Raw genomic sequence first — 243,793 nt, forward strand, 5'->3', positions numbered from 1 at the left:
CTTACTTTCGGTCGGCCGCCCAAATACCCTTGGCGCTCTAAGCTGCAAATCGTTTAATGAGCATGTGACTAAAGCTGTGACTACACTTCTGTCTGTGACTGTGACTGTGACTGCGACTGCGACCGTTACTTGGCCTATCGTTCGAGCTGACACAGCAAACTCGAATGCCTCTTATGTGTTTGGTTCGCTTTTTGTCGCGTCATCCGATTGATATAATAGCCGTATATCAAATCATGGGTGGGAACTGGAACTGGAGCTGGAGCTGGTATAAGTTTCGCATAAAACTTGCTCAATTGCCATTTGGCTGTGTGGCGCCCTCTGGCGAACCGTTTCAAATTAATTGAGTTGTTTTGTCGGCTGCTTAAATATTTAACTTTGGCCACGGCCTTTTGTTGCCCGCCTGACTAGCTGACTGGCTGTTTGGATTGGGTTGGGTTGAGTTGGGCTGGCCTGGTTCGTGGTTGATCCTTTTGCTGCTTAGTTGGTCACTTGGGAGCACATACACTCGCACACACACACACCTCCGGCTCTTGGCCATATTCACCTGTGCAAAACTTTTGGCATTTTGCTATTTATGGCTCATGTGGCGCTGTTGCATAAATCACTGACAATGTAAACATGCGTCGTCTACCTCCGGCCCACTCCTGGCTGTGCGCTGGCCAGGCCAAATGGCCAAAAGTGTTGACCACAATTAATGTTATGAGATAAGTTTATAAAAGCGCACGGCTCGCTGGACTCAAAAGCTTGTCAAGAGCCCGACAGTCCCCTCCCGTCACGCCCCCGACAGTCCACAATGCGCTGTGTCCTGTTAATAAAATGCAAGACAGCAGCAGTTGAATTGGCGCTGTGGCAGGAGCTGGGCAGGAGCAGGACTTGGCGCTGTGGCTGTTGCTGGGGCTGGGGCTGAGGCTGAGGCTAGCTGTGGCAGCCACCCTTAACGCAGCTCGCAACATGCAACGGAAATTAGGTATCGTTTACATGGACGGCGTTACCTTTTGTTGCCTCCTTTGCAGCACTTTTATCGCCACATTCGCATTCCCACTCACATTTCCCATCCCCACACACATTCACGTCCATTATGCACCTTTTCAGTGTCTGACCTTTCGCTCTGCGCTGCTCACAAAGGCGCATAATAACTGCTAGATTTGTCAAAATGCCTCAGCGACTGTCATTTTAAACCGGATGTTGCCAAACATTTGCCCGAGCATTTTTTTTCGTCTTTCTTTATCCACCTCTCGCTTTTCACTTTTTATGTTGTCGTGAAATATTGTCCATGTCAATGCTGGCCTGAGCATGGGCTAATGGACCTGACGAACGATCGGAGTGAGTTGCGGTGTGGGAAGACCAAAGTTAAATGCGCTCTGAGATTTGAATAGTTCAGTTCAGACTTGGACAGATTTAAAAGCCATTTGTGTTTGACTTCAGTTTAAAGCAGATCATAGGGATACGTTTAAGTTGAAGTTGAAGTTGATGATGCTCATTTAAGTAAAAATAATACTCCAAAACACATTTAGCAATTATGGAAGATCGAGCAGAGAATATTTTGGAGAAATAGGTAGACGTCTCTTAAAGGAGAGAGTGAGAGGGAGAGATAGAGAGATAGAGAGGTAGAGAGAGAGAGAGAAAGAGAGAGAGAGAGAGAGAGAAAAAGAGAGAAAAACACACACAGATACACATACATGAAATGAATTTATGCATGAAATTAAGGGAGAGAGAAAGAGAGACGAGGACAGGTAGATAAAGGGAAAGCGGGAAATCGAATCATAAAACCTTGGCAGTTCTATTTTAGTTTTTTTGTGGGGTTTTCTCTTTCTTTGTTTTCTCCCTCAAATAGTTATATTACCGTATATGCCAAATGCCATGTCTGTAAATGAGTATCTAAGTAGAAAAGGTCTAGCTCTTAGTCTAAAGTCTTAAATTATTGTAAGATACCATTCACAAAAAAATCTGTAGTTATAATAAAGAGTGAGTGAGTGAGGCAGTCTATAAAAATACAAACTTCTGTAATTTCCCAATTAGCTTCCATAAAGTAGACATCGTGATTAGATTTATGCCATCACTTATGATTGAAAATGTCGAGTCCTTTATAGAACTTTAAGCAAGTCGACAAAAAATCTCTTCATTGCTGCCAAGTGACTCCGACTATATTAGCATATCTATTGATTAAACTCTTGATTCGTGGCTACATCAATTGCACCTCATTAGCCTCTAGATGCTAGAAATCACTTAGCACTTTCCTGTACCCGAATGACGAGGCCACAATTTAGCCTGGCTTGGCTAGAAATGATTTCAGCTAGCAGCCATTTCGTTCGTCTTCAATATCTCTGACAAGCTGCTAGCTCTTTGTGGCACCATAATTTGCTGCCAGATTGTTGTGCTTCGTGGGCGCTTTAAAGCCAAGTGCCGCGAGCCACACTTCGCTCCAGCCGGCCCCAGCTCCAGCGGTTTACTTGCCGCACGCACAAGACCCAAAATTCATATGGCATACCAAAAATGTGCCGACAAAATTGTGGCAGCATCGGCGGCGGCAGCTTCCAGTGCCTCGGCAAAGACAGTCGAACAAACAAAACTCGGCCAGAAATGTAGATGCGAAATGTTTATTTGGAATCGAGTGTGAGTGTGACTGTGAGTGTGAGTGGGGGTGGGGGTGGGGTAATGGGTGTGGGGTAAAGCAAACTACATGCAGGCGGAGCCATATAGGATGCTAAATGAAGCTGTCTGCCCACACAGCCAGTCAGGCAGCCAGCCAGCCAGGCAGCCTCACGCTCAGCTTCTGTGGCAGGACTCTGGCTGGCTGTGTGACTAATGTCATTTTGGCATGCCAAACGCGCGCAAGCACGCAAACGTATCAAATGCTATAACGGTATAACTATGGCGAGCATATGGGATATGCGGGGAGTCGAAACATCAGCCGCAGCAACATGCTAAAAATTTAGAGCTAAAAATGATACGTTTGCCGTGTGGCAAAGCCGCTCATTAGAGTAAACTATGAATGAGCTGTTAGTGGGCGCGAGGGTGGGGGCGGGTGCGGGGCGGGGCAACATGCCATATGAAAAGCTACCCCCCATGGGGCCAAAACTTTGCCGAGTGTATTTACCTTTTGGCAATGAGATAAAGTAAATGCGATAGGTGAATATGCTCGTATGCCAAGCAGCCGGAGATAATGTCCTGGTTAGAGGCAGGCACATGTAGGAAATTAATGTTTAAGCTTCACGCAAAAACTTTTGCTCCGCACAGATGTGGATGGGAGGGAGAGGAGTGAGTGAGAGGGACAGGATGAGAGAGAGCGAGAGTCAAGTGAAAGACAGGCAAACATTTGATTTAATTATGAGTGGCAGTTATTGCTAAGAGCAGCTATCAGTTAACACACACACACACACACACACACACACACACACACACACACACACACACACACACATACACATACACTCCCAAGGTGTTAGTCTGTTGATAATGCAAACAAACCGCCAGCAAATAAGAAAGGCATAAGTTGAGCAAGACAATTGAACTGAACGAATATGAAATGCTCTGTAGTAAGAGAACCAATTTGACACGAGCTTTAACTGGAAGTTAAATTTGATATGTTAAGTTAAGTCCAGCTGAATTAATCCAGCGACTTTGACTCCAAGTTCAAAAACAATATGTCATATAGAATCGAGTTTCACTAACTAGACTTATATTGACAAGCACTTTGACCTACTGTTAAATTACGATATACTTAGGAAATAGACTGAAACTACCCACCCAGCATAGACTCATATGTTATATGAAATGGAGTTAATCTACCTAGGCTTCTTTGTCAAGATTTTTAGCCTGCTGTTAATTCATATGCCATACGAAATTGAGCTAATCTATCTAGGCTTATTTGACAATAACTTTAACCTGCTGTTAGCAATTATTTACGAAGTATAATTAAAACTACTCAAAAAGCTTTATTTCAAAGTGCATAACGATTTCTATACGAAATGGAGATTCAGCAAATAGACATTTTTGACAAGAGGTTTAACCTGCAGTTAAATTAAATTAATATCAAGAAATGCAGCTGAAGCTAAAAAGAGCTCAAAATTCTATCCCATATGAAGGGAATATATATTTGACAAGATGTTTAACCTGCAGTTAAATAGAATTCATATCGTATAGAATTAAAGCTGAAGCTAGTCACAAGGCTTTCTTCTAAATTTTATTCCATATGAAGAGATTTTTCTAACATGAACCTTAACTTGATGTTAAATTGGGTACGTTAAGGTATGAAGCTGAAGCTCTGCAACCGGCTTTGCCACACATATCTCTCGCTCTAACAGCTAGTGTCATAGTTAGCAACAAAATCCATATAGCCTTCAGCCGAAGTTATTCAAAGAAGTCAAGATGAGTGCGTGGATATATCTGTGACTGCTTGTCAAACAGAAGACAGTGACAGTTGCCTAAGTGGGAACTTAATTTCTTAATTGTCAACTCAAAACTTTTATCGTGCACCTGCCAGTAAAATAGCAAACATCCCCGCCCACAGCGGGCGAACTATTTGGAGCGAGTCAAGTTCTTTGGCTGGCTTTTAGTACTTGGGCTGCGGTTTGGTTGCCTTTGACTGAGTTTTGGCCAGGCCGGCGATAGTTTATCAAGTTTTGGCCATGTGCGCGCCCCTTTTTATACTCATTCACGAAAGTGAATCAGTGTATTGGTTTTGTGCAATGTCCGTCTTGCTGTCCGTCCGTCTGTCCGTCTGTCCGTATGAACGCAATCTATTTCGGCGCTATTGAAGCTAGAGACTTGAAATTTGGAACATATACTCGTGTATATCTCCGATTTATAAAGTATTAAAATTTTCCGATCCGCCCACTAGGGGCGTGGCAAATCGAAAAATGCATTTTCCGATATGCCAGAAATCATATTAATTGAAGAGCTAGAAACCTGAAATTTGGGATATAGATCCGCATCGACCACCCAAGATCACGAGCTATGGCGGATATATCTACGCCCATTGGGGGCGTGGCAAATCGGATAAAACTGTATCTCCAAGAGTTTTACAGCTAGAAATGTTGCACGTCAGCTATTGTTAAGATTCTATATATACAAAATTATAAGTCTACGCCCATTAGGGGCTTGGCAAATTGGACCTGAAGATATAGTGATTTTTAAAATTCTTCTATATTTTGAGCACTATTGATTCCAGAGACATCAAATTTTTTAAATATACTCGGGCTGATCACCCAAGACCAAAAACCTTTGTCGGATATATGTCCGCCCACAGGGGGCGTGGCAAATTGCAAATGTTTATATCTCCGAAAGTATAATAGCTAGAAGCTTCAAATTTAGATAGTTAAGTTACCAGTAACCTCCTCTATCGATGACCTAAAAATAATTTTTACGCCTCTTTAGGGGCGTGGCATATCGAAAAATACCCTGTAATTTTCACATTTTTTGAGGGTAAGCATTCAAGCTTTGCAGTTAGGGTACCGTTATCTCGTTCTAAGAACTAACCAAAAATGAGGCACAGTAGGCCTGGCAAATCGGGAAAAACTGCATTTTCTACAGTATTAGAGCGAAACTTAGCAACTAAATTGCTGATGGTGTGTGAATGAGTATTTCGCAGTCGGTAACGCCCGACTGCAACGTTCTTAGTTGTTTAGACTGAAACTAAGACCAAATGACAAACTGGCTAAGTGACACGCGGCGAACAAAGTTTTCCATTTCCATCGTATTTGGCATTTGTGTATCTGTTTCCATTTCTACTACAGAAACAGTTTTCGGCTTTAGTTTCTTGTGCTGCTGCTGCGGGCCACTGAATAATTGAGGCCAACTCGTCAGAGTTGTGAGCGGAAATGTTCAAGTTGGCAGCACTTAGGCAGCCGCCCTTATCAGCTGGCGTTTTCTTTGTGAGCGAACTGCCGCTCCGGCCCGTTGCCCGTTTAATGCCTGTATAATTTAACGCCAGTTTAAATTTTAATTGTTTTAATGAAAATGTCGCCTGCGCCTTGTCATTTTCATAAAGTTTTCCACTGTCGCGTCGTAGATTTTACACATTTTAATTGCAAAGCCTCTCTCGCCCGGCTGACAGCCCTCGACTCGCCCATTTCCTCACAATTTGTTACAAATAATTATCATAACCTGATTAACATGAGCTCAGCAAGTGTTTCAGCGAGTGTGCCGGGGTGGGAGTGGCAGTGGCAGTGAGAGTGGGAGGCGAACTGGAGACGGAAATAGTCATTGGCAGTGGTAAAGCTCTTTCCAACCCCTTCCTATCTTCCTGCTCCTCCTCCATTTTCCTGTCCCACATTGCGTCATTCCCTTGCCCCGGCCACTCGTCGCATGTCTTAATTTGTAAAACTTTTAAAATGCCGCCGCCGTCGCCATCGCTTATTTTTTATGCATGTTAAGAGCGACAATCTCAGCGAACACACACACACACACAAACACACATAGACACACAGCGATAGAGAGCGAGAAACACACTCTTAATTATGCCAAGTGCCAGCCCGAGTTTAAGCTTAAGTTGTTGTTGCTGTTGTTGTTGCTGCTGCTGTTGCCATTTGTTGTAATTTGGCGGTAGACGTGGCTGCATAATTAGAATTGTAAAAACGTATTTAACATTTTTGTTAATGCCAAAACCAGGACACTCAACTGGAGAGACAGAGAGACGCACAGAGTGCGAGACGGGGGAGGGGGAAGGAACTGAGGCAGCTGCATGTGTGGAATCATCAAGCGATAAGGAGGACTACGCATGCATATGCAATGAAACTTGTATGAAATTTGAATGCGGGGAAAAGCTTTTGCACACATAATATACATATATAATAAATATATTTTTATACCTGTAAATATATAATATAATAATAATAATTTTAAAATTTGTTATATATACATATCTAACTGTTAAACTAAATGCATAAAGCATTATATTTCATTTGTATTAATTATCAAGAACGATTTTGTTTCAAGAGGATAAAACTGTTTTAGGATTAATCGCGATTTTCGATTTATAATAAGAAAACTTTTGTTTATTTTTGAGAGATTAAAATCCATAAAAAATTAATACTAATTTAAGCACTAACGAGAGAATTCGGCTTTTTGTTATAAATTCAAGCAAAAACTTTAATTTGGAGCAACTAATCGAAATAGCTCTGGCGCATAGATCTCTGGTAAAGTCTATGCTTTAGTTGCTGAATCATCTATAAAAATATATTTTAAACTAAAACTGCATTTATTTAGATTCGAATCTAGATATAAAATGTTCTACAGCAGTTGAATTAATGTCAAACCCAATATTAAATGAGATCTATATATCCTTTCGATATTAGCTCACTTTTGGACCTCCACAGCTTTGCATGTGGTAAATCTTTTCACAGCTGTCACCGGCAATTTGCAACAAAATGCGGCAGCTTTAAAGCATCTCTCGTGTGCATGCTGGCAAACAGTTGGGGCAGATGCGGGGAGTCATGCCCCCACAGCGATGTCGACTATCGAAGTCATTTAACCAAAAAGCGATTAATCTATAAACACATAAACAACATGCGCTGCGGCCCGACTGCAGCAAAATAAAGAAACAAAACGTGGAAAAAAAAAAAATGAAAAAAGAAAAACCCAGCCAAATGCCCGACACTGAAAAATGTGTAAAATCAGTGAGAAAAATCGAAAATCGAAAGCGGCTCGCCGAGGACAACGTGACGTCCTGGACTGGGCTGGGCAATTGCTGCTGCTGCTGCTGCTGCTCCTGCTGCTTCTGCTCCTGCTCCTGCTCCTGCTGCTGCTGCCTGTGTCCTTCGGCCAGCTTCATTGGCAGCCGCAGTGGCCGATGCGGCTCAGTGCTGGCGTTTTATGCAAATGTTTGGCCTCATGCAGTGTCCGAGCCGATTTCCGGCCATGTGTGACAGTGGCCAATGCACAGTGGCCAGGACTCAGATCCAGCCAGCGGCCAGGCAATAAAAATAACGGCCGCCGCATCAAGCATCGCAAGCAAATAGCCAACAACAAGTGTGCTCCAAGCATTGAGACCGCACTATAGATGCCCTCTATCTGAGAGATATTTCAATGGATACGAATACGAATTATAGATATTTTGAATTTTTAATATTAAATTATTCTTTGACGCTGTTTTCTAGATGGGAAATTTAAAATAAAATTTCTGAAAATTGATTAAATTTTGCTTATTAGTGATAAATAAGCTGAAAATAAAAATAAAATAAATTAAAAAAAAATTAAAATAATATAAGCAGAATTTCCCAAAATTGATTTTTCCAGTGACAAATCTGAAATAAGATTCCCAAACTATTTTTGATAAGTAAATGTTGATTAATGTGAATTATACATGAAAATAAATATCTGAATTATTTTTATTTTCTCTCATGGATATTCCCTAATATATTCCCTAATAAATTCTGAACTTTCACAGAAATGTAGTTTTTATTTATTAAACTTAATTAAAAAATTTGAAAATATTTGCTGCAAACTTTATTACACTGCAAGGCATAAGAACTAATATCAAATCCAATACATAGTAATAATAATATAATAGTAATCCATATATATCAAGGATATATTCTCTACTAGAGAGACTTACCTATTCACAAATTTCGATTGACTTTTGCCATCGAACTGTAAATGAAACTCTTTGGCGCTGTGTGCTCCGTTATTTTGCGTTTCGCTGTTGCTGTTGCTGTGGCCAGTGACCATTAAACGGTATTTGGCCATTTGCAATTTATGAGTGCCCAACAATGGCTACACATCCGGCCATGTATCGCATGGTTGGTCGGCTAGGTCGTGTCGGCATCGATGCGAGTGTCTGTCGATGGGGCTGGGGGGACGGCTGGTGCGGGTGGTGCGGGTGGTGCAGCATCATCGTCATCGTCATCGTCGACGTCGACGATGTCATGTGAATGGACCATGGTCCATTTCATAGGCGCGCGATTATTGTTAAATGACTTCGGATAACAACAACAACAACAACAACAACAACAACAACAACAACAATGCGGCTATTTATGATTCTCATTGCTGTTGTTGACCAAATGAAGCGTAATGGTCATATTTTTGCTTGACATGCCCCATGCCCCATACCTCATGCTGCCTTCTCGTTAGGCGCACAGTGCCAGTCAAACGTACACGTTCGCATAATGTAAATATTCGTCTGGCCGGACGGCAGCAACAGCACGAACAGCTGTTGCAGGCACCACGCATAATAATTTTTTTTTACAAATTTACTTTATTTTATATATTTTATTATTATTATTATTATTTTTTATTTTTTCTTTGTATAAATTAATTTTACAAATATAATATATATATATATATAAATGACACGACCAAATGCGCCCAAAGGATTTAAGAGTAAAAAGAGAAGTTAGATGAGCGTAATAAAGAGGGACACAGAGCGAGAGAGAGAGAGAGAGAAAGAGAGAGACAGGGGGAGAGAGAAAGGGAAATGAAAGTGAAAAAAAAAGAACGGACAGACAGAGGGCAAGCCAAGGGCCGGAAATATTTGGCCAGCTTGGGGTAGGCAAACGGAAATCACAAAATAAGCAAATTGTCTGGCAAAATAAAAATTACTTCCGCAACGCACGGACGCTCCCAATGTCCGCGACAGAGACAGACGGCGCTTACTTGTTGCACACAGAGTCAACAAATCAGAGGCTCGGCCACTCGATGCCGGGAGCCGCAGCTCAAATGCTCTTTTTTGTTTTCAATTACCAATGCCCTTCTATGCGCTTTTCATAAATATGAGACTTCAAGGAGATGACAGCTATGAAGCGAATCAAAGAAGACTCCGTTAATTTATCTATTAGTCAAGTATAGCCGTTCTATGCAATTCTCAATGCAAATTTATTTTTATTCATATTTCCCAAATTAACATAGAGTCTATAATACCTTAGAGCCATCAGGATAGCTGAGAGCTGGTATTCGAATGTTGTTTGTTTCAACTTTGTTTTTTTTTACATTTGTCAAACAAGATTTTAACCTAAAATTGTTTGGTTTTGCCTTCAAATACAGTGAGCATTAGGGTTTTTGCCTTTCTCCCGGTTTCGTCGTTGGAACGAGTCATAAATTATGCAGAGCAACTGTTGAAATTCAGCCAAGTCCCATTCACTCTACGCAGCATGACAGAAGCGTGGCACCAGCTCTTCGAGCTGGTCAAAAACTTGAACCTCTTCCTGAACCAAAAGGGGAGTAAGTGATAACTGTATAGATGGAAAAGACAATAATTATACATGTTTGCATTCAAATTAGACAATTCGATAGAGTCCAATGCATTTGGGGAGCAGGAGATGAGCATTGACCAAGCCTCCTGCAGCATGGTCTATAGAACAGCCGGCCGGGCTAGCCATCGTAAAAGGAATCTGGTAAGTCCAAAGAGAAACCGCTCCTCACCCCCCTTCTCGCTTCCACTCTAATTCGCTTCTCGAGCAGGCTGTCCACTTTGATACGACCCAGCTGCAGCTACCGGAAGTCATTAGGCCCCGTTACGTATCGAGCACACGCTTGGCACTGCCATCCAAAGGCAAAAGGATATCCACGCTCACACCCACCAAATTAACCCGAAAGAAGAAACACAATATGAGCCCGCGCCAATAGATGCTGATAAGTCTCATAAATAAACCAACAATAATCGGAAGGTTTTCAAAGTTTTAACCTATTCTATTGGAGTTGAGTTTTAGAGGAAAAGAGTTGCATATTTTCTAGTTGAGTTAGGAGGAATCTGAGATTATTTGAGTGCAGCCAAAGCTGTCTTTATGTACAGGGTATCAGTCAGTTGGCCCTCTGCATATTGCACCTTATAGAGGACACATTAATTATGTCAATCATATACACTTATTTTTTTTTTGTTCAGTCTTCAGCCTCCTCCGCCTTCCCACTGTCAACTGATAATGAAACCTTAGCACTGTTGCTTTGATCTGCAAACAAATTTAGGCACAGGTGTAGCAAGGACACACACACAGATACAATGAGAGAGCAAGAGAGAAAAAGAGAGAAAAAGAGAGATAGAGATAGACCTGCACACACACGCTCATTGAATTTGGTCGTCAACAAATGACAAAACGCAAATAGAGCTCCAACCCCCGACACACTTCCAATACCACCAATTATGCCAGGGAGGTGGAGGCAGGCCGGAGGAGAGGTGTTGGGCAACTGGAGCTATTAGCGCCCAGTGGAAGCCAACATTCTAATGAGTTGCCTGGCAGCCGTTGGCCGTTGTTGAAATGCGAGTGTTGAAATGTTTTCGTTCTCTGTTATTTTGACGCCTCTGCTCGAGCCCAGGCAGAGGGGGGGTTGGGCCTGATGCTGGTAAGGGTGTGAGGGGAGGGAGGCGAATAGCGCTTATGTGGTATGCGATGGCTTCGATAAGTGTGCATGTGCGTGTGTGTGTGTTGGTGTGCATGTGTTGTCTTGTTTTTCTGGTTTATTGGGCTAATTCAATAACCAACAAGAGCGTCAGGCAGGCTGTAAAAAAAAAGAAACACACACACACACATAACAAGGACAACGCGGCTGCCGCTGAGGTTTACGTTTTTGAAGTCTAGACTGGGGCGGGGACTTGGGTTGAATGTCTGCCGGTTTGTATCTAAATAGCAGAAGCACATACACACACACACGTACACACACACACAGACACACACGGGTTTAATGGGGACTGGGCGCTTGCCTTAATGCATGGCAGTTATCTGCCCACAGGATTTCCGTTTTAGATCATCGCACAAAAAACACACACACAAACAACGTTTGCCCATGGAGTGAGTGCAGCATCCTGGCAATGTCCTGGCAATGTCCTGGCTGCTTGACTGCTGCGAGTGTTGAGACCATTGGCAGTTCGCACTCAATCAGATAACTTTACGCAAAACCCAAGCCAAAGGAATTCACCAGCCGCAAGCCACAAATATGATAGGTGTGTGTGTGTGTGTGCGAGTGTGAGAGAGAGAAGGAGAGAGAGAGAGGGAGGCAGAGTAAGCGAGATGCGAATGCTTAATATAATTGGACGGCGTGGACAATGTGTGTTTAGATCAAACAAATGAAATAATGCTAAAATATATTTTATATAAATTATATAGAGAATCTATTTAAATGAATGAAAATAAAAAAAATTTTAAATTTCAGTTTAATATATATTTATATTTTATTGCACTAAAATTTCATTTATAATATAAAATATATATATATGTATGTTATAAAATTTATAATAATCATGCTCTGAAACGTTTTAGAGCTTTCGCAACACATTAACTATATCACACACACATACATACATCTATAAACAACGTGTGTGTGTGTTTGGAAATTTGGCAGGCAGTAAATCAATTCGATAGGCTGAGCACACAGGGACAGGGACAACCCTCGCTGCTGGCACATACGAGGACGAGTTTATAACTTTATCGGGCATAACGAGTACATTATCCTGGCGCAGGCTGGCACACGTTCCTATCCTGTGCTTGTGCTGTCTTGTGTTTTTCTCTCTTTTTCTTGCGGCATTTAAAAATAACTTTAATGGAAAATTTATCGATCAGGATGCGTCAGGAGGGGGCAAAGCAGGACTAAAGCTGCCGTTGCTGTTGTTGTTGTTGTTAATGTTGTTGTTCTTGTTGTTGCTGTTGCTGTTGATCCCCGCATCGAGATAAACAACGCATAAGCAAGCACAAAGGCAAGCCAACAATAGCAACAACAACAACAACAACAAGAGCAACGCATGCATAGGCAGTAAATCGCCTGAATAGAAATCAACAAGGATATTATGTGCCAGGCATGTCCTTGTGGCAGCCGTTTAACCATTTTGCAGGTTGCCCGCTCACGTTGCCAACATATTAAGACATTTTAGTGCCGTTTTCACTTCATTAGTTTTGATTTCGATTCGGATCGGGACTACGGATTGTGGATTCTGGAATTGCCTTTGAATTTCAAAATGCGCAACACACGGCCAATGAACATAATAAACACGACAATGGAGGGAAACAAATGCAAATGGATTTTGTGCTACATGAAGTATTAATAAATACATGATGTTAGGTATAACTTTAAATATAATCAAGGAAATCTATAGGCTAAAAGTCTACGGCTGGAGAGCATTCTTTGAGGCAGAAAGAGAGAGACAGAGAGATAAGTACAAGAAAGTACTTAATGAGTGCAGCTGAAGAACGAGCGAGATGGGGGGAAATTGAGAGGGAGAAAGAGAAAGGGAGAGCGATAGAGAGAGAGAGAGAGAAAGAGAACGAGAAAGAGAGAGAGTGAAAGAGAGGGGGGATCTCTGATGAAATCATTCATTCATGACTTTCTAATGCATTCGATTTGACGAACTACAACTATAAATTATTCCAAAAATATATCTCTCTATAAATTTTCTCATAAAATTTCTCTAGCTATTTCTTATGCATCGATCTTAAAGAAATATGAAGAATGATATTGCTATTAAAACTTTAATTTATATACCCAAAGTGTATAAGCCGTACCGTAAGAATATTTCTGTCTATAGTGGCGCAGCAGCTCACTGCACGCTACAGAGTATCTGCTAGTCGGGCAGTCTCGCCTAGAGCACACTCTCTCTCTCTCACTAGTTTATTATTTATTTGATTTAAATGGTTATTTCACCTTTTGTCGGTTTACTTACCAAAACCCGACTAAAGATGAAATAACCAAGAATCCTATGCCCTACTGGAAATGTTGATTAATTTATTATTTTTTCTAAATAGAAAAAGAAGTCGCTCTGTGAGCAACTTCAACTCCGATAACTGTTTCGTTCTCGATGCCTTGACACTCTGTGAAAGCTATAACAACTTGGGAATTACAAGTCTGGCTTATGTAGTGACTGTTTCACGTTTGTGTAGCCTACTTTGATGTAGATATCCAAAATGCAGATGACATTGACAACTCTATCGACAGCTTTATGAATAAGCTGAAACAAGCAGCTATACAAACAACATCAAGAAACCAACAGCATATAGACAGCAACAACTGCCCTCTGTAATAAGTACCCTCTGTAATTCGTCGCAAACGCAAAGTCAGAAGAGAGAACAGGAGACGCCCGAATTCAACAGATCCAGAAAAGGCTTGCAACTCGTCTTCAAACAGTGCTTGCCCGAAGAAAGCAAATAGAAATAGATAATGTGCTGGAAAATTTGGACACTGATGCTCCCACAAACTCCTCTCTTTGGCGCCTCACTAAGAGGTATAAGTCACTGGCCACGCCAAACTCAGCTTCAAAGAGCCAGATTAAGATCCAGATTAAGCTGCCAAAAATGTATCGGTATGCTAACCTGTAAAAAAAAATTTTATAGTTTCAAAAAAAAAAAAAAAAAAAAAATGTCTATAGGATTTCATAACAATTCCCAAGGCTGGCACGCTAAAGTTTTATGCGTAGTTCTAGCTGTCAGCCTAGAGAAGAGTGTTGAGCGGATGAGAGAGAGAGAGAGAGGGGAGGGGAGCGCTAAAGAGGCAGAGACGTGGGCTACAACTTTCACACTTCCGCACCAGCGCGCCTTTAGTTGCCCACCTGCCCCCTGCCCCCTGCCCCCTTCCCCCTGCCCTCCGCCACTCAGCTGCTTAATTATGCGACCGCCATGATGGGAGGGCCGCTGCAACAACTTGCGAAACTTTTGCCAAAGAAAAACTCTAAGCTCAACTCAGGCCGCTCCACGCTCCACTCTGCCATCTCCATGCTGCTTGGGGCCGGCACTTAATCATGGCGCGGGAATTATGAAATGTGCTGCGTAACGTCGTCAACATCATGGCCATGCAGTTTCTTTTTCCCAGCTCATTCGCGCTGTTTGCCCTCCTGGTCTCTTCTGGCCTCTCCTTCTCCCTCTCTCTGCCTCTCACCGCCGCGTCATTAGGCTAATGTACTGTTACTCCAACGGTTACTTTGCTAGCGGCTGACGCCGCCAGTGATAAGTTTAACTGTTGGCAAAACTGTTGTCTACATTGCGCCTCAGCGCACTGAACTGAATGGGCCCGGGGAGGCGGCGAAGTGCATCGGTGGAGCCAGCTGCTGGCCATTGCGATGGAGTTCGCTATGCTAATAAAGATTCGCTATAAAATTATGATGATGTGGCAAAAGATAGTTAGAGATGGGCAACGGGAGGAAGGAAGGAGAGAGAAAGAAAGGGACTGTGAGAGAGCGAGAGAGAGAGTTATAAAATCTGATTTACAGAAAGATGAGACAATGCAGGAAGTCAAGCAAGAGTTGAAAATAGGGTTATCAAATATTTGAAAAATATCGTATAGATGATATTTTGAGTTTTGAAAGATATCAATATGATATTTTATATGCAACTTTGAAAATATCAATATATCAATTTTTTCCGATATATATAATTCCGATATAAATATAATTTTTAAACAAAATTATCGATTTATGGATATATCGATACGTTTTCGACAGCCCTAGCTGAAATCTCTTTAAGATGCTCCCGAATAATATCGATGGAAATATACAAATATTAAAAGTTTAAGTAAAACTAAATAAATAAATAGACTAAAAATATAAAATAAATCAAAAATATTTAAATAGAAAGGTAGAATGTAATCAAATTTAAGAGAAATGAATTCTAAGAAACTCCAGGATATCGTGAAAAGTTTTCATTTCATTTGTGTTCTCTCACATATTTTCCAATAATGATTACTATTCATGTTTACTTTCTCTATTATTTATAGCTCACATTGGCTCTTTCTCTCTCTCCATCTCTCTCAAGTGATTTTCAATTCTGAGAACACGAAAACAGACGCCCACAACTCAGAGCCGTTGGCGAGCAACAAATGGAGCGCAGCTGAGGGCGCTGCTGGAGGATCTGGACAAAGCACTTAACCTAATAACAAATCGCATTGGCCGCGGCCGCGGCCGCGGCGAGTGCAAAACGTTAAGTAAACGCCATTTGGGCGCAAAGTTTTGAAGAACTCGCATAAAAATGACAAAGTCCTAGGCGGCAGCACAAAGGACGAGCCGGAGCGCCTGGCGCAACATTGTCTATTTTGATGAAGACGTCGCCAGAAGTAAACGCGCAACCAGCCACAAAAAAAAAAATAAGAAAAAGAAAATATTTTTTTGACAACAGACAAGACAAAGACTTCGTCCTTCGTCCTGGCAAAAAATGTTCGCTGGAAAAAAAGGGCGAGCGGAAGAAGCAGACCAAACAAAGATGCAAATCCGCTTAAGTATCCGGCAATGATTGCCGTCAACTGGCCGTGCGGGGGTGCGTCAAGCGGAAATATATATACGGTAGGGAAGGGGGGCAAAAAAAGAAGAAGAAGAAGAAAAAGTACGCGCGAACCACTTAAAGTGATCATGAAGGATTCACAGTTTGTAAAATGGAATTTTATGGCTTAGTTAAGGATGGGCCAAGAAATCTTTTTACTCGGTCGCGGCCAAAAAGGCAAAGACAGCGACAACAACAACAACAACAACAACAACAACAACAAATGCAACAGCAACAGCAACAGCAACAACAACAACAAAGTGTACAAATCACACCCCATTACAAGCGAACAGAGTGGGCCTCATCCTAGTCCTAGCCAGCGGCACAGGACACGCACAGGCTGCAGCAATAGGGGGAGCTGAGTGTGGGTGGGGGGAGGGTGGTAGCAAAACGCGTAGAAATTCCATTGCACGGACTGGGAGCTGGAAGCTGGGAGCTGCGGGGGCGTCACAGTTTTTCACAGATTTGAAGTCGGCTTATCGCGCGACTTCATTTGAATATTCGCTGTCCTTAAGGATGCTTGTTTGTATGTTGTTTTTTTTTTTTTTTCTGTTCTGTTCCTTCTTCGTGTTGTTCTTGTTCTTGCTGGCAGGAGAGCTTAAGTCCTGGCATTTCTTTATTCGCTGTTTGGGGCGCTTTGTTTATGCGTTTGTTAATGTTGTAACGGAGATTTTCACGAGTGGAGCTCTCGGCATAATAACAATAATGAAAAGCTATTATGAGCCATGAGGATAAGCGTAACAAGGGCCGTGAAAAATGGCACGCCCAGGCGACTAAACGCCCCTCCCGGCCAGCCAGCCAGCCAGCCAGCCAGCTAACGGAACGTGCCTCGTGTCATTTGCCCATATTAGGCGAATTAGAGCAGCGCGTAGAGAGAAGCGCGCGATAAGCAGGCAAAACAGCAAAATAGCGACACAAAATTCCAAAACGCGCCCTTCACAAAGGTGGGCAACGGCTGGGGCGGGGTCAGCCCGGACGAGTTCATAATTTGCCTTTATAGCGCTAATGGCAAATTTGACGACGCATTTCGCATTCTGCGCGCTTTCTTTCGCATTCGACTTCATCCTATTGAAAACAGATGAAGAAAATGCAAATGGAAATGGCGAGTGGAAAATATACGAATTGAAAACATGAAAATCATTTTGTAAGGCTTCTTAAACAAATTGGGATTTATAGGAGTAAATATGTACTTAGACTTGTATTGTACTTATTTTGTGAATAATGCGAGAGACACACTATAAATACATACAACTCTTCCTATATCTCTCTCTGTATTTACATTACTTATTATAAATATATATATTATATAATAATAGAAATCAAATATGCGACTGAAAGAGAGAGCTAATGAATGAGCCAAAGATCAAGAGAGAAAGAGCGACGGAGAGCGGGAAGATATTGAGAGAGAAAGAGAGAGAGAGAGAGAGAGATAGAGAGATAGAGAGATGGAGAGATAGAGAGATAGAAAGGGGTTTTTAGACAAGGAAAGCATTTGCTTTGTAGAAATTTTGGACAGAGAGAGAATCAGATCATAAAAAGTATAAGAAAAAGATTGATGGAGAGGGCGAGAGAGGGAAGAGAGAGTGACTGAAAGGAAAAGTAAAGAGATTCATAGTGATTGAGAGGCCAGATATTAAGGAAGGGACAGAGAGAGGGGAGGGAGAGAAAGAGAGAGATATAGAGAGATTGAGATAGTTGGTTAGAATTTTTAATAAATGACAAGTGGATCAAATTTGGCCATGAGAGACAGATAGATAGAGAAATACAGATATCTATCTGAGCGCGAAAAAGTGAGAGATTTCTCTATTTCAGAGATCTTATAAATTCGATTCACAGCACTTGCTGTAGAGCCATATTAAGCTGAAGCACCTATAGCAATGAAATTGTTTTATTTTCCTGAATTATAGTCGAGGCTAAGCTGAGTTTTCCTCTGGCAGCTGGCTTCCTCTTTGCCCATATCCATTTGTATTTATTGCATTTTAAGTATGTCTCCCGGCGAGCTTGAGTAGCAGGAGCAGTGGATGGGGCGATGGGGGCGAGGGGGGGCCAGGTGAGTGTGGGCTGCTCGCTGGATTTTTGCCATTGTTTTATCTGCCTGCTAATTCTTGCTCAGAAAGTGAGCGCATAAATAAAATTAACTTCATGGCGTTGCCTTTGCCGTTTCCATTTCCGTTTCCGTTCGCGTCGACTTGGGCCACTTGAAGGCCTCCAAGTCCTAGGCGAGGCAGAGTGGGGGCAGGGAGCTCCGCTTCACCAGCTGAAGCTGAAGTGCACATAAAAAGCCACTCGAATGCCATAAGAATCATTAAAAAGAAAACAGAAAGCGGGACAACAGACGATGAAGGGAGAAAAAAACGTTTGTTTTCTGTTGATTCAGCGCAGCGGGGAGTCTAAAGTGGATTTTGTGGTAATGGGAAACAATAACAAGGCTAACAAGGAACAACAGAAACAAGTGCCAAGGCAAGAAAAAATGAATATCAACAAAAGCCGAAATGAATTAGACAACTTAATTATAAATGAACTCGGCTAAGTACAAAAGGATTTTGTTTTACTTTCCTTGATTCGTTCATTGTTTGGGCAAATCAAAGTCTTCTCAACAGCGGTTCGACTTCTCGACTCGCCCAAATTTAGCGAATTTACAAAATTTTACTCTGTTTACTCACTCATTAGACGAGACGAGGTCTCGAGACACCGAAGGCCGAAGGCACCAGCCAGACGACTCGCAAAAGAACAACAATAAAATTAACAAGTCAAATAGTCGTCGAGTAGACTCGGAGTTACAAATCCAATTACCAATTAACAACAAAAAAAGAGGAAAAACCATAAACAAGTTGTGAGAAAATTGCTCACTCTTGTCTTTAATTGAATTTCTTCGATTGTTTTTGGCGAGACGCGCACAAATTGTATTTAACGTGTAGTCGAAAAAGGTTTTCCATATTTGTTTCAGCCCTATAATTAAATTGCCTTTATATATAAGTAAATATTGTATAGTAGTTTTCTCTATCGAGTTTTCTCTATCGAGTTCTTAAATAAAATTATATTTAAAATTTATCTACTGGTTTGCAATATAACAATAGTCCATTACTGGTCTAATAAAATATGATTATAATCGTTGAAGCCCTTAAAATGCAGTGCTACTTAAAAAAGAAACAAAAAAGAAAAAAAAAAACAGTTTAAGAATAATATCACTCAATAACAAACATTTTCGAAAGTCAAAGTCTAAAGCGAGGCTTTTTCTAAAATAGCACGTTAGCTGAATATTCCAAACCTAAAATTGTAGATCTTTCAAATATTTATTATTCTTTCAATAAATACATTTTCATTAAGTGTTTCTAGTTCATCAGGTTTTTTTTTGATATGGCAACATGAAAACTATTTACTTTTGGATCCTCTATATAGAGATGATAACTTGGTGACCATGCCCTAAAATAAATAAACAATTTTGGAGTTTATTCATTTCTTTATTATTATTATTACTATTATTTTTTTAACTATTGTATAGATACTAAGTTACACTTAAAATTATTGTAAATTTGCTTAAAAAAACAAAAATATCATCGCGATGTCATCTTAATATTCAATATCACAAATTCCAGCGAATGTCAAGCCAGTTGTTGACAGCATGTTAGGCATTGACTATGGATGACATAGGAGAAAATAGGGTAAAGGCAGCAGCTTAAATAACTTTTTGTCATATTAATGACATTTTAAATTGTATGCTATGATGTAAATTGATGTTAATGTCAATTTGGGACCATTAAAAGCCTTCAGCTTTCTTAAAAGTTGTTGAGTATACATTCAAAAGTAACTAAACTCTACATTTACTTCTACCGAATTTTACACTTTCAGCTTGATTGTTGCTGAAGCTATTCAATTAGAAATTATTAAAGTTTAGTTTTGCTTAAAATACTTAATATTAATGCTTAAGCTTTAATCGTGTTTTAAGGTAAGAACTAATATACATAAACATATTCTACTGCAAGTTAATGAAGCTATCTAAAATCTACTGTGTTCACATATTGAAGTTCCTGTTGACTATGAAAGTGTAAATTGGTTGTATTAGATTGCTAATAAAGCTGATAATATCAAGAGGAAATTTCTGGATTTTATTTTCCAAACTACTTCTTCTCTTAAGCAACTTATCTAAATAGAAATTTATTCTTCTACGTTTCTTCTCAAATCAGTAAATTAAAATTAAATAAACTTCTAGTTTAAACATTAACTGAATCTTAAATATTCAACTATTTTATGGTTTTCAGCACAAGTTAATTAATTTGCAAATGTCAAATATTTAATTTCGAGTCATTTTTTACACAATTTGCTTGCAGTTGGCAAATAAATAAGGGAAATTATTGACTATTTGTTTGAGAGCTGCGCAAAAAGTGCACTAAATGTAAATAAAACTCCCTCGGCCAAAGACCCCAAAGTATTTACATAGTGTCATGTGCAAGTGCACTTGTGTGAGTGCATATAGTTACCATATACTTACATGTATATGTATAAAGTGTGAGCTATGTAAAAAATACTTGTCTATATACATATATAGCGTGGATATTTAAGCTTTGCTTGTGTTATTTAATCGCACTAGCCAAATGGGTGGAGCCAACGCAGCGTATACAAAATGGCGACGCCCCTACAAAGGCAACAACAACAAATGCCAAATGAGACTCGGCTCTCACTGCCGACGCCAGCTGCGTGTTGTTGTAGTTGGTGTAGTTGTTACTGTTGTTGTTGGTTTTTGTCATAAAAATCCCTAAAGCAGAAACGGCGACAAAGCACACACCATGGAGGAGGAGCTTTTGCCGAGCGTGAGCGAGCAAGACAGAGCGACAAGAAGCGAGCGTTAGAGCGAGCGAAGGATAGACAGAGCGACACAGAGAGAGAGAGGGACAGAATGAGCGAGAGCAAACGCGCGCGAGCGCAAGCGAATGCCAAATAGGAAAAGAGAGTGAGCGCTTTCGAACAGTAAACGAGAGAGTGAGCGAAACTATGGCCACAGCAAAAACAACAAAAGAAATGCAATTTAGTTGAAGCTTTTCGTTTTGTTTTGCTTGAACAGTTTTGCTGCCTGGCATGTGACATTTCATGAGCGACTCAATTGAAAAGTCAGTTGCAAAGCTTTCGGTATTTCGGCCCTCTGTTTGCATAAATGTTTTTTAACAATGGGAAACAAAGCAAATAAACACATCGCTTACATGGCCGCAGCAGCAGTAGCAGTAGCAGCAGAACAGACGAGGAGAGCCGGGCGTGTAGGCGGGCGGCCCAGAGTGTTTGCCATTTGGCGACATGTGTGACGAGCGAGCCTCAGCAGACTCTGCTTGCCCTCAAAATTCCAACCACAACAACAGCTACCTCAAACAAACTCATCATCATCATCATCATTCTCATTCTGCTCGTCATTATCGTCATCATCATCGTCATCTTTGCACAGCCGTTGCACAGCCATTGTCGGTAGGCAGCAAGGAGCTGCTCTGGCTGCTGTATGCTGTATGCTGTATGCTGTATGCCGTCTGCTGGCAGCAGAAAGGCATTTGTCTTTGGTCCCTTAGCCGTTTTGCCATGTCCTGGCAGCTGTCGAGAGTCAACTCACAACTCTTGGCAGAGAGCAGCTCGCAGATTCGCAATCTCGCAAGGCGCAACACGTTGCCCCAAAGACGCTGCCTGAGGTGCCTGCGTCCTTTGACCGTTTCGTACTAAATTACATTTTGTTTATCAACCAACACATAAACACATACTCACCCACACACACTCACGCACACACACACACACACACACGCACGCATATGAAGATTTACATAAGGATGTGCTTATGATGTGCCAGGCTTATGGGCACAATGGACTCTCGAGCGTCCACAGCTTAGGCATTTTGGCATGCCTCTGCAGCCGACTACCGTTTATCTCTAGACATCTACATAATATTAAGACAAAGCTCGTTGAGCCGTAAGACGATTTAATCGAGCTGAAATAATAGACTCAAGCAAACACACACAAACACAACCACACATACACACGGAGAGAGTGTGCACACTCACAGTTGAACTTGTCTATTATGAACTTCTAGTTTTAACGAGCTCAAAATGTGCCCAGTTATATGTCGATTCGCAACTGAAGCACAAGAACAAGCAGCTAGAACGAACTCGTATTTAGACATATATACTATATATAACATATTATTTACTAATTTCGAGTCAGTCAGTTTAGCTTATGGCACAGGATCAAGCTGATGCCAGCTAACAAAGGAAACTTTAAGCGATTCAAACAGTCAAATAGGGCGTATAACAAATATTGTTTTACATAGTTAAACCATTTATATAGCTCTAACAGTTTAACGATGTAAATTTTGAGTATCATTAAGGGTTTTTTTTACCTTTCATACTCTTTAACGAAGTAATATGTTGTAAATGTTGGTTTTATACAACGTCCGTCTCTCCGTATGAACGCAATCCATTTGGAGCCCTGGATTTGAGAATTCGAATATAAACTTATAAATACTTATAAAAACTTATGATAAGGGTTTACGATTTTCCTGATCTGCTCACTAGCAACCTCACAATCGAACAATGTAATTTTTAGTCTCTCAGAGACGCTACTATCAGATCTCTATCGATTACCTAAAAATACATTTTATGCCTTAATGGATGCGTATTGAAAAATATCAAATAATGTCCATGATTTTAGAGAGGTAGCCCGCAATTCTATATTTACTTTTCCGCAGACTGCTTCTACTGAATGTCCAAAATCATATGCCTATGGCCATTAGGGATTTGCAAGCCAAGAAAAACTACATCTAGTAGAGTTTTAAAGTGGGAGCTAAAAATGGGAGAGCTGGGCTATGCTGTCTGAGTCCCTAACCAGCAAAAGTTTCACAGAGATTCAGCACTACTGCGACTTTCTTATTTGTTTATGGCATTTAATTATTTATTTAAACTATTTTATATATTTCATATAAATTATATAATAATTAGCTTAGATAAGCCATTAATCTACTCTATAATGGTCATAAATTAGCCAGATAAAATAAAAACAAAACAGCAACTTTTTGCCTGGCTTTGACAATTCAAATAGAAAGGTTTTGTCTTGCCTAACCTTTAGCTAATAGACGCACAGGCACACACACACACACGCACACACAGACACACATACATACAGACATGCAGAGGCCATAAGTATATCCAATTCTAAATATATATTTGCCATACAGATTTCCCCATCCCGGCTGCCCCTTCTGTTGTCTCGCTTGGCAGCGCTTTAATGCAATCAAAACATTTATAAAGCTTTAGACGCGGCCCGAAAGACAAAAATCGGTGGTTGTTGTTTTAATTAGATTTCCAAGGCTGAGCCTGTGCCTGGGCCTGGGCACAGGACGACTGTCTAAATTGCCACAGCTGTAAGGGGTTAACGTTAACGTTAACGTTAACTCGTTCAAATCGCGAGCTAAACCCCCACACCCTACGCCCCGCGACCCAAAACACCCGCCCATCCCAGCCAGCGGGTCACCCCAAGCGGCGTCGCACGCGCCAAGCCAAAAGCAAAATGTTTACCAGCAGCCGAGCGAATGTGGAATACCCTAACTAAAGTGCGACTCATTTAATTAGAGGAAGCCAGCATGAGTTGTAGCTAGAGATGAGACTTTGATGATGACAAGACTTTCTTCTCACAAAAATAAAATTTCTTTTATTATTATATATTATATTATTATATTTCAACAAGTTTTTGAATAAATCGTATATATAATTAATATACTAAAATCCAAATTTCATGACAGCTAAGAACAATTCTCTATCTGCCATCTTAACTCGCTTTCTTTGTTAGAGTATAATATAATATAATAATCTACCTTTGGCAATCTAAGCGCTGAAGTGTGCTGCTTTGTTGGCGTCGCCGTCGCCGTCGCCGTCGCTGCCAGCGTCGCCGCTCAAATTAATGAAGAAATAAAGACGCACGAGATTTACGCGCTTTAGGTGAGCTCTGCGTATTGTAGGTGTACTCAGGCAGTGGGTGAGGACACGGGGGGTGGTTGGGTGGGTTTTTTTGGTTGCTGTTGGAGTGGGTGCCTGGCGGAAATATGCACAATTCTTGAGATTCGTAAAATGCCACACAATGACTCCCAGGGGCACGATAAAAATCGAATTAATAAGAGTTCAACATAAATGAGCCCGGAAAATGTCAAGCGAATGCCAATCTTAAGCATCTCTTTCACACAGAAACACAATCATACATATGTATATGCATGCACATATATATGTATATAGACATTTTGCATAGTATGAATATAACTTAAATCAAATTTATTATATAAATTAAATTTATAATTTTCATTAAAAGTGTGCTTTAAATAATTTAAAATTATATAAATTTCTAATTATACATTATTATGACAGAAATGAGCGAGAAAGAGAGGGAGAGAGAGCGAGAGAGGCAGAGTGGGAGAGTGAGAGAAGGGAGAGCAATGTGTTATTCTCAAGAGGCTACAGCATATTGCTGATCAGCCCAATTGAACTAGGCCGGTTCGTATATTTGAACTCGCCGATCTTGAAGTCTATAAGAGCTAGAGACTTGACAGTTGACATACAGATTTCTCGATTGCACGCGCAAAACACATTTGTTTTAGGTAATCGATAGATTTACTGTCATGTGACTCATGGTAAATTGACTAAGTAAATCAGGGGCAGAAAAATTCATCCCGATTTCCCAATTAACATATAAGTTATTCAAGCATGTTTGGTTTAATTGGGAGTAAAAAAAAATATATATCCCAACAATTGTTAGAGCAACAAAGCCAACAAATGATGTGTTTCAGTTTGAAAGATCTCATAGCATATTATTATTTAATTGACATTAAATTATAAAGGATGCTACATCAAGAAGAAGCATTGACAAGCTGCGCAGTGATAGAGAAATTTGATACTTTGCAGCTTAGCGTCCATTCGAATTAGTATTCAGGGTTCGACTGTGGCAGGGCCCACCCTAATGAGATGATTAAGCAACCATGATGTGTTGCAGGCATCAGCATCGTAATCATTATCATTATCCTGCATGGCATAAGGATAATTAATGCTTGTGTCACATTCGCATGCGGCATGTGCCACAGGTGTTTAGACTAATAACAGGACTGCGTCACAAGGCATTTAAGCCAATGAACACAAATCACACAGAAAACATACAGACACACACACACACACGCACATGGTGGACACACCCACACTGTAATGCGTAGATGTGTTAGTAAATTATGACAAATGTCCTTGACAGCATCGGCGGGCAGTTAAACCCTTTCGACTGCTGGTGCTGCTGCTGTTGGATGCTGGCCACATGTAGAGACTAGGGGAGGGGCACGAGCTGGGCCGCATTATGTGGCAGCTGTAACTAACAACAACATGCAACAAAACAAATTAGCCATTTAACAACTACAGTCAAACAGCGTGACGCTCGTAGGAAGAGTGAGAGAGAGGAGCAAAGAGAGGGACAAACTGAGTGAAGCAAAGTCAAGTCATCGACAAGTGGTGCCAGAAGCTTCCTTAGTTCTTCCTCTTTCGACAGTCCGGCATAAAGGGTATTTCGACTATACTAATAGCTAATTTAATTGCATTTGAGATTTTATTTTATAATTTTTTTGACTCGAAGATATTTTATAGAAACGAATAGAATAAATCGAATGTTCAATCTGTTCTCTTTCTGTTCTATCTTCTTCCTCTATTCTACACTCAAGGAGGAAGATTGAACAGCAAGAGAACAGATTGAAGTCTCGATTCATTTAGAAATCCTGAGTAGCTGTAATTGTAAAGCTTTGAAACTAACTCTATAAAACTGTAAGAATGATTGATTATTTTATAATATTGCACGCCCACAAAGAGGCGTACAAATTATTTTCAAGCTATTTTCATTGATCAATTACCGATTTTTAAAAATTTTGTATCTTGCTCGAAGACTTTAGGAGTGATAGCGATGCCCTATAGAGGAGAGGGAGGTATAGGTGTAGATAGTACATATATATATAGTATATATCCGTCATATCTCCTGAATCTTGGTTTGCCAACATAATTAGGTATTCCGAATCACATGTTTCTAGCTCTTTAAACAACAGTACTTTAGTTATGCCGGAAATAATATTTCCCGATTTATGAAGAACATGAACATATCGGCAATATCTTGACAATTACATAGATGAGGGTATATAGTATATAGTATGCTATATTCCATATTTCAAGTCCTTAGACATAAGTGCGAAATTACAAAAAGGACAAGACAAACCAAGTCGAGTATAGCACAAAACCAATATACCCTTGTCACTCTATGAGCGAGCATAAAAATAATTTGCAGTAAGTCGTCCGACAAGAGGCAAGCGAGCTGTGCAACATAACAAATTTCTGTTTGTTGTAACTGTTGGTTGTTGTTATTGTTGTTGTATGTTTGAGTATGTTTGTGTATGTAATTATTCAATTCAATTAATCCCGTTTACGCCTTTTGGCCAGAGCCCATGCCACACAAACCGAACGTAGACCGAATCGTTGTCCAGCAGCCATATCCGTTTCCGTTTTCCGCACACACACACACACACACGCACACTAGCACGAAGACACACTTGATGAGGCGCTCATGTGTGTCCTGTTTGCTGTGACGCTATCTCTGCAGGTCCTGGCCAGTTTTGGGTCAGCCGTAATGTCAGAAATGCTTTCAACAAGCAGCAGCAGCAGCAGCATCAGCCGTTGCCACTCCCAGTCCCACTCCCACGCCCACTCGCACTGCCACTGCCACTGCCAGAGGCTCCACTCGGAGAAGGACAACGATTCGAAATATGCCCCCGCTGTGGCAAAGGGCTAAATGGGAAGGTCGGCCGGGGCCCAGCTGCAGCCGGTGCTCGGGCCATAGGCCTTTGTCTCAACTTTGAAATTCTTTGCATAGTTTTGACGCCGACTTTTTCGGTTTCAACTTAGTTTTTGTTTTGTGGCCAAATCCTTTTTCGGTCTTTCGGCCAGCCAGTGCACAAATTTCATTTATTTTTTAATAAAGTTATATTTGTTGTTAGCATTAATCCTGTTTGCCTCTCTCCCCTCTGTGTGTGTGTGTGTGTGCTTGTTGTTTGTTCATGTTCAACAATGGCCGCATCCGTTTCCGCTGGCCAATGGGCAAAAAAATATTTGAAATAGCTGCAAAACAAACGGAAACAGCAAATAGAAATGTAATTTTTTTTCTTCTTTTTTTTCGGCTAAAAGTTTTTGTTTAGCCAGTTACGGAGATATCTTTGTTGGCCATTTGTAACCATGTGTGTGCGTGTGTGTGTGTGCACTCTTATCATTTCCGTCATAAATTTCATTTCGTTTATATTTTTCTATTAAAAAAAACTAGCCCCAAACAAAGCCAAATGGTAAATAATTCCGGTGCGGCAAATGCTGAAGAAAAGCGTTTCATTTCTTCGCTTCTCGTCTCATTTTTTTTTCTATTTTTTTTTTTATTTCTGTTGCTTTAGATGCGTGTGTGCCATAAATCAAAAATGAAGCGGAAAAAGGAAAAACAAGCAGAGGAAATTTGTGAAAGTTATGCGACTAGAAAATGCTCTTAGCGAGGGAAGGGTGGCAAGGATGTTGGGCAAGATCAAGGCAAGAGTTGGTTATGTACTTAGTAATGAAGATATTTTTTAATCTAAATATAATACACTTTTATATATATTTTGTATAATAAACATTACCTAAAAAATTTTAAATGTAATTAAATGCAATTAAACTTAAGCAAATGCAGTTTTATGCACAACCAATAATAATATTAATTCTATATAAATATGTTATATAAATGGGGCATATTAGCTTACATATGTGAATAGAAATTGATAATTTTTGTAAATTGCAAGAAAAGAAAGCATAAAAGCTATCTAAATAATAACCAGCATTTGCCACAATGGCACATCACAAGCTAATATACCCGTTATACGCAGGGTATTTGGCAGCATAAAACTAAATCGCAATAATATGAAAATAAGAAAAGTCTCTCGGCGGAGCAGCAAACCAAACCAAACCAATCCCTATGCAATCTGCCACGTGCTACGTGATCTCGCACACATACACACACACACACACACTCGCTTACACACACACACGCATGTATGGATGCAAATGTGACAACATTAGAATTTTCAACAGCCGAAAAACTTGGCCCCAAGTTAAGACAAACCGCAATTTTTTATCTTTTGCTGCGTTACTTGAATTTCTTTTCCTTCGTTCTTCGTATTATTATTATTTTTTTTTTTTTTTTTTTAGGGTGAGATGGGGTATGGGGGATGGTTGGTTGGCTGATTCGAAGAACTGTTTTGGTGGCCTGCTCTCAACTTTGACTGCAACGTGCGTCGTTTGTCATTATTTAAATTCCCTTTGACAGGGGCACGTGGAATCGACTACGTATATGAAGTTGTCTCCAGACACACATGTGAGCAGGATAAGCATATCAAGTGTGTCTATCTGCAGGACGGTCAGGCACGCCGGGTTCCTGCTCCCAGCAGGAGAGCTAAGTTCTCGGAGACAGCTCCATAGCTGTGCAGCCAGACGTCGCTTGCCAGTCAAATTAAATTAAATGACAAACTCAACGGCTCAGTTTTCCGGCGGAAAATTAATGGTTTCACATGTGACAAACGCCACTAATAGATATCATATGCTGAATATGGCAAATGCACAGCTTAAAAATTATCCTTCGTGATGGTGAGGGAAATATGGAACTGGATGCGATATAAAGTCTAGCGAATATCAAACTTACTTAAGGAGTGTGAAGATTTAAAAGGGGTTTTATTATAATCAGAGTATACTGTATATGTGTGAATATACTACATAGTATATGACTATACTATATAGTATAGTATATGAATGTCAATTTAGTCACATATAATTCAAACGATATTTGATTGTAATCTCAGTTTGTGTTGAACGTGAGCAAGCGACAATGATTGGGATGCTCTTTCATGCTATGTATATATCTACATATGTCTATCTATATGTCTGTATCTATATGTATACATATAAGCTTCGTATATATGCTGAGCTGTCCATGTGAACGATCATCTGATCTAATCTAACGATGCTTAACTTATGAGCGTCGCGTCGGCTTCATCTGATCAAGCCGAAGCGCTATGAGAGCAATAGAAGCATGTAAAAAATGTAGAGGAAATGAATTGCTATCTCTTATAAGTACATTTCTTACAAAACTCTCTATAATGGGCAAATTGTAGCTCTTAAACAAAACTATCAAGCGCAGAGCCCAATAGACTCTTTAAACTAGATATTTATTCCCAGAACGCATTCAATAGGCACATCAGGGTATACAGATTTTGTTCAATTTCACTTTTAGTTTATATACTTCATTTTCATATCAGGGTATATATATAATTTGTGAAATTTTACTTTTGATTTATAGACTTTTTTAATTTTATTTATTTTTTTTTAATCTCTTTGATTGTTAAGCTTTATTTTTGCTTATTTAATTATTATGTTATGTTTAAGTAGTGGCGTACAAAAGACCGACTTGTAGATTCCTCGTCTTTAATTGTAGGATGGAAGCTGTGCAGCTCGTATTAAATGTATTATATGTCCATAAAAGTGCCAAAGTACAAGTAACAAGTCAGTGTCAGGTACAGAGAACCAGTAGCAGAACTGGTATTGGGATTATGTTATTAACATAATGCTGTTAATAGCATAACATAGTATGGTGCAGGAGGAGCAGTTCTTGTTAATGGGATTAGGTATTAACATATTATTTATATTCTTTGCTATAATTGAAGCATTAAATAACTTTTTAAAATTCTGATAATGGTTTTTGTTACATTACATGATGATTTCAAGAAACGATACTGAGGTTGAATTATTAAACATTTTCATTTCAATTTATATCTCTAAGAAGGTTTTCTTTTCTGAAATTCTACAATCAATCATTTGCTAATTGCTAATTATTATAACTAACTTTACTAATAATATTTAAGAATCTAGACAAAATTTCATATACAATTTGACCTTCTCAAGTTAGCAACTTGCTAGCAGAGCTTTAATATAATCTTAGGAAATTGTCTCTTGAGGCTGGCAACTTATTGCTGAACACTTAATTTAAAAAATAATGTAGAAATATGCTGAAATGAAATATTAAACGTATTTGAAAAGAATCTCTTGACTATCAAGTTGATGCTTTTACAAAGTCATTTTCATATTCATATTTGAAATATGAATTCAAATGGCGGAATAAAAAATGAAATGACGATGAAATAAGTTAACATTAAGGCTCGGCTGCTGCTGCCTTATCGACAGCTGGAGTCCGTGTTATGGCCATGTCTCTAGCGACCTGTGGTGGCAAGAAAAGTTGCAACATAAAAAAGATAAGAGCTGTTAACCACCAGCCGCGGTTCGCTCAGTCATGAATATGCAACAATAAAATGCGACTGCAGGAAAGAAATTAAATATGACACTTATCTGGCCCAACAAACAAACTTCAAACACATTACACAATCCGCAAGGACTCCAGTGGGCCTCGGCAGTGGGGTGGGTTCGCTTGATGACTAGTCCTGTTGCCAGCCTAGTTGACTGGCTGACTGGCTGCCTGGCTGCCTGCCTGCTTGACTGTCGGCTGTGGGTCAGGCCCTTCTGCTAGCCAGGGCAGACACAATGCCTAGGTATCTGGAGCGCAATCAGCGGCTCCTGAACATTGCCTGAATTGCTGTCATTAAAATGTTGACAAAGGCGCTAAAGGTGTAAAAGCCACAGACGACGACGAGGCCACACGCACCACCCAAACCCACATTTATAAGCGAGCTCGTAACGAGTTCTCTTCAAATGTGAGCACTGACTTTATATACATACATATATATGATATGTAAATATATACTTCAGGCAGCCAGAAATTTCTATGAAGAGGTAAAAGCTAGAAGAATCTGCTTTAGTCGAAGAGAATTCTTTTTTCTTGATCTTTTCAGCATAGCCAGAAATCAAAACTAAAAGAAGAAGAAATTCGAAACTATATTTGATATGATAGAAAAATTTATAAATATTATAAAAATCTATGTTAAATATCTGACAGCTTATTTAACATTTATTTTCATTGAAAAAAAAAAAAATAAATAAATAAATAAAAATAAATAAAATTAAAAAAAAATTAACAAAAAATACTTGTAAACCCAACTCAAGTGCTCTTATCACACGGTTGAAATTCACAGTCAGCCTGGAATGGTCTTATTGAGAAATATACAGAGAGAGAGAGAGAGAGAGAGAGAGTGGGAGGCAGAGAGGGAGCCAGTGAGTTGATTGGGAAACAAGGATCAGGAGGACGAATTCGAGTGCGGGTGTTACTCTTGAAAACGCCAATCAAGTGGCTCGGTCGACATGCGTAATTTGCACGCCAAGTGGCTCGGCGCGTCCCGCTGCCCTGCCTGACCCTTGCCCTCGCCACCTTGCCAAGGCTCGGCCGCAGTGTGTGGTAATTAAATTTCGCAGTCGGGCAGCAGCCCGGCAAAGTGTGAAAATCATAAAAAGCAACGTGTATACGCCGTGAGGTCCCAAAAATGTTAAACAATTCACACGACGGGCTAATTAAGCGCTCCGGCTTGCACTTGAGACCCGCAAAGGGTGCTTCAGCAACAGCAGCCGGCGTGTGCGTGTATGTGTGCCATTGTGCATGTGTGTGTGTGTGTGTGCAAGTGTGTGATTTTCATATTTTGATAAATTTTATGATGTGCAGCGGTCCGACAAAGCGAGAGCGACCAAGTCAAAAACATTTGAGACAGCATCGCATTAAGCCAACCGGAAATTAACTTTATAATGAGCGGGTGTGGCATGTGTGTGCCTAAAAGTGTGTGTGAAAGTGTGTCTGAACAAATTATAAGCAAATTTAAGTCTTCATTTAGGCAAACAACCTTTGTGGAGCCATTCCAAAGTACTAAAAGTAGAACTTGAAATGGATATTGCCAAATAAAGACAGCCAAATGCGAGCTGTTAATGTGTGAGTGTGTTTGTGTGGGTAGATAACAAAACAGATCAGTATGCTATAATAGACCTAAAAGAGGTAAGCCAAAAACCTGAAAATATTTTGTATTACGTGATATTATGCAGCTAACTGCAGAGAAGAGTCTAACAGCAGAGTCTAATAGCAATGTCTAACAGCTGAGGCTAATAGCCGACTCTTATATCAGAGTCTAACACCAGACTTTAACAGCAGAGTATAAGAACATAGTCTAACATCAGAGGCCAATAGCAGAGTCTTATAGTGCAGTCTAACAGTAGCGGCCAAATAGCAGTCTTATATCAGAATGTAATACCAGATTCTAACAGCAGACTCTAATAACAGAGTCTAACAGCAGAGTCTAATAACATAGTCTATTAGCAGAGTCTTATATCAGAGTGTAACACACCATTCTGACAGCAGAGTCTAACAGCAGACTCTTATACATTAGCCTAACAGCAGAGGCTGATAGCAGACTCTTATAGTCTAAAATCAGAGTCTTATATCAAAGTCAACAGCAGCATGTAACAGCAGAGTCTCCGACTGCTACTGTGATATTTGCGTGAGGCTCAGAGCTACTGTACTGTGTAGAGAGGTATTCGGAAGGTATTATTCGGGTGATATTACTCTGCGAACAAGCAATCTCAGCCGAATAACACCTCCAGACTACCTCGACTCTCAGTTATGTCTTGTATGCTCAAATTGTCCATCCACGAGTGAGAGAGCAGAGATAGCTGCTGCTGAACGTAAACGGAGTAGTTTGTGAGTGCAAGTGAGACGGCTATTTGTAAAGAAATGATCTAAATTCAAACCATTCATCCAGAATCTAGACACTGTCAGAAGATTTTACCTATATATGTATATATTTCATCTATATGTTGTACATTAGGAATTATATATTAGTTTCATTTCTCACAAAATATCTTTATACGCATATACATATATTATAAATATCTAAACTAACAGTTAAACCCCCAACTAGTGCTTCTGCTTGCCTCGAGGTTATTGTGCTTGGCTATCATCTAATCATTCGGTCATTTAACACCCACACACAACTTCTTCTCCCTCTCTCTCTCTCTCTCACTCGTTGCCCCCCTTTTTTCCGCTCATTAGCCGTGCCGCCTTAAAGGATTGACCGGAACATGTGCACATACGCTATGCATGCGCAGGCATGTCTTTATGTACACATGTATATTTAAAATTAATGACATCATAAATTAGCCTTAATTATTGTAATGAGCCCGCAGGCATTAATGAGACAGCGGCCCCCACGCCGCCCCAGTGCCGCCCCAGTGCCGCCCCAGTGCCGCCCCAGTGCCGCCCCTCGGCCGATTGGCAGACGCCTTCTGCGTAGCAGCGGCTTAGACAATTCAACTTAAAATGTATTAATTTATGGCCATGTGTAAGGGCCAATTAGTTCGAGTCGAGGCCAACGTCGCGCTTTCTAGTGGGCGCGAAAATCGCGCAATTAAACGCACCTGATGACAGCCGCTGGCCGAGGGCAGGAGAACGCAGCAGGACTCTAGCCAGCCGACACACATACACACACGCGTATACACCAATAATTGCAGACACACATTAATCATACACACACACACACACACACACACATACACATTCGCACAGCAGCAGCTTTATAGATTTGTTTATGGCATTTGGCTGTCTATTAAGGGTTGAATTGTAGTCCCTGTCTCAAAGGATCTAAGCATAGATGAATGACTCTCAATGCGTAGCAAATGCCCCGAACAAAAAATGAAATCATATTAAATTATAATAATAATAACGATCCATGTTTCAATATGCAAAATGTTGCAAATCATTGGATGGAATAAGGAAAGAAGTGAACGGGTGTGAGTTATAGAAGGCTAGAAATGGGGTTTAGCTATGTATTCATGGGGAGACGAATTAGTAAAGGAGCTCATAGAGCTGCTTAGCTGTTCAAAAATATACTAAAGTAAGTTGAGCTGATCTAGTCTATAGACTAGGCTGAACGGAAGATCAAGTGGATGGTCAGACGGGCAGAGGAGGAACGGATGAGCAGAGGGAGGCTCAAATAAAATGGATAAACGAACGAGCAAACGAGCGACAGTGAGAGTTTAATCCACAAGTTTGTAGAGCCGTATATATCATATAATATATCATACATATCTATATACAGCCAACCAGATGTCTTCTGCCAGAGGACGAAGGACAACTTAACAACAGTTTTAAACCTTGCTTAACAATTAATTAATTTTCAATCTTTTAAGGGCATACTTAAACACCTAGAAGGTACGATTTGTATATGGAAGGCATAATCGCACAAATATTTCCAAGTATATGTTAAGCTAACTATGCAAGTTAGTAAAATCTCATTGCAGTTTGAAAAGAGAACTATAAATTCCATTAATCATATTTTTTGTTTTCATATAAAGTATATTAAATCGGTTCTATTCAATTAGCCCCTTAAGGTATGCAACAATTTCTGCCTTGATTGTATATGCTATCTATTACCCACTCTCTCACTCCTCTCTCTCTCCCTCTCTCACGCCCCCTCTCTCTCTCTCTCCCTCTCTCTCGCCCTCTCTCTCGCCCCTCTCTCTCTCCCTCCCTCTCTCTCTCTGCCTTGTCCATGTTTATCAGGCCATAAAAGTTACCCAAAAATTGTAGCTCCATAAATTTATATGCAAATCAGTTTAATCGGCAAATTAATCGGCTGGCAAACATCGAAAAAAGTTGACAGCAAATAAATTTCGAGGGGGCAAGGGAAACGGCAATAAATTAAATTTACATCAAAGTCGGGCAAACGCCAAATATATATTAGCCAAGACAAAAGGACAGGCGAACAAATCTTAAAAATAAAAACAAAAAGTAAAATAAAAAAATTTAAAAAAAAAAAAAAAAAAAAAGGAAATATCAAGTAAATAAATAGCAGCGACAAGAAATTGTTTTCATTTGGATTTTAGCGGACTGCGGACTGCGGGCTGCGGGCCTTTCACGGCGTTGGATATTAAGTAAACAAACAAACAAACAACAATGAAACCAAACAAACAAACAGACAGCCAGGCAAACACAAGGAACATACGCAAAGGCAAAGGCAAAGCCAAAGACAGAGACGGTGGCAGGACTGAGAGCGGCGGCAGTTGTGGTCCACCCTAGACCAGCCTAGTGGCAGCAGCGTGAAAATGAAATTTTAATTTTTTTTTTTTTTTTTTTTTTTTTTTTGCTGTCTTTTTTTCTTTTTTGCTGCTGCTGGCCAAGATGCGGGCTCCGTGCAGATAGAAAACTCTGGGAGTTGTAGGGGGAGCAGAGGCTGGGATTAGACCGAGTGGCGATTATGCACGGTAAATCATTTCGACATTTTTCCGTTCATAAGCACGTAATTTGACTTGATTTTTAGCCAGCGACCGGCGACCGTCGGCCGTCGACCGTTTGCTTTATTGACTCTCGCCTCAAGTTTGCGGCCAAGATGCCGCCACGCTGATGCTGCGGGCTAAGCCAAGGCTGCTGGCAACGGCGGGGTGGCTGGGGTCAGGGCACGCCCACGACTCCGCACATAATTGCGGTTAATTAAAGCGTGATTTTTTCCGGCATTTTGTATTTTTTTTCAAGGCGGCAGTTTTTTCTTTTTCTTTCGTGGGCAAAGTCTGTTGCGCTACTTGGGCATAAAGCGTATCGATTTGAAAAACAGATTCGTTTTACCTTTGAAATTGTTTTCTGATTCTGTTTTGTTTAGGTATTATGGACTATTAGCTTGAAGATGGAGTTTGTGTTGAGAAAATACTTCCTATTGTACTTTAGTTAGATGGAAATTAGACTGGCTTGCGCCATATTTATACATAAATAATTGTATGTAATACAGTAGAATTTGGCTATAACGACTCTGCTTGTAGCGTCTGTACGGCTATGCTGATTCCCTGATAAACTTAGATGAGCAATTTTTATAACCGTATAAATTTGCGTTTTCCGGGTATAACGAGGGTCGCTTGATCAACATTTTAGACGGATTCTACTGTATACTGTATGATACCTATAAGTCTCAGCAAAATAAGATATACAATCAAGTCCCGATAATTCGAAATGCCAAGGGAATTTTCCTTTTCAAGAGAATTTCCAAAATTATCTGAAACGAAGTTTTTTCAAGGGGATAGAATTTGTTCGATTTATCGCGATTTTCGATTTAACGGAGCACAAATGATCGATAATAGTCGACTGCACTAATTCCAAAATCTATGCAGTCTAATCCCTTAAAACTCAATAATATTTGGATCGTTTTCTAGACCCCTTAAAAGTCAATTATACATATACGAATTGTTGCCTAGATTAATATTAATAATAAATAAATATTGTTTATTTAGAAAACAAAATCAATTGTCTAGAATACTACTGCTAAAAAAAATATATTCCTCTATTTAGCTTCAGCATAATTTAGCTAAGCAAAATCTTTGCCCAAGCAACATTTTAAAATAAATTTCAATCCATTCTGATTACAGGTAACAGCAACTCCGGCTGGCCTAATCCGAATTCCCCATTTGCTGGGCCCGCATTGTAACTGTTGTGCTTTGGGTCTGTCTGCATTGAGGGGGAGTTGCTCGTGGGATCGTGGCGCTGCTCTTTTGCCATTTCGTTCGCATTTTTTCCACATGCACAGCTCAAAATTGATTATTAATGATGAATGAAAACATTGAAAGATACTTGAATTATGAAAATGCGTTAAAAAAGGCGGAAAACAGAGCGCAAAGAAATTAATTATGGAAATGACTTGGCCCATTCGTCTGCCGGAGCTAAGCAGCTTGTGGTTTGATTTATTTAAATTTTCTTTTCTTTTACTGACTTTCTTTTTATTTTCCCTCTTTTTTTTTTTTTTTTTTTTTTTTTGCTTTCATGGATGCTTTCAAGTGCTCTCTGGACACTTGGCTATTATAATTGAGCCCGCCCGTCCGCCCGCCCGGCTGCCACTTGGCAAATAACAATTTATTTTCATTAATTTGTGCTTTAACCCCTTGAACGGTGGCTTCATTAAAAATGCGCTCTGCATGGGCCACATAAAAATTAGGCGGCGCGGCAAGTTGATTGCCATTAACATTTTAACCCCTTTGCCAGGTTGCGACGGAACAGGACAGGACAGGACAGGATAGAGCAGGAACAGAGCGGATCGGAACGAGACGAACGAGTACTCTCGCGTTTCCTTGTAATTATTGCAATCTGTTCGATTTTGGGACACACAGTCCCCCTCCCCTCAGCTGCCACTCGCCACTTGCCACTTGCCACTTGCTACTAGCCACATAAGCCAAGCTGCAGCAGCGACCATTTTGCAATTTAAAAATGCAAATTAATTGCCACATGGCCCAGCACGGAACGCGAATGTTGGCTAAAAGTGTTATGGCATTATGTCTTGGCCATTAAAGTAAATTGTAATTGGCATTTCTAACCATGTCTATGCCAGGGCTACAAGCGGCTTAGCTCTGCTTAGCCCCCCAACACCCAAAGAGTGAGCACTGAGAGCACTGAGAACTGAATCATATCAACCTATTAGAGCTTCACCTTGTTCTGGAAACTATAATTCTCGTTCCTTTGTTTTCAAATCGAACTAGTTCCAGTTCAGCTCAATTCTGTTGGACTTAGCTATTTCAATCCTATTAATCCATATCAAATTGAAGTGTTCCAGTTCAGCTCAATTCTGTTAGACTCACATTCTAGCTATTTCAATTCTTTTATTTTATATCAAATTGAACTAGTTCCAGTTCGGAATTTCTGTTAGATTCACATTATAGCTATTTCAATTCTTTAATAACTGTCCTTGCATTTTTTATACAATTAAAAAATTGTTCATTTGGTTTGGTTTAATATTGAACTAGTTCCGCTTCAAAATAGATTAATAAAAATATACATACATATTATTTACTTAAAATAATTGAGCTTAAATAAAACTTTTACGCCGGAACTAGTTCCAAATTCAACAAGCGCAAATGGATCGAGCTCCGACTTCGACTTTCTAGTTTTATTTAAAGACAATCATGAGTAAATAGATTAACTTTTGCCTTTTACAAGTAGGTATTGTAATATAAATAGTAAAATGAACTAGTTCAATTTTATTTTGTATTGATTTTCAGCTAGTTCCAGCTGTGACTTTACTTTTAGCTTAAACTCTTTTGAAGTCAGCTCATAAAAACATATTTATTTTAGAAAATTAGCCCTGGAATTCTTCTAGAAGTGAATGTTGCATGGGGTAACCATCTATTGAGCTAGTTTATCATCCAAATTTAAATCGATTGAGAACAAACGAACACTTAAATGAATTTCCTCTCGAATGCTGAGCCTCATCCTCTGTACTTTCAGCAAATGTTTTGCAGCCCTGGCGAAAATAAAAAATAAATTCTACGAAATTTAACAAATGTCTAGGGTGGGTGCGGCTGGCTGGTTAGGCAGTGACGGGGTTGGGGCATGTTGTCGTTCCGTGTTTCTCTTTTCATCTTTTGCTTTTGCTTTTTTTTTTTTTTTTTTTGCCAATATTAAAAGTCATAATTCAATTTTATTGCAAAATGTTTCAGGTGCCTTAATCATTTCTAATATCCTGGCCGACTTCCCAGGACGCCTATTTGACGTGGACTGGAACGCATCAGAGGCCAGACTCAGCGCTGGAGTCGGACTCATAAATACTAATTTCACAGGCAATAAAGGCGCAACATTTGCCAGAAACTCTTCGCGGCTGTGGCTCACGTACTTTCGCCATTCCGATCGCTGCCAGACATTTAGCAGATAACCAAACTGCGAGATATATCTCCGGCGACTGGCAATTTTTAATGGATTACAATGCGATGTGACTGCCAGAGCAGTTACTTCAATCGCCCTTGTGGATGGGGTGGGGATTTGAGGGTTAATTGTGCATAGATATATATATATATATATATATATTTCTGCTCTCCGACTAGTTGAAGGCAAGTAACTAATTAACCGTATGAAGTCCAGTCAAGGACCCTTTAAGCCATCCCCATCCAGCACTCCAGCACCCACATCAGTTGCAGCCAGCTGAAACGCGAGAGAGCCTCAAGTGCCGGTCTCATAGACCACAAAGTAGCCACCGGTCAGCAAACAGCAGGCATAAACAGATAAGACAATGGAAAGAACAATACATGCGACAATGAATGAACGAACTGCGTATGCCCTATATGTAGTGTTATCCGAAAGGTTCGGTTCACAGATATCAAATATATTCATATATATAAGTAATGACTGTTGTTCTTGAACATTGTAAGTAATTGGCAGTGAGAGAATTTATATGTTGTACCAATTCCACTCGTTTCTAACCCTACAAATATTGAATATTCTAAGTAGCTAGCACGAAGCCGGCTTTTTGTTCCAATTCCACGTGTTCCTAATATACAAATACTTCCCATATTTAACAGTACATAATAGTTAGCTGTAAATAACTCAGCAATAGTCATTCTGGCTCCATTTTCACTTGTTCCTAGTTCCAAAAATGTAGCTGTCAAAACCAAAAAGTTGTCTATATATGATTATAGTGAATTTCCATATATAATACCTATATAAAAATTCTAGTTACGCTTTACCTGATAAGCAAATCATCTATATATGTATGAATTGTTGTAATACATAATTATTCATCGTCAGAAACGAAATGGAACTGTAACAAAATATTACGTACGCATAAAAATTCATACCTTTACTATATTTTAGGCGAAACTTTTATATTATCACCATCTCGTTCCATATCTAACAACAATAGTTTTGTTTATTTTGAACATGTCCCAAATTGTATCATTTCCATTTGTTTCAGTATGAATTAACATTCCTGTGTTTCATTATCACTTCGTTTCATATGACAGTGTATGCCCATTTGATGATTCTCCCCTGTGATTATCTTTGTATTTGCAAGCCTAATTATATATGCCAAGTAGCCAAGTGAAGCACGAAGCTAATATGCCCCGCTTGCAGTATTTAAAACATTTCAGTTAGGGTTAAAGCGTAGGCATTTTGGGGTGAGTGTGTTTATCACCGCCTGTAACTGACTGACCCTGCCTATGTGTGTGTATCAGTGTGTGGGTGTGCGTGTGGGTGTGGATGTGGGTGGCTATGCATAACGGCTCATTGCCGGGCTGCCAGCGTGGCAACCGACTCCGTCTAATCACTGTCAAATGCAGGCGTCGCTTACGCATTCAAAGCGAGACAAAGGCTAACCTCGAAGCGAACCGAGAAGTGGTGAAAGGAGGGTGGAGAGGGAGTGTGCGAGTGCGAATGTGTGCGAGTGTGTGTGTGAGTGTGTGTGTGCAGGAGTCGGGACAAGGACTCAAGACAATGCTCTAGACAATGCAATCTACCCAATGCTGGGCTGGGCGTAGGCCGAGGGCCGCGGGCCAGGGGCAAGGGGTTTGCTGGCATGCTTGTTAATTCGATTAATTACAACAATCAGCGGCATGTTTCATCTGCAGCAGCAGCTGCTGGGCCAGAGAGGCGGGGGCGTGGCCCGCTGGCCAGTTTGGAAAGAGACTTAGCAAATTGCCCAATGCTAATGACGTCTCTGAATGTGGGAGCCTGTATGGGTGTGTGTGTGTGTGTGTGTGGGTGGGTGGTAGCAAGCAATCGAAGCATAATGACAATGATAGATTTGCCAATATCTGTCATGTTTATGAGCAAAACAAAAGGGCCAAGGCAGCAACAGCAAAGAAAATGCGAAGAAAATACTAGCGAACGGGTGTTACTGACTGCATAATGCCTGCTCAAAGTTACTCAAAGAGATGGCATATAGGCTTATAGATCTACTTCAACATTGATTCGTATACAACGACCTGCAGCAGCTCTCATCTTCGCAGGAGCAAACGGACCTAAGGACATTTGGACAAAACGCTCATTAGTCGAATATGCTCTTACTGCTTGATGAGCGAGTATAAAAGGAAAACAAAGCCAATGAGCAAGAAAGTGAAAGTGAGAGCGAGAGCGAGAAGAAGCTTAATACAATATAGAACATAATTGGATATAACATTTATACGCCATTATCGACAGATTGCAAAACGATTAAGCAACCCTCGTGCAAGAAAAATGAACTGGAAGTAAGCGAAAAGGCGAAGGCGAAGGCGAAGACGAAGGCAAAAGTAAATCTAATCGGCCAAAGACGCTGTGGAAAACGGGCAAATGGGGGAAAGCGGGAAAATGGGCAGCGAAATGAGGATAGAGGACAGAGGACTGGGGACTGAGGACTGAGGACAGAGGAACAACAGCCAAAATATATACGTAGAGCTGGGCAATGCGGGCTTCATTCATACACTGCCGGCTGTCCTGGCGGACCGAACTGAAACAGAAACAATCAACTTAATTTGCCGCCCGCTGAAAGCCCTGTGGCAGATAAATTAAGTCATTAGTTGGAGCTGCCACTTTGCTGGGCGACGCGGGCGGGGCGAAAGTTGACGCCCCCAGCCGCCACAGACTCGCACCACCCGCACCACCCGATCGCCCCACCCCCATCCCTCGGCAAAGTGGAAAATAAATTGGCGAACGTTTGTTTTGAGATTAACCGCGATTAGGAACTGTGAGACATGCGTGGGAGTGGTGGCTGCGAGTCGGGAATGGAGTGAATCGTAGCAAATGTTGCCATTATTTGATAAGCTCAAACATAGACACAAGCTGCACCGCCACACAGCCCCACCAGCCAGCTCTTATGTGTTTGTGTAAACAAATGGCAAATGCGAGAATAATCGTAGGAGATTAAAAAGTTTCATGCGCCCGCACTGTACGACGGGAGCGGGGGGAGCTGTATTTCAGGTTAGGCATAGATTGGCTGACGCGAGACAAATGAGTGGTGCACGTGAAGCGTTCGTCTCTCTCACTCCCTCCCTTACTCTCCCTCTCCCTCTCTCTCTCTCTCAACCAAGTCAAGTTTTCGTCCGACTAATTTATGGCGCCTGCATACAAATTGGCTCTGGCATTGTCTTTGGCTTCTTGGAGAGGGTTGCCTGCGAAAGCCCTTGGCTAACTAGCACCACTAAGCCTCAACTAAGCCCCAAACTAACGGTGAGCATAACACAACGACGTAACGAAGTATTCGAAATGCGAAGCAAAGATAGTCGAGACTTATTCTGCTAGACTTTATTTAACTACTTGAATAAAGTCAAGTTCTTGTTTCACTCAAAGAAGAGAGAAACGAATAAGTGTAAAAAGTTAGCGTACTATAAATCATTATTATAGTAAATCATTAATTATTTCGGATCTGAAGTGATCCCACAATCTGATCATATATCTTCTAGATCGTTGGCTTTTACGAAGTAACAGATCTGACACGTCTCTAGTAGCAGTAATTATATAATTTTAAATCAATCTCAACAATTTGCAGATCAAAGCTGTTAGCCTTTGGATGATATACATAGTGTTTCCTGATTTGACACTTCTCAGTGGACTAAATAATATCAAATCGAAAGCATTCAGCCCGACATAGATTATAACAAATTTTAAGTACGTAAAATTAATTTTAAATAATATATATAATACATATGTGCATAATCATATATGTAAATCTCTAATTATTCTGACCGATAATCAATATTAATTTGTATATATTAATATATATACATATGTATTTTATTATTTATTGAATTTTTTATCAACAAATTTATTTTTATCATTATAACTTATTTACATTTTATTGTTATGTATATACATACTATGTGTATAGTAATATATATTTTGATTTTTATTTATTTTTTATTGTATCGTTATTATTTTTATTTTTAGCTCAAATTTTATTTATAATTGTGTTTGTTTTTTTTTTTTTTTTTTTTTTTTTTTTTTGCTAACCACAAACCTTTCCTTATTTGTTCTGTTGTTTTTATGCCTACTTTGAATTTATATTTTTATTTTGGATACTTTTAGGTTTTTCAATGAAGATTTATTTCATTTAGTTATCAAATAACCGATTTTTTACTTGTGTTGTGATTTTTGGCTTTTATTTTAAATATACAAATATAAATTTTTAATTATAATATGAAATTCAATTCTGAATAATAAATCTGAATTTCCAATATTAAAGCCTTTAGTTGCAGCACCTGCTGCCTGAAAGTTTGCCTGAACATAATGTAGGGTTAAAATATACATAATAGCATATACATACATACATAAATAATATCTACTATTAGACAAGCAAGTTAACCGTTGAAGTTTCTGAAATAATTGCAGTTAAAAGAAGTTGCACACAGCTTGTTGGGGCTGTGCACCTTAACGACATATATATAAACAAATTATGAAATAGCTGTCGTAAATGTTTATCTAAATTGCAGCTATTACAGTCCATATGTGCGGTTTGGTATCATAAATTAGTGATGGCTCGAATGGAAATTGACAGAATGACTGGCAAACTGTAACGTTTAGAGGCTTCCTTGCGTGCAAGGCTAACAACTTTTAATTAAATCAAGAAAATTACCCTGAACAAAATGGGTGGGGTGGGCGTCGAAGTGCAAGTGCAACTGCAACTGCCACGGAAAAATGAACGGAACGTGGTTATATGAGGCATGGCTAGCTCAAGCCTGGGGTCGTGAATGCAACCCTGATTGCAAAGTTTGTCTGCATCAGATAGCCCAAAGAGGCAGTCAAAAGCGCAACTTGAACAACAACAGCAACAATTGCCACAACAACAGCAACAACAATGTTTAGTTGAAGTTGCTGTTAAATTTGTTGGCGCTAAGGGCGACGCCTACAACGCGATGCCAACAGACACACGGACTTAACAGAGCAGAGCGCTGTTAACGTTAACATAACACTTGACGCTTTTTTCTGCTGTGCTTCCATTTGCCTGTGTGTGTGTATGTGTAAGTGTTTGCTATGCTGTGTGGTGGTGGTGGCCCTTGGAGCTATGCTTACAAGCAATAACAAAAAGTGGGCGTTTACATTTGCCACGCGCTGCTCTCTCTCACCGCTCTCCGCGCTCTCCTTTAAGACGTTGTCGACAATGATACGACGACGACGACAACGGATATATATGTATATATATTTAACATTTGGCCACACCTACGCCTTTGGGACCCCCAATCCCAAAACAAACACTACGCCAACGAGCTCCCACTGCTCTTTCCTCTCTCTCTCTCTCACACACACTCTCTCTCTGTCGCACATTCTTAGCTAACTTTGTGTGTCTTTAGCTATGTGCATCGCTTGACATGTGGGTCAGATTTGTGGTGCTGCTGGTGGTGGGGTTTGTATCTGTTTGCGGGTGGGGCCACTGCGCTCGATTGGCCTTTGCTCGCTGTGTGGGCTGAGCATATTTATTGCAGTTGCAAATGCATGCATACATACACATACACGCTGCTTGTGTATGTATATGAGTATGTCAATGCACTATTAACTGTGACAACTGTAAACCCGAACGGTAAATTGACTCTGCAAAGGAAAGCTGACCAAAAAATACGTTGAAATTTTAAATACGACTCTCTTATTACGAATCTGACACGCTGCTCTACACACACACACACACACAGGCACACACACTCGCTCACTCATACAAAGACATTCGTTAAGTCCGCGCTCTGTTATTGTTGTTGCTGCCGATCGGGCATGCAGCTGAACTAATTACTCTAACAATTCGAGCAGCAGTAATGTGAGCGAGTTAAGGTATGAGTGTAGAGTTGGAGAGTTGGAGAGGCCGATGTTGAGTGTGAGAGAGCTTCGTTGAATTTTGACGACATTCCCGCTTTGAAGTGGCTCGCATTACAAAGGCAACAGCGCCAAAGCCCGAAAGCTTAGACAAATTTCTATCTCATGCATATTTTGATATATCTTATTGCCATTGTTGTTACCCTGTTGCCCTGATGCCTTGCTGGAGCTGGAGCAGTAGCTGCCGTGCTGAGCTATGCTAAGTATTTGCGTAATTAAAACATGAAAAGAGTTGTGCGCAAACTCATTTAATTAAGCACGCGGCGGCAGCTCGGAATTTGTCAAGTGTCTTTTACGTTGCCACCATTCCCCCCCTGCCCACCCCTGGCTGGGCAGGGCAGAGTGCTGTTGCTCCCGTGCATTGGCTGACTTAAGGGTTGTCCAATTCAATATGACAGCATCGCAATAATCGTAATAATCATGAATTTAATTGCTTGAACAATGCTTTTGTTTGTTTTAAATTAAAACGATGGACACTTGATATTGTTATTCTTGTTATCGCTCTGGTTGCTCCTGTTGTTGTTGTTGTTGTTGTGGTGGTGGTGGTGGTGCTAGTGGTTGCAGCTGGAGCGGGTGGAGCGGATGAAAGGGTGAGCATTGTTCTCGACTGACTTTTCTAGCTGTAATTAAGCAAGTCTGAAACCTGATTTGACATATAATATAAGCATATTACCGTATATTAGTTGAGCCAGATCAGAGATAGAATAGAAAAGAGAAACAAATACATAGATGATGGAGGGAGTGGCGAGAGGAATAAAAGAATGAATAAATAAAGTAAATACAAAGAGAGTAAAAAGTGGAGAGACGGTGGAGAGTGACCGTAAAGTACTCCAAAACGATATGAATGAACGATAAGAAAGAAGATGGGAAACAGAAAAGAGGAAGGAGAATGGTAGAAATAAGCAAAAAATAGAAACAAACAACAAGATAACGGGAGAGAAAAAGAAAAACCGATCGACAGACAAACAGATGATGAGAAAAATCTTAAATTCGTTATACTTTCCATAGAATTTAGTTGATAGATCAATTATAAAATTTAACTTTGATCAGTAAAATTGTAGCTTTTTTAGCCGTTTTTAAGCTTTTGGGAATTACCATAATATATATTGATATTGATATAAGCTAAATTTCAACTTTAAGGCATTGGTAAATTATATAAAAATTCAGGCATAAGCAACGACAGCAATGCATTCTATATTATTATTATAATTCCAGAGACGTTTTTCTTAACATTTGTACCAGACTTGAATATGAGCCAGAGTTAAGTTAGCTTTAAGCTATTGAAAATAATTGCCAATGACTCAATTTGCTTTGAAGAAGTTTATGCGATAGTTCTGAAAAGAATGTATCTAAATATTGCTCAAACTTAATTAAGTATTTCAGCAGGACTCCCATTGCCGATGGATATATTTTGATGGAAAGCATTTTTCAACAATATTTTGTGATTGACAGAGAGTAAATGAGGGCAGTGGCCGGAACTGTAGAGCGTATCAAATTGAAACATTATTTTTATAGATTCGGCTGGAGCGACGACGCGACGGGGCCATAAACAAAGGGGACGCAGGACATTTGCTGATAAGCGAAGGACACAAAAGACGTTTTCATAAGCATTATACTGATTATGACACCAGTCGACGGCACAAAGACAAAGACAGAGGCAGAGGGAGAGAGAGAGAGAGAGAGAGAGAGAGGGGCAAGGGCGAAGACAGTGACGCCCCCACACCGCACCGCCCACGAGTCAAAGACAGCGAACTGCGGCCAGGCCGCACACAATAAAACAAAAGTGCTGATAAGCAGCCTAAAACTATGCAACGTCAAACTTATGCCCCAACTGCTGAGGCACACTACCCTTGGGGCACACATGTGCCACACACACACCCATACACACACGCACACAAATCGAAATCTATAAATGACTTTTATTGTTATGGCCTGCAGCGGCGACGCGACGTCCTTTGCCTTTCTTATATCGACGAAGGCAAACCAATAAGACGCCTAAACTTTGTCACACACACACACACACACACACTATATCTATGTATATTGAAAAGATCGCTTATCGAAAAGTTTTTGCGGTCGTTCTAGTTGCGCGCATCCGCAGCCGCAGACAAAAGCTTCAACGGCAGCAACAAGGACGCGTGTTCCCTTTTAAAGTTTCATTAATCAAGCGGCAGAATTGGTGTTGGGGTTGGGGTTGGGGTTGGGGTTGCAGTGCACTATGGGGAATTTTGCCGTTTTTCGGGTATTTAGTCATTTTTGCGAAGTATGAAAATTTATAATTTTTTTATGTTAACATCTTAATAAAACTCCAAACTTTAAGGTACTGTACCCAAAATGTTGAATAACAGTCCACTGTTAAGCCTAACAGCTGTTAAAGTCAGCTGTTATCTTCGAAAAGCATTTGCCTTCAGCTTACAATTTGTGTTAGCCGATTTTCAAATCATCGTTATTCAATGACCAGACATTATTTTTGAGAAATTTAAAAGGATATGAATTTTTAGGGCTTCTACTATGCGTTGGCTTAAAAACCAATTGATGTTTGAACTTATTTTAATCATTTATTGTATAATTAGCAAATGTTGTCAAATTTCATTTCTTGTAAATAAAATTAAACTTTGCAAAGACATATAAAACAGCCACCAGGGCGCACCAGTGTAATTCCAATTGCATGTTATAGAGTAATCAATTGGGATCTTAGTGCCTTTGTCTCAATGTGCACTTTTGCGCACAACCGGCGCAAATCAATTTTTAGCAGGTGACTATGAGCTGACCTGTGTGATATTTGGCTCAATGAAAAAGGCAACTCTAACCAAGAAATAGTAATTGTGATTTTGAAACTAAATAAGACTAATATTGATTCAACTTATAAATGATATTAAAAAAGCAAAAGCCGCTTTTTTTGCCAAAATATAAATTACAAATGGAAGAAATGCAGCAGGAACAAAAACTAGCTGACAACTATGAATGACTGCCTATGACAGCAAATGTTTATAAAAATAATTGTTCATTTGAGGCAGATTATGGAAAGTACTGTTCATCCTGTAGGCTTTTTTGGTAAGGGAAGCGTCTGATTTGCCCAACCAGGTCTATAAATCAGACTAATTTCATCATGCATGAGAGCATGAGAGCAGAATCCATAATTTCGCTGATGGTTTTTAACAATGGATACATCTGATCAGATTATTTCTTCGGCAAATCTTTAGAAAAGAGTTTGAAAGCATAAAGGTCGCTGTCTAATGAAGTTGTACGTATTGTATTATGTAAAGTTGAAGGCACAATTAAATCAGTTGAAGAACCCGAATTTTTTTAGCGGATCAATATTTCTGGCTGATTTGGAACTCGAAACTGAAGAAAACTAATTTCGATTTTATGAAAGTTCGATTGTTTTCAATTAAAATTATTATTTTAAAGTATGAACAAGCAAAATTCTTAAAAAAAAAAAAAAATTTTTAATACAAAATTTTAATAAATTTTTTTGGGTGGGCGGTGACACGCCCATTTTTCTAAAATATATTTCTGATGGTATACATATTAATAATACAAAAACCGGATCAAAAAATCTGGCTTAGTTTTTAAGTTATTAATTAATACCCGATAATTTGGATTTTTCCCCATAGTGCAGTGGTGTTTGTGTGGCTGGGGCTGGCAGCGCGTTGCTGTGGTACGCCGAACGCCATAACGTTTTATTATTTCAATTGCAGCCAGCTTCAAAATATGAAACATCATTTATCAGGCTGCCATACCCTCCTCCTCACTCCCCCCTCCTCGACAGAAGCAGCAGCATCCCTCTCCACTGACAGCCTATCAATAGTAACTCATGCCAACTAGCTACGCTTACTGTCTGTCTCCTGCTCTCCCACTCACTCACTCTCTCTCTCTCTCGCTCTCTCTCTCTCACACTCTCTAAATCTCTTTCATTTGCTGCAGATTTGAAATTGGCAACAACAATGTCGTGATTAATGGCTGTCAAAGCAAAAGAGTCAACAAATGTCAAGCACAAGCCTCCACGCCAAATGCCAATTGACAATAACAATAACAACAACAACAATAGCAACAGCAGCCACAACAACAACAACAACAATAGCTTTACAATCAAAGCACAGCCAAATAGCTAAATTGAGCTAAGCTGCGATGCATGGAAACATTTTAAGGGCCATTGAAATATCTGTTCCACCTAAAATATTGAAAGATTTACATTTACAAATCAAAACTAAGGATATGAAATTTTGACTAGAGATAATAATTAGCAGTATTTGAATAGCTGAAAGGCAGCTTCGTGAATCAACCCAAAAACCTTAAACAATATTTCTATTTTTGCAAAATTGTGATTTACAATATTTATTATAATCGGTATAAATATCATATCAACATAATATCTGCGCATTGAATATGAAAATTAAAAATATAAGAGCTGTATATAGAGCTCTTTATGGTATGAGATGCAATCCATAGGCCTTTAACTGCAAAACTGGGATTATGACAATCTCCCAAACTAAGAATTAGATAAATTTTTACAAAAATTAACATTCCTACTATTTTACTACTGTTTTTTTTACTGTGTTGTTAACGTATTAAATTTAAACTATTAAGTCATATGTATTATAAAAAATAATAAATTATTTTATATAGAAATCAGAACACCCAAGTATCTGTCAAGTGTTTCTCTAAGACCGCAAATAATTGTCCCTCACTCTCACTTAGAGAGAACAGTCTGAGAGCGACGATTATGTAACTGAGATCGATCGCGCTTAGAAGCAAATGTTTGGTTTTTTCGGTTTGTCATTTTGGATTACTCCAAGACTTTTTAGTGCAGCAAATCGTCTCGAAAGGACGCGTCTCAGGAAGTCGAAACCGGAAAAATCACGAATACTCTTGCTCAGATCCAGTTCTAGTCAGTGTGCTATTCTTAGAAGCTATGATTTTTACAACACCAAATGTGACAGAGTCCTCGCTGTCTGAGGATCAGTATATCAGCAGCATAAGGTATAGTATCTAAAAAATATACTAGTCATAGAATTATATATTAAACTCACTGCAGAATTTCAATTAGTTCACAATACAAAGAAGTATGAAACTGGAAATATCAAATACTATGTATATGGAAAAGTCTATTTTATCTCCATGAGCAGACACTGAACTAGAAAACTGGAAAATGAAGATTACCATCAACAATGTCTTAAATGAAAACTAAAATCGAGTTAAGACATTGTGCTATAGCTTAACTGACATAGAAATACATATAGGAAGTCTATTATAGAGGTATTCCTCCTCGCCATTCCTTGTCATTCCCTTCAAAAACCACAAGCTTAAGCTTCGGCAATAAAAGTCATATGTATATATATATTTTTTTAATTTTGTTAATTACATTTATTTTTATTTGGTTTTTTTTTTTTTTTAATATTCATATTTTTTTTTTTGTGTTTTCCCATTTTTGATTTATCTTTGTTTATTTGCGTTCTTCTTTTTCGCTAGCTTCCAAACGCACAAAGGTTCTATATCATGCGTTATATCATTTAATGTTTAGCTTAAAGTTAAAGTTTAAATATTTTTGATTCTTGACGTTGCGCAATTGTTGACACAAAAAAAAAAAACTTCTCACTTATGCATTTTACATTTATTAAACATATATGTGTTGATGTGTGTGTGGGTTTTTATGTGTGTATGTGTGTGCGTGTGTGTGTAGGTAGTACAGTTTATAAGTATACATATGCATATGCATATATATGTATATTGAATAGCTTGTTTAAATTTTTTTTTTTTTATATTTAGTTCTGTTTTAATTTCCTTATACACACTTTGGTTTTTCTTTTCACTGCTTTTGCATTTTGCTTAAGACTTACAATTTTCCACTCAGTATAATTCATAAATATATATACTATTTTTATTTATTCATATATATATATAGTGTTTTATACGTTTTTCATACACGTGATTATTTTTTCTAGTTTATATTGTTTATTTTTTTTTGTCGTTTCTTTCTTTTTATTTTATTTTTTTTTGTAAAGTTAACGCTTAGTTTTTAATTATAGATTAAATGGAATCGCATGAGTAGCTGACATTTAAATATGCGTATTGAATAATAATCATAGTAATAATAATAATAATAATAATAATAATAATGATATTAATAATAGTAATAAAAAAAATTTTGTATAGCATATTAATAAATACATTTATATTGTAACTAGATTATATTTTTTATTTTTTAGTTTTGCTTTTGCTTCGTTTTGCTGTTCTATTTTATACATTTATATATTCAGCTCTTCCTCTTCATTTTTTGTTATGTTTAGTGTATGCTTATCTCAAGGCTTCTCTATCTCTCTGCTCTTCCATCACTCTAAGCACATCTTTACAATTGGTAAAAAAAAAATCATTTTAGCCTCGCACTAACTAAACTTAAATAATAATCAACAATGTTGCTTTAACAGACTTTAAAATGAACGCGCAAAATTATCCTTATTACACTCATTCACGAAAGTGAAATTGTATATTTTTTTTTTTTTTTTCTTCTTTTCATTCTTGTTTTTGTTTATGTTATACACATATAGAAAATAGAAATTCTTTTAATATTTACACATTACACAAAATGCCAAATTTATATATATGTATAGATATATATATATATATTATTTTTACAACCAGCGGCACATTTAAATTGAATTAAAAAAAAAAAAAAAATCATATAAATATATAAATAAGAAATATTAGAATTGGTCGGTGGGGATGCTTAACTTATTTAAATTTTAATGAAAACTATAAACAATTTTCAATATTGCCCGCCCACTTCTCCATGACAAATAAATAATTTGTATATCAAATTCAATTTCGTTCTTAACTAATCAAATCTTATGCCTTGGATCATCTACTTTGATATCAATATCAAAATATTATTATTAGCTTAAAGAGATCAAAGCAAATCATATTTGTATACAGTTAGTAAGGGTATTCCCCAAACAACATGTTTTTTGTCATAGAGAAGTTTTTTTCGTCATAATTTCTTTTGTCAATTTACAAATAAAAAAGCAACAAAAGTTACAAAATAATGGTTTTGCCGCTAATAATTAATTATTTTTTAAATAGTTTTAGTTAATTTTTTTTTTCTTTTTTTTTGGCACTGCTTTGAATTATTTTGGCACCGCACGCTTCAAATATATGCATATACACATACATACTCACATACATATGCGTAGCTTTGGAAAGCGGCGATCGAGCTTACAAATTAAAAAAAAAAAAAAAAATTATTGTTCTGTTTTTTTTTTTTGTAAAATATAACAGTTTTTCTCGTTTTCTTCATATATTGTGTTCTTAGACATGTAATTTTGTATTTAAGTTATGTTTTTGTTGTTTTTATGTTTTGCTTCTTTTTTTTTTTTTTTTTTGCACAAATTGCACGCAAAGTATTTACAGAGCTTAAAGGAACCGATAAATCAAAAAATTTTGAAATAAAATAATAAAATAAAAGAATAGTTTAATAACTAAAGCTACAAAACTTTAACTCAGTCAAAGCAAAACGAACATTTTATGGTTTATACGTAGTTATAACATATTGATAATTATCGATATATCAATCGATAAGTCGAGCCAATGCGCTCGACCGGCGCCGTTCAGTTGCGATTGTAGAACTTTCTTTGGTAGCGTCTGCAGCTGCTGCCCATGCTGCCGACGCCTCCGCCCGCAATGCCGCCGCTGCCGCTGCCGCCGCCCATGCCCACGCCCACGCCCACGCCCACGCCCATGCCCATGCCCATGCCCATGAGCTGCTGCTGCTGCTGCTGCTGTTGTTGTTGCTGCTGTTGCTGTTGCTGATGCAGCCCAAAGCCGGCGGCTCCATAAAACTGTTGACCGGAGCCGCCGATGCCGCTGCTGCCGCTGCCGCTGCCGCTCATGCCCAGGGCTTTATTTTAGCTGGACGCCCCCAGCTGGTTCTTCATGTGCGCGGCGGCAGCTGCAGCGGCAGCGGCCGCAAACGGCGAGCCGACGCCGACACCGCCGCCAGTTGGCGTTTGGGGTCCATTGTTGTTGTTGTGATCACCTGGCGTGCGCGGTCCATTGACCATGCCGCCACCAACGCCGCCGCCATTGACATTGGCGCCGCCCGTCACACCGCCCGGTCCGCCGCCCAGCAGCCCGCCCGCATTGCCAGCACCGCCCGCTGCTCCAGTCGGCGAGCCCTGACCCAGGGACGAGACATGACGCTTCAGCATCGGATGATTGGCCATCGAGGCGAACACCAGACGCTCCTCATAGTCGTATTCGCAGAGTATTTTATTCTCGCATAGGTAGAAGCGATCCCCAACACAGAATCTGCAAGGAAGGTGGGAAAGAGAGAGGGTTAGATTATGATTTGAGTGAGAAGTAGGGTTTTCGAAAATATAGTAAAATACCAATATATCGATATTTTTGTATAAAAAATATATTTATATCGGAACATTTTTTTTGTCTCAATATCGATTTTTTTCTATATATTTGAGTAAAAAGTGAACCAAGCGAAAAGTGCAAAAAATTGAATATGATGAAAACGAATTATTCGGACTTTAAAAATGGAACATTTCCTTAAAGTTATAAAAATCAGATATGGCGTCGCATATGAAAAAATAAAAAGCCCTGTGATAACTTTGAGTACCGAATATTGGAGTTAAGCGGCCTTTATCATATAAAGAAAAAATACTTATTCTTATTATTCTTGTTTTTTGGGATGGAATATAAATTTATTGATGGAAAAAATATTAAAAAATAAAAATCGAAAAATATTGATATATCGATATGTTTAAGGTTCGTATCAAATATCATATTGATATTTTTCAAAACTTAAAATACCATGGATAATCATATTTCCAAAATATTCGATAACCCTAGTGAGAAGCCAATTGATATACATTAAATGAGCTCGAATATGGAATTCTAATTGGAATTTAAAAACTGAATCTTGTATAAAGAGACTTTATAGATGCCACAGTGATGGGTTTATATAACTGATAAATATATGTATATATACTTTTACAACTATATACAATACATATATAAATTATATAAACAAGGCATTCTTTATGCCAGAGTTGAACCAGATGGAGGAACAGGAACCTGCTAAGTGGAAACGATTTTTCCACTTGCGTAAGCCTGCAAGCGACGTCCTGAGAGAGACAGACAAACAGCACAAAGATGTCAATTGACAGGCAACTGTTAAGCTGCCGACTGCGAGGGCTGTCAGAGTGAATGGCCAGGAACTGGGTTGGCTGAAACAAAAGCACAGACGAAGACATGCAGCAGGAGCCGCCACAGTGGCAGCAGCAGCAGGACCAACAACAGTATCAAATGAATGGGACGAGACAACGGTTTGATGACATCGTTCACAAGGAAGTCAGAGATAAGCATTTGAAAATGTCAGAGGCACAGCAGCAGGAAACGGGCCACAGATCTGCAATTGCTACAAGATACAGCGCAACAGGGGTAACAGGTGAAACGTTACGTAGTAGCAGAACAAGTTCCGCTTCACTGCAGTCCACTGTGGGCGTACGGCCAACTGCAAATGAAGTCCAATGCCCTGCCCCAAAGCATGTGTCTGCGCGTGTGTGTGTGTGTGTGTGCATGAAGCCCTTTGTCAAAATATTTATGTTAGCACCTGTACAGGCTGACAACGGGACAAGCAGTGCCGGGTGATGGGTGCTGGGTGCTGAAGGGGCGTCTACGCAACAGTTGCCCAACATTCGGAAAACTCCAACAGAATATATATATAAAAAAAAAGAAGCAACACACGAAATACACAGCTCACATTTCAAAGCAAACAAGCCACGGCACAGAGACTCCAATTAAATGAAGCAATCTAAATGCTCTTACGTAAGAATATGCTGATATGTATAGTATATACTATGTTATATTCATATCTATTATTGTTCTATCTGTCATGGTTGCGGATTTCAGTTTAAATGTCTTTCTGTTATACCACTGTTATACGACTGTTATACTGATGCTTAAGTACAAGCGAAATTTTAGTCAGTGCAATACATATTTATACTAAACTGTGCCTCTGTTATAATACTGTTATATTGATCGCTTGCATAATTCAATTTCTATTTATTTCACCCTTTGCTAGCTTTGTATAATCTAACTGTCTACCTACCCAATAATCTATTTATTCATTCGTTGTTCTTTCTATACACCTGATCGTTAAACTATCTATCGATCAAATCGATGTATACTTATATTTAACTATTCGTCTGTACGATATATCTATATTGGTCATTCAATTTCTCTAGCAATATATATTTATCAATCACTTGATCATCTATATATGTATGTGCTTTTTCCATTCATGTTTTTATTATATCAGCCGATCTATTTATGTATCTATAATATGTATGTATGAATATGTACTATCTGATCTTAACTATTTTTCCTGTTTACTCTATATTAGCTATATTAAGACTTTCAGAACCAGCTTGTTGGCTTTGTGCACATGCCGCTTGCTAGCTAGTGCAACATTTTTATGTTTGACAAGTACGTATGCCCTATCTGGCCAGAGGAGTAGCGGGCTAGGCAGCAGTGAAGAGGTAAGGGGCATGGATAGGGGTAGGAATAGCGGTAGGGGTAGGGACATCGGCTTACAGCAGACTTACAGCGGATATGAAATTCGGCTTTTGATTTACGTCAATGTTTTTTGCTATTTTTTGGTTCTTCTGATTTTTTGTTGGTTTCATTTTCTTGTTGGCTGCTGGCGTTGCAGCAAATCGATTGACGGACTGGCACTGGCACTGGCACTGGCTATGTACAAACAAACACACATATGTGGGCTGTGTGGGTGTGGCATGGCGTCGTCTACATGAAAAACGCTTTGTTTATCTACCAAAACAACAAAAAATGCTCGAGTCAACAAAGTATGAAAAAGAAGAGCAACGACAACTTTTGGCTATGGCATTGAACGCACCTGTGACATGCACACCACACATCAGACATGTGTGTGCGTGTGTGCGTGTGTGTGTGTGTGTGTGTGTGTGTGTGTGTGGAGGACTCGCACATCCGGGCAAGTGAAGACCAACAACAAATTGTCAACAGGAAATACAAAAATTGTTAAAATGGCGCACGCTGTTATTTCTTCAGCTTCCTCTCACACTCACTCGCTCGCTCGCTCACTCACTCTATCTCTCTTCTACTACTCTGGCTTGTGCTCGCACGAAAAGATTCACTGCCAAACTTCGCGCTCTGTTTACCGCTACTGTTACTTTCCTTCTCCCTCGCACTGCTGGGCTGCCTGCCAGTCAACTAACGACGTCGTCGATGCTGGCGACAGGAAATTATGCAAACTTTTCAGTAACAACATAAAAATAAAAACAACAAACACATTCGATGCACTTTCGTTAAAAAAAAAACACACACACACACACACACATGTACTCAATACACACTAAGAGCGAGAGAGTGACAGCAAGCAGCGTAGAGCAGGAAGAATGGAAAAAAGAGCAAAAATGCAAAGCGACTTTTTGTTGATGTCGCTGCCACTGCCGCTGCCGCTGTTCATGATGTGGCAAGTGAAGTCCCGCATTTTAAATGTGAAATGTGCGACCAACAATAAAAATGCTGCACGATTGCGTGGCAGGAGTCAGGGCCATTGCAAGCTGCCCGCTGGCCATGCCACAACGCCTCAATGACTTTTTTGGCAATTGAATTAATTTTCGTAAAAAATTGATTAGCCTCAAATGGAAATGGAAAACGAAGGAAAAAAAATACATATTTATGTACACGCACACGCACAAAATTGATCGGTGATTTTAAAGAGCGCAGGCTACAATTTTGGGAATTTTTATTAGAATTTCCCTTAAGGAAATTCCTCAGGGCAGCTTTAGCTGAGCGCCTTACAGACTCTCTACCTCTCTCTCCATCTCTCACTCTAACAAAGTGCAGACGAGCGTTAACAGACTGCTGCTTGTGCCCTTCACAGACAACTGTTATCAGTTTAACAGATAAAGCAAATGAACAGACATTGAGTGTTTATCTTAACAGAAAACTGTTAGAGTTAGCAAAATAAATGTGACCAAATTCAAATTTATAAAAGAATACAAATATGAATATGAAACTAGTTCTTCCCATTCTATTTAATTTCCAACATCACTTCGAAGGGCAACCTGTACAGGCCGCACTTAGGCCACATGCCGCCTGTTACATTTTTAAAGCCAATTTTCGACAATGCGAAACAAAAGCGTCAGCGATTGCATTTGCAACAGCCGGGCAACATTGTATGGGCAATGGGAGGGAGTGGGCCAGGATTTTTACAATAAGCCAATATGTTTTAACATTTATTTCAATATTTTTGTGTTCGGCAATGCCGTGTGGCGGCATTTTAAATATTTAATGCGTTGCCGTTGCTTCTACAATATGCTCCAATGGAGATGAAGGCAACCAGGGCAGGGGCAGGAGCAAGGGCAGTGGCCGGGATCGGGGCAGGGCACGGCATATGGGCAGTCGCATTAATAATGCAAAGCGAATCGAAAAGAAGAAAACAAAATAAAAAAGGAACTGAAATACTTGTTGACCGGTCACGAGCTTCACGCACACACTTTAAAACTCTCTAGAGTGACATTTGCCGAATTGGCCAAATGCAATAAATTCGCAAAGGCAGCTGGCTAGCTGGTTGAGCTGCACGCGAGCCCGATGACTAGTTGATGGCACCCCGAAGGGTACGAGAATCAAATATGCCCATGAAATTTATGCGGTTTTCATAGAAACTCTATGACACTCAAAGGGGTTGCTCTCTCTATCTCTCTCTCTATCTCTCTCTCTCTCTTTCTCTCTCACACTCGCTGCCCGAATTACCCCATACTCGGCATCCAGGAGAACCCAAAATAAGGGCCAAACAAGCTTGTAAATGATGTCAATTTGTTGCCGCTGATGCTTTAGCTGCATAATAATAAAATTCCAAGTGCCATTTTGGCCATGTATATTGGCCAAAGATTAAAAAGGGATTTCTTTTCGGCAATGTTTACAGAAGCTGTTGATAGGCAAATGGCCCATAAAAATGCATAAGTAGGTAATATGGCAAATGAGCATAAGGAATAGGAGAGTGTGTGTGAAAAAGAGAGAGAGAGAGAGAGAGAGAGAAGTAGAAGTAGAAGTAGAAGTAGAAGTAGAAGTAGAAGTAGAAGCAGAAGTAGAAGAAGTAGAAGCAGAAGCAGAAGCAGAAGTAGAAGTAGAAGTAGAAGCAGAAGTAGAAGCAGAAGCAGAAGTAGAAGTAGAAGCAGAAGTAGAAGCAGAAGCAGAAGAAGCAGAAGCAGAAGCAGAAGCAGAAGCAGAAGCAGAAGCAGAAGTAGAAGCAGAAGCAGAAGCAGAAGCAGAAGCAGAAGCAGAAGCAGAAGCAGAAGTAAAAGCAGAAAGAAGCAGAAGCAGAAGCAGAAGCAGAAGCAGAAGCAGAAGCAGAAGCAGAAGCAGAAGCAGAAGCAGAAGCAGAAGTAGAAGAAGCAGAAGCAGAAAGAAGCAGAAGAGAAGCAGAAGCAGAAGCAGAAGCAGAAGCAGAAGCAGAAGCAGAAGCAGAAGCAGAAGCAGAAGCAGAAGCAGAAGTAGAAGCAGAAGCAGAAGAAGCAGAAGCAGAAGCAGAAGTAGAAGCAGAAGCAGAAGCAGAAGCAGAAGCAGAAGCAGAAGCAGAAGCAGAAGCAGAAGCAGAAGCAGAAGCAGAAGCAGAAGCAGAAGCAGAAGCAGTAGAAGCAGAAGCAGAAGCAGAAGCAGAAGCAGAAGCAGAAATAGAAAGCAGAAGCAGAAGCAGAAGCAGAAGCAGAAGCAGAAGCAGAAAGATAAAAGCAGAAGCAGAAGTAAAAGCAAAAGCAAGTAAAAGCAAAAGCAAAAGCAGAAGCAGAAGCAGAAGCAGAAGCAGAAGTAGAAGCAGAAGCAGAAGCAGAAGCAGAAGCAGAAGCAGAAGTAGAAGCAGAAGCAGAAGCAGAAGCAGAAGCAGAAGCAGAAGCAGAAGCAGAAGCAGAAGCAGAAGCAGAAGCAGAAGCAGAAGCAGAAGCAGAAGCAGAAGCAGAAGCAGAAGCAGAAGAAGAAGCAGAAGTAAAAAGCAAAAGCAGAAGTAAAAGCAGAAGCAGAAGCAGAAGCAGAAGCAGAAGCAGAAGCAGAAGCAGAAGCAGAAGCAGAAGTAGAAGTAGAAGTAGAAGTAGAAGTAGAAGTAGAAGTAGAAGTAGAAGTAGAAGTAGAAGTAGAAGTAGAAGTAGAAGTAGAAGTAGAAGTAGAAGTAGAAGTAGGGGCAGAAATAGATGTAGAAGTAGATATAAGAGCTATACGCATAACTAGACGTAAACGTAGGGCTTTCGTAAAAGTACAGGCAAATATAAATTCGTGCCGAGGTGCAAGTATAAATTTAAGTTTAATCCCAATATAGTTTTCAGTATAAGTACAAGATTATAAATCATTTTCTCCACTGGAATGTCAACTCTCCTATCAAATGTCCTGCCTGTCTCACACAACTATCGGGTGCTGGCGATATATAACGTTGTTACTCGGATCACTCACCTATGATTGCATTGCTGGCACGCAAAGCACTCCAGATGATAGACATTGGTGCGTGCACGCATCACCATCTCGAAGGCTGGAATGACTTTGCTGCAGGCGGCGCAGTATCCCGTATTCCCGAACAATCTGCAAAACGAGAGTTAACAGCGATTAAAGATCTACTTCTCTTTCTCTCCATCTCTGTCTCTCTGTCAGTGTTACGCACCTCAAGTAGTCGCGCTTGCAGAGCATCAGATTGCCCTTGGTGTAGAGCGTGGAGCCGACCTCGCCGAGGCGGCAATCGCAGCAGCCGCACTTGAGGCAATCCTCGTGCCACAGCATGTCCAGGGCGCGCAGCAGGTAACGGTCCTGGATGTGCTTGCCACAGCCGGCGCACAATTGGCTGCCATTGTTGTTGTTGTTGTTGTTGTTAGCGGCGGCCGCAATGCTCTGCACGTTGCTATTGCTGTTGTTGTTATTATTGTTGTTATTGCCATTGTTCACAGAGTTGCCATTGCTCAGGCCATTGTTGTTGTTGCCGCTGCCATTGTTGTTGCTGTTCTGGCCGTTGTTGTTCATGTTTGCGGTTTGCTGTTGCTGCTGTGCCGACTGCTGCTGCTGCTGATTGGATGATAGCCCGACTAGTCCGGGTTCTGTTTTGGTTATATCCATAGTCATCATCTGCAAGAGCAAAAGAGAGAGAGAGAGAGAGAGAGAGTTAGCCAATTTCTTACTGAAAAACGAAGGAGTGGAGGGAGGGGACGAGCCCGTGTGTGTACATTCGGTCTGCTAATCTCCTGCCAATAGCCCTCATACGACGACCGCGATCTCTTCCACTGTTGACGGCGAGTGCCGCTGCTGCTGTTCGTCTGTGGCATTGTCAAATGCTCGTAGCCGTAGTACTGCGGCACGGCGGGCACTATGAACCGCTCGGGCGCATTGAAGTCAATAAATTTTAGGTCGTTGTTAAATTCGTAGTCAAAATCAACTGTATACATGACCACAACAGCAACGTATTCAATTGTAACTATATATTTAAATCAGCTTTTTCACTTATGTGATTGAATTGTCATCAACAAAGAAATGTCTCGTCGATGCCAGTTTTATTCAATACTGTCAAGTAATTTTAACGGCATTTGTCAGCTGTCAGGCGTACCCATAGTCAGTGCTCAGTAATGCCATTAATAGACGGCGGCGTCTAGAACATGTTCTCCCACAACTTTTCATAGCATACTTTTACGCGGCGCCTGTTAATGCGCTGTTAATTTAGCAGAAGCGCTGAATTAACGGCTTGCCAAAATTGTATGTCATTCTTCTATGTGCGAACTTTTTCGCAACTACATGTAAATTGTAAAGCTTTCTTCGGAAATATAAAAAGCAAAAAATGAACAAAAAATATTTAAAAAAAAAGAAAAGAATTGTGCGATCACAATTTTAAGCGGGCTCGTCCGGGAGTTGAACCCGGGACCTCTCGCACCCGAAGCGAGAATCATACCACTAGACCAACGAGCCATTGTCAACGTGGCCGACCCAAACCCAAACTGAATGGAGACTATCGCAAGCTGCGACCTCGATCAGATCAAACTGTTGCGTCATATCCAACAAAAATTCCGCTATGCGTGTGCTATTTTTAACACAACACAAGCTTCGATCGCCGTTTGTTGGGCTGTGTTTGAGCGCTGCTGTCTCCCGATTGGTTATGCGTGGGCGTCGGTCCTTTATAATCCAGCTTATTGACGGCGACTTCGCCAGATGGCCTCTTTAGCTCAGAGGCAGAGCACTGGTCTCGTAAACCAGGGGTCGTGAGTTCAATTCTCACAGGAGGCAGGCTTAAATCGCTGCGATTCTTTTTTTTACATTGCTGTAAAATCTGAGTTCAATAAGCGTCATTTTGAACGAAAGTTTTACTTTCGATATTTTGCATATTTAAGCGAAACATTTTGCGGCTGACAATTTCAACCAGCAGCCGCAACATTTACAACTGTCACTTTTGCTTTATTGCTGCGTGTGTGCAACGCTGCAAATTGCTGACTGCAGCAGCGCGATAACGATAACAAAACATGGCCAAGGCGTCTGTCAATGGCCAGCAGCGGCAGCAGCAGCAGCAACAACAACAAATCAATGCGAGCAGAAAATGCCAACAACGATTTAAAATAACGAGATTTATGACAAATTGGCATTGGCAAAACGGAAACAGAAGAGCGCAAAATGCAACGAAACGAAATGGAATGAAATGGAATGGTCATGCATGCGTGTGTGTGTGTGTGTGTGTGTGTGTGTAACCAGGCCAAAATCAAAGCGCTAAATACTTAGTTTGTTGCCAATTTCTGTTTGCCAGCCAGAAGCCCTAAAAATATGCAGAGATGCCGCTGCCTGTGTTTGTGTGTGTGTGTGTGTGTGTGTGTGTGTGTGGGGAAGGGGACGGACTGTGGCTAGGCATGCATATATGGGGCTGCCATGTGTTGTGGCACCATTGTCTGTCGCCCTGCCTCAATTGTCGTTGGCCATGGCCAAATGCATTAAGCCAACATGGTTGCCACTGCCGCTGTCCATGTAGCACCAACTGTGACCCGGCCTTGGGGGCACAGACCGTGGCACGTTACTCCGTGCCACGCGTGTGCAGCTGCTGGCAATGACTTTAATTAGACGTCGCACTGCGGCCAGTGTCAAAAACTCATCAGCCATGGGCCGCGGGCGACGGGCCACAGGGGGCGGGGCGACGGGGTACGGGGAGGGGCGACGACCAATGGACGTTCGCTCATAAAAATTCAATCAAATCAATTTATGTAAATTTAACGCCAGCCCCCTAAAAAGCCGTACCAAATACCAATCAGCCAAGTCAGCCTTTAACTTGGCCAAAACCAATGCAGTCTGCCACTCCCCCTTACAGTGCCGGCCTCCGCCTCCTGCTCGCGGACTGCATTGTTATTTAGTTTAGTTCAAAATGAATTGAATGCTAAATGTTGGCGCAACGTTTTCATATTCGAATTTCATTGCCACCAAAATGCAATTGTATGCCGCATGCGGCATGCCGGGGGGCGTGTCGCACGAGTGGGCGTGGCCACATGGCACAGCTTTATCGGAGACAGCGCATTCATTGAGCATTCATAGTTTTTGTACAATGCGTAGGCGATCAATAAATTTATGCATTACATTCATCTTCCTTCCTCTCTGCCTGCCGCTTTCTCTACCTCTCTACCTCTCTCCCTCTCTCCCTCCCTTCCCTCTCCCTTTCACCTGCAACTCTTTTCAATTTGCATACGAAATTTGATTTTGGGCAACGATTTAACTGGCGATTTGCCTGCTTTGTTTCACATTCCATTCCATTGCATTTGCTATTCCATTCCATTTAACTTTAATTTCGTTTCATTCCATTTCGTACGCACATTTTCGTTTGTTACTGAACTGTTTATTTTCATTGTATTTCATAAATTGAATTGTTTACGTTTCATTGCATTAGATTTCACTTTATTTTGGCTGTTTTTTGTTTCATTACGATTTTATATTCAATATTTGATATATTTTATTTGTTGTCATTCCACTTTATTCAGAGTTAAGTCTGATCTTATGGTATTTTGGTTAATTGGCTTTGGCTTACAGTAAACGTTATTTATTTTTTCTGTTTCATTCCATTTAGTTCTCAATCATTTTTCAAAATTGCAACAATGTAATGCCAATGTAACCTTTTATACGTTAACGTTTCATTCCAATATGTTCCTCTATAGTATACAATTATATTTCACTTAATATTCGTTAGTTTTAATTTTCCATCATTTCATTTAATTCGTTTTACATGTTTCAATTTCATTTCCTTTCATCTTTGATCCATTTACTTTATTTTATCTTAGCTGCTATCATAAGTTTTTCTGCTTTCATTCCATTCGTTTACTAACTCACTTCCTTAGCTGACAATTGCAATGTTTCATTTCCATCAGTTCGTTGCCTAATTCCATTTTGTTCTCAATCATCAATTATTCAATGCCCTTTAAAAATACTCTATAATAACGGGGCATTTGCTAGCACCTGTACTTCTCCCCATGGTTAAACGTAATTTGTTATCTACTTTCGAGTTGAGAAAATTGGTATCCACCCAGTCCAAATCGTTGCTTAGCCTCACCGTAAGGCAGACGGAAACGCAACCGATACCTGACGCAGGTGATACGGGCGCACGGAAGAGCAGGTAACACGGACGGCCGGCCGGGCGAGCTAATTGCGCGACCAGGGCGCTCATTAAACCCAATCAATATTCAAATTTCTACGTCCGTAATACCCATAGAGTCGTAGTTTTTGGGGTAACTCTGGCCGGCGGCATTTTCACAGTTTAGTTTGCTAAGCGGATGCCGGCCAGCCCCTAGCCGCGGGGTCCCTCCAACCTCCACCCTCCACCCTCTAGCCTTTACCCTTTACCCTTTACCCCTCACCTTACACCCTTTGCCATTTGCCATTGCGTTTCGTTTTTGGTTCCGGCTCTATAATTATGCATATGCATGTGGTGCCGCTAGAGGATGGGGGCTGGTGTCGCGGCCGGTGTTGGGGTCGGGGGCGTGGTGAGGTTTTTGTGTCGCAACTTAAACCCTTTTTAACCCCAATTGTTGAGCCAAGTGGAAGATGGAGGCGGGGATTTAAATTACAGGTTTGCACGCAAGTTAACGGAAGTTACGTCGGTTATAAGAAACTGTCGCTCTTTCATTTCATATTCCACACACACACACACACACACACACTCACGCTGGAAATTAAGTTGATTTTGCGGTCAGTTATGTTTATGGTTTATTTATTTGGCCAACGACGACCAGGCGAGGCCAAAAGCTGCTGCAATTTTGTGACATGTTTTATGCATGCGCCCCAAAAAGTAGGCAACGTCACATCACACGCCGCCCGGGGAACGGCAGCTGCATTGGCGTGGGCAGCCGAGGGGGGATGGCAAATGGGGGCAAATGTTGTCGCATGTCGTCATGTGGAGCGGATTTAATGACACTAATTAGTGGCCGATGCTCATGTGACAGAAACGCGTTACGGCAAACGAGGCGAGCCCGAGCCCAACGCTCAATGCTCCCTACACGCCACCATGCCTCCCCCGCTGTCCCCGCCCGCTGAACACTTCAAAAATCACAGAAATGTTACTGCCATATGCCTGCAACAGCTGCAACAACTGCTTTGATGCAGTCCGTGTGCACTGTGTGGAGCTCAGCCCTTAATGCCAGCCACCCACTGGCAGTCCTCCACCCCCCTGCCACTCCCACCACGCTTAATTGGTAATTAATTTATTTTGCATAATATTTCGCGCCGTTCGCTTTGCCCGTTGCACATTATGTTGCTGACAGCCTGCGGCAACCCCTAGCTTTTGGGCGTCGGGCGTCGGGCGTGGGGCATGGGGGCGTGGCTGGCTGGCTGGCTGGCTGGCTGTGGAGATTTCATATTAAGGACGAACGTAATTATGTTTATTTGGTTTTGGGCTTTTGGTTCGTTGTCGCGCTTCGTGCAACTGACGGACAACCAAAGGTGTCAAAAAGTGCGAATTAAGTGCGAATAAACGTGCTGAGCGTGCAGAGGACACGCCTACACACACACACACACACACACCTGTCTGTCTGCGCGTAAATTTACATTGGCGCACAAAAATCACATAAATTTAATTTGTGCACGCAACGGGCGAGCCGGGAAAATTGATGGTGAAATTATGGAAAAATAATCAAGTGACTGATAAAAAAAATTTATAATAAAATAGGCAATAAACAAACGTTTCAAATCGATAAGCAAACTGCATAAAATAATCAATTATATTACAACTATAAATTAATTGTTATACTTAGTTCATAAATATAAACAATAACTTGCATAAACACCTCATTTATATCGAAGAAAAGTACGACAATAAATTGAAGAGTGGGAGAAAATTCCCTAAGACATTCCATGGTATATCCTCAAAATGCATAACAGAGTCAATTAAGAGAGAATTTCCTTTTTATTGCCTACTTTCAAGAGCGAAACGATATGGTAAGCAGTAAAATTGGGAAGATCACTAAGTTCATAACAAATAAACACATATTTTTTATTGAAATATAAATTAGCTAAATAATTGTTAAAGGTCAAATGGCTTTAATGGTCAACTAGAAACAGCGAGAGAAGTCCACTTTCAATGTCCTTTGGCCATGCAAGGCTTCCGCGCACAAATTAAAAAGAAAAACGAAAAAAAAATAAAAACAGGTACACCAAATTTATGCAAAACAAAGAGAAGCAAATACAACAACAATAGAGTACCAAAAAACAAAAACAAATTAAAGGCAACAAAAGCTTGGGGAAAAAAGTTCAAGTACGCGATATAAAAAACTAAAACAATGCCACAAAAATATATACAACGAGGCACGAAGAAGCAGAGCAACAAGAAGTCGACAAGAAAGCAACAACAACAGCAGCAGCAGCAACAACAGCACACAAAACAATCAAAATTCATTTTTAATTTTTATACCATAAAAATGTAAACGAAGACGTGGCATAGGCAAAACAAAGCAGGGGAAGGGGCACAATTGGAGAATGGCGAGTGGAGAGTGGGAGAGTGGGCAACTGCGAGAGTGAGAGAGACAGAGCTGAACAGAAAAATGGTCACCAAAGCCAGGCACGAAATGGAGGCGCAACAATAAGAGCGACGAATGGAATGGGATTGAAGCAGCTCGATCCTTTGCAAGCAACTTTGCGCCTGTTTCATGCTTAACGGTTTTCCTTTACATAAACGTATATATATGTGTATACCTATATATATAAACCTATATATATAAATTTTTTCCTTTTGTGTTTACTGCAGTCCAGATAAAGTTTTGAAACAGCAAGCGAGCTTTTAAGTGGCCCGGTCAACAATTAAATGGCAACGTTTGCCATTTTTTATATTGTCGTCATCGTTGCTGCTGTTGTTGTTGTTGATTTAATTATAGTACGCCCATTGTTCATGTGCCGCCCCTTTACCTTCTCCTGTCAGCAACATGTGTCGTGGCAGTCCAATAAGATTTCCAAATTTTCATGTTTTCAATGTACTTAAACTGCCATAAATACCAATCAAAATCAAATGCACACGCATGAGAGAGCGAGAGACGCTCACATACATATGTATATCTGACTTTCTTTGACTGCCTGTGCGTGTTTTTTTGGCACTAGACCTTTTATGCTGTCACAGGCAGCAGCTTTAACTAAACTCTCCTCCCTTTCAAATTCGCTCTCTCGCTCGGGCGACAAAACAAAAGAGAACGTTATTGCAGTCAATTTATTGCATTAATTTCTAAGCAAATAAAAAGCTGATATGCTCAACTTATCGAGAAAAAAAATGTTTATACAAAAGCCGTAACTTTAAAATTGAAGAGCTAAGCGATTTCTGAGTTATTACAGATTCTATATCTTGTGTATTGAACGTTTCTGTTAGCGACCATTTGGTTGCCTGCTCAATTTGGCGAAGTCTACAAAAACGCTAGCAACAGCATGTGTGAGAGTGTAAAACTGTTTGCTTATGCTTGTTAATGTGTGCGTGTGTTTGTGTGTGTCTGCAAGTGTCGAGTTTGTGTTTACACCGTTCTAGTACTATCGAAAGCTTAACGTTGTTGTTTCTCTCCATCTCAATAACTAACAGCAGCAAAAAAATATTGATGGAGGCAGAGAGGCGAAAAGCAAACGCTTCCCTGCCACATGCAGTCAGAATTGATGCCGCGCGACCCTCTCAGTCGTGCTCCGGCCGCATTGCTTGTTTGATTTATGCGCATTGTTGTTGCCGTTCATACGGTGTTTATTATTGTTGTGGCAACATATGGGGCAGGGCTTGTACATAAGCATTTGTAGTAGTTGCTGTTATTGCTGTTGTTCCTCTTGTTATTGTTAATCTATTTGTACAGATTTTCCTCTTTTTTTTTTTTTTTTATTGCAGCCAGCGATTCTAAGTGAGATTTATGCTACACCCGACAAATCACCCCCAGCTCTCCCCCCTCTGTCCGCATTCTCCTCTCTCCCAATATCATTTTGGGCCGCGTCAACGACACATTGCGCCAACGTTTTGATTTGTGCGACAATTCCACATTTCGCTTGCTCTCTTACAGAAGTCTCCCCCTTCAATCTCTCCACTTGTCAACTGATGTACAACACGGCAGTGGAATTTTTATTAAGTTGTTTTATGTGTATTGTGTTGTTGGCTATTTGCTGTTATTTCTTTCTGCTTAAACAATTACGACAAATTGCGCTTTTATGGACTGAGCGAAACGAAGACGTTGCCGAGATGCCATCGACTGCATCGACGTTGAAGCTGACGCTGACGATGACGCTCACGTCGCAATTGTCGTCATGTGCGAAGCCCACTGCGCTAATACGCTCGCTCACTTCCAATTGGAACTGTGGGCGCAGCCAACTTTACACAGTGATGCTTAATTGCCAGACAATGCCAAATGCAGTTGCCGTTAAGCGGCGCTAATTAGGTGAAAGCATCCGCTCCGCTCTCTTATGTGCAATCAAACAAAAGAGAGCGAGAGAGAGAGAGAGAGGAGTGACAGGGTACAGTTTAATAGACAAACAGATAAATACATATGTATGTATGTGTTTAGTTATGTATTTAACGAAAGGAATTTTAAGGGGGAAATCCAAAGAGGCGTAGGTAAATTATAAAATTTCCTTCGATTTGAAGCCCGCTTGCGATTGCCTGTGGCATTTCGCTTGAATTTCCACGTGCCGATCAAAGGGGGCATTCACCAAATAGCCCGCGAGGCGTGTTGATGATTGCGTCCACTGCGATTGCCGCTTGGCGCGCTTATTTTGCGCTAATTAATGTGTTTTCCACAAAATTAGCAATTTGCGCGCAAATAGAAATTGCAAACGATCGCATCGCATCGATCGATCGGCCGCTCGATCGTTTGCCGGCTTTTGCTGCAAACCAGTTGCACTCGCACTAACCAAACAAAACAGCAGCAGCAGCAGCAAAAAAAAAAAAAAAAAAAAAAAAAAATTAAAAAGGAAAAAAACTAAAGTCCGGGCGTGCGGCCGGACGCACAATTAATTAAGTTGACGTTGCGAGCCAAGAGAAAAAAATACAAAATAAAGAAAAAAGGAAAAGAAAAAGAAAAAGAAAGAAAAAATCGACTGCAAATGCTGGCATGTCCATTGGCAATGCAATCGTCTAAGAATCAATGTAATTAGTGGCTCGAAGAGCTAGATCCAGCTAACAAACAGCTAGCCAACTAGCAGCTAGCCATCTCCCAGCTCCCAGCTCTCAGCTCTCAGCTGCAGGTGCGCCTTGAAAAGCATTTCCTTTTGGTATATCACTTATGATTAGGTGGCATGCCGGCCAAGGAGGAGGCAGCATCATTTAATTACAGACGCAACGCATTTGGCCAACTGCACAGTCCGCATCCGTTACCAACTTGGCCAACTTAATTGAACGTAATTGCCAGCCACTTGAGAGCCAACAGCCAGCAGCCAACAGCGCCCCAGCATTGCAAATGGAGCCATGCCAGTGCCAGAGCCAGAGCTGCCAGAGTGTTAAAGCCTAATTGAAACTGTCAACCGATCGGCGATGGCAACACCGTAACGAATAAGCCAGGCCAAAACATGTAACAATATATATGTATATATATATACAAAAATATATATATATATAAAAAGAGTGAAAATCCTTTAACTGCCTGTTAAAGGCTTAACTGTACACAGCAAAAAATCTATATAAACTGCATAAGAATTATGAATATATACAAAAATATAAGAATTATATTTTAACATAGTATAAAAATTCATTACACTCTACACTACCAAAAATATATTAATTCTATATGAAAAATTCAATATGAAAATCAAATTAAATATTTGTGGACTTAAAATTAAAAATTAATTTTTTTTCTTTTCTTTTCATTATGAATCTATTCAATTCAAATGCTTTTAACTATTTTTATAATAAATAAAATATTTTCTGTTTAATTATAATATTAGTTATTCTAATACTTTATTAATTATTAGATATATAAAATGATATGATTATATATATATTCTAATTTTAACTTATAATTATTTAAATTTTGAATGCTTATTTAAAAAAAAGAAAAATTTTGTTTTTATGTGAGATATACGATTTTTATTGTATAATTTTAAAAATCTCGTCAATATTTCCAAATATTAAGCTTATTTTGTTTTCGTTCAGTGTAACACTTTGGCCCCAAACGCTTAAATTAGTTTAGTTCTGTTATGCGGCTAATAAAGCTATGCTTTTAATTAATTAAAACAAACACAGTACAGTAATGGTCATGAACAGGGGCGAGTGAGCGAGTGCTACTCAAGCAGATAATGTTGAATGAGAAGCAAAGAGGAAAACAGATTGCACTTGCCAATTGCCTATTGTTATTATTGTTGTTGCTGTTGTTGTTATTAGTCTTGTTGTTACTTCTAAATTGTGTCAATTAATGTTTGACCAACACTTACATAGCTGCCGTTTCTCATTTACAACATTTATGATAATAATGATTTTAATTTGCTTGCCAGTTGAAGATAAAGCAATAACGCAACAACGGCAACAAATACAATGCGAGGTGCTCTCCACTTGGCCAAATAGCCATACATACATATACCATATACATATATGCATGTGTGTGTTTATATGTATTGATACAGTGACCACACAGAAGCTCTTCGCAAGCGCTCAACATTACAGTTAATTACATTTGCCGTGGCGTATTTCCAATTCGGGCCCTTGTAGACAGTGCACATTAAATAACGGTTAACTGGCTGGCATCATTCTCACAATTAACAACAACAACACCAGCAACACGAACAAAGGACAATGTGCTTTTGCTCTCACTCGTTTCTCTTTCTTTCTCACACACACACATACACTCTCTTTCAGCATGCTGCCATTAATAACAGAGCAACCGCGTCCGCCATGCACACACAGCTGTGTCGCTTGCATTCCACTGGAATGTACACAGGCAGACATACGCACGCACACACACACTTACAGTACACCTATTTGCATGGCTATTTACATAAGCGATTTTATGCTGCGCCGCCTCGGTAAGCATCTGCTGAGGCGACTTCTGCATGCGCTGCCAGCATGCGGGCAACAATGTTCAAGAAAAGCGAGCGCAATGCCTAAAAAAAGTCGTGAAATTAACTCAGCAGCAAGCGATAGCTATGCACATACATATATATACGTACATGTATAAATATGTATGTGTAATTTAACATATGTATAAGCTGACATACTTGTGCGTACAACTGCCTTAACCGCTAATTGGTAACTGTAATTACCGACCGCATTGATCACTAGCTGCCCCAATCCATAATTACACGCATTACACACACACACACAGACGCACACTTTTGCAATGTATATAAATATAATCGCTTCCACTTAACCGTCACTTGCCCTCTCTGCACTCTCTGGACTGTCCACTCGACTCTCTTCAGCTGACAAAAGCTGCGCTTAAACTTTGGCTCCTGCTCTCTCGCTCGGTGGCTAAAGGGCGGCTTCAGTCGCTGTTGCTGCCGCTGCCGCAGTCGACGTCGTGCCGTCACTGTGCTGCTGCTGCCCATTCATTTCTTCTACATAGCTGAGCACGAACCGTTTTATCAGCACGTTTACACCATATTTACTTCATTTTAATAAAATTTCATGCGATTTTAAACGTCGACGCGTCGCGTCTGCAAATGAAAGCGCAGCAGCAGCAGGCCATATGTGTGCGTGTGTGTGTGTGTGTGTGCGTGTGTGTCTGTCTGTATATGAAAAATGCACAATTGCTCATTCAAATGGAAATTATTTACACATTGGACACTGATTTACTTGATGGCAACAACAACAACACGCGCAGCTGGCAATGGCAGCCACTTGTCCGTGTGCACACATACACACAAATGCAAATGCAGGCGTGTTTGTATGTGTATGCGTGTGTGTGGTTTACGCCGGTTTATTAATATCCTTTCTACTTGGTTATGTTTTATGCGAAATTACTCAAGTGCAACCGACTGTTATTTACGCCGGAGTTTGTTTTTGGCCGCGCCCCTTTCCGCGTTGCCCATTCACCGGTCGCACTCCTCTTCCATTTTTTGTTGCTGCTGTCCTCTCTGTGTGGCATTTTTTATTCGAATTATCATATGCAAATTGCTTTGTGTGCCATCGTTTAATTAATTTAATTTCGCATTTATTTTCAATGACGTTTTATTGAATTTTTTTAAATGTTTATTTGAGCATAAAAAAAAAGCCTGCACAGCCAGCAAAAAAAGATAATACATAATAACGCTATTTTTTGTATGAGCAGCGCAATGTTAACAATGCGAACAGCAGTCGTCAGTTAACATGGCCACTTAACAGCCAGGCTAATTAACAGCAAGCGTAAGCTGTCAATTGTTTTTTGATGCCCTGCAGCTAAGACTTAACAATAATAATTTAACATAAGATCAAATAAGAGTCTACTACAGGGTATCTTTTAGTTCATCCTAAATCTAAAACAAACTCAAAAATAAGAATCTAAACAAAACGAACTGCAATCCGTATGTCTGAACAATTTCACATTTAATTGCATTGAATACAAATTAAACTTATAGATTGTTGCTGATAATTAATGAATGAACGTCGGCTCTGCCATTGTTGTTGCCAACGTGCCGTGATGCAAGACAAAACTATTTGCACACACATTTATAATGATCGCACGCTAAATAATTAACAAAACGACAAGCAGCGCCAAAAAAAATATATATAAATATAAAAACAAAACAACAAAAATGACAATTAGTTGAATATCATTTCAGAATTCAAACTGCCAACAGCAGCAGAAGAGCAGCCAAATGTTAAGCAAAAGCCGACAGCGCGCACACACTGCAAACACAGGCTGCATAGACTTACATAAGTCTGTTAGATATTTCGAGAAATGTTAAGCAGACGTTGCATGCTAAGCGTTACCAGAGCAATAAGTCTCCACTTGACTGATTTACTAATCGCTTAACAGTAACAGTAGTTGGACCTTTTGCTTTTTGTTGTTTTCTTTTGCGTTTACAGTGTATGCAAAATGTCGGCGCGGCTCGCTGCAGCAACGATGCGACGCCTATCATAACATTTTTAACTGTCGGCATTGTCATTCTCTAAACGAAATAAATAAATAATTGGCAATAAAAATACAATTTGCACGATCATATAAGATTGTGTCGTGTAATTGGCTAACTAAGCGAGCGCATATTGACGCACTGACTGCCTGACGAATTGAGCGCGCAGTTGTTGCTGTTAACATGCATTTGGCATTTATTAATCTGAGCTTTGCGGCTATTAAGGCTTTGACTACCTAGTTAGCTGTCTCTTTCTCACTCGAGTGCAGTTGAGATCTTATGCCGTTAATTAAATTTGATTTTTTCTGTCTTTATTTCCCTCGTCAGCTTCCGCTATGTCTCTCTGTCTGCCTATTATTGTGCATGCATTTCTTTTGCACTCTTTTCTGGCTCTTTTTCCTTTTTGGTTTTTTTTTATTTTTCGTATGTGTGTTTTTCGTTTTACTTTTTCCTTTTCGGTTTGAGTTTCGCTGCTCGCGCCTTTCGTTTAATTTGCTGCCTTTATGCTTTTGTTCTGATATGCGGCTGAGCGACGTTCACTTAATTGGCTGCCAATTTATTTTATTTGCGCGAAATTGCAGTGCAAACAGCAGCAACAACAACAACAATAGCAACATAAAAACTAGGCAACATGTTGCGCTCCCACACGCAGTTCCAATTGCAGTATGCTCTCTGTTGCTGCTGCTGCTGCTGCCGCTGCCACTGCTACTACGGCTGCTGCTGCGCTGCCTGGCTGCCTGGCTGCCTGTTTGCTTGCCAATTAATACGCCGTTCTAATTTTTATGACATTATTAAGCAGCATCTCATGGCCATGATACTCGCAGCGAGCTGCTTGGTTGGCGACATCTTCCCTGCCATTTATGTGCAGTTTACAAACTTAATTGTCGACATTGACTATGGCACAGCATGTTGCATATGCGAGGTGAGCCACATCAGTTTATCATGGACCAATCGCATATGCCCTAAAACTCTAATTAAAGTCCAATGAGAATACCCTGATTTGTGGTGGTGTTAACAAATGTACCAAAATTCCAATTAGAATTAGAATAGAGCCAATACTTAAGGGAAATTGACTGCTGTTAACTTACAAGGAAAATGTTTTGCTGTTAATGTTGCTGTTACCAAAGGGGAAATTCGTACGCTCTTTGATAGTTAAGCGAAAATTGTCTCTTTTTAAAATATATCAAAATTCTCTAATACGGCTAATCCAGATCTTGCAGAGATATATTCTTATTAAAATGTACATGTTAAATATATTGCACCCTATTTAAATGTCTTCTATTTCAATATTTGCTGACTGTCGAAAATCAGTTTAACTTCGCCAAGTAAGTTTTAGTTCCCACCCTCGCCGCATACGCCAGCAACATCATCTACACTGGCAACATGTTGCTCCCATTTATGTGTGAAGTTGTGCGCTCTCCACGCCCAGTTCCTCCTCTTTGTCGTTCTTCACGTTCTTCGTTCTTCACGTTCTTCGCTCTGCGCTCTTCACTCTTCGCTCTTTGTGTCTGCATTCTTTAGCAGCTTCATTAACAATGTTTGCTGCTGTTGTTGTTGTTGCTGCTGCTGCTGCCCTTTTTGCCACATGTCTTTTGTTGTGTTTTTGCTACTGTGCCACACACTCGGAAGAAGAGGAGTTTGTCGACGACGAAGGCCGCTCTTGCTGCAGGCCTTTCAGTTTTTGCCGTTGCTCGTCGTTGATGTTGTTGTTGCTGGTGCTGCTACTGTTGGCCACTTGCCACTTGTTGCGCTGGCAGCAACTCTGCTGCTGCTGCTGTTGCTGCTGTTTTTATTAATAATTGGCTTCAATGAGTTCCATAATTGTTTTGCTTTTGGACTTTTAATGATCTCTGCTTCGTTGTTGCTGTTGTTGTCCTCAATGTCGTCGTCATCATTGTTGTTGTTGTTGTTATTGTTGTTTTTCAGTTGCTTGTTTGTTGTTGCATTGGCTGGCCTGTCCAAGTGCTAGTCATCAGTTTTGCAGCCTTGTCATTTTGCTGTGTGGCAAGCCTTTGGGTGACACACAAATACATACACACGTACACATATACACAGTCATAAACAAACACACACATTATGTAAATAAATTCCAACGAAATGATTTTACATTCTTATTAACAGATTTTCGCCATGTTCTATGCGGCGTAAGAATGTTAACTTTAACATTTGTGCTCTCGCTTTGGCTTTGACTCTGACTCTCCGCTTCATTTACGCTCTTTGCCGCCAAGAGAGCCAACGACAACGCCAACGGCAACGACAACGACAGCAACAACAATTGCCTTTTGTTGCTCTTGTGTTATTATTATTTTGTACAAGCAATTAAATGCCTGCTGCGCTAGGCTACTCAGCCTGTTGCTGTTGTCTCGCTCTGACTGCTTGTATGTAGGTGTATGTGTGTGTGTTTGTGTGTGTGTGTGTGTGCACATATCCCGCTTGAGCGTCGCCTGGCGCGTTTTGTGGCGTGTTAATTAACTCAATTACGATTACTCGTCGACGTCGACGGTGAACGTGGACGTCGCTCGCTGCACTTTTTGATAATTATAATATTTATAGCAGCCAGGCAGCTAGGCCCAGCCAGTCATGGAACAAGGAAAGGAAATTTTCTTTGCCTGCGTGTGCATGTGTGTATGTGTGTACTGTTAAGGCGACAGCACACTGGAAAAACTCTAATTAAAGCAACGACAACGGCAACAATAAGTGTGGCCATTTAATTTTATGACATTATCATGTGCAGTTATGTATATACATCAAGTCGTATATATGTGTGTGTGTGTGTGTGTGTGCGTGTTTAATGGCATTGCGTGTCTTGGCAAAAGGGTTGCCAAGCTAGCAAGCTGCTGCTGCATTTAATTGCAGGCAAAGTTGCAACTATTTTGCGGCATGGCGCTTGATCTTGGGGCGTTTGGCAGCTTAGCGTCCAGCGAAATTATATGACTTAGCTAAAAACAAAAAACAGAAAAAACACATCTGAACAGCACTGGAAGTGTGTGCAAAAGTATGTGAAATGCACCACCAAAATAAATATCAACAAAACAAAAACAAAATGAAAAGAACGCAAGGGTGGCGCTTTGATTTAATTACGCCAAGAGATTTGCATGTGAGAGCACAGAGAGTGAAGAGTGTGAGTGGATAACCGAGAGAGAGTGAGAGAGTGTGTGTAAGCGTGTGGAGTGAGCGAAATGGTCGCAATCTGTGCGAATGTGGAATTAACAAATATAATTTGTCAGGCTGGCGCAGGCAGGCAGGCAACTCTCCCACTCTACAACTCCACACTCTACACATCACTCTACACTCTTGCGCTCTCAAATGTCATTTACAATGTGCTCGACTCATCAACGTCAACATCAACAGCATCATCATCAGCAGCAGCAGCAGCAACATAACTGATGTTGCTGCCTCAGCCTCTGTCGCTGTCGACGCCGACGCTGACGCGTCGCAGGCAACGCTTTAAGTTGTCATGTTTTTGACAGTTTGTTTGCTAAATTGTTTTGTAACATGATTCAGACATAATGTTTTTATGTGTATGTGTGTGTGCTTTTATTGTTGTTGTTGTTTTTACAACAATAGAGAGAAACAGTTGACAACAACTAAAACATGCAACGCTTTGAAGCGTGCAACATGTTGTCCATTAGCAAGAAAACAAGCAACAGCAGCAGCAACTATAGTAGAGCGGGAGGAGAATTTGGAAGGGAAGGGTAAACGGGTGTTGCCTATGGTATGCCTAGATGTTCTAATGTGTTATGCATATGGCCAGACACTAACAGAGTTGCCAGCGAGGCGGCATTGAACAGCAAATATGCTAATGAATGTGTCAACTCTGTTACATTCTATATATTCAAAAATACAGTGTGTCTTGGCTACGTTGAACAAAAAACTTCATTTATCAACAAAAAATAACGAAATATGTCACATGTATTTATTTAAATACATGTGAACATCATAATGATCATATTTCCTAATCACACAATTCTACCCATTGAACAGTAATTAGTTTTATACAAACATACAGCAGTTGGAATAGTTTTGCTTATTGGAATAACAAGTGCCAACATGTTTATCAGAAATCATCCAATTGGGATATGGGAAACTTATTATTGGTGTGATTCAAATTCCATTTGGGATATACGAATCAGCCGCTTGGAATATTTTAAGTGCCATTTGGGCTATTCGAAAAGGAACTCTGCGTACCTTATCGACGTTATATATGTATGTAAATTATATATGTATTTATATATTAAACCGTACATATGTACAATACATTTGCGTATTGGTATTTTTCTAGCCAACTGGCAATCTGCAGCTGACTTTGTTGCTTGTTAATCGTAAGCAATAATGTTCTGTAATTGCGTTGCTTCCGTTTGGGATGTGGGCTATGGCAAGATTAACCGATTCGCGGCTCTGGCTAATGCAGTTGTTGTCGCTGTTCAAACAGCTGTTCGACTTCCCAGGCCGAGCAGAGCCGGCCTCTCTCTTTTGCTGCCAAGTGACAAATTGAAAAACCAATTCAAACTAATCCATTCGCGAAGAGGGCAAGAGAGAGGAAGAGAGGAGATTTACTTCAATTCAATCGGCTGCAAGCCTCAGCGTCGAGCCAAACTCATTTCCTCCACAAATTTGCGGCGACTTCCGCTCAGTTGGCAGCAGCAGCGACAGCGACAGCGAAGACAACGGCAGCAGAGGCAGAGGCAGCGGCAGCGGCAGCAACAGCAATTGCTAATTTGCAATGCAAGCGGCGACCGCTACTCTCCAACTCTCCCCACTTCGCTCTCTCAGTCGGCGCGCTCTTTAGCTTTGGCCCTCCACTGGCCCAAATGCTTGGCGCATAATTTTTTGTTTTTTTTTGTTTTTTGTTTTTGTTTGATTTTTGCTCGTTTTTCTCAGCGTCTTCGTCATCTTCTTCGTCGTATCGTCGTCGTCGTCTTCGTCTTCTTGACATTTTCGTTTGTTGCTCTGCCAAATGCGAAAAAGTGGCAATTAATTTTGTCAGTGTTGCATTTAATGGGCCCACCTCTCGCTAAAGCGGAGAGTGCAGAGTGGCGAGTGGTGAGTGGTGAGTGGAGAGTCGAGAGAGAGAAAGGGGGCGCTGCAGGGCCTCCGCTCTAACATACGTCCTTATAGATATTTTTGCAAATTGCCGATATTTAATTATTTTTAATTGAACTTTGCGTAATTAACACAATTCACACGCCCCAGAAAAAATAAATAAATAAAAAACCTTGGCCCTGTGATATCACCAAAACTGTAAAAATATCTAATAAAAAATATAAAAAAGATCATAAAAAGTCTCAACTAGTTTTATTATCTACACGTTCTTAACGTCATAGTGAACGCCCCAAAAACAAAAAACAAAAAAAACAATAATAATAATAATCATTGAAGAGCAATAACAACTAAGTAGAGAACGACGCCCCCAAAAAGAACTATATGCTCTATATGACTCTAGGCACTAATGGCATTATAAGATATGCGACGACAAATTCAATTAAACAATTTTAGCTAAGCTAAGCTAAGCCATATAAAGCTATTCAAATGTATGTGAAATAAGTAGAAGAAACTATTTACGATATATCGTAGAAGAAATACAAACGAACATATTAGAGATTTAACTATGCTTCCAATTGGAGAAACTCTACAAAAAAAAAAAAACAAGTAAGAAGGCTCCAGTCGAGACTGCTCGACTAGGAGATACCCTGAACCCTCCAAGCTGATATTCTAATCATTCTGGACTTATTTTATGCACACATACATACACATGCATCCACACGCATGCATAAGCCTGCGCTCTGCTAACTGCGCAGTAAGCAGCGACTGCGCTTGGGCTGCGCTGCAGTGCACTGCAGTGTGGGCAATATTATGAGAATTTATTTGTTGAATAATTTCTTTTGTAGACATACGATCTTAATGAAACTTTTAGAGTGTAATCATATGGTGAATATGTGTGTACATTCCAAAGCACAAGTCTCTAGTACTTGAAATGCGTTTTTTACAAATTGGGGGAAAAGGGGGCGTGGTATCCAAAATTTGTAAATTACAAAATCTTTGTATCGATTAACTTTATATACAACGAAAATTTGAAGACTCCAGGTCTAAAAGTGTTTAAATTAGGTTAAAAAAACAAAATCAATTTTTCGATTATTCTCGATAAAAAAGTTATCGGACGATTTATCGAAAAAATAAAGCAAACTCGTACTGCGTATGGTACACACGAGTATGCATGCCAAATTTCAGCTCTCTAGCTTTTGTAACTTCTGAGATCGACGCACTCATACGGACGGACGGACAGACGGACATGGCTATATCGACTCAGCTTGTCGCGCTGATCAAGAATATATATACTTTGTGGGGTCTGCCACGCCTCCTTCTGCCCGTTACATACTTTTTCACAAAACCATTATACCCTGATTTCCCATTTTCAATGGGTTCAGGGTATAAAAAGTACTAACTTGTGAATTTCAACTTCAATTGCAATATCAGCTCCAAAGCTCTAAGTAACTGTAACCGAAACTGTTGTAGTGACAGCATTTGAGCGCTAAGCTCTGGACACCTTGACGATACTTGATGTATCGTATCGCTCGTAATGCCAGCAAGAGCCGAACCTAAGTAGCGGCACGATTTGTAAGCCTTGCGTAGACCCGCGCTGACAGCCCGCCCATAATTTGCGGCTTAATTAGCCTTAAAGTATGCGCAAAGTATATTTGTTGGCTGATTAAAATGCCTGCTAGTTGGTATATTTCGTTGGCTTTTGTCGCTGTTCGCTTTTATGACACAATAAACCTTTAAAAACAAAACAAAATAAGACCCGAAATAGACGAGATATGGTGACGACGACGTTGGCGTTGGCGTTGGCAAAACCAGACGCATGGAAATGTGACAAGTGTCTCAGTTAGCGTTAAGCCATTAAGTGCGTTCTATGTGATTCTCAGCTGTTGATAGCGCCGCTCTATGCGCGTCTCAAGTTGATAAACGACGCACAGGCATATGTCATATGAATCTAATATAATTTTTTTTTTTTTTTTTTTTTTTTATAACTGTATTACGTACGTGTCTGTATGTGTTGAGTGTTAACGAATTTTCACCTATGCAGCGTTGCAAGCTTTCGAAACTTACCTGCAAAGAGATGGAAATTGGTAATAAATAGTTAGTTAAGTGTGTTAATAGTGTAAGAGAGTATTTATATAAGCACTATTACTATTACTACTACTACTATTTTGATGAACTCAACTTAGTAGTAGTGCAGCAATACTATTTTACTGATCACAACTGTGTCATATATATGCATATATATATGTGCATACATATGTTTGATCCTTGATAGATTCATCAAAATGTTAGCGTCGCTATAAAATTATCATTTTATTTGATTGACGTACAGTTGAAATGCAACAAGCTTTCATTCACACTGATTAAAGCTAATTTCATTTACGAGCACACACACACACACACACACACACACACACACACACACATACACACACGCGCGTAATCAATCAATCATAAAAGTCGTGCACAAAAAAGCTCAGCAATTATGTTGATGAAAAATCAGCTGTTAAGCAGTTGTGTAATTCGTTCTCTTTCTCGCCCACTGTACTCGGTGCGAGCTAAAAATAGGACAGTTTATTAATTTTAAGACAACAACCGAGCAGCGCTCATAAAAATCGTACACAAATATAATTTAAAATAAACGCAATTGACCGAAATATACGAGATTTGAGTGCGAAACGAAACTTGTCGCTGCGACGTCGCTGCCAGCGCCAGCAGCGCTGACTGCAGGCCGGCTAATTGGCATGCTGCTGACACATGTATATATGTACATACACTCACATTTTCTCTCTCTCTTGCACAATTCGACTCGTATATCGCTCGCTTGGTCTAGCCTAATCGTTTGGCGTTTGCGCGCGTTGCCATTTAAATTCTCTGCTTATTTCCAATTGCTTCTCCCTCCCTCAGTGCTAATCGCCGCTCACACACTGTGCGACGGCATTACAGCTATGCTGCCAGCTTTGCGCCTACGGAGACTTACAGAGCTGTCAATGCTGTTATGAGAGGGGAAATTTCAAATGCCAATCGGCAGCTGCTGTTAATAAGATAATAATCCAATTGGATTTGCATATGTGTAGAGCATTCAAACGGCGACTTGAGCATTTGACAATGGGTTTGCTTAATGTTTAACGTTTGGATGAATTATATGTAATTAATAAACGACTGTGTGTGTACGTTTATTTGTTGTTATTTTTATTTATTTCATTTGAATTTTTTTTATCACTATGTTTTCTTTGCTGTTGGCCTGGGTGCTTAGCATATTGATTACTTATGCAAGTCAGATCGAGCCACATTTACATTTAACAAGGCAATAGCAAAATTTTATTAACAATAAATCAATTGCGAAGCGAGCACAACAAACCGAAGGCATTTCAATTAAAAAATATATATGTATATGTATTTATATAGAGAAGAAAAAACAATCGTGATTGCTTGCGGAGAATAGGAACAAAAACAAAAGCAAACAAAATATATAAATAAATATATCAACACTAATTAGTTTGTTATTCTATTTAAATTAGACACACACACAGGGGTAGTGGGCTGCACGGGGATGAGGAGGTGGCGACACGGAGCGGAGTGGAGCGGAGCGTGGACGACCTCTGGTGACGCTGTTAAATTTATGAGAGAGCGAATTGTCTCAGCGCAACTAATCGAATCGAATCGGGCCAACAATAAAGTAGCAGGCAAATAATAATATTTCCAATTACATATGAAATAGGCAATAAAAAACAAAAACAAAAACAAAAGAAAAAACCTAAACAAGACAACAACAATAATAATAACAATATCAACAACAAGCAGGCAACAGCAATTCAATAATTTAATTGTGCGCTTTGCGCTTTAATTGCATTTGCTGGCAGCGGCAGCGGCAAATATTAATTAACAATTAATGCACTTGGCGCAGTTGCAGCGGGCAAGGCAAAAAGTATACAGTGGAAGAAAGCACAAATGGCAAAAGAAATAAAATGAAAGCAAACGAGCGAGCAACTAAGAAAAAGGCGTTAATTAAAAAATATATTAAAGTCGGCGACGGCAGCAGCAGCGGCAACGATTGCCGCACATTTAATTAAAATATATATATAAGCGTATACAGTCATAGATGCATTGAAGTGCATATAATTGCAAGGAAGTGCCAGCATAAGTGATTAACTTGAGCAAACAATAAAATAACTGCAAGGCAACTGAACGTATGCGTAATCTGTTAACTGCTCAAAGCAAATTATTATGCGCTAGTATTGTCCAATTGGAATTGCTTTACTTTCCATACATCGCTTACATTGAGTGTATGCTGTTAGTTGTTGCATACTGATGACATTAACATAACGCTGTTATAGCAAGCACACTAACTGCTGCTAATAACATAGTTAGTGTCGAATATTTAAGAGAGTGACATTAGCAGTCGACTGTTAATTTGCATAGCAGCTATAACAGCTAATTTTCAATAGCCTTAACAAATGTAATTGGTACTCTACATACACACTCACACACACACCTTAATGAGTTGCATTGTTGCTGTTTGTGCGTCAAATGATTTGCGTAGCTGCGCCGTAATTAGCATTGCTTGTCACTTAAAAAGGTAAAAACGGGAGTCTGGCCTGACCCGCAGATCAGCGGGACGCCCAGCCAGCCACACATGAATATACATATGCATGTATGTGTGCATGTGCAACGTGCCCCATTCAGTTGCAATGCTAATTAGAGGCAGCAAGCGCAAAGTCAAGTAAGTGAAAATAAGACTAAAGAACTCAACGCCCACGTTTAGCCCGTGGGCTGATGCTGCCGCTGTTGCTGTTGCTGCTTGGTTGTCGTTTGGGCTTACGGTTTTGGCATTTCTCAGTTTTGATAATGCCCATGGCGTCTATGTCCATGTGTGTGTCGGTGTGTGTGTCGGTGTGTGTGTATTTGCCTGGCCATAAATCTTGAACAGTCGCCTCCTCGCTGGCTGCCAGGCTGGGCGTCTCGCTCTCAGTGTTCACTCATTAACTTGCACATTGCTGCGGCTGCTGCCGCTGCTGCTGCTGCATCTGCACTGATCTTCTACTTCTCTCTTCATTTAGTTTGTTTGTCTCTTTATTTTCTTTTTCTTATTATTATTATTATTATTTTTTTTTTTTTTTTCATAACATAATTAACGAAAATTAAAACAAGCGCAGCGTCCACATTGGCCATCCATTGTGTTTGCCTAGTTGGCCGCCCAGTTGGGGATTTGTTGGCCATTGTCGCAGTTGCAGTTGCAGTTGCAGTTGCACTAACAACAACAATCTGCTGATTCGCCTGCCTGCCTGCCTAGCTGCCTGCTTAGCTGCTGTGTGTGTCACTGTTGGAATTTTAATGATGACTACTTTTAGACATACACGCCTCTCCATAGCACCCCTCCAACCCCAACCTTCTACCGCCACCCCTTCTCCTTCTGCTCCATCACTCTCTCTCTCTCTCTCTCTCTCTCTCTCTCTTTGGCTCTTGCTCTTCATGTGTGCAGGCTTCTAAAATGAAAAGTTTTTGCGCTTAGCCATTAAGCAACACTCTGCTACACAACTTGATTCATATAACTCTACATAAGAATCAATCAAACTCTCCAAAGTTTTCTGTTGTGAGCGGGCTGGGAGAGTTTTATTGAAGCAGAAGTGAGCTGCATCACTAAGGAAGGTATTTCTATATATATATATATGTATATATTTCTTTTATTTTATATATAAATTAATAAATACAAAATATATAAAAATAAAAAATAATAATACAAAAATAAAAAATACATAAAAAATAAATGCGATTCATCTCAAAAGTGATTGAGTAATAGCTATACAAAATAAATAATTAAATAAGTTAAATATAAATATATGTAAGCATATTTTTAATTCGATTTTGATTCCCAATTGAATTCCCTTTCACTTGAATAGCATTTTCCGCGCCACACACTTGTTGCACAGTGTAATGATGAATATGTGTTAATACGTTGCCCCAGCTCTTGCTTATGCCAGCAGTCAAGCAGCGCTAAGACCCCAAGCGCTAACAGGCAACAGACAACAGCCAGCAGCCAGCAGCCAACAGCCAAGAGGCAAGAGCCTACGGCGTCGTTGACTTGGCCTTTACAACTCAGTTTGCGGTGCGCAAATATTGACTTAATTGTAGTAATGATGCATGTAACGCTATCTTGTGGATAGTGTGATTGTTGTTGTTGTTGTTGTTGTTGTAAGTGTGACTAGAATAAATGCTAATGAATGCATTAAATGGCCCATTTGCGTTGCCTTTGCATTGTTTATTTATTTATTTTATTTTTTTTTTTTTAGTCTCAATTTCAATTTCGAGTTTTAGTTTTTCAATAAACATTTTTAGGCGCTCGCATTCAGTTGATAATTAAAACAAGTAAGAACGTTGCAGCCGGGTATCACCGACTGCTGAATACTCATTCGCGGCTGGCACATCCAATTTGCGATATACCACGCCCACCCCATTTGGTCAATAGAGAATGTCAAGAATAATTTAATAGTTAAATCAAGTCAACTTAATTTCAAGTCTTTAGCTTCAAACCAATATGCTCATTTCACTTTCGTGAATGGGTAGCATATAAAAAAAAAAGGAGAGAAGAAACGCAAAGAAGCAGAGAGACGGTGCTGCCGCCGCTGCGCCTGGCTAATTGGCAACTGGGTGCCCCAGTCAGCTTGGCAGTTGGCTGCCAATTCATGGCCTGCATCGATAATTGGCTAAAACGCGAACAGCTCCAAAGGCAGCAGTGCGGGCCAGCTGATGAGACGCGCATGCCACATGCCACAGGCCACATGCCACATGCCACAGAGCTCTTTCAGCCAAGTACTTAAATCAAAGCCAAGTTAATTTGGAATTAGTTCATTTTTTTTTTTTTTTATAATAAATAAATATGAAAGAAGATTAATTTACTAGTATTTTTATTTATTTATTTATTCTTATATTAAATTGGAATACAACATTAATCAAATATAAGAGAATATTTGCATTTCAAGCCGCTGTCTATACGTCTATAAAAAAAACCTTCCAAAACTATTTTTAAACTATTTTTTATCAACTTTCAACATTAATTGCAAACAGTTCCTGAAATAGATTTCTATATGCGTATATATTTATGATTATATGTACAGATATATATAAATGTTTATATGATCATAATTAGAAAGCTCTAAAAAAAAACCTCGATCGACTTTTATAGCCAATCGAAATGTGCCTTATCACGCCTCGGTCTTACAGCGAGACATGGAACTATTTGTGTATCGGGCAGTTTGAGCTGATTAGTAATCAATATGTTTTTTGCCTTGTCAAATACACTAGCCAAAAGTCTAATGACCCTATAAACAAGCTAGCAATAGGCAAGCTAAACTCTTGTTGTAGGCCTTGATAAATTGTGTCGTATAGTATATTATTTTCTCTTTTCTTATGTAGCTTTCCACGAACACTCGTGAAATATGAGTAAAATTCCGCTTTTGTAAATATTTTTCAAGCTTTCCTTTGTTCTTGAAAACTGTTGTCTATGTTGATATCAATTGAATAATATTCTAGACTAAATATGCAGAAACTTGAGACATATATATATATATATATATATATATATATATATATACATACATGGCTATATAAATATGCAACACAAATGTTTGTTTATATTTCCTTTCACGATTTATCTAGAGTATTTGATATTCTTCATGCTATGCTTAGATCGTATGACTATTTCTTTTTTATCGTCTGGCAATGACTTAAGTGTAAATCTATGTAATCCAAATAGTAACAGCGACAACAACAACAACAATTGAACAACAAACATCGCAATCAACGCTGACTCAGTTCACATTCACCTCTCTACAATTTGTATTATAGTACTCGATATACATATATATTTAGATAGGGTAATATATTGTATATATAGGAAGCTTCATAGCTTCTCTGTTCTATAAAAATCGTATCAATTTGCATTTCGTTTTGTTCAGTTGTTTGCCAATCAAAGCGAAATCATAGCACATGGCAATTGATCTGATCGTAACATTCCTAGTACTATTATAGGACAATCTCAGTCTCAATCAAAATCAGCATTTACGCAAAACATGAACGTCGACTGGGAATCTGTCATAAAGTATGTGATTTCATCTTTACTTTGTGCTCATCATCAATTGATGCTTATTGGGGTCAAGTGTTAAGGCGTCTATTCAACGTAAAACAGCTGTTCGGGCTTATAATATGTAAATAATTAAATGGAAATATATATTAATATATCAATATTGTATATTATAATATTTTAAAAAAAATATATATGTGTACATTCTGTCTTAAAAAAAAATCGAACAGGTTTTTTAATTTGAGATATATTTTAGTAATTTCTTTCTTAATTAAATTAAGAATTATTGATACATTTTACTTCTAACAAGAGTCAAAGCTACTTTAGCAATAATATTAATTAATTTATGTAGACTGAATTCGCACTTATATTTAATAAATGCTATTATTCAATTTATATATATTCCACTAAAGACACGAATTCGTGATTATTGAACTTGCTAAGTTCTAATTAGTAGCGAAAAAATTAAGCTTAATTAGAACGCGAGCAACTCATTAATTATGCAACAAATTTTATGACATATTTGCAATTTGAATTTGTTTCGCTTTGTTCTGCCTGCCAAAAACAAGCATTTCGTTTGTGACAATTTTGTGGGCTGGATGCCACAATTTTAGTGGCAACTACTACTAATAACAACAACAACAACAAAAATTAATGACTTGCAACATTGTCGCGCCTTTTAAATAGGCTTAATTAAAATACATCAAAATTGTTGCAAAAGCAGCTGCCAGGATTTCTGTTGTTATTGTTGCTGTTGTTGTTGTTGTTGCTGAGCTGGCAGCGCACAGAAATGGTCTAATTAAAACGATCGCCAGCGTTTTGGCCCAACAAATGAGCTACCAAATGATAAATTAAACTAAATACACCCTGTAGAACACTCACCGATCGGTTAGTTGAGTTTGTCATTCAACTGAGTCAAAACTCTGCGAATACATTTCTTTCTCTTGTTGTAAAAATTCCTTCAATTTACCCATTTAATTGCTCTAAGAGCATTAGCAAATAACTGCATGAATATGATGAGTGTCGGCAGCTGAGTCACTGAGTGTTCTATTAGTTTGCCTACTCATCATCTAAAGACGATCTATAGTCTTGTGGAAATACAATTTCATGAGTCTATAGCTTGAATTCAGATCAAGAAATCGCTTTATATCGATAATATAATATAATAATTGCAATTATATAAGGATATATGTATCTACACATCTTATCAAGTATTCACATTTATCCGACACGTTTGATCCTAAATCATTTGTAGACTATATATAAACTTTCACTCACACCGCCCTTTTTGTGAGGCGTGGCAGCTCCAAATACTTGAATTCAGATTAAGAAATCGCTTTATATCGATATTATATTGCAATTATATAAGGATATATTTACACATCTTATCAAGTATTCACATTTATCCGACACGTTTGATCCTAAATCATTTGTAGACTATATATAAATTTTCACTCACACCGCCCTTTTTGTGAGGCGTGGCAGCTCCAAATACTCAGCATTGAACATTCTTTGCTAATTGCTTTGAAAGTTGTTTAGCTTTTTAGCTACGTTTTAGCTACAGGGCATCGCTTAGTCATGACGATCTGTTAAGATTAAACTGTTGTTGTTGTTGTTGTTGTTGTTGTTGCTGCTGCTGTTGTTGCTTACTTAAAGGCAATCAAATTTGAGAGCAACCGTCGGCGCGTTAAACAATTTGTGCCAATTGTTGTTGCCATTTTCTGCTGTTGTTATCGTTGCTAATTCTTTTAGCTATTGTTATTATGAATCGTATTGTTATTGTTGTTGCAGTTGCATAAAATGAAATTGAATTACGCGCTTGGCTAATTGCATTTTCACTAAATTTCTGTTAGCCATGCATAACATTATTTATATATATGTATGTATGTATGTATAGCATTTATATATGTACATATTACTTAGCCAATGCACACACCCAAATCTTAGCCAAGTCAAGCAACCACCCACAGTCAACAGCTGAACTTTTATGGCTGTTTGATTGCTGCTGTTGCTGCTGCTGTTGTTGCTGCTGTTGTTGTTGTTGCTGCTGTTATGCTAATGCGCGTAATATAATAAAAAACAATTAAAATTGCAAACTTTTAACGAGCCCTTATGCCTATGCAGTTCGAGCAAATGAAATGCAACTGATTTACATTTCACTGCGTATCACATCCGATTACACTGGCCAACAAATGTTCTATTATTTACACTAACTGACAAATATATACAGTCATATCTAGCTATTCTAGTTATGATAGAGCCCTAGCTTAAGGGGTAGCCGAGCTCCTCGACTCAGGCTGATCGAGTCAAGCTGCTTGCCGCGTCGTGCATACCCGTTGCGTGTTATTAGTGTAGAGCAGCTATAACAAGTAGGCTGGCACAGGTAGGCAGCCAGGTAGGTAGGTAGGTAGTTAGACGACGTCGACGCCGACGTCGCTGTCGCCGTCGCCGTTGCTGTCGACGTTGAAGTCGTCGTCAACGCCACCGCATTGTTTTCTCAATTATGGAAAGTCAATTAATTCTAATGAGTGTGTGTGTGTGTGTGTATTTGAGTTGCATGTAATTTCCATTTTTTGCGCGCTTTGGCAACTTAATTTAATGCGTTGCAACAACAACAATAGCAGCAACAACAACGGCAACCGCAACAACCAACAAACAACAATTGCATCCGCATTGCGTGGCTTCGTTTGTGTTTACTTTATTTTTATTGTTGTTTTGCCTTAGCCTCCTCTTTTTGCAGCTGTTGTTGTTGCTGTTGTTGTTTTGCATAATTGCCTTTTGGCTTTGTAATTATTGTTGCATACGCTTTTAATTCGTTAATTAATTACGTTGCACGTTCGTTGCTTGCTGCAGATGTTGTTGTTGCAGCTGCTGTTGCTGTTGCAGTTGGTTATATTATTTCTTAATTGCGCATACGCAGCGTTTTGCCGTGCTGTCAGCTAACAGCGCTTTAACAGAATATTTAGGTTGTTCAATAATTTGTACTATATATCGATGGCTAATATATGCATATATATGTAAAGCACCACTAAGATCATTATACAGATATTTTGATATTCATTTAATTATATACACATGCAATATAAATATGTAATGCTTTATTCTATATCATATTAAAGCGCTTTACAGCTTCTGTTTTATTATTTGCATATGCCAATTAGATTGATATACATATGTAAATGGCTAAAAGATAATGACAGCTATGTTAACTTAACATAGCCTACCACGTATTGGATAAACTCTGTTTAGTTAGCATTACTAACATAGCATATACAATACGACATTCTAACAGCTCTGTTAAGCTGTGCAAGCTGTTAAGCTTAAATTGTGGGAGGTCTGTTAAATTAATAGGCCTTATTAGACATTGTCCCATTTATGTTAAGTTAACATAGCATATAATACTTATATACATATATACATTATATATACATATGTACAAACGGGTATATACATATATACTGTTTTTTAAGCTATTACAACAACTGCTAACATGGCAATCTTGAGATTGTTCAAGCTCTGTTAAGCTAACAGAGCATTCTATGGATTTTAAATGATACAAAATTGCTTATGACTGTGGAATCGAGGCAAAGCTAAACTCAAGACAAGATGTTGAAGTAAATTGAATTTGTTTATATTAATTTTAAAAAATTTGCTTTAGGAGAATGAGAATCAGCGAATTCTGATTGGTATTTCGCGCGAAGGGCGCAAAAAACGGTAACAAGAAGAAGAGACAAAATAAGAATCATGTTAGTGGAAATAGATATAGGTTTGGGCGCAGGGAGATATTTGCCAAATAACATCAGATGCGTCCAATTTGTGCGCTAATGATGATAAATCCAGGCAATGGGACACGCGGCGTGTTGAATTTATGAACATGAACATATAGCCGATGCTGATGCCGATGCCGATGCCGATGCCAATGGCGATGGCGATGGCGATGCCACAGCGCGGACGCAATGCGGAATTTTAACAAGTTGCAATAACAACAAAGCAGTGCTAATTCCCCAAAGACAGCAGCAACAGCAACAACAATAAGCATCACATTAACAATTTAAATACAAGAAACCAAATATAAATGAGAAAGAAGCGACACAACAACAACAAATACAAATATAACTAAAATACAAATAAAATAAAAATAAAACGAAATCAAGAGAGCGAGAGACAGAGAGACAGAGAGAGAGAGAGAGAAACACAGCTCACCGCGCGGACATGCAACAAAATTTGCACTTTTGCCAGGCAGCATACCAAGAAACCGCTTTGGATCGAGCGAAAGAATACGAAATAAATACAAATAAAATAAATACAACAACAAAAAATCAGAAATAAATATATATATATATATAGAATAAAATGAGGAACAAGTACAAAATTTACTGTCGGGTGCTACCGACTGCAGAATACTCATTCACAGCCCAAACGCTGCCAGATCCATTTTCCGATTTGCCGCGCGCTCAATCGAACCGAGTCTTACGCGATTTCTCACGCCCTCAGTGTACGTAGAGCTGTCCGCCATAGCTTTCTGAGCTCCAGTTGTCAACGGTAGTATATATTCGAAATTTTCATTCTGTAGCTTTTATACTACCATGATTTCTAAGGCACCAGAAAATGCATTTTCCGGAAAAGCTTCGACTGTTTATGATACGATGGTATAGGGAGTATATGTTGCAAATTTCAAGTCACTAGCTTCAATAACGCCAAAATGCAGCAAACATTGTGGAGAACTAATATACTCGTTTCACTTTCGTAGATGGGAATACAAATAAAGAGCAACACGAAAGCAACGTCCAGTATCGCCGTCGTCGCCAGAGACCTGTGCGCCGATCTTTGTCCTGACTGAAGCAGCCAAGCTTCTCGAGTTGGCCTGGTGCTGCCTCAGAATCCCCGAGAGCTCATTAAAAAATACCAAAATCTTTGTACTGAAAATGTGACAAAATTTTTAAATCACCTTCACTCAGCGCTGTCGCATCGCATCGCAACGTAGAGCGCTTAACAGCATGCACCGTGGTGCCAACTCAATAAAATAGAAATGAAATTTTTTCTTATAGAAATTAAAATTTTGCTTGCAACAACAAATGTAAATTTGTAGTATTTTTTAAGTTATTTAAAAAAATAAAATAAAAAATTCTTAAAAAAGATCGATTAATTTTCAATAAATCTCTTCTTCATATATTATTATGTATTATTATTATTCATTATAACTATTTATTATGTATTTTCTTTTTTTTAGTTAAAATATAATTATACTAAGATAACTTTACGAATTCCTATGTGTTTACTAGTTATTATAACTTTTAGAGAAAGTTTATTCAAAAGTCAAGCGATCATAAATAAATAAATCAAAGCTTCTCAAATTTGCGGCCAGGCCACTGTCTTTCGACACACTGTGCGCACTGAGCGTCGGAATGCGGCAGCCTTTCTGTGTCCAACTCCAAGTCAAAGTCGCAGTCGCAGTCGCAGTCTGAGGTCCAAGTCCGACTTAGAGTCCGAGTCCGAGTCCTGAGACCTCAAATAAAAGTGCAAGTGATGCTCATGTACAGAATCAAGTCGAGAGTCGCAAGCTGGAGGCTGGAGGCTGGAGGCTGGGGTCTGGGGACTGGGGACTGGCTGCGCCAGAAACTCAGTCACTAGACCGAAGACTCGGAGACACTTGGCCGAGACTTGAGGCATGAGTGTGAGGCCCTAAAACTGGGCAACGAGAACTTTGTGTGTTTTTCGGTGGTGAGGGCAGGAGGGTGAGGGGAAGGCGGAGGGTTGCCGAGGATTGTCGCGTTCTCAAATTGCGAGTTGAAAGTTTGCGCTTTTGCGCATTTTTTAATGAGGCTCTAATTGACATCTGCATTTATTTGCGACTGGGACAGCAGAGCTTAGGCTCAGCTCACATCGATCATGGGGTAGAGAGAAAGAGAGGGGCACACAAGGAGACAAGGAGAGGGAGAGAGAGTCAAAAAAATATTTTAATTGGCATTTTAACTAAAAGTGTTTAGGCTTTAGTTAAAATTGTTGGCCAACTGAAAACTGAAAACTGAAAACCGAGAACTGAGAAAACTGAAATCCAAATAAACTGGTTTCTCCTACTGAATGTATGTGTGTGTGTATGTGTGTTTGTATGAGTGCAAGTGTATGTGCATACGAGAGCGGATTCAACAAAAGATCCGCGCGGTACGTTCAACCCAATTAACGCGTTGCCAGTTGCCGACTGCCAAGCCCCTCTTCGCGTAAGCCCCATGTGCCGCACCAAATCCCCTCCCCCTCTGCCCCTCTGCCCCCCTGCCACCTGCCTCGTTCCAACTTCCCACCCCTCGCTTGGATCGAATGACATACAATTTAGTATGGGAGGCTGGCCGTATTATGCAAAAATGCATATTGCAAATTGATAAGCGACTGATCTCAGATACACTAAGAGACAGAGTGAGAGGGACCGAGAAAGAGAGAGGAAGCAAGCGAGAGGGAGACTGATTTGACTGTCGGCACATAAAGCGAATGTCGCACGCACTGTTTGCTTCATTTACTCAAATTGAAAGCGACAATGTTTAGGGGCAGCGCTCGGCTAATGATGATGTTTGCCAATCTGATCAAGCTGATGCTGCTGCTGCTGCTGCTGCTGCTGCTGATGCTGCTGATGATGATGATGATGATGTTGATGATGTTGCTGATGATCGCTGCAAAGATCTGCGCACCATGGGGACCAAGCGAAGCGTAAACCCAACCCAACACAGCACAGACCGCACATACAAAAAAGGGCAACAGGCATCATCAGCAGGCAAAGGGCCAGAGCCAACCGTTCGTACGCACCATGCGGAGTCGTCGAGTCGTCGAGTGGTTCGAGTCGTTGAGTTGGTTGAGTCGGTTGAGTCGTCGAGTCTTCCTCGCCGTTGCCGCCGGGGTAAGCCAATTAAATGTGAGATCGTGTAATTGGCAAATTAATTTCAAACCAATTATAAAGAAAACGACTAAAAAAAAAAAACAAAAAAAAAAAACAACAACAACAACAACGAGCACAGGACCCGCCAGCAGCAACGCTGAACGAATGACGAGCTTTGCGTTTTCGGCCTTCGGCTTTCAACGCCGTCGTCGTCGCCGTCGTCATTGACTTCGGCTCGTTCTTCGGCTGTCGCTTCATTTGCAGTTCGTTTAGGTGCGTGCGCTGCTCAGATAAGAATCTGTGCAAATGATTCAGAGTGCGAGCGAGACGGCGCTATGCAATGCCATTCAGTGCAATTGACAAAGCGAGCGCAGCAACTGAGCTTTTCAACTGGACATTTGGAGAGTTAATTGAGGGCGAGAGAATGAGTGAGAGAGTTATAAATGCCAAGGCAAGCTTAAGAGAACTTGAGCAATAGAAACTTTGAGCTGCCAATGGGATTCCAATTGGAACATGAGGTAAATTTTATTGGAATTATTTGCAAGTCAAGCAATTAAATAAATAATTCAGTATTAGGCTGGGCGAATAAGGATTTATTATGAATTTCGATTCAATTTTCAGCCAGAAAACAAAATAAACCTATAATTTATCAAATATTAACAATTTGTAAAAAATCGTATAGTCTTTGTTAAGAGAACTATAAACCAGCTATAAAACCTATATACCCCTCTTTAGCATTGCAAATAGAGTAAAACATTATACAAATGAAGCGCACGCAAGCAAAGTTCAAACCGTGAAATATCCTTTTGCTGATGCATTTTGCAGGTTGTGTTTCAATAAACCCTCACGCTCAGCACGTTCCGCCCCCTGAACAAGGCAATCCCGAGTGTGTGTGTGTGTGTGTGTCTGTGTGTGTGTTTTAATGAAATTATAATAAAAACACATTATGTGCGAAAGAGAGGCCGTTGTGCACTTCATTTTTCATTTTGGCGCGACGCACTTCCTTTGACAAACAACAACAACAACAGCAACAACAATGGCAATGGCAACTGGAACGCAAACCGGGTCCGTATAGCCCTCAACTGTATGCGGCCTGCGCCCCGCCCCCTTTTTGCATGTGTCCCGTTGAACGGCGGAGACGTCAGGATAAATTTGTGGCATAAGGCAACGGCTGCAGTTGAAACCACAATTCTGACAATGATAATGACGACGGCGATGACGATGATGATGATGATGAGCGCTGACGTTGCTTCTTAATTATTAATAAAACCAATTGCAAGCCAAGCTCAGCATTGAGAGTCGTCGTCTCTGGCTCTGGCTCGCGCTCTGGTCAAACCAACATGTTAACTTTTTAATTAACGAGTTTTCTTTTTCGATTTCAATTTGCTAGCCAACACACACGCGCCGCATTGCTGCCCACAGAACTGGCCTATAGACAGGCCGACAGGCCGACAGTCCAGTGGCCCGACAGCCCCTGCCTGATCCACAGCGAGTCGCTCGCGTTACCGTTGCCAATTCTCAGTTACTTCATTGTAATTGCAATCATAGCAGACTTTGATAATGCCCTAACTTCTGTGTGAATTTATGCATATATAGATCAGTCTCTTTATATATATATATATATATATATATATATACATCATTATACAACATTATTATATATATACAACATATTCCTAGCCTTGGATATTTTCTGATCCAGCGTGATTATTAGAAGAATAAAAATACAATTTTTCTGCCCTCAACTCAAACAGATTTTATTTGCATAATTAGTAAATTCTATAAGAATTCAGGTTTGTACTTTATTTATTTTTATTTCTTGATTAAAAGTTTTATTTAGATTGTGTTTATCCTTATAAATAACTTTATGGGCTTTCCATATAAAATACAATGCTATACAGTTTCGTGGTTTTCTCAAAAGTTATTTCAATTTGAGTTCATTAGAAAGACAATCCTTATACCCAGATTTTCTCTTTGCTATCTTTCAAGTCATTAAATTACAGATCATCAGCTAATCGAGCAGACTCTTCTGAAGAGGTCTTAATTCTCTTAATTTAATATAACAGCAAAGTTTTCGCATGCATCGATGCATTAAGTCGCAAGGAGAAGACGATGCAACGTACGCTCTCGATCTCGCTCTCTATCTCTCTCTAAATATATCTCTCTCGCTCTCTCTCTCTCTCTCTTTCTCTGGTCAACGAGTTTTTCGGCTGCAATCACAAAACAGGCCTTCCTCTCACTTCTTCTCCCTCTCTCAATCACTCTCTCTCTCTCTCTTTCTCTCTCTCTTTCTGCAGCCAATGTCATTTATTAATAAAATATTTGCAAATTGTTGTCATGTAGGCGGCCCAATCCTTCGCACAGCCCTTGTTCAAACTCTAGTTCCAGCTCCGTCGAGTGTCATAAATTAAAGGATTACAGCGAGGCGAGCGGACGAGCAACGGGAGCAGCTGCTAACCGGGACAGGAGCAGAGGCAGGACTTGGAGCAGCATGAAGTGCCTGCTGCCTAAGCAAGTTGTTAGCATTAAAAGGCCGCAGCACAATGTGTGGCAATTACACTGAGCAACAAAATTTTGATGCAGGACGGAATAGGTAAATAAAAAGAGAGAACGAGAGAGATAAATGGAGCTGAAGAGAAAGTTAAATTGAATAGAGTGTTGACTATTCAGGAATTGAAAAGCGTGTGAGGTAAAGAGAGTGATAGAGATGTCTTTCTATTTCTCCTTTTCTTTCTGTCTTCTCATTTCTCTTTTTAATTTGTTGTGCTCCTTCTCCTTTTCTTTTTTATCCAAGTTCGGCCTATTTTTCGTTTTCTCTATATTTTCCACTTTTTTTTCTCTTTTTCTTAGTGTGCATCATGATCCTATTCGCTTTACATTTCTTCTATTTCTCTTTTCGTTTCCTTTTATTCTATTCCATCATTTTCATTTTTCTTCGCTCCTTTTCTTTATTTTTCACCTACATATAAAATATTTTCGCATTTCCAACTCAGTTACAACAAAGACCCTAATCAAGCTTCGCAGTGTTTCTTAGAGCTGGGAGCTGGGATCATAAGAGAGAGAGAGAGAGAGAGAGAGGGAGCGAGATGCGGCGTTGGAGTCATTGCATGCGTGTGTGTATGTGTATGTATGCGTATGTACACACATACATGAGTTCACATGTAGATGTATGTCTATATGTCGGTGCGTCGTCGTCTGCTGCGTCTGCTTCTGTTTCTGTGGCTTCGGCTGCGGCTGCGGCTGCGGCTGCTACTGTGTGAGTCGCGAGGTGCGCGTGCGCGCCCTGCTGTCGATAAGATCGTAGCTGAGGCAGGAGCTGAAGGCGAAATGGAGGAGCGGGCGGAGGTGGATAGAGGATCGTTCGGCGAGGCAATAAGCCATACTAATAGGCTGTTGCTGCCAGATGCAATCGGCGGCCTCATCAGTTGCCAGTTGATGAAGCTGCCTCCTGCTGCCCACTGCCGCCGCCCTCGGTTACATTTGCCACATTTGTATGAATAATTTAATTATTGTTTAAATGTTAATTAATGCAACGTGAGTCGCAAGTCGCAAGTCGCAAGTCGCTAGTCGGCGGCAACGTTAACTGAACCAATGCACTTCGCTGCAGTTTTTTCTTGTTTTTCTTACATATCTTTCGGTTTTGTTTTTGTTTTTGGGTTTTTTTATTTTTGCTTTTTTGTTGTTTTTATTTTTGCACCTCCACTTTACACGCTCCACAAACAGGCGAGACGCCCAGCGTCTGAGTTTATAACTTGACAGACACGCATTTGGCATTAATGGCCTGCTTGACAGACAGAGAACAACAACAGCAGCGGCAACAGCAACAGCAACGGCAACGGCAACACAGCCGAGAAGTCTCCACTGTGGGAGAGTTGTAAGCAACGAGAGGGTGAAAGAGCGAGCGAGCCAGCGAGCGCTTACAAATGCGTAAAATTTGCAATTAGATGATAACTAAGATCGTTGGGGTTGACAACAGACACACACACACACACACACCTACTGATGCACGAGCACGCACACAGCATGAAAAAGGGTAACTAATTAACAGACTGCGCGTCTGCTAAAGTACAGCACAAATATTGCCAAGTGACACGAAGAGAGAGTTTGACTTGAGCGAGAGATACGGAGTGGGAGAGTGCAATGTAGAGCAATGCAATTGAAAGCTTCTCAGCTGATCAACGAAAGTATCTAAAATGCAAATGAAATGTAAACAAAATAGACTTATTAGGAAAATCAATTTCTAATTAGAGTAGCAGGTTCTGTGGAATTGAGGAGTTAACTGCCAATTGGAATGTTTGCGAGGAATAAAGCTCACATTTTAAGAAAGTCTAATTAGAGTGAAAATGTATATGGTATTGGGGCGATAGCGACAATAGGGAGTATGTCTAAAGAGGGATATTTACAACCTTTAAGGCTTATTTTTTAATATAGATCACGATTTATGTTATCCTACTATTGAAAATACCCAAAACCTCTTTTCTTATCTTTACTGCGAACAGTACAAAAAAAATGGCTTGGATTGAGTAGCAAAACAAAAACAAATCTGCAAAAATTCTTCACTTCTAATGAAAGTGAAGAACATGCCATTGCAGTTATTTGCGGGGTTTCAAATGACATTACTGAAATTCTTGCTGAGTGCTGGAATGAAAGTAGATCGCTTGTTTATTCCAAGAAAAACATATGGATATAATGCTGGAAATCTAAGCTTTATATAAATAAAAGAACTGTTTTTACGAACTTGAGCAATAAGTACTCAAGTGAAGGCGAGTAATACGAGTTGATTCAAGCAATCACTAAGGCTTTCAGTATTATTTATAATTTGATATAATCTAGCAATAAGATAATCCAGATTGAATTGCCCTTAACTGCTTCTAACCAGAAATTGTTCTGCTTATTTGCCATTACCCATAATATTGCTATTTGCAAATTTTAACACATTTAAATCTATGCTGAACAATTTAAGTTTTTGCACAAACAGAAATAACAGTGCGGAATCCTATAAGATTTCCCCTGCTAATTGAAAATGACCTCTAAGAAAGCTTTTAACTTGCACATACGCGAAATTCTTTGCATTCCCAATTGGAATTCGTCAATAGTTTGTAGTTTGTTTGCTTGTTAGATTCTTTTTTTTTCTGCAAGTTGTGATCGATTTTATGTAACTCATAAAGCACTCACACACACACAGGGGCTCTTTCTGTTATGTCTTTGCTGTTATTGTTGTTGTTTTTTCCGGCGTAAACGCAACGAAACTTGAAACTGAAGCAATTAACAGAAAAGATTTGCGTTTTGTTGTTCTTGGGCCGCGCCGCTCGTTTTCTTCTGGCCTGCCAAATGCAGCCGCCGACGACGACGGCGACGTTAATTAAAACAAATGGCAAAAATAAACAACAGCAGCAGAAACTAAAAGTAAACTAATTAAAAGGATCGCAGCACAAAAGTTTCGACTTACATATGCAGAAAATTGTTGCTTTTCTTGCTGCGAGCAATCGTCGAGCTCTGCCTGAAGGGGGATATTTTCTCTTTATTGCTGGCGATCGGCTTTTTTCGCCTTCTTTCTTGTATTTAGTGCCGCTGTTGTTGTTGTTCTTGATTCTCCTTGTGCTTGGTTCTGGTTTTGCGGCAAGGCTTGTTTTTCTTTGCCTTCTCTTTTTTTATAATTCTTATATTTATTTAGCGCGGTTTGTTGTACAATTTGCACACAGGAATTTGCTAGCGTTTCTTGTTTTATTTATTGTAGTTATTATTGTTATTGTTTTCGTTTCTTTTGTTTTGTTTATGTTATGAGTTGTTGCTGCTGCTACTGCTAATTGAGTGCGAATTTTTATAGTCGTACTAAACGCATGAAAATTGCTGCCGCTGCCGCTGTTGCTGCTTCTGCTTCTGCTGCTGCTGCTTGCACACGTGCGATAAGGAGAGTTGCACAGGCAGCGCGTACGTGAGAGCGAGCGCGAGACAGTGTCAGAGAGTGGGTGAGAGCTGTTAGCGCGTGATTTACCGTTGATTGAATTAGTACAGATGGCAATAAGAAGACGCCTCTAACGAGCCAAGATCGGCCAGAGAGACAGAGAGAGAGAGAGAGTGAGTGAGCGTGAACGAGATCGAGAGAATGCCCGACACCTGCAACAACACAAAACACACGCGAACCGCGAACTGAACTCAACTCGACTCAATTAGTTAGCTCGTAAATTTGCATATTTCAAATAATTGCGCCACACACACACGCACACACACACACACATAGAGTGTAAGAGAGAGAGTCAGTGAAATAACGGCTGGTGGGGAGGCGGATCGAAGGTGTAAACAAACACACACACTTGACTGTTGCTTCTCTGGTTGTTGCCTTTGTTGTTGTTAAATATTGTTGCACGCACACTTACACACACAGAGATAGATATGTATATATTAATACATATGTCGGCACTTGCATAAATATCTTGTTTTCAAAAAAAAAAATAAAGAAATAATTTTTTGTTGTTATATTTATGATTTTTTGTTGTTTTGTTTTCCTCTTGATAATAAACAATACGCTTCGCACTCGCCAAATTTGAAGTTTCGCGTAACGTAATTTCAGTTGCTGTTTACTACTGCTGCTGCTACTGCGCGCACACACGACCGCCAGCGCCGAAGTTCACTTGACGAATGCGACGACGAGGCTGCATGAATGAAAACCGAAAAGCGGCAAAAACGTGCGCTGTTGTTGTTGCTGATGTTGCTGTTGCTGGCTTTGCTGCTAGCGTTGCTGCGCTGCTGCTGCTGCTGCTGCTGCTGCTGCTGTTTCTGTTGCTGCTGTTGTCGTCGTTAGGTGGTTGCGCTCTGGCGCTCTCTCGCTCTCACTGGCTTATCAGCTGCTATTGCTGCTCGCTAGCTGAGACCGGCATTTGGTGCTGTCGCTGCTGTTGTTGCTGCTGCTGCTACTGCTGTTGCTGCGAGGGTTGTTTTGGCTCTTGCGCATACTTGCCGCTGCTCCGGATACTTTGTGGTTGGGGGTTTCTTGTTTTTGTTTTATGTAACGTTACCTATTTTTTTTGTTGTTGTGTGTGTGTTTGATTTGAGCGTTGTTGCTTTTGGGGCTGCGCTGCCATTGGACACCAAGCGGTTGGCTTTTGCCAGCCAGCCGCCTATCGCAGGTGCCGGCCAACGAGGGTAGCACCGCGACAGAGCCTTAACAGAGCTCTGTTAATGTACACCTGTGCGTAGGCGCGCACTGTTAACTAGCTGTCAAACTGACCGCTGTAGGTGGAGCCAGCCAGCTTCTTATGTAAAGTGGCCAACCTACCTGTTTACCTTCTTACTCTTTTTTTATCACGTTTTTTTTGTTGTTGTTTTTTTTTCTTTTTCTTTTTTTAATTAAATGACAAACCCTTTTCAAAGCACTAAATGGACCAGCAGCAGGACCTTGCGCTGCTTTCATCGTCACGTTTCTAATGAGTTGACAAAAATGTAATTTTTTATATTTGACGGGGGGTTGTTTCAAAACTTGTTGTTGTTGCTGGCATTTAGCCATTTATTATTTTGCACCTCGCTCTGATTTGATTTGATTTGATTTTCCTCCGTTTTTTTTTTTTTTTTTTCTGCCGGTTAACCAAGCAACTTGACATGCACAGATAATAGTTGTGCTACCTAAACAGGAATGCGGCCCGCTGCCTGCTCGCTAACCCCTTTTTTACGCAGTCCATAACAAATTTGTTGCAGAAGCAGAGAGACTAGAGAATAGAAATATGAAAAACGTGGCCCATGGACAACCACATAATGAATTGGCTGCATAAATAATAGGCTCAAACTACTTAGGATAAGAAGCATAGCACACGCACCCAAGACACACACACAGAGAGAGAGAGAGAGAGAGAGAGACATACAAACACACGCACACTCACACACATAGATACAACCCCCTGGAATGCATCCCTTTCGACAGGACGACTGCTGGCAAAGAGCAGCATTATTCATACATAAAAAGCCAATTAAAAATTTATAATAAACCCCGCGCCAAATGCAGCAACCCCAAATAAAAAAAAAATTAAATTAAATTAAAATAAAAAAAATTGAAAATAAGCAACAACCAGTGTGCACAGTGGCAGCAAAAGCCAATCCAAATAACTTTGATGTTGAATCGATTGGAGTATTATATTTTTAAATTTTTATTATTATATTATAAAGAGAAATAATTTTTGTAAAATATTAAATTAACATATATAAATTTGAAAAAATTATAATAAAAGATTTATGTACATTTCTTTTATTTTTCAAATTAAAAATAAATTAAAGCGAAAAAAAACGCACACACATTTATAAATATTTATAGACAAATATTTTTATTTATTATTATTTTTTTTTTTTATTATTTGAAAATTAAATTTAAATTAAAGTTTTGCTGCTGATCTTCAATAATAAAAAAAATAATAAAACTTAATTTAATTTAATGAAAGAATCAAAATTATATTAATAGATTTTTCAAACTAAATATATATACAATAAAAATCAATTTAAAAATATTTTTTCTTCAAATTTATTGTTAAAATAATAATAATGTAAAATAATAAAAATACACAAAAATAAATCAATTAAATTAATGTCAAATTATAATATATTAATACAAAATATTCCCTGTACATAAATATTATTTTCCTTAGCTTCAAAAAAAAAAAAAAAATAAAAATAAATAAATAAATAAATAAATAAATAAACAAATGTTCAATGAAAAGAAATTAAATCTATTTGCCAAACAAATCAGCCGTAGCCCACTGTGCACAGGCGGCCTCAAAGTGAAAGCTTAAAAGCATGTGAGCATTGTGCACAGGATTCGTCCTGTCCGAGCATGGAGCTGGAGTTGAGTTGTTTTTGGTCCGGGTTTCGGGGTTCAGGGTTCGAGGGGGTCGCACACGCAAGCAGCGCTAAATTAGATGTAAAATAATGAACATTTCAATTAAAATAATTAATATTATGGAGTGCATAGCGCGCTTTGACAATGGCCAAGGCAGATAGATGAGTTCAAGATCCTTCGGCTGCGGCTGCTGGAAGTCGTGGCCCGGCCACTAAGCACTCAATTAACCATTTTAATGCTTATGGAAGTAAGCGAATGTATGTTTGAAGCATGTGCGAGCGAAATGCCGCTACCATTTGCCCATCGGCCAGAGCGAGAGGGCCGAAGATGAGCCAAGGCTTTTTAATTATAATTAAACATGCGAGCAAGTGAGCGAGCGAGCACTGCCAATGGGAATGGGAACGAATGGAAATGGAAACGGGAATGGATATGTGGTATGAGGTATGAGAGGTATGGGTATGGGTATGGGTAGATGTGGTTCCTCTCTGGCTTGGCATAATCACTTAGCCGCGTGCAGCGCAGCATTTAAAATTAATTCTACTCAAGTGCGTTTTGGGCGGCCCGAAAACACGTGGCACACGTGGAACACACAAATGGCGGAGGCTGCGGGGGCTGCGATTACCGTTAGCATTTTTGCGAGCGAAACAAATTGCACGCTAATTGCTCATGTTCAATTAAAAGCAAACGCAAAACAGAGAGAGCGGAGACAAAGGAAAGCCCAAGCTGCTGAACATTTGGCCACACTGTGCGCGTTCCCAGAGCGAGCCCAACTGTGTGCGTGTGTGTAAGTGACTGAGTGAGACTGTGCGTGTGATTGTGCGTGCGTGTGTGTGTGAGCGAGAGGGCACAGACAGACAGACGCTGGCTTTGCTTTTTGTTTTGGTTTTGATCCTTTGCGCAAATAATTGCCTAATTGTCTCTGGTCGGGGCTTGTCAGTGGCATGTATTGTTGTTGTTGTTGTTGTTGTTGTTGCTGCTGCTGCTGCTGCGCATGCAAATGGGTAACGCATATTTCTTACACAAATCCATTTTCATCTATTAATTGGCAGCGCTCGGCAGCTGCTGGCCTGGCCAGAGCTGAGCTGAGCCGTGCCGTGCCGTGCCTTCGTTCGCCTTCCCTTTTACACAATTAAGCGCTTGTGCAAATAAAAATCGAAACCGAAACGCTTTACAAACACAAATATGCAAATTTACCACTTGAATATTTCGATGGGATTTTTGTGTTTGACGGCAAATGCCGTGGCCAAGATTCGATGTGTCAGCTGGAACTAGTTGAATTCGCCTGCGGCCAGAGCACAATTCCAAATCTTTACAGTAATCCAACATTTCTAACTGTCAATTTAGTAGTCGTAGTCATAAGCTAATTCATTTCAATTCATTTCAGTTTTTTCTCTCCATTCGAAATGACTCAAAATGGCTGACAGTTTTGTTAAAATGTAAAAATTAAAGACAAGGCCGGTTGCAACTTCTTCAGCTGCTTCTTCACTCAGCTTGCCAATTAATTTGCATATATGAATGTATGTATGTGCGTGTGTGTGTGTGTACATACAAAATTGCACTGCAATTATACATATACATGCATATGTATGCATGCATGCATGTACAGTGGCTCACAGCTAATTACAGCCAGCATCTATCGTATAAAATATATAAAAACGAATCTATAAAAAAATAAAATAAAAATAAAAATAAACTCCAAATGGTAGTTGATCAAAAGTATGGTCATAGCAAATATATATTTTTATTGATTTTGATTAAAGAAAAAAATTAATTAATAAAAACAATGTAAACACAAGTGCATTTAATTAATATACAAATGTTTCAAAATATTGACAAAATAAATGAGCTACTCTTTTACAAATTAAGACAATTGGCAAGTAATTTGCACTTAAATATTTTTAATATACATATTTTCTATTTTAGAATTTATAGCTGCTCCCATTTAATTTTTTTTTTTTTTTAATTTTTATTATTTATATTTTTTATTTATTTATTTTGATTTTGATTTTATTATTATTTTTTTTTTCTTCATTTTCATTTCATCATTATCATTTTGCTTTTATTGTTGTTAACATCTTTAAGACTGAATTGTTTTTTTCTAGTAGCTAGTTGAAATAAGCTGTGAGCCACTGTATGCAACTGCAGCGCTAGCTGCGTACTTCTCTTAGTACTTCGTTTTTCTTACTTCTTTTCATCATACTTTTGATTATTATTGCAATTATTATAGCTGCTTGTTGTCAACATATTGATTGCCTTTGTTAAGCACATGTAAACGAGCGCACAAAAGGGACGAACGATCGTTGACAAGGTCTGCCAAAAAAGCAGCAACAACAAGATGACGAAGAAGCACAGGCGCAGTTCGGCAAGTTACGTGCATGGGACCCACTGGAAGAGAGCGGGAGAGCAAGAGAGTGGGACAGAGCGCGCGCGCGCACGTTCACTTTCAACTCGTCTAATTGCGGTGCATTGTGCGTCAAACGAACGCGATATCCAATTTCAATACATAATTTATTAGCTGTGACTGAGCGACTGCGCGACTGTGACTGCGACTGCGACTGAGAGTACGACTGCGACTGCGATTGAGAGTGTGAGTGCAGTTTAAAATTGCCAACGCTGTGGGGGGCTCAGTTACAGCCACTTTGAAGCATTTGCAACCCGTGATAAATGATAGGGCGCCGCCTACGCGCGTCAAGGGTTGTCGCTCTCTCACTCTCTCTCTCTCTCTTTCTCTCTCTCTTTGTCGCCGTCACATTTTGCGGTACGCCGCAACGCCGATCAAATGGCCGATAAGCGTTGACAACGGCAGCGACGCCGGCGACACCAGCGCCGGCTACGTGGCTGCGGTTGACAATGCAAACGGTTGCAAGTCAAAATTAATTAGGATTTTTCAACAGTAGCTAGAGAATTTAAGCACAAAACAGGCTAAAGTCGACTCTCGAATACCCTAACATAGGCTAGACAAGGAACGGGAGATTAAGCTAATTGCAATGTAAAAGAAGGTTTTATTGAAGTGGCCAATTATAATAATTATTAGCTTTTAACTATTAATTAAAGTATATTCATAGTTTTATATATTATTTATATATGTATATGTACGTATCTATGTGCATCCATAGGACTCATAACATAGCCAAATAAACCGTCTCAGGTTAGGGTAGAATTTCTAATGCGAAGCGCTAAATTGAAATCAGTAGAAAACAGCAGCAAGCAAAATAAAATGAAGCAAAAAAATGCGATCATTAATCATCAGGCTAAAAGGGTTGACGCGCTCGACAGAGCTCAAAATACAAAACACCGCAAGAAAACAAAACAGCAACAACAAAAATTGAAAAAGAAGAAAATAAAACACGCACAAAGGGTGGCTTGACCGGCGCCACAACAAAAACAAAACCAATGCCGAGGCAAAGGCACAGGCAAAAGGAAAACAAAAACAACAACAGTTTTTTTTTTCTTAGCTTTCGTTTAATTCGCTTTAATATCTAGTTTTAACAGCTGATCTGGCAGCTTCTCTCCACCTCTCACATTATCTCATTGAATCTGCTATTCTCGCTGCTTGCGCTCCTCATTCGGCTGCTCCTCGTCGGAGGATGACTCCAATAGCGATCCCAAAAACATCGCGCTGTGCGTGCCGACCAGCTCACGCAACGCTTCGGCAGTGCGCGGCTTCTTCATTAGCGCTGCCACGGCGTAATCGGTTATGGCTGGATTACCCATGAGGCAGCTGCGCAGCTCCTTGCAGCGGCGACGCGTGCGTCGCTGCAGCGCCTCATCGGTCTGCTCGGCATCGTAGTCGCCGACCAGATATTGTATGGCCAGCTCCAGATTATTGGAGGCATGCGCCAGCGCCTGTCGTGCCTCGATCTCTGCGTAGCCCATTTCGAGCAGCTGAGTCAGCGTATCCTTAGAATCTGTGTTTTGCACATCGGTGGCCATCGTTGGAAGCAGCAGCAGAAGCAACTGTTGTTTTTGGCAATATAAATCCAATTAGATGTTCAATGCTGCCGCGCATTTCTCGCTTAGATATGCGCAACAGTTGTTAATATATATCGATGATATTAAGTTGCCTTGATTTCGCAATTAGCGATCGCATATCGATAGCAACTGAATATCGTTTGCAAATATCGCATAAGCGAAGCGCGCGCAGTTTGGTTTGTGCTTACACAAAAACTTTGATTATAAAAAAAAAGTTTGGCAACAATTATATCAGAAATATACGCACAACACATATACAAATGTTTTTATTATACAGATGCTGCCCCGCTGCCTTCGTTTGGTATGCTATTTATGTGCTGCACAATTTTAAATAATCACCCCATTGGGAAATTTCATGGAAAGTCCAACACAACAATCGAAACCCTTTCATTCTCTTACTTTAGCTTTGCATTACTTTACTATTTGCGTGTGCGTGTGTGTATGTGTGCGTTGCTTACACTGATTTATGGGCATTTTCTTTGGAGCATTGTCCTTTTCGGTTAACTCTTTGTTTATAAGCAGCCCTGGGACAAACAAGTGGTCCGTAAAAAGCATTCCCATATACCCTCATCTATCACAATTTCTTGCTACAGTTACAGTTCTTACATTTTTGGGTTTAAAAACGCATTATTTTGCTTTTGGTAATTGAAGTTTTTAGTTTTCATTAGCCAAAACCGGCCAAGGACCAACTGACAGGGGATAAAGCACATAATAAATGGCTAACTTATATACATAAATATACATATATACATACATATATACTTGCACTCTCAAATTAAGATATAAGAGCCGTTGCTCTTTGAATACATAACACAGTTATTTTTAAATATTAATTCCGATTTAGCGTTGCCAGCTGTTCACAGGCAGCATCAGCTAAAAAACGACGTAAAAGAAAACGTAAGTCGATACTTTTGAAATGCTCACGCACGCACACGCATACGCACACGCGCGCAGTGAAACAATTTTAAAACGGATATCAAGAGTTTTAACTTTGAGCATTTGAAATATGGGAAAAACGTGCGCTGACATCGACATCGACAGCGGCAGCAACTGCGAATGTGATAGTTATCGCAGCGGCTTTTGCAATTGTTCGATTTTACAAATGGCAAAATCACTTAACACACCGTTAACACCCACATTAGTTGTACTTGGACGCACACACACACACACACACACACACACACACGCGTTCGCCTGGGAAATGCACACAGCGCTCCACTTACGGCTTCGTTTCAATTACTTTACAGCTACCCCAGCTGCAGAGCTGACTGGAACGGACGAACGGGAATGGGCAGGGAGAAGGAGAAGGGATCATAATCGAATTAAATGCAATGCCAACAGAACTGAAACGAAAAAGTCATTAAAAACGCAAGCCTAACGATTGCACGCAAATTTGTTGGTACCCTCACCCGTTTACCCGTTACCCGCTGCCCAACACACAGACACACATACACACGCTCACATACGTGCCAAAAACTATGGTTCATGAATGGGATTGGAATTGGAATTGGCAATTGCACGTGGCGTGCTGGTCACCCGAGATAAGCAACTGGCGACGCGTGGCCCGCCACTGGAATGCACGCACATACACACACACACACGCACACACACACACTACCGGCAATTCAGTGTGCATTTGTTGTCTCTGTTGCACTTATGATTATGCGGCAGATAGCAATCAATGGGCCTGACGTTACGTTACGTATTTATGACCTGAAATCGGATTGGCAGATTCATTTTCATCACGATTATCGTTATTAATATTATTAGTGTTTGCACTAAGCAACTGACTTCCGTTTATTTATATTCTTTTCGCCTCATCTTTTGCTTCTTTTTTCGTTTTCATTGAAGGCGTCGAGCTGTGAATTGGAAAATTGGAATTGGAAGCGAAGCGCTAAAAAGCTGCCTGGAAGATAAGAGATCTAAAGCTGCTTTAAGCAGGACAAAGCCCCGATTGAGCGGCTGACGTTGAAAGAGTTGTGGAAGTTGGCTTATAAAATGTTAATTAAATTAAGTATTTGTTTCCCTTTTTTTTTTTTTCTATTTTATTTTACTTTAAGCAAATTATCTTTGTGTGTATTTTACGTACGTACGTACGTATTGTACGTACATATATGCAATACATACATATATACATACATATCAATGTATATACCTCAGTATTTAACTTATGCAAATGTTTTAATGTCGGAATGACCTAGGACAATGCACCCAATACTTTCACACGGCGCCCATTGCTGCCCAGCTGACATATGGCAGACATTTATACATACACACATACATATGTATGTATGTATGTATGTTACTCTATATACCACATCCAAACATGCAATATATGCATATAAATATTCATATAAATTAAGTTTGTGAAATGGAAAATCAAGCTTAGCAAATCACAAATTTATGAGGCAATCCATCAATGCCAGCCAAGGGCCGCACAAGGGGCAACAATTGCAGTGTCGCCTCCGCTTTGATTTGGCCACGGCCACGGCCACTAATCGCTTCCCACGATCGCGTCGAGCAACCAAAAATTTCAATATGTAAAATTGCGCCTTCATTAATCCGTAAATTAGAAGCATTGAATGATATCGGCTTGACTGCTCTGCTCTGCTCTGGTTCCGTCCTCCCCCTAGAGCTGCGTCTAGCTGGTGCTGACAAACGAGCCGCGGCAGTTGAAGTGCACCCTGCAGCCTAACAACAAATCACTGCACACACACTAACACACGCGCGCACTCACACGCACACACATGCATAGAGATTTCAACTGCGTCAACTTTGAGGGACAATCCCGCAAAGCCCGATTCCACCACCAAAGCAAACAGCAGTCGCTGCACAGTGTGTACAGGCTGTAGATGAGTTGATGAAAATATAAATTTTAAATTATCAAAACATTAATTACCACAGATAATTAAAAATATAAGAATAAAAAGTAAAAATTATATTCAATAAATATAAATATGTGAATAACAATAATAATTAAATATAATAATAATAGTAAATAATAATAATAGTAATAAATAATAATTCAAATAATACAATAATATTCGTGTATATTTACCTATTATTATTATTCATATATTTATATTGATTGAATATTATTTTTACTACTTAAATCGTAATTTGTTACGAAAATAAATAATGTATATATAATATGTATATGTATTTTTGTTATTTATTTAGATAATAATCTATAAATGATTTTAAATATTTTATTTTATTTTAATAATTTACATATGCATATACATATATTAAGGCAATGAAATATACATTTATTTTTGTTATATTCTGTAATAACTAGTCGTCTTTCTCTTTTTATACCCTGAACCCATTGAAAATGGGAAATCAGGGTATAATGGTTTTGTGAAAAGTATGTAACAGGCAGAAGGAATCATCGCAGACCCCATAAAGTATATATATTATTGATCAGGACGACGAGCTGAGTCGATATAGCCCTGTCCGTCTGTCCGTCCGTCCGTATGAGCAAAAGGATCTCAGAAGATATAAGAGCTAGAGAGCTGAAATTTGGCATGCATACTCGTGTATACCATAGGCAGTACGAGTTTGCTTTATTTTTTCGATAACTCATCCGATAACTTTTTTATCGAGAATAATCGAAAAATCGACTTGGTTTTTTCAGCCTAGTTTGAACACTTTTAAACCTGGAGACTTCAAATTTGCGTTGTATATAGAGTTAATGGACACAAAGATTTTGTAATTTACAGATTTTGGATACCACGCCCCCTTCGCCCCCAATTTGTAAAAAACGCATTTCAAGTACTAGAGACTTGTGCTTTGGAATGTACACACATTTTAACCATATGATTACGCTCTGAAAGTTTCATGAAGATTGTGTGTCTACAAAAGAAATTATTCAACAAATAAATTCTCATAATATGCCCACACTACAGTGCAGCCCAAGCGCAGCCGCTGCTTACTGCGCAGTTAGCAGAGCGCGTGCTTATAAGTGCATGTGTATGTATGTGTACATAGAAGAAGTGCAGAATGATTAGAATATCAGCTTGGAGGGTTCAGGGTATCTCCTAGTCGAGCAGTCTCGACTGGAGCCTTCTTACTTGTTTCAATTAATTTCAGTTACTAACAATTACAAGTGAACCACTGTGCCGCTGCGCCTGCAGTGACATGTCAATGACAAAGGGAACGAAGACAGCGCAGCGCAGGATGACACAAGAACTGCTACAACAACAACAACAACAACAGCAGCAACAATGGGAAACGGAACGTAAAAAACTAGAGAACAAAAAAAAGTTGGAAAGTCGCGAACGAAACGCAACGAAACAAAACAAAATAGAAATGAAATTAATATTAAAACAGTATTAACTGCGACTTGGTAACGCCGACAGCGACGTTGACGTCGATGCCAGCGTTCATCGTTCAGCCCGCTGCCTGTCAAAATCAGCAACGCATCCTGGGTTAGGTCATTTGAATGAGACGGCATACGGTTTCCCCCTTTTCAAGCGGCCGGCCCCTGTCTTTGCCAGCATCCCCGCCCCACCCCACCGCTGAAACCAAATTGCACGCACTGAAGCATGAAAAATGCGGCGACCACAGTAGCAGCAGCAGCAACAGCAGCAGCAGCAGCAGCAGGAGCAGCAGGAGCAGCAACAGCAGCATCCGTAGTAGTAGCCAGAGCTCTGTCACAAGGGCCGGACTCAACTCGAGTGTAAAAACGATGCGAGCGGCAGCCGCGCGAACGTTTGACATTTTCGTGTGCGTAATTTAATTACGTAACGCACAGAAATGAGTAACTGCCAACAGGGAGAGATCCATTAGCAGGACTCTAAAATAATAATAGAAGCAGCAGAAAAAAAAGCAAAAAAAAACAGAGGTAGAAGAAGCGATAGACATAATGGATTATAAAACAGTTGTATGTATGTATATGTACATACATACATACATATATAGCCATCTGTATGTCAAGGGAATTTAAGCTTTTAGTCACATTTGTAAATGTAAATATGATAGCTAAATGTATGTATGTATGTATGGGGATATATATACATATATGTATATGTATCATTATATATGAAAAGTATATACGATGCAAAGATCATTAAATTCACGTAGACGAGATAGCTACATATCACGGTTTGTAAAGATCGATGGAATTATGCAGAAGGAAAACTATCTGAATATAACAGTAGATAAAAGTGCGTATCCCAAAGAAGAAGTCCTGTCTCAACAACAAGACAACGACCCCAAGGAAAAAGCGAAAGCCGTCAAGAATTTGCTCGACAGTCCAAAATTTTTGGGTTTTGGTTAAAAAAGGCTTCCAAACTAGAATACACCACCGACTGGGATGGATGAGATGGTGTTGGGTCCAGGTTGAGTGGAGCAAGCTTCAGCATGTCCATATTGAAAAGTTGGTGGAAAGTATGCCTGAACATATTGCTAATGTTTTAACTATCTAACTGACAAACTTTAATTCATTAGCAAAATTAAAACATATTTCAGACCAATTCTTGCATATTTAAAGTATTTACAGGCATATATACATATGTGTAATATACCTAAATTATAGTTAGTTATAGTTATATTATATTCACATATAACGAGACAAAGTAGGCCGAAAGGTAAACATTGTAAATGCCAAAAGTTTTCTGAGCGGAACTCAGTTATTCATTTTCTCTGGCACCGTTCGCTCGCTTCAAATTTTTCAGTTTAATTTTTTTTTTACAATTTTACAATTTTTGAACATTTTTCTTAATTTATTTTTGATTTTAGTTTGTACCAAAATTGAGAATTATGAGTAAGCATTTTAATGATTTCATCATCGACCGGCTGGAGAGGCGTTACCAGCAGAACCCTCAGTACCAACTAGAGAGCGAACCAACTCTACCAAAGGGCGAAATCTATCTGATGTTCATATCGAAAAATCCGAACGATGCCGTCCGTAGCTCCGTCATCGAGAATACGGTGCGTAAGATATGTTACGATGCCAATCAATGCAATCGCTTTTCGGTGCGCATCGAGCCTAGAGCATCATCCGAAAGCCAGACAGAAAAGCAATCCAGTGATGCCAGCAAGTCGAGTGTGGAGGAGACTGCAGTATCGCAGCCTGAGTCAACTCCAAGCTCTGGTAGTGAAAGTAGATCGGAACCTAGCGCACAGGATGATTGTATCTTTATTATGCCGCCACGCCCGACGAAACTGGAGGATCTGTTTAGTACCGAAAGCGAGAGCACGTCGAGTACATCTTCGGACAGTTATGATTCGAGCGATAGCTTAACATTCGAAGAGTTCTGCGAACGGATACCGATCGACTTCAGGACGTCGATATATGCTCAGAAATTGATTCGTATGCTACCAAATTTTGTGATGGATGCCTTTGGCCGGCACACTTGGTCCGAGCAGTACGAAGAGGTACCGCTGACACCCACGCTCTTTGGACCAAGCATTGATGAGCCATTTGCCACATTGATCGATCACGTATACCATATAATTTGCTGGCTAGTCGAATCCGCTCCACCTATCTATAGGTTCCGAAGGCGAGCTGTGGAATTATCCCGTAGTATCAGTGCGCCCACAATTCTAAATCCGCATTAATTGATTGAATATTATCTAGTTTGTTAAATAAAACTGACTATTCCTGGCTCTGGTCATATCATATGGTACTTTTAATAATCTAGATACGCACATGTTGCATGGAGAGCTAAAGATGTTGATGCCATTTTATAGAATCGTGGTGTATCCACGTCAACACGTTTTCAAGAATGGAAAATGTTTGACCAACATTTTCCGATATTTTTATAAACTTCTTTACTTCGTATAAAAAGTAATTGGATAGATATTGTAAAATATAGTGTGGTAGTGTAGTACGAAAACATCAAATTCCCTATTCCAAATGTCGAAAATGTTAATATTTTATATAATGTCTTTATATCTATAAGATATCTTTATTACCTAAACGCATTAGAGGGCAGTATCTTGATATGTTCGAATCTTAATAGGATGGATGGTTGGACATTACGAAGATATGCCTGGGAAGAAACCAATGACATCAAAGCATAATCTCAAGATCCCAAACGACAATTCGAAAACTTTACCACAAGTATATTAAAGACAACATCCACTGAAAGAAATCCCCATTAGATTGTATACACTTCATATTAACAAATCTAGTTCATGCAGACTTCGTATAACATAATGATTATCGGAAAATTGGACTCCCTCTGTGGAGTATCTCGGTTTAAGGTTTGGAAGTGATTCGACTAATGGAAGAAATTTTGATGCAAGTGTGAAAGACCGGATGAGGACGACTGTATTCAAAATAATCTCAATTAGACATTCAACTCTTAAAACAAGATAGATATACACTCTTCGGAACTCGTATAACATAATTAATATCGAACAATTAATCCCTATCAAAGTGGTATCTCAGTTTTAGTACAGATTAGACATGGTGGCATCTCCTCATTATTCCTTACTGATTATTTGATGAATGTATTAACCTTGCTTATAATAGATCATATAGGTATTTCAATACAGTCAAATTGAAATTCCTGCGCCCCGAAATTCCCATACTCTGAACTCAATTATCCAATGGCTTAGGCACTCACCTTTAGGCTGGACGTTGCTGCCGCAGGATTGAGCTCGATGTTGATATTGTTCGGCTCCATTATGATGCCGAGGCTCTGTAGATTGCACGCCTGCGGCATTTGCATCGTGGGCGTGGGCACCTTAAGCACCGCAACTGTGCAATCGATGCTGCTGGCGGTCACCGTTGCGGTTGCTGGCAGAGTTTCCGGCATCCTCTGGCCCTATGAGACTCTCTCGCTGTTGGTCTTGTTGTGGTTGTCGATGCTGCTGCTGCTGAAGCGTTGCCTTTAACTGGTCAACGCTCTGCAAAGAACACAAATATGATGGCGTGTTAATCAGTATTTGTATAAGCAGGGAAATGTTGTCCTTTACAGTTAGTTTCATACGCTGAGAAGTGCATAGAAAGGAGCTTGGGTTAGGAGCAGCGAGTGGGCAGAGGGAGATCAATTGAGAGTTTGACTGGCGGCGAAAGAGAAAGGAAGGAGAGGAGAGAGAGAGAGAGGGAGAGAGAAGGAAAGAGGGAGAGAGAGAGTCTAAATGTGAGATGGCGAGGGAGAGAGAGATGGAAAAAGTAAACAAATTTAGGTGGGAAAGGTGGTATAGAAAGGGAGATAGATATGTAGCGAGAGAGAGAAGTATAAAGATTTATATGGTGACAAAGAGAGAGAGTATAAAATGAGAGAAAGAGAGAGAGAGAGGGGGAGAAAAAGGGAGAGAGAGAAAGTAAAAAATATAGACAGAGCTTGAGACGGGGCAATAGATGCCGATGGGAAAATTAATGGAGAGTTAGTTAAACGAAGCGAATGAGAGAAATTGAGATGAGGTATATAGATACAGATACAGAGATATACATATACATATATATATTATAGATTGAGAGAGTGAAGGAAAAACAATATATGTACATATGCATCTGTGGATAGATTAGTATAGGGAGCAAAAAAGAGAAGAGGAGAAAGAAAGAGGCTATTGGCTATTGTCTGAAGAGGACTAAAGGAATAATACAACATCTTTCTCAACTCAATTGACCTTTCCATTATCTACATTCCGAACAATGGAGATCCGACAAAAAAGCTGATATAAGGAAATAATAAAAGGTACATATAATGGAGAGTGAGTGAGGAGCTCTGTTCCTTAAACTTCATGTTGGAATAGGAATTAAAAGTTTCATCGCATGACTTATGCTTGACTAGGGATCACTTACGAAACTGGTTTTACTTGGGAAACAACAAATTCTTTGACTGTTCAAAATTGTATAAAAAATTTATTATCGAATTTAAAAATTGTATATAAGGAGACCAATGGCAAATACCGTGGACATTGATGCGGAAATCAGAGAAAATGAGAGGGAAATTGAGATGCTGATGAATATCAATCGTCAGCTGGTCAACATACTCAATTTTGTGGAACATGTGGGAAACTCTCTGGACGCACTCTCACTAACAGCGAGTCGCTATCTGAACAAAAGGAACTCACTGTTCAACGAAAATCCTGAAGACGCGAATACTCTAAAAGACCCGGATACCGAACGTGTGGACGGAAGTGATGCAGATAAATTGATCGACAATAAGAACATCCCTGAGAAGTGATACAGACATTTACATATATCCGACTGACTATTCTCAACCGAAGACTTACTGAACTACAAGACGAAAAACTATATGTGCATATATAATGAGACGTAAAATATTTGATTACATACATTGCATTCATATTAATTAATATCGCATGCGGGCAAATCACATAATCAAAAAAAAAAAAAAATGTTAATATAGAATTTATTTGTGAAATTAAACATTAACATTAACAAACATGCAAGCAAAGAAATTTGTTGTGAATCTTAGGGGAATGTGAACGAGAGCTGGTATCTGCTAGTCGGATACTCCCGACTGGACAAGTCTAACTGTACTGCATGCAATCTTCGGCAATCCGAAGCTACCAATCTATTTCGGTGCTATAATCAAATCCCTTTTAACCAAAGATAAACAAAACTTTTAAATCCAGATCGCATTTACTATTTTCTTTATATTTGTTGTGTTTAAATATTTTTGTCTTTTGATTAAATGCGAATGCGTTAGCGGTTTATTTTTAGTTTCCAGTTTTGGTATAAATTTGCTATAACTTATTCCTACAATTAAATGGTAGGTTCATATAATATAGTAGCACATGGATCCGTTCGACGGCGCAGCAAACGAGGGCAAATATAAAACAATGTTTAAAAAAAAAAAAAAAAAAAAAACACAGTTTATGCATTGATAAATAAAGCAAAAAAAATTCATAGCGATGTAATTGTAGTATCGAAACTTTGCGTGAGTTGGCCAGAGAGGCGAGGATGGTTTCTAATCTATTTTTGGAGTCGGCGACGAATCTCGTTGGGCAGATCCGCTAGATTCACATTGGACTCCTGCCGCGTCGTCACCTCGCGCAGCTTGACAATGCCCTGGGCCAGCTCGGCGTCGCCCAAGACAATGGCCAAGGGTATTTGATGCTCCTCGCAGTGCTGCAACTGGACCAATAGCTTCGGATTTAGCTTGTAAGAGTGCTCCGCCTGTGAATTGATTAACATTCGATATTAGTTTGCTTGGAATATGGCAATGTTGTAATCGTTGGCTCACCTTGATGCCCGCATTCCACAGCTGGTTGAGCACACGCAGACGCTGCTCGTGCAGACCCTTGTGGGCAGAGGCCACATACACCTCCACATCGTTGGTGCGCAACTTCACCTTGCTGGCCGCGAATTTGGCTTCGAGCACTGAGAAGATGCGCTCCACGCCAATGGAGACGCCCACACAGGGCACAGCCTTGCCGCGCGGATCGAACATGCCAACCAGATTGTCATATCGTCCGCCACCTGCCACCGAGCCAACAGTGCCGCTTTGCTCCAACGCCTGATCCCCATTATGGAGCTCTTTAACTGGTGAGGCTGGAGCGCTGGGCTCTGCCTTCAGCACGCCCTCGTAGATGACGCCCGTGTAGTAGTCGAGGCCGCGCGCCAAACTCAAGTCAAAGCTGATGCGTTCCTCCAGTCCGAAAAGTGAGCAGTATTTCAGCAGGAGCTGCATACCCTCGAGCCCTTTGACGGCATTAGGCACAGCCTTTAGCTTCTCATCCGCCAGCAGCTGCTCAACGAGCTCGGCGCCGCCGCTCAGGCGCACATACTCGCCAATCTTGTCGGCTGTGGCGCCATCGAGACCCTTCTCATCCACCATTTCCTTACGCACATCCGCCCACGGTGACTGAAATCGAGAAATCAACATTTTATCTGTGAGTCTCTGGAATTTGCATTCATATTTTTTGTTTTTGATTGTTTACCTTGTCCAGCTTGTCCACAGCCGAGCAGATCGCACGGAAGTTGTTCGCCGGCACACCGCACGCTTCAAACATGCCGTCCAGTAGTTGGCGATGATTCAGCTTGATCACATAATCACCAATGTCCAAAGTATCCAGCACTTCGGCAACAATTTTGACGCACTCGGCATCCGCCAGCATCGGATCGTAGGTGCCGGCAATATCGAAATCACATTGATAGAATTCGCGATAGCGACCGCGGGTCATGGCGGGATTATCACGGCGATAGACCTTGGCGATGTGATAACGCTTAATGCTGGAGATCTTGTTCATGGCCAGATAGCGTGCCAGCGGCACGGTCAGGTCATAGCGCATTGATAAGATTTCGCCGCCTTGATCTTTCAGATCGTAAATCAGTTTTGAATCCTCGCCATATTTGCCTGTTAATACTTCCTGCAAGTTGCAAATCGTTTAATCAATAACATGAACAAATTAATCAATCAATCAAATGCAAACCTTCAGCTCAAAGACGGGTGTGTCAATAGCCTCGCCGCCGTGACGCTTAAACACCTGCACAATCTTGTCCAGCACACCTTGGCGCAGCGTCATCTGCTGTGGCGCATAGTCGCGCGTGCCCTTTGGCGTTTTTAGCGTGAACTTCTGGTTGGCCGGTGTCGCATCGCCGCCCAGTTTGGCCTTTAGGGCCAGCAGACGTGATACCTCCTCATCGATCTGCAATGGAATGCAAAATGAATAGATATGTGATTTTCGGTTTAATTCTCTGCTAGTTTGTATAGTGCACTTAGATGCTAACCTTATGCATTTGTTGTTGTTGTTGTTGCTGTTCTTGTAATTGTTGTTGTTGTTGTGCTTTCAATTGTTGTCCAACGCTTGTTGATATCGCACGGCCCTCGCTAGATGGCGCCAGCGGCAGCTGCTGGCGGGCAGGACAAAGGCAAGGGCACTGAAACGCAACACTACAGCGCCACTGGCGGCCAATCGAACGCAACATTTTCGTTTTGACTTTTACTCTTTGATATTTCTTTCTGCCTTTCTTTCGTTTTGTTTGTATGTCTTTACTAATTGCTTTCGAGTGAAGCAGCAAATTATTTGCATTAGCGCTTAAAAAACCTAATAAACAACAACAACAATGAGTAATAAAAAAAAATTAAAAAAAAAAAAAAAAAACAAAGTACCGATTAGCGTTTATCGAACTTGTTGTCCGCATTGTTAAAATATTTTTTATTTTCTTAAACTTGTTGCAACTACGTGAAAATGTTAAATGTACAAAATGAATGCGTGTGTGTTAGTATATATGTGTATGTGTGTGTACGTCTGTGCGGGTGTAGAAAAGTAAACAAAAGATCCTTGTTATAAATTTATATAAATTGAAAGCTATACAAAATCATTGCGTTCTCTTGACCGCCGTTCATGACCTGTTTTTTTTTTTTTTCTGCAATTGAGCATACAAATTTTTGCATTCTTCTTGCTCTCTTTAACTTCTCTTTCTGTCTCGCTCTCATACACACTTGACACTTTTGTACACTTGAAGTTCGAAATTTCGAAAACTCGAAATTGGATCACGACAAAGGCGAGTTCAAGGACATTTTGCATGCGATTTATTTCGACCCAATCAGATATTCATCGAATTTATGTTTCTCATAACCAAATTTAAAAATCCCAATATTCATATTAATTGGTTTTAATATATTTTCCCTAACGATTTGTAGTCGTAATTCAAATAACCAAACCAGATGATGAGCTTATATTATAATCCCCCTATATCGATATATCGATATATTTTTAGCGCTTCACAAAAGCCAAAAAAACAGCTGATGCTTGAATGCAATGAACGCATAAAATAGCAATCAATGGCAACAATTACGTTGACATTAATGCTGCTTACGCGCACATAGGCAACTAACGGAGGCTGCGTCATTTGTTGCTGAGCCGGTTTCAACAGCAGCCCCAGCAATAGCAGCAACAGCGATTCGCATGGCAGTCAGTCGGTCATGAGCACAAAATATCACAACAACAAACACAACAACAACAAGAACAACAATAGCATTCATTATTTTAAAACGAATATAAGAAAAAAGGGGCAAACGCAACGGAATAGCTGATGACGACAAGGAGAGGAAGAGGTAATGGTAAGAAAAAAGCTTGCGGTGATTTGCTTCAAGGCTGGCGATGCCGACTGACTGAGAGGCCAAACGTTGATTTACAGTGGGAATGTGAGCGGCAGCAGTGCTGTCCGTTTGGCTTTTTCTCTAGAGTGCATTGTTGTTACTCTAGCTATTTTGAAACAAGCTAAACTTTCTCTATGACTCACTCAAATATTTAAATTATAATTATCGAATTATATGCTCAAGTGAATTCAACGTTGAATGATTCATTTCTTATAACAATTTTGTTTTAACTTTTACTTTGCTTTTATGTAGTTAATGACTCCAATCAAAAATTTTTACCGATTGAATCTTGTTTTTTTTTTTTTTTTTTTTTTTTTTTTTTTTTACAATCAATCGCACGTTTATATATGTATTGAGAATGAATAAAATATCGAATAAAAATTACTAATATGTGCATTTTTTTTTAAAGCTTTTTTTTCCCATAAACAGCTTCTGTTGTTGCCATTAAGAAATGCCAGCACTGCACAACAACAACAACTCTTGTTACAAATGCCAAAAAACAGTACTCAAATGTGAAAGTTCTCTTTTGTTGTTGCCACTGCTGATTGAGCTCTCTGTTATGTGTGCATGCAATCTAATTACAGAGCTAAAATTCAATAATGAGAGGCTGCCAACGCAGCTCGAATGGTAAGAGCGATGAGCGGAGAGGGGTAACGGATGTCGACGAGTCGAATACGTTATGTTGCGCTCATACATACATGCGTAAATACGCATGTGTGTGCGGCTGATGAAATACATAAATAAAGTTACAGTAGTTCGATAGAAGTGCAACAGGATTCAGATGAACGTATGTACATATGAACGGCAAAGGGTTAAAAACGCATGACGAGCGGCCTGAATACACACACACAAACACGCACACATGTAGAGACAGTCATGTACAAAATTACACGCATACGCATGGACGGCAAAACAATGTGTATGTGTACATGTGCACTATGGGAATGGTTTGGCCTGCATGCACACTTACATACGCTACTATGCATACAAATATGGGGAAATAATTTGCATAGACATTATGGCATTCATTATGTATGTCGTACTGACCTTCTCTTTGGACTCCTTCGTCGCTTTCAGCTGACGCACGAGATCGCCTTGTACTTTAATTTGTTCCAAAATCTGTTCACGCGTATCACTCATATTCTAAATGCCACAACACCAACGAATAACGACAGTATAAAGCACCACACAAAATTTTCTTTAATTGCGAACAGTTTGCACAATTTCGTGGCAAAATGTATGTAATCGCAAGATTTTTGGTAACTTCGCGCGGGCTGCAATTACTTTATTGCTAGCTGCCAAAAAAAATTGCACGCGGCCAGCCGTGAGTAACAGGCACGTAAGTAGCGCGTTAGCGCACGAATGAGCAACGTAAGCGCAAAGAGAGCAACGTTACGTGAACAGATAACATATCGAAATAATTGTTAGTTTTAATAAAATTAGATTGAAAATGGTTTATATATTAAATAAAAAAAATGAAAAAATAATTACTTAATAATTTTAAACCTAATCAGCTTTAAGTAAATTTGCATTTGTTAAATAAATATATCCAATTAGAAAATACTAGATGTGGCGCCATCTATCAGAAATATTGTGTGTACAGCTGATACGGCATTGTTGAGCACTACGATATTTGAAATAAAAATTTGAGCCGATTTCAACATGCGCTGCATTTGGTTTCATTGTGTGTAGTCTCAGTTTATATTTTACACGCGTTTCTATACACACAGTTTATATTTTACACTTGGGGAAGTGACATTATTATAAGTAATTTTTAAGAAATTTTATTATTTCAAGAACTTTGCCGGCCACAAAGTTCGTACAAGATTATACCAACAGTAGCAACATAAAAGCAATAGAGATTTACATATAACAACAATCAATATGAAGCAAAATAGAATCGCGTCATATCAGCGTAACTTGAAAATGCAGACCTACGACCAGCTGGAATCCGACATGGAGAACGCTCAGAAGACGGTCGAGCGCAAACTGAACTATTTGTCTGAATCGACAGTCAACATGCTAGCAATCCGAAGACGCGGCCAACGGTCCAGCGACGGAAGCAGCGGCGGACTGCACAGGCGCGGCAAGCAAGGCAACAAAAGATCTTCACAATCCAAATTAAAAGACGACACGTCTACCATCTCACGCCAAAAAACAGGAGCCGTACAAAGTGAGTAATCCTTGGTAGCATGCTAGAGATTTAACGTATTCCAATAAGAACAAGAATATTAATAAATTCTGGCTTGTTTTGCCTTCAGCTTTCATACAGACGCCACGTCGCAATGGTCTCTCCCCTCGCGATGAGCTCGAAGAAGAGGAGGAGAATGATGCGCTAAAATTGGCGCGCTCGATGCGCGGTATTCTACAGGAGGAATACGAACGTCAGTTGGGCAACGAATCCCATCGACGCAGCCAGATGAGCATCAAGCATATGCATAAGCCCACCTATAGCTGTAGCTCGTGCGGCGCCATTTTTCACATTAAGTCGCTGCTTGGGGCGCATCGTCGCACCCACGATGATGACTTTAAGGTGCGATTCCGGGGACGTCGCCTGAGGGAGAGCACCACAGCACTGACGGCCATTCCACCTGGCAAACAGTGCAAGTTCTGTGATCGCATCTTCGATCTGGAACGGGCATTGCGAATCCATCAGCTCTGCCACTGCAACAAGATAACGCCACAGCAGCGCCGCAAGCTGGGCTATACGGATCTCGCTCACGAGAAGAAGAACGCGCCGTTGCCGAACTTTCAGCGGATGAGCAAGCAGTGCTTGCCGTTGCACACCGTGCCCGATCCCAATATGCCGTATGTGGCCCTTGGCCCTGCTGCATTAAAGATGATCGAACAGGAGCAGCAAATGAAGGCTAAGAGGCGCTCCACCAAATACACTGTCAAGGTGGCTGGTCCAATGGGACGTTGGCGTTGAAACGGCCTGAAGAGGGAATCCAACCAAACCCAAAAAAACAATCATAGCAACAACAACAGCAACAACATTAAGAAGAACGAGAACAACAACAACAACAACGATCAGAATTAAACCAAACACAACAACACAAAATGACACAAAACGAAACAAACTGGAACACAATAGATAACACAATGGACAAGAGGAGGAACACGAACACACATTCGCTTTGCAATTGGAGTGCCCAAAAAAAAAAAAAAGTTGGCGTTAAAGTGAACAGTTCGCCTTGCATATAGGAATCAATATTTTGCATCTGCATCTGCTACAAATTAAAGGCAAATTTTAGTGTGAAACCGTTATGTTTATCCATTTCTGTGCGTATTATGCTATTGACGGCTGGCCCAGCAGCTCCAGCTGTTTTCGATCGAAAACAACAATGCAACAGCTGTTTATCAAGCTTGGGTTAAGTTTTAGCTTTGCTCTCTCCCTCACGCACACATGCCAACACTACATCACGCACACACACATACATACAGATGATGAGAGACAGAGAGAAGGCTTGCACATACGTGTGTCCAGTGCAGAACTATACTGAGTCGGCAAGCGGGCTTAGCTTTGCGCTAAGCGCAGATAGCTGCAAAATTGTACAGATCATACACGCATGTACGCATACATGCATAGAGGCATGAGTGCGCGAGCGTGTGTGTGCCTATATGTGTATTACTGTTATTGCTTTTGGTAGTTTCATTTTCATTTTTTCCGCAATCTCACACAGCGACAATTTGAAACTAGTGAGCGTAAGAGCGACTCTCTGCAAATATTATTGCGAAGAGCAGTGTGTGCGTGTGTGGGTGTTTGGCTGTGTGTAAACTGTGTTGGCTCTTTCGATAAAGAACAGTTAGTTACTTAAAAAATATAGAAGTGCATGCATGTGTTTGCGCACATAAAACCAAAATAAAACACATATCGAATCGAATGGAATCGAAACAAAGTTGTAATGCGGCGCCTCACTCCGTTCAAGCACATCAGTCGAGGCTAAGCACGACAAGTGCTCAGTGAGCTCGCTCCCTCTAACGGCAACTGAGAATATTTGCAGTCGGCGCATTTATAAAGCGGCTCCTCCATCGCGACATTGTTAGTGCGGATTTTTTTTTTATTTACCATTTTACATTTGCATAATTTGCTTGTGAATTGCATAAATTATTTATTAATTTTGGTTTATATTCTTTGTTATGTTTTTGCCTTTTTTTTTTTTTTTTTTTTTTGCTTCTAGTTCTCAGTGTTTTAGCAATTTGTGAGGCGCTAAAATAATTCTACAAAATGAGGTAAGTGCTATATGATTCCATTAATTGTCATCATCATTGGCTCTATCAATAGAATTCATAGAACTTTACTATACAATCCAAAAGACTGCTCAGCTGTGTATATATGTCCATATACATATGGACGTACATCTGTATGTGTAGATGAATCAATCCATTTCCAGCCGACTAGTCGATTCGACTTTAATGTTAATGAGAAAAAAAAAAAATAAAAATTGGCATATGGGAAATTGCTGTATTTTAAGTGCAGCTTTTTATTATTTTTATTTTATTAGCCATGGCTGGAAAATTCAGTGCACCAAAGTTCAATCGTTATCGATTTTCGATCTATAACGAGACAGTTTCCACTTCAGAGCTCTTTCCTCTGCCAGAGGTATAAGTTTTAATTGCTTTTACCTTTCTGTTTGTCTTGTCAACACAATTGACTGTCTCGCACTTTAACATCCACACACTACAAAAACTACATCAAGTGTATCATCATAAGTGTATCAGAACCAACAACAACAAAAGATGATTGAAACGCAAACAGAACTTGACAATCATATATGGTATTTGCACGATACACGTATCATATGTGCTCGTATCATAGTCAATCACAGTTCTCTTGCTGGCTAATACCCTGTAATTGTGAGAATGACAAATCATCAAAATATATTTCATAATCATATGTACATACATATGTATATGCATATGTGAGGGAGATTTACTGTGAAAGTTGCGTTAAGTTTTTGTTTGATTGTTTTTGTTTTTTTTTTTTTTTTTTTTTAACTATGAGATTTCAGATAATCCATTCCATAATTATTCAATATTAATAAAATATGAGCTATTCGCTAAAAAAAAAAGCTTTCTCTGTAGCTTATATAAGAGTTCATTTCAATAAATAAGTGAGCTATGCGTCTATATATGTATATAGTTAGGAGTTTACATATCTAAGCACATTGTTTTATAAACGGCGACTTCAACATGTACAGGGTAGCGCATAGTCTAATAACGTCAAATACAGCATTATCTGCTAATTAGAAGTAATATGTAACTAAAAATTTGTTGAAATGTGAGCAAGATTCCAGAATTCCTTTTGAGCCGGCAGCTAGTTAGAGCAAGAGAGAGAGAGAGAGAGAGAGAGAGAGAGAGAATTATAATAGGTAAATAGTATAGCTATAAGAAAGAAAGGTGTTATCTGAGGAGCAAGGCAAGTATATTTAAGAGTTTTTAACGGAGCGCCTTTAACTTATCGCCGTGTCGTAATTGTAATTAGACAGTTTTATGGGCCATGTTATGGGATACCATCTCTATATATTATATACCAGATATATTCGTGTATATATATATATGCATTTCACAGGTGGTCAAAGTGCAACCTTCGCAATTTACAATGTGCTAGAAATATTTGCAAAATGGGATTATTGCGCCGCTTAACCGAATGCTAAATAAAGATATTTATGGATATATGTTAGGTGCTGCCTCCGATAAGATGAAGATAACGGCCTACAATTAAGTGTAAAATAGTCTTTTATCGTTTTATAATGGCTAACGGTAACAAAGTAATTGCCGCTAAAACGCTTATAAATGGTTCGCATATATTCGACAGTGCTTTTTTAGGCTAACATATATCGAAAATTTGTTCTTACTCCAATTCTCTTCCACTTCGGGAAATAAGTAATTGACTAATTTATTAGACTAGACTGCCGGATACCTTTTATTTGGTGCAGATAAAGAACAATATTAATCTTAGAACTATAATATACATTAAATGGAGAAGCTAATTATCGTTTCTTATCTCTATCCAAATATCGATACTTTTACTTTATTATTTTTATTGCTTCCTGCCGTTTAGATAATCTACGGATTCTATTTAACTCGACTTTCCTCGAATAGCTCAAATAATCTTTGAGAGTATAGTTGCTTGGGCTGTAGATCTATTAATTGATTATGCAAATGTGTTTATCGATCACTATCGATTTCTTATTATTGTGATTATTATTATATTATTATCTAAATATTCAGGATATTTATTGACAATGCTATTTCATTACTATTTATTGAACGTGCTGTACTCTGAGTTATTTCAGATTTTTTTGTGATTTTTTGTAAATGCAATTTTTTACCCCTGACATTGATACACGTAGCTGGTGGCAAAGCAATTTTGTTGTTCAAAACAAAACGCTTGAATAAATTAGAGAATAGAAAAACCAAGAAAAAATGAATAAAAAATAATTACAGCTGAAATCACAAATTACGAATAATAAAAATTCATACTTTGGTTGAAACTTTCAATTATACGCAGACAGACTGAGAGAGAGAGAGAGTAATAGAGACACATAGAGGCGGAGAGCCGCAACGGAGAGCACAAAGCCAAGCTGGCTCTGCTATAAATAGATATAAAGTTTAGGTCAGAAATTAGAAGAGATCATCTAATAGTACGGTATCATTATAAATAATATATAACTGCGAAAATCTCTTCTCTAAGATAATATGTTTATATATACGAGCTTATATATTTCTGAATGAGCTACATAATCTCTGAGTACTCTACACTCTAGAGTTGGGCATATACATACATTTATATGGTACCTTATGGGTGCCCTACAGCCTATAATAACCTTACCAGCTAATTTATCAAAATAAACAACAGAAAAAGTACCTAGTGTAACTAGTTGTTGGGCTCCCTCCCATTTTTATAACGGGTATTTCCGCTAGTTATTACAAAAAGCCCTATGATTCAGAATGCATTTTAAATAATAAATTAGATTTTTATTTAAATCAATTTTACTATTGCGAATCTTTTAATCTAGATCTTAAAATAAATATTGACGATTTTCGCTATGCATCCGAGGCCCATTTGTAGCGCTCTACATAGATACGTGACGTCTACCTCTCTACCAATCCCAGTCCCAGTGTTCGTAGCATAAAACAAACATCAGCTAATTGCGTGTTAAATATTTACTTTGGCAATAAAATAAAAACTGTTGAAATTTAAAGTCTGTTTTCTTAATACTAGAATAAAAAGCTAGGGGATTATTTATATTAATGAATATACTTAAAAATTCATATGCATATATATTTAATTCACATTTTGATATATGGTATTTTTAGGCTCTCTTTTGGTACTACGAAAATGGGTCGCATTCCTTAACTCATATAAGTAGCTCTAATTAGCTATTATATAGCTATATATATCTGCTCTTTGAGAGAACAAAGATAAGTCTACAGGAATGTCATATATACATATGTATATGTATATTTCGACATTTAAGGATTGATAAATTTTGATCAAATAGCAGCGCCGGCCACCAATAAAGGCGGCTACCGTTGAACTACCGAATGATCGTAAAACCTGCCAAATATCATTGATATGGCTCAATATAACTGGGAATACGTACCCGATGATATGCATAAAATATAGCCCTCGATCCTAATCGGCAAAGAGATTTCATCAGAGCTTTTGCCAATGACGGGGCAAAAATCTTTAGTTGGAGTTCGAATTTTAACCACGTACCTCGAGGCACTTGAAACGCTCGAAATTAATAGACTTATGATTTACCATCGAGCACTTGGGATTTAGTCGCGTGCTCTACATCTACGCCTTAGTCTACGTCATCAGAAATTGGTAAACAAAGAATCGAAATTGAACAGTCACGAATGGCATCGACTGATAGATACCCTGTGAATAAGTTCTGATTCAATTGAATGGATATTTCTGTACTTATATAGCAACAATATAATATATATCGTAACTTAAAATATATCTTACGGATTAACAGCATAAATCTGATCATTATGAATATATATACACATATATTTGAGATAATTTTAGAATTTGATATTTATAGATTTTAAAGCAAGGATAGCTAAATTCAGTATCGTTATTCATTATATTCAATAGGCATCCATCTAGTTCCATATATAATAACAAATAATGAACCCTTGAGCGCTATCAGAAACGTAATCATTAAAATAATTATAGTGTATAAAAAATCGCCGTTAATTATGGAAAATTGCTAGTTAATGGCATTGTCGAGCCTCACAGCCGAAATACGTATCTTTACGATAGGCCATATATGTCGCCAGAAATATACTCATACAATATATGTTAGCTGATAAGCGAGGCATACCGAATGACTAGACAGAGCCGAAGAATATGAAATGTCATGGTACTTGAGAGACATATCGGAATTCTTTTGAAATACATAAGCAAATCTAGTTATACTCTTCAGTGCATAAAGTATTAAGTGTATAATACATATATCCATAAATAGTTGCAATTGAGGATCAAAGTCGTCTTTAATTTTCGATTTATCCAGCAATGATAAAGCTTATATTTTGAAGAACTCTGATTACCACATTGAGCGAGGTATTGATAGCTGATATATATACGAATATATAGCCTAAATTGTTGAATCAAAATCAAGTGTGGTCAATTTATCAGGCCTTGGGATATCTAAATTATTCGATCGGGAATGCGCTCATAATAGTAATAGTCCAATATCCACAGACCTAAGCGAAGAATTTAGATATCTTAAGGTATGAATAAATGACTACAATTGATTTTGATTGGACAATTTAGGCTATAATTAGCTAATGATTATAGCTCTAGACATAAACATCGATATCGGGAGTTTCTGATTTAAAAAAAAAAAAAGCGGAAATGGAATAACAGTGAAATTAATGGAAAATATATCGAATCGAAAATGGGAAGGAGGTTTTTGTCTCTGTCTATGCGATGCATACGGACTAGAAATATCCTGACGAACCCAAGGGACTCTGAGCTCTTCGTGACCTTTTTTGTTTGAGTGGAGTAGATGAAATCTCTGTATGTTATAGTTGGAATAGCTGGTAGTGCCTCAGATAGAAATCCCATAGGTCCATAATGGTTCCAATACGATATATGCTAATTTGTCGTGTGACATGCAGCCGTTTCCAAAGATGTTTCCTTAGACTTACATTGTCCTGTTTTTTTTTTTTTTTTTTTTTTTTTTTGTAAGGATTTCAGGTTCACTTCTGAGTGTAGAGAATAGATAGCAAGCACTTCTATCAAGTACTTATGCTCTGTGTATTGGACTCAGTATGCTTGGAGCTTAAAAGTAACTGTCGATTCTCATACATATGTATTTATATATAAATATACATATATATCAATCAAAGGTCAAAAATACAACAAAAAAAATAAAATAAAATAAAAATTATTGGGCCGATTGTATTTGCTGCGCCACTATATAAAGGGGTTACCACACATATATATGTATATATAAAAATATAAAGAAATCTAAAGAGAACAACGATAAGAATCAAACGTGGTTAGTCTAATCAAAGCCGTCGCACAGAACTTGGGCAATCAATGAAATCCCGGCTAATCCACTTGGAAATCCACTTCAATTGGGCGCCCGATTAATTGCCCACGATTATTTTTATATACACACACACATATATATATATAGCTATTTATATATATATTGATCTATTCATATTCTGTACATCATTTTCAGGCTGCTGTTGAATAAGAAGAGCCTTGTATGGCTATCGATCGTCGCTCTAATGGTCACTGGTCTGACGCTTGGCCTTGTCTTCGGACTGAGATCGAGGGATACGCGGTATATTACGGGAGCCGTTGTCTCCAATGGCATCGGCTGCGCCGAGGTCGGTGGCAACATGTTGCAGGAGGGCGGCTCCGCGGTGGATGCGGCAATTGCGACGCTGCTCTGCGAGGGCATCATGTTGCCGCACTCAATGGGCATCGGCGGTGGGTTTGTGGCCACTATTTATACGCGGCGTACGCGTAAAGTGGAAACGGTCATTGCTCGCGAATCGGCCCCAGCTGCAGCCCACAAGGAGATGTTTGTTGGCCAGAAGGAGGTAACGGGCGCACTGGCGGGCGGTGTTCCCGGTGAAATACTTGGCTACTGGGAGATGCATCAGAAATATGGCCGCTTGCCGTGGAAGGATCTATTCCAGCCGTCCATTAAGATGGCGCGCGAGGGTCATGTGGTGTCGCGCTATCTGGCCGCGGCTATCAGCTCCAAGATCACACAAATCAAAAACGATCCGGCACTGGCAAAAATGTTCCTCAACGAGAAGGGCGAGCCGTATGTGGAGCACGATTATATGAAGCGTCCCGCTTTGGCCAATACACTGGAGCGCATCGCCAACAATGGCGCCGGCGAGCTATACGATGGCGGCGAGACGGGCGTCAAGTTCGTTGAGGACATTAGAAAATTAGGCGGTATCATTACTTTAGAGGATCTTAAAAATTTCAAGCAAGTATCACAGTTCACAAGTGTACTAAAAGCAAAGAATTTCAAGACTGTCGAGAATCCAGATAGTTCATAAGTTATACGTTACAGCATGGAATTTAAGCTAGGCCTTAGTTGGGTTTCGTTTGGCAGGATCTTATCAATTCTATGGTATCACAGTTCACAAGTGTCCTAAAAGCAAAGAATTTCAAGTTTAGTTTTAAGACGATAGAGAAACCAGATAGTTCTTAAATTATATGGGTATACATGGGATTTAAGTTAGGCCTTAGTTGGGCTTACATAGGCAGTATCTTGTTAATTCTATAGAAGTATATTTTCACAATTCCCGAGCTCTCTCATGGTGCAGTATTTGAAGTTAGTCACAAAAGTTCCAAAAAACTATCCATTGTCATTTACCACTATATCGTAATTGCGTTAGGCCTCAGCTGTGGCTACCAAGTCAATTTAATTTATTTAACGTGTATCACATCGTTTATTGCTGCGATGACTTAGCCAATGCAATGGTAAACGTGATTGTAGAGTCGCCTTATGCTTTGGGTTTTTTTGTATGAAACGATGGGAGATAAGCCAGATTTATGGTCACATCTACCTAAAAGTGGATGACAGTTTAGTTAGTGTTGTATTTAGTGGAGCCTACGTTTAATTGCCTTATTTTGTTTTATTTGTTCATAGGTGCCGTTGGGAGAGCGATGGGATCATATCGGCAAATGTTACGGGCGGCTTTACATTATATACAACACCATTGCCATCGAGCGGTCCGGTTTTGGCCTTTATATTGAACGTGATGAGCGAGCTGTATTCGGATAATGAGCCCATTTACTGGCAGCGCGTCATTGAGACCTTCAAGCATGCGTACGGGCAGCGCACGAATTTGGGTGACTACGAGAATGATCCGGAGTATGGTGATAGCATAAAGGCGCAGCTGGAGAAGTTGCTTGGCCACGAGCTGGTCGATACCGTGCGCTCCTTGATAAAGGATGACAAAACCTCGCAGGATTATATGTACTATGGCGCCAATTTCACCGTGGAGCCTGATCACGGCACCGCCCACATGAATGTGCTGGCCAGCAATGGCGACGCCATATCCATAACTAGTACCATCAATACCTAGTGAGTATGAAATGCAATCGGGCATATTAAATTAATTTTCAAAAACTAACGATTCCTATTTTTTTTTCGTTATCTGGCAGCTTTGGCGCCAAAGTGGCATCACCACAAACGGGCATCATATTGAACGATGAGATGGATGACTTCTCAACCCCAGGCGTTATCAACAGCTTTGGTGTGCCCTCCTCGCCTGCAAACTACATTTATCCACACAAACGGCCCATGTCCTCCATGAATCCTTCCATTATTGTCGATGAAAATGGCGATGTGCGCATGCTAGTCGGCGCTGCTGGCGGCACCAAAATCACAACTAGCGTGGCAACGGTACGTATTGATATTCAAATGTGATTTTATATAGGAGGATAACAGGAATGTCCTTATACATATATGATCAACTTCAGCCAGCTTAACAAGCTAACTGTTTTAGGACAGCTATCTTAATAAACACAGTAGATTGGCCAATTACTTGGATATCGATAATTAATTTGGTATTTTTTAGGTTATCATGAAATATCTCATACGTCGCGAGTCAATGGCGCAGGCTGTGAATAACGGTCGACTGCATCATCAGCTGATACCCATGCAAATAGATTATGAGGACGACGTGGACGCTGAGGTCATAGAATATCTGCGAGGAGCTGGACACGCGATGAATGATCATGCCGGCGATGGTGGCTTTGCTGCCGTAACGGCAATTGGGGCGCTGCATGAGCCGGAACCGTTCTATGATCGCCGTCGAGTTGGCAGTGTTTTGACCATCACTAATACAAATAAGATGAATCATTGAATTGGTTCGACTGCCATCATGTTGCCATCATGTTTCATCGGCGATTCGCCACTTTTAATTTTTGAACTCTCATTATAGGAATACGTGTATTCATAGGAAACCGTCATTGTAATATGATCTATCTGTACATTTGTACATATGTATAATTGTATCTTTTAAAATTGTTGTTATGTATTAAATGATGTAAATATATATAACTGCTCGAATATTGCAACGTCTTCGGCAAAGCAATATTAAAATAATATTTCGCGCGTATTTTTTAAATAGCAAATTTTTAACATAGAATCACGTAACCTATGTGAACGTAACGTTGCGTAGTTTGATGCGCAAGCATCAGCAACGTTAGCGCAAAAATCAGCAAGCGAACGTAAGCTTCGTAACGAATTCATTGTGTGCCGTATTTTGTTTGTTGTTAGTATATTTTGTGTGCCGATTAACGATAACAGCCGGCATTTATTGTGTATCGCCTCCGCCAGTTGGCGCTGAAGTGCTCTAGGTGCCACCTGATGTGCTAGAAAACGTCAAACGCGTGGCAGTTCCGCATACTGCAACCATTTTTTTGTTTACGTTTACACTGCAGTTATTGCTGCATTGCATTTGCATTTGTTGCGGTCGTGTTGCATATTGTAAGCAGCAGCAGCAGTATTAAAAACCAATTCACATCGAACAGTAATTGCTTTCTGCTGGCATTTAAGAGTGTTCAGTGGCTGTGTTCATTTACCATTAACGCTGATTGCCTTTTGATCAACGCTTTCGCAGCGAGTGCTCACCTGCTCACACACACGCACACAAACACACTAACATTCAGTTGCTTTCAGGCTCACACATATAGAAGCATACTCGCAGACTCGTACATTGACATCGCATCTGAAATCAAAAATTCTTAAGCGGCCGCTAGCTGCTGCTGGGCTAATTGCTGTTCGACGTTTTCTTACGATTTGGGTTTACATTGTTGTCGCGTAGCCGCTGCTGATATTGCGACGACTACGTCGACGTCGACGTTGACGCCAACGCCAACACAGAGATACGTCGACACGTCAACACAAAACTCGAATTTGACTTGCAATTGGCTTTGGCATTGACATTGGCATTGGCATTGACAATTCAAAGTAAAGTGAACCCATCGAAATTGTATTGTGAATCACAATTGGGGCAAGATGCGCGTGAGTAATATACGCAGCGGCCGCATCTGCCGCATGGCATTGTGCCTGCTGGTCATCTTGCCGTTGCTCTATCTGCTGGCCAACTGGAGCGATCACCACAAGCGCGTCCAAGAGGCGTATCACACGCGCTTCGGCGGACCCAAGTTCAGTCATCAGCGTCTCGAGAATCGGCCACGGGAGGTGCCCACGCTAGTGGAGGGTGAGTAGACAAAGAAAGGGGCACAAATGGCCAGCGATGATATCATATGTTGGCAGCCTTGCTGTTTGCTCTAGCCAATTATTCAAATACAACTGGTCTGGGCAGCGTCGTATTATTCTAATACGTCTGCATTTGATTAGTGTGCGCGAATTGTTAATATTATTTTTGTTGTCTGTATTAACTTTGTTTACATCTGTGCTGCATTGTGTGCTCAAGTGTCGATCAGTTTTATTGGCCAACTGCTAACTGCCAACTGTTTGCTTTTGCAGGCCTGGGCAATTTCGAGCCCCGAGATCTGAAGCCACGCACCGGACCTGGCGAGAACGGAGAAGGTCACATTCTGTCGCCCGACAAGAAGAACGTGGCCGATGCCTCCGAAATGGAATATGGCATGAACATCGCCTGCTCGGATGAGATATCGATGCATCGTTCGGTGCGTGATACACGCCTTGAGGAGTGCAAACACTGGGACTATCCCTACGACCTGCCGCCGACCAGTGTCATCATTGTGTTCCACAACGAGGGCTTCTCCGTCCTGATGCGCACCGTGCACTCGGTGATCGATCGCTCGCCCAAGCACATGCTGCACGAGATCATTCTGGTGGACGATTTCTCGGACAAGGAGAATCTGCGCAGCAAACTGGACGAGTATGTCCTGCAGTTCAAGGGCCTGGTCAAGATCATACGCAATACGGAACGCGAGGGTCTCATACGAACACGCTCTCGTGGCGCCATGGAAGCTACAGGTGAGTGACAGGAGTGCTATCCAGCTGGATGGGTCTAATCTTATTTAATATGTATTCAGCAAGCAGTAAGCTTAGTAGCTAAACGAATTTTTTCTGTAGGCGACTGAGCTGTGCTAATTTCAAAACCTGTTTAATTAGTAAATTCTAAATTATTGGCTTTAGAATACGATTTATAGTGTAGACTTGCCTAAGGCCAACTAATAGAGAGAGAAGGAATGTTTTTTTTTTTTTAACTAAACAGACGAAGTTCATGTTATATGTAATAGTTTGTTTTTAAGTATAGTCCCTCTATGCAATTCTCATGAATTTTAATATGACTTAAGAGCGTAGAAAAAACGAATATAGGCTAAGCATTCCATTAGTTGTAATTGGTTTTTATACCCTGAACCCATTGAAAATGGGAAATCAGGGTATAATGGTTTTGTGAAAAGTATGTAACAGGCAGAAGGAATCATCGCAGACCCCATAAAGTATATATATTCTTGATCAGGACGACGAGCTGAGTCGATATAGCCCTGTCCGTCTGTCCGTCCGTCCGTCCGTCCGTATGAGCAAAAGGATCTCAGAAGTTATAAGAGCTAGAGAGCTGAAATTTGGCATGCATACTCGTGTATATCATAGGCAGTACGAGTTTGCTTTATTTTTTCGATAACTCATCCGATAACTTTTTTATCGAGAATAATCGAAAAATCGACATTGTTTTTTCAGCCTAATTTGAACACTTTTCAACCAGGAGACTTCAAATTTGCGTTGTATATAGAGTTAATGGATACAAAGATTTTGTAATTTACAGATTTTGGATACCACGCCCCCTTCGCCCCCAATTTGTAAAACACGCATTTCAAGTACTAGAGACTTGTGCTTTGGAATGTACACACATTTTAACTATATGAACACATTCTGAAAGTTTCATAAAGATACTCTTACTACAAGAGAAATTATTCAACTAATAAATTCTCATAATATTGCCCACATTGCAGCGCAGCCCAAGCGTAGCCGCTGCTTACTGCGCAGTTAGCAGAGCGCGTGCTTATAAGTGCATGTGTATGTATGTGTGCATAGAAGAAGTGCAGAATGATTAGAATATCAGCTTGGAGGGTTCAGGGTATCTCCCAGTCGAGCAGTCTCGACTGGAGCCTTCTTACTTGTTTATTACTCTCTTCGCTCACATTTTGTTGCAGGTGAGCTTGGGCAATATAAAGAGAATAATATTACCTTAAAACAAATATGAATGTAGTTAATTAAGCAGTTAATAGTTACCTGTTAAGTATAGCCTCTCTATGCAATTCTCATGCATTTAAATATGACTTAAGAGAGTAAAGAAACCGATTAATGGCCGAGCATTCCATTAGTTATAATTGCTTTATATATCTCTCTCGCTCACATTTGAATTATGTTCCAATCAATGTTTCCTTAAAACAAACATGAATGCAGTTAATTTGACATTCAATGGCTACCTGTTAAGTAGAGCCCCTCTATGCAATTCTCATGCATTTAAATACGACTTAAGGAAGTAGAGAAAACAAATCATGCCTTTAAATTGTATTTCCCTCTCGCTCACATGTGAATTTCGCTTGCAGGTGAGGTGATTGTCTTTCTGGATGCGCATTGTGAGGTGAATCTCAATTGGCTGCCACCGCTGCTGGCGCCCATCTATCGTGATCGCACCGTGATGACCGTGCCCATCATTGATGGCATCGATCACAAGACCTTCGAGTACCGTCCGGTCTATGGCAGCGACAATCATTTCCGCGGCATCTTCGAGTGGGGCATGCTGTACAAGGAGAACGAGGTGCCGCGCCGCGAGCAGCGTCGTCGTGCCCACAACTCTGAGCCGTATCGCAGTCCGACGCATGCGGGCGGACTCTTTGCGATTAATCGCGAGTATTTCCTGGAACTGGGCGCCTACGATCCGGGCCTGCTTGTCTGGGGCGGCGAGAACTTTGAGCTGAGCTTCAAGATCTGGCAATGTGGCGGCAGCATCGAATGGGTGCCCTGCTCCCGCGTCGGCCATGTCTATCGCGGCTTTATGCCCTACAACTTTGGCAAGCTGGCGAGCAAGAAGAAGGGTCCATTGATTACCATCAACTACAAGCGCGTCATTGAGACCTGGTTCGATGACACACACAAGGAGTTCTTCTACACGCGTGAGCCGCTGGCGCGTTACCTGGACATGGGCGACATTTCCGAGCAGCTGGCGCTGAAGAAGCGCCTCAACTGCAAGTCCTTCCAGTGGTTCATGGACAACATTGCCTACGATGTGGTGGACAAATTCCCGGCCCTGCCAGCCAACTTGCATTGGGGCGAGCTGCGCTCGGTGGCCTCTGATGGCTGCCTGGACTCCATGGGCCACCAGCCGCCGGCCATAATGGGCCTCTCCTATTGCCATGGCGGTGGCAATAATCAGCTGGTGCGCCTGAATGCCGCTGGACAGCTGGGCGTTGGCGAACGTTGCGTGGAGGCCGATCGCCAGGGCATTAAGCTGGCCGTCTGCCGCTTGGGCACCGTCGACGGACCCTGGAGCTACAACGAACAGACCAAGCATCTGCTCCATCGCGTCCACAAAAAGTGCATGGCTCTGCATCCGACGACACAGCAACTCTCGCTGGGTCAGTGCGATGTGAACGATGGCTACCAGAAGTGGCTCTTCAAGGAGATACGTCCACACTGGTAGGAGTGATCGGACGATTGAGGCAGCCAGGCGTCAAAGCAATATCTAACAAGGGTTTCAACGGGGTACGACCAACGAGTGGGCAGGCAGGGGTCTAAATGAGGGGAAAGGGAATTAAAAAAGGGGGGTTTCGGCGCCGTTTTTAGACACAAGGAATTTAGTGAAAATGAAACAAAATGGAATTGTTGTTGGTTTTAGCACGCACACACATACACACACATACACAAGGCATCAAGGAATATATATGATGAGCATGGTAATCAATCGGTAGAGTCAAACATTATCTCTTTGTGATGAAACATGATATTTAACAATGGAGTTGGAACACTTTGAGCTCCATTTATATATGTATTTTAGTAGAACAAAATTTAACTAATGTGTATTTGCTATAGCTTCTCATTCGTATACTAAGAAATTAATTCGTATTAAGTACAAAATTTTCGTTGAGGTCGATTAGTTAAGGTAATTAGCCGATTGTCCAAATTAAACAATGCGTGTGCATGTCGGTGTGTGTTTGTGTGTGCGTGTACATTGTTGTTGAGCACAACGCATGCGAGTGAGTGAGAGCGGCGCTAGAGCGAGATAGCGTCAACATTTTTGTGTGCATAATGGTTTTAGCATGTGTGCGAGCAGAGCCGTTGCCGAAATGCAAGCGAGCGAATCATGTGCAATATATATACATATATATATATATGAAATATATGTATATATTCGCATTATAGCCTTGCCAGGAAATTTTTATGAATATCAGCAAACTTATTTGTAATATTATAGTGAATATGTATGCCTATTATAACTCCACATAACTATGTATATCTCTATATATGTATTTATTATATACCTTGGTTAATTAACTATCTCTATTGCTGCCACATTCCACAAATTTTACTATAGAACCTAACTTTATGCGACTTTGCCAATTAATAATTAGCATCTTTTTTATCAGTTTTGTTTTGTTTTTTTTTTTTTTTTTTTTTTTTTTTTTAAATTTACAAATCAAATTTTTATTTTGATTTTGTTTATTTTTCATCGAATGTATGTTACATACGACGTTTATAGATTGGAACTACCGAACACCCAATTTGTAGCACGCGCATTTTTCTCGCAGTCGCTGTGTGTTTAATATGTAATTTTTATTATATATTCATATACATTCATATACATGCGTATATACAATATATATATTGTCTAGGGTATATATACAAAATATACATACATTAATATTTACATTCAAATGTAACTAGAGTTATAAGTCTGAACAATAAATAGTAATAAAAAAAAAAAAAAAAAAAGAAGAATAAAGTAAAATAAAACGTTTTCTAAATATTGCATACTAACTCTGTTGACTACTGATATTGGACTCTCTGTATATCTCCCTATCTGCCCCTCACTCTGATCACTCTGTGTCTGTTTTTACATTTTCGTCCTACTCTCCCAGTCCTTTCGCTCTCTTCTCTCTTCATTCTTTCTATTCCCTCTCCTTTCTTTTATCTACGCTCTCTCTATCACTTTCTCTGATTCTCTCTGTCTCACTATCCCTTCTTTTATCTCTAGTCTCTCTATCCCTCTCTCACTCTCGCGATGATTCTTTCTTTCTTTCTCTTTCTCTCTCTGTCTGTCTCTCTCGGTCAGTCTCTCTTCCTTTTTATCCCTCCCCATTTTCTCTAGTATCTCTCATCATTCTCTCTCCTTTTTCTCTCTCTATCCTCATCTGTTAATCTTTTCCATTATTTATATTATTTTGGAGTTTTAGTCTTATAGAGGCCTACATAATACAACAGTTTTCCTCAAATATCAAGAGGTAGCGCATTGGAAAGTACCGTAAGCGCAATCAAAATTTGTTTACCCAATTCTAAATTTAACAGAGTCGATGAGTCAGGAATTGACGAATTGACAGATTGATCCATAACAATAGCTGTTATCTATGGCCGTTGACTAATCTTGTTTGTGAATTTGTGGCAGACGATTTGATTCGACTAGGTGGTTTTCAATTCCAGGGAAGTCCTCAAGGGTTCCGCTGTCGCCTCGATAGGCTTCTGCGAAATGCGTTGAAATTTAGAGCCGTCTTTAATTAGATATGAAGCTGGTGCTGGAATGCTATTGGGCGCCTGTGATATACGCCATCATCCTATCACTAATTAGAAAGCTACTGTACCAGTGTCTGTCAAATTGTCAGGTGCTGTTTATGTTGTTTATGATTCGACGCTACTTATCACTCGCAAATTGGAAATGGGGAAGCGCTGGCGTTCATATTATTATTATTGTTTTCTCTTTCGCTTGCTACATGCTGCATGTTGCCCCACGTCGCTATCGGCCGAGAGCAGAACGTAATATCGTCAAATTGTTCAATTTAATTGACTCGAAGTGACTGGGATGGGCCGGGAACACGTATTATGTAAGCAGCCATTGTTATGGAAAACACATGTCCGGAAGAGTTTTACCAAATGTTCATGCAGTTGGTTAAGAATATTTTCAAGGGATCAATGTTATGTTATATGCTATATACATATATTACATACATGTCTATATTACAGTGCTTATAAGCATGATCAAGTATTTTGCCATAACGATTTCTATATGTATTTAAACATAATTCCTATCTTTAAAGATCTTAGGAATGGCTGATCTCTACCCTCTCCTGGTATTATGAGAACAGATCACACTTAGCCAAAAAGTTGATAGCTCCGTTGTTCAATATTTTAACTTTAAGTTCGCTTCAGGAATATCATTTTGTAGATCCTTGTATTCCCAAAAAACATAATATAATAATGTTAGAAAAGAATGTCTTCAAATATCTTTGATATTTATATAATTATATAGATATGAAAAATCTTGAAAAAAATAATATAAAATATTTACATAAATGCTTTACTAATTTAGTTTAAAATTAATCTATGAAATTTTATAACATACAAAAAAAAAAAAAAAAAAAAAAAATATTTTGAAAACAATTTAAAATTTTTTATAATTTATATTTTCCTTTTTGTCTTTACCCTACGAATATATGCACTACCGGGCTTATACAATAATCTCTACGCGGGTATTGGCTGTGATCCCGAATTATTTACCCTATAGGCAATCCGAAAAAGATTTATTTATATACATATATGCAAGCCAAGCTCACATATAAAATATCATCCATCATATATAATTTATATCAATCAAAATTGATAGACATTGAAATACTACAACCGTTTCAGCATGGCATTTATTTACAGCTTAATTTCGAAGCTATTGCGATAGTTTAAAAATTGAAATAGAAGCAAAATATTTGATATCAGCTCTGGAATAGTCTAGATTGTAGTGTTAGAAGGGCATTCACAGAACGTGGGGCTATCAACGATTTAGATGTTCTTGTTGTTGTTGGCCAAAACATTGTCAATGGAAATTGTCAATTGGTGTGATAAGGGCCGCGGCAGCAGCAGCAGCAAACTTTAGGTACTGGGGGCTTGTGGCGTGAAATTCATTGGAACTGAAATCAAAGGCTTCCACTTAATTGGCGCTACTATAAATATTAAACAGTTTGCCATGAAAGAGCTCATTCAGCGATTACCATTCGCAGTAGTTGGAACTAATAAACCGAATAAAAGAAAACTCTCGCAAACCCTTTTGCAAACCCCAAAACAAAATGTGCAAATTGAGCCTGTTTCTGTTGTTGGCCATCTTCGGTTGCCTGGTGGCCGAAAGTCTGGCGGGCGTGGCACGCGACGCCGATGTGCATCGTGATATTATTGTGGTCAAGAATGTGCGCGATTTCGTCGCCCAGCATCCGGGCCTCAAGCTGCAGCGTATGGTGAAGCAGCCAGCCGCCAGGGCCACCACACGCAGCCTATCGGTTCGCTACACGCTCGGCGCACGGATCAATGGTAAGTGCGATAGTTGGAGCTGTTGCTATTAAGCGCCAGCTCCAGAAAGTATGCAGCGAATCTACTTCATCGATATCGACTTTCAGGCGACAGACTGGTCGCTCAGGGCGCCGACGTGTTCCACTATCAGGCACGCAAGGACGTCAGCCTGCAGATCACGTACCCGGAGTCGGGCGCCGGTTCGATAGTCACCTTTGTGGAGCTGATCTGCACCCAGGATAACAACGAGGGCAATGCCTATGTGGTCGCCGGCGGCATTGGCCAGCGCTTCATATCGATCGTGCTGGAGGCCAAGCAGACCGATGACTTCGCTTACCAGGCCCAGTACTTTGGTTCCGATTAAGCGAACCGACTCCTGAGTGCCTGAGCCCTACTTTAAGTTTACTTCTTACTGTTTACTATGTTATTTTATTTTTTTTTTCTTGCTTTTTAAAGAATAATTATATTATAACCTATTAATGAGTTACTAACCATAAATCGCATGCGCATTCAAGAGGGGGGCTTTCTTTTCACTTTTGGGAGCCTTCGTAAATATCTGTCGGCAGGCAAATAAATCGAAAGCGCTCACGCGCTTCCCACTTCACGAAGGTATGCGAAATCATAAATTAGTGTTAAGCCCAGGGCGGCCGTACGGTTCGAGCGAATGGCTTCGACATTATCTAGACGAACATAAATGGACGTTTTATATTGTTTCTTTTCGTTTTCCTTTGAATCGTAGTTCACGCGACTTGCAATAGTTCTGATGTTTGTAGTGCCAAGATCAAGGAAAAAACTTATAACTGAGTCATAAAAATACCTCATCAATATATGGGGTCTATATAGTTAGAGCAATTCTGTTGTCATTTAATTAAAATTGAGTTCTCGTAGGGGGCTTGTGACATATAATTCCCTCAGACATAACCGAAACTTTCTCTGCCTTGTGCGCAAATGTAGAGAAATTTTATCTTTATCGATCATGCATCGAGTGTTCGAGTCGTCAAATTTGACGTCTGCAGTATTACGTGTTAGAGTTTCGGTTAATGTTATCAAGAAAGTTGCGGTATTTCTTAATTCCCATACACCAAGGGCCACAGAGATATATCCAAAAATAATTTCCGTTATTTTGGATCAATTTATCAGTTACTATTTTCTTATATATATGTATATGTATTCATATTCCGTTCTCATGCTTAACTGTTTACTTTTCGCACTGATAACTAGTGCGTTAAGCATGCACTACCGCAAGATACCCTGCAGCTGTAGCTGCCGTCAAATTTGATCTGTAAACAAGGTCTTAAATTTTGATAGCGCCTTTTTTTCGCAGCCATAAATGGAAAGCACGAAGTCAATTTGAGCACACTTAACTAGCTCGCTTGATATCATTTATAGCTCGTTTTATGCGTATAGGGTAGCTCCATAAGTAATATCGCTAGGCCAACTCTCATTTCTCGAAGTGTCCGTGTTTATAAGATTGTTTGCTTATGTGCGCAAATGCTATGTGTATCAAGGTTACGATTGCAAAATTAAATCGAATACGGGCCAGCCTTAGTGCTCATGTATTGATTTTTATTTATATTTTTTTTTAATCATCTAGAGCGATAATTAAAATTCCCAGCACTAGGAAACAATCTAAACTAAACTAAATGCACAGACATTTGTAATTTATGATATTGATTATGGAACTATAAATAGAATTTATATTTTAATATTATATATGTACATAAGCATCTATGTAGACCACTTCAGAAAATTTCGGGTATCAATAGATAATTGAGTATTTTTCGGCATTAAATTGTTAAATATTTGTTCTTCGTTTTCTTTATTATTTTTTGTGTTACTAACGGGCTGTCGTCAAAATATTTACTGCTTGTATTTGATGGACTTAGGGGGTTTGTATTCTTCGACCTGCTATCAGTTAAGCTGTAAAGATTTCGAACAAATTGGCATTTATATGCATAGTATATACATTTTTCTATTTGTATATTTAGTCATATAAAATTTTATATTTGAATATGGCAATCGATTGTAAACTGATTTATCGCCCTCTCAGCCGGATATTGTTAATGGACTAAAACTCTTCAGTTTTGCTGATCTTCAAACAGATCAGCTAGAAAATTATTTGTACGAGCTTCAAGTTTTTTGTTTTCAGCTTCAACTTGCCTGATTGAATGATAAGATACGTTTAAGGCTACGTCCACAGCGAGCTTGATGAATACAAAAAAAAAAAAAGAGATACTCTAATATAGTCAAGTTAAAATAACAACTTAAGCTATAGAACGTCATAGAAGACAGAGGCACGAAATGATTTCAAAATATTAAATAAATTTTAAATAGCTTAGGTTTCTTACATAGATGAACTGATTATATTTTCTGATTTCTTTTACAACTCTGATCACTTACTGCAGTTAACAATTTCAGCAATATTTTGTAGATTGTCAAATTTCTTAAGTACTGCTGATTCATTTACGATCATCTTTGTCATCGGTGGACTATATAATGCTTGCACGTACGGCTGTAGACTTATCGTAGGTAGCGTTGGACTCTGCATGACAATTGGAAATTATTTTTGCTGTCGCATTTCGATAAATATATCATGCACTATATAGTTAGCTGTTCATAATATTTGCTGTTGATTTTCGATAAGAGAAAACAGCGTCAGCTGCCTGATCAAATGGTTTCAAGTGCCCAACACGGAGACGGAAGTTAAAGCCAGTCTCAAGTGATTTGGTAAATATTGTAGTAATATTCTAATATACATACGAGTCCCTCACGCTCTATTGTTATCACATGCTCCAGCGATCAGGTGAACTTCTGAACACGGAACATTCGTCAATATATTGGGGAAATTGGGGCCACGCGCCGCCCGTCGATTTGGGGCTAAACATTTTGATTGGCTAAATCCATTTGGTATTAGGGCATGTCTAAAATTACTAGCACTCAAGTGCTAGCCTATTTATAGAAACTGAGCAAATAATTGCCAATTAAAACTGAAAGAATACACAAAAAAAAAAAAAAAAAAAACAAAAAAATAGGAGAAATAAAAAAATAGGAGAAATAAAGCCAATAATGTGGAGCTATACGGCTTATCGTTCAGTCGTCGAGTTGCTGCCTTATCTAATGCTGACCGCCGATAAGAGCGTGTGGTATAAAAAGCCAGTGCTCAAAACAGTCGCCAATTAGATTGCAAAGAGCGCGGAGCCAACAAACCACAAACCGCAATTCATAAAAAAATCAAAAACAAAAACAAATACCAAAACAAAAGCAAAAAAAAAAAAAAAGATCCAATCCAAACTCACATTTTTTTTTTATCTTTCTCTCTTGCCTTTTTTTGCTATATGCTTTTGATATAATATTGTGTTGAGTTCGTTGTTTGCTGATATTTTGCATTGTTTCAAAATGCAGCAAGTGATTATTGTCTCGTTACTTTTGCTGAGCGCCTGCGCGCTCGCTGCGCCATCGCAGCAGCTGGAGCTACAATCGCCGCCGGATCCACAATCGCAGCGCGCCACCGATCTCGTCTACACGCCCATCAAGCCTGTCACGGATGAGAATCGCTATACGACGCTCAATCCGGACGTTAAGCTGACCGCCCTCAATAAGGTGAAGCATGCCAAGGGCAGCATGGTATTCAGCTCAGGCGAGCGTATATCAGGTAAGTTCAAGCTGATGGAAAACCTGTGGAAAGCTCGCTAAATGGATTACTTTTGTCTCTTTACTCTTTCTCCCCTACTCGCTCGTCACTCGCTCATCTCCTTTCAATCGTCGATCTCCACTCGTCACTCTCGACTCGTCACTCTCGACTCGCTACTCGACTCTCCTACCCCGTTCGTTATATATGGCTCCTCCTTTCTCCATCGTGACCCATTCATTCATCACTACCATTAGGCGACAAGCTGCTGGTCAACAACTATGATGACGAGAGCTTCACCACCGCCGTGGACGTCGAGGTGGTCATGTCCTATTCATCGAAAACCGGCAGCGCCACCACCTTGACCAGCATCGAGATCTACGTGGACACAACGGCCGATGATGCGAGTGCCTATTTCACGGCCGGAGGCATTGGCAGCAGCGAGGCATCCATACTGCTGGCATGCAATCAGACGCGCACCTTCTCATATGAAGCCGTCTTCTACGGTTACTAGACTAGAGAGCAAATTGAGAGCAAATAAAACAGCATCATCAACTTGGAACTGAACTGTGATCGCGATCGCCATCGTCAGCGCTAACACTAACGCTAATGCCATATCCCATCCCATTCTTCTCTCAGAGGGACAAGTATTATAGAGCTAAATTTAAATTAAAGCACATGAAACCAAATGAAGACAATTTTCAGAAATTATCTTTAGTTACACTCACGACTCTTTCGATAAATATTTCTCTATATATATTGTATATGTGTATACCTTCTCTTTGACTCACTCATCCAGAAGCTTTTTTTTTTTTTTGCTTTATATATATGTGTATATTACATATGTACATACATATGTATGTGTGTAGATGTGTGTGTTTATTTACTTCTGCTGATTTTGGTTTGCGTAGAGCAAAAAATATCTTTGGCTTATCGTACACACGCACACAAGCACAGATGCTTGTAGACGCTGTTGGGGTCTGACGTTTGGGTTTGTCCAATGTAGCCCCATTTAATTGAATTGGTCGTCCGTTATGCCGACCCTCTGCTTCCCTGCGCTACTTGATAAGGTGATGCAGATCGTGACACGTGGCGTCATTTATTGCGCGAATAATGCGTCAATTGAATTGTTTATCAATATGGTAAATTTCTTTCCCGCTTGGGGAAGACCCCTACGCAGATCATGTCAAGAATCGCTGTGGATACCCTGTATTAAAATCAATAAATATATTCCGATACAATCTGTAATAGGCAATAATACAACGATCCATCAACAGGGAGCTCCTGCTAATTGAAACTGTTTGAGGCTCTCTATGTCTTTATTAGGAAGTATCCGACTGAGTAGATACTCAGCTGTATATACTTTACTCCATACATCAAGCGCCTGTATATAAATAAATCTCTCTGTTTGAGCTTTTAATATTACGCATTCATGCAATAATATAATATAATACATATAAGAATATGTATGTATGCGAATACTTTGTGAGCTTAAGGAGCTCAGTTTCTTCCGGGATCCCGTGCGCTACGGAAGTGAACCAATGGCTCTGAAAACCCACAATGTGATTATGGTCTGCGTATTGCTGCCGTTGGCAAATAGTTCCCCGTGGAAAGTATAGCAATTAAAAGGTGTGTTCCGTTCACTACGGTTATCTGATTTTGTTAGGACTTTTGGGATTACTCAACTAAAAAATCTCTTATGGCCCACGTTTATAATGATGTTACCAAGGTCTGTGTCTAATGATATGTATGTTATCAAATCGGAAGTCGTTGTTAACTCAATGTAAGCTAACATTTTATATAAATGAAAAGGACTCTACGAATTCTACGTTTGTTAGTTTGTGTTTTTTTTTTTTTTTTTTTACGATGTTTTTGACAGCAGCAGCATTTCATTGATGTGCTTTAGCTCTGTGATTGTACTTTAGTTTATTTAAACAATTTTGTTCAACAAATATTCAAAATTCGTAATTGTAATGGATGCGCCAACCTCGACAGCGGCGGTGGATGCGGAAAATTCGGACTTCTTTTACGGCTGGGACTTACTATTTAAAACTGTGGAGACTCGAATTGTCAAGAAGGCGGATGTGCTGATGGTCCTTGCCCACTTTCTGCTGACCAAACATTGTAATTTTCGTTGCGTTGGCATCGGCGATGACAAAAGTATGCCGGATGATGAGCCCGGCAGCGAACTATTGCCGGATCAGTGGAACGGAGATAGTACCAAGTACTCGTTGAGATATGTGCACAATAAGGTCCTCTATTTGCTGCTAGCCCACATAACCGAGGATGCATTGATCGTCAATTTGCTGGACGTGAACACCAAGAACGTTTCCAATCTGTGCGTCACGCCCGACACTCTGGTGGGCGACTTGAAGGGTGGCATTGCCAAGACCCTGCCAACCGCTAACGTCGTTGTTGAACGCTTTCGCCGTGAGCTCTGCGATCCGGTATTTGCGGCAAATATCCGCGACGTGGTCGTACCGCAAATGACCACCCAGACGCCGGTGCAGACAACAGATCCCCTTGCCGATGACAGTCGACAGCCGGTGGCATATATGCCGCACAGTTTCGAGGTAAATCCCTATAATATGCCCGATGTTGGACGGGGCGATTTGGATCCATTATCCGGCGGTATGGGTAATCTGTTTCCTTTTCCTCGAAATCCGGCGCCCGCTCGCCCGAACGCACCAGACCAGACCACCCCAGATCCGGATCACGCTCAGCCCCCAGACTGGACTCCCGATAGCTACATGTGAGATGACGCGCACTAAAATTGGTCATAAGTTTACTACATTTGCCTAATAAAAATTAATTACCTTGAAAATTATGTAAAATTAAGTTGAGCATCTTGGAATTCCAGTTGCTCGAAATTATGTGAAGAAATACGCAGTAGAGATACATTTTTTTTGGGGGTTTTCCATCCTAAATTTGTCAGCAAACTTGTAAAATCCCAAATATAAACTAATACCGGATGTTCAAGTTATTAAACTATTACAAATTTATTGCCAAACTTAAATAAAATACTAAGTAAATTAGAAGCTCGGTATGTCAGACAACGATCTGGACATATAGCAAAGAGATCAGGATCATACGCATCAATTCTGAGACTCACTTTGGTAAGAGAAGTTAGTTTTTGTTTCACTCAATCGTAGAAACGTATTAATTTCGAATATAGAGTGCGATAGGAAATGCATAGCCTTCGCGAATGCAACGACATTCGCAGTGAATAGTGTTATCGCTTTGATTATGCAAATTGTTGCTCGAATGCCTCGTTAGTTGTATCAAACACAGTGCTGGAAGATCGGCTGCTGGGCATACACTTCCTCAGTTTCCCAGCAGACGTTGCGCGGCGTCAGGCTGCGCTGCCGGTGGCTCTGCTGCGGCTGGCGTCACGCTGAGCACCGAGCTTGGCCAGTGGGAGAACGTCAGCAGCGTTCAGCAGTTGAGCGTGAGCGACGCGCCTGTCCAGTTCGTTGTCATCGGATCGGACCGGATCGGAACATGGCACGAGTGAGCAGTGTGATATCAGCGCTGTTTTGGCTCTGTTTGAGGAGCGGATGCAGCAGCTATTACAGCCTTCAGGGTTCGTTAGCAGACTTGAGGAGTCTATTGCTCGCTCTCTCTCTCTCTCTCTTTCTCTCTCTCTCTTTCTCTCTCTCTCTCTCAACTTCTCTGTATATATTTAAATACCTATCTAATGCTCTCTTTTGCGTTAGCAGTTGGTGATCCGTGTCCGACTCGCGGCTATCGGAGCAGTTGCCAGCCGGCGGAGCAGTGCTCCACGCTGGGGCCGTTTATTAGAAGTGGACGATTGTCGGTTGAGTCTGTGCTTAATTGTGGCTATACTATAGCCGGCGAGAAGATTTGTTGTCCGCTTGAAGATGCAGCAACTACAACAACAACAACTACAACAACAGCAACAACCACTACAACAAGCACTACAACCACAGCAGCACCAACAACGGAATCTCCACCTTGGCTGAGCCTCTTCAAGACCAGTCGAGAGTATGTGGAACGTTCGGTGGCCGAGCAGGCGCCAGCCAGCCGGGACAGCATCATATTCCCAGATACCTCCACCTTGTCGGGCGCCGCCTGCCAGACGCCCCTGTACGAGGGCAGCTGCGAGACGGCCTCGCGCTGCCGCAGCCTGAAACCGTTGCTGCTGCAGCAGCGACTGCACGACGACGATATCCAAACGTGCCGGGACGGCACCCTCGAGGAGATCATCTGCTGTCCGGCCAACCTGCCGGCGGTGCCGCGCGGCCAGGTGGGCACCGCCACGCGCATCTGTCTGCCCGAGACGACAGCATCGCAGATCGAGACGAGAGCATTGTACGATGATGAGAGCGCCGCTGCCAATGCGGCGCGGCTGTTGCCCCACTATAAGCATCTGGCGGCGCTGGCATATCCGAATGCCGCCCACGATGGCTATGTGCATAGCTGCACGGCTCTGGTGCTGACGCCGCAGCTCTTGGTGAGCGGCGCCGACTGCGGGCGGCCCAGTCATGCGGTCTTTGGTGTGGCCGATATGCGTGATGTGGATGATGAGGAGGACTTTATAGCTGTTGTAGATGTGTGTATCTCTCTCTCTCTCTCTCTCTATTTCTATCTTTCTCTCACTCGTTTGTTCTAAGTCATCTCTCTCGTTCTCTTGCAGCGCGTTGCCGTTTATCGCGATGATTTGGCTGTGCTGCGCCTCACGCAGCCATTGCCCGTGGATCAGTCGAGTGCCCCACACATCAGTCTGGCCCCCATGTGCACCCAGTTCGAGCTGACACGCCTGCAGATCAGCGGACAGCTGCTGGCCACCGCTTGGGCCAAGGGCAATGGTAAGCTTACGCCTAGGTCTGTTTCGACTCCAGCTCCAATGTTAATCAGACCATGTCTTCTCCAGCCAGCGATTGTCCGCTCTATGAGCTGCCCATGCGTCTGCTGCCCACGGAAGCGTGCAAGGATATTGCGAATGCCATAGTTGCCCAGGACGTGCCAGCATCGCATCTCTGTCTGGAGCCCATTCATGCCAATGCTCTGATTGCCAGCAATTCTAGCTCGTGTGCTCCGTGTCCCACTGCCGTGGCCAGTGTGCTTCATTTGCTTCGCCCCAGCGGCAGGCGTTGTGTCCTGGGCGTTGCCACGCCCACTGTCGGCCACAATTGCGATGCGAAGGCCATGTACTACACGAGCCTACTGAGCACACAGCTCTTTGTGTTTGTCGAACAGCAGCAGAAGGCGAAGCGTCTATAAGGACTTCAGGACCTCATTGAGGCTCAAGCCCGCTCGTTCCAGTGCAACAGTTGCAGCCTTTGCTGCAAACTCCTTTTCAAATGTGATTAATATAAGATTAATACGCTCATATACATATATATTGGATATATATCTTTCTATAACTAGCGCGTAGAATATATAGATGTAAACACAATATAGGTTTTTAAACTGGTTTTCCAGCTAAGTGAAGCATTTTTTAATATGAATATATTTAGCTAAAGCTAGGCTTGAGCTAAAAACGAATGAGAGTGAGAGAGCGAACAGGAGAAAAAGAAAGAGACAGATTGAGAAAATGGTAGACTGAGTGAGGCAGAGAGAAAGAAAGGGATGAAGATAGAAGGAGATAGGAAGAGACAGACAGACATATAGTCGGAAAGAGATAGAAAGAAAAAGAGAGATAGAGAGAGAGAGAGAGAGACAGAGCGCGCGAGAGAGGAAGGGACAGAGGGAGATAGAGAGATATAAAAGAGAGAGAGAGGCAGTGTGAGTGGAAGTGAGAGAGAAAGAAATATTTTCTTAATTTATTTTGGTAATAATTTTGCTCAGTGTAGTTGAAATTTCATGCTGCTTCTATTCCATCTAAAAGTTGCTAATTATTTTGGTATTTTTTATAAATTGTTTGTATTTGCTTTTCGCGCTCCGACCTTATGCCTCAGTAGCATTATTAATTTAAAATAGTCTCTCGGTTAGACGTAATTCAACTCATATAAATCTCAGCAGCCAGCGAGCGAACATCACGCAGTCGGTAAAGTCAACTAAAGGCAAATGTAGCCTGTTCTGTAATTTATTTATTATTATTATTATATTATTTATTTGTATTTAATTAAATTTTGATAAGAACGGATTAGTGTTATCATAGGCTATGAGCGTTACGTACTTGGGTCGAAAGTAAACTCAAATTTATACTTCGCACTAGTTCTGAACTCAATTCTGACGGTGTTTTTCCCTTGAATCACGGTGGTTTTTGTTGTTAATGCTGCCGGTTTTAATGCCCATCGAAAGTGTGCATAGAGGGTATACTGATTTTGAATTACAGAAGGGTGTGCTCGTGTCTGACCTACAAAAAGAAATGTGTTTCCAGCGAGCTTTGCCATGGGATATGTTAGAAATTCACTTGCCTGTCTTTCTGCTTGGCTGGCATAGCCAATCAAAATCACAACGTCTATATATAGCCAGAGCCAGATCCTCAGACTTATCAACATCTTATTTTTTGTGTGTCGCTTATAATAATGTTATTTAATCTCTAATAACGACTATGCAAATCTTAATGATTCCCCGAAAAATATATTGTCAGATCTTTTTTTGTATAGCTATAGTTTTGTAGTCAAGATTTCTCTGTTCTAAGCATAGCTCATAGATTGACTAAAAAAGCTAGGAATATCAAATTTGTCATTCAGTTTTGTATATTTCAGGGACGTTATTTTTTTATTTTATTTATTTTTTTTTTTTTTTTTTTTGGGGGGGAGAGGGGCTCTCTAACTTTGTATGTATATATTTATATATGTATTTATATAGCTAGAAGTCAGATATATGCATTAAATATGCCAAAGAGGCGTTACAAGTAGTATCACTGTAAAGAAGATGCAGAGACTACCAACTTATGCTTGAATGTAATTTATATTCCAAATGGGTATCTTCTAGTTGAATGCACTCTTAACTATTGCATAGAGTTGTTACCCGCTCGCTGTTCACTTACAAATCTGTTGCTGTGCTCAGAGTTGCGTATTTTGCTTCTGTTAAAACAGGTTTAGAGCTAAAATTAAAAAAAAAAAAAAAAAAAAAAAAAAAACAAACAAACTGATCAAAACACAAGCGAAACATGAGCGACTCTCGGCTTTTGGTTGGAAAATGTCGGCTCAGCAATTCTGGGTTCTCGGCTGGCAGATCTTGACTCTTGGCTCTTCGGCTCTCTGTTCTCGGCTCTCGGCTCTGTCGGCTCTTGGTTCGGCGACCATCGACCGCTCGCTCAGCTGTGCTCACTTCAGATTCTGATCTTGGCTTCAGTTGGCAAAGCGTCGCGTTGCTGTTAGGTCGTCGGCAGCTCCACGACTTATCGAGTGTGCCGAATGCCATTGAAATCGTTTCTGTAACACGCCTGCCACCGGTTTATATTTCATTTTAGCTTCGACTGTCTGTGAGTGCTTTTTTTTTTGTTTTTTGTTTTTTTGTTGCCTTATGCAAAGTGTTGGAAGAACTGATTGCAAAGAAAGGAAAATAAGCAACATTTGACGTAAAGTCAACAACCGGAGTGATTTGTTGCAGTTGCCTCAATTTGTTGTTATCAAAACCATACGCTTTCAACTTGCGTGTGTCAAAGGTTTGTCTGATAATCAACAGCAGCCAGAATAACAACAACATGTGTAATTGAAATAAAAGCAATTATTAATATATATCAATGAAGGCACGGCCAATGCAGTCCACCATTGTAATGCGATGCGAGTTGCCATCATGTTCGGCATCGAGATTCATGATAATTACATGTTTGCTCCATGACAAATGGCAAATAACACAGCACACAACACAACATACACACACGCACACACAATAGTGATGAGCAACTATAACGGTTCTTTTTTTGAAAACCCCAACAAAATGTTGTATTATTTGGCAACAGTGCACACATTATTGATATTCGTATAGCATCAATTTTGTTGGGGAATAGTCAAACATATATATAAACAGAGAATATAATACCTAAGCTTAAATACAGTATTATTAGCTAATTAAAATTATATGCTGTTTACTTTAAGAGTTACAACTTTATTTCAATATGTGTGCGCATATATTTATATAAATATATTTTATCTAAATATGTATCTATCTAAAAGCATTTGAGTTGCGAAGAGTTGTTCAAATTAATGCATCAATATGTATGTATTTGGTATATATACTCATATATTTCAATACATATATATATATATATATGTATATACTTGTTTTATTCTTTTTAATTTTTATTCGCATGTCAAAGTAATAAAATATATATTTATAGATCTCATTTTGATCACGTTAAATGAGCTTTAGTCGTGACTGAAGCACAGCCATTTGGTATATAGATCAGCTTAAATATAAATTGATTGGGACTATATATTTGAACATATAATATAAACATACATTTGTATATATCTATATATATATATATATCTTTTATTATATCTTTACTGAAATCTAAATTAAGTCATTTGAATCAAAAGCCTTTAGTAAGCATTTGTTGTCTTTAAATAACATTTTGTGTTTTAATTCATTAATAATCATTTCGTAAATACGAAAAACACTTCAGTAATTAATTTTATATGGGACACACAAGTGTTGGTATTTTACTTATTGCCTTGTATATAATACAACTAACACCAAATATATATAAAATATTATATAATATATATTTCAATATTTTCTTTGATATTTCATCACATGTTTGGTTTTCATTTGATATCATGCGGCTTTAATTATGTTTCGATTCTTCTATGCCAACTTTTGAAGAGCCCAAGTTTAGAGATAACTCTAAGCACTGAAATTGCCGATGATATGAAAGATAATTTGTTAATTTGCTAAAACTTGTACTACAGATGTAGCACATATTCGTATCTTTGGCTTTGTATTCTTCTTCTTTTAGTTAGCTCTGTTTTTGTTTCATGAAATTACGTTATCAATTGACTGTTAGATAAACCATATTGAAGCATTCTGGTACGGTATGGAAAGTTCCGATTTATGGTTCTATTTCTGTCAAATATGCGTGAGCATATAGAAGCATTTCAATCTGCATGTGGAGAAAGGTCAGTTAGATTAGCAAGAATCAGAATTCCCTACGTCTATTGACTTTATCTTTGAAATATTGTTCAGTTGCTGGCTCGCCATAGCACTGACATTATTCTGCATTATTGTGGAGAGGTTAATTAGTTTGCTGATAATGAATATGCACGGATGGCACGCAACGGCAAAGACAAATCGTCATTGAGTAAAACTCATTGGAATCAGAAGGGAATTGCTGCGCAATATTATCTGTGAAATAAACAAAACATTTTGAGTAATTAGCCTACTTACAAAAAAATTCAAATTATAATCCAAATTTATTGGGTCTTTTTTGTATTAATCTAATCTTTGTTATATTGAAAACATGTGTATTTGACTTGATGCTCTTAGTTAAGGCTATCGTTCTCTTCATGTCTATCTTGCTGCACCAATCTCTTGCCCTCATTTGCCCTTTCGCTCTTCTTTTCTTATTCTATACTTGATATACACTCACATTACATATACAATTACCGTATAGAGAAAGGCTTTCGATTCATCACCTCAATATCTAACTTTACTGCAGATCAGCTCCCTTGCGGATCGATTGAGGAGCGTTCCGTTGAAGATGGCGCTGGTGTCGCCCAGAAGAGTGAGCGCAAGTCGAAGTAGTAGCATCAGCTTCAGTCTGCTGCTATCTGGCCTCATCCTGTGCGTTCTGCCACACCTGGAAGCACTCGAAGGTGTTCAGATTGTTTTTGTTTTCTTTGGTGAAAGGCCGCATATTGAACCCGATCTCTGTTTGCAGAGGGCGATCCATGTACGCTGAAGGGCAATCTGGCGGGTGTCTGCCTGGGCTCCTCCAAATGCGTGCCACGCATCAATAAGTACATTGAAACGAAGAGATTGACACCCAGCGATATACCCACTTGTGGCCTGAGCACCCGGGAGGAGATCGTCTGTTGTCCAGTCGCCGAATGCTGTGGAGATGATCAAAGGTAAGAAAGACGCAGAGAGAGAGAGAGAGAGAGAGAGAGAGGGTGTGTTTAAATAATGGATGGGAACTTGTTTTTTGTTGCTTTTGTTATTGTCCCTCCCCCGAAGCTATGTGATCCACGTTGTTGCTCGTTCCATAATTTTAGCCACTCAAGAAACCGGGCCTCTAACCTTGTTTAATCTAATTTACGTGCAGCCCAAGTAGCAGCTCAGTGAATGAATTGCCAACACGAAAATCGGACAACGCAGAGCACGCTTGGAACAATGTGGGTCCGCCTAGCAGTGGCGAACTGACCACGTCAGGACGATCCACGCCTAACACTGACAATTCGAATATATGGAAACCGAAACTGGATCCCGATTCGCCCTATTTTGATTTTAACCAAATGATGAGTGGCAAGCAAAATCCACAGACACTGCCCGGGAATAAGGCTGACGGTACAATCAATGAAAATGTAGCAGGAGGAGGATCTCATCTTTTGATCTCGCACATGGGTGCAGAGAGTCTGCCATTTCCTACAAGAGATCCGCGACCAATACAAAGCGCATCTACTCCAGCTGCACATAATCATATACACTATCCGCACCAATGGCCTGCTCCCAGCAGAGAGCCAAGAATCATTAACAAACCGTTTTCGATTGAATATCCAAGGAGGATCATGCCATGGCCAAACCCAAGCCATTCAAATACTGCAACAGATCAACAACCAACTTGGCAGCCTCTCCCAGAATATCCTGTGCCTTTTAATGGAGTCCAAGTACCCCAGAGCAATGGCAATAATGAATGGAATTGGTTTGTGGCAGCTGCATTTTAGCATTTGCAATTGAACATGGATTGCCGCTAGTCTCTAGTACCTGAAACAGTCAGCTAAGTAAACCTTTCTCTTGTTCTTTTGTTTTCCAGGCAAGGGACCACGACGAAATCACCTCTTCAACCCGCTCCCTCACCACGAACTGATGCACCGCGACCAGCAGTACAAGGTGTGTAGTAAAGGGGGCTTCTAGAGTATTGCCTATATGTTATTTAACGAGTTTTGATAGGATGAGATCAATAAGGGATACTTTAGTAACCCGTGAAACGCAGTCAAACTGAGGTGTAAAGCAGCCAGGACCCATGTGAAAAGACTGTTCTACTTGACTCCACTTAAATGTCTGAAGGGATGTTTAGAATAACAAAGTAGAGAGTCTTGGGAAAATTCGTTTTCTCTATCAGTTTCAATAGGTTGATCATTGCAGTCATTCCATCCATTCCATCATGTTCAAATGAACAGCCCAGAGAACCGAGTGTATAAGTTTGCTTAATATCTTCGGCAGCTTGTCGGGCGATTGAACAACGTCAACTGGTGTATGGCTTAACCGAGCACATCTTGGATGGCATTGAGGTGGACCCAGCCTACTATCCGCATATGGCAGCAATAGCGTTTAATCAGTTTGGTAACATTATATTTGGTTGTGGTGGCTCGCTGATCTCAACGCGGCATGTCCTGACGGCAGCTCATTGCGTCAACGATCAGGATAAAACACCCGTTTTCGTGCGCCTTGGAACGGTGAATATTGAACACGTGAGCGAACACCGTCAGGACATTAACATAACGGTACGTGGCACGCCTACACATGCTAAGCATGCATTTTACTCATATTGGACTCTCGCCGCCAACAACAGGACAACATCAGAATACATCCGGATTATGTTAGCACCAGCAAGTACAATGACATCGCCATACTGGAGCTGGCCGAGGAGGTCAGGCTGACCAATTATACATATCCGGCGTGCCTGGAAACGGAGCTATTCGATCCGCCATCGAACGCGAGTATCTATGTAGCCGGCTGGGGCATAATGAATACGACCAGTACGTTATCATTTGAGCGGGCTAGTTCGCACTGATTACTATTACTAATGCAACAGTTTAAACTTGTGCAGCTCGTCGCACTTCGAAAATATTGCTGCGTGCCCCACTCACCGTGGTGCCGCTGGCCCAGTGCAACGACAGCTTTGCCGCGCAGCCGCTCAGCCATCGATATCTGGAGAAGGGCATCATCGATTCGCTGCTGTGTGCGGCGGACTTAATAAAGGGCACGAAGGATGCCTGCCAGGGCGACTCCGGTGGCCCCTTGGTGCTGGAGCGCGACAAAGAGAACAATAAATACAGCGTAATGGGTGTCATATCGTCGGGCTTTGGCTGTGCCACAACCACGCCGGGCCTGTACACGCGTGTTGCATCCTATTTGGATTTCATCGAGGGCATTGTATGGCCAAATGGGTTTGTATGACAGTACTGATATTAATGGATCCTCAATGTGTGTATAACAATAAATTCTAAGTATATCGATTTTAAATACAAAGCTTATATAATTTAGTCCTCAATAACTGTTTTTCCTAATGAATGAAAATGAGATGCCTTTGCGGAGCAGTGTGGATCGCCTATGTTTGTGGACTATATTCTAGGCTCTTGAGCTTGGTTATCCTGATGCAACATTTTACAAAAGTCTTAAAAATAAAAAATAATAATAAAAACAAAAATAAAATAATATTGCTTTAATGATGCGGAACATGATTTTATTATTCTTTTTTATGTTAAAATAAATTAAATAAAAATTGTAGGAGCATGGCTCGAAAATGTAAAGCATTTTTTAATTCTCGTTTATTTACAAATATTTGACTTCAATTTAAATCAACTTCAAAATCGTTGAATTACTGGTTCCGGTTCTTTAACCAGTTCCTTATTAGCGCGCTCTCTGCCATCCACATATTTACGTAAACAGAGCGACTGTCACTCACTTTCTCGTTCAATCTCCCACTCGAGCTTTCTCTCTCTCTCTCTCTCTCTCTCTCACTATTAATCTCTCTCAAACTCTCTCCGAGTTGCACCCTAGCGCACAGCATTGCCAGCTGCAATAGACAGGATAGCCAAAGCTTTAAGCTTTTACAACTGCAGAGCTTTTGGTGTTTTTTTTTTCTGCTGACATTGAATGAAACAGCCGTGTTTTGGCCGTTACAAAACGGCGCTGCCGGAAAAGCAGCTGACGCCGTCGCTGCTGCTCCTTTAGCTTGGCCGCCCGATACCATCGTTCCACCGTCCCACGCTCCCACTCTCCCACCGTTCCGCTGTCCCACTCTGCCACCGCCCGTCGCTACCCACACGCATTTGGTAGAGGCAACAACTGTTTCAGCTGCTTCTTAAATGCTGCTGCTGTCGCTGCGGACGCCTCAGTTGGTCGCGGGACTGCGTTGCCGTTAGTTCGTGCCCAGCATTTTGGAAGCGAACGGAACAGCCTTTCAGACTGTGCTTCATACAAAACATTTATTTTTTTCTAGTGCTATTTGGCAGTTACTGTTACTGTTGCTGTTGCTCCTGTTGTTGTTCTTGTTGTTGTCATCCGTTGCTGTTGCGCCGTGCAGCATGCAACGCTTTTGGCGCGCCTAGTTTGAAAATTGTTGTTAACCGTTGTGTAAATTGTGTGCGGCTCCGGTGTGTCAAATGTAAGTCTCTGTACTCTGTGTTGTTGTATGTTGCACGTTCCTTATCAACCGTCGCATATTGACGCATTAATCACAAGCTGGGAAATTGATTCCAATTGCGCATCTGCTGCCTCGATAAGCATCATAAACACTAATAATACACATAAAAAAAAAAAAAAAAAAAAAAAGAAAGAGAAAAACTAAATGAAAAGAAGAATAAATAAATATATAATAATAACAAAAACCTGTCCAGCAGTAGCCCATGCCAATGGGGCAACGTGTGCCACGATAAGAGAACAGTGGACAACAGGTGCTCCACAATCTGAATACCAAATATCACATTAATCCCCCATTCAAAATAATTGATAGGTTCGGAATATAATATATATACATATAATTATAGAGCGGGTCTTAAAAAAGAAGTTTCTGAACTAAAGTTAATCTCACTCAAAAAAGAGTTTAAATGCAACTTGAAAATTGAATTGGATTTTATTTGAGTTTTTTTTTTTGGTATTTAACATTGTATTTTATTAACATATTTGTCTTCTTCGTTTTTGTGGAGATGTTTTATTTTATTTGATTATAAATGTAATAGATTCAAATTAAATTTTTATATTAGCTTTAAGTATACCATTTAATATTATTTTTAAAATAAATAATTTCATATTATATAGATATTTTGTTTTATCTTTTATTAGAAATTCCTGAAACTAAAATGCTTCCCAAATTTTGGCTTTTTATTTTTTATAAATTGGTTAATTATCTATTCCTATTAGTAAGATAGCAGAAAGAAAGCATTTATTAATTTCCATTTTAAAAACCTTAACTTTAGGTCAACTACACGCATCCTCTAAGGCATTTTTCTAATTTATAAATACCAAACATGCGAGAATCTATTCAAACTAGCTTTAAGTAAACTTCAACCTTTTGTAGGGCCTTTCCGTTTACTACAAATTTAAATTGGAAACAAATAAGATTTTTCAATATATATTCAATCCAACAAAAAAGTTAATGCTTTAAGTTGATTTTAATAGTTTTTGATGGAACTCTATGTAGATGGATTCTCATTAATTTGATGGCAAATTTAACTGTCTTATCAGTCAAGCTGGCAATTCGAGCGATATTTGTGCTCAAATTCCGTTTGATAAATTGCCAGGCAATGCGAGAATTTTCACGGTCAGTCGGTCAATCAATTAGACATTATCGAGTGCATTTTAAAGCAATTTGTTGCCAGCGTGGATCTAGGAGGTGGGTGGAGGGAGGGGAGGGGGGGTGTTGGGGGCGTGGTTATATGGTGAAAACTGTTGCTATTATTGCTCATGTGGGACTAGGGATGTGTGGGTGGATCCCACGAATTTTGCTGCTGGCGTTTGGTTAGAAAATGTGGCTATAAATGTGACACTAAGTTAATAAATTTATGGCCAAAACACACCCAACTGATATGTTCGCTGCGTGTGTGTGTGTGTGTGTGTGTGATTGTTGTTTGCTGCTAATTTTTTTTTCTTTGTCCATGTGTGTTCGGCTTTGACACGACACCGTTGCGGACATCAGCAAGGCGGATGCCAAAAAGTCGAGAATTGCCTTCGTGTGTGTGTGTGTGTGTGTGTGTGTGTGACGTTGGCATATTAATAATATTTTTATTGGCCGCTTATTTGCCTTTAGTGGCCGAGCTGTGTCTGCCTCCGTGTGTGCGCGCGCTAAATACTGTACTAATTTGGGGCTGGCAAGTACAATCGCCCACCAAGTTGTGACCTCCTTTAATTAATAAATGTGCGCGCCGATAACACAAAACAAGAAATGGTTAATAAAATCAAAAAGCATGCAAAACAAAAGAGCAAAAAAAAAAAAAAAAAAAAAAAAAAAAAAAAAAAAACCAAACGTTAATTATATAAAGGAAGGAAAATCAATTTTCCCAGCATTTTGTTTTTGTTTTTTGTTGGCGCGTTTCAGTTTGGGGCAGGTCTCAGATGCTGCTTATGATGTGTCTGAGTTTCAGTCAGCTGTTTATAATGTATGGATTTCTATTAAAGCCAATGGCAAAAACTGATCTCATTGAATATGCATGTGCTTCAAGGAAATTTGGCTGAAAGCATTCGCAGGTGTCAGGATCTGCGTCTCCTCGCGCTTAGTCTGACAAATTGCATATCAAATATTCATAAATTATTGGTAATTTTTTATGGAAACAAGCACAGCTGCTGGCTGACTACGGCCGTTGATTATGAGCGGTCGTAGCCGATGGCGTAATACTCGTTCAAAGTTCATTTAGAGCTGGCAATATGCTTGAAATGTGTTAATTTATATACATAGGTGTATATCAGAGCTATGCTCCACAAAAGAGTCTAGACGCTAAAACCCATTTGCATTTGGTTCTGGCTGATAATCGAAATAATGCTTTACATTTTGCGTAGAGTCATAAATGTATATTTGAAATATAATCATTAGCATTCATATCAAAGGAATGCGAGCATTAATGTCAAGTTATTTATACTTTACTATGCTACACTTATTAGATATGCGAATGGCAGGGCCTTGGCACATGAAATCAATTTTTCTACACGATTTATACATATTCAATGTTTAGTGTTATATTGATCTCCAGTTCAGGGAAATTGGTTGAAGTTTGACAGCAATTGAAACGTGCAAATGTTAGTATATGATCAGCAGTTGTAATATCGTTTGATTTCTATAGAAGTTCAGTTTCCATAGTTTGTTCATTATCTAAATGCAAAGCATGAAAAGTTTTAATTGTACTACACATAATTTAATTTAATTGGGAGTTTATAATATTATATGTTATCATTATCTGTTTTTATATATTATTTTTTATTCTATTAAGTGTAGAACCTGTACATCACAAATATAATGCTTAAAAAAATTGACGAATATACTGAGAGCAAAAGGTTCTATTGAAGAGTCTAAGCAGAGGCATTTATACTGGGTTACTGTAGAAATATTTGCTTAAGCTATAGAATAAGTAGAAATTTGATAGTAAGCATGTAAGCACAAGAAAGAAGTAAACGATTTGAAATGAAAGTGCATTTACTTTAGGTTTGCGCTCAAAAGTATGCTACATTTTTTGCATTTGCGAATTGCATTGCCGTTACTCTAAAACCATAGGCTCGACTTATAGCTACATCAATTGGATTTACAACTTAAACATTTAATTGGAAATGTGGAATGTTTCAATTGTTCTGCAGAAACAGACTGAAAATGTGCAAAACTTTGAAATGGAGAAATTTATTAAATCACGTTTGCTCTAGACATTTGTTGCTACAAATACGGTTTTTATTGTGGCTTTTGGTAGCTGTGTGGCCCTCAGAGAATTTCAGCCAAGGTTGACGAGCATTTAGAGACAATTAGCTAGGAATGTAGTAAGTCGACTCGTTGCTGTTGTGTGGATAAGCGGCAATAGATACAGTTTTAATTCCAAGCAGAGCAAATATTGTCAGAAATTAATAGTGCCAGCAACACAAACAACGGCACAAAGGTGATGTCTACATACATATACTCGTATATGTGTATCTACAGTTGTTGCTCTGTATGTGTGGCACATTAAGAAAACCCCTCTCTGCATACAGCTGAAACTCCAAAGCCGACTTAAGCAGAGATTTGCCGCAGATACTTTGATGCCGCTTTGAGGAATGCAGCAATAAAAATGCCCGACCAGAACGAGGGCCGATGCTCCAGTGTAAGCGGCTAATAGCGTTAGTTACTTAGTGGAGTCATTTGACCAGCCTGACGATGGAGCTCAGAGCCACACACACACACACACAGACACACAGCCAGGCAAAATGTGTGAGAGTGTTAGTGTGTGATTGTAATGCACATAAATTTACAGAAGTTCATTTTTGTGTAGCGCGTAAATCTTTACATAAATCTCTCATTTCGCCGGGTCATATGAGGCCCGAAAAAGAGAAACAGTACAAGTCATAGTGCCTCGGCGGGGAGTCATCGACTAGCCGATGACCTGGCAATCAAATTGCTGTCAATGAATATTAATACTGTAAGAAATTGTGAATTAATCTGTGAACTACTTCATATTATAGACATCAATCAAAGTTGAGTATTAAACATTATGACTTTCTTCAACGTACAACATGTGAGAGTCAGTGCTGCACCTAGCATTGGCTACAGGGTATACAACAAAATCACTGCATACAAAATCGCTTGAAGGAAACGAAAAGATAAACAAAGCATAACGGTAATACACACACAGTCAAATGGAAGGAAAAAACAAATTACATATATGTACATATGTATGCATGCACACATGCATGCACACATATTCACACACAGTCAGCTATATACATATGTATGTATGCGTAGCTTATATTATACCCTCATATGGCACTTAACTGAGCAGAGGAAGTCGGGACCATGCGATGTTAGACATAATTTCGTTTTCGTTTTTGGTGTTTTTTTTTCCTTTTCTTGTGCTCAGGGTCTGTCACTTTTTAGCTATATGTATCTGCTGTGAGTGTGTGGGAGTAAGATTGTGTGTGTTTGTCTTGGGTTGAAAGGTCGTTGACAATGGTGAAACAACTGAAAATTTATGGTTTGACATTAAGGAAATTTAATCGATTCGTTGCAGCACGTGGTTGAACCATTTAGCCCCTCGCCCCTCAACCTTCGACCCTCGCCCCTCGCTACAAGCCCCCACACCCCATGTCCCCCACACACACTCCCTATTCAAATACGTCATGAGAGACTGCGTGGCATTCGTGCCGTTGCCTGCATAGGTAGGACTATTACGATTACATAGACAACAAGGTAGAGTCAAGCCTGGAAACCTCTGCCTCTCGCTCACAACCACGCCTCACGCCCACACCCACGCTGCCCACTCTAGCAGCTGCCGTTGCCGTTGCCGTTGCCGGCAGAGCACGCGTCATAAAAACCTTCTCATATGTATGCCCACGTCTACCTTATGAAAATTTCCTTAATGAAAAAACGTTGACTATAATTAATTTGCCAAGTGAAATTGTGAATACTCTGCGAGGCTCTGGAAAATTTAAAGCTATTGGTAATTATAAAATGTTGCAACTGATCTAAGCTCGATTCTCAGTTTCCTTCATTTTCTGCTGTCTTCACATACCTCGTGCGTCGTTTTCCAACACTGTTGCTACTGCTCTAAGGTATCTATGCATATATAAATAAAACATATTGCAATTTTTAGCTATGCCCAGATGCCGTTATCAACATAACCAATTGCCTAGCTTGATTTCTGTTCTATATAGGATTAGCATAGTACAATAAGTCGTATACATAAATAGAGAGAGAGAGAGAGAGAGAGAGAGAGAGAGAGAGAGAGAGAGAGAGAGAGAGAGAGAGAGAGTAACAAACAGTTAGCGATAGGCGCTATGCTCGACGGGTTAGGGTATTCGTACATGTGTTTACATTCACAAAAAGCAAACTGAGTGAAAAGTTTGGCCAGTGGAAGATTTTTACTGTGCGTGTGTAAATTATTTCTGATCTTGTTTGTTGTTGTTGCTGCTGTTGCAATTTAAATGCCTGTTGCTGTGGCTGTCAATTAAAAATATTGTTAATGGTCTTGTCTGCTCCTGCTGCTGCTGCTGCTGCTGCTGCTCCTGCTGTTGTAATAAAGTTTTCCACGCCCATAAAAAAGACTTTGAAAACAATTCGGAATTGAATATGTAAATGAAAAGCGCGGATAAAGCTATATTTGTGTTTTTTTTTCCTAATTTATTATATATTTTTAATTATTATTATCGCACATTGCGAATGATTTACCAATGCCATTTTCAATAAATAAACTTGTTAATGTCTGCTCTAGATAAAACAGAATAATCAAATAAAAATACATATTACATAAATAAATAAATATACATACATATATTAAAAATTTACTTTGTATAACGGAAGTTGATTATTTTTTAATTTCTTCGTATTATTTTTTTTTTTTGCATTTGTGCTTGAAAAAGTGCACTAGTCGGGAGTGCTTGACTGATATATACCCTGCATACTGCATACTGACTCACACTGACTGAATATTCATTGTTCACTTTGTTGTATACATGCATATATATATGTACATATAGATAAAAGAACATTCACACACACACACTTACACTCAGCCATCGTTTATTGCGCAGCTCTAGTGCATGCGGCATTATTATGGAAAATTAATTATTGAATAACTTTTGTTCTAGATGCACTTGCGTTCTTAATGAAATGTTCAGTGCATAATAACAACATCCGCATGTGGGTGTGGCAAGTGCCAAAGTTGTGCTGCCATACGAAATATGATATTATTTTTTAATTAAGTCCAGGTATCCATCGAAATATTCATAATGTGTGCACTCATCATTGGAATCTAGATAGTATATTTCAAAGTAACTCTCGTGGTATTCAAATTACGCCCAAAATATCAGATAGAATGAATGAAATTTATATATGTATATATAAAATATTAAAAATATAAATTTTTGAATTGGATTGGGAATTTATTGGAATTTTGTATGTATGTTGGACAGGAATATAGATTTACCACTCCAGATTTTTTTAAATTTTATTTATTTATTTTTTTCAATATTTTTTTAATTTTAATATATTGTAACTTTGTTTTTATAGACTCAGACTGTAGCGAATGCATATTAAATCAAGGCTTTTTTTTATACCCGTTATATTCCACTTTCGTTTCAAGTCCAATTCCTATGACACTTAAATGTAATTTAAATATCAAGTATCTCACATCATTTGTACATACATACATTTGTCAACTAAATGCAGACGTGAAAACAAATCTAATCATAATTTATTTTGCTTTCGTAATTAAGTTTATTCCATTTGCCTCTAGCGAAAACTATGCCATGAGATGTTGCAAAGACTTGTAATAGATGTATATGTATGTATATTATGTAAATATATAAATGCCAGCAATTGAAGCACTCTGGCAGCCATTTGTCAGCTGGGCCGATGCGGACAGTGCGAGCACATTGAGCGTAGGGACTGAAAGGACTCTCGGATGTTAATCATCAGTTGGCTTATTAGATTGGTGCGCAGCCTGGCGCATGGAAGTGTTGAGTGCTGCCATTTGCAAAGTAGTGAGTGCCAAAATATATCGCACATCGAACGACAAAGCGGCAAACGGCAGCTTGTCAGCTAATAGAGCCAAAATTAGCTACGCTAATTGAATTAGTCGCATGGCAGCTACGACAGCCCTCCAAGCCAAGCCTAGCCAAGCCTAGCCAAGCTCATGCCATCTCAGTTTCATTTAGCATCTTAAGCTCTCCCGTTTCCCTTCACTCTGCCGCTGGGGTACTCGACGCAGCTGAGCCTGAGCTGCTTCTGGCTGGTTGGCAATTAGCCTGTAGCCTTGCTTCAATTTCAAGCCTTTTAAAATTTTGGGCGTCCGCAAATCGTTTGCTTTTACTTATGCTTTCGCTTTAGCTCCTCCCGCTCTACTGCTCCTATCTCTCTCTCTCTCTCTCTCTCTCTCGCTCTCTTCACTTCTCTGGCACTCTAATTCAAATGAACTCATTAAACTTAATGAATAACAGCGTTGTGGCATTAAAAAATGATGGCAGCCAGTCATTTGATGGGCTTAAAACTGATGCCGTAGCCGCGACACAAAGTTAACTCAAATTGAGGCCCAGATGCAGCTGTTCTTAAAAACGCAAACGCCCTTGCCAGAGTTGTTAGCGAAAACTAACTCTTCATTAGAATTTCAATTAACAGAGAGCACTTTGCGACCTTCCCATATACATATGCAATATTGGAATATTTCTGGCGCACGGCAGCTCAGAGAAATTGGTTTTTGTTTTTGGCGAAATTGCGTTGAATGCTTTTGTGAAAACATTTAGCAAACAACAACAGCAACAACAACAACACCAACAGCTATCGCCCATAGCTGCTTTTATCACTTACAAACTGTTTGTTTCGCGCACACCCAACTGGGCGTGACTATAACGCCCCCATTTGGGGCCCGTCTTGCGCAGGTGTAAATTTCAACCGCAAGCGCAGCACCCCTCACACCCTCTCGCCCGCGAAGCCATCAAGATGGTCGCACGCGCTGACTGTTTTCAATTGTGCGACAGCAGCGACTTTAACTTCATCAATAGTCGACGCACGCCTAAGATGGGCTGAGGAAATGGGCTTAGAATTGGGAATGGGAATGTCAATGGGACAGCAATGGGTTGGGACTGGGACTGTGAGTGGGGCGATGGTGCTGGAGCTGAAGCTCGAACTGGGGCTGGGGTTGGGCTGGGCATGATGCCTCAGAAGGGTTGTCCAATTTGGCTGCTCTGGCAGCCCTACAGCTGTTGTTGCTGCTCAATATTTCATTTTCGGCTGCCTACTTGAGCACTTCAAACGCATCAAAAGCGAATTTCGTAGAACACTTTCCGGTACGGGCACCGAACTAAGTGAAACCTCACGCAACTCATTTTCTTGAGGAATACCAGACGAGCGCTGAACTGAAATTTAAATGGGTATAGTAGTCCCACATGTGTGTGTGTGTGTGTGTGTGTGTGTGTGCGTGTGTGTGAATGTGAGCGTGAGAGTGCGTCTGCAGATATATTCATTAAGTCTGAACGCTGCTCTTCTCGGAAAATATGCAAGGCTTTTGATTGCCTTTTCTGATTACGAGAAGCGGATTATTGGCGCAAAATTTCAGTAAAATCGAAGTAAATTTCGAAGCTTTACAAGTTCAAATCTATTACGATTTGACACAAACGGTGAAAGCCCACACGCAATTAATAAAAAAAAAATTGAAATTAAATATCTTTAAAATAATTTTATTTGAATTTTACAACTAAAAACAAAAAAAAAAAAAAAAAAAAAAAAATAAATAAATAAATAAATAAATAAAAAATAAATAAAAAAAATGAATAAATAAAAAAATAATACAAAATAAATAAAATAATATTCTTACAATTTTTTACTATGTGAAAAATCTACTTTTTTAATAAAATATTTTTATAAATATTTGTAATTTTTTGAAGACTTGGAAAATGAATTCAAATTTAAAAAAAATGATTAAAGTATTTTATATAGTGTCTAAAATATCACAAAAATATATTTAGAGTAATTTTTTTTTTTTTTTTTTTTTTTGTAGTTGAAAAAATTTGGATATTTTAGAAAGTTTTCAAATAATATTCAATATTAAAATTTTATATTATATAATAAATGTAGTAAATATTTATAAACTTTTCTGTTTTGGCCAAGTTAAGGCTTAGAGCTTTGGCTGACTTTAAAAATGTTGTTGACTATGTTGCCAACATGCATTGAGCTAAATCCGCTTAGGCAGGAATTATTTATTCGCTTGCTGTTCGTTATGCATTAGAGCATTGATTTTTTATGTTTGTATCTCTATATATATATTTTTATATATTTATTCAATACGATATTTACAACTTGGTGTTTTGTCAATTTTCAGGCAATCTTATTAAAGCCGACATAGGGTAAATTATTTTCACTGCCGTGGAAGACAAACAGAAAGAACACAGTTTAGGGAATGAAATGTTTACAGATAAATGATAGTAGGAAATTTGATAGATTTTAAGTTGAATTCCGCTTCAGTAGGTCTTGAGGGTGTTGACATCTGAGTCTTTTCCCTAGACGCGTAGCTAGGCTGTTTGGGTGGGTGTTGGGCAATGTTTCGTTAGCTGAACAGCTTTGAGGCAATTATTTAAAGTTTTCTCATAGCATAATTAAAGACTTGTTTACTAAAAGATTCCCCTTGTTCGCTAAAGAACACAAGTGCAAATTTCTGGCTGCTCCAGACGCTGTTCGCTGTCAGCCTGTCATGTGTCGGTGGCAATGATTATGTAATTTGCACATAATGCATACGCAGCGTCTGCTTTAAAATGAATATATGAGGGAAATTAAAAACCCTGTCACCTACTGTGGGTGCCTTTTCTTTTCTTTTGTTATTTCATTATAGACAGTGTAGCTGTCGTTGTTGCTGTTGTTGTTGCTGTCGCTGTTGCTGTTGCTGTTGCCATCGTTGCCATCGTTAATTTGGCGACGCATTTCGCACTCAGCTTCAGACCTGAAATGGGCGCACTTCATTTTTAATGGCAATTTATTAGGCAACATCTTCACTTTTGCCTTTGCCTGGCAATTAATTCGGCGCATTTATTATGTCGCGTCTCTTTTTAATCTGACAAATTGGTGACTAATATACCCGGCTCTAATACATGAGCGCAGCAGATAAAATTTAAATGAGATTGCAGAACGCAATCCTGCTGCGTCCTTGTTTCGCTTAACTCATGATAAAAAAAGAAGCAAAATATGAAAACAAAAAAAAAATAGAACAACAAAAAAGAAAAACAAAATAAAATGCGCGTTTGGTGCTTTTGTTACTGTTGCCGCCTGACCCCAAAAATGCAAATGTGTTCGACATTCATCGTTTTACGGCCCAAAACACAAAAGCGTAAACAAACCAACAGCTCATACAAAAAGTATTCGCACCGTTTGCGTACATAAATGTCTGAGCCGCCAGCATCCTCAGCTCGCCTGCCCGCCCGCTGCAGTCCCACTAAGTTCAAGGATATCGAAGCGTCAGCGCATTGAAAACAAGCAGCGAGCAGCGAGCGGCGCTGCGAGCTGGAAACCGAGTCAAGGTAACTTAGCACCCAGGTCAAAAGCCAAGCGCACAGTCACTAAACTCGGCTCTGAATCACTCGCTCTGGCAGGCGCCCAGTCAGATTGTCACTCACAGCAGACAATGCAAGCTAAAGGGTATGACAGCCATCAAATACTCTTTAGTTGAGCTTCTAGAAAAGCTCAAAGTTTTCTTCTCTCCACTTTTCCCTAGCAGTTGTGCTGTTTGACATTCGTGAAATGTCATGTCACAATTATGTAATTAAATAATGTAATCACGTTTCGCTGCTATTACAATGCCATTCACTTAACATGGGCATGCGTTGTTAATAAGAGCTAATATTTCAGCTTGATATAATTTGCAGTATATTACTTAACATACTGTTCATTGTACAGAATTTTACTTACATAACATAAGTTGACTATGACGTATTTTACAGAATGTTATTTGCTTAGAATATGTTGTCATATATTGTGCAGCATATTACTTAGAATAGGTTCACTATTAAATATGCAACACAATTTTACTTAACATATGTTTACTATATATTCTATATAGCTTTACTTAACATATGTTAGCTAAAAAACATTGTGCAGAATGTTACTTACTTAGCATAGGTTCCCTAATAATTTCACTGCATTTTATTTAACATATGTTAACTATTTTATTTTCTATTTAATTTTACTTAAGTTAATTAGCTAACTAGTTAACATATGAACTATAATACATTGTACAGAAACTTACTTAAATAACATGATTTGACAGAATGCCACTTAACATAAACAATCATTTATTGTACAGAAGGTTACATAACATAAGCAATCATGTATTCGACATAATGCTACTTACTCAACATATGTTGCATATTATCTAATATACAGAGTCTTAAAAATTATTGTCCGGAATGTAACTTATCTTACATACATTTTCTTTACAATGCTAGCTTGACTTTAACTATACCTAAACGTTTATGTTAACTGCTTACAAATTGTGTAAGTTTTGCAGTTATGTGAAGCCTTATAACTTTTATTAGATTTCTTGAATGTGTTTTGCGGCTGGCTCGCTTAATAATTCAGTCGATTACTGAGAGTTGAGAAGTCATTCTTACTTCTGGGCATACGCTTGATTCACTTGCATTGTTCAACCCAACTCGACTGGTTTCCCAGCTGGCTGCAAAGCTACCAGCTGTCATAGATTTCAGAAATCAAATTTCGAGCGTAGCATGGGGCGACCTATGCAAATGAATTGGCGAGCATGTGGGCCAACATTTGGCTTAGATTGGGATTCGTGCAGCGGCAAACATAATCAATGGGCTCGTCTCTGGAGACGGGTCGCCAGCAATTAGTGGTAACCACTGCCCCATGAGATTGTCAGGCATTTCAATTACAATTTCAATTTCTGCGCAAATTCGCAATTAGTCAAGTCTTCTTTCGGGCCTCAGCCATTCGCAGACAGCCGACCCCATTTGGTGCCACTTGCGGCCAGTGCCGCAAATAATCATACGCAACGTTAAACATTTCCAATGCCTAAGCGAAGCCGCAGTCGTTACATTTGAGCTCTTAGTGCTTGGGGCTCTGGCGATTTGATTATGGTCATGTCTTTATCTTCGAGCAAATAGATATAAAACAACTGCACTTACACTAGAGACACCAGAGCAGCAGTCGCGCGACGAGTCCTGGCCACAGGCCATTGACCAAAATCAATGCAGAGTGTTTGGTATCATTTCTTCAAAAAGTGTTCGACAGTCAGCTTTCGACAATTTTGTATAAAATTCATGTCTCTTTGAATTTTTGTTGCTATTGACAATTGCTTGCGGCGTGGGCGGGAGTCAATGGGGGAGGCACTGGCATGGGCAGGGGCAGGGGCTGCGTGTTAGTGATTTGTTGAAAATCGCAGCGCGCCCGCAAGTCAATGACCGAAGACGGGCGGCTCGGCCCAGTCGAGCCAAGTAGAAACTGAAGCTATAGAGAAAGCAAGCAAACGAGCGGCCCTCCCATGCGCCACTGCAGCAGTGGGCGTGCCGCAAGGCGTTGCAGCATTGGGCTCAACGGTCGCATAGACATAGAGCCATAGACATGCACAGAGACAGAGACATAGACACTGACACAGACACAGACACAGACATGGCCATAGATACACTTAGACGGAGGCAAACACAAGCGCAGGCCGATGCCAACGCCAGTGCTCTTTGACTGCATACTCGAGTTGAAACTTGTCAATTTGTAGAGGCGCCCGTCCACTGGGCAACCCGCTTCAGCTGGTGTCTTTGCGCTTTTATAGTTTTCTTGTTACTCAATAAAGAAACAGCATTGCAAAAGCAGCAAAAGCAAAGCAGCAAAATCAAATTAAACGAAAAGCTGCCACAGTGCAGGCAACTAGCGAATGCTCTCACCAAAACTGGAATGCTTAGCTTATCTATTGTTACGATTGATATCATAAAGGGTTGGCTCTCCCCTTTGTGTTTATAAAATTGTTTTTAGTATCAATAATCGATCATTATCATCGACCTTAAATATTTTCGACTGGTCTTAGGAAAAGGCAAATATTTTACTTATCTATTGCTCATAAGCTACAACTATCTGGGGAACTATCGCCAGTATAGATAATAGATTATTGTAGTTGGCATTAAAAACTATCGAATGCTTCTAAGCTAAGATTGATGCCCTGAAAAGCTGTCTGTGATCCAACGGTATCTCAATAACTACCGATAGTCGATAATCATCGATATTGGCATCACTATCGAAATAGTTTACGCCATAGCACTAACCATAGAACTCATAGACCGGACACGCAGTGCAAAGTATATTGCACACTTTTTTTTCGAGCGTTGCATCCCACACAGCTTCGTACTTGTTCGGCCCCTCACTTAGAGGTTCGGGCTACGAAAATATACGGAAGCACGATCATTTCGTGTTCTATGGTTAGTGGCCATAGTTAATTCATAATCTGTTAATCGTAGACAACTTTGTATAGTAATATCGAATTTAATTTAATTGAAAACAGTATATGAAGAACTATCGATAATCGATAACCACTATCGACACTATTATGATATAAGTCAGCTCGTAATCTACTTATTGTATGTAAACAATTTTGCATAGTAAAATCTAATTTCATTTATTTGAAAACACTATCGATACTCGATATCGATAATCGATAATTACTATCGACACCATCGAAATACTTTACCCTCTAGTCAATTCATAATCTGTTTGTTTATTGTACACCATTTTTTGTTACAAGAATCTAATTTGATTTAATTGAAAATGATTGTGGACAAGCGAATTCGGATTATCCATGAAAGCATTTATAGACCTCGTGTGTGAGAGTAGAGGAAAAATCAGTGCTTAAACTGCTGTGAGTGTTGCGCAGCAGTTGATCAACCATCGGCTTGCAAAATCAATTTCCGCTCAGGGTTTGGCGTTAAGCACAGGCAACAGCCAAGACATAAGAAAGCCAACTGGAACTGGATGAGGAGCGGGAACGGGAACGGGAACGGGAACGGGAACGGGAACTGGAAGAGGAACGGGAACGGGAATAAGAATGAGTTTAAGCACATAAAGGACATGGAAATGGGAAAAGTAATACGAATGGGAATGAGATTGGGAGTGCGAATAAGTATAAGTATAAGTATCAGAATGAGGATGAGGATGAGCATGAGAATGAGAATGAGAATGAATGGAAGCACCAATGTAATTACTTTGAGTGCCATAAATGCTCCACAATTGGAGATAACAGAGGTAGGGAGAGGGGATGGGAAGCAGGGGGAGCTTGGACGAAAGGTTGGCAAAGTTAGGTTTGTCTGTCTACTTATGCAGAAAAGTATGCAATTATAGCCACGCACCCTATTTGGGCGAAAGGCGGGGCCAAAGCAGCTGGATCGGGTGCACGGCGCAACTGTTGCGCTGACACCGACGACGACAATTGCGATGGCTGCTCTGTTGCTCAGTGTGTAAATTGGCTTGATTGGCACTATTAAAATAATTAGCTTGACTTCATACCGTTCCGCCCATACCTCCTCCATACCTCACGTGCCCTAACCAATTTGCATATACCCAGGCGGCGTGGCACACACCTAGCTTCCTTTTAGCATTTTGTTTCTCTTTTTTTTTTTTTTTTTTTTTTTTTTTTTGCGGTTTGCATACGCTCAAATGAATTAATTGCGCAATTAGGGTAGAGCTTATCTATGAACAAGTGAACCGAACTACATCTGTAATTGGCTCCCTCGCCGGTCCACTTCCTCCCCCAGATCGGGGCAACGACTGGCCATTATATCGAAGACTCGTCCACATATGCACACGGATAGTTCCATCCGCCGTCCAGTAAGAAATACGAGCTTATATACATTACTAAATATACCATATACTGTTAGACAACAGAAATGTTTAATTTCCACGCATGCAGCGAGTCGAGCGTGATTGTGGAGCACCGCGTGTTGAGCTTATTTAACGTACAATTTGCTAAGCGTTTTCCATGGAAATGTACTTAGGTGAGCTGCCGTCTATAAATGAAGATCGCATATTAGCAGCAAGCAACATAGCTTTTCGCTTACCAAACAGTGGCTGTCCAACTGTAGCAGCTGAGCCAATGACTTGCAAACTGTTCTAGTTATAAATTTAAATGAATTGCTCGAGCGTGACATGAAAATTCAAACACTTTAGCCAAGGTCAGAGCCGGACAAACTTTATTAGAAGCGCTGCACAGACGGACGGACAGATGGACAGCGTCTGGCATAACCTCCGCACTCTTACAGATTGAGCTAAACTATCGAGAGACGAGATGTCGATAAAGTTTGAGCAAACGTACTCACATGCAAGAAATAAACAAGTATTTAATAAGAGAACTTGTGACGAGATGGTTCCTATGGCATCGACGAGCAAGGGCAAAATAAAGTTTCCTCTGAAAGTCTACTACTTTGGATAGAAAGAGATGAAATTAGATAGAATGAGATGGCTTTAGATGGAAATACGAAAATTGCATGGTAAAATATATATAAATACAGCTTCGGTGGGTTCTAAGAAGCATTATAGGGTCAGCCGAAGGAAAAGTTGATTATTGAGAAAGGCTTGGCAGCTTACACAACTCGATAACCAATCGCAGAACTCAAATTCCAAGAGAAATAACAGACTGTCACATTATCGGATACACTTGTTGTGCGTTGCATAAGCCATAAGTGGATGTGGGACGCAGCTGAATGGCAAACAGTCAAAGTCGATGCCAATTTTCAGGGATAATATGTTCAAAATTAAATGGTCATAAACTGCTCGAGAGCGAGAGAGACACGCACAGAAGGCACAGGGCCACAGTGCAGGGCTACAGAGAGAGATAGATTGGGAGTGGCAACATCTGGAAATCTTGTGGCTTCAAGTTCAATCGAAAATCCCGCAAAAGGCAGCCAATGTCATAAAAATTCCTGTGTGCGGTTGGAGCTGTTAACTGAAATTAAAGTCTCAAGCCCTTAAAAGTCAATTGGTAAAACATAAACAGGGGCACGTACACATACCTACACATGCATATCCATATAAAATGGATAGACAAAGTGCGCGCAAATATTTTTTATAGTCATAAGCCAGCGAAAGGCCAACGAGCAGTAAAAAGGTAAAAAGGAAATGTTCGAATGAGGAAACCGAAGACTGAATACCTTTGCCAATTGCCAATTGAACTGCTCAAAATTGATGCAAATTGGGAAGTTCCTTGATGAGAAATTGGAGTACAGTCGAGTCTCGATAATTTGTACCCCGCTAAATGAAAAATTGCTATAAATCAAAAAAATTTCTATCTTCTTGAAAAAAAAAAGCATTCTCGATAATTTTCGATAATTTTAAATTCTGTATAAATAAAAAAAAGTCTAATCCCCTTGCTGTTTGGAATTATCGGGACTCGACTGTATATGGTATATTGATGAAGAGCGATTATTACAGCGATTATTACAGTTATCGATCTCGATCATGTCTTAGAAATTATAGATAGCGATAGTCTATGCCTAAAGTGTCATCAAATATATAGCTGACCTATCTTACTCACATTTCTCTCCTTATTTTTTCATAGTTACGTTCTTTTTAGTTCTCACAATTCGCTTGCATCTTATCTATATCGATAGATGAAGAAGCTATGAAACAAATAATGAAAATTACGCATTCAATATCGATTAATTATATAATTTGTCTCAATATGTCAATTTTAACACATTGATGATGTGATAATCACAATTTATTAGCCTCAACTTCGTTTGGCCCATTTCTGAGTATCGCTCTCGCCAAGGCCCTTCGTCTCGGACTCTGCGGCCTCTGTTGACTCATTGGTGCCTTGGTTGGATTGCGGGTTTTGTTCGGTTTTAAGGCGTACAGTGCTCATCGATAGCGTCTCCAGCGAGACACCGATGCGATTCACAAACTCTAGCAAATCAGCCAGCTGTCGATGAATTGTTAACAGAGCGCTTAGTCGTCTTTCGTTTCGCAGAGTTTCTTGCTCAGCATCCATTGTGTTGAGCTATATGAATATTATTATATATTATAAGACAGAAGAATGTCGCAGCTGTTGTATTTTGTTTTATAGTAGCTTTGGATATTTTTTTTTATTTCTTGATTTGTTGGCTTCTTTCTCTTGTTTTGTTTTGCAAAAAATTTGTAGGGTCGAAAAGATTTCAATCTGGAATTTTTCTTTTAACAATTTGGAATTCTCTGAAATGATTTGAATACGGCCCTATTGAAACGTAATCTAAGCCGAAAAGCTGCTCTGATGTCAGCTCGAAATGTTTACATTAGTATAAAAGCCAACTAGTTTGATAGACCAGCCAAGGCTGAGTTAGTCTAATGGAGCAGGAAAAGGGGCAGGTGCAGGAGCAGGAGCTAATATTAAATCTATCTTATTTATGTCTTTGTGACACTAGCTTAACTATAACAATAAATTTGATGGTATTTCCAGGCCGAGTCTTAGATGAATGAATCGAATACTTCATGCTTTATGGCATTGCTTGGATAAATTTCATGGCAATGTCAAAGGTGTCGCTGCTTGGCAAGAGCAGCGCTGTTAAGTATGCTACGCATTTATGTATGCGAGTGAGCCGGGGGTATACACACATATATATATATATATATATATAGATGTGTGTGTGTGTGTGTGTGTGTGAGTGTAGCGAAAACAATAAACATAAAATGCACAAATACACGCACAAATCACATTAAGTGCGTGTGCTGCGGCTGCTGCTATGGACTAAGTGTTTGTTTGTGTCTGTGTTTCTCTTTGTCTCTATGTGTACGTGCGTGAGTGTGAGTGTGTGTGTGTGTGTGTGTGTGTGTGTCTGTGTGCGGCTTATCAATTTCAATGTCTTTTGCGTTGTTTTCGAGTAGCTGTCGCCCGCCTCGCATCGCTGCTTTGTTTGACTTTGCTTCGCCTTCCCGGTTTGCCACTTGACTCGCTCATTTGCCTGCCATAATCAGTCAATGCAGGCGCGCTGGAGCAACCTATTATATGTGGGCGTGGCTGCTGCTGCCGTAGTAGGAGCCTTTGGTGGGGGCTTGCATCATTAAAGGAGCTGATAAAAACTTTTTGAAATTGCCTTTCGTCTCAATGGCTTTTACTGTGCGCCAATTTATGGCCAGCAAAACTTGAAGGCATTTGCTTTAGATGCGATTTTCATTTAAACAATTGTCAAACAGACTGTCTGTCTGTGTGTGTGTGTGTGTATGTGTGTGTGTGGGTGGGTGTTTGGATGGTCGTGTAGACAGAGCAGAAAATTACCTTGACAAAAAAGCGACAGAGCCTAATAGGCCTTGACGCGCATATTTCATGACAATTTTATGGCCGAATAATTTGGTTGCTCTGTTAATTTTATGGCTCAGCTGTTGTTTGGCGATGGGTTAAGCTGGCAAGTGGTGGGGGGTGGGGGTGTGAGTGTGAGTGAGTGGTCCGGTGGTGTGGGAGGTTGCTTTTGAAAATCATTTGTTTGCTAATTAAATATGTTGCCATCCATTCAATATGACAGCTCGCAACGCAGCAGCATTTGCGTGTTGCCGAACAATTAATTCGCTGTTCGCGTCTGTTGTTGCCTGTTGCTGGCGCATTTGTGTTTTATGTTGCATACTTTGCAGCACGGACAGAGGGTCGGACGGAGGGACGGCTGGATGGAAGGAGAGTCGCACACGCCCATTAAGCCCGGCAATGCATGCAATTAATTGAGTTTCACGCAGCGGCTGGCAAACAGCAAAGCAAATTCGCCATTATCATTGAAATTGCACTTCATTCGAATATAGCATCATATTTTATGCATAGCCAGGTGTGCAAATATGCGAGGGTCATTCGATAAGCTGACTGCCGACAAGAGCGTGAAGTGTTATCGATCAGCGGAAATCTGAGTTTTTACTTGCCAGTTGGGCATGGATAATGTAACGCTGAGGTTTATCAATTGAACAGCCCTAGAGGGCTGTTGGCAGGCATACTTCCTTTTTGTTTGATTAATTCATTAATTTTTTTTATTAAAAAAAAAAATTGTTTTTTGTTTTTGTATCTCTGCTTCTTCTTATTAAAATTTTTTTTTTAATGAGATTTTTTTAATTAGTATAATTTATATATTTTTTAAAATTCATTTTCTTCTTATTTAAATTTTTTTTAATTAGAATTTTTTTTAATTAGTAAAATTTATATATATTTTTTTATTCATAAATTATTATTAAATTTTCAATTTAATTATTTTATCTTGATTTTTAAAATTTATATTATTTTATTTTTTATCAATTTTATTTATTTATTTATTTTAAATTAACAGTATTTATATTTTTTCAATTTCAATTTCAATTTATTTCACTTTTTGATATATTTACAGATTTTTGTGAATAGTATTATAGTATAGTACTAAGAGTAATTTAGGTTATGAAATTAGTAGTATTTATATTATTATTATATTATATTGCTGTCTTGTTGTATTATTTTAAAACATTTGCTTATTTATGTTATTAATTGAACTCATTTATTTCTGCATTCTACATATATTTAAGATATATATTTTATACTAATTATAGCTATGCTGTGATATGTGACTTTGTCGCGCCGGGGCGCTACGCCATCTACTCTTTAAGCTGCTTATCTGATAACTTGTGTCTATTGCCATGGTATCCCAGGCCGTGTAAATGAAACATACTGTTTTCCATATGTATATAATCAACGGCTTTATCGTTTTTTATGGTCGTAAAAAGAAAAAACGTTTACTTTCGTCGAGGCAATCCATTTTGTTCTTTCTTTATGTATGTTAGAATTGTTCAGCTTATGCTTGATTAATTATAATTACTATACTCATGATTATATGAGAGGGATTTATTTTAATGGCCTAACTTCTTCGGCCACCCGCTCAGCTCTCATTTACACATGTTCAGGTTGCCTAGCCAAGGTCGAAACCTCCGCACGAATTCACAAAATTGAACACAATTTAATTAAAATGCAAATTGATATACAGGATTTTTGAAATCTAATCTAATAACAAAACACCGTTATACATATACTCGTATGCTCTTACAGCTTATACATCTATGTTTACGATTATAATGCGTGCATTAAGCGAAACCAATTTAATTACTTCATTTATTTCAATTAAAGGCTTGATGCATTTAATTGGCAACGATTTAAACCGCGCTTATTATTTATTGTTTATAGAAATTTGTTTGTTTTATTGTTTATAGAAATCAGATAGTATATTATGTTGGCCTATTCGAGACGCTGTCTGGGGCAACGGCTCCCAAAGACGTCATGAAAGAGAAACAGAAAGCGGGAGAGGAAGAGATAGAGAGTGAGCAAATTGTAATTGACTTGAAAGTGACAAAATTATGCAGAACATTCTTTACCTTTGCTTTATTTGTTTGTGTGCTTAAGCCGTGGGACGTTCGTTCATTAATTTCTCATTATGTTGCTGAAAGATCTTGTTGCGACTTGATTAAGTGTGAGTAGACACTGTAAATCTGCCGAGTACAGCTGCTTAATTAGCAAAGTTTGGCAGCCAAATAAAATTGGTGTTAAACAATTAAATAGGCGATGAGCAAGCTAAACGAGCAAATAACCTGTGCGACCGCTGAGAGATTGAAGAAAAGTACAGATATCTGCTAGACTACGTACAGCCCTGAGACGTACAAACTTGTTGTTGTTGTAGTCGCATAGAATGTTGCTGTTGCTGTTGCTGTTGTCGTTAGTAGCACCTTCGTCTAGTGTGCGATGTTCCGCATCAGTGAGTTGTTGTAGGAATCAGTATTAATTACTTGACTTCTTGTTGGCTTTGAAAGTCAGCCAAAAACAGCAGCAGTGCACCACACACAGATAGAGAGAGTGAGAGACAGGGAGAGAGAGGGACAGACAGAGAGAGAGAGAGACAGAGACTGTGGAGTGAGATGGCAAATTGTTTTGATGGCAACACTGCATAGTCCCCATCCAATCTAATGGCCAACTAAATGACACACTGCATTGCCCTCTGTTGGCCCGGCCAAGTGGCTGTGATTGATGCACCACCGCAAATCTACGCGAATTGTGGACCACACACAAAAAAAAAAGGGAGAGATAATGAGTGAGAGAGAGTGCAAAAACCACGTCTGTTCGCATTATGAAGTGGCTTTGGCCAAAGCTGATTGTGTTCGTGCACGAACTTTCAGCTGGCTAATGAATTCCTCATTTTGGCCATTATTCAGGGAAGAAAGTCAAACGAATTTTGGACTTTAATTCTCGTTGGCATTTGCTGTTGCACTTTTTCAAGTTTCAAATTTAAATGCTAATTATTATAGTCTACTAAAATAGACTATGCAATGCCTGTCCGTCTGCTTGTCCGATTTATTCTCCTGTGTTGACTTTCCTTATAAAGCTGACATGTTAAGAAAATATAGTTCGATATATCTATCAATCGGAAAAAACTATATCTGGTCTATGCAGTCGTTATCACCCGATTATTCTGTTATTTTATTTTATTTTTTTTTTTTAAAATCTTTTTCTATTATCTCTTTCTTGATTATGAAATTATTTATAAAATTTCAGCATATCAATTAATGTCGAAGTGCAATTAAAAGTAAATAGGCTTTCAATATGAAAATAAACAATGAGTGCATTGAGCGCATTTTGCATTGTCATCCAATATTTCAGCTAGCGAGTCGATGACATTTGAATTTCATGAAGTGGCCAAGCTTTAAACTTTGCCAGAGAAAAAGAGAGATAGAGACAGTGAAAGAGCTATGAAAAGTATGAAAAGTTCATAAGCTGCTTAGTATTTCTTTGGAAATTTCTTAGCAACACTTCAAGCTAAGTGGGTTTTACATTATTCAAATTTTTTGCTCTTGTTCCTTTCACTGTTCTCGAATTGGTTTTCCACTTGGAAATTATTTGGAATTTGAGCTAAAATTGCTTAAATGTTCTTAACTGAGCCTCTAACTTGAGCCTCGAGTTTTGCTGTATGCTCTCTATCAACATACAAGAGAACGTCGGAGGCAGATAGACATAGAATTAGAGATAGAGACAGAGAGACGGAGCTCGCCAGTCAGTAAGCTTTGGCGAGTGTGGCAGATCGCATAAGTTGCACAAATTGGTTAATAAAATTATAAATGTCTCAGCTGTACATCGAGTGTTGGGGGAACTTTTCGAGCAAACTATACAAATTGACAGCAATTGGGTTAATCTGTGTAGGTGTGTGTGTGTATGTGCTCAACAAGTGAGAAAAATTAGACGCAATTCAGCTCGTTTCGTGGCCCGTTGCAAATGCAGATGAGCAAACTGAAAGAGCTGAAGCGAAACTGGGACGATAGTTGCACACAGTGCGTTGCACGCTGCATGCTGCACGGTGCATTGTGCAGCTGCCGGCCTGCCCCTCGGGGAGCACCCTGTGCCCCTAATGCGCCCTGTCAGTGGGGCATAAATCATTGAAGGGTATAATAAACCCAACAGCGAGCCGGCACATAACGGGGCGCACAGGGTGTGCTAAACGTGCTGGCCAAAAGAAATGCCTGTGGCCTGGACAAGCCCCGGCTGAGACATGGAAACAGAGTTGGCCCATCTCTGTTGGGGCACATATGCAATGTGTGCATGTGTGTGTGTGTGTGTGTGTGCCCCCAAACGTGGCACAGATAAGCTCCACCAGGCACCAAACAGAGGGCAAAAAACTACTAATGTTTGATGCCTGTTTGCTAGGCGCTGCAGCAAAAGGGGACGACGGCCATTCGGGCAGTGGCAGGGGGTACGCGGGGGGCTAAGGGGGCTCTGCGGGCATGTTCAAATAAAATTAAGCGCACCAACAGTTACCAGTGCTTGGGTCATCAAACCGAGCGGCCGCTGCAGTCCCAGCGCTTCGTCCTGCACTTGGTATAGGGTGTTCCAGCAAGAAGTTTGCAGCAATAGAAATTGCATTTTATTACTTAGATATTGTTCGATATATAGTATGTTATATAATAGAGTTAATATACGAAAAGAAATTTTTGAATGTAATTTAAAAATACTTTAAAATTATTTGTATACTTTTTTTTTTTTTTTTTAAATTTATTCAAACTAAAATTTTTACTGTAAAGAGCTTGATTCAAAGAGATAACTTTAAAGCCACAGAGTGAGGGAAATCTGTGGATCTGCGAACTATTGAAATGAAATGTTTTGTACATTTATGTGGCACGCTTTGGGCTTTAGGTGTGCTTGATGCACAGAGCCCTTTAGCTCTTAATTCACTTGAAAACAAATTTCAATGGCGAAAGTTCGATGCTTTAATTTATATGAAAATCAACTTTTGTGTATTGCATTACTGTAGCTTATTTTGTCAATTTGTTGTTACTTAAACTTATTAGAATGTTCGACAGCTTAAATGGACATCTCTGCCATACAGGGTGCCGTTGAATGATAATGAATCGAGCTCTCGGAGCCAGCTCATTTCAGTTAATGTCATTTGGCCATTACGTAAGGCTCATTAATATATTAACTAAATATAATTACGCGATTGTCATGATGCAAATGGGAAATGACAATTGAATTGAATTGAATTGAAAATAATTGGCTTTCCCAGACCCGCGGCACCCGGTAAAGGGCCCAGACAGCAGCTTCGTTCCCGAACAAATATTTTTCGAAAGTGAAGAAAAATTAGGCACAATAAATTGAACGGAAGTTGCTGCTTAAAAAGGAAAATAAAAAAAGAAAAGAAAAAAAAAAAAAAGAACAGCAAACAAAAATAAGACAAAAGCCATTGAGGAAAAACAAGTGAAAAAGCTGGCGGAAAAAGCGGAAGCTTGCAAAATAGAAAAACACCGACAACTGGTAAATGTCTAAGGGAAGGGAGAGTGAGATAGAGGGAAAGAGAGAGGGAATGAGAGCTAGAGGGAGGGGAGTGGCCGTGGGGGTAAATGTTGTTGCTGGTGTTGTTTGCCTGCGGTTACTGCTGTGGCTATTTGGCCAATACACACACACACACACACACATACCAACACACATACGTGACAGCCGCTGCGTGTGCTGTGTTGAGTCAGTTGTTGTTATTGTCTAGCCATCTAGATTGAAATTCTTGCGTCGCTTTAGGCTTTTTTTTATGGCCCTCGAGCGGGTATTATAAATGTATCAGGCAACTTGTCACACATTGAAAGCAACGACTAATCTCTACCTCAATGGCAATGCCAGTGCTTAAAGCGCTTTTGCGAATGAGCACAATTTTCATTGTATGTATCTAGTCATAAAAATACTATATATGTATATATTAAATTTGTACATCAGGCCATCGTTCTATGCTTAGCTGTTGTGTATACTAAAAGTAATTGGTCTCGCGAGGTTACTTCAATTCCAGCTCCAGTTCCAGTAATTAGTCCCAGTTTCAGTTGTCAGCTGCAGTTGCTGGTTCCGATTCCAGTTGACATCTCTAGTTCCAATTTCTAGTGCCACTTCTCTTTTCTAGTTCTAGTTCTAGTTCCAGATCCAGTTTCAGATTCTGCTCTGCTTGTCAGTTCCAATTGCAGCGTAATCTCTAATTCCAGCTCAAGTTCCAGTTCCACAAGTTTCAATTCCAGTTCCATTTCACATTAGCAGTTCTAGCCTTACTTTCAGTTTTCATTATCAGCAACAGTTACATCGCCAGCTCTATATATCCAGTACAAGTTCCAAATATAATTTCCAGGGCCCAGTATCCAGTTGCAGTGGCTAGTTCCGACTCTAATTGCCAGCTCAAATTAGTTCTAACTTTACATTCAATTCTAATTGTCAATTCTAGTTCCAGTTCCAGCCCCAGCTCCAACTTCAGTTCCAGTTCGAGCCCCAGCTCCAGTTCCAGTCCTAATAGCCAATACCCACTGTTCAGATCCAATCGCCACTTTCAGTTCCAGTTCCAGCTTCAGTTCCAATAGCCAGTTAAATTGTCAATTCTAGCTCCAGTTCTCAGTTTCATCGGCTGTTCTATACATATGCCATATACCCCGTTTTCTATAAATATTTTCAATCAGCTTGATTCCTACCATATCACATGCCGCTCCCCTCATTAGCTAAAGAGACTTGTTTTGATCAGGGTATGCGAGATTCGATACTTAATATCTACAACAGCTTTCGTATTGCATGTTCACGTCTCGTGTCTAGACACATGTATGTATGTATGTGTCTGCACATCCTTATACGCGGTCTCAGCACTTGTGCAGGTCTGCCAGCCGTTCAATAGAGACAGACAGTCAGGCAGTCAGATAGACTAGACAGAGTACACGGCCATGTGGCAGGTAGTAGCTGGTAGTAGCTCAGCTGACAGTCATGATTGTATAGCCTATATATACATACATATGTATGTATGTGTGTATCTTGCATATGTGCATATATTACATAGACAGACGTTCTGTGTTGCATAGAGATTTTCAATTTCCATATTATGTTGCATGCACTGCCGTTTGCAATGCTTTTGGCAATTTCCGTTGCAAATGCCAAACAAAGGAAAACTGAGCGTAACTCGCAACACCAACAACAACAACCTCAACAGTGGCCAAACAATGAGTCAAATGAATGAATAGAAATTTTATACACGTAATGCCATCGGTTGCATTCATGCCAGCCGACAAAATTGTCGCCAACACTCCAACAGAGAGAGAGAGAGAGAGAAAGAAGAAAAGGAGAAAAACCAACAAAAGCATTTAGGCTGGGCTTTCTCATATTTCTGCTTGAGACACATGAAGTCTCAAATTGCATAAATTAGATGAGTCCATGATTGAGCCAACAAAGGCTTTGTCAACATCATTTTATAGAGTGCTGTCAGCGTATGTTAAGCCTGTCGAATATCGTCGAATATGCGAATAGCTGCGAAATTTATTAAGATCCATGAATAAGTAGAAGCCATTTTCTCAGTCTCTAGAAAGAGAAACAAACAGAGACACGTGCAGAAAATGTCTCTGGTTCTTTCTCTATTTCTTCTTCTCTTATCTTTTTGCTCTGACGCTGCTTCTCGCTGTTACTTTTTACCTCTCTCTATCTCTGTTTCCCCTGTCCTCTCTCTCTCTCTCTCTCTCTCTCTCTCTCTTACGATATATGTATATATCTCTCTGCTTCTCTCTCTCTCTCTCTACGATCATATCATTTCCTGTTTTACTACTTTTACATTACCTTTTAGCCCCCACGGATGATATTTAGGTCTATTATAAATACCTCTTAATCCTAATTACTGAATTTAAGCAAATATTTCTGATTCGTTTTCATTATTCGCCAGATATGTGAAGCTTTGGCTGCTTAGCTCTAAGTTGTAGCTATAATATGTATATATGTATATCTAATATGTATTATTATCAAATGTTTCATTGCGAATTTATAACTGCAGAATACTAATTGAAATTACAATCCCGAAATCCGAACCAAATGGAAATTATTGTATCAGCAGTCTTTTGTTCCGTAGACAACAGAGCTCATTAAAGGATCTACTTATGGTTGAGTTCCAATCCGATTTAAAGCTTGCTAGCTCTTTGTTCATCCTTGTCTGCTCTTGTGTCATTCTCAAATTGTGAGACTAGACCAAAATTTCCCTTGTTCGACCCGAGCAAATCCTTTAAGCTGCATTCATTCGATTGTTTGGTCGGGTGTGCTGGCCCAGGTGTGATGCCATGGGCCCGGCTCCATCTATCTCCTCTTCACACCCAGTGACCAAATGCAAGTTTGCCTGCCGAGCTCTAGGCGGCAGGACGTAACTATTGTTCAATTACCTCATGCGCCTCCTCCACTCGGTGAGGCGAGAGGAGTGGATTTACCAGTCATGTAAACTATTCATAGATGCCATTTTCTCTCCGTCTCTCTCACTCTCTCTATTTTTTCTGCTGCTGCTGCTGTGGCTGCATTCAATTTCAGGTGGTAAGCATGCCGCCCGCTGAGCATCATGTGGGCACGCCCCACAGCCAGGCGGCTGGCGACGAGGACTATCAAATGGCGGCCAGCGCCAGCCAGTGGAAGGATGTGCCGGACAAGTACTTTATGGTGATAGCGCACTTGCTGGCCGGCCACATCAACGACACGGAGGACATGGAGCGCGTCAATGGACCGATACTGAAGGCGAGCATCAAGTCGGTCTATTGGCTCTTCCTCATCCAATACGCAACCCTGGCACTGCTGGGCGTCATTCTGAACATTGCCATCATTGTGTACATCATGTATAATCGGCTCTACAAGGATGTCACGCATGCGTTCATCATCAATTTGGCCTTCTGCCATTTCGTGCAGTGCGCTCTGGTCTTGCCCGTTTCGCTGATGGTGATGCTGCTCCAGAACTGGATATTTGGCCAATTCCTGTGCTTCTTCTTGCCCATGCTGCAGGTGAGTGGCCCATAACTTATTGCTCCAGCCGGATAGCCGGACAGCCGGCCAACTCGCTGGCTCCAGCAAATTTTAATTAAACTTACTCATGAGCATTGTTATCTATTGCGGCTCCCAAGCTCAACTCCCATTCCCTTTTGCACTCTCATCCTCTATCTTATCCTCGCACGCTCTCCCTCTATCTCTTTCTCTCTCTCTCTCTCTCTCCGTGCTGGGCTGTAAAGCTGCCAGCGGGCCAGATGAGCCGATAAACCTCATGGCACTATGACAAGTTAATAAACTTAACGCAGTCTGCCTTATCGGTTCTGGCCTGGCCTCCGCACAATGGCCAACAGACAGACGAGAGTTGGACCGTGCCACTGTGCCTCTGCCCGTGGCCGTGTACGTCTCCGTCTCCGTCTCCGTCTCCGTGTAGCTGAAAACAAAGTAGAGCACGGACCGGACCGAGAGCAATAGATAAGGGCCAATAAGACACTAAAATATGAACCTAGTGCAAACAATGAATTCAAATGATTATTGGGATTTTCGCCATCTGTGCCGCTGCTACTAATTTCCTTTTCACTTTGCAACTAAAGTCTTAAGATAATTTCTTATACTATTTAGTCTTTACTTGAGTTTGGCTTATGTTAGGCTGCATAATACTGGGAATTACATATTAAATTATAGTAATTAGTAAATGCTTAATTATATCTTAGTTTTCCATTAATCATGTCATTTACCAAGACTGGCAATGAGACAAGCTTGTCGATATACAGGCGACATGATTTTATTCTCATTAACTCTCGTTATACTCGGAAGACCCTACAACCATATCAGCTTGCTTATATAAGTTTGTCTGGGGGCCTTACGGACGCAATAAGCAGAGTCGTTATAATCGTATTCTACTGTATATGTATATAATACATATCATATTTAGTTTAGCTGAGCTCGTCGTCATTCGATTCACTGTGATATTCTCTGTAATATATTTTATATATTTCAAATTCCTCCTCTTTCTTATATACATATATATCATGCATTAAAAATTAGATCATTTTTCCTTAGTAAAGCCCTTTAGACTAGCCAAAGAAAGGTTGAATGATTGGAGTAATAAATCTTCTCAGGGTTCGGGGTATTTGCTAGTCGAGCACTCCCGGCCAGAGAGCTCTTAATTGGTATTTTTAAGTCAACCCCGACAATATCATGCACTTGACAGCCGACCAAAAGTCACAATCGGGCAAATATTTAATTTAAAATGATTTTCTGCTTTGGCTGGCGTCTGGAAGGACATTAAATTTGCTTTTGAAGTAACCACAAGTGCCTCAACGCTTGAGTAGTCATAACTCATGCGTTTGCCCACTCAAGTCAACAAATTCCCGGTACTAATTAGACGCACATCAAATTGCCATGAAGTTCGCATCAAAGAAACTGTAGACCCTCAGCTGTTGCCTTGATTTGCAATTAAGTTCGTTTTAAGCAGCTAGTGGATGCGTTTATATCATCAGATTCAACTAAAAATAGATAGTCAATTCAATTGTATTCAATTTACACGCTCGCACGACTCACCTCTCACCTCTCACTGGGGCGCGACAGTCAAAGGGCTGTCAGCTGAGCCTAATTGGCATGTTGTTCTCTGATAAGGGCGCGTGTGGAACTCAAAAGACCGTAACGTCACCTCTAGCCGCAGAGCTCCAGCCACCACACACTCGGCTCAACGCTGAGAGAGATTGGCAGCACCCACATAATAGCTTCAGCCGCATCTTATTGTCAAAGCCGCAATGATTGACACATCTCACGGCTGCAGGTACATTCATACAGCTGTAGGTGTGTGTATGTATGCGTGTGTGTGTGTGTGTGGCAATACTAAATAAAATTTACTCTCATTCAATTTGTTTTCTCACTTTTATCTAATCTCTTCAGCTCAGCGTGTGACGAAAATAAATGTTACAGAGCAAATAAGAAGTTTCGATAAATCGATTAATTTTCCTTTTCTTATATTGTTATTTCATTTTGTCAGCTTGTGTTATGTGAGTGAAATGGTCATAAAAATGTCTATAAAATGTTGGCTATTTTATTTTTAAATTTGTAAAAAGACAGTGTAATGCCAGGGTTCCGAAAAGCTCTTAACAATCGAGCTGTTAAGCTCATTGACAATCTGGGTTTTAGTGGGAAAAATTTGGAATTAGATTATCTTTGTATTTGTAGACAGCAAATATTCTAGTCAAGCACTGTCTGTCAGCGTGCTGAAAAGCTCTTCATAATCCAGCTTTTAAGCTCATTAATAGTGGTTCAATGGATAAACACTCAAGAGTTGTTCGATCTAATTAATAATCAGAGTTTTCACTTTCTATAGTTGAGTTTATCACGTATTTATATGGAGAACTCTATGTGGCGTCTTTCCAAAGAATGGCAGAATATCAAATAGTAATGTGCTTTATTTCTGGATCGCAACATTTAGAGGCGAGTTGATTTTCATGAGATTGAATTACAGACACCTAATGCAACAGCAGCTGGGACAAAACTTGGACAAAATGTCAAGCAACGGAAATGATTCGATTTGATTGCTATCACAATGGGCGACAAATAGCGCACACAGACACACACACACAGTTACACACGTGTAAACGGATATTTGTGGCATTTACACACATACACAGATAGAGAGAGAGAGAGAGTGAGAGATGTATATATATATGTGTACATTTGCAGCGCGCCCTTGAGCCCATCGAATTTGATTAATGCCATCGGCGCCGCAGACAATCCGCAAACATTGCAATTTACTTCAATGAGCCTTTAAATTTGCTTATTTCAAGCCAAATCCAAGATGAATGTGCATTCCATTTGCGACAATTATTGTGTTTAATTTCACTGTGGCTTTTGCTGAGCCTGGCTAACAGAAGCTGACGAAGTGAATCGATATGGAATGCGAATTGAATGCACTCAACTCTGAAATTCTTTTGTACTGTTGTGCAAATTGAGTATGGCGCTATATACATATACATATATAGTTTATATGTAGTGTACTCACGTAAGATAAACAGAGAATATGCCTGAAGTCAAGCAGCAAAACCTTTCAGCTGCTATAATCAAATTCTATAGCAGGTCACAGTCTTATAGATCTTCGAGTCAATAACTCTGCAATAAACCTTTCAGCTATCCAATCAAAACGTATGGGGGTTATAGTCTCATGGATCTGGGCCCTTATAATATGCCATTAGACGATTATAAATGACATAAAGTATGCATGCTTTATCAACATGTATAAATTCTCATTACCTATCGATGGCCATTAGGCTTCGACTTCTCTCTCTCTCTCTCTATCTCTCTCTTTTTATCTCTCTCGGAAGTCGACGGCCTCATACTCTACCACAGGTCCAACAAGTTTCAGGCCGAACACATTGTCGTGTCGCCAGTCGCAAATTGCGTTTGTCTAGACTTGGCCGTCTGCTAAGGCCGTTAACAAGATTGTTAGGCAAATGAAGTTAGTGTAAAATATTTGGACTGCAAGTGTAATAATTCTGCTTTGGGCCAACTGATGCATGATCTATTTGGCTTTGTGTGAATCTCTGGGCACACTTAGCTGAATAGATTGACCATTGCCACAATGCTAGACAATCTGTTAAATATATGATGTACACACACACACGCACACACACACATATCTGTGCGTGTGTGTGTTTGAGGTGCTGTCACAAAATCCAATCTGAACTCAAGCAAATAAATAAACAAAGCAAAGGCCCAGCCGAAATGGATAGGCGGGCAAATCTTTGGGATTTCGCATTGAAGCATAACAAGATGGGCAAATGTCTGCAGGTTGCCAGGACATACACATAAACAGCTGAATACATATGTGTGAGTGCTCAACGGAGCGAGCCCAACGTGCCTCGCTGCTGCAACAACAATCGGAGGCAAACAAATTTGTTTCAATCACCGCACATGGCCGAAAAATGGTTGCCCCAGCTCAAGCAAAATAAAGAATGGCTGAGGGGCAACAGCTCGCCCCATCCATATTCATCTACCAATATACATATATATGTACATATCTAAATTTGCAATTGTATGTGTGTTTGTGCTTTCTTGAACTTGCAGGACATACCGATACATGTGGCGATGATATCGCACATTCTGATTGCCTGGGATCGCATGCGCTGGCTGAATGATCCACTCAAGGGGCGCATACCTGGCTTCGTCTGCTGTTGTGCCACCTGGCTAACTGGTATGGTGATTGCCCTGCCCTATCCCATTTATACGATGTACGTGGAGCTTGGGGTGAGTACTAAAGCCTGAATGGGCTTAACATTGTGCTTTATTAAAAATTACGCGCTGTCACATGTGTGTGTTTGACTGGATGTGTGTGTGTGGGTGGGTATCACTGTGTGTGCGTATTTACCTGCGCCCAGATCAAAGCGAATGCAACAGACCGTTAAAGCATTAAGCTACTTGGCGTGCCTCCCTCATAGACAATGAATGCTCCATGCGCTGCGCTCTCAGTGCGGTTCAAGGAATCCGGCGTTAGCATTTTGAAAGGCAAATTTGAATCTCATTCAGTTGCCCTAGCTGCGCAAAAACAATCCAATTTTAACTGGAATTGGCAACCTATATTATGCAATCCAATCGAATGTAAACAGCTAACTCTTTTATTTTATTTATTTTATTTTGTTGTTGTTAATCATTGTCCCATAATAATCAAATAGAGCCTCTTCGATCTATGCTCTCGAGTGACGAATGCCACAGATGATGCAATGGAGCAAGCTCAAGTTGGAAGTAGTTTGTAGTTCCAATTTCTCCAATCGCTTGGCAAAAATAAGCAGGTTATCTCATTAGGTTCGGTTTGCCCAATGATGTGTGTGTGTGTGTGTGTGTGTGTATGTGTGTGTGCTTGGGTGGGTGTTGTTATGCAATGAGCTGTCGTTCCGTTTGCATTCACATTGCCATTGTCTGGTAAAACCCCAACGGTCTGATTAGCAACTAGAAACTGGCAAATGGCAACTGCAACGGTTCATGGCAAGGCGCCCAAACAATGTGGGGCTTACGGGCTGAAACTGTGGCTCTGGCTCTGGCTCTGGCTCTGGGTCTGGCTCTGGCTCTGGCTCTGTGGTTGTTGCTGTGGTTGTTGCTCTGGCTCTGTTTCTGTCTCTGTCTCTGTCTCTGGTTATGGCCATGGCTGTGCTGTCTGTATGGCAGCACGCTTGATGGTGTGTGGGCCAATTTGAAACTCGTTAACATGGCTTGTCAACTGCGCTTCTATTTCGCTGCCAAAATATTTGCAACATGGGGCTTTAAAGTGCGCCCACGACAACGACAACAACACACATAAATATTTATGGGCCATAAAGTGTTGCAACTTTTTGATATACTCAACGTGTACATGTTTTCCTCCTTACCGTCTTCCTATTTCCATCTCTATCTCTCTCACCACCTCGCTCTTACTGGGCGTGTGCTTGCGCTTATATGTATGTACATATATATTTGGACCTTCGTTTTAGTTGCTTGGCATCGATAACTATCAAATTTAGCGTAGCTAACTGTATTTAAGTATACCCTGTAGACGAGCGACTAGTGGTAGCATCGACTAGAGAGCAAAGATGACAATTTTAACAGTTGTTATTACTATATTATATTATATTAATTTTTTTTTTTTTTTGAATTTTTTAAATAATAATATTGCCGATTCCAGGATATTTTCTAGTTTTAGCTACCTTTTATACCTCAAACAAATTAAAAATTTGAAGTCAGGGTATCATGGTTCCATGAAAATGTCAGTAGGACCCCCTAAAGTGTATGTATATGTATATGTACGTATATACGAGGTATATGAGTGTATGTAAGTTCCTCATTAAGACGACGAGCTGACTTGATTGATCGTTCGTCTGTCCACCCACCCATCTGAGCCTCAGCAATCTCTTAAACTACAAAACCTAGAGTTTGCAGATTTTAAATGCATACACGTGTATGATGGTTTCATCATATGCTGTTCTCGAAATTCACTGGAACGAGAAAACACATTCACTCACTTTGGCTCTATTCCTCTTTGTTTTCTGTTGAGCGACTCGAGTGGAACTATTCGTTTGACGAGCATCGTGTGCGGAGAGAGATATGATTGACGTTCGCACAATGAGACTCAGCAAATAACTCAAAGAGCCACTGCACTATGGGGAATTTTGCCGTTTTTCGGGTATTTAGTCATTTTTGCGAAGTATGAAAATTTATAATTTTTTTATGTTAACATCTTAATAAAACTCCAAACTTTAAGGTACTGTACCCAAAATGTTGAATAACAGTCCACTGTTAAGCCTAACAGCTGTTAAAGTCAGCTGTTATCTTCGAAAAGCATTTGCCTTCAGCTTACAATTTGTGTTAGCCGATTTTCAAATCATCGTTATTCAATGACCAGACATTATTTTTGAGAAATTTAAAAAGGATATGAATTTTTAGGGCTTCTACTATGCGTTGGCTTAAAAACCAATTGATGTTTGAACTTATTTTAATCATTTATTGTATAATTAGCAAATGTTGTCAAATTTCATTTCTTGTAAATAAAATTAAACTTTGCAAAGACATATAAAACAGCCACCAGGGCGCACCAGTGTAATTCCAATTGCATGTTATAGAGTAATCAATTGGGATCTTAGTGCCTTTGTCTCAATGTGCACTTTTGCGCACAACCGGCGCAAATCAATTTTTAGCAGGTGACTATGAGCTGACCTGTGTGATATTTGGCTCAATGAAAAAGGCAACTCTAACCAAGAAATAGTAATTGTGATTTTGAAACTAAATAAGACTAATATTGATTCAACTTATAAATGATATTAAAAAAGCAAAAGCCGCTTTTTTTGCCAAAATATAAATTACAAATGGAAGAAATGCAGCAGGAACAAAAACTAGCTGACAACTATGAATGACTGCCTATGACAGCAAATGTTTATAAAAATAATTGTTCATTTGAGGCAGATTATGGAAAGTACTGTTCATCCTGTAGGCTTTTTTGGTAAGGAAGCGTCTGATTTGCCCAACCAGGTCTATAAATCAGACTAATTTCATCATGCATGAGAGCATGAGAGCAGAATCCATAATTTCGCTGATGGTTTTTAACAATGGATACATCTGATCAGATTATTTCTTCGGCAAATCTTTAGAAAAGATTTTGAAAGCATAAAGGTCGCTGTCTAATGAAGTTGTACGTATTGTATTATGTAAAGTTGAAGGCACAATTAAATCAGTTGAAGAACCCGAATTTTTTTAGCGGATCAATATTTCTGGCTGATTTGGAACTGGAAACTGAAGAAAACTAATTTCGATTTTATGAAAGTTCGATTGTTTTCAATTAAAATTATTATTTTAAAGTATGAACAAGCAAAATTCTTAAAAAAAAAAAAAAATTTTTAATACAAAATTTTAATTAATTTTTTTTGGGTGGGCGGTGACACGCCCATTTTTCTAAAATATATTTCTGATGGTATACATATTAATAATACAAAAACCGGATCAAAAAATCTGGCTTAGTTTTTAAGTTATTAATTAATACCCGATAATTTGGATTTTTCCCCATAGTGCACTGCAAGCAATCCTCACATGTACTTGTCTATTTGCACTACCACACACGCGCACAATTCACGGAATTGATATGTTTAACGAGCACGACACTCGCATGCATGCCAAAGCATGCACAAAAGAATTTTTGCGTGATTTAACTGTTTCATTTCACAAGACAAACCGATTTCCAGCCGATCTCGAATTAGCTCATTAAAGAGCCGATGCTATCGACTGCGCCTTGAGTCTTTAAAGGACACTCATTTGCAGGCAACAGTTTTTCTTTTCCGAACCATCTTTAAAATCAATAGTTTAACTTCATCTTAAGGCAAAGCTCCGATACAACAAAATATGGCAACATTCAGTTTACTGTGTGGACTGCTGTAATGCATACATAGGCTTTGTATATTTAGGATTTTCGGTAGCTCCTTCCTATTCCAGGGAAAAGAGAAAAAGCTGTACTTCGGCACACATGTGTAAACATACATAGATAGATACCACTATCATTGTCTGCATTGAAACAGTCCTTTTAAAAGGAAAGCTACTCTGTAATTAGGTAGAGTCCATTAGAGAGATAATACACATTAGCTATGGACTCATAAAAGAGAGTAAAATGATTAAAATTCCAATTCAGCGAGGAGTTCAGAGTAACTTCTCTTATTATTATACTATATTATGATATACTTTATATTGTCCATTTTAATAATAATTGTCTACAGGGTATCTGCTAGTATATCTAGAGTTTCTTATTTTCAAATTTATATTGTTATTGATGGTTATTATTATTGTGAGTTTTAGATATCAGTTATGCTAATATACGAATAATAATAATATTAATATTATAAAAAAATAAAAAATAAAACATAGATGTAGGGGGACGGGAAGAGTGGGAGGTAGAGCAAGTCTGGGTGGCTTAGTGAAAATGTTCAAAATATACATACTTATGCATATGTATGTATATGTGCACATACAACTGCAGGCTACAAAACTTTGTAAAGCAGAAAAGTTTCGATTAGAATAATGGGAATGGGCACATGTATATACATGCATACACTTACATACATACACATTTATACATAATATAGGTTTTTATAGAAGCGACCCAAAACATTCGGCTGTGTTAATATTGTAAATGAATTTATGCCTCTAAATAAAAGAGCAACAAGATTATCATTTATATTCATTCATTCGGGGCGAGCTAATGAAGTGGCGCTGGGCGAACCAATTGTGAATTGGGATTCCCAGTTGCCACTTGGCCAAGTGGCCAAAGTGGCAGCACTCTTGAGCCGAGCAGCAGGTGGGTTTATAGGGCCAAGAGCCCTTAGCTTAAGTTCAGCCATGGGATATGCCTAACGGCTATGTTCGGTGCATACGTACATATATCATTATTGGGTCGGTCGGCTGGCCGGCTTGGCTTGGCAATTATATGCGGTATTTATGATGTTGCCGGGGCTATAGACTCGCTCTGCAACGTTTCTGGCGACAATTTGTATAATTTATGTGGCAGTTCAGTGAATGTCTGTTGCCCATAAAAACTGACAGGACGATGGCAACAAGTGGCACAACAAACGACGCGACGACAATGATGATGATGATGATGATGATGATGATGTCGATTGCGAGCATAATAATCGGCTCGATGATTATTATTATTACTGAGCTGCATTAATGCCCACAATAAGGCTGATGATAATTGCGTCGATTTATAATATTTACGCCTAAAAGTCGATTACCATAACGCGAAACTACCAATGTGTAAGTGAGTGTGTGTATGTGTGTGTGTGTGTGTGCTCATATATGGTAGTCAAACTCAATCAGTCGTCAATAATATCATTAATGTGTGTGAGTGCGCGTGTCTGCTTAATTTGATAGAGTTCAAAGACACACACACACACACAAGCAGACTATAAGCACACGCAGATAGCGTCTAGATTCGTTGGCTGCCTTAGTCCTTGCCGAAACTCTTGGCCGAGAGGGCTTATTATCTCATTTGGGTTTGCCTCATGTGCAATTTATGAATATTTTACGTATACGTTATGGCCGCATTGCTCCTGAGGAGGGTAGATGTGACGTGCCATTTGGCTTGGTATTTCTATTTGGGTTCAACAAATTGCTTTGACATGCGCGCATACATACACACACACACACACACACACATACATATAGATGGGCACACAGACAATGTGAACTTTGATTCGTCATGTGGCAAGTGATTCAATGATGCTTCTGAAATCTTTTACATTCCTTTGTGTGCGCTCTGTGATGAACAATGATATTCAAAAATCATTTTGATGCGAGTATATATCTATATACAATATATGTAAACATATGTTGGCATATATTGTTTGCATTAGTGTCGCATTCACAACAAAATAAAATATGTTATAATTCAATCTGTTTGGCTGGTCCTTAAGGATCCACTTCTGAGATAATCAATCATAAGTAAACTACATACAGACTTTTCAAACTCTTTGATTCATGAACATTGACAGATCCTCATCTATACCTTCTCTCTCTCTCTGACAGCTTATGAATCGCTTATCGATTTTTAGCTTGGGCTTTATTGCCGCGTCTTTGGCCATAAGTCAGTGAGAGGAAATGCGACTCAGTTGCGAGACGAGCCGAAGTTGAGGTTGGGCATCTTGAAGCAACTAGCGATTTCTACGCTTGGCCAACTTTCGTTCAAGTTTGTCAAAAAAAAAAAAAAAAAAAAAGTTTGACAAAACGAAAAAAAGAGAAGAAGCAGAGGCAGAGGAAGCAAAAAAACACTCAAATTGAAAATGTTTTCATTGTTTTTTATTGGTCCCATTCCGAGCTGAGCGGCCCAGCGTCCCATGTTGTGCAATGAAAATGTCAACGCCACAACAAATTTGCCTAGTCGAATAAAGGCAGAGGCTGAGGCAAGGGCAGAGGCAGAGGAAGGGGTTGAGGCAATCCTTTTACCCACATCAAGCCCAATCTGTCATAAGGGCGTGTGAATCTCGCCTTGCCCATGCGCCACATACATACATAATTATAGACATACCTATATGTATGTGAGTGTATTATTTTATTTTTATAATTCAGTGCCATACAACTGTCAGAGAATTTCGACCGCAGACTGTCAATTAATTACGAGTTATGCGAGTCTAAACATTCGCCGGAGGAGGCTAAGGGATTTCTAACTAGCTTTGCTCCAAGTTTCAGTCGCCTGCTCGCTTCGTTTTCGGCAAATGGAGCTATAGCTCCATCCAAAGGCGTACAACATTGTCGGTACGTGCATGGTGTGCCCGGCCACACCCTGCGTCCCTGCCAAGAGCAGTGTGGCCAGAGTTTATTTATTTGTTTACCACGATGGCATTGCTGGTGTGCGCAGCAAGGTCTTGTTACGAATATCCGCTTGCCCGCATTGACTTTGGCACGAAGCGTTTCCTAATCCTTGGGCCAGCACCCACGCAGCGGGCGGGCGCACTTTCCCACAGCACACACCGCCCCCCGCCCGCCCACAGTTCCCCCATTCGTCACCATTATTAACCATTGAACTTAGCCGGATATGCGCTTGGCAAGCGAAATTATGCTACAGGTCACGAGCCATCCGAAGCAAAAAGAAACAACAAAAGTTATCGTAAACAAGCGACGGACGAGGGCTAAACGAGGCTAACCAAACCAAATGACGAATACAATGTTTAAATTACTGAATGATATTTAATGGCATATTAAATTGAAAAGGGGCTGACATCAGAGGGCAATCAGTTTAAGGCGAACGAGATGAAGAGCCTTATACATATATACATACACACATATATATGGTGTTGCGGCCAGAGGATCTCTTGATGATCACCGGAAAGCGCAAGCGTCAGGTCGACCATCCGACAGTGTTTTAGGATATACTGTGTAATGTTTTTGTAATTAAAATGTGAAAAATGCTTTTAGAAATATTTACAAATTTTGCATAAAAATCAAGTTTCAAATTAGCTGATCTGGTCATGCGTCAACAGGCAGTTCCAGACATTCGCTCACTATTCAATTTTTTTTTTTTGGTTTTTGTTGTTTTGTTGTTGTTAATGTTGTTGTTGTTGTTGTTTTGTTGTGTTTTGTTGCATTGCAGCATTAAACGTCACAGCTGAAGCGAACGACCTTGCGACGCTTCGGTCCATTTGGCTGCTTCAGGCATGACTTCAAAACCTGAGTATTGGTCTTGGGCTGGCTGTGATCCAGCGGCCTGTTCTTGTTTGGCAGCGATCTGAAGTCCCGATACGTGTTGGCCGTTAGCTTTTTATGCTTGTTGTCGGCCTCTATAGATTGTGCCGATAGATTGCATAGTTTGCCATTGGGGCTCTTGAGCATCGAGTAGAGCTGCGTTGAGTCCTTCAAGGGGAGATGCAATGACCTCAGGGCCAGCTTCTTTTGCATGCCCGTCAAGTTCATGTGAAACGAGTTTGACATGTCCAATAATTAGTGAGTCCGCGTTCTTGCCAACAGGGCCACAGTGAGTCGTTGCCAGATTGCTACCGGAAACTGAAAAGCCAATAATGAATTTAGCACAAAATAAAACCGAAATTGCTGTGTGTGTTACTGATTAACAAACGTGTAGGTCCAAAACTAAATAATTCTACGACAAACGACAATATTTCGAGCTCTCAATTTTAAACTGAATGTGAAAGCAATGTTGTCAAACATAGAACGACTCGAGTTTTCGGCCCTCGTTTCCGCAGTCTACTGAGAGACCCGGGTTTCCCACCAAGCAAAGTGCGTCAACAGATATCTTGGGTTCCACTAAACCATGCAGCTGGCAAAATTCATTGCCAACTCACCCATATGCATATTTTTATTTATTAGATGGCAGAATTTTAAATTTATATTCATGTCAAATGTTTGGGTGTCATGTCGGCTCAACTGTCTGTGAAAGCTGCGCAACTCTGTGGAATGGAATGGAACAAAATCTTGTTTACTTTTGTGTGTGTGTGTGTTTTTTTTTGTGTTAGATGAGAAATAGATGGACACATATTTGCAATATTTTATTGCTGCACTAAATAAATCAATCAAACTATATATAGTTCATATTATTATTTGAATACTCTGAATGAATGGGAAATCAGAATGTATGTTTTGTATGAAAAGTGTGTAACATGCAGAAGGAGGCGTGGCGGATTTTATTACATACTTTTATTAGATTTTACTTAGAAGAGTTGAGTGACTTGCGTTGGCTTGAACTGCTGGCGGAGTTCGAAATAAAATTTAAAAAATTCGATAAGTATTCCCATATATATCGATAATAACAATATCAAAATTATACGGTTAAATTATACCGTATACGTCTGTGCAGCTCGAGTCTCGCGTCTATGTCTATCTATCTTATGTTTATCTTGCACAATTCAGTTTTTTATATATGTGTACATATGCATATATGTGTATACATACATATGGTAGAATACCGATAGTTCGAAATGGCAAGGAGATCGGGTTCGATTTACACAGGAATTGAAATTATCGAGAATTATTGAGAACGATTTTCTTTCAAGGGGATAAAAACTTTTTCAAGTTATCGCGATTTTCGATTTGACGAGCTACAAATTATCGAGATTCGACTGTATATAAATTTTTGAATTCACCAAATTCTTTAGGTCAGTTGCAAATATAGGTAATATGTGAACAAGTTGGCTTATTTTCTAAATTACAAAATATGAAATGGGTTAAGTATATGCTGAAAATTTCAATGGAATCTACTTAGTTATGCAGAAGTTATAAAACAAAATGTTTGGTTAGTTGGCAAAAGCAAATGGGCCAGCATTGGGCTCATACACATGCACACCTACATTCAAATATGTGAGTTTTTGCCTATTCAAGGGAATCGAAATTCCGATTGTAATTGGAGTATCGCCAGTCGCAGTGAACTGACGGTGCTAGTAGAGCTGATGTGAAATTGTGAGCTCCACTTTACATTTTACATTTTTGGTTTGCTTCACTTTCGGTTCGTTCGAGGCTCGAGGGCGGGTATCTGCAAGTCGAGTACCTATCAGATTTGTTATTTGTGATTTATTATCATATTTCATTTATTCTGTGAAACCAAAGCCCTGAATAACTAGTTGAGCTACATGCTCGCAATCCAACATTATCGCCGCAATTGCCCTTTGTTTATTAATAGCGCAACAATTTGAGTTTGTTACGCACATGCGAATGCCGCACGGAGCGGAAATCGAAACGAAGCGGTCCGCAGGCTGCTCTTCTATTCAGTTGCGTAGGTTCCCTTATTTTTGTATTTTTTTATGTTTTTTGTATGTATTTTTCTTTTATTAGGAGCATCATTATTGTTATTATTATGCGTGTAACTTTGTTAGGGACTCGCGCGTGGGCCTGTCTGAGCCTTATTAAATTTCCCATTTGCCGACCTACCCATGCAAATGGCGTTCAGTCGAAGCAAATGTGCTGCGCAACGCCATGGCCCATGGGCCACACAGGCTGATTGCATTTATGGATGTAGAGACGCATTGCTATGCATATGCTGCGAAAAAAGCAATTGAAACTCATGTCCAAAGTTCCGAAACGATCAAATTGCAAATGTAATTGGGCGTCTTTTGAGCAGAGGTAAAGTAATTTCAACATGAAACAGATGAGTTTTGCTTGTTCGGCTTCGAATGAGCTGCAATCGCCTTTCATCTGGCTGTATGACAGCTCATGGACGTAGCATGCTCAAGCGAGGAGCATTTCTTATGTCCGATTATTGACACAATTCCACTCCAACCATGCATAGGACAGGGCCAACAGATGCCAGCTAATCGAATGTGTAAGTTTCGACTCAAAAGCTATACCAGCTCAAAATGCTTGCCCCGCACTTGCCTTCATTACTAATGCAGTAGAGGGTCCTGCCGGCCAGCGAATGCCAGTGAAGGGGACCTGAAATGTGTAGCATACTTATAAGGGCACATGTCAGTGATTTTCTTTGTGTGCTTCGCATTGCTAGCAACCCGCAGCGTCTGTCCGTTGCTAGTGCTGAAATGCTGCTAGATTTGTTGCACATGCAACTACATAAAAAACCGATTCACTTGAGTGTGTTTGCTTTTGTGCGTGTGGCTGCAAGCAGCATGGTGATGGTGTGTGTGGCAGGGGGTGGCGGAGGGGGAGGCGGTGCGACCGGCGGCAATTCGGTGGCAGCAGTTTAATGGCGCAGCTGTTGTGCGAATTGCGTGGAAATGGCCAACGAAACTTGGTTGATTTTATGCGTTTCGCAATCGCGACTCCTGGGGCAATCAATTTTTATTGCTCAAGCAGCGAGCGGAGAGCAGCGAGCCGAGAGCAGCTGGAGACCAGCGTCAGCTGCTCTAATAAGTTGAAAAACAACCTCAGCAGCTCAAAGGTTGCAATAACTCTCGTCTCCAGCCTCGCTACCAGCCCCATCCCCCCAAGCCCCACCCCCGCTCTTTTGATAAATTTCATATGCACACAGGTAAGATTTTGTCGTTTGTTGCCGCGGCAACATCCATATCCTCAGCCATTACCTGTGCACTCTATGGACTGCCTCGCGCATTACCGAAATTTCGGATAAATGTTTTACATATTGTAAAATAACAATATAAAAATTTTGCACACAGCAAAGCACACACATGGGTCGCTCACAAAGTCACTGAAAGAGGAGGTGCTCCATTTTATATACAATTGTATTATTGTTGTTGTTTAACTGCTAAATTCATGCCATTCAAATTTGGTCTCTTGGCAGCACAATTGTTGAGGTATAAAAGATCTGGCCTCAAGTGTATGAATAGCCTGGTGTACATAAAATGTATTGGGAAATGATTGGGATTATGATAAGGTATAGAAAGTCTGCATTTGAATTCTGATTGGAGCAATAATCAATAACATTAGCCGTGATATTTTTATATTAGAGAAGAGCTTGAATTGGAATAAAATTATATATATTATATATATATATATATTTTTCTTTTTTTCATATTTCATATATATATTTTCATTTGCTGTAAGACCACATCCAGCTCCTAATCAATTACTATAGCTAAAACAGCCTACAACAACTTCTGTGTCGACCCTCGCATACTTATCGCAAAAGTCTGTCGAGCTGGCAGCTGCTTCATACTCATACTTAACTTGGCAGCTAAAATTTCACTCTAATATGTATACACTCGTAATGTATGCGTGTATGCGTATGCGTGTGTGTGTGTGTGTGTCTGGGGATGAGGAACTGCGGGGGTGAGTACCTTGTTGCTGGGTACTTGAGCAAAAGTCCTGACAATATTATATGCCAATGCTTCTTATTCAAGTGGTTGGCCTCCGTTGATGCTTTTGTTGTTGCTCATCTTTTGGCCAGATTGTAAGCGGCTTATTGTTGTAAATCATGAACTTTTACGACTGCCCCGATTGTTGCTGTTGCCGAGTTGAATGAGTTATTTCCGAAGAAGCATATGGGAATTGGGCATTTATAATGCAGTTTTTGCACTGAGAAAGCGAGGGGAGGGAGAGGGAGAAGTGCTTGAAGAGTGCTCGATTTAACTCTACATCAAATACATTTGCAGCCATTCAACTGCAGGCCAAATGTGTCCATTAGCCGTTCAGATATGTGGCTGAGCCAAAGTGAATATGGTATTTGATATGGCCTACATGACGTGCCGTAGGGCCACTATCATAATCATTCACTTAGCTCGCACTTTAGACTTTTGGCCCAGCCTCAACTTCCATCGCTCAGCTCCATTTCCCAGCAGCGAATCTCGTCTGAATTTTAAGCAGCGTCTGTCTGCCTACACGTAGACAAGTACAAGACAGTTGGAATACAAATACTGATATAGCCAGATATAGCCAGATACAGATACATCTTATACAAAACATTCTCAAGTGCACAGACACTTCTGGCAAAGTTAGATTCTGCGTGTGGCTCGTCAATTGTAATACAGTCATCTACACCCACGCACACACACGCACACTCACACACAGGATGAAGAGAGAGAGAGAGAGAGAGAGAGAGAGAGAGAGAGAGAGAGAGGTAGACAGGTTTGTGGAGGCAGAGAGATATTGGCCAACTGTTCTGTGTCAGGTCCATGTTGGCATTGTCAGCAACCACTTGTTGTTGTTGTTGTTGTCATTGTTGTTGTTGTTGCTGTTGTCATTGTTGCTGTTGCTATTACAGACGCTGCCTTTGTGCTGTTATTGTTTGGCATTGGCTCTCGTTGTTATGCACATAAGCATAAAATATTAATACCCTTAACTTCAATAGCAAACAGTAAAAAAAATAAATAAAAAAAAAAAAAGAAGCAAAATGCAAAATAAATAAAAAATAACAAAGAAGGCGCTCTAGCGTAGAAAGCAGATGCCCATTGGCATTTTATAAAGCGCTGTTGTTAGGCTCCTTGGCGGCAGATTCTAAGCCCAATTATGCTGTCATTTATGTGATATCAAAAGCAGAGCAGCAGAAATAGAAAAAGAATATGCAGAACGTGAGGGAAGTTCACTTAACCGAACAACACCCCTGGCTCAGTCAACTTTCACAACGTTTACAGGGTATGAGACAGCTTAAAAAAAAAAAAAAACAACAAACACACACACACACATAAGAAAAGTCTTTGTTGAGAATTTAAAAGCCTTTTGATATACAAATTAGAAGTAGAAATCGAAATAAAGAAGACAAGCGAAATTCTATGCATTCTACGAAATAAAGCTTAAAATTTATGGCAAAAATTCCAGAGCCCATCAGAAAACAATTACTTTTCAAATTGAAATTATATTTCAATCATAATCGATGGCTGAAATTTTAAAGAGATTTTACAATGTTGGCAATATATTTCATGTTAGGCCACAGGAATACATGCATGACTGCAATAACTAATCTATAGTTTATCGCTATGTTGTGCTTAGAGCGCCTAGTTTCTAAATAAATAACAAGAAACACAATATCGTTCCATGACTTTTTAGACTTTATGCCACAAAATCGGGTTTTACGTTCACAGTGCATTGCCAAAGAGAAGTAAACGAGAGCTATGAACAAGAAGAAGAAAAAAAAAACAATAAGAAAAAAGAGAAGAACGAGTAGTATAAGTAGAAGAAGGAAAAGTAAAAGAAAATGAAGAAGAAGAATAAGAATAACGAGAAGAAGGAAAAGAAGAAGAAGAAGAATAAAAAGTTGATAGGGCAGTCATAAGTATTAGCTCATTCTCTTCATGCACTCTTTGTGGATCAGTGGATCAGATATATCCCACTATGCTCAGTGATCAGTGAGCTGCAACGATCCATGTTAGTTCGGCTTATGCTGAACTCCGATGTAGGACAACCAATAACTTATGATGAGCTGATATCGTTCTTTGAGAATTTTACCATTTGAGGAGGATATCCAGAACTGCTCGAAGAATGATTGAGCTAGAAGAACTGATGCTCAATTGTTACGCCGGAGAGAGAATTCGTACAACCATATTTATTGCTGTGCTTCCGTATGCTTTCTAATTTGGGCATGGAGCACAAGTGGTTTTTCGTGTACTCAAGGTCGTATATTTTACAATGCTTGAGCAACTTGTATATGGTAAGGAAATCAGTTTGAATTTGAGTACACCTGCCTCAAGTTGAGGTTCGACTCTGGCACATTTCATATATAACAAGGTGGAATTTGATGAAATTCTGACAATATTAGCATCGGGTCTGAAATGAGATAACACATTGCTTATATACAAAACGAATGTGGATCCCAGCACACTGAATTCTTAACAAATCTGGATTTCATTATCTTTGGACTAAAAAATTCTTGTGCATATTTAAGCATTTAAATCGTTTGCTCTGGAGGCCCAACAACTGAACAACTATTTGGCAGCCAAGTGGAGTCAAACGCACAAATGCTGAGTCAATATATATATATATATACATATATAAGTGTGTGTGAGCCTTTGTAATTTCCTTTTTTTTTTAAATTCTTTTTGCCTTTGTTTTGTCTGTGTTTTGTGCACTTTTACGACTTTAATTATGTAAGTACATAATTGTGTTATTATCATAAGCGCAAGGACTTGGTGCTGGTCAGGACCCGTGTGCTCTTTATGGTCCAGAGTCCGTGTCCCAATGCTAAGTGTGCGTCCAGGCCTAGCCTTGTCTGACCGGTCTGCTTGGAAAGCATTTTACGGCCATTAAGCCCCGGCAGTATCTTTTTCTGTTTTTTGGTTGCCTGCGCCTGCTATGGGGCCGTTAATGCCACGCCCCGCTGTCTAAAGTGCGGGGAGGCGACGGCCCCAACTGACATTGTAATCTGTGCTCCATCTCCAGGCATTGTTGTGCTTGTTATTATTATTTAAATTATGGAATGCGCAGTGATTTTAATTATGCATTCGAACATTTTCAGAGCTTCGCTTATATTTTTCAGTTTTCATTAGCAAACGCGCGTGGAAACCAGACAGAGAAGCAGTGGGCAAGAGGGGCAGCTGGGTAGCGGGGCAGCAGAGCAGCGGGTGGGGGCTAATAATTCAAACTTAAACGATGATTATTGCTCTTCGCTGCTTCTGGTTGTCGTTGACAACAGTTTACTTACTTTTAATTAGAGTGCAAATTAATTACACATACGCACGACTCTAATTTTCTTACTCATCATCATCATTGTCATTATTTGTCTTATCATTTATTTGCACTTTTTTTTTTCGTCTGTTTGCTGTGCCTTGTTTTCCATCAAACGACTGCTAATTATATCATGGCTTTAAATTATTTATTATGCCTACATTGCTGGGATCTTAGCTTCGTTCTAAGGCTCGATTTCATGCAGTATTCACACGACTGTGTGTGTGTGTGTGTGTGTGGGGCGTTTGTTGTTGGCATTGACAGCCAAGGAGAAGTCTCGAAATGCCAGCCGCTAATTGAAAATAGAATGTAATTCAATTGTTGTATCCCATTTCATGCCCAAGCCGCAATTCCATTAGCACAATTTAGGCAAACACTTGAACAACTATTTAAGTTCGTGTTTTGCTGTTTGCTCTGGTGTCACAAATATAAATAATGCAAAATATATTGATGGGACTTACGGTAAGCCAATGGCTTACGCAGAGAGTGGTATTCAATGCATATATAATTTCAATGGAAAAATTCATGCCGAGAAGTTATTTATAGTATTTATAGTAAATATTTGTTTAAAAATATATTTAAAAAAAAAAAAAATTTTATTTTTGATAAACATATGAGCTATTGATAAAGCAACATAAAACTTAACTTTGTTTTTATTTATTTGAAATTTATTTTGAATTGCAATTCATATTTGAAGCTGCCTTGATGCCAAATGGATTTACAGCCTTTAGCATTTGTATGATGATACATACATTATATACATATATATTATATAGAAACTGTATATTTAACTTTAACAGCAGACACTCTCGCCGCTTCAGTGGAAACGGCTTTTTATGCAACATATTTTTTTCCAGCCTCGGGCAGTTTGTTGTTCCTTATAACAAATATGCCGCTGGGCCACGGCATTTCAGCTTGTAGTAAATTATTATTAAGTGCCTTTCATTATAAGTTTACAGAAGACACAAGCTTACACACACACACACACACACACACACACACACACAAGCACGCACAGAGAAAAGGAGATAGCGAGTCAGCCGTTAACTTCGCTGATATTCCTTAAAGGCAATTCGTCAATGTCAAAATTATGACAGTGGGCACGCTTATGTGTGCGAGTACTTTTTGCGCCTGCTGTTGCAATTTGTTGTTTCTGCGCTACACCCTGAACATTTGCCGCCTTGCCGGCTGCCACTTGGCATTTGCCACTTGCCCCCATCTTCCGGCAGTTTCCAGCCCACTTGCCTCACTTATTTACGGTCTCAAACCAATTGCTGTTGGTTGTCTGCCTGCCTGGCTGTCTTTCTGTCCTTCTGACTTTCTGCTTTTCTGCCTTTCTGGCTTTCTGCCTTTCTGGCTTCTGCCTTGTGCCTTGCGGCGCGAATCTGCGGAATGTCGCCTACACTATCCTTGGGCCTAGTCGCTTGCCTCCTACCGTCTGCCTCCTGCCACCTGCCATTTGCCGCACGCTTGTTGCTTGTTCTTGGCATGACGGAAATAAATTGTTATTAATGCGTTTGGTTCATACGACGCCTTCGGCTTTAGTCTTTCATTCAGTTCAGTGCCACATTCAATGAATTATTTGAAACGCGCGCTAAATTCTAAATGGCTTTGTGTGCGCGGCTCTGACTCCACCGAGCCCGAATAATGCGCGCCAATTTAATGCGGCTGCCACTTGTTGAAGAGGACAGAACGTGTCCATAAACTGTTTACGGCTGCCGTCAAATTGATTTGTACCAGGCAAACGAAGCAAATCAATTGCACTGCTCCAGCTAAGGTAATCATAATGCGACTCAATTGACGGGGAAGCACACAGATGCCGTCGCCTCCTGGCCAGCCCCAGCCCCCAGCCCCATTGTCGCTTCGATCCTGCCAAGTGAAGAGTGTCAGAAAGCTTAAAAGGAAAATCAGCAACAGTCACAGACGCTGCACACGCTGTGAGCTCGGCTAAAGCTCGAGTAACGGCAAAAATATAGGTATATAAAAAAACAAAATAAGGACGAAAAAATAATGCGGAATGTGCTCATAAAAACGCCACGAAATTTTCCAGAGAAGAATTATAGGGAAAAATCCGAGCTGCGCCGACAATTCACTAATTTAATTGCTAATACAACTGAATCCTATTATCATTAGCATTATTAGAATTATTATTGATTTCATTTTATTACTAGTACTTCGAACATTCTTGCTTCTAGTACTATCTCTACTATCATTGTTATTACCATTAGTTATACTCATGATTGCTGTTATTATTATTGTTATGGCTCATTATTTATTTATTACCCTAATTACATTTTCTAGAAAACAAAAAAATGATGGTCATTATCATCATCATTATTATTATTATTATTATTATTATTATTACTATTATTATTATTAAAATAATTATTATTCTTATTATTTTCAATCAATATTTTACTTGCGATCTGTAATAATAATTAACTTGAATAATTTTACAATTTTATGATCGTCATCATTATCATTATTATTATTATTGCTATTATTAATGTTGTTATTAAAATTATAATTATAATTATAATTATTATTATTATTATTATTATTATTCTGTATAACAAGTAAAAGGTTCATCACTCTTATAACTAATCTAAATATTAGTATTTGTATTAGTATTATTATTAGCTTAATTTAGTCTCAATTTAAGTTTTCCTTTGTGGCAGGCAACAAACTGGGCCACATAGCCTGCATAGTGACTTCAGAGAGTATCACAGGGAAGATGACCGACCGCAGGACTCGAGACTCGTTAAATTGTACAGCAGCTTCCGTTGAATGTGCCACGCCCCTCTTTTGGCATTCTGTAGGCAGCGTGGTTGGCCACAGCCGTAATAAAATTGCAGATTGCCTCGTTTAACGCTTTGCATTCGGGCCCAGCCTGATGATGCCTGGCCCCCAAGCTGCTGCTCAGAGACTCATCATCGTCGTCATCTTTGGTATCGTTGTCGATGTTGTTGTTGTTGTTGTTGTTGCTGCTACTGCTGTTGTCCTTTATTTGCATTTTACTGTGCGTTGGCCGAGGAATTTCAAAACAGATTTCTTGGCCAGATTGTACGGCGCTAACAGTTCATTACCCAAATGACTGCTGTGGGCGACACGGTGGACAGGCGGGGGCCAAGTTCAAGATTTAGGGGTAAGAGCCAGTGTTCAAAATGTTTTCTTTTTTTTTTCGTTGTCACATTTTCGGGCCCGAGTCGAGTCGAAAAGTTTTGGCCATCTTTCTTATGCATATTGCTGGCATAGCTGACGCCGCTCTGTAATTTTCTCTTTAAAACTTTGACACAACTTTTTTAGCCAGCCACGCCCACATCGCGAGCTCTGCCGGATTGAGTTACATGACATATGTATATGTATATGTGTTTGTGTCTGTGTGTATGCGTGTGTGTGTGTGTGTGTACGTATTTATTCTTGTTTGGGGCAACTCTTGGGCTGTTGAGGGAGCTGCAAAAACTTTTTAATAGTTGCTCATGCAAAATCATTTACAAGTGCCTTTTAGTGACATTGTGTGTGTGTGAGTGTGTGTTGTGCCCAGTGTGTGCTTAGCATATGTAAAAAAAATATATATTTAAAGTTGATCAAAGTGCCCAAATTGTTAAGCATAAAAATTGTACAGCAAATGTTAACAAGGATCTGTCGAAGAGTCCTTGAAGAGCCATTTCCGAAATGAAGCATTGGTCCTCATTCCTGAGCAAATAATTACGTAAACTAGCAAAGCAGCTCGAATACGCCAAAGCTCTAACTTTTAAACATTTTAAACTTGACTATATAGGGAGTCCTTGGCAGAGCGCTGTTAAGGATTGCAGAGGATGTTGCTCAGCATTTCATATCCAGTGCTGTGCGGTTTTGGTTAGCTTGCACAACTTTTGATAACATTCATGTCATCAATTCTCGGCTTAATTTATGGGAGTACAACTACAACAAATACACTTTATGTTGAGCCGCAAGCGCTGGCTCGGGCCGTTTTGGATAATAACTTAATATCCATAAATTCATTTCCTTTTTTTTTTCTCATTTTTTTTGTTTGTACTTTATTTGTGTGTGTGTTGCCGAGCCCCTGCAGCTGCCAACTGAAAATACTTGCATGTGTATGTGTAATTACAATTACGCGAAATGCCTCGACAAAGCCGCCGTGGTGGCATGCCGCAAGCCGGTGGCACGACGCGACGCCGCTCGCCGTGCTGCGCTGCGCAATGTGTGGTGGGTGTTAACAATACAATTACGAGTGGGTCGGGCCAACTCAGCCGGCAGAAGGGGACACGCATAGATAGTATGCCATGGCATCTGTCACGGTCACGGCCAGTGGGGGAATGGGGGAATGGGTGTGTGTGTGTGTGTTCGTGGCACAGGCCTGTTGTATCAGTACCAATACCTGTCTGCTGCCCTGGCACAGGCATGTGCCCGGGCCACGGCCAGGGACACAATGAATTCAACTTTCGTGTGTGCTCAACTTTAGCGGAAATTCCATTCAATTATCCATTTTTTGCCGCTTTGTTTTTCTTTTTCGTGTGTACCTGGAATCGATAGCAGGTGACTATCCAACTGACTGCATGAGTACAAACGAGTTTACTGTCCCTCGCTCTCTGGTTGGAAGGAGTCTCTGTCTGTTGGTTTAGCGACCTCCCATTCGTTCGTCATGGAACTAAATGTTTTCTCATTCAGCGAGCTTAAGTGCGCTTGATTGGTGATTAAGCACTTAAACACGGGGTATCTTTGAGTTGAGCATTTGTTGGCTTTGCTCGGGTATTTGGTATCGATAATGCGTTTGTCAGTTTCACTGAGCCCAAATGCCACACAGTGACCTTTTAAAACAATTTGCTTTTCGTATTGAGCGAGATGTGGGTCGTGAATTCGGGGATTGTGTTTGACTTTATTCTTATCCTCTGCTTGCAGGCGTACATACCCCAGCTGTCGGGCATTGGACTGTGCGTGGTCAACTTGATGGATGACATGCAGGAATATACGCGGGGACTGTTTCTAATTATGTATGTGCCGAGACCCCAAAGATTTAGCCGCGTAAATATGTATATTCGAGCGTTCGCATTGCAGGTACTGTGGTCCGGCCGTGCTCTTGTCCTATCTCTATATACGCACCTCCCAGGAGCTGCGTCCGCCGGATGGGCCCTTCGCCGTCATGATGTACGAGCACCGTGTCGATCTACGCATGCGACAGAGGTAAGTGCAGTTCAGGATGAGAATGTCCCCTTATTTTCTAATTACGAAAACTTTTCAACACTAAACGGCCCAGTGTTGCATAGTTGGAGAAAAGGTAGTTAATCTAGATTGTTTTGCTGTAAGTCATTAATCAATTTTGCTGCAAAGCACTGACAGACGAATAGAAAGAGAGATAGAGTGAGAGGGAGATAGACAGACTTTGTTAAGTGAACAGAGTTAAATTACACAATATACTATATTTTCGTCAAGGACATGCGGGCGCCAGCAGAGAGCCATATCAAATAACAACAGTATTAATAATAATAAAATAATTATTATTTCTAGCTCAGTTGATTATAATTGGATTTATTGGCATCGAATGGTATATTTAGAATGTTTATGAAATTTTCCAAAAGGGACAAATAATACCTGCGGCCTCGACCTGAGGCGTGCGCCATTAAATTGAAATATTAAGCGCCTGCTGTGCCCGGGTGAAGTCCAAAAAAAAAAATTACAGAAAAAAAAAACTAAATGTGGGTTCATTATTCATTTGGTCGTTTGGGCTTCGATTTGGGTTACATTTGCTAATTGCACTGATTAATTTTTCGAACGGATTGAGCTGGAGTACTTCAGGCGCTGTGGTAAAAGGTGGGCCGGGGCGTGGCCATGGCTACCAGAAAAGGCCAGGGCCAGCTGCGTTCGCTCCGGGCTCCTCTCCATTGCTAATGAGCTCAATTTCAATCCGATGGCAGTTTAATGACTTTGATTTCCTCAACAACTTGCTCACCTTTCGCCTCATCATTATCTTCCTCTTCTTCTTCAATTTCCTCTACTTCTTCGTCAGGAACTCGTCCGCTTCGTCGGAGCCGCGTGCGCACAGCGGCGGAGGCGTGGCCGGGCTAAGCAATGGCCACGGCAGCAGCAGCCGCTCCTACGATCTCTACAGCGCCGAAATGGACGTCTGCCGGGAGAAGCGCAAGCAGCGCAACTTTGGCAGCATGGCCGCCACTCAGGTGGTCTGCCTGTGCCCCCTGATGATACTGCGGTTCGCACGGCTCTCGCTCGAGGAAACCTACGAGAATCAGAAGCACTTCGACTTCACCTACTTGATGTTTGTCTGGGTCGCATTCTTGCCCACGGTCATATTCCCGTGCATCTACGCCTCGCAGATATTGCCCAGGTGAGTACGGCGATTGCAATTCGAGCCTCGCCATTTGCCTCGTCATGCATGAGTGGTGGCACTTCCGTTGAATCACCTCTCACTCCACCTAAGCCAGTTCGGTTTCGCTGAGTACTTATTTATTGACAAGCTCATTTGCTCTGCTTCGACTCTCTTCCGGCAGAGATGAACAGGAGCGCCTCCGCGGCTATTTTCGCCTGTCGGCCAAGCGGGCGTCCAAGTCGCAGCGTCGCAGCAATGCGGGCTCCCATGAGGACTCGATTGAGAAGGACGAGCACAGCAATACGACGAGCATTGCGGCCAAGGGCCAGAGCCAGACGGCGACTGATTCGCAGAAGCATCCGACCAAGGGGCACGCCGTGTCCGGGCGCCATGAGCGCAGCCAGGGTCATGGCTTGGGCGTGTCGGATCGGTACAGCGGTGCACCGTACAGACAGGGTCAGTCTGGCATCAAGGAGCGCGACAAGGAGCGTGACAAGGAACGGGATAAGGACCGGGATAGGGATCGGGATCGGGACAGAGACCGGGAACGGGAACGGGAACGGGATCGACAGCGCGGCGTATTGGGTGGTCGCGGTGCCGGAGATGCGGGCATGGTGAACAATCTTAGCAAGAACATGCGCGGCAAGAAGCACGACGTCAAAATCAACATCATCTCCGATGGGCATGCTTCCACTGGATCGGCGCGCAAGCAGCCGGCGAGCACCAGCAGCAACAACAGCAGCCGCACCATGAAGGCCGCCTCCACAGGCGGCGCGCCACGGCAGAAGCTGGGCGTGGAGTACATGTCGGTGTCGAACAACTCAGTGTCCAATCTGACCGCCTCCACGTACTGCAATGGCAACAACAGCGCCCTGATGGACGACAGCAGCACGAGCAACTATGGCGATGGCGAGGAGAGCTCCGTGGTGAGCAGCATGATGCATCCGCCGCAGCGCTGGCCCAACGTCGGCGGCGGGCTGCGGAACAAGGATGTGTCGTTCAGCGAGTGCAGCAGTACCTTCTCGTCGAGCACGCTGGAGCGCGACCTGGAGATCATCGATCTGCTGGAGCGAGAGCGCAGCATGGACATACAGGAAATGATGCAGCGCGAGCAGCAGGACGACAAGATCCGTCTGTCCGCCGGCGGCGTCGGCCGCCAGCTGCCGGACATTGAGAAGCTGTACGCGCAACGCTCGCCGAAGCCCAAGCGAGACTCCAGTTATGGCTACGACAAGACCGGGCTGGCTCTGGTGATGCCCGGCAGTGATCCGCTCAGCATGTCGATCTCGAGCAGCAGCCAGCCCACGGAGTACAGCCTGTGCTCCAATCTACAGGAGCAGCAGCAGCATCTCCACCAGGCGCAGCAGCGGCTGGGCCACCTACAGCAGCAACCGCCGCAGCCGCAGCCGCAGTCGCAGCCGCCGCTGGATGAGGAGGAGGTGCCGCAGGACTTTTACGACAGCTACACACCCGGCGGCAACAACAATTTGCCGCGCTCAGCCATTGTGCAAGGCCCGCAGCCCGCTCCGCCCCCGCCCGCCTATCAGTATCAATATACGCGCCGCCTGAGCCGCAAAAGCTTGGGCGCCGGCTCCCATCACGGGCCGGGCGGCGGCACCTCGCGCAGCTCCAAGCGCGACAGCTTCAATTCGCTGAACGGCACGGATCTGATTGCGGGCGCCTTCTGCGAGCTGGACCCCACCCAGCCGCTGAACAAGATGGCCGGACTGGAGGGACGCATGCGGCGCAGCAGTCCGAGGAACACTAGCTTCAGTTCCAGCTCCGCACGCAGCTCTATGAAGTCGCGCGACTATGGGCACGGCTCGACGCACTCAGCCCACCCGGAGCTCGACTTCAGGGAGAACATTTTTGCCGAACTGTAAGCTGGGGACAGGCGGATCCCCTCCAGGCGGGAAATGTATTTTTTTTTTAAATATGTACATATATACGTACATCTAGTGTGTGTATATTATATGTGTATGTATATAAGACGTAAGTATTCGCATCTTTGCGAACTACCAGAACTTTTCGACCCAGGCCATTTTTTCTACTTGTTAGCTTAGGGGTTAGAGGGACGTGCGAGGCTTAGCTAAGGAATCAGAGGCCAGCGCTCTGACGAAGGAGACTCTCCGACTCTCCGCGTCGAGGGCGGCTGCAGGTACTGTAGGAGCGTTTTTTAAGCAGTTTTAGGACAAATTTTTAGCACGATGGGGAAATAAAAAAATTTTATTCGACAAACGGCAAATATTTGCGTATTCTCAATGTACAATAAAAACAAATAATAACAAGGAAGTGAATAAGAACGAAGAAAATGCTTATATACACGTAATGCTAATCAAAAAATATTATTAATTTTTAAAGCACAAAAGAGAAACGATGAGAGATGAGTTGAGAGAAAACGTGAAGTGGAAATGAAAATGATAATGAAAAAATCATGTATTTTTTAACGATCCATGAAAAGTTTGCTCAGCAAAGTTGTTAAACCGAAACGAAATTGCGATTGACATATTTTTAAAGAACTTATTCCAATACGAAAATATCAAAAAAAAAAAAAAAATATATATATATAATAACTAAAATATATATTACATAAAAAAAAAAAATACGAAAAGTTACATAAAGTATTTATATTCCTCTACAACGTGGTAAAAAGATTTAACGAATTAAATAAAATGTTAGCAGAATTCATGTTACATACATATATTTATTAACGTTGTTATAAGCCACAAATATTTTTCAAACTCAGCTAAAAAGCGAAGAAGAAGAAGAAATATTTAGAGCATTGTTAAAGAGCATGCGGAATGTGCCAAGCAATAGCATTACAAATTTCCCTTTAAAAACAAGCTGGAAAACTAATACAGATATATATTCTATTTGTGTACCTAGTCTCTATAGCATATTTGTATCGCAAGTGCGTACACATACAGCTGTGAGCCAGTGTATGGGTGTGTTGAGAATTGTATGTTGTTTGTTAACTTAACCAGACTTACGAACTATTTCAGTGTCAACAGAAACTCAAGTTGAAACACAAACAAAGCCGAAAAAAACAATGCAATTAAATAAATATACTCCATATACAGAATAAATATTTATGGTGAAATATTGAAAAAAATTTTTTTTTTTAATATCAATCTAGCGAGAAAGAAAAAAGAAGAAAAACAAGAGAATTTTAAATAATCAGAAAAGAAAAACTGTTTACTGTAAAAAAATTAAAACCAAGAGAAATCCAATATATATACATACATATATATATGTATGAGGATTAAATTAACACAGACACACATGCATATACACATATATTTATTATATAAGCAACAACAAAATTGCATTCGAACAATTTTGCAATTCTTGTGAGCCCCGAGAGTTGCAATTCCTTATTTGTACTATACACCCGCTCTATATACAATATATATATATATATATGTATGTATATAGATCTACTATATTAGCTCTAAATTACAATATATATGTATGTATATGCAAATCGACTGGTATACGCGTCTCCTTGGAAATTCAACTCGAATCACCGTTGAATTGTTATGCTATAACCAATGCAATGAAGAAGAAGAAGAAATTAATATTACTTGAACTAAGCAGCAAATAATACAGGCACTAAATAACATGAATCCAACCAGAGTCCAATAACGCCCCATAAAATTTAAGTCCCCCATTCTAAATAAGTATCTATATGTATGAATATCTACATATACATATATATAAATATCTATATATGTGTTACATACATACATATATATTTCTGCTTATATTGAATACTGTTTATTTCTTCGTTGTTGTTGTTTGGTTTTTTTGTATTGGTGTATGAAACAAGAGAGAAACTAATAAAAAATTTTATGTGAGTTAAACCCACAAAAAAAAAAAAAAAAAACTGCTGCATTGGTGCGTTTTTATTTGTATTTCAACTGTGCACAGTGGAGCAAGGTTTGTTACATATATGTCAAAAAAAAAAAAAAAAAAAAGATTTGCTGGGAATGGATTTATTTTATGATTGAAATCTTTTAATGTTATTTTTAAAATATTTATTTGACATAAAATAATTTTTACTAATTGTATATTAAATATTTAGAGTTATAACTTAAATAGTTGAACTACATATATTACATATAATAATACACATGTATATTCAATTTTTTGTAGAAATATAAATTTTTATTCATTAACTTCATATAATAATAATATTGTTGAGAACTAATTAATTTAAAAAAAAAAAAAAAATACATATTATTTTTTAATGTATATAAGAATTTGTAAATAAAAATACAAATTTTCATTTCATTTTATAACTTCATATTTTTTGAACAATAATATTGTTGAGAATATTTTTTACAAAATAGTTTAATATTTTTCTCAATATTTGAAATTCGCTGCAATTAAAAAAAAAAAAAGGTTTAGTTTTTTTTTAATAATTTCATATTTTTTAAACAATGCTTAATATTGTTATAATCAATTTATTAACATTTATTTTTTCGACAGTATTAAATTATATTATATTATTTTTCCCAATCAAAGCAATTTTTACATTGCTTTTCAACACATGTTCAGTATATGCTGCAACCACTGTAGCTAGCACGCCATAAAAAGGCTGATGCCTGCTGTTTGTCTTTCGGCACCAGCCTAGGTAAATTGCGTATAGTATGCGAATGCGGATGCCATTGGGGCGCCAGAGCCAGCAGCTAGCCAGGAGCCACAGCAGCAGCAGCGGAGCTGGAGTTGGAGTTGGACCTGAGCCTGAATCTGGAACAGATGGCACGTGGCCTCAATTTAATCTGTGCAAATGCAAAAGCGAAAAGGCAGCCCAAAATAATTCGCAACGCAAGGATTGGTTGCAAAAGTGTGTGTGTGTGTGTGTGTGCGAGTATGTGTGTGTGTGTGTGTGTGTGAGTGTGCATTGAGGTCAGTGTGCGAGTTCAAAAGTTCAACGTTTGGGGTTTAATAGCCCCAAATAGGATGCTGGTCGCCTGGCATACTGTTATATGTAATTTTTGACCACTCTGTCTCTCTCTCCCTTTCTCTCTCTCTTTCTCTCTCTCTTTCTCTCTCTCTCTCACATTGTCTCGCGCCGTGCTCTAGTTACGTTAGGTCAGTTGGCAGCGTCGCAGTGGGAAGGCTCGACTTGTGCCTTTACAATGACCCAGTAAAATGATTAAGTACCGTTATTTAGCAGCTACCGCGTTTCGGCCAAACTCATCTGCAACTTCCGCATCAGGCGACACGTCCGCAGAGTTTTCGACTCTTTTATTTTATTATGTTTATTTGTATGCCCTTTTTTTTATTTTATAATAATTACTTCCACTTTTTTTCATTTTATCGTTAAATTGTGAGCATTTTATGTGGTATTCTTGCTTCAATAAAAAAAAGGGAATATAAACATAAAAAAAACGTTGACCTTTTTCATGTCGAAGTCGCAGTCAGTTGGCTTTTTGGGTTCCTTTTAACTGTTTATCTTTTACATGCTGCCCTGTCGCTAAAGCATTGCTCGATTGCAGCCACCCGAAGCCGGTTGCCGTCTGCCAATCCGTGCCAGCTGGCGTTCTGCAAAAGCGACAAGTCAAACGCCATGGCGCACTTGGCTATTTACATAAGACTGGACGCTCTTCTGACCAACATGCTCTGCCAGCATTGCTCCTATCTAGCCCTTCAGCACACGGTCAGCATTGGGCCAGCAGCAGCTAAATTTATAAGTATTGCAATGCGTGCCGTGGGCCAATATGTGGAGAGTGTTCTGGTGTCTTCATTGTCGGCTCATTGGCTTAATTGCGAGTGCGTGACATGGCCGTGGCCCGGCGCGCTGCCTATTTACATATGAGCGGGCGGGAGCGGGGCGGAGTGACGTGCTTGCTGGGGCGAATGGCATACATACTAAATGGACAACTTTCAATCATGTGAAATGCGCTTTCGATTGCGATTGCGTCTTCGCAGCAAAACGAAACGCGCGCGCGAGACCAAAGCGTAATGCGATCACGTATACGCCATGAGTGTCTGCCTGACTGTATGTGTGTGTGTGTGTGTGTGTGGAGGGCAGCCACTGTTTGACCAGTTGACACAGATGCGAGTGGTGGTGTGAGTGCGAACACTCGTAATAGTTTTCTTTCATAATCGCTTTGGCCAACACAACACAATTTGAAAAGTTGGCAACGAGCGAGACGAGCGAGACGTTTGAGCCAATTGGCAATGCAATTGCCAATGCAATTATGGTGAGCGTCATATCTGTTTAGCCTTAACCTCGCTCTCTTATCACTGCCGCACACACACACACACACACACACATGAACTGTCCACTTTTTATTGAATCGAAGTGCCGTTGCCAGCTACAGCGAACTGACTCTGGGGCACTCACGGCTTGCGCATGCCACGCACGTTCCCATAAACAGCGTTTTATGCCGGTCTTTATATTTAGTTGGCCCTGTGGTCGCATCACGCTTGTTGTTGTTGTTGTTGTTGTTGCAGTTGTTGATATTTTTCGCTCACTTTTGGCCCTCTTTACGCTGTTTTGTTTTTGATTTTGGCTGGCGAGTGTTATGTAAGCGACACGACTATATTCAATTTGTATTGAACACCATATCGATAGAGCCTATCCATTGTTGTTGTTACTGTTGTTATTCGTTTTGTTGTTGTTTTTCTCTGTGATTCACATTGAAATTCCAAGCACAGCTCCTTGCTTAAAGAAAGTGAAATATTCATACAAAATTAAATACATATTTTAATATTTAATTTTTCAATTAGAAAACACTCGCATTTCGTTGCGTTTGTTTTGCGAGTGCTCGAAACAACAGCATAGGTAATACCCATGCTTGGCTTCGACTTGCTGAATGCTTGAATACATTCATTTCCATATTAGCTGAATTTTTAATGCATTTCCATTGAATTTCTCTGCAGCTTCCATGGAGATAACCTAGAGACTTTCTTTCTAGCAGGTTCTCGAGTGAAGAGAGCAGAGCTACATATTGAAGAGATTTGTTTACCTTGAAAGCTGAAGCTCAGTAATAATTGTAGCTTAGTTACTTAGCTGCTTCAAGTCGAAGTGTCTCACAACTCTCCTTCCTCATCCTCAATTACTCTTATATATATATCTGTTATATAACTTCGATTACGACTATCTGGGTCCCTGCTCATTAGCCAACAAGCCAGGCGTCTGTCATGCATATTGTTTGGGGCTGAGGGGCGTGGTCTGGGCCTGGTCAGCTCACGCACATTGGGTCGTAATGCTGCTGGAATTGCGGCACTTGCCGCAGACACAGCGAATAAATAAATTTTCCATTTGCCATCAGCTGCTGCCGTCGCCGTCGCCGTCGTCGTTCGAGCGCTGTCTTTGCTGCATGCCAAGTAAATGGCCTAAGCACAGCAGAGCAGAGCAGAGCAGGGCAGAGCAGAGCCCAAGGCCCTGGGCCAAAAACCAAGTATAAAACGCTCGAACGGCGGGTGGGCAATGCACAGTCGCATTTTGGCCAAACTGCAGCCGGTCTGTTGTTTGCTTTGTCGTGGATAACGGGATTTTATTTTTTTTTTATTGTGGTTTTTGTTATCAATTAAGGCAGCCATCAGTGCCATCAGTGCCATCAGTGCCAGCAGAGTCACCAGAGTCATTAGCTCAATTACAATTAGCATTTGGCCGAAGGCAACATAAATCAGAAAAGCGTAACATGTTCGGCTTCTCGCATTCCGGCGGTCTGTTGACCCTCTGCCTGGCCCTGTTCAGTGGGCTGCAGTCCGTGTGCCATGCACAATTATCCTTTCACACCGATGCCAACACGAATTCCTTCACACTGAAGACGCCGAGTCTGCAGCAGAGCTTCACGCGCTACTACGGATCGGCCAAGCAGCAGGAGCAGCCGCAAGCCGCTTTACAACAACAACAGCAGCAGCAGCAGCTACAACAACAACAACAACAACAGCTGGTGAGTTTAGTCTATGTATTTATTGGGGTAAGCTCAGGTCGACGCATTAAGGTCAGCTCCACTTGCCGGCGACGACGACGTCCAGCAGCTGGGCGCAACGCATCGCCAAAGCCGAAAGATGTCGCCCCGCCCATCTTCTGGCCGAGCACCTCGACGCTGTGCTCGTTCCGTGCCGCGGCGCCGCTCTCCACTAGCTGCTTCATCTGGGCAACGGCCAGCAGCATGCTGCTCTCCAGGTCCTGTAACCAAAGAGAAGCGTACTCAGTGTGTGGGCGTGTGTGTGTGTGTGGGTGGGTGTGAGTGAGTGGGTGCGAGTGGATGCATGCAGCTGAGCTTACCTGAGGCTTGGCATCTGTGCAGCTGCAGCTGAGCAGCAGCAGCAGCAGCAAAGTAAACGGAGCCAAACACATTTCCATGGAAATAGCTTAGCTGTCGGTCTGGGACTGGCTGACTTGGCTCTCGACTTGGCTTATTTAACAGAGGTGTCGCTTCAGCCACCCACCTACCCAGCCAGCCAGCCAGCCAGCCAGCCAACCATTTGACTAATTGGCAGCAGCCAACGTCGGCAGCACAAATCTGTTATAATTACCGCCAACAGTTGCTGTCGTGTTGCACACACATCCGGCATCCTAATCTCAGGCAATATCTAACCGAATAACATGACAGCAGTGTGGGTAGATGTAAAAGGGGTATTGCTGCGAGTGTGTGAGTGCATCAGCAGTGCATGTGTGTGTGTGTTGTGGGTGTTCTATTTTACATGTTAGCATACACTAATTAGCGGCAAATCTAGATGCTCGCTAATGTGGAGCAAGCCCGGAAGCTGCCTGATCAGCTGAATTACAATTCACAGATTACGCCAAATTACAGTTATCCAACTCGATTTTATTTATATTTAATGTGGCACGTCACATTCATCTTACTCCAGTTACCACCTGTCAATCTATGCTCGTTTATGGGCCTCGCCCAGATGTCAGCTGGCTGATAATGATTTCTCTCCAGCTATTTATAGCATTCTTGATTAATTCATGCCGCACTTGATTAGAGATGTAAGGCATAAGCTTTGTAAATATTTTGGATTCAAGAACCTAATTTCAAGATTCAAAGAGAAATTATTTCAATGTGAGTTTTCTTTTGATATAAATCTGAATAGTTTTCAAAAAAAATTTCCCCATTTCCGTTGACTACATTTTAGCTAATTTAGTTGACAAGAAAATCGTTTGAAATTTTTAAATAAAACTTTGAGAATATATACCTCATATAACTGTTATAACTAATAATATCTCATATTTATATACCTCATATAACTGTTAAAACATATAACTGACTTAACGTCTTCATATAACTGTTGGGAAAGTCCTAAATATCATTTGTTTTTTATTCCTCTTATACTATATTCGAGCTTTAAATTCAAATTACAAAGAAAATCCTATATTTTCTTGTATTTTACTTCCTCCTGCTCATATAAATTGAAATCGGAAGGAAAATCATAAATAGCATTTGCTTCCTCTTTTCTTAAATATTTAACCATTAAAAAATCTGATTTCAATTATTGAATTATTTTTTCCCTCTGCTCTTCTCGACTTGACGACTTAAATGTCATTTCCTTTTGCAACTCATATATAATTACAATCATAATATTATTATTTGCTTTTATTCTTTTTAAATATTGCCCCTTAAATTGGAATTACAAAAAAAAAAAAAAAAAAAAAAAAAACTGAAATATTATTTCCCTCTGCTCTGCTCACACGGCTTAAATATCATTTCTCATACATAATTAATGTGGTAAAAATATATTAATTCACTCATATATAATAAATATATAATTTGCTTTTACTCTTCTTAAATATTTCTCCATTAAATTGAAATTACATGAAAAATTTAAAACATCATTTCCCTTTATCTCATACAATTCTGCCTTACACGTTCTTTCTCTCTCTCTCTCTCTCTCTCTCTCTCTCTCTCTCTCTCTCTATCTATCTATCTCTCTCTCTCGCTCTCACTCTCTCTTTCTCTCTCTCCATCTTTAACTCTCTCCCCCCTCATTCGCGATTTTTCTCTTTCCCTCTGCCCGCCCGTCAAGATTTAGTAATTTGTTATAGATTGAATTTTATTCTTCAAGCCTTTGAGATTTATATGCAGAGAGTCGGCGCTCAGGTATTCACTGGGAGCGGCTCGACGTTGTCGTCGATGCCATCGGCGAAGGCAATGCGCAGCTCCTCGAAGTAGTTTTTAAAGGAGTCGGCTATAGACTGCCAGGCATCGCGAATGCTCTCGCCAAACTCCTGAGCCGCTGCTGTCAGGCGATGCTCCAGGCGCGGCTCGTCCGGGTAGACGAGCATTGGTCGCACGTTGTCGTACTCATCGGAGTAGTCCAGCTCCAGGTCCTTCTGGCCGCTCACCAGCAGCCCCAGCGGGCCGAGTGCCAAAACCAAGCCAAATGCCAAGCGCCAAGTGGAAATCATTTTCTCAACTGCCGTGCAGCTAACGTGGCTTGGCGGCTTTTGTTTGAGCCGGCTGCGAGCTGGCGTGCGAGTGCAGAATACGCCGGAAATGTTCGCCGGCTTAACAGCTTGTTACGATTGCGAGAGATATATCTATGATGCCAGAAATTGCATCTGCTTACAGCGCTTGTTCCGACTTTGGCTAATCTAAATCATAATTGGTTTGACTTTTTACAAACTATTTTTTTTTGTATTTTCTCCCTCTTTCTATTTTTGCACTGATCTGCTGAATAATTAGATTGTGATATATATATATTTTTTTTTTTAATCAATTTTTTCTCTTTATTAATATTTCATTAAAAAAAAAAAAAAGTTCCACGTTGATTAAAGTTTACATTGATTGCATGCCGTCGGCAGCTTGAGCGGCGGCTCCTTTGATTCGCTGGCGCATCTGCTGCACTGCATCGGCCACATTGTCCACGATTGAGAGCCAAAAGTACTTGACCCGTTCGCCCAGACTGGGCTGTCCCTGCTGCTGGTCCTGCTGCGGCGCCTGGCGACGTCGTCGCTCGGCTCCCTCAAGCAGCTTCTTCTTCTTGCTGCTCGACTTGTTGATGCGCGTCCGGGATGCATTGTTGGCGGCGCGTTTGCGTGCGCGTCTCCTGCGGGCCTCCACATCATCGGGCGACTCCGTCGTGGCGCCCATCATCATGCACGGCGAGCGTTTGTGGCGATGCAGCGCCAGATGCCGGCTGAGCATGCGCTTGGCGCTGCGACGCCTGCGCCGACGTCGGCGTCTCTCATCCGACTCGGAGCTGTCGGAATCATCCGCGTTGCCGCGCATCGCGTCGCCGTAGCCCACGTCCGTCTTGGAGTGCACGGCCATCAGGGCGTTGTCAAAGTTCAGCTGCTGCGAGGCCTTGGCGCCCTCCTGCAGGCTGTTCATGATCTGGCTGCCCACGCCGAGCGCGCCCACCGCTATCTTCTCGAACGGATTCTGCGGATGGGCCCGGCCCCAGCAGTGGCCCAGCACCACCACCACCACCACCACCATCAGCTGCAGCTGCAACAGCGTTAACTGCAATCTCAAAGACATTTCGCTCTCGACTGTGCGCGCCGCTCGATGCCAACGGCCGTTTTATGGCCCATTGGGGCTTGCGTGCGGCAAATCTAGCCGAATCTGGCTGAATCTGAGGCTGATGCTCGATTCGTGGCCCTGGCTTGGCCGCTTTGTTTGTTCTATTTGCTGGCATCAGAGCAGGCCGTGCAAAACGTTTCCGGACTGTCACCGGTGAGCTGGGAGCTCTCGGCCTTGTGTAGTGCCAGTCTCGCTCGCTCGCTTGATCAGATTAGATTTCGAATTTCTGAATTTGTAACTCTCTAGAATTTAAAACTTTTTGCTCCAAAACTGCAAAATTTCTATTAGTTGTTAAATTGTGATTGCGATTGCGATTGTGTGTGTGTGTGTGTGGATATCAATTGCATACAACTCGGCCGAAGATGAGAGCTGTCAAGACACGCCGAAGTCCTGCTAGACTGGTAAAAGACAAAAGCCACGGAGCCGGCAAGAATCCCGTATATAATAATGCCAATGCCCAACCAAATATGAATACACGAAATATTTTCCTTCTGCTCTCGTCCACAGCATAATCCATCTCAATTCGCCGGATTCTCCGCGGGAGTGCAATATCCAGATGCATATCAACAGCAGACCCTTGGCAAATCGAAGCCAGCCTCAGTTGCCCTCAGCCAGCTGCAGCAGCAGCAGGAACAGCAGCAGCAGCAGCAGCAGCAGCAGCAGTATCTGGCACAGCAAGAGCAACTGCAGCAACTGCAACAGCAGCAGCAGGCGCCCCTCAACCTCCCCAGCTATGCAGACCAGATGCAAGCCGCATTCCTCGATTACCAGCGCCAGCGAATGGAGTTTGAGCAGCAACAGCAGCAGCTGCTCCAGAAGCTTTACACCTACTATCCCGATGTCTCTGGCCAGCAGCAGCACCAGCTGCACCATGAGCTGCCGCACGGCCAGCAGCAGCATCAGCCGAACACAATCAACAGCGACGGCGGTCGGTTCTTCGCGCGCCAGGCCTTTGGTGGCGCCAGCAACGGATTGCAGCCGCAGCCGCAGCAGCGCCAGCAGACGCAGCAGCAGGCACAGCTGCCCCAGCTGCCACAGCTGACGCAGCTGTCACAGTTGCCGCAGTTGGCACAGCTGCCACAGCAGGCCCAGCCAGCGGCCCCGGCTGGCGGACTGGCCAACTTCTACTCGACCCAGCAGCACATGGGCTTCATGCAGCAACAGCAGCAGAACGTGCTCCGCGATCAGCAGCAGAACGTTGCCCAGCAGTTCGCCACCGGCCAGCATGCGCCCAGCACCAGCACCAACTACGGCATGGCAGTGCCCGACTCCCCCGAGCTGGCTGCTGCAGCCTATCAGCCGGCATCGGCCGTATCCCATGTGAGATTCAGCAGCGGCAATCTCAACTACAACTTCTAGGCCCGAGATCGATCGAATGCCAGGCGCTGTTGCACTCCGGATCACACAGCCTGTGGCCGCGAAGTGGACCAGAAACCATAACCCCCTTTCCCCTCACCACCCCTCCGTCATCGCCAAGCAGCTGTCAAATCATACACATTTTTCTGTCCCAAGCAATTTTTTTTCCCCAATCATTAGTCCTAATTTATTTTTATCGTAATAGTCATATTATTATTATGAACACTTTTGTTACAATGCGAAAATTTTGCAGCAGCGCAGCTATGAGTCATAAATTGTGAATAAATAAACTTTGCATAATCCCCAAATGAGTCTTGCACTTTCTCTAATCCCCGGACTAATAATAATGTGTGGCATTAGCTAATAACGTTTATTGGTATTACTGTTTAAAAAGGTATTAAATGGGTGAAGGGCGGAAAATCTGTAGATCCCTTCTCACTTGGGTAATATGAAGTAAAGTACTATGAAAAGCTATACGTTTCTATATACTTTGCATAGTTCTAGTGTTAGTAGTAGTACTAATGGTAAGTCTACATTCTAGTGTTTTTGATGTAAATCAATAAGGTCGAGATTTTATTGGAGTAAAGACAATCAATACTTTTATCGTATTTAAATATCTATTTATTTATTAGAGATTGGAATTACTATACAATTAAGACTAAAGCAAAACTGCTGAAATATACTGATTTCCCATTATCAATGGGTTCAGGGGCGACTGAGGCCTTCGCCTTGTTATTTATATATAAAACGAAAGACTATAGCTGAAGCCATAAGAAAGATTATTAGTGGGCCGTGCTCCAATTGCTCTCAGATGTAATCATAGCTTTCTCATAACATTTAGACGTTCTCGAAATTAATCTTACTCTCTCCCTCTCGGTTAGGGCACAAGACTTCGGTTTGTTTCGTTTTTCCTCTTCTGTTGGACGCCTTGAGCTTTGCTCTTTTTAACGAACATCGTGTGTGGAGAGAGATACGATTGACGTTCGCCCAATGAAATTCAATAAGAAAGCAAATGGCTCAAAGAGTCACACATTGACTTCACATTCACATGCATACATATGCACTCGCTCAATTTATGTACGCTATTGATCTGCTTAGGGAAGACAACACTCTCACACACACTAAAGCACACACAACAGAAGAACAGATCGCGAACGAACTCGTTGAAGAGTCGAAACCATCGATTGCTCTCTGGACCTCTCTTCAGAGTGTGTGTAAAAGTCACTCATATGCAGACATAGAGCAACACTCTACAGTTATTTGTGTGAGTAAATGTAAGAGAGATAAGTTATTTGTATTAATGTGAATATTTAGGAGGAGTATTTTAAGAAGAGTCCTGATATTGGATAAAAATTTTAAGACCAGCTCAGCATGGATCGATGTAGCTCACGCATCTGAGCTCAACATACAGTAAGTAAAGTATTCGTTTATTTTAATTTTTCTACTTTTTTTTCCGGCTTATGTATAATCTTTGTTAGTTATGTTAAATATATTGATATATACCTCATGGGAAAAATTATTTTTCAATTTTTCAATTCAATTAATATTATATGTTTTATAGGCATTTGAAGTTGAAGTTAAAAAAAAAAAAACCCCTAATATTAGTGTTACTCACGCTATGTAGATTTTATTGTATATCATTCCAGCTCACTCATCTGTTCCTTTAAGCCGCTCTGAGCAATGTCTAGTAAAGGCATAAATCGTTAACAGTGTGACTTGTAAAAGGGAGTTTTTTTTTTTTTTTTTTTTTTTTGGGAGTTACACAAGCCTAAATATATAAATCTATCAAATAAATTAAGTATACCCACATAAGCAAATAATACATATATAATTATTTCATTCTGTTTAAATACCAAGAATGGATGGAAGTATGGCTTGAGTTCCAGTGCGGTCAATCCATATTAAATATGTTGAACATCATTCAATTGGATAGACAATTTGATGTCCACCTGAAATTAATTTTAGCATGCTACATGTCTATGAAGTCGCACTGCCAACAGTTCATGCTTGAACAGCAGGCATTGAGTTTAGCTTTAGTTTCTATTTAGTATAATTTGTATGCACACAGATTGAATTCAGTCTGACCCAGAGAATTAGGCAAACCAAATTGTTCGTTTAGTCGGTCAGTTGCTAGAATACACAGTGAAGGCAAACTATTTGCTTAATTGAAGCTGGCACGTACAAGCCCACACACACACACACACACACACACAGACACACATGCATACAGATCTAAATTAGTTAAAGTTTGCTGTTTGCTGTTTCTGCTGCGGCATGCCGCATATGCCACAGGTAACCGAAATGCGTTGCAAACTTGAAGTTCTGCAATGCAGCACACGGCACAGGCTTGGCCAGAACTGTTCATCAAGCTGCTCGAGTGTGTGAGGTGAGGATTAGTCAAGGTGTTGACTTGGCTGCGTTTCATATTGCCAGACATTTTGGGTCTCGCTTTGTCACTCCGTGCGTGCTGTCACCTGGGGAAATGAACAGGAAGCGACGCGCACCACATGCCCAGCCAGCCTATGTCTATGTGTGCGTGTGCGTGTGTGTGTGAGAGTGTGTGTTTGTGCTTGGCTTTGGCTGTGTTGACCATCTTTTTGTCAGCTCTGTCTGCATTGAACATTTGTGTTTGCCGAACGCACCAAATTGAAATTTTTTATTCAAATATGTTCTGCAATGCTCAACACGGCAGTGGCCAACCCACGCCCATTTTCCATTTCCCTCTACCCTCTACCCTCTACCCACTGAGCTCTCATTCGCTAGCTGCCGATTCACCTACGCTTTGCACGGCTTTTTTTCGCCGTAGGCCTCTGATAGTAAAACATTTCATTTCATGTATTTTGCGAACGACCCTCGCTTAATTGGCCTGCGTAATAAAACAAGGATTCTCTACGGATGTGTCCCCTAAAATTTAATAGAGTCCATATTTATATTGGCCATTTCGTGCAGCAGCTGAATCATCAGAGACACATCCACATCAGTATTTTATTTATTATTATTATATAAGTAGTTGTAATGTTTCATTGAGTTTAATATTTAATATATAGAAGAGATATGGAACGACGCCATTAGCTCAATTTAAAGCACGAAGCAGCTCTGCTAGGGCTTCAGACCGAGTCCCATTACGGACTTACCTAACTTACTCCATGAGGGTCATCCGCCGCTTGCAGCGCTGCTTTTGGCTGCCAACTATAATAAGAATAAGTTTAAGAAGAAGAAGAAGAAGGTTGAAGAGGAATACGCAAAACGATTTGTATTTATTCGGTAGAGCATTCGCCATTGCCAACTTTGAATAGTTAAGTGACGACCTTTGTAAAAGTTGTTTGTTTTTGCTTCTCTTCTGCTTCTACTCCTGCTGCTGCTCCTGCTGCTGCTGTTTCTTCTTCTTCTCTATTTGCCTCTGTGCACTGCTTTGGCGTCTTGCAGTGGTCGCTTAGCTCTGTCGAGAAGCTGACGGAGCTGACTGAGCTGGCCTTGCCTCAATACAAGCAACACCCAGCTCTGCCCCTCTATCTCTGCTCTTCCCTCTCTCTCTCTCTCTCTCTCTCTCTCTCTCTCTCTCTCTCTCTGTTTGTCTCTCGACTGCATTTGCTAATGAAATTGTTGTGTTTTGGCTTCGCGTTCCCCATTCCGGCTGTCTTCTCTGCTGCTGGGGCTCCTTCAGCTGCTCAGCAGCGGTATTTACATCGGGACGCGACCTTGGGCCCAGGTGTCCCGAGTTGCCAGCGAACAGGAGTCGGCTTTTGTTTGCATTTGCATTGTGTTCGCTCTAAATGAAAATGCCAACAGTATTTGGCGGACAACTGTTGCTGAATTTAACATGCTGGCTAAATCAAATCAAATAAGCCACAAGTCACGGCACGCACTGGCGCTGGGGCGTGGCCGTTACTTTATTGTCGCCGTTGTTGTTGTCGTTGTTGTTGTTGTTGTTGTGCCAGAGTCTGGCATAACTTTGCATCTTAATTGATATCCAGCTGCTTGTCTGAAATGTTTGCTGTGCCTGCCTCTAGGGCCACAAAATCTTGAATCAATATTTGAATGCCATGCGCTGTTATATGTTAGTGTGTGTGTGTGTGTGTGTTTGTCTCTGCAGTTGCTGAGACTTTAACAAGTAAACAATATGTCGTCGTTGCTTTGCCACATTGACAGCCCGAAATTCGTGTTTCCTTAGACAATTACTATTATTTTCTCTTACAATAATAATAATTTATGTTATTTGTATGCGCAGCCCGATGAATATTTCTTCATTAAAACTGCCTTCAGCCAGAGAAACCATTTTCAATGAATATCAATTTCATTTTCATTGCAAATATGAATATTACATATGTTGGCAATATTTAATTGGTGTGGAATGTCTCTGTAAGCCTTTAAAGAGAAAATCGCAAAATATGTTTACTCAATCGGGCGTTATCGACTGCTTAATACTCATGCAGGACCCAAAAGCAATTGGGTCTGCAAAAAGTCTGTTAAGTTACTAACTAACTATACCATTTTGAAACTTTAGTTTCATTATATTGTATTAAAAAAACTTTATTTATTTATTTATTGATATATAAATATTAATTTATAATAAAGAACATGAGCCGAAAAATAGTCGTTAATTAAGGAATATATATATATATATATATATATATATATATATATATATATATATATATATATATATATAATATATATATATATATATATATATATATATATATATATATATTCGTCATATCTTATTTATCTTAGCCAAGTACATATTTCAAATTTCAAATTTCACATCAAGTCTCTAGCAATTTAAATAGCTTAGAGCTTCGAATAGAATTTTTCACGCCCCTTATAAGCATATCGTTACTAACGAGTATATATATAAAAATAATTATATATTTCAGGCCAGTCCAGGGGGAAAGGATTGAGGCACGGACAGTAAGACGGGCATTCTGCAAAGCCAATATGCTCTCTCACCTCGTAAATGAGTAAACATGAATATTTATATCTATGTAAATAGCTACAGTCACTACTATAAACAATTCACTTAATTTGAATGTGCATTTATAAATCGCTCTAAATATTTTTGTACTTTTTTTTTCAGTTCATTTCACGTTCTGCATGTCATTTTTTTTTTTTTTTTTTTTTTTTTTTTTCTTTGGCTTATGCTTTGACATGTTGACATCGTTCTACTCGCACTTTTTCTTTTTTTAGCATTTATCTAAAAATACGCTTCATTGTGCTAAATCTGGCCTGGGCGAGGCGCATGCGGCATAAAAGGCGAACGCGCTCTTAAAAATAAAAATGAAATGAATAAAAAGAGAAGGGCTTTGGTCATTTGAACTTTAATACTTTCGCACATGGACGAGCTGGAGAGACGGAGCTAAGCCTGTGGCCTGGGCAGATACTCGTATTCATATATGTTGCGACTATGATAAATTCCACGCACTGCGCCATAAACTATGCACTACGTATGGCAAGTGCTCAACTGGAGCGTGGCAAATAAATCGTAGCATAGTTTTTGGCGCCCATATATCATCTTGTAACTGCAGTATTGGGACTGCGTCCCAACAGCGGCCAGTTCATGGCAATGATAGCCAGCACACACACACACACACACACACACACACACAAAATAAAAATAAAAAGGGAAATGAAAAGCCCAACAGAACTAACTACCTCTGCATGGGGGGTGGGGTACATCAAATTGAAGTCAGCATGAATAAAGATGTTATGTATAAAATGATTTTTATTTTTTTCCAACATTTCACATGCATTTTCTGTACAAAATAACTTTAAATAAAACGTAAATTCAACCGCGATAAAAAAAAAAAAAACACACGCACAATATACGGAGAAAACGACGAAAATTAATATTCATGCAATAAAAAGACTTTCCGTTGGTTGACATGGAGCCTGGCCAATGCTTATCAAATAATAACAGATGTGTGCAAAATTCAGAGAGCGAGGAGAAAAAAACAAAAAAAAATATATATATCAACAAGAACAGATTCCGAAATGAAAAGGTGCACTGAAATGTGGCAACGTCGCCACTTGCTGCAGCTGTGAATTTGAGTTGCATTAGAAGCTTTTTAGCTCGACACGAATATTATTTTTAGTCCTTTGCTCCATGCCGGGGGGGATGGTTGGTTACGTTGGCTCATCTCGCTGCTCTAGTAGCCGTACTGAATGCCATGGCCGGAGACGGAGGTGTGCACCAGGGCAGGTGCGACGGCGGCCCTGTGTGGATAGATGGTAGAATAGTGGCAAGAACATGATGTGCATGCAACGTGCCGCATGCCGCATGCCGTATGCCTCCTGCTGCATATCTGCTGCTGCATGCAGCATGCCGCACGCTGCGATCCATCTCTATTTATAAAACCGGCTGGCATTACTCACTTGAGCACTGGGGCGGCCAGATGCGTGGCATAGGCGGGCGCTGCGTAGGCGGGTGCGGCAGCAAGTCCAATGCCGTGTCCAATGATGCCAGGTGCTGTGGAACAGAAGCAGACAGAAGCTCGCATTAGCAGCCGAATGGCAATGGTAATGCTAATGCTAATGGCAATGCAAATGATAATGCATAATCGGTATGAGAGTCGGAGAGTTGGCCAGCATGCAGGTACGGCTAGGTATAACAAGTTCAGATTCCAGGGCTATCGGGCAGCGATCAATAACTGCTGGGCCAATACTGATTGTCAGCCGTAACAATGGAAATGTCCGCGTGCCCGCAGATGCTGCAAATTGGGCCATTGTTACGAGAGGGCAAACAGTTGGCCGGCCGTTTGGGGCGAACACCTCGGGATCTCGGCAGGTTCGGTCGCCTTGCGAGCACATGGCAACTGACAAGTCGACATCAATCAACTGGCGAGGCAAGGTCTGCAATTTTGTACTGTCGAGCCAACATGAAATGATTTGCTGGAACCTGTGCTACAATGTGGCAAGACGTTGGCGCAAGCATACGAAACAGTGGTGCTGTCCCCGCTGGGTCAATAACTACAAGGAAAGTGCAGGGAGGCAACGTTGCAAGCACAAATGTGGCAACATTGCCAAGTTGATGAAAGCTGAAGTGAGACAACGTTGCAAAAACTTTTACATAAGTAATAGTAAGGAAAGAGAAATGAGGCAACGTTGCAAGTAGTCGAAAGAAATGTGGCAACACTGCTAAGCTAATGAAAACTGAAGTGAGACAACGTCGCAAGTAGTTGGATGAAAAGTGGCAACATTGTTAAGTTGAAGAAAGCAGAAGTAAGGCAACGTTGCAAATACGTTAACATAAGTAAGTAAATGAAATGTGGCAACATTGCTAAGCAGCAGAAAGCTGAAATGAGGCAACTTTGCAATGTGAAATGTGGCAACATTGCTATGTTAACGAATCTGAAGTGGGGCAAAATTGCAAGTACGTCAACATAAGTAATTATAATCAAAGGCAAAGGAGACAACGATGCAGACACTTTAATGAAATGTGGCAACATTGCTCAATGGCCAATAGACTGAAGTTTGCCAATAGCGTAAGTAAATAAATGAACATTGCTCAACACTGGCTGTCTTTCACTTTAAGGAACGGTGTCAGCCATGCTTGAGTGAAATGCGACAACAGCGCACGAAAATGAAAATAAACTGCTTGCAGAAACTCATATGCACTGTGAGCTATGGCAACAGCGCAGGTCGTAAAAAATAAAGTGCAAATAAGTAGTAAGACACGGTGAAGTGTGGCAACGCTGCATTTGGCATAGATTGGCCAGCTGGTCGAAGGCGTCTGTCCCATTGACTTCTCGAGGCGTGGCAAATGCGTCCGCAATGCCAAATGCCACTTGTTCAAATGGCTGACAAACTGACTGCCCCACTTGAAAAGCGATACGCACACATCGCCATTACCATCGTCATCATCATTATCATCATCATCGTCATCGTGTGCGAAGAGACCGCGTGTCAATGGCTTAAAGTAGTTGGCAACAATATATGAATGATTGATTATACGGCTTGCGTTGACCGACATGGCTGTCCCAACGAACTACTCTTACGGGTGTCTCCAATGCCCCATTTCACTCCCTCCCTCTCTGTCTGTCGCGCACTGTTTGATTCCTTCTCTTTCTCTTTCGCTAAGCAGCAGCGACAGTGGCCGAATGTTCACTTCGACATTCGTCAGCAACTACTGCCACGCCCATTTCATATAGATAATGCATGAGGCACATTTCAACTAGCGCAGGTAGCTGCTCAAATATTTATGAAATAATTGCATAATTGCATATTGATTGTGCATTTGTCTATAATTTCAGCTAGCATAACTTAAAGAGCCCCCCTTTTTTTGAGGAGCTATGGAGTCTCCAGCTAAAAGGACTGAGAGCCAACAGAGGATTGCAAATAAAAGTAAATAGAAATGAATGCAAATAAAGATTTTCTCTGTAATAATAACTGTAGTAAAATATAATCTCTATTGTGGGTTAGTCTATGGCCCCAGTCCAGCTTAAACTTTCATGTTTTGAGATCTGTCTGGTTTAGGATTTGGGTCCTAAAATTCAACGAATTTATCTCACTTCTCGACAGACCTCCAGTCTGGCTGACAGAGTTAATGTTTGTGTTTGGCTCAGATTGTTCACACTGCTTTAAGCACACGACCCCAGCTCAAATGCCCCACCCCGCCCCCGCTTCACTGCAGCGTGGCTTGATTCGAGGAAAAGTTGTACTTTGTATTTGCCGAGCATTAGGTTTGCTTTTGGCCATGTATACTTGGCTGGCCAAAGCGAAAGTACAATAAACTATTGCAGAAGCCAAGCAAAAGGAAACTGAACACACAAAGGCAGAGGCAAAGCCAAAGGCAGAGACAGAGGTGAGACCGAGACAGAGGCTGCGGCAGGAGCTGAAAGAAAAGTGTTGAATACGTGCGTGGCTGGAAAATTAGTAAAAGCTACGACTACTGCGACTACAGTTTACATTAGGCACTACGACTAAGCATAGAGGTGCAGAGATTAGCAGCTGCTTAAGAGTCTACAATGGATCCGACGAACACCTACCATAGGCTGGAGCGGCGGCGTACTTCACAATCGGAGCAGCGGCTGGGGCGGCCAGCTGGTAGCCGTGGGAGAGAGCCGGTGCGGCAGCAGCTGCGCTATATCCATAGCCATAGCCCAGGCTGCCCAGGCTCAGGTGGGAGCCGCCCGAGAGCTGGAGAGCGGGCGCCGTGGCTGCATAATGGCCGCCATAGGCTGCAATGGGCGCGGAGGCGTAGTGGCCGCCATAGGCGATGGCGGGTGCGGCGGCGGCTGCGTAGTGTCCGCCGTAGGCCAGGCCCTGGCTCAAGGCCCCGTGGCCGCTGGTCAGCTGGATCTGGGCGGGTGCAGTGTGTCCGACTGCGTAGGTGGCAACTTGTGGCGCGGCTATAGATTGATTTTGCGGATTTTTTTTTTTTTTTTTTTTGTTTTGTGTTAGCATATCAACTACGTGCATATTCAATGAATAGTGAGTGCTTTGTGCGTATTGTGAATATCAAAGTGGGTGATGCATGTGTGAGTATATGTGTGCATGTGCGTGTGCGTGTGTACGCTTGAAGGCTTTAGTTCACTCACCAGCATAATGAGCAGGCGCCAAACCGCCATCATTGCTGATGCTGGAGCGCTGCACATGCGACTGCGAATGGGCGGTTTGCACCTGGCTGGTGTAGTCCGACTGCGATGACTGGCCGTAGTGTCCCTTCACCGTATGCTCCTGTGTATTGCCAACGGAGGCGTGGTCCACGCTGGGCGCGTTAATCGAGTAGGCAGCTGGGCCGCCGGGCTTGGCCTGGGCGCAGGCAATCGCCATGGCGGCAATGCAGAAGATGACCTGCATAGATAAATACTTATTATAGTATAGAACTTGAAGCACAACACGGATGCGATACTGATACACTTGCACACACACACACTCAAACGCACACACACACACACATGCATAATTTAGTGAACCCAGCTGTCGGCTGACAACTCATTTGTATTTGGCTTGCATATCGACAGGGAGCACACGACGCACTAGGAAATTGCAGGCGCATAAACTTTTAATTAAGTTTGCAAAGTAGTTGGAAATTCAAATTTTTCACTACTCGCCATCTACTTTCCTCTCTCACTCTCTCTCTCTCTCTCTCTCTCTCACTCACTCATTCTCTCTCTCTCTATAGCTTCAACACTGTAGCCTGTGCAATGCGTCGTATGCGTGATATTTAGTGAACATATTTGCTTGCACTTTGTCATGGCCTCTCTCTCTCTCTCTCTCTCTCTCTCTGTTTGGCTAACTGCTTTATATATTAACATATGACAGTACTTAATTCATATCAATTACGTAGCCCGCATTGAACTCCACAACGCTCAGACAGTAAATGGCCCAGGGTCGCTTCTCACTCAGCCATCGTCCGGTTGCTCACAATTTAAATATTTACTCGTAATTAGCTAATTTGTCAATGCTCTCAAGCATTTTGGTGGACATTCTCTGATATCTTTGCGAGTTACTAGACGTTTACTAATCGTTTTTTCATTCGCTCTAGTATATTGACTAGTCGCTACTAGTTGCCCATTGTTGTTTATAGCTCCATGCGTATTTATAAGTCACATGCATATTGGTTTTTCTTCTTCTTTTTTTTAAATTGTTACTAGTTATTCTTTACTTCTGCATACTCTTTCTTCGTCTCTCATGTCTAATTAATCTTCATTAGTTTATTCTCTGTAGTAATTGTCCGTCGCATGGTAAGTGTCACTCGTTGTTAGTTACTCGTCGTTTTATTGTATTATGTATTAGTCTCGCACTTTATTCCCCTTAATATAGTTACTCGTCACATGCTACTCTTTACTTTATTACCCTTAATTGAGTTACTCGTCGAATGTTTCCCCTTAATACGTTCTCGTCACTTACAACTCTTTGCTGTATTCCCCTTAGTAACTACTCGTCGTATACTATTCCTTACTCGCTACTCGTCACATTCTACTCTTTACTTTACAGCCCTTAATAAGTTATTCGTCGCATGTTACTCCTTAATATATTCCTATCACCTACTGCCCCTTAATTTATTCCCCCTAATATACTTGCTACTAGTTACTAATATAATCGATTACTCGTCGCTTTCCTCTCTTCCTAATCAATTGCAACAACTGCATTGCACTGCCTTTTCGTTACCCATCGCCTGCCCCTCTCTGTGGAGTTCTCTGTGCTATTTGTCCTTCCCAGGCTTTTCGCTGGTCTGTTACGCAACTGCTCGCCCCATCGCACTCTGCGCTGTAGGGGCTGCGAACTGAACATTTGCTTCCTGAAACTCGTTACATGCAACTCGTCCTTTGTTGGATGATTCCTTTTCTTTTTCTGTTTGAGTTCTGTGCGGAATTTAAATTGTCCTATCGCACTAGCTTTCTTGAAAACTAATCTGGCTGGTCTGACATGTTGACCATTTGCTTTTTGTCTCTTTGCGTACTTTGGGTTTGGTTTGCTTGGGTGTGTATGTGTTGTTTTTTTTTTCGACTGTCCTTTGTGACCTTACTTTTACATTTTTGTAAACAATTCCATTGAATTTCAATTTACGCGTAAAAATGCAAAAAGAGGAGACGCTACGAAAGTCGGCGGCCCACTAGGGAGTTCGGTTGGCCTCTTTTCTTTTTTGTTTTTTTGTTTTTGTATTTATATTTTATTTAAACTTTATATCATTTCCGTTGCTTTTCCGCTGTGTTTTGTTGTTCTTCGCTGGCTGGCTGACGTGCCCGACTTGCAGTTGACTTGGCGCGGGTTTTATTTGTCTTTGGGTATTTATCTGATTTTAATTAAGCGTAACTCACTGCCGGACAAGAATGGGCCGGCACCGTGGCCAAGGCCGCACGAACGGCGAACGGCCCAACGGTCCAACGGTCCAACGAAAAAGAACATTTAAACAAAACTGAGCAGTGGATGGCAAAGTCTACAGCATTTACTTTAAGTGGACAGCAGAACGGAGCTGAACGAAGCTGGCATCAGCTGATGCCAGGACGTGTAGCTCTTAACACGTGAATGGCATTCGAGGACAGCTCGAGGATATTTCAGATTTGCCCACTTGACCCACTTCTGATTGCCGTTACGCAGCTATTTCGCCTTTGCATATTTATAATATTGATTGGCTTTTCTTTGCATTCAGCATTCGGCATTCGGCATTCGGCTGCTTATTAATTGCGCGTCTTGAGCCAGCTAATTAGCATTAAGACGCTCGATTACCTTCAGCTTCACTTTTAGCAGCATTTGCTTTGACTTTCAAAGCGAGCCAAAGCACAACGGAGGTCAATCTGTTTCGGCCAAAGTTGCACGGAGCTTAAATTAAAAAGTTTGCGATTTGCGTAGCTTAGCCAATTTTTTGAAACTTTAATTCGATAAGGCCGCCTGGCAGTGACAGCTGAAATTATTCAATTATGGCGTCCCAGGCGAAAGAGTGTGTGTGTGTTTTCTTTTTCTCTACTTTTCTAGTCTCCACTCTTTGAGCCATTAGCTGAAACTTTAAGTCACTTTTAAGGCTGTAAGTAAATAACTTTGTCCAAATTGCAGCTAGTTTCACTGAGATTAATGAATTTGTGTATAAATTGGACGAGAAGTTTATCTAACTTTTCGCACATTTTTGCACCTGAGTGGGGCTTTGAAAGCTTCAACGTAGGAATTTTACGTTGAATTGGAGAGATTATTGTTGAAAAGCTAAAAATAACATAAATACACAAAATGCTCGACCTAACGGAATGCGAAAAGCCAAACACAATGTCAGGTACCCAAAGCTTAAAAAAAAAAAAAAAAAAAAAAAAAACAAAACAAAGAGAACAAAATAATATGGATTACAAAGACTGAAAATCTTCATGTGGGCCAAACGTTGGTCGAATTGCTCAAAATTATACGGAAAATGTAAATTTGCAGCAAATGCTAGAAAAGCGGTCAGAGATTCAAGGGAGGAATTTAGCAGAATTTACTAGAATTGAGCAGAAATCAGAATTCAAATATTTACTAATGCAACGATAAAGCTCTCAACGGACAAAAGGAGCTTGGCAAATGGCTGTGTCCTTGTCAGCGTATCCTGTCAGGTAGTCTGTAGAACAGACGCTCACACACTCTTACACACACACACACACAATGCATTCACTTGAGTCCTTACGCACCTTGAATGCCATTTTGTGAATGTGGATTTTAAGTTTACTTCACGTGAAAAAAAAAAACGTTGAATGTAGTTTTTGTAACTGATTTGCTGCACCGGGCTGTTAGGCTTCGAATCGAAAACTGTCTCAGTGTCGCGTTCTTTGCGCTTATTTATACAGCGCCGCATGATTAAAAGCCGCTGGGAAAATATGGTCCAGCGTCAGTGGCAGCAGCAGCCGCTGGTAAACGGGTTTGCAATGCCAACATTTTGGCAAAGCAGGCAGCCGCGGCGACAAACCGCTGTCTGCTCATTGTGAATGCTCGCACTGCGCAGGCGCGGCCAACGCAATGCAACGCAGACGCAGACGCAGACGCAGCCGCTGCTGCAGCTTGCAGCCAACACCCGCCTCAACGTTGTTGCTCTGCCCATTTGCTGATTGGCTTTCAGTGCGCTGCAGATTCAAGTTAATCGAAATCGCATCAGGCATCATTGTTTAATTGGAAATTGTTATTATTGATTGTTGCTGTTGTTTTTGACTAATTTGCTGATCCGGTCAAGGAAATTCCATGCAACCAACTGCGGCATGCGGCATGCGGCAGCAGGAACAACTAACTTGCTTCATACGCACTTCATGAACTACAAAGTCAGCAAGTGACAAAATGTAGTAAAAACCAAACAGTTAAGCAGCAAGATGTTTTTTTTTTTTTTTTTTTTTTTTTTTTCATGAATCAGGTGACTAGCTCCTTTCTTCTATATTCATTCACTCGTTGCTCTGTGAGCGCCATTCATTTTTGCCCACATTCGATTGTGCTACAACAGCCGATTAAATCGATAACTTGATAGATTTATTTTTATAATTTTACTTTATGTATTTATTTATTGGAGATTAGAGTAAATACAAAATTTAGGCACTGACTATCTATGTTTATTCTCATTGTTGCTTATCTTTTGCTCTGTTGCTAATTTTATTTACGTATCACTAAATAGTACTTTCTCAGGTTCATCTCTGTTACTTTTTCTACATTTACTACGTACAATTCTCTTTAAATTCTCCCCTCTTTATTGCTATTCATTCATTCTTTCTTTTAACTTTTTACTCTGTGCTAGCTCGTTAGATCTACTGTTCACTGCTCTTCTCCTCTGTCCACTACTCGTTACTCGTTACTCGTTACTTGTTACTCGTTACTCTTCATTCGCTACTCTCACAACGCTCACGCTACCTCACTTTGTACTCGTTTGGTATTCTATCGTCAGTCATTCCACGCTCCTACAATTACTCCTCGTTCGCTACTCGCCACTCTCTACTCACTTCTACCCTCTATCCTTATCTCAAATCACATTATTCATACTTATTTGCCATTGCTTGTCGTATATGCTATTTGTATTCCACCAACTCTTCGCCACTCGCTCAGCTTTCTTCATTTAAGTCAATAGTTCTTGATCTATTGCAATCGCGAGAACTTTTCGGCACTCAGAGCTGGTTATTCTCTACTCGCTACTGCATTGAAACAGCTCAGAATCTTTGCAACAATTATGCGTATACAATTTGTATTGAATGCTGTAATTGGCTGTTATTAAAATGCATTTGTGCGCAACAGTCGACGTTGTTAATTGTTCTGCCTCGCAGGCAGCGAACAAGTTGCAGCTGCCGCTTGAATCTGGTGCAACAACTAGGTGCAACTCTCACTTAATAGCGCAACGCAGGCCCCCACACACGTACACGCACACACACGCACACGCACACGCACATTACATAACGTCGGTTCCAAGCTCCGCGCTGTAATCTGTTGGGTCCAAGTCACGACTTGGGCAAACGCATAAAGTGCGCATAAATTGTGCGACCCACAAAATCGAAAGCCAGCTCAGATTTAAGCAGCTAGCGACACACACAAGAATGCCAAAATCACAAATCAAACCACTTGCAAAAAAGGCCACTCCCTTCGCCCCGCGCGCCAGCCCCCCTCCTCCACAGCCCCATTGTTGCATAGGCATTTGAAAGCGAAAAGCCAGCCAGGCCCCGTGTCTCGATGCAACGCATGGATACGTTGGCTGGCCCTGGCTGGCTGCCCAATTTCCGCGCCTTGTTGGCGGCGACTGCTGCGTGAGAACCCAAAAAAAAAAAAAAAAAAAAAAAAAAAAAAAAAAAAACAAAAAACAAACGAAAAAACGTCAAATAAAACCGAAAAAAACTGTCGAAAAACAGCATTTTGAACCAGGCCAAAGTTTTGCTGCAACGTTTGCAGAAAATGCGAGCCAAACACTGGAACCCATTAATAAAGCACTTGATAGAACGATTCGAGTGTCCAAGTACTTTTTGTATAGGGCAGTTATATGTGGATTAAATATGTCCAACAGGGGACCATTGAGACAGCAATTAGTTAACAGCCAAACACTGAACAGTCGCCATAAAAGTCAACATCTGTTAATACTAAGTGCAGCTTCCAACAGCTGTTGAGATAGCTACGATTTATACAGACTTAGCCTAGGCATATTTTGGAATGAAAGTGCACACTCATTCGTTGCTAATAACTGTTAGCTAGCAGATAACGTCTGGCTGCACTGTTATGTTGAATATGTTAGTACTATGTTATCGCAAATGACTGTTAACGGGCAGCTTTTATGGGAGCTGAGACAAATAAATCTCAGTACACTAATAAGTGTTATCAAATATCATAGTGTTTTCGTATAACTCTTAGTTAACAGTATTAGCAGTCTTAGTTAACATTATTAAATCTTAATTTTGATGTATAGCTCTTAGCTAACAGTTTTAGTCTTAGCAGTCTCAATCTGTAGTCTCAAACTATAGTTATATATATATATATATATATATATATATATATATATATATATATATATATATATATATATATGTATAACTCATAACAGTTTCAACAGTAACATTAAGTCTCGGCTGTTAATGTGCAGCTGTTAACAAAGCTCTATAATATTAACTTGCACTTACATTTATATCATTTCATCGTATTTTTCCTATTATTTATCGGTATTAAATCGGAGCACTCTTAACAGAAGCGCAAGTCGCTGTTAATGGGCCACTGTGAAGCGCAGCACTGCAGCTGAAACGTGTCTCTCTTAAAGATACATATTTCCGAAAGCGTACAGCTTAAATGGATTGCATGGACGATGACGAGGTGAAGGTTAATTCAGCATGATTGCATTCGCAAAAAGGAAAAATAAACGGATTGAGCGCGAGAGCGGTTCGAGAGGAAATAAAACAAAAGAACAACATGGCAAATGCTTTCAGCGAAACGAATGTGCTGACCCCCCTTAAGCACTCACACAACGTGGGCGTAACTATGCTTGGGATGCCAATGATGTTAGCTATGAGAAATCCCGCTAAGAACAACGCCGCATATCGCGTGGACACCCGTGGCGCTGCTTTAGTCGGACAACGGATGATGCGAAATGGGAAATGGGTATTGGGGTATTGAGGTATTGGGGTTTGGGGAATGGCAATTTCTCAGCTGCAGCAGCACTAGACGCTTGCAGTTTATGTGTTCACTGGTCTAAGAAGATGCTCGCCTCCATTGACAAACCATCGATGGCCATGCGATAATGTTTGCCATTGTTTTTGGTTCCATTTTCCTTTCCGTTACCTTGTTTATCTGTCTGGTATTTTCAACTCCCAGTGCCACGCCCAGCCCACAGCACACTGTGCAAAACAATCTGTACGCCTTTGTCTCGAAATTAATTTGTATAATTGCAGCGACAACAACGGCAGCAATTGAATGTTCAGCCAAGCATGTCACTTTGTATAGTCCTTAGCGCCATGGCACCCCGCCCCCTTGTCGATTGTGCCAAGTGAGGCGCAGCTAGACGCGTCTATATAGGTCAAATAAAAGCGCGCACAACGGTAAACAATAAGCGCTAAGCAAAACAAAGTCTGGATACTCTAAAATAAGCACGGGCGTGCGCTAAATACCCGTTACGTTACGTGCAAATCCATAAAAATTGTCTTTGGTTCGACTTAATGAGAATCCTCATGCATATATATATATACATATATATTCCACTAGAGAGCTAAGGCAAAAACTAAAAATGTCCCCATGATGAATGCAGCCTTTATGCTCTAAACTACTTTGAGAGCTTTTGGCCATTAGATTTATGTGCTTTTTCAACTGGATTAATCCCACTATTTTGCTAGGGTATACGGGTAAACGGGCCAATGGGCCTGGTCAGGACTGTGGCCTGTCAGCCGTTTGGCCAGGACAGCAGCGTCGCAGTCGACGGCAGCGGCGTGACAACACTTGTTTCAATTGCGCCTATTGATGTCATTGTTGTCGTAGTGCTTGTTGCTGTTGTTGTAGCTGTTGTTGTATCTGTTATGGCCAGCCATTGTTGCGCCCTATCTGTTGTGCTAGCTTCTGTGGTTGCTGTCGTTGATTCTTGTCAGCTGGAACCACATTTGCCTAAATACTCGTCGCTGCCAGCCATTAACATACGACCGACCATCGACGGCCGGCGAGCGTCGGACAGCAATGTGTAAGAGTTTTTTTTTGTTTTGTTTTTTGTTCTGCCGTTTTGCATGATACTTTGCAAGGCATTCAAGATTAATGACCAGCGTTTGGCAATTTGTATTTGGTCGGACATTAGGCCGCCCTCACCTATGTATGTATGTGGCTCGCAGAGAATTTGCACTGCGAGCTCTTTTGCTGTTCCCCATTTGGCGCTGCATTGAATTAAGTGAAGCATTTAGTAGCTTCAGGTAAAGAGAGATACATATATGCATGTATTTGATATATAGGAGACACAAGAGATATGTAAATAGCTGCATTTATCTCTCAATAAGCCTTGTCACCTTCTGCTCAATCTAGTATTGGTTAACGTGGACAGACCAGGAAAATAAGCTGCAGTGTTAAGAGCTGATTGCTCTTTGGGGTGCACTGGCCCCAATCGTTATCGAATTGCGCAGCACTAATAAGTGACAGCGAAGCAGTTCGTCTTGCAGTTGACAAGTTCAATTTAATTGTGAAGATTTGCAAATTAAAATTGTGCGAAATTTTGAGAAAAAATCGTATAAACATGGCAGAAAGCGCTGATAAAAGTGCAAAAATTAAATTAATTCGCTCAGCCACAAACGAAAATGAAACTTCTTCGGAGAAAAAAGTAAGTCTTATGATTTTCAATATAAATTTGGCAATGTATACCTCATCTATTCAATTATTTCCCATGCAAACTAGCGAAAGTTACCACGCTGCTAGCTAAACTCTTTCATTTTCAGTGCGTGCTTATTTGAAATCTTTTAATTAGAATTTTTGCCATGCAATGGATATGAGATGTATCCAATGCATAATTTCCCACTATGTGCAACTTGAGCAAGGGGCACTAGTGCTTTGCTCATGAGTCATGCCCCTATGCTAGATAGCAAATTGTTTACAATTAACGTGCTCGTGTTCAGTGCTGTCAGAATATCCAAGGCAAAAGTTGCTAGGGGAAGATAAATAGCTGAAAATTTGGTGAAAGTTGCCGAAAAAATAGCTAAACCATTAAAAGTTTCACTTTTCAACAAATATACAGACATACATATGTATGAACATATGTTTTAAGAAGTGAAACTCAATGTCAGTAAACTTGTCCAACAGAAAACTAAATGCTGAGTTTCCGATGTCGATTCTTCCATGAAATGCATGGATAGTATATTTTTATACTCTGAGCCCAATGGGAAATCAGGGTATAATGGTTTTATTAAAAGTATGTAACAGGCAGAAGGAGGCGTGGCAGACCCCATAATGTATATACTTATATATATTGTTGTCTGCCATATGTCTGTCCGTCCGATGTCAGAGCTAGAGACTTACAATTTTTTTCCAAAGTCAGCTATAAAATTTTACCTCCTTCTTCTTTTAGCTAGAGTCGCTAAATTTTAAATTTTAGCTTATACGTATTTAAATTTTACCCTTAAATTTATAAAAAGCGTATTTCAAATACTATACTAAAATTTCGAAAAGATAATTATAAATTTTTAGATTTGTGGCATTTTAAAATAAAAAGTTTAAATTTTTTATAAGTTGCCAGGTGTAGCAACTAAAATTGCAGCAGTGCTCATGCTTGAACAGCTTTATACTCTAACTAAATCTCCAATTGATGCTGCTCCCAAAAATATTAAAATCTTATTATCTATTTTATAGAAGCGCAAAGCTTCATTAAATGAAGTCAATAAGGACGACAAGAAAGCTGACGAGAAGGCAGATGACAATCAAGAGCAGAAAACAAGCCGTAAGCATATACTCAAATCAAAAGGGCAAGAAAACGATGAGACGAAGGAGAAAGCTACGGCAAAGGACGCAACAAGCAAACCAGAGAAAGTGAAAAGTCCCACTAACCCGAAGAGCTCAAAGAAGAAATCTAAACAACGTCGACAGAAAAGTCCATCACAAGGAACAAAAACAACAACTATAAAGAATGAAAGTGAGGAAAAATCAGCACAGGGTGAGCGCAAAACTGAGGCATCTGCCAACAAGTCAGATGGAGAAGCCACAGCAGAATTGACTGAGGGGAAGGTCAAGGTGCCAAGAGCCACTCTTAAAGATCTTGCAGATGAAAAGAAAACAGAGAAAGAAGATGGTAAATGCGATTCCGGGAAATCAGAAAAAAAGAAAAACAAAAATAAATCAAATAAGGATCGTCACAAAGTAAGACCTCAAACATATGCATACATAAATGTCTGTATATATGTATGTACATATATGTATATGTGTATATATGTATATATGTATATATGTATATATGTATATATGTATATATGTATATATGTATATATGTATATATGTATATATGTATATATGTATATATGTATATATGTATATATGTATATATGTATATATGTATATATGTATATATGTATATATGTATATATGTATATATCTTAAAATGCTAAATCGTAATTTTTACGTCCATTCCAGAAGAAATCAAAAACTAATAAAGAGTCTGGCAGCCCTAAAACCGCACAGAAAAATGAACAGATGACAAATGAAGTATCTCAAGCTGACACAGAGAAGGAAGTCGATATACCCAAAGTCCCAAAAGCTAAAAAAAATGTTGCACCAAAAAAACCAGGTAAAAAACACTAAAAATGCAAATGTAAAATGCTTAGATAAATGCTTAAAAGATGTTCTACCAAAAAACCCAATGACTAGGAGCGCTAAATATGAAATACACACAAAGCCAAATATATGATACTTGAAGATTACAAAACAGTAAGACTCCTTAAAAACAATCGACTAATAGTAATCCAACGTTTTCAGAGTTGGCGCTTATCGTCAAGGCCAATGTGAAGGAAAAAAACGTCACTGGGAAGGAGGATAAAACAGGGGCAAAGGATGAAGAGATAATGAATGTAGCTAAAGGCCAACAAGATGAACGAGAGCAGAAGGAAGACGTGACACAAGATATCGATAAGCAGAGCAGAACTGAAAAGGCTAAAAAGACTCCGGCAAGAAAGAAGCTATTAAGTTCAACAGCCAACATAAATAAGGGAACAGCAGAGTGCATGGATGAAGATGTAAATCAACAAGAAGCAGACAATAATATTGAAATAACTGAAACGCCGGTCTCTAATAATAAGAAAGCGCGAAAGGTAAGAGTACATATAGAAGTTAGTCCTGGTTTATAGCCCTACAATTCACAGGAAAAGCGATCCAAGAGCGCCTCTTCAAAATCTGGCAAGAATCCCAAGCGGGAAGCAAACAAAGATCAGGATGAGGTCTCTCAACATCAAACAGAGCAAGAAACAACCGATAATAGTTTAAAATCTTTAGAAAAGCAAATCGCTGAAGAACCGTTAGACTTAAGCATGCCTAAGAAATCCTCAGAGTCTGAAAAGCAACATGTTCTATTAAATGTCAAGCAAATATCAAATAATAAGAATGAAATGAAAAAATCAGATGAATCTCATAGCTCTACGCCGAATGTGCATCCAGCACTTAACCAAATTAAAAAACAAAAGGCTATGACAAAAAACCTGAAACAGATACCTTCAAATTCAGAAAAACAAAAAAATGCACCGAAATTACAGGAAGTTTCGACGAAAAAAATGAAAAACAAAAAGCCAGATGAAGCAAAGATATCTACAAAAATAGAACAGATTCCCGAAAACCCCACGCAACCTATAACAGTCGATAAGAAGGATGGAAATAAGAAAAAGAAAAGCGTGGAATCTCTGAATTCATCAAAAGAATATATTGCAACCCAGAAAGACGAAGGATCAGCTAACATGAACGTTGAACTAGATCAAAAACAGGATAAACCTAAAAACAAGAAAAACAAAAAGAGAAAATTAGAAAAGATTTCAAAGACAGGTCCCGAATCCCTAATTGATCCACAGAAGGTAAGCTTAACTTCCCGCTTATAGAACCCACATATACTATTCAAAATTGTTTTTTCTTTTACATTTTCAATTTCAGATGTCAATCAATCAAGATATAGTTGACAATATTCCAGTGCAAAGCTCTTGCGCCAGTTATAACCACGTACAGCAACAGATTTCTAGAGCAAACCAATTTACTGCAAATGAAACAGAAAAATATGCTGCCAGAGAGTACGGAACTCTTTTTCCAGATACCATATCGTTACAAGTAGATCAATTGAAGGACATTCAATCAAAACTCAACTATTCCGAAAAAAATACAAAAATCGTATCAGTTGCAGCAAATCAGGTAATGCCGTCGAAATAAAGAAATATCATATTTACATTTCATTAAAAATGAAACTGCAACGGATTCTTCCCTTCTCCTCCAGGAGATGCCGCATATCATCAACAAACATTTGCCACACCCTAAAGAGGAAGCGACTCAGGCTACAGCTAAGCAGACGGTAAGAACTTAATTTAATTTAGCCAAGATATTAAAACGGGTTAGACTAATATGTGAATCGAATTTATCCATAATTTGTCCATAGAAATATCTACATAAAGCAGACGAATCAGAAGCGATAAATAAACCGAGTGAAGTGGATGAAAATCTATTAAATTTTTCCGACGATAATAATCAGGAAAATATTCCTCCGCCAGAAAAATTCGATAAATTTTGCTCACCGATTGACCGCACAGCC

The 243,793-nt window shown here is 40.2% G+C and overlaps 20 protein-coding genes, 2 long non-coding RNA genes and 2 other non-coding genes across 34 annotated transcripts; 13 read left to right on the top strand and 11 right to left on the bottom strand.

The window, feature by feature from the left end:
• The first annotated feature begins 9,893 nt into the window (after window positions 1-9,893).
• LOC6584172 lies at window positions 9,894-10,603 on the top strand. Its single transcript, XM_002009794.4, has 3 exons — window positions 9,894-10,158; window positions 10,219-10,331; window positions 10,399-10,603. Exons 1-3 carry the CDS (start codon window positions 10,089-10,091, stop codon window positions 10,561-10,563), a joined length of 348 nt encoding a protein of 115 aa, XP_002009830.1. The 5' UTR covers window positions 9,894-10,088; the 3' UTR covers window positions 10,564-10,603.
• Window positions 10,604-52,488: 41,885 nt separating this feature from the next.
• Window positions 52,489-60,350, bottom strand: LOC6584174 (1-phosphatidylinositol 3-phosphate 5-kinase). Its single transcript, XM_002009796.4, has 4 exons — window positions 60,005-60,350; window positions 59,452-59,906; window positions 59,247-59,372; window positions 52,489-53,060 (listed from the first exon to the last, which is right to left on the bottom strand). Exons 1-4 carry the CDS (start codon window positions 60,221-60,223, stop codon window positions 52,658-52,660), a joined length of 1,203 nt encoding a protein of 400 aa, XP_002009832.3. The 5' UTR covers window positions 60,224-60,350; the 3' UTR covers window positions 52,489-52,657.
• Window positions 60,351-60,665: 315 nt separating this feature from the next.
• On the bottom strand, window positions 60,666-60,737 carry Trnap-cgg. Its single transcript has one exon. It is a non-coding gene; the product is annotated as a tRNA-Pro (tRNA).
• A 243-nt stretch (window positions 60,738-60,980) lies between these two features.
• On the top strand, window positions 60,981-61,052 carry Trnat-cgu. The gene has a single exon. It is a non-coding gene; the product is annotated as a tRNA-Thr (tRNA).
• A 39,859-nt stretch (window positions 61,053-100,911) lies between these two features.
• LOC6584179 lies at window positions 100,912-102,551 on the bottom strand. The gene is made up of 2 exons (XM_032732005.2): window positions 102,273-102,551; window positions 100,912-101,148 (listed from the first exon to the last, which is right to left on the bottom strand). The coding sequence occupies exons 1-2, from the start codon at window positions 102,402-102,404 to the stop codon at window positions 100,969-100,971; spliced, it is 312 nt and encodes a 103-aa protein (XP_032587896.1). The 5' UTR covers window positions 102,405-102,551; the 3' UTR covers window positions 100,912-100,968.
• Window positions 102,552-104,518: 1,967 nt separating this feature from the next.
• Window positions 104,519-105,126, bottom strand: LOC6584177. Its single transcript, XM_002009797.4, has one exon. The coding sequence runs from the start codon at window positions 105,009-105,011 to the stop codon at window positions 104,619-104,621; it is 393 nt and encodes a 130-aa protein (XP_002009833.1). The 5' UTR covers window positions 105,012-105,126; the 3' UTR covers window positions 104,519-104,618.
• A 9,473-nt stretch (window positions 105,127-114,599) lies between these two features.
• LOC6584181 (histidine--tRNA ligase, cytoplasmic) lies at window positions 114,600-119,433 on the bottom strand. Of its 3 annotated transcripts, none has more exons than XM_015161321.3 (6): window positions 119,132-119,433; window positions 116,710-116,829; window positions 116,412-116,627; window positions 115,920-116,348; window positions 115,223-115,843; window positions 114,600-115,155 (listed from the first exon to the last, which is right to left on the bottom strand). In XM_015161321.3, exons 1-6 carry the CDS (start codon window positions 119,222-119,224, stop codon window positions 114,952-114,954), a joined length of 1,683 nt encoding a protein of 560 aa, XP_015016807.1. In that variant the 5' UTR covers window positions 119,225-119,433; the 3' UTR covers window positions 114,600-114,951. The 3 variants fall into 3 exon arrangements, with proteins under 3 accessions (XP_015016807.1, XP_015016808.1, XP_002009837.1); XM_015161322.3 differs by having other exon boundaries at window positions 116,710-117,026; window positions 119,132-119,219; XM_002009801.4 differs by lacking the exon at window positions 116,710-116,829 and having other exon boundaries at window positions 119,132-119,431.
• A 328-nt stretch (window positions 119,434-119,761) lies between these two features.
• On the top strand, window positions 119,762-121,345 carry LOC6584182. Its single transcript, XM_002009802.4, has 2 exons — window positions 119,762-120,257; window positions 120,346-121,345. The coding sequence occupies exons 1-2, from the start codon at window positions 119,969-119,971 to the stop codon at window positions 121,011-121,013; spliced, it is 957 nt and encodes a 318-aa protein (XP_002009838.2). The 5' UTR covers window positions 119,762-119,968; the 3' UTR covers window positions 121,014-121,345.
• A 650-nt stretch (window positions 121,346-121,995) lies between these two features.
• LOC6584183 (scoloptoxin SSD14) lies at window positions 121,996-130,698 on the top strand. Of its 2 annotated transcripts, XM_015161489.3 has the most exons (6): window positions 121,996-122,126; window positions 122,266-122,317; window positions 127,798-128,565; window positions 129,235-129,672; window positions 129,753-129,993; window positions 130,169-130,698. In XM_015161489.3, exons 2-6 carry the CDS (start codon window positions 122,313-122,315, stop codon window positions 130,454-130,456), a joined length of 1,740 nt encoding a protein of 579 aa, XP_015016975.1. In that variant the 5' UTR covers window positions 121,996-122,126; window positions 122,266-122,312; the 3' UTR covers window positions 130,457-130,698. The 2 variants fall into 2 exon arrangements, with proteins under 2 accessions (XP_015016975.1, XP_002009839.1); XM_002009803.4 differs by lacking the exons at window positions 121,996-122,126; window positions 122,266-122,317 and adding an exon at window positions 127,450-127,608.
• Window positions 130,699-130,926: 228 nt separating this feature from the next.
• On the top strand, window positions 130,927-136,183 carry LOC6584184 (N-acetylgalactosaminyltransferase 7). 2 transcript variants are annotated; one of them, XM_044009729.1, is made up of 4 exons: window positions 130,927-131,082; window positions 131,275-131,818; window positions 132,088-132,564; window positions 134,145-136,183. In XM_044009729.1, exons 2-4 carry the CDS (start codon window positions 131,614-131,616, stop codon window positions 135,236-135,238), a joined length of 1,776 nt encoding a protein of 591 aa, XP_043865664.1. In that variant the 5' UTR covers window positions 130,927-131,082; window positions 131,275-131,613; the 3' UTR covers window positions 135,239-136,183. The 2 variants fall into 2 exon arrangements, with proteins under 2 accessions (XP_043865664.1, XP_002009840.3); XM_002009804.4 differs by having other exon boundaries at window positions 130,927-131,818.
• Window positions 136,184-138,771: 2,588 nt separating this feature from the next.
• LOC6584185 lies at window positions 138,772-139,594 on the top strand. Its single transcript, XM_002009805.4, has 2 exons — window positions 138,772-139,101; window positions 139,188-139,594. The coding sequence occupies exons 1-2, from the start codon at window positions 138,864-138,866 to the stop codon at window positions 139,442-139,444; spliced, it is 495 nt and encodes a 164-aa protein (XP_002009841.1). The 5' UTR covers window positions 138,772-138,863; the 3' UTR covers window positions 139,445-139,594.
• Window positions 139,595-142,246: 2,652 nt separating this feature from the next.
• LOC6584186 lies at window positions 142,247-143,397 on the top strand. Its single transcript, XM_002009806.4, has 2 exons — window positions 142,247-142,732; window positions 142,966-143,397. The coding sequence occupies exons 1-2, from the start codon at window positions 142,477-142,479 to the stop codon at window positions 143,220-143,222; spliced, it is 513 nt and encodes a 170-aa protein (XP_002009842.1). The 5' UTR covers window positions 142,247-142,476; the 3' UTR covers window positions 143,223-143,397.
• Window positions 143,398-144,568: 1,171 nt separating this feature from the next.
• Window positions 144,569-145,535, top strand: LOC6584187 (proteasome inhibitor PI31 subunit). Its single transcript, XM_002009807.4, has one exon. It carries the CDS (start codon window positions 144,682-144,684, stop codon window positions 145,462-145,464), a length of 783 nt encoding a protein of 260 aa, XP_002009843.1. The 5' UTR covers window positions 144,569-144,681; the 3' UTR covers window positions 145,465-145,535.
• Window positions 145,536-146,051: 516 nt separating this feature from the next.
• On the top strand, window positions 146,052-148,157 carry LOC6584188. The gene is made up of 4 exons (XM_002009808.4): window positions 146,052-146,291; window positions 146,428-147,281; window positions 147,366-147,537; window positions 147,603-148,157. The coding sequence occupies exons 1-4, from the start codon at window positions 146,210-146,212 to the stop codon at window positions 147,950-147,952; spliced, it is 1,458 nt and encodes a 485-aa protein (XP_002009844.1). The 5' UTR covers window positions 146,052-146,209; the 3' UTR covers window positions 147,953-148,157.
• A 304-nt stretch (window positions 148,158-148,461) lies between these two features.
• LOC122757617 lies at window positions 148,462-149,030 on the bottom strand. The gene is made up of 2 exons (XR_006357719.1): window positions 148,851-149,030; window positions 148,462-148,750 (listed from the first exon to the last, which is right to left on the bottom strand). It is a non-coding gene; the product is annotated as an uncharacterized LOC122757617 (long non-coding RNA).
• A 932-nt stretch (window positions 149,031-149,962) lies between these two features.
• On the top strand, window positions 149,963-155,052 carry LOC6584189 (serine protease persephone). Of its 4 annotated transcripts, none has more exons than XM_032732307.2 (8): window positions 149,963-150,290; window positions 152,286-152,442; window positions 152,508-152,697; window positions 152,892-153,488; window positions 153,600-153,676; window positions 154,010-154,290; window positions 154,359-154,545; window positions 154,617-155,052. In XM_032732307.2, the coding sequence occupies exons 2-8, from the start codon at window positions 152,328-152,330 to the stop codon at window positions 154,964-154,966; spliced, it is 1,797 nt and encodes a 598-aa protein (XP_032588198.1). In that variant the 5' UTR covers window positions 149,963-150,290; window positions 152,286-152,327; the 3' UTR covers window positions 154,967-155,052. The 4 variants fall into 4 exon arrangements, with proteins under 4 accessions (XP_032588198.1, XP_032588199.1, XP_032588200.1 ...); XM_032732308.2 differs by having other exon boundaries at window positions 152,291-152,442; XM_032732309.2 differs by having other exon boundaries at window positions 149,963-150,107.
• An 837-nt stretch (window positions 155,053-155,889) lies between these two features.
• LOC6584191 lies at window positions 155,890-211,371 on the top strand. Its single transcript, XM_002009811.4, has 7 exons — window positions 155,890-156,176; window positions 183,007-183,468; window positions 187,537-187,716; window positions 207,388-207,479; window positions 207,544-207,669; window positions 208,493-208,828; window positions 208,992-211,371. The coding sequence occupies exons 2-7, from the start codon at window positions 183,016-183,018 to the stop codon at window positions 210,691-210,693; spliced, it is 2,889 nt and encodes a 962-aa protein (XP_002009847.2). The 5' UTR covers window positions 155,890-156,176; window positions 183,007-183,015; the 3' UTR covers window positions 210,694-211,371.
• LOC116804498 lies at window positions 184,657-185,560 on the bottom strand. The gene is made up of 2 exons (XR_004364477.2): window positions 185,014-185,560; window positions 184,657-184,958 (listed from the first exon to the last, which is right to left on the bottom strand). It is a non-coding gene; the product is annotated as an uncharacterized LOC116804498 (long non-coding RNA).
• Window positions 194,642-195,641, bottom strand: LOC6584192. 2 transcript variants are annotated; one of them, XR_001449060.3, is made up of 2 exons: window positions 194,900-195,613; window positions 194,642-194,846 (listed from the first exon to the last, which is right to left on the bottom strand). XR_001449060.3 is itself a non-coding variant. In XM_015161320.3 (2 exons), the coding sequence occupies exon 2, from the start codon at window positions 195,400-195,402 to the stop codon at window positions 195,067-195,069; it is 336 nt and encodes a 111-aa protein (XP_015016806.1). In that variant the 5' UTR covers window positions 195,403-195,474; window positions 195,533-195,641; the 3' UTR covers window positions 194,642-195,066. The 2 variants fall into 2 exon arrangements, 1 of the variants encoding a protein (XP_015016806.1); XM_015161320.3 differs by having other exon boundaries at window positions 194,642-195,474; window positions 195,533-195,641.
• Window positions 211,372-218,812: 7,441 nt separating the features above from the next.
• On the bottom strand, window positions 218,813-219,200 carry LOC116804501. The gene has a single exon (XM_032732368.2). The coding sequence runs from the start codon at window positions 219,183-219,185 to the stop codon at window positions 218,874-218,876; it is 312 nt and encodes a 103-aa protein (XP_032588259.1). The 5' UTR covers window positions 219,186-219,200; the 3' UTR covers window positions 218,813-218,873.
• A 310-nt stretch (window positions 219,201-219,510) lies between these two features.
• LOC116804500 lies at window positions 219,511-220,283 on the bottom strand. Its single transcript, XM_032732367.2, has one exon. The coding sequence runs from the start codon at window positions 220,258-220,260 to the stop codon at window positions 219,556-219,558; it is 705 nt and encodes a 234-aa protein (XP_032588258.2). The 5' UTR covers window positions 220,261-220,283; the 3' UTR covers window positions 219,511-219,555.
• Window positions 220,284-220,468: 185 nt separating this feature from the next.
• Window positions 220,469-221,966, top strand: LOC6584193 (nuclear transcription factor Y subunit beta). Of its 2 annotated transcripts, none has more exons than XM_032732365.2 (2): window positions 220,469-220,739; window positions 220,810-221,966. In XM_032732365.2, the coding sequence occupies exons 1-2, from the start codon at window positions 220,665-220,667 to the stop codon at window positions 221,659-221,661; spliced, it is 927 nt and encodes a 308-aa protein (XP_032588256.2). In that variant the 5' UTR covers window positions 220,469-220,664; the 3' UTR covers window positions 221,662-221,966. The 2 variants fall into 2 exon arrangements, with proteins under 2 accessions (XP_032588256.2, XP_032588257.2); XM_032732366.2 differs by having other exon boundaries at window positions 220,469-220,703.
• Window positions 221,967-227,362: 5,396 nt separating this feature from the next.
• LOC6584198 (cuticle protein 16.5) lies at window positions 227,363-234,854 on the bottom strand. Of its 2 annotated transcripts, XM_002009818.3 has the most exons (5): window positions 234,750-234,854; window positions 231,208-231,450; window positions 230,643-230,919; window positions 228,031-228,124; window positions 227,363-227,871 (listed from the first exon to the last, which is right to left on the bottom strand). In XM_002009818.3, the coding sequence occupies exons 1-5, from the start codon at window positions 234,759-234,761 to the stop codon at window positions 227,805-227,807; spliced, it is 693 nt and encodes a 230-aa protein (XP_002009854.2). In that variant the 5' UTR covers window positions 234,762-234,854; the 3' UTR covers window positions 227,363-227,804. The 2 variants fall into 2 exon arrangements, with proteins under 2 accessions (XP_002009854.2, XP_032588182.1); XM_032732291.1 differs by lacking the exon at window positions 230,643-230,919 and having other exon boundaries at window positions 231,195-231,450.
• Window positions 234,855-238,068: 3,214 nt separating this feature from the next.
• On the top strand, window positions 238,069-243,322 carry LOC122757066 (neurofilament heavy polypeptide-like). Its single transcript, XM_044008390.1, has 5 exons — window positions 238,069-238,161; window positions 240,874-241,309; window positions 241,990-242,321; window positions 242,373-243,071; window positions 243,185-243,322. The coding sequence occupies exons 1-5, from the start codon at window positions 238,069-238,071 to the stop codon at window positions 243,320-243,322; spliced, it is 1,698 nt and encodes a 565-aa protein (XP_043864325.1).
• Window positions 243,323-243,793: the final 471 nt, after the last annotated feature.

Source organism: Drosophila mojavensis, unplaced genomic scaffold, assembly GCF_018153725.1.
Source record: "Drosophila mojavensis isolate 15081-1352.22 unplaced genomic scaffold, ASM1815372v1 contig_136, whole genome shotgun sequence".
NCBI lineage: Eukaryota > Metazoa > Arthropoda > Insecta > Diptera > Drosophilidae > Drosophila > Drosophila mojavensis.

Bases quoted from the DNA above. Each gene is read 5' to 3' on its own strand.
- LOC116804501 (XM_032732368.2), bottom strand. From the start codon at position 219,185: ATGATTTCCACTTGGCGCTTGGCATTTGGCTTGGTTTTGGCACTCGGC.
- LOC6584191 (XM_002009811.4), top strand. From the start codon at position 183,016: ATGCCGCCCGCTGAGCATCATGTGGGCACGCCCCACAGCCAGGCGGCT. The intron at 207,480-207,543 runs GTATGTGCCGAG...TTCGCATTGCAG, and splicing joins CGGGGACTGTTTCTAATTAT to GTACTGTGGTCCGGCCGTGC. The intron at 207,670-208,492 runs GTAAGTGCAGTT...CTTCTTCGTCAG, and splicing joins GATCTACGCATGCGACAGAG to GAACTCGTCCGCTTCGTCGG.
- LOC6584184 (XM_002009804.4), top strand. From the start codon at position 131,614: ATGCGCGTGAGTAATATACGCAGCGGCCGCATCTGCCGCATGGCATTG. The intron at 131,819-132,087 runs GTGAGTAGACAA...TTGCTTTTGCAG, and splicing joins GGTGCCCACGCTAGTGGAGG to GCCTGGGCAATTTCGAGCCC. The intron at 132,565-134,144 runs GTGAGTGACAGG...TTTCGCTTGCAG, and splicing joins TGGCGCCATGGAAGCTACAG to GTGAGGTGATTGTCTTTCTG.
- LOC6584189 (XM_032732307.2), top strand. From the start codon at position 152,328: ATGGCGCTGGTGTCGCCCAGAAGAGTGAGCGCAAGTCGAAGTAGTAGC. The intron at 152,443-152,507 runs GTGTTCAGATTG...CTCTGTTTGCAG, and splicing joins ACACCTGGAAGCACTCGAAG to AGGGCGATCCATGTACGCTG. The intron at 153,489-153,599 runs GTTTGTGGCAGC...TTTGTTTTCCAG, and splicing joins GGCAATAATGAATGGAATTG to GCAAGGGACCACGACGAAAT.
- LOC6584174 (XM_002009796.4), bottom strand. From the start codon at position 60,223: ATGTATACAGTTGATTTTGACTACGAATTTAACAACGACCTAAAATTT. The intron at 59,907-60,004 runs GTACACACACGG...TTGCTCTTGCAG, and splicing joins AGGAGATTAGCAGACCGAAT to ATGATGACTATGGATATAAC. The intron at 59,373-59,451 runs GTGCGTAACACT...CTCGTTTTGCAG, and splicing joins TGCAAGCGCGACTACTTGAG to ATTGTTCGGGAATACGGGAT.
- LOC6584198 (XM_002009818.3), bottom strand. The intron at 228,125-230,642 runs GTAGGTGTTCGT...TCTGTTCCACAG, and splicing joins CGCCGCCGCTCCAGCCTATG to CACCTGGCATCATTGGACAC. The intron at 227,872-228,030 runs GTGAGTAATGCC...CTATCCACACAG, and splicing joins CTGGCCGCCCCAGTGCTCAA to GGCCGCCGTCGCACCTGCCC.
- LOC6584188 (XM_002009808.4), top strand. From the start codon at position 146,210: ATGGCACGAGTGAGCAGTGTGATATCAGCGCTGTTTTGGCTCTGTTTG. The intron at 147,282-147,365 runs GTGTGTATCTCT...GTTCTCTTGCAG, and splicing joins ACTTTATAGCTGTTGTAGAT to CGCGTTGCCGTTTATCGCGA. The intron at 147,538-147,602 runs GTAAGCTTACGC...TGTCTTCTCCAG, and splicing joins CGCTTGGGCCAAGGGCAATG to CCAGCGATTGTCCGCTCTAT.
- LOC6584182 (XM_002009802.4), top strand. From the start codon at position 119,969: ATGAAGCAAAATAGAATCGCGTCATATCAGCGTAACTTGAAAATGCAG. The intron at 120,258-120,345 runs GTGAGTAATCCT...TTTTGCCTTCAG, and splicing joins AAAAACAGGAGCCGTACAAA to CTTTCATACAGACGCCACGT.
- LOC6584181 (XM_015161321.3), bottom strand. From the start codon at position 119,224: ATGAGTGATACGCGTGAACAGATTTTGGAACAAATTAAAGTACAAGGC. The intron at 116,830-119,131 runs GTCAGTACGACA...GCCCGCCAGCAG, and splicing joins CGAAGGAGTCCAAAGAGAAG to CTGCCGCTGGCGCCATCTAG. The intron at 115,156-115,222 runs GTGAGCCAACGA...ATCAATTCACAG, and splicing joins TGTGGAATGCGGGCATCAAG to GCGGAGCACTCTTACAAGCT.
- LOC6584193 (XM_032732365.2), top strand. From the start codon at position 220,665: ATGAGAGCTGTCAAGACACGCCGAAGTCCTGCTAGACTGGTAAAAGAC. The intron at 220,740-220,809 runs GTATATAATAAT...TCTCGTCCACAG, and splicing joins ACGGAGCCGGCAAGAATCCC to CATAATCCATCTCAATTCGC.
- LOC122757066 (XM_044008390.1), top strand. From the start codon at position 238,069: ATGAGAAATCCCGCTAAGAACAACGCCGCATATCGCGTGGACACCCGT. The intron at 241,310-241,989 runs GTAAATGCGATT...CAACGTTTTCAG, and splicing joins GAAAACAGAGAAAGAAGATG to AGTTGGCGCTTATCGTCAAG. The intron at 242,322-242,372 runs GTAAGAGTACAT...TACAATTCACAG, and splicing joins ATAATAAGAAAGCGCGAAAG to GAAAAGCGATCCAAGAGCGC.
- LOC6584183 (XM_015161489.3), top strand. The intron at 128,566-129,234 runs GCAAGTATCACA...ATTTGTTCATAG, and splicing joins GAGGATCTTAAAAATTTCAA to GTGCCGTTGGGAGAGCGATG. The intron at 129,673-129,752 runs GTGAGTATGAAA...GTTATCTGGCAG, and splicing joins ACTAGTACCATCAATACCTA to CTTTGGCGCCAAAGTGGCAT.
- LOC6584187 (XM_002009807.4), top strand. From the start codon at position 144,682: ATGGATGCGCCAACCTCGACAGCGGCGGTGGATGCGGAAAATTCGGAC.
- LOC6584172 (XM_002009794.4), top strand. From the start codon at position 10,089: ATGACAGAAGCGTGGCACCAGCTCTTCGAGCTGGTCAAAAACTTGAAC. The intron at 10,159-10,218 runs GTAAGTGATAAC...CATTCAAATTAG, and splicing joins CTTCCTGAACCAAAAGGGGA to ACAATTCGATAGAGTCCAAT. The intron at 10,332-10,398 runs GTAAGTCCAAAG...CTTCTCGAGCAG, and splicing joins GCCATCGTAAAAGGAATCTG to GCTGTCCACTTTGATACGAC.
- LOC116804500 (XM_032732367.2), bottom strand. From the start codon at position 220,260: ATGTCTTTGAGATTGCAGTTAACGCTGTTGCAGCTGCAGCTGATGGTG.
- LOC6584185 (XM_002009805.4), top strand. From the start codon at position 138,864: ATGTGCAAATTGAGCCTGTTTCTGTTGTTGGCCATCTTCGGTTGCCTG. The intron at 139,102-139,187 runs GTAAGTGCGATA...ATCGACTTTCAG, and splicing joins GCTCGGCGCACGGATCAATG to GCGACAGACTGGTCGCTCAG.
- LOC6584192 (XM_015161320.3), bottom strand. From the start codon at position 195,402: ATGTCAAACTCGTTTCACATGAACTTGACGGGCATGCAAAAGAAGCTG.
- LOC6584177 (XM_002009797.4), bottom strand. From the start codon at position 105,011: ATGGCCACCGATGTGCAAAACACAGATTCTAAGGATACGCTGACTCAG.
- LOC6584186 (XM_002009806.4), top strand. From the start codon at position 142,477: ATGCAGCAAGTGATTATTGTCTCGTTACTTTTGCTGAGCGCCTGCGCG. The intron at 142,733-142,965 runs GTAAGTTCAAGC...CACTACCATTAG, and splicing joins CTCAGGCGAGCGTATATCAG to GCGACAAGCTGCTGGTCAAC.
- LOC6584179 (XM_032732005.2), bottom strand. From the start codon at position 102,404: ATGTTGGATTACTGTAAAGATTTGGAATTGTGCTCTGGCCGCAGGCGA. The intron at 101,149-102,272 runs GTAAATTTGCAT...CATCTAATTTAG, and splicing joins CCCATCGAAATATTCAAGTG to CGCTGCTTGCGTGTGCGACC.